Raw genomic sequence first — 288,358 nt, 5'->3', positions numbered from 1 at the left:
GATTTGGTTTGCTAGTATTCTGTTAAGGATATTTGCATGAATTTTCATCAAGGGTATTGGCCTGAAGTTTGTTTTGTTTTGTTTTGTTTTGTTTTGTTTTGTCATGTCTCTGCCAGGTTTTAGTATTCAGGATAATGCTGGCTTCATACGGTGAGTTGGGGAGGAGTCCTTCCTCCTCAATTTTTTGGAATAGTTTCAGTAGTAAAGGCACCAGCTCTTCATTATACATTTAGGTAGAATTTGGCTGTGAATTCTTCTGATCTTGGGCTTTTTTGTTATTGTTGATAGGCTTTTTATTACTGATTCAATTTTGGAACTTATTGATCTGTTCAGGGATTCAATTTTTTACTGGTCCATTCTTGGAAGATTGTATGTGTCCAGGAATTTATCCATTTCTTCTAAGTTTTCTAGTTTGTGTGTTTAGAGGTGTTCATAGTAGTGTCTGATGCTTTTTGTATTTCTGTAGGATGAATGGTAATGTCCCCTTTGTCATTTCTAATTGTGTTTATTTGGATCTTCCCTCTTGTTTTCTTTATCAGTCTACCCAGCAGTCTATTGATCTTACTAATTTTTTCAAACAGCCAATTCCTGGATTCATTGATCTTTTCTATGGTTTTTCATATATCAATTTGCTTCAGTTCAGCTCTGACTTTGGTGATTTCTTATATTCTGCTAGCTTTGGCATTGGTTTGCTTTTGCTTCTCTAGTTCTTCTAGTTGTGATGTTAGGTTGTCAATTTGAGATCTTTCTAACCATTTGATGTGGGCGTTTAGTGCTATAAACTTCTCTCTTAACGCTGACTTAGCTGTGTCCAAGAGATTCTGATATGCTTTATCTTTGTTCTCATTAGTTTCAAAGAATGTCTTGATTTATGCCTTAATTGTTCAGCCAAAACTCATTCAGGAGGAGGTTGTTTAATTTCCATAAAATTGTATGGTTTTGAGTCATTTTCTTAGTATTAATTTCTATTTTTATTGTGCTGTCGTCCAAGAGTGTGGTTGGGATGATTTCAGTTTTTTTGAATTTGCTGAGTATTATTTTACGTACAATTGTGTGGCCAATTTTAGAATATGTCCTACGTGGCAATAAGAAGAATGCATATTCTGTTGTTTTGGGGTGGAGAGTTCTATAGCTGTCTATTAGCTCCATTTCATCAAGTGTTCACTTCAGGTCCTCAATATCTTTCTTAATTTTCTGACTCAATGATCTAATACTGTCAGTGGGGTGTTGACGTCTCCCAACACTTTTGTGTGGGAATCTAAGTTTCTTTGTAGGTCTCCAAGAACTTGCTTTATGAATCTGGTCACTCCTGTGTTGGGTGCATATATATTTAGGATAGTTAGGTCTTCTTGTTGAATTGAATGCTTTACCATTATGTAATGTCTTTCTTAGTCTTCTTTGATATGTTTGGTTTAAAGTCTATTTTGTCTGAAATTACGGTTGCAACTTCTGCTTTTTTTATGATTTCCATTTGCTTGGTAGTTTTTCTCCATCCCTTTATTTTGAGCCAACGGGATATCATTGTGTGTGAGACAGGTCTCTTGCAGAGATTATACCGTTGGGTCTTCCTTTTTTGTTGTTTGTTTGTTTGTTTGTTTGTTTTTGAGAGAGGGTCTTGCTCTGTCACCCAGGCTGGAATGCAGTGGTAAGATCTCGGCTCACTGCAGCCTCGACTTCCCAGGCTCCTACCTCAGCCCCCCAAATAGCTGGGACCACAGGCACATGCCACAACACCCAGCTTAATTTTTCTATTTTTTTGTAGGGACGGTGTTTCACCCTGTTGCCCAGACCGGTCTTGAACTCCTAAGCTCAAGCAGTCTGCCCACAGGATCAAATCTGCAGGCTCAATCTGCGCATATCAATACTAACATGGAATATAAATGGGCTAAAGGCCCCAATTAAAAGGCACTTGTGTTGTTAACTGGTTATTGTATAGACTTGTTTGTGCATTATAGTGTCACTGGTCTGTGTACTTAAGTGTATTTTTGTAGTGGCTGGTAATGGTCATTCCTTTCAATATTTGGTGCTCCTTTCAGGACCTCTTTTAAGGCAGGTCTGGTGGTAACAAGTTCCCTCAGCATCTACTTGAATGAAAAGTATCTTATTTCTCCTTCACTTATGAAGCATAGTTTGGCTGGATACAAAATTATTGTTGTTGTTTTTTTTTAAGAATTTTGAATATAGGCCACTAATCTCTTCTGGCTTATGGTGTGGTGTTTCTGATGAAAAGTCCACTGTTAGCCTGATGGGGTTCCCTTTGTAAGTAACTTGCTCCTTCTCTTTAGCTGCCTTTAACATTTTTTTCTTGTATTTCAGTCTTGGAGAATCTGATGATTATGTGTCTTGGGAATGGTCTTCTTGTGTAATAACTCATGGGGGTTCTCTTCACTTCCTGGATTTGAATGCTGGCCTCTCTAGAAAGGTTGGGGGAGTTTTCACAAATGACATCCTAATATATGTTTTCCAAGCTGCAAGCAAGTTTGCTTTCTCCTCAACTCTTTCAGGGATGCCAATCAGTCATAGAGTTGGTCTCATTACATAAACATGTATTTCTTGGAGGTTTTGTTCATTCTCTTTTACTCTTTTTCCTTTATTTTTAACTGAGTGAATTATTTCAGAGAGCCAGTCTTTGAGCTCGGAGATTCTTTTTTCAGCTTGGTGTATTCTGCTGTTAGTACTTACGATTACATTATGCAATTTTTATAGTCTGTTTTTCAGCTCTATCAGATCAGTTTGGTTCTTTTTTATAATAACTTTCATCTATGAGCACTTGCATTATTTTATTGTGATTCTTAGCTTCCTTGAAATGGGTTTTGACACTTTCCTGAATCTCAAGTATCTTATTGTTTAATATAACATCTTCAAATTGATACTGTGGTAATTGATTTTTAGTTTTTCTTCTTTTCTAATGTGTGCGCTTAATGCTATCATTTTCTTCCCAATCATTGCTTTGGCTGCATCACACAAGTTTTAATACATTATATTTTTGTTATGATCCAGTTCAAAATATTTTCTAATTTCCATTGCGAATTCTTCTTTGACCCTTGGTTATTTCAAAATACATTAAAAATTTTTCAAATACATTTTGAAAATGTTATGGGCTGGGCATGGTGACTCATGCCTATAATCACTTTGGGAGGCCAAGACAGGAGGATTTCTTGGGCCCATGAGCATGTTTTTCAACTAACTGGGCATGGTGGCATGGGCCTGTGGTCCCAGCTACTTGGGAGGCTGAGGTGGGAGGATCACTTATGCCCAAGAGTTCGAGGCTATAGTGAGATCTGACTGTACCACTGCACTCCAGCCTGGGTGGCAGAGTAAGACCCTGTCTCAAAAATAAATGTTATGAAACAATTTCTAGTTATGGTGCTGGTAACTGATTCCTGGCTTAACTGCACTAGGGGAAGGGATGCAAAAATTCTATATGCATTTACTGCTTTACAATTTGCAAAACTTGCCTCATGGTCTACCATATATCCAATTTTTGTAAATGTTCCACATTTGCTCAAAAGGTATGTTTAGTCCACAGTTGTTTGGGGTATGTGTGTGAGACAGAAAGATAGACAGAAGAGAAAGAGCATGCTAAGTTTATTAGTTGGGTTGTTTAAATATTCTATATGGTTTTAATTTTTTGTCTGCTTATTTTATCAATTACCAAAAAAAAAAAACACTTTGTTAAAATCTCCTACAACAATGATTGGTACTAGGTACAAATTAGGAATTGTTAGGTATCCCAGTAAACTAAACCTTTTATCATTACAAAATGTCCTTCAGTATCTCTTGCTATGCATCTTGATCCAACGTCTACTTTGTTATACTAGCTTTCTTTGTTTAGTGTTTGCATGATGTATCTTTTTCATCATTTTACTTTCAAAGTTTCTTTACTCTTTAATGTTGTTTTGTTTTGTTTTGTTTTGTTCTGTTTGAGATGGAGTCTTGCTCTGTCACCTAGGCTTGTGGAGCTGCCCAAGGCCTTGGGAGCCCACCCCTTGTATCAGCATGCTTTGCATGTCAGACATGGAGTCAAAGGAGATTATTTCAGAGCTTTAAGATTTAATGACTGCCCTGCTGGGTTTCAGACTTCCATGGAGACTGCAGCCCCTTTATATTGGAAAATTCTCCCATTTGGAATGGGAGCATTTACCCAATGCCTGTACCCCCATTGTATCTTGGAAGTAACTAAATTGTTTTTGATTTTACAGGCTCATAAGTGGAAGGGACTTGCCTTGTCTCATATGAGACTTTGGACTTGGACTTTTGAATTCATGCTGGAATGAGTTAAGACTTTGAGGAACTGTTGGGAAGGCATGATTGTGTTCTGAAACATGAGAAGGACATGAGGTTTAAGTGGGGCTGGGGTGGAATGATATGGTTTGGCTCTGTATCCCCAACTGAATCTCATATTGATTTGTAATTCCCACTTTTGGAGGAAGGACTTGGTCAGAGGTGACTGGATCATAGGGGCGGATTTCCCCCTTGATGTTCTTGTGATAGTGAGTGAGTTCTCATGAGATCTCATGGTTTAAAAATGTGTGGCATTCCCTCCTTCTCTCTCTCTCTCTCTCTCTATCCTGTCACCATGTGAATACGTGTGTGCTTCCCCCTTTGCCTTCTGTTGTGACTGTAAATTTCCCAAGGCCTCACCCAAGAGGCAAGGTTTCCTCTTGCCTCCTCTATAGCCTGAAAAACTGTGAGTCAATTAAACCTCTTTTCATTATAAACTACCCAGTCCTAGGTAGCTCTCTATAGCAACGTGAAAATGGACTAATACACTTGGTTAGGGGTATTCTTAGGTATCTTATTCTTTTTATAGCAATTGTGAATGGGATTGCATTCCTGATTTGGCTCTCAGCTTGACAGTTGAAAGCTGGAGGCATCATGCTACCCAACTTCAACCTATACCACAGGGCTACAGTAACCAAAATAGCACAGTACTGGTACAAAAACAGACACACAGACCAATAAAACAGAATAGAGAGCCCAGAAATAAGCCGCATACGTAACATCCATCTGGTCTTCAACAGCTGACAAAAATACACAATGGGGAAAGAAATATCTGTTTAATAAACACATCTGACAAAAGTCTAATATCCAGCATCTATGAGGAACTTAAATTTACAAGAAAAAAACAACCCCATTAAAAAGTGGGCAAAGGACATGAACAGACACTTTTCAAAAGGAGTCATACACGCAGCCAACAAGCGTATAAAAAATGCTCACCCCCGGCCGGGCGCAGTGGCTCACACCTGTAATCCCAGTGCTTTGGGAGGCTGAGGTGGGTGGATCACAAGGTCAGGAGATCAAGACCATCCTGGCTAACATGGTGAATCCTCCTCTCTACTAAAAAAATACAAAAAATTAGCCAGGTGTGGTGGCGGGCACCTGTAGTCCCAGCTACTTGGGAGGCTGAGGCAGGAGAATGGCATGAACCTGGGAGGTGGAGTTTGCAGTGAGCCAAGATCACGCCACTGCACTCCAGTCTGGGCGGCAGAGGGAGACTCCATCTCAAAAATAAATAAATAAAAATAAATTAATTAATTAAATTAAATTAAATTTAAAAAAGCTCACCATCGCTGATCATTAGAGAAATGGAAACCAAAACCACAGTAAGATCCCATCTCACACCAGTGAGAATGACTGTGGTGAAAATGTCAAAAATAACAGGTGCTAGTGAGGCTGTGGAGAAAAAGGAGAGCTTATACACTGTTGGTGGGAGTAGAAATTAGTTCAACCATCGTGGAAAGTAATATGGCAATTCATCGAAGAGCTAAGAACAGAGCTACCATTAGACCCAGCAATCCCATGAATGGCTATATACCTAAAGGAATATAAATCATAAAGACATGTGCACATATATATTCATAGCAGCAGAAGTCACAGTAGAAATGACAGGGAATCAACCTAAATGCCCATCAATGACGGATAGGATAAAGATAATGTGAAACATATACACCATGAAATACTATGCAGCCATAAAAAAGAACGAGATTATGCCATTTGCAGCAACGAAGCCAAATACCACATGTTCTCACTTATAAGTGGAAGCTAAATGATGAGAACACATACACACATAGAGGGGAATGACACTGGAGCCTACCAGAGGGTAAAGGGTGGGAGGAGGGAGAAGATCCGGAAAAATAACTAATGAGTACTAGACTTAATACCTGGGTGATGAAATAACCTTACAACAAACCCCCCATGACTTGAGTTTACCTATTTAACAAAACTGCACATGTATCCCTGAACTTATAATAAAAGTTTAAAAAAACTCATTCTATTATAGAGAATATAAATATTAATATAGCATCTTTAAATCCACCATAATACTGTTGGCTATTATCTAAGTCTCTTATTGTTCCTTCATCTTTCTTCTCATGTGTTCTTTAGATTATTTTATTATTTATGATTATACATTCTTATACGATACTTTCTTTTTTTTTTTTTGAGACGGAGTCTCGATCTGTCACCCAGGCTGGAATGCAGTGGCGCAATCTCAGCTCATGCAACCTCCACCTCTCGGGGTCAAGTGATTCTCCTGCCTCAGCCTAAGTAGCTGGGATTACAATTGTGCACCACCATGCCTGACTAATTTTTTGTATTTTTAGTAGAGAAGGGGTTTCACCATGTTGGTCAGGCTGGTATTGAACTCCTGACCTTGTGATCCACCCACCTCAGCCTCCGTAAGTGCTGGGATTACAGGCGTGAGCTACTGCACCCATTTTTTTTCTTTTCTTTTCTTTTTTTTTTTTGAGACAGAGTCTCGCTGAGATGCCCAGGCTGGAGTGCAATGGTGTGATCTCAGCTCACTGCAACCTCCACCTCCTGGGTTCAAGTGATTCTCCTGTCTCAGCCTCCCAAGTAGTTGGGACTATAGGTGCACACCACTGCGCCCTGCTAATTTTTGTATTTTTAGTAAGGACAGGGTTTGACCATACTGGCCAGGCTGGTCTCGAACTCCTCACCTCAAGTGACCCGCCTGCCTCGGCCTCCCAAAGTGCTGGTATTACAATCGTGAGCCACCACACCCAGCCAACATTCTTATATGATTCTCTTAGTGGTTTTCCCAGAGATTACAACATGCCTTCTGGACCACTTGAGTTGAATATAAATTAGAAGTTTTACTACTTACTGCAATAACGAAAGGAGGTTAGAACACTTTAACTCCATTTGCCCCCTTACCAAATTTACATATTATTTTGTCACAAATGTTAATACTCTTATAAACCCATGAGTTTATTTAATGTTTATTTGAATTTGTGCATATACATTATCCTTAATGCTCTTCATTTCTTCTTGCATCTCCAAACTTCCATCTTTGATCATTTTTTTCTGTCTAAAGAAGATTCTTTTGTATTTCCTTCACTGAGTGTCTGTCGGTGACTGGTTTCTGCTTTTGAAAAATATCTTAATTTTGCCTTGTAATTTGGAACATTTTCCATTAAATACAGAATATCATGTTTGCATTTATTTCATTTTAGCAAGTTGAAGATAGAATTCCATTGTAACCGCCTGGATATCATCTGACAGTCCTATTGTGGCTCCTTTTTTGGTAATATGTCTATTTTTTTCCTTTGGATAGTGTTAAGATTTTTTCATTGTCTTTGGTTTACAGCAGATTTATTGTGGTTTTTCTAAGTGTGAATTTTATTCTGCTTGGTGGTAACAGTTTTTCCTGAATCTGTTGCTTTATTCTTTTGTCAGTTTTGAAAAAATTCTAAACCAAGTATCTTTTAATGTTGTTTCTACTCTATTTTAAAACCTCTATTCTTCTGGTACCCCAACTATACATACATTAGATTTTTCAACATATCCAATATGTTTTTTTTTTCAGTGTTATCATTTTATCTCTGGCTGCTTTGATACAGATTTTTTTTTTAACTATCATCTAGTTCTTCACTTCTCTCTTCAACTAGGTTGACCCATTTTAAAATCCATTCATTGAGCTCTGAATTTCCATTAATGTAGTTTTCACTTCTACAATTTCCAATGGACTGTTTATTGACAGTTTTAGTCCCTGCTGAAAATCTCTATCTTGTCTTTAATCCCTTGAATATAATTATCTTAATTGTTTTACAAATACATATCTGATAAATTCATTATCTGAACTTTATATTCATCTCTGTCTATTGCCTATTGTTTCTCTTGTTGTTTGGTGACAACACGTCTTTTGTGTGCATGGCTATTTTTGATGGAGCAGAACATATTGCATATGAAAAATTGCAACCATTATTTGAGACTCTGCATGGTATTATTTTCCTGTACAGAGGATTTACTTTTGCTTCTGGAAGGCAGCTAGTCATCCAGGGACACTAGCAATGCTTTATCCTAGTGCTTTAAAGTTTTTGGCCTCAAGAACACTTTGCCTCTTTAAAATTATTGAAGACCTCAAGTAGCTTTTTTTTCCCTCATGGGTTCTATCAATATTACCAAAATAGAAATTAAAAGATACTTTATTTATTTTTTTATTTTGAGACAGAGTCTCGCTCTGTCACCCAGGCTGGGTTGCAGTGGCGTGATCTCAGCTCACTGCAACCTTCAGATCCCACTTTGAAGTGATTCTCCTGCCTCAGCTTTCTGAGTAGCTGGGATTACAGGTGCCTGTCACCACACCCAGCTAATTTTTGTATTTTTAGTAGAGACAAGATATCACCACCTTGCTCAGGTGGTCTTGAACTCCTGACCTCAAGTCAGACCTCAGTCTGAATGCCTGCCTCAGCCTCCCAAAGTGCTGAGATTACAGGCATGAGCCACCATGCACAGCCTGATATCTTACTTATTAATTAATGAAAAAATAAACTCATTATATATTGGCATATTTAACATATTTCTATTAAAAAACTTATATTTTCCAAATTAAAAAAAATAGTGAAAAGAGTGACATTGCAAATCTCTTCAATGTCTAGCTTAATAGAATACAGCTGAATTCTCATATCTGCTTCTATATTCAAATGGCTAAAATGTTACTTTGGTTGAAATATGGGGAAAAAATCTAGCCTTACAAAGATATATATTAGGAAAGAGAGGAGTATTATTTAAATAGCCTTTTTAGATAACTTCAGATCAATCATTCAATGATTTCAAATCACTGGATATTCCTTGATACTAGACCAACACTCAAAAAGTGGTAGTTTCAAGTTAAAATGTATAACCTAGTTTCAGTGGGGTCAAGATAGCCAATTAGAAGCAGCTACAGGGCTTGGCAATCATGGAGAGTACCAGGGTCAGAGAAAGCAGAAAGAAAACATGAAAATGGCTCAACAGACAAAGACAGGTTTCTTTTGGAGAATAAACCTGAGAGGTGCTTCTGGCCGATTTAGGTCAGGAGCATTCTCTCTTACAGCCTAAGGGTATTTAAGGGTTTAAGAAGGAAGAGCTTATCGCAGGCTCGGAATGTTTCTGGGTGGAAGGGAGTTTATCTCAGGATTGGAATGTTTTTGGTCGGAGATGTCTTTGTGGTTTATGGTCATGCTGACATTAGCCATTAGGCTGATGTGTTTGGGGCTGGATTTAGGCAGTTTTTTAATCAAAGGGAACTTAAAATGGCACTGTTTGTCCAAGATGGCAATGCTCCTGCTCTGTCAGAGACGAATGAAAGGGATGAGTAAATACAGCACCTCCAACTGAAACATCCAGGTACTCACATTGGGACTGATCAGGGAAACAACTCGACCCACAGAGAACAGAGAAAAGCAGGGCAAGGCGACTGCCTACCCAGGAGCTACACAGAGCCAAGTGAACCCCCTGCCCCAGCCAAGGGAAGTGGTGAGTGAATGTGTGACCCCGGCAAACCACACTTCTCCCATGGATCTTTGCAACCCTTGGATGAGGAGACTCCCTTGTAAACCCACTCCACTAGGGCCTGGGGGTCCAACACACAGAGTTGTCTAGAGCCTCAGCAAAGCAACCGCTTAGGCACTCACAAAGACCCAGGAGCTTTACATATTCCAGCCCTGGGGTCTCCAGCAAAAATGACTGCAACTCAGGCAAGGTAGGAGGTCGGTACATACCTCTAGGAAGAGGGCTGAATCCAGGGGCCCTCACTTCCACAGCACTTCATATGACTGACTGGCTTGGAATTCCAGCCAGCCACTGGCAACAGGGTAGCCCCTGCCTGAGACAGAACAGAGCCGGGACTGGGTGGGGGCGGGGGTAGGGGGTTAGGGATGGACTGCCATCTTTGCTATTGGAGACTCAACTGTTCCAGCATGTCTATGGGCTTTGGAGAGTCCAAACGGTCCAGACAAGAAAGGGATCCCCCAACAGAGCACAGCTGCTTTACCAAAACATGGCCAGACTGCTTATTTAAGCAGGACCCCGATCCAATTCTTCCTCATGGGGCAGGACCTCCTAGCCAGGGCCTTCAGCCACCCCTGCCCATATTCTATAGACAGTGCTCTGATCTCTCGCTAGGATGGAGTGCCTGGGGGAAGGGGTGGGCCACCACCTTTGTTGATTGGACCACACAGCCATTCCAGCCTGCCAGCTTTGGGGCATCCAAATGGTCCAGACAGGAAGGGACCCCCCAGCACAGCACAACTGTTTTCCCAAAGTATAGCCAGGCTGCTTCCTTAAGTGAGACCGCGATCCATTCCTCCCCACTGGGCAGGATCTTATAGCTGGGGCCTCCAGCTTCCCTTGCCCGTATTCTATGGACAGAGTTTTGATTTCTCCCTGGGACGGAGTGCCTGGGAGGAGGGGCAGGCTGCCACCTTAGCTGTTTGGGCAACTTGGCTATTCCAGCCTGCAGGATTTGGAGGGTCCAAGCCAACTGAGGCATAGGTGGTTCCCCAGCACAGCATGGCTGTTTTTTCAGTGCACGGCCAGACTGGTTCTTTCAGTAAAACCCTGATCCATTCTTCCTCGCTAGGCAGGTCCTCCCAGCTGGGGCCTCCAGCTACCCCCAACCAGTGTTCTACAGTGAACAGAGTTCTAATTTCTCCCTGGGATGGACTGCCTGGAGGGCAAGGAGGGCCACTACCTTTGCTGCTTAGGTGCCTCAGCTGATCCAGCCTGCAGTCCTTAGAGAGCCCAAACTGATCAGGGGCTGAAGGGATCCCCCAACACAGCACAACTGTTCTACCAAAATGCAGCCAGACTGCTTCTTTAAACGGATCCTTGATCTCGTTCCTCCTGGCTGGGTGAGACCTCCCAACCGGGGTCTCCAGCCACCTCCTACAGGTGCATTTGGGCAGACAATAGGTCAGTACCCCCCTCTACAATGGAGCTTCCAGAGGGAAGGGGTAGGCTGCTACCTCAATGGTTTCATAGCCTTCACTGGTGATACTTCCAGGTACTGGAAAAACCGAGGTGACTAGGGTCTGGAGCAGACCCCCAGTAAATTGCAACAGCCCTACAGAAGAGGGGCTGGACTATTAAAAGAAAAATAAACAAACAACAACAACAGCACAAAAAAGTCAACAACCTTAAATATCGAAGGTCAATAACCCCACAAAGACGAGAAAGAATCAGCACAAAAAACACTTAAAACTCAAAAAGCCAGAGTGCCCTCTTTCATCCAAATGACCACAACACCTCTCCAGCAAGGGTGCTGGACTGGGCTGAGGCTGAGATGGCTGAAATGACAGAAACAGGCTTCAGAACGTGGATAAAAATGAACTTCAGTGAGCTAAAGGAGCATGTTGCAACCCAAGGCAAGGAAGCCAAGAATCATGATAAAACAATGCAAGAGCTGACGGCCAAAATAGCCAGAATAGAGAGGAACATAATTGACCTGATAGAGCTGAAAAACACACTACAAGAACTTAACAATGCAATCACAAGTATTAACAGCAGAATAGACCAAGTGGAGAAAAGAATCTCAGAGCTTGAAGACTGTCTTTCTGAAATGACAGGTAGAAAAGAATAGAGAAAAAAGAATAAAAAGCAATGAACAAAACCTCCAAGAAACATTGGCTTGTAAAGAGACCAAATCTACACTGACTGGGGTACCTGAAAAAGAGAGATGGGAAGAATGGAATCAATATGGAAAACCTATTTTATGATATCATCCAGGAGAACTTCCCCAACCTAGCTAGACAGGCCAAAATTCAAATTCAGGAAATCCAGAGAACCCCAGTAAGATATTCCATGAGAAGATCATCCCCAAGGCACACAATCTTCAGATTCTCCAAGGTCAAAATGAAATAAAAAATGTTAAGGGCAGCCAGAGAGAAAGGCTGGGTTATCTACAAAGGGAAGCCCATCAGACTAACAGTGGACTTCTCTTAGCACAAATCCTTCAAGCCAGAAGGGATTGGGGGCAAATATTCAACATTCTTAAAGAAACGAAATTCCAGGCCAGGTGAGGTGGCTTACATCTGTAATCCCAGCACTTTGGGAAGCTGAGGCGGGCAGATCACTTGAGGCCAGGAGTTCGAGACCAATCTGGCCAACATGGTGAAAGCCTGTCTCTACCAAAAATACAAAAATTAGCCGGGCATGATGGCACACTGCCCGTACTCCCAGCTACTCAGAAGGCTAAAGTGGGAGAATTGCTTGAACCTGGGAGGCAGAGGTTGCAGTGAGCTGAGATAGTGCCACTGCACTCTAGCCTGGGCAACAGAGTGAGACCCTGTCTCCAAAAAAAAAAACTCCAGCCCAGAATTTCATATCCGACCGAACTAAGCTTTATAAGCAAAGGAGAAATAAAATCCTTTTCAGACAAACAAATGCTGAGGGAATTTATTATCACCAGACCTGCCTTACAAGAGGCCCCGAAGGACTAAGTATGGAAGGGAAAAACTGTTACCAGCCACTACGAAAACATACTGAAGTACACAGAGCAGTGACACCATGAGGCAACTACATGAAGAAGTCTGCAAAATAACCAGCTAGCATCATGATGACAGGAAAAAAAAGAAAAAAAAAAGAGCAGGGGTTGCAATCCTAGTTTCTGACAAAACAGACTTTAGAGATCAAACAAGATAAAAGATGGCATTACATAATGATAAATGGTTCAATTCAACAAGAAGACCTAACTATCCTAAGTATATATATGCACCTAATACAAAAGCACCCAGATTCATAAAGCAAGTTCTCAGAGACCTTCAGAGACTTTATCTCCCACACAATAATAGTGGGACACTTTAAAACCCCGCTGACAATATTAGACAGATCAGCAAGACAGAAAATTTACAAAGATACTCAGGTCCTGATCTCAGCTCTGGATCAAATGAACCTGATAGATATCTGGAGGACTCTCTAACCCAAAACAACAGAATATACATTCTTCTCATCACCACATGGCACTTACTCTAAAATTGATCACATAATCGGAAATAAAACACTCCTCAGAAAATGTAAAAGAGCCGAAATCATAACAAACAGCCTCTTGGACCACACCAGAATCAAATTAGAACTCAAGATTAAGAAATTCACTTAAAACCTTACAACTACATGGAAATTAAACAAGCTGCTCCTGAATGACTTTTGGGTAAGTAATGATATTAAGGCAGAAATCAAGTTCTTTGAAACTAATAAGAACAAAGATACAATGTACCAGAATCTCTGGGACACAGCTAAAGCAGTGTTAAGAGGGAAATGTATAGGACTAAATGCCCACATCAAAAAGTTAAAAAGATCTCAAGCTGATAACCTAACATTGCAACTAAAAAAACTAGATAACCAAGAGCAAACAAACCCCAAAGCTAGCAGAAGATAAAAAAAAAAAAATCAAGATAAGAGCTGAACTGATGGAGATCCAGACACAAAAAAAACCTTCAAAAAATCAAGAAATCCAGGAGCTAGTTTTTTGAAAAAATTAATAAAATAGACTGCTAGCTAGAAAAAGGAATGCTTTTACACTGTTGGTGGGACATGTAAATTAATTCAACCATTGTGGAAGACAGTGTGGCAATTCCTCAAAGATCTAGAGACAGAAATACTATCCAACCCAGCAATCCTATTACTGGGTATATGCCCAAAGAAATATAAATCATTCTGTCATATAGACACAAGCACGTGTATGTTCACTGCAGCACTATTCACAATAGCAAAGGCATGGAATCAACCTAAATGCCCAACAATAATAGATTGAATAAAGAAAATGTGGTATATATACACTATGGAATACTATGCCGCCATAAAAAGGAATGAGATCATGTCCTTTACAGGGACATGGATGGATCCAGAGGCCATTATCCTTAGCAAACTAATGCAGGAACAGAAAACCAAATACCACATGTTCTCACTTATAAGTGGGAGCTAAATGATGAGAACACATGGACATATTGCGGGGAACAACATACACTGGGGCCTATTGGAAGGTTGAGGGTTGGGAGGAGGGAGAGGATCATGAGAAAATCAGAACAGCTAGTGGATGCTGGGCTTAATATGTGGGTGATGGGATGATCTGTGCAGCAAACCACCACGGCACATATTTACCTAGGTAACAAATCTGCACATCCAGCACATATATCCCTGAACTTAAAAGTTGGAAATACAAAGAAATGTGTAACGTAAAAGGATATCAATGAACTTTTAGTACTTTCTTATATTAAAATACATTGTTCTGGCTGGGTGCGATGACTCACGCGTCTGATCCCAGCACTTTGGGAGGCCGAGGCAGGCAGATTACCTGAGGTCAGGAGTTCAAGACCAGCCTGCCCAACATGGTGAAACCCCATCTCTACTAAATAATACAAAAATTCGCCAGGTGTGGTGGCATGTGCCTGTAATCTCAGCTACTCAGGAGGCTGAGGCAGGAGAATTGCTTGAATCTGGGAAGCAGAGGTTGCAGCGGGCCGAGATCACGCCACTGCATTCCAGCCTGGGCAATAGAGTGAGACTCTATCTCAAAAAAAAAAAAATTAAAATACATTGTTCTATCTATGTGAATGTTTCTTTAATTTACGATGCATTAAGTGTGTATCATGCTTTGGTTATTGGAAAATACTGGGTCACAGAGTTATACATATCTTCCAAATGTACTATATCAAAAATCACATTTATAAATATCACTATCAATCTCATCTCTAAAGTAAAGTAAGTATTCAGAAGTTGTCAAGCCTCATAGTGATGAATAAAACTCTTCAAAACTTTTACTAAAAACTTGAATTTTATCCTAGGAAACTGATAAGACCTGTTTTGTTTTTTTATAAGTGACAAGCTCACTTTGTTCATTTTCAAATGTCTGTATAAGTATCTAACTCTAGATAACCAAAATTTGTTCATTCTTTAAATTATTATTATTTTTTTTTTAGAGACAGGGTTTCACTCTCTCAGACAGGCTAGAGTGCAGTGGCACAATCATAGCTTACTGCAGCCTTGAACTCCTGGGATCAAGTAATCTTTCCAAGTAGCTGCAACTACAGATGCGTACCTAATTTTTAAAAAATTTTATGTAGAGATGAGGTCTCACTTTGTTGCCCAAGCTGGCCTTAAACTCCTGGCTTCAGGAAATCCTCCACCTTGGCCTCCCAAGATGCTGGGATTACAGGCGTGAGCCACCATGAACAGCTTGTCCATCATTCTTTAAAGTACAAATAGTGTTCCATGAGAAAGGGAGATGGTTCAGCTAGCAACGCAAAGATTTACACAACTACTTTTTCTTCAAGCTAACCATCTTACTTTGAAGGCAGCAGCAGAAGTGCTTTATGTGTACTTCTCATTTTGTCATTCTGAATATCAAAAAGATAGTTACTCGAAGTCAAAACCAAATATAATTAATAATTTACTATGTATACAATGACCTTCTAGAATTAAGTTGGCTTTTTTTCATGAAAATGAAAAAGTGGTAAAGAATATAATGTGTATTAAAGGTGGAATACCCTAATTCAGAAATACAAAATTTGAAGTGCTCCAAAATCTGAAACATTTTGAGTACTGATATGATGCCACAAGTGGAAAATTCCACACCTGGCTTCATATGACAAGTTGCAATCAAAACACAGTGCACAATACAGTTTATTCAGTGTTTCCGATGGAAAAAAGTTCCTCTCAGCCCCCTTCAGCTATATTTTTTCCACACACGCCCAGATTCCCCACCCAAGCATGATCACAAATAATAATAAAATTGCACATATGCAGGCCAGATGCACCAATACCAGGTACCCCACAGTGCTGTACGTGGGCCAAGATCTATGTGTATTACCCACTGGTTTTTGTTTTTGTTTTTTGCTTATTCTCTCCTCTGTGGTATAAAAATGTTACAGAAAATGTCAAAAAAAAAAAAAAAAGCCTACAGATACCCCTATGGGTAACAGTGATTAAAAAAAGAAAGCATTTATGTTTATCTATAGCATAAAAAGTCAAACTGTTGGAAAAACTGGACAGCTGTGTAAGTGTTAAATGAATTACAAGAGTATGGTGTTGGAATGACCACTATCTATGACCTGAAGAAACAGAAAAATAAACTGTTGAGGTTTTATGCTGAAAATGATTAACAGAAGTTAAACAAAAATAGAAAAATGCTACATAAAGCTAAAAATGAGGATCACAATTATGTACTGAAAGAGTGGATCCACTGGTGTGGCAGTAAACACATGCCTCTTAATAGTATGCTGATCAGGAAACAAGCAAAGGTCTATCATGATGAACTGAAAACTGAGGAGGACTGTGAATAGTCAACAAGCTGGTTGCAGAAATTTAAGAAACAACATGGCATTAAAATTTTAAAGCTCTGTGGTGATAAAGTATCTGATGATCACAAAGCAGTGGAAAAAATCATTCACAACTTTGCCAAAGTCATTGCTGATAAAAATCTTATCCCAGAGTTACTGCTGATGAAAATCTTATCCCAGAACAAGTCTATAATGCTGATAAAACATCATTGTTTTGGCATTATTGCACCAGAAAGAACCTGACTATAGCTGATGAAACAGCCCCTACAGGAATTAAGGATGTCAAGGACGAATAACTCTGTTGGGATGTGCTAATGTAGCAGGCATATATAAATATAAACTTGATGTGATAGGCAAAAACTTGCATTCTTGCTGTTTTCAAGGAGTGAACTCTTACCAGTCCATTATTATGCTAAGAAAAAGTCATGGATCAACAGAGACATCTCTTCAGATTGGTTTTACAAATATTTTGTACCAGCAGCTCATGCTCACTGCAGGCAAATTACACTGAATGACAAGTGAAAGTTTTTTTACTCCTTGACAACAGTTTTGCTCATCCTCCAGTTGAAATTCTCTTTAAAAAATATGTATAGCCAGGCGCAGTGGCTCACACCTGTAATCCCAGCACTTTGGGAGGCCAAGGCAGGTAGATCGCCTGAGGTCAGGAGATCAAGACCAGCCTGGCCAATATGGCAAAACCTCGTCTCTACTAAAAATACAAAAATTAGCCTGGCGTAGTGGTGCATGCCTGTAATCACAGCTATTCGAGAGGCTGAGGCAGCAGGAGAATCACTTGAACCCGCGAGGTGGAGGTTGCAGTGAGCCGAAATTGCACCACTGCACTCCAGCCTGGACAACAGAGACTCTGTCTCAAAAAACATAGTAATAATAATAGTATTTATGCTATGTACTTTCCTGCAAATGTGACTTCATTAATTCAGCCGTTTGACCAGGGTATCCTTAGACCAATGAAGTATACGTATTTTAAAAACACTTTCTTGAGCAGCATGCCAGCAGCAGTGAACAGAGTCATGGGTTAGGAAGGTTTTCAAAGGAGTTTAGCATAAAGGATGCCATACATGCTGTTGCCAATGCTAGGAACAGTAACTAAAGACATAGTTGTGCATGCCTGGCACAACCTGTGGCCTGTGACTATGTTCAGTCATGATGATGAACAAAATAGTGACTTTGAAGGATTTCATATGTCAAGTGAGGAAAAAAATGACATCTGCCCTCCTTAGATATGCAAAAATACATCTTCAGAGTCCATCACTGGTATGATTTGGATCTGTGTCCCAGCCAAATCTCACGTCAAATCGTAATTTGGAGTGGGGCCTGGTGGGAGGTGACTGAATCATGAGGGTGGCTCCTTCATGAATAGTTTAGCACCATCCCCTAGGTGCTGCTCTCATGACAGCGAGTTCTCACGAGATCTAGTCATTTAAAAGTGTGTGGCACCTCCCTCCTCACTCTCTCTTGCCCCTGTTCTTCTTATGTGAGACGCCTGCTCCTCCTTTGCCTGCCACCATGATTGGAAGCGTCCTCAGGCCTCCCCAGAAGCAGAAGCTGTTATGCTTCTGTGATGGTTAATACTGAGTGTCAACTTAATTGGATTGAAGGATACAAAGTATCGATCCTGGGTGTGTCTGTGAGAGTGTTACCAAAGGAGGTTAACATTTGAGTCAGTGGGCTGGGAAAGGCAGACCCACCCTTAATCTGGGTGGGTACAATCTAATCACCTGCCAGTGTGGCTAGAATATAAACTAAGCAGGCAGAAAAATGTGAAAAGAGAAACTGGCCTAGCCTCCCAGCCTACATCTTTCTCCCATGCTGGATGCTTCCTGCTCTTGAACATCAGACTCCAAGTTCTTCAGCTTTGGAACTCATACTGGCTCTCCTTGCTTGTCAGCCTGCAGATGGCCTATTGTGGGACCTTGTGATCAAGTGAGTTAATACTTAATAAACTCATATATACATATATATACACATATACATATATATGTAGTATATATATAATATATATATATATTAGTTCTGTCCCTCTAGAGAATCCTAATACAGCTTCCTACACAGAACCTAGGCCAATTAAACCTCTTTTCTTTATAAATTATCCAGGCTTAGGTATTTCTTTATAGCAATGCAAGAACGGCCTAATACAGTCACTTAGCTGAAAGAAGTGGATATCAAAGAAGTTTTTAACATTGATAACGAGGCTCCAGATGTTTATTCATTGGCTAATGATAAATGCTAAATGGTTCTGAATCAAGATGACTGTGATAACAGTGACGAAGAAGATGATGTCGTTAACACTAAAGAAAAAGTGCCTGTAGACGACATGGTGAAAATGTGTAATGGGCTTATTGAAGAACTAAAGCAGATGCATTCACAACAGAACAAGAAGTCATTTCCGTTTATAAAATCAAAGAGAGACTTCTAACACAAAAACAGTTATTAATGAGGCAGATGACTCTGGAGGAAACCTTTTAAAAAGCATCCAGCAGAATGCCTCCTTATTCCTAGAGGACCCACTTCCTGGTCCCTGAACTGCTTCTGACGTTTCTTCTCACCTAAAAAAATAAATTATAGTGCATTGTAACCTTTCAGTCAAATCAGAGCATAGCAGGTGGAGATTGAAAGCCTGTTGTTGTTTGTTGTTGCTGTTGTTTGACAACTAATGGGTATTCTGGTAATTATACTGTGCTGATTCATTGCCCTGAAAGCATTATTTTTTCACTGTGTTAATGGTATGTCATATTGTTTATTGTTAATTACTTATATGTGAATAAGTGTAAGAAAATGATTGCTCATCAGTAGCATATAAATTCAGTCAGGAATGCTGGGGGTGTCAAACAACCAGATTGTCCAATGGTGGCTGAAATAATGACATCTTTGCTTTCTTATGGCTCAATATACACAAGATTTGTTTTAGGCACAAAATTATTTTAAAATATTGTATGAAATTACCTTCAAGCTATGTTTATAAAGCATAATAAAAAATGAATTTTGTGTTTAAACTTGGGTCTTATTCCCAATATATTTCATTATGTATATACGATTATTCCAAAATATGGAAAAAATCCAAAATCTGAAACATTTCTCATCCCAAGCATTTTGGATAAGGAATACTGAACCCATACAGTAAGTTTAATGCTACTGCCTTGATTTATATTAAGGTTTCAGTAGCTTTACCCACCATTGCTTTTGCACTGTCAATGCAAATATCCGCACAGTGAAGAGGGCAAGTACTATCTTAATATTTTTACTATAGTTTTGTCATTGTTGATCCCTTGAAAGGTTTTTGAGTACCTCCAAAAATGTGTGGGCCACAGTTTGAAAACTACGGCTTTATTCCAATTATGGATTGAGATTATTTAAAACTGGGTATTAGTCCCTGTGAGAATAGGTCTGTTTTTTTTTTCGAAGAGGCTAAATTTTATTTAAGAAATTGTGTATACCAATAACTAAAATCATTTTTTAAAGGCACTCTGATTAAACTGCATTTTTCAGCATTACAGGACACCTTGGACAGTTTTTACTCTAGATTTCAACGTCATCCCATCCTGCTTCTTCCTTCACCAATACTGAAGGAAGTTCATTTTGCTCCCTGCCAGTCAGACAGGCAGATAGGAGAGGCAGGTATAGACTTTGTTTTCAATAGTTCTTGATTCTTTGATGTGAAGAGTAGTAGCACAGTCATTTAAACCCAATCCCACTTCTCTGCATCTTATAAAGTAAAACAGCTAAAAGGAGTAAAATAAGAAGGCAATGCTTGTGGGATGTAGTGTATATTGGCAGCACAGTCCTCATTACTATTTGCATAATTGTCTCACCTGTATAATCATTTCTTTGGAAGGCAGTGGATTTTAGTCTTGTTTTTGTTCTCTTCAATTTTTACTTACTGAATTTATCAATCTCAGCCATATTGGGTTTGTCACACGTGGTCAGAGAAGAAGCAGAGCAAGGTGTATGAGTGAGTAGGGGCTGATCTGTGCAGTGACCACAGCCAAGTGTGGAACAGGTCTATTTTTGGTTCAATCCTACTTCTGGGCTGCGGCTCTTTGGGTTCTAAACAAAAATTTAGACATTTACCAACACGCCTATACCTTAATAGGCTTTGAATTCCAAATGTCTATGAAAGGTCTGCTTTACTTCTCACTTAACCTTCTGGGTTTTCCTACTTTTATCTTGGCACCACAAACCTTCATTCCTTGTTAGCTCTTTAGAGTCAGCATACACATTTAAAAAATATATTTTAGACTAGTATTTCTAGTTGTTTTCAATGGGAGATTTGGTCCAAACTATAAAAACTGCAATCGCATGCAGCTTCTAGGCATTAAACTGTTTCTTATGGTTTTTGTTAACTATAAAAATAAACAATGCTCGCGGTAAAAAAAAATTAAAATAATACAGATATAAAGTTTAAAATGGTAACTTTTCTGTCCCTACCATGTCGTCCCATTTTCTAATTCCTGGCCTCCTGCAAAGAGAAATGCACTTTTATAAATTTGGAGTAAGTACTTTCACTCTTTATACATTTGGATACACATATCTTAACAAATACACATTTTTAAAGTATAAATGAGTTCATGCTACATTTCTACTTTTCCTAATTTCTCTCTTACAGAGTAATCTTTACTTTTTCGTGAACTTAATGATAAATAACAATAGTTAATATTTTTTTAAGTGGTTACTCTGTGTCAGGCACAGCCATGGGTGCATTAATGGACTATTTCATTTGTTCTTCACTACAATCTTGTGAAGATAAGTATTATCACCATTTTGCAGGTCAGAAAACTGAGTTTTAGTGAAGTGAAATATACCTACCCAAAGGTATACAGCTGTTATATTTTAGTGAGGATGTTAAATCTGAATGTGTTAATTAAGCTTTGTCAACATTTTAATGCTATCATATTTCTGAAGTGTATACTATCATACAGTGTGACATTTACAAAATGCCTTCTAATGGTATAAACATGCTCTATACCAAAGTCAGTTTCCTGGTTTTTTACTGTATCAGATGTAACAAATTGCAGAAACTAAGTGTAGGGTATGAGGGGCCATTCTGTAGTGTCCTGTCAAATTTCTGTGAGTCTATAATTATTTAGAAAATAAAAAATCACTAAAAACTTACATCAGGTATGATTCCATTTATGTAAAATTTTTGAAATGGCAAAATTATAGAGATGGACAACAGATTAGTGGTTGCCAGGGATGGTAGAGGGAGAGAGAGATGGGTATGTCTTGTAAGTCAACGCCACAGATCTTTGTGGTTGTGAAACAGCTCTGTATCTTGATTATGATAGTCATTATACCAATCTATACATGATAAATTGCATAGGCCTCCCCGCCACATACACACAGGTGTGTATATAAAACTGGCAAAATCTGAAAAAACTCTGTGCATTACACCAATGTCAGTTTCCTGGTTTTGTTACCATATTATATGTATGTAAAATATTACCATTGGAGGAAATGGGGTGAAGGATATAGGAGACCTCTTCTTACCATATTTGAAACTTCCTGTCAATCTATAACTATTTCAAAATAAAAAGGAAACATAATTTAAAAAGTACACCAAAACACTTCTCAAAAAACCACTTCGGACAAATGTTGGTTTATCATAATAATGTAAAGTAACCAGTTAGAGTGAATTGTTTTCATTAGGAATTACTGGTTTTTTGCAGTCAAACCAAACTTGTCAAGACTGTAATACTGAAGAAAAGCAATGGAAGAGCAATAAGTACAAACTGCTTCAAGAGTCAACTAAAGGCCAGGTGTGGTGGCTCACACCTGTAATCCCAGTACTTTGGGAGGCCGAGGCAGGAGGATTGCTTGAGACCAGGAGTTTGAGACCAGCCTGGGCAACATAGGGAAACCAAGTCCCTATGTTAAAAAAAAAAAAGTATTAATAATTAAATAAAATTTTTAAGTCAATTACAGTTCTGATTTAAGTATTTGGAATTCAGGGAATCAAATTTTTCCTCTTTTGAGGAAATTATTCTTTTTTTCTTTTTTTGGTTAAAGTTGATTTCACCAACTTTAAGATCCTCCCCAGTGGAAAACTGCATATATTAAACAACACATGGAAAGCAATAATAGCTAAACTTACCTGGCTATTACTACCCACCAGGCACCATTTTATGTAATTATGCCCATAAACACATATTAAGCTCAGAATACTATGCTGCAGATTTTTTAATATTCCCATTTTATTGATAAGGAGAAAGTGACAGAGTTGTTTCATAGTTAGTAATGTAGCAAGTTGTAAAGAGTTTCTGCTATAGCTAAATTTCCAGACATCTTTTAAGTCTCATACTTTGGGCTTTTACAAAATTTCTCCAGTTAAAAGAATATTATCTTAATTCTCATTATTAGCATTAGTTTGATGGACTATTTGCTTTATTTAATGTACCATTTGCTCATCTGCTCTATTTTGCTCACAAGGCAGAAAATATAAGAAGCAACAATATTTTGAAAAGTGTGCTTTCTTTCCTTGGGTTCAAATAACAAGAGTTAACCTGAGAGAGAGGAAGAGTAGGAAATTTAGAATTTGAAACCAAAGGGAAGGAACTGATATTTAACTTACCACAGTTTCTCCAACATGTATGCGATAACAAAAGTATCTGATCTTTGAAGACCTCATCTTTAAGCCCTAATCTTTGATATTATTTTTATAACTCGAGTGCCGTGACACCATCCCTGGGGCAACACGGTAGTGGGGAAATGGAGATATGCGTCAGACAGGAAGGGTAAGGGAAGAATGCCGTCAACTCACAGGCACTGCTTGGGTGACAGAGGCTGGCAAGCGCGAGGACATCCGCAGGCAGCCAAAGGAGCAAGGACTTCCGGGAAGCAGCCGAAGCGCGGGCGCGGGGACTTCCGGGAGGCAGCTTGAGGCGCGGCGCGTGTGCTAGCGCTTCCGGGCGGTGCGCGGCGCGTGTGCTAGCGCTTCCGGGCGGTAGCACGCTGTGTTGGCGGCGGCTCCCCGTCTCCCTCAGCTGCAGCAGCAGGAAGCTGGGTGGCAAGCCGTTGTAGTCCTGTGCGATGGCGTCTCGATACGACAGGGCGATCACTGTCTTCTCCCCAGACGGACACCTTTTTCAAGTTGAATATGCCCAGGAAGCGGTGAAGAAAGGATCCACCGCGGTGAGGAAGCAACTATTCCCAGACTATTCCCCGCTCTGACCTGTCAGGCCATCGTTACCCTACTGCCCCAGCCCACCCCTCCATCCTAGGAGCTCAAGAGAGGAGATTCCCACACTTGTGAAAATTACTTTGTTCTTTTTATTTAGGGAGACAGACTTCTGAGATTTGGGCCGGAAGTGGGCAGAGTAAAAGTTGGGAGATTTTCCTGATCTCTGCTGTTCAACTGCCCGTTTAATGGTAGCTACAGACGCAAAACTAGGGTACTAGGGTGTGTGTGTGTGTGTGTGTGTGTGTGTGTGTGTGTGTGTGTGTGTTTAGGGACGTTAATGCTGTAATTGACAATAGGGAAAGCTTTTAATCTGTAACAGCCTACCTGAATGCTCGTGGTCCAGTTCCTCGGTAGTTCAGAGACCCCTAGAAAAGATAACAGCTGCTTCCTGTTAGGAACTATTTTTTAATAACAATTACGATAAAAAATAAGTTAGCCACACCTGCCCCCCAAATACGGACTAAATCAATATAAAATTAAACTTTTGTTGATGAAGAAATGATTAAAAACACAGTTCAAACACACGCATTAAAAATATCCTAAAATTGCTGGGCGCAGTGGCTCACGCCTGTAATCCCAGCACTTTGGAAGGCCCAGGAGGGTGGATCACCTGAGGTCGGGAGTTTGAGACCAGCCTTGACCAACATGGAGAAACCCCGTCTCTACTAAAAATACAAAATTAGCCGGGCGTGGTGGCGCATGCCTCTAATCCCAGCTACCCGGGGAGGCTGAGGAGGGAGAATCGCTTGAACCCGGGGGGCAGAGGTTGCGGTGAGCCGAGATCGTGCCATTGCAACAAAAGCGAAACTCCATCTCGAAAAAAAAAAAAAATCCCCAAATTGTCCCAATATTTCGCAGCCTTGTAGAGGCTCAAAAGCCCAAGAAGTTCCACTTTTTTGGCCACTTAAAAAATAATGCTGGAAGTTCCTTGAGAGATTATACCCTACCTTAGATTTATGTATCCACATTACTGAAAAACTTCACAAATACTCAGGGTAGGAGTAATACTGCTGCCAAGTTTTAACTACATTCAATAATTTTAGTGATTTATAAAAATTAAAGAGGACAAAAGTGCCCTAGTGACACAAGATCTATTACCCCAAATCTTCTAAGGCCTAGCCTATGAATTCAAAGGATCGGATATTTTTATTCTCTCAATTTCATGAGCATGTTTGTTGTCTACTTTGGAAATTGAGACAGTAGCTATGAGAATACACGGTACGTTTCTAAGTCTAGCAGTGTCTATCTATATTTTCTGACTTTCTTTGTTAAAGAAGGAAATAATTCACTTGCATTATAAATCTAAAAGATGTAAGTGGTAAAAAAAAATAACACTAGAAGAAGAATCGTTGTAAAAGTATTTTTCTATTTAATTGGGACCACTAGTTTTGCTTCTGTTTTACAAGTAATTTTTTAGAATTATAAATTTAAGGAAAGCCTGATGTAGCTTAAACCAAAAGGGTACCATTTTGATAAAAACAAAAAGTTATATAATCCCCAGCATAGCATGTAGCATATGGTTAGAAAATAATGCCCAAGTTTTAGAGCCTAAAATAAAGGGAGTAATAGGAGAAGACTAGGGTGTAATAAGAAACCACATTGGCTCATTTAACATGTTTTAAGAGTGCTGTAGAACTGATTGATGGTTCCTTTGTAATGAGCGGTAAAAGGGTAAGGATATAAAAATACCTATAGTGGGCATTTCTAAAGATACATTGGAAGAATGAGACACTTTTGTCTCAGAATTCTGAAATTATAATTTGCATGTTTGCATGGAGTTATTCATTGTGTTTCCTTGAGGGTGCTATGACCTTTTACATAGGGTAAAGTTTTTTAATGGCACTTGATTATTAAAATATGTCACAAAATATTCTGTCTAGAAGTGAAAATTGATATTACGAGTTACAAATAAGCCAAGGTTGACCAGTTTTGACCAGTATGTAGATGTGATATTATTTAGTAATATAAAAGTTATATGGGCCACAATTAAAGGCTTTTGTGTTCTACTTCCTTGTTGATGATTATCTTATAGCATGAAAGGAAACAAGAGGCTTGTTTTCTTTTTGCTTCAGTTCCCTTTTCTGTAAATGCAAATTTGTTTGAATAACATTTTGGAGAAGTAATACCTTTCTTCTTAGGGAAAAGAAATGAATCCTTCACAATATTCCCGTGAAAATGATAAGATTTATTATCATTCCTCATTTTGTCCTTTCTGTGACCCCAAACTGTTATTAGCTCTGTATTTCCTACTTTATCAAATCTCAGCTCCACAATCTAGCCATCAAAGTCTTCCATAATCCTATCCACCCTCTTAATTTAGGAGGCAGCTTCTTGGTTTCACTAATATGTGTTTCTGCCTACAGAAAGGGGAGAGAGGAAAGGAGAAAACACCTTTCTTTCTGCTGCTCTGCATCTTATTTATCCTTTAACAATCTCTGCACACTTGTCCTCTATAATGAAGCCTTCTCTGATCCACTCCAGTCATCTTGGATCTTTGTCTTTTCTGAATTTATAATCTGTACCACAGAATATTGTACAGTATTTACTATTTGGCCTGATATTTTCTTTAATTTCAAGTATATTTAATAATCTCACACCAACTGAATAGTAAGATCTCTGAGGATCTAGATGGTATAATTCCTTTTTCTATTTCTACTACACAATATACAGTAGAGGGGCTAGGAAGGCAGTAACTAACATTTAAGAAATACTTTCACCAGGCATTTTGTGTACATTATCTAACATTAGGGACAGTGTTTAATCCCCTTTTATTATATGTGAAACTGTGATTCAGAAGCATTTATAGCTTGCTGAAAGTACCCAGCTGGAGAGTGATGGAACTCATATTTATAATTATTTTTTTCTAGTTCTAAAGCCACTGCTCCTTGCATTGTAGCATGAAATTTGTTCAATAAATATTTGTATATTAATTAGCTTCCATTATCATGAATGTAGAAATCAGATATGTATCACTTAAGGCAATTAACTTCACTAAGCTTCAGTTTCTGTAATAGTAAAAGAGGCATCAAAATAGCACTTGTGGCTGGGCATGGTGGCTGATGCCTATAATCCTAGCACTTTGGGAGGCCGAGGCGAGTGGATCACTGGAGGTCAGGAGTTCGAGACCAGCTTGGCCAACATGGTGATACCCCATCTCTACTAAAAATACAAAAAATTAGCTGAGCATGATGGTGTGTGCCTGTATTCCTAGCTACTTGGGAGACTGAGGCAGGAGAATTCCTGCTTGAACCGAGGAAGCAGAGGTTGCATTAGCCAAGATTGCACCAGTGTACTCCAGCCTGAGTGACAGAGTGAGAATCTGTCTCAAAAAAAAAAAAAAAATTGCACTTGCTTCATAGAGTTGATGTGAAATTTGAATGAGGTAATGATGCATGTGAAGCATCTTAAACAGAATCCGGTTCACAGAAAGTACTTAATAAATTGTAGTTATTATTATTTACTATTCTTTGTTTTCTCTTTTTTTTTTCAATTTTGTCTGTGGTGCTTCTCACACATTCATTTATTATTTCAAGAAATTTTTGTTGAATACTTACATATGCTAAACGTGATGCTAGGTCACATACAAGATAGATAGCATCACATACGAGATAGATTCGATCCCTGTCCTTAGAGATCCTACTATCAGGAAAGTTAGATAATTACATAAATAGTCCTAACAAAACCTGAGTGAGTATTAGGGTATGAGGCATTATAGGAACCCCAGGTGTTGGGGAGGTCCCTCTGAAGAAATAATACTTAAGTGGACATCTGAAAGGTTAGAGGTTGTCAAGTGAAGAAGTGGAAGGGGAAAGAGTGAAGAGTATTTTTGACAAAGGAAATAGATTGTGGGAAGGCAAGTAGAAAAAGACAGCTATGTTCTGTGAACTGAAAGGCATTCAGGATTGTTGAAGCAATGGAAAAATAGAAATAGATGAAGCTAGAAACTGGTGCCAGATCATGGAATGCCATTAAACCATGTGAGGATACACTGAATAAGAGACCTTGAAGTGTTTCGATGTAGCTACTGTCAGTCTCCAGATATTGCTCTTCTGTCATTCTATTAACAGACTACATTTGTCCAACAACAGAGATACTCACATGACCTAAGTAGAATCATTCATAATTTCTATCTTCCTGGCCACAGTGATGAGCATGTCAGTCAAATCTAGCCAATGATAAGTTCACCTTTAACAACTCCTCTGACTAGAGACAGTGGTAGCTTTTATTCTCTGGGAGAACTGTTGGGATGTGGGTCAAGGTTCCTGGTGGCCATGTTTTTACTGTACAGAGAAAGCCTTTCCACATTAGGAAAGCAAAAAGCCAATATGCAAAGAGTACATATTAAAGTCCCTAGATCCTTTTGTCTCATGTCTAGCTCTGTGCTGTGTTGATTTGCTTAGTGACAGATGGTCCCTATATAAGCTTTAAGTAAAAGAATGCCACATTCAGATTTTATTTTCTTCTTCTTTTTTGGTCTTCATTTTATTTTCCAAATATTTCTCAGGCTACCTATGGTCAGTGAATTGGATGAAATCAAGACTAGAAACAGGGAGACCAGTTAGGATTCTGTGGAAATAGTCTAGATGAAAGATGATAACTAGCGTTTACTAGACTTGGGGGGAAGTGAAAATAAGGCAGATTCCAGAAAAACATTAAGCAGTATACTTGTTACAATTCGATGGTTATATGGATGGTGTTGACAGAGGTATAGGAGAAGGAGGAATAAAAGTTGGTGTCCCTGTTTCTGGATGTGCCTGCTAAGTAAATGGTACTGCCATTTACTTAGAGAATGTAAAGCACTAAGTTTTGGGGGAAGATAACTGTTTTGGACTTGCTGAGGTTGAGATGCTTATGGAAACTGTAGCAGACAGACTTTAAAATGGCCTCCAGTGATCCCCACCTTCTGGTGCTCATGCCCTTGTATAACCTTCCTCCCTTGGATGTGGACTGAACTTAGTGACTTGCTTTTAAGGAATGGAATAGGTGAAAGTGACGAATGACACATCAGGGATTAGGTTGCAAAGAAACGGTGACTTCATTTTATTCATCCTTACTTGCTGTTTTGCTTGCTTACTCTGGTGAAACCCAGCTGCCATGTTGAGTTGCCCTCTGCAGGGCCCAATGAGGCAAGGAACTGAGGGAAACATTTGTTCAAAATCTAGTGGGGAACTGAGGTCCTTAGTCCAACAACCCAGGGGAACTGAATCTTGCCAACAACCATGTAAGTGAGCTTGGAAATGGATCCTTCCCCAGTTGAGCCTAGAGATGCGTGCAGTGCTGGTAGACAACTTGATTGCAGCCTTATCAGAGACCCTGAGCCAGAGGACTTAGCTAAACTGTGTCCCGATTCCTGAACAGAGACTGTCAGGCAGCTGAAAAGTACATGTTTGAAATTTAAGAGCTTGATCTTGGCTAAGATCTTATTCCAACAATTTTGAAGTGCATTCTTTCCCCTGTTAAAAAGCTATATTGAAGGTCAAGTAAATGCATACTCTTGAGCACCCTTCTGTGTTCAGCAAGACTAAATATAGACTATAGACTAAGCAGAGGATAGTCTACAACTGAACCTTGAGGGACCTTAATGACCTTTGTAATTATCTTGACTAAACTCTGGGAGAAGAGGGATAGAAACCAGGTTGTTGTGGGCTGAGGGATGATGACAATATTTGGCTTGAAGGGCTTGAAAGAAAAAAGGTGGGATTAAAGTGGAATGGTCTTAAAATTTTAAAATAAAAGAGACTAACATAGGTTTCTGTCTGTTTGTTGAACTTCTCACTTTGTTTGCATAGTGTTTTCCTAATCTCGCTTGTTTATCTCTGTACTCTTGTAGCTTACTGAGCTTTTAAAAGATTGTTACTTTTTAATTCTTTGTCAAGAAATTCACAGATCTCCATACTTTATTTTCTTCCTTTGGTAGTATCATGTTTCTCTGATTGTTCATGATTCTTGTGGCCTGGCATGGATGTCTGCACATTTGAAAAAGTAAGTACCTCTTCAGATTAGCTTCAGCAGGAAAAGGTCTTCACCAGTTAGCCCATCCAGAGATTTGGGGTGGGCCTGCCACTAAAGTCCTTTGGCAGGCTGGCCTGATGCCTAGGTCAGCAGGCAGGCTGGCTTGGCACCACAGGTGCCAGCCTTGTACCAGGGCTCACTAGGGTGGGCCTGGAACCTGAGTCCACAGGAGCAGACCTGGAGCTTGGATCCATGGGGTCCATGGTAAAGTCAGATACTCACGTTACTCTCCTTACCACACATGGATGGTATCTCTCTCTGCACTGTGTTGCTGGGCCTTGAAGGACAGGTGATGTAGATAATGTCAAATTGTCTTTCCCACTCTCTTCAAATGTCTTTTCGTATTTCTGCGCTTTGGTCTCTCACCTGAATTCTTTTCTTAGGAAGTATTTTCACACATAGTAGTACAAATTGGTATTTCTGCTGGGACATGGGCATGGGAAACTCCTATTCTGCCATCTTGCTGATGTCATATTGTTTTGAGATTTTGGCATCAGCTTTCATAAATGAGGAATTATTGGTACTTTTATTTATTTAGAAAATGTTGTATTTGTCAGATTTTAACATTGTTACATAGTTTTACTAAAGAAGAACATATCTGCTTTCATCTGCATCATAGAATAATTTAAATAGCACAGAAATTACTCATAACAAAATTAGCAAGAATTCATCCATGAACCCTCTAGGTCTGACACTTGTTTTTGAGGATTAGTTCTTTTCTGAAATTACTCCATGTTTGTTAGTGAAACAGAGTTTTTTGTCTTTTCTTGAATCAATATGGTCAGTTTTAAATTTTTCTACTCTGTAACATCTTTCAGATTTTCAAATTTATTAACCTAAGGTTATAATTTTAAAATTGTTACTTTTCCACACTTGTATGTATTTCTTTCACTCTATCCCTTTCCTGATGAGATTAACTGAGAGATACATTTTAATTATTTGTTTAAAATAACCAACTCTTGGTATTATTTATCAGTTTGATTGTTTTCTTCCTAACCATTAATTTTTGCTTTTTTCTTATTTTTCCCCTTAAGCTTAGCTGCAATATTTTTATCCCTTTTTGTACTTATTGATTTCTTAATTCATTTTTAATATTTTTTCTTACTTGATTAAAAAAATAAAATAATAAATTCTCTCCTGAACATAATTTTGACCACACTTAAAATACTTTGATATTAACATATTTATTATCAATATTTTCTAGTCTGTATTGGTCCTTTTAAAAAAATTATTTATGAGAGTTATAAATTGTTGTCTTGTGACCAATAAGTTTAACTTGATTTATTTCAATTGTGAGAATATTTTGAGATTTTTCTTTTAGTCCTAATATATGTTAAATTGTTACAATATCCCATGGCTTGTTAAGAAGGCATATTCCCTATAAAGTTTAACATTTTTTCATTTGATGAGGATAGGTTAGGGAGGGAGGATGGCTGATTTGAAATATAATGGTTAAGAAAGGGTACTTGGATAAACTGATAAGAAATGACAGAACAATAAGAACAAAAGTGTAGTTCTTTTTTTTCTTTTTTCTGTTTCTTTTTTTTTTTTTTTTTTTTTTTGAGAAAGAGGCAGTGGCATGATCACGGTTCACTGCCTTGAACTCCCAGGCTCAAGCAATTCTCCCACCTCAGCCTCCTGAGTAGCTGGAACTACAGGTGCACACCACCATGCTCGGCTAATTTTTTTATATTTTGTAGAGATGAAATCCCACTATGTTGCCCAGGCTAGTATGAAACTCCTGAAATCAAGCGATCCTCCCACCTCAGCCTTCCAAAATGCTGGGATTACAGGCATAAGCCACCATGCTCAGCCAGGCCTAGTTCTACATTTCATCTATTCTGTATTTTCACTTCAATAATGCTAATTATTATTATTATTATTTTTTTTTTTAGACGGAGTCTCTATCGCCCAGGCTAGAGTGCAGTGGCACGATCTTGGCTCACTGCAAACTCCTCCTCCCAGGTTCATGCCATTCTCCTACCTCAGCCTCCCGAGTAGCTGGGACTACAGGCACCCACCACCACGCCCGGCTAATTTTTTGTATTTTTAGTAGAGACGGGGTTTCACCATGTTAGCCAGGATGGTCTCGATCTCCTGACCTCGTGATCCACCCACCGTGGCCTCCCCAATAATGCTACATTATAACACATATTTTTATATAGTGATATTGTATAAATCAATATTAATATCACACTTGACTACAAAGCAATTATAAACACCAATACCTATGTCAAAATTTTTAGATTACCCCTCTAATACAGAACCAAAATTCTAAACTTTCCTCTAAAAAAGAGGAGAGAAAAAGGAGCAATAGTCATCCTACTTGTTTTCTTCTTGTTTGAATAGAGGCTTTCTTTATCAGTAATGTAGGGTAAGGACATTTGGTCTTTCTCTTGGCTGCTTGTGGCCCCTGTCTTAACTTAGATTATTTGAGCTGCTAAAACAAAAGACAATAGACAGGGTACTTTATAAACAACAGAAATTTATTTCTCACAGTTCTAAAGACTGGGAAATCCAAGATTAAGGCCAATTCAGTGTCTGGAAAGTACCCATTTCCTAGTTCATAGTTAGAACTTTCTTGCTGTGTCCTCACATGGTGGAAAGGGCAAACAAGCTCTCTTGGGCCTCTTTAATAAGGGCATGAATCCCAGTCCACCGTCATGACCTAATCACCTCTCAAAGGCCCTACCTCCTGATAGTATCACCTTAGGGGTCAGGATTTCAACATACGAATTTGGGGGGAATGTAAATATTCAAACCATAGCAACTCAATCCCTATCCCTCCAAATTGTGAAATGCATGGGAAAACTTTTACAGAATTTTATCTATTTAACTTTCTTTACTGCCATTAATACTACCAGCACTGGTACTGCCGCCTTTATAAAGAATCCACATGGATTCCTGGCATCTTCTTTCATTTTGCTTAATTTTGCACTACATAGCAGATTCTCAAATAACATAGTTTTGTTCAACATTCTTTTGTTATAACATTGATGAGAAAAAAAATCAATTCCCACCGAAGGCCACTCTATATGGAGTTTGTTAGTTTTCCCCATGTCTGCATGGGTTTTCTCCATGTACTCCAATTTCCTCCAACATCCCAAAGATGTGTGTGTTAGGTTAATTGATGTATCAAAATTGTCTCAGTCTGAGTGAGTGTGTGTGTGTATGAGAAAATCCTATGATGGAATGGCATCCTGTCCATGGTTGGTTCCTGCCTTGTACCCTGAACTGCTGCGATAGGCTGCAGCCACCTGTGATCCTGAACTTGGATAAGCAGATTGGAAAATGAATGAATGAATACAAATTATTATAAAATAAAAATTTATAAAGTATATAATAATCATACAGATGCACAACAGTAAACAACGAGGTATGAAAGCACTTAGTGAGCTTGTCATAGACCTTGTTGTTTGTTTTTTTAACTGAATGGTGGTAGGAGGTGCTCTTTAAAATTTTTGCTTTGCAAATGTTTATTCTTTGATTTAACCCACCACCACTATGACTGCTGTCACTCATAGATTCACCAAAAATTGGATAAATAATTATCATACTTTCTCTTTTTTTTTGAGCTTGAGTCTTGCTCTGTTGCCCAGGCTGGAGTGCAGTGGCACAATCTCTGCTCACTGCAAGCTCTGCTTCCTGGGTTCCAGCGATTCTCCTGGCTCAGCCTCCTGAGTTGCGGGGACTACAGGTGCCTGCCACCATGCCCGGCTAATTTTTGTGTTTTTAGTAGAGACAGGGTTTCACCATGTTGGCCAGGCTGGTCTCAAACTCCAGACCTCAAGTCGTCCTCCTGCCTCAGCCTCCCAAAGTGCTAGGATTATAGGTGTGAGCCACTGGGCCCAGCCTTATCATACTTGTTTTTATTAGTGTTTCTTATATATACAGCTCACATTTATTTCAGTGTTTAATATTAGAGGTGTTTTAGGTATTTGTTTAGAAGTTTGGGGGTGTTTTTGTGACCAGAAATATTTCATATGAATCTAACTCCTGTTTAAATTAATTGGGGTGTGATAAAATTGGTTTCATTATACATCATTTGCTTATAGTTGCAATTTTCAAGAACCTGTCAATGAAACTGAGAACTTACCGTATTTAGATAGCGCTTTTTTCAGGTGTATTGTATGAGATTAGGACACTCATAATTTCGGCATTGGTGGTATTTTCTTTGCAATTTCTACCTATTTGTCTTCTTTGCTTTGAGTCTGGGGAATGGATCTCCAGTAAGCCTATACCTATGAAGCTGTTTTCTAGAAAGTTACTTTTCTTGTTTTTATTGAATACTTAAGGAGAAGTCATTTCCCCTAAGTCATATGTTAGAATAACTTGGTTTTATATTTTAAACTGACATCTGAATATATATGTATTTTAATGACTTGACAGGTCGGAATTCGAGGTACCAATATAGTTGTTCTTGGGGTAGAAAAAAAATCTGTTGCCAAGCTTCAAGATGAAAGAACTGTGAGGAAAATTTGTGCCCTTGATGACCATGTCTGCATGGCTTTTGCAGGTACTTATGGACCTACAATAATGATGCATAGTGTCTTACTGTAGTAGGGCAACACAGTTTACCTCAGTGCTGCAGTTGTGCTATATTTATAAAACATGTGGAGTTGTTCTACAAACAATATATCCTATATTTTAAAGCAAATACTAACTTTGTAAACCAGGATTTTTGATAAAGTACAAATTTTAAAAGATATATATTACTTTACTTCAAACTTTAGGTAGCTATTTTCTTTTCAAAACTTTTTATTTTGAAATAATTACAGATTTAGAAGAAGCTACCAAAAACATAGAAAGTCCCCTTTACACAGTTTCCCTAAATGGTAACATCTTCAAAACCAGTAAATTGACATTTGGTGAGAGTGTATTCAGATTTTGCCAGTTTTACATGCATTCACTTGCATATTCATGTACATGTATGTAGTTTTTTGTTTTTGTTTTTATTTTTATTTTTCAGACAGAGTTTCACTCTTGTTGCCCAGGCTGGAGTGCAATGGTGTGATCTCGGCTCACTGCAACCTCTGTCTCCCGGGTTCAAGCAATTCTCCTGCCTCAGCCTCCCGAGTAGCTGGGATTACAGGCATGCATCACCACACCTGGCTAATTTTGTATTTTTAGTGGAGATGGGGTTTCTCCATGTTGGTCAGGCTGGTCTTGAACTCCTGACCTCGGGTGATCCACCAGCTACATTCTCCCAAAGTGCTGGGATTACAGGCGTGAGCCACCACGCCTGGCCTCTGTGTGCAGTTTTATTACACTAACCACATATGTAGATTCATGTAGTCATCACCACAGTCAAGATACATAACACTTCCATCACCACAAGGCTACCTCATGCTATTTCTTCTCACCATCTCTACTTTCTGGAAACTGCTATCTGTTCTGTATCTCTATAATTTTGTCATTTTGAGAATGTTATATGGATAAAGTTATATAATATACAACCCTTTCAGATTAATCTTTTTTATTCAGCATAATTCCCTTGCAGTTCTTGCAAGTTATTGCATATATCCATTCCTTTTTATTACTGAGTAGTATTCCATGGAATAAAGGCACCAGTGGGTTTGTTAACTCTCCTATTGAGGGACATTTGGGTTATTTCCAATTTTTGACTATTGTAAATAACGCCTCTATGCATATTTGTGTACAGATTTTTGAGTGAAAGTAGGATTTCATTTCTCTGGGACAAATTCCTAAGAGTATAGTTGCTGGATTATATGATAATCCATGCTTAGTTTTATGAAACACTGCCAGTCCAGAGTGGTTATACTATTTTAAATTCCAACTAGCAATATATGAGTCATTTGTTTGCTCTGTGTTATCAGCATTTGATATTGTTGCTTTTCTTCATTTTTTATATTCTTATACATGTGTAGTGATATCTAATTGTAAGTTTAATTTTTATTTCCCTCATGGCTAATAATTTTGAACTTATTTTTATGTGCTTATTTGCCTCTATACAGCAAATAAGACATGCCTCGTCTTTTTTTTTTTCTCATCTTCTGATTGGGTTTTTTTTTTTTAACTGTAATTTTATATTGAAGTTTAACAACCTCATTCAAGCCACACATGATGGTGCACATCTGTAATTGCACCTACTCAGGAGGTCGAGGCAGGAGAATTACTTGAGCTTAGAAGTTTGAGTTCAGCCTGGGCAACTGAGCAAGATACTATCTCTTAAAAAATAAAAAAAATAAAAACCTCATTCAGAAAAACAAAAATGCCTTTATTGTACTGTCTTTAAAAAGGAATTATCTTTTCACAAAACAAGTCTTAATAAATATAAAAACATTGAAGCATCCAGGCATGGTGGCTCATACCTGTAATGCCAAGAGCTTGGAAAGCTGAGGCAGGCTGATCATTTGAGCCCAAAAGTTCGAGCCAGTCTGAGCAACATGGTGAAACTTCATCTCTAAAAAAATACAAAAATTAGCTGGGGATGGTGGTGTGTGCCTATAGTCCCAGCTACTTGGGAGGCTGGGCTGGGAAGATCTATTGAACCCAGCAGGTTGAGGCTGCAGTGAGCTATGATCACACCACTGCATTCCAGTCCAGGCAACAGAGTAAGACCCTGTGTATTAGTCCATTCTTGCATTGCTATAAAGAAACACCTGAAAAACAACAACAACAAAACAGAAATATCCGAGACTGGGTAACTTATAAAGAAAAGATATTTAATTGGTTCACAGTTCCACAGGCTGTACAGGAAGCATGGCAGCTTCTGCTTTTGGGCGGCCTCAGGAAGCTTTCAATTATGGTAGAAGGCAAAGGGGGAGTGAGACATCTCACATGGCCAGAGCAGGAAGAAGAGAGAGAGAAGGGAAAGGTTCCAAATACTTTTAAACAACCTGATCTCGTTAGAACTCTATCACAAGAACAGCACTGGGGGATAGTGCTAAGCTAGTCATTAGAAACCATCCCCATGAGCCAATCACCTTATACCAGGGCCCATCTCCAACACTGGGGATTACAGTTAAACATGAGATTTGGGTGGGTACAGAGATCCAAACCATATTACCCTGTCTCAAAAAAAAAAAAGATTGAAACCATACAGAGTATTTTTTCTGATCAAAATGGAATGGAACTAGAAATTAATAGTGGGAGGAAGACTTGAAAATCCACAAACACGTGGAAGTTAAGCAATATATTCCTAAATCACCCATGGGGCAATGAAAAAAATCACAAGGGAAATGAACAGATATCTTGAGAGAAAGGCAAATAAAAGCACAACATATCAAAACTTGGGGAATGTATTGGAAGTAGTGCTAATAGGAAAATTTATAGCCATAAACATTTACATTAAAAAAGAAAGATCTCAATTCAACAGCCTGCCTTTATACCTTAAAACTAGGAAAATAAGAATAAACTAAGTTTAAAGCTAGTAGAAAGAAGTAATAAATCCCTGATGACTCTTTCCCCTAGATTGTATATCATATTGTCTGTTAGCATGTAGTGTTTTCAGCTTTCTACTGTTATAAAATATTGTAGTACTAAATTTGAGAAAAAGAAGTATAAAGATCAGAACATAGATAAATAACAGAATAGAAAAACAAAAGAGAAAAATAACAAAACCAAGAGTTGGTTTCTTGAAAAGATCAACAAAACTGACAACTCTTTAGATTGACTAAGAAAAAAAGAGAGACGACTCAAGTAAAATGAGAAATGAAGAAGGCGACATTAGTGCCAGTTTTAGTTTTAATTCTGAAAAACAATTTTAAGAGAGTACTGTGAACAATTGTACATAGACAGAATTCCTTGAAACACACCTTGCTCAATAAGATATATTAATAGAAAATCTGAACAGACACAATAAGACATTGAATGAGTTATCAAAAACCTCCCAACAAAGGAAAGTCTAGGATCTAACGACTTCACCAGTGAATTCTACCAAACATTTTAATGAAGAATTAATAGCAGTCCTTCTGAAACTCTTCCAAAAAGTTAAGGAGTAAACACTTCCAAGTTTAATCTATGAGACCAATATTAACATAATGCCAAAGCCAAATACATTACAAGAAAAGAAAACTATAGACAAATATCCCTTATGAGCAGTGAGCAAAAATCCTCAACAAACTAGTAGCAAACCAAATTCAGAACATTAAAATAATAATACATCATGACCAATTTGGATCTATTCCTGGAGTGCAAGGATGGTTCAACATATGAAGATCAATCAAAGTAATATAACACATTAACAGAAGGAAAGAAAAAAACTATATAATTATATAAATTATATAGAAAATGCATTTGACAAAATGTAACACTCTTTCTTGGTAGTGGCACCCAACAAACTAGAAATAAAAGGAAATCACTGCAACATAATTCAGGGTATCTATGTAAAAAATTCACAGCTGACATCATACTCAGTGGTGAAAGATTGGAAGCTTTCCCTCTAGAACCAGGAACAAGATAAAGATGCCCACTTTTGCCACTGCTATTTAACATAGTAATGAAAGTCTTAGCCAGAGCAGTTAGGAAAGAAAAATTTAAATAAAGGTATCCAAATTGGGAGGGAAGAAAAATCATCTCTGTTCACAGAAGACATGATCTTATATAGAATACTAAAGATTCCACCAAAAATTTTACAAATAATAAAAAAATTGAGTAAAGTTGTAGGATACAAAATCAACACCCCAGAGTAATTTCTTTCTTTTTCTTTTTAATTTGAAACAGGGTCTCACTCTATCACTCAGCCTGAAGCACAGTGGCATCATCATAACTCACTGCAGCCTTGAACTCCGGGGCTCAAGCAACCCTCTCACCTCAGTCTCCTGAATAGTTGGGACTGCAGGTGTGTGCCACTGCACCTGGCAATTTTTTTTAATTTTTATTTTTGTAGAGACAGGATCTCACTATGTTGCCCAGGCTGGTCTCAAACTCTTGGCCTCAAGTGATCCTCCCATCTCAGCCTCCCAAAGTGTTACAATAAAGGTGTGAGTCACCACACCAAGCCCCAAATCATTTCTATGTACTGACATTGAACCGTCAGGAAAGGAAATTAAGAAAAACAATTCCATTTCAATAGCATCAAAAAGAATAAAATACTTATTGGGAATGAATTTAAGGAGGTAAAAGATTTGTACTCTGAAAAATGCAAAACATTGCTGAAAGAAATTGAAAAAGACACAAATGGAAAGACATCCCCCATTCATGGATTGGAAGACTCAGGATTATTAACATGTCAATATTATCCAAAGCAGTTTAGATTCAATGTCATCCCTAACAAAATTCCAATGATTCTTTTTAAATAAAAAAGAATTATAACATTCATATGGAATGACAAAACAATTTTGAAAGAGAAGAGCCAACTTGGAGGTCTCACATGTCTTACTTTTGAAAGCTACTACAAAGATGCAGTAAGCAAAATAGTTTCATGACTGGCTTAATGAAAGACATGCAACTAATGGAATTGAATAGAGAGCGTAGTAATAAATCCTTGCATATATGATATGGTCAAATGACTTTTATCAAGGATGCCAAGACCACTCAGTGGTGGAAAAGACAATCTTTTAAACAAATGGTGCAGGGGAAACCGAATATTCACATAAAAAGAATGAAGTAGGACCCTACCTAACATCACATACAAAAATTAACTCAAAATGAGTAGAAGACCTAAACATAAGAGCTGAAAATATAAAGCATAGTGGGAAAGCTTCATGAGATTAGATTTGGAAATGATTTCATGAATATGACACTAAAAGTACAGGTGAAAAAATAAGTTGGACTACAAAAAAATTATTCCATGTACCACGTGGAATTCCACTTAGTAGCAGAAATGTTACATTATGATTGTATCCTCAATATAAAATTGTGGTACAAGTTGAACATACCCAACTGGAAAATCCAAAATGTTCCAAAATCTGAAAATTTTTGAGCACCAACATGATGCCCAAAGGAAAGCTCATTGGAGCCTTTTGGATTTTTGATTTTCAGATTAGAGATGCCCAACCAGTAAGTATAATGCAAATATTCCAAAACCTGGAAAAACATCTGAAACACTTCTGATCCCAAGCATTTTCAGATGAGGGTTGAGGGATACTCAACTTGTACATATTTAAGAGCACTAGACTGAATACTCAGTTTTTTCTGTAGATTGTTTATTTTTAAGCCAAGTGAAATTGTAATTTTAAATTTAAATTTTAATTTGATTCCTTTTTTTTTTTTTTTCAGAGACAGGTTTTCACTTTGTCACCCCCATTGGGAGTACAGTGGCACGATCGTAGCTCACTGCAGCCTTAAACTCCTGGGCTCAAGCAGTCCCCCCGCCTCAGCCTCCCAAGTAGCTAGGACTACAGGCATGTGCCAGCATGGCCTGCTAGCTTTTTGATTTTTTTGTAGAAACGGGGTCTCTCTGCGTTGCTCAGGCTAGTCTCAAACACCTGGCCTCAAGCAAGTCTCCTGACTCATTAAATGTAAATTTTAATTGTAATTTGTTGAAATAGAATTTGTTCTCTGCTAGCCAATTAATAATAATCTTGCTACTTATTAAAAGCAGACATACACATAACTATGTTACTCATATACTTTGACAAATTTATCACTATTTTTTCCTTGAATCAATTATATTACTACTTTCCTAAGTATGTTACTTTTGTTTCCTCAGGCTTGGATGATATTTACGTTGTAAAGGGGAAATACATACTCTGTTTGATCATATTTCAAATTGAGTGAAGTTTTCATCCATAGGAAAGACTAAATCAGTTTCTTGCCATTTCTTTCTCATAGATAACATTTGCAAAGGGAAAAAGAGCATCAGTTTCTCTTCATTTAACTGAGTATCTGATTACAATTTCTACCCAACTATGAGTGATGGTTAAGAGTAGCATATTCATATTAACTATCTTCAGGGACTGAAGATTCTTCCAGGTTTGTAGAAACAGGATTAGAAATGGTGTGGAAGGGAAACAATAATTTGTGACAGCAAAAGACCGGTGATTTTGTTAGAAATGACTACACTTCCAAGATTTTGTGAATGCACTTTCTTGGCAGTTTAGTTAGTATTAAGAGAGGAGGGAAAGAAACAAAGTGGACATAGAAAAGTCAAATGCCAAAGTTTAATGGAAATGTTTGCAACCATTGCATCCATTAAATTTCATGGTCAGTTTGTTAGTTTTTTGATAAAAACACATTCTGTCTCCTTACAGAAGTGTGGAGAATTAATCACATGATAGTTTGGTATTGCAAGAGCAAGGTCAAGTGTTTTCTATTTTAGCATTCTTCATTTTCAAACTCTTGGTTTTAGACAAAAAACTGAGAAGTGACATGTCACAGCTGTGTTAATGTAGCTTGAATTCAGTGAATACATATTTGATAATTGAGTAATATTCTTGTTTTCATAAGAAGAAATCAAGTTTACTATTAGTGTTTCAACTATTATTCTTTAAAACATCTATAAAAAACAAATAAGAATGGATCAACTTTTGAAATAAATCAGAATGTAGGACAAATGACACTTTATTTTACAAATCTTTTAAAATGAGCATGTATTGAGAAAAAAGGGATAAGAAAGATTTCATTGTGAATAAAACCCATTTGACAAGGAAAAATGTATTGTAAAAAATATGTTTTTGTGGTTTTTGTGAAGTTTTGACAATTTTTATAGGACTTACTGCTGATGCTAGAGTAGTAATAAACAGAGCCCGTGTGGAGTGCCAGAGCCATAAGCTTACAGTTGAGGACCCAGTCACTGTAGAATACATAACTCGCTTCATAGCAACTTTAAAGCAGGTAAGCTAATATTCTAACATACTTTGTCAAGCTTTCTCCTTTTTCATCATTGTAAGTCCTATCATTGATGTACTACAGTTACTCCAACCACGTAGTCTATTAAATCTATTAAATTTCTTATTTCTCACACTTACTTTATGTTCATATTTTTATTCCAGTAAAATGGATTGATTTAGTCACTAGAAATCTGGATCAGTATTAATTCTGGGAATTATATTCAAATTTAAAAAACAGTAAGTCTGATCTTTTAAGGAGATTTCTACACTTCTGGAGATTAATACAAAGCGTTATTTAAAGTTTTCCAGAGAGGTACCTTTTTTGTTTTGTTTTGTTTTTGTTTTTGTTTTTGTTTGAGACAGGGTCTCACTTTGTTGCCCAGGCTAGAGTGTAGTGGTATGATCTTGGCCCATTGCAGCCTCGACCTTCTGGGCTCAAGCAATCCTCCCACCTCAGCCTCCTGAGTAGCTGTGACCATAGGTATACGCCACCATGCCCAGCAAATTTTTGTATTTTTTGTACAGATGGGGTTTTGCTATATTGCCCAGGGTGGTCTTGAATTCCTGAGCTCAAGCAGTCCGCCCACCTTGACCTCCCAAAGTGCTGGGGTTATAGGCGTGAGCCACGGTGCCTGGCCTGCATTATTCTTTTACCTGCAACTTTGCTATGGTTTGAATGTGTCCCCCAAAAGTTTGGGTTAGAAACTTAATCCCTGATGTCACAGTGTTGAGAGGTGGGGGACTAATGGGAGGAGTTTAGGGTTCCACCATCGTAAATGGATTAATACCAATTGTAAAAGGGCTTAATCTTTTATAATTATACCAATTATAAAAGGGCTCAATCTCTTGCTCTCTCTCATCTCTCTTGCCCTTTCACCTTCTGTGATGGGATGACATGGCATGGCATGAAAGCCCTGGCTAGATGTAGCCTTGTCAGTCTTGGACTGCTCAACTTCCAGAACTGTAAGAAGCAAATGTCTGTTCTTTATGAATTACCTAGTCTCAGGTATTCTGGAATAGCAGCACAAAATGGACTAAAGCAAAACCTAAACATAACTGATCAGATATGATTTCTCCTCCATCCATGCATAAATACATAGCTTAACATTAAGTATAATCATGATGTCTACAACTATTTTTTTTACTAATTTTAAGTGTATTTTATATATGCAACATTGTCTTTTTAGTTATTATTCTAACAATGTAATACTGTTTCTAGTTGCTATGTCATAGTTTAGTTACATTGTTCCTGGTTTCTTTCATTGTTCTTCTCTCTCTTATTCTCTCTCTGCTACTCTAATGATAATACTCTTTCCCACAGCCTTTGTTTTTATTTTTGGAATTATATTGTTAAATTTATTTTTTAGTATTGGATTATGAGATTAAAAATTGTAATTGGTTTTAAGATTCTTTTTATATGTAGCTAAATTGCTTCTTAGAAAGATTGAAACAATTTTTATTGTACAGCTAGCAATGTATAAATGTATCCTTGAAGAATCATCAATATTAGGTTTTTCATTGTTCTTTTATTTTGCAAATAAGTATCACATAGTACTATAATAGTTGTTTTAATTTGTCTCTTATAATTAGTGATGAGGTTGAACCTTTTTTCCACCTGTTGGTTTGCTGATTTCATTTCTCCTTTTGTAAACTATCTTTTGACATGTACTCAAGTGGTTAAGAGTGTGCCTTCAGGAGCCAGAATTTTGGAGTTTAAATCCTGGCTTTGCTACTTCTTAGTTAACGCCTTGGGCGAACTATTTTCCTACTTTACCTTTAATTTTTTTTTTAATTTGTAAAATGAGCATTACAATAATATGAACTTTGTTGACTTGCATTATAGAGTAAATGATTTAAGACATTTTAGGTATTTGGAACACTTTTTGGCATGAGTTTTACCATTTGTTTTTTGTTTGTTTGTTTGTTTTTGTTTTTTTTTATTTTTATTTTTTGAGACAGACTCTTGCCCTGTTGCCCAGGCTGGAGTGCAGTGGCCTAATCTCAGCTCCCTGCAACCTCTGCCTCCCAGGTTCAAGCAATGCTTATACCCCAGCCTCCTGAGTAGCTGGGATTACCAGCACATGCCACCACGCCTGGCTAACTTTTGTATTTTTTGTACAGATGGTGTTTCACCATGTTGGCCAGGCTGGTCTCGAACTCCTGAGGTCAAGTGATCTGCCCGCCTCAGCCTCCCTGGGATTACAGGCATGAGCCACTGCGCCCAGTCAAATTTTACCATTTGTTTTTATAGAGATTTTTAATAAACTCATTATGTATCCGATATATGTAAGTTTTAACTGATTAGCTTATAACAAAATTGCCCTATTTTGATTTCTTGAAATTTGTTAATGCAGGTTGCAAGAAAGTCCAACATTACATTATTCTACTTATTTTATTTGCTTCGATTTTCCTAATCATTAAAAACACATTCACCAAATACAAGGAACAGAACATTGTATACACAAAATTCCCAATTGTAGTTTTTAGGTTTTCTTCCAGAAATATCAAGGCTATGCAGACTGTATTTATGGAAACATAGTCATAAGAATGGAATTACCACCGAGAAGGCCTGGGGCTCTCCAGCAGAAGATCGATAGTAGTTTTGGTATTTTTGTTTGTTTATTTGTTTTTTGCTTGTTTTGAGATGGAGCCTCACTCTGTCACCAGGCTGGAATGCAGTGGTGCATTCCAGCCTGAACCTCCAACTCCGTGGTTCAAGTGATTCTCCTGCCTCAGCCTCCTGAGTAGCTGGGATTACAGGCACATGCCACTACGCCCAGCTAATTTTTGTATTTTCAGTAGAGACGGAGTTTCACCATATTGGCCAGGATGCTCTCGATTTCCTGACCTCATGATCCACCTGCCTCAGCCTCCCAAAGTGCTGGGATTACAGGCATGAGCCACCGCACCCAGCCTACTTTTTTATCTTGAGAAAATGATTCATTAGGCTAGGCACGGTGGCTTATGCCTGTAATCCCAGCACTTCAGGAGGCCGAGGTGGGCAGATCACTTGAGCCCAGAGCCCAGGAGTTCAAGACCAGCCTGGGCAACATGGTGAAACCTCATCTCTACAAAAAATAAAAAACATAGCTGGATGTGGTGGTGTGCACCTGTAACCCCAACTACTTGGGAGGCTGAGGCAGGAGAATCGCTTGAACCCAGGAGATGGAGGTTGCAGTAAGCCAAGATCATACCACCATACTCCAGCCTGGGCGACAGAGTGAGACTGTCAAAACAAAGAAAAGGATTCATTAAGGAAATAAAATAAAAGAGTCTTCCCTCTAAGGTATATTTAAAACAGCAACTTTATACCTAGGTGTGAACTAGGACATTAGGAAGTAGTCAAACAGTCAAACCAATTTTGAACAAAAAGAACAAAGCTGGGGGCATCACACTACCTGAAATCAAAATATATTCAGAGATATAGTAACCAAAATAGCATGGTGCTTTTGTAAAAAGCAGACACATAGGCCAATGGAACAGAATAGAGAACCCAGAAATAAATCTACATACATTCAAATGATTTTCGGCAGAAATATCAGAAACGTACATTGGAGTATGGACAGCCACTTCAATAAATGGAGCTGGGAAAACTGGATATGCAGAAAAAATGAAATGAAACCTCTGTCTCTCTCTCACCATATACAAAAATCTACTTAAAATGGACTAAAGACTTTAATGTATGATCCAAAACTATAAATCTACTAGAAGGAAATATAGAGGAAATGCTTTAGGACCTTGGGCTAGGCAAAGATTTTTATGGATAAGACTTCAAAAGCACAGGCACCAAAAGCAAAATTAGAAAAATGAGATTATATCAAACTAAAAAGCTTCTGCACATCCAAGGAAACAGTCAACAGAGTGAAGAGTCCATCTGCAAAATGAGAGAAAATATTTGCAAAATATTCATTTGACAAGGGATTAATATCTAGAATGTACAAGGAACTCAAACAACTGAAAACCAAACAAACCCAAATAATCTTCCTAAAAAATGGGCAAATGAACTGAATAGACATTTCGCAAAAGAAGAAATACAAATGGCCAACATGTATATGAAAAAATGTTCAACATCACTAATCATCAGATAAATGCTCATCAAAACCACAGTGATGTCATCTCACCTCAGAATGGCTATTATCAAAAAGACAAAAAATAACAAATGCTGGCAAGGATACAGAGAAAGGGGAACTCCTATACACTGTTGGTGGAAATGTAAATTAATACAGACATCATGGAAAATAGTATGGAAGTTCCTCAGAAAACTATTATAGAAGTGGAACTATCCTATAATCCCACAATCCCACTACTGGGTATGCATCATCCAAAGGTAAAGAAATCAGTATATCCAAGAAATGTATGCACACGTGTGTTTATCACAGCAGTATTCACAATAGGAAAGATATACAACCAGCCTAAGCATTCATCAACAGATAAATGGATAAAGAAAATGTGGTATAGATACACAATTGAATACTACTTAGCGATAAAAAAGAATGAAATTCTGTTATTCGTTATAACGTGAATGAGCCTGGAGGACATTGTGTTATGTAAAATAAGTCATGCAGAGGAAGACAAATACTGCATGTCCTTATTCATATGTGGACACTAAAAAAAGTTGTGTTTGTAGAAATAGAGAATAGCACACTGTGTGTGTGTGTATATATATTTTATATATATAACTGTGTGTATATTTTATATATATAAATATATATACAATATATATACATTGTGTGTGTATATATATTATATATAATATATACACATACACAGTATGCTACTCTATATAGATTTTGTTTTTGTTTTTTTGAGACAGGATCTCACTCTGTCACCCAGGCTGGAGTGCAGTGGCATGATCTCATCTCACTGAAGCCCCAACCTCCCAGGCTCAAGTGATTCTCCCACCTCAGCCTCCCCAGTAGCTGGTACCACAGATGCACACCACCATGCCTGGCTAATTTTTTATTTTTGCAGAGACAGGGTTTCCCTATGTTGCCCAGGCGGGTCACGAACTGCTGGGCTCAAGCGATCTGCCTACCTTGGCCTCCCAAAGTGCTGGGATTACAGGCGTAAGCCACTGCCTCCATCCTAAAAATAAATGTATATTTTAAAATATATATAATAAAATTGGAAAATAAGAAAATAGATATGATACATAGGCAAGACCAGGAATAAGGCTGATGTAAAGCTATTTCAAGCCACAGAGTTACATACAGTTATATACAGCCACAGAATTATTTATAGTATATGAAGCTGCCTAAAAATTTAGTCCTTAGACTGGGCGTGGTGGCTCATACCTGTAATCCCAGCACTTTGGGAGGCCAGGGCAGGCAGATTCCCCTGAGGTCAGGAGTTCGAGACCAGCCTGGCCAACCAACGTGGTGAAACGCTGTCTCTTAAAAAAAAAAAAAAAAATTAGTCCTTAGCTTTCTGTCAGGAATGCTTCTTTGCATGACTTTTGGGGCACGAGTCTCAGTGTGGATTCTACTCCTCAGAGCACAAATTCCAGGAAGTTCCCTGCCACTAAAGTAGAAAGACATACAACTGGTTTCCAGTGACCCATTGTCTGTGAGGAAACAGCATGCTCTTCTTCAGGATAAACAAAGGTTTTCTTGTTTTGGGAATGAAAGAAATGTTTTACTTGGGTTTTTAATTAGAGATAACCTAGTATATAGTGAAAAGAACGTCCTTGATAAAAATAGTGTCAAGTAAGAATACTTGATAATAATAGTAACATTTATAGCGTCCCTCAAGGTAAGCCGAGGACATGTTTCCAAAGCACAGCTTATTGAAATCAACTTTACTAAGAACCAAAATGCATGGCACAGGTCTCTGCTATATTAGAAATTATAGTCTAGTGATGTTACCAAATGTATACAAAGCAACAAGAAAGTGATTTTAAGACTATATGTAAATAAACTTATGATTTTATTGTATAGACTATATAGCATAATTTTTTAAAATTTCATCATGAATTGAGGTTGCTCCAGAAAGGGTTAGGAAAAAGATCATTAATATATGTAGAATAAGAATTAGGGAAGTGGATCATTTGGGCAGCAATGCTTTATTATTAGAATTTTTATTTTGTAAGTAATAGTTTTATCCTAAAAATACATTTTATTTTTTCTAGAAATATACCCAAAGCAATGGACGAAGACCTTTTGGTATTTCTGCCTTAATTGTAGGTTTTGATGATGATGGTATCCCAAGATTGTATCAGACAGATCCTTCTGGTAATTACCATGCTTGGAAGGTGAGTCATGAATTTATTAATACTTTTTTTAGAAGTTTAGTAAATATTCAATGTAAATGCTTTATTGCTTTGAGAGACATGACAAAATTATGTTGCATTAAATATTGATGTTGGTAAAATGTAGCTGTTCAGCTCGTCAGAAACTACAATGATTTTGGTTGGATAAAGAATCACCTTAATTTTGTAAGCACAAGGTCTTTTGAAAAGATGTGACCAAAGTAAGTGTTTATAAATGGCCAAGTAAGAGAAATATCCAGTTCCTATTTATTGTTTATTATTCCAAATTAATATTATACTATATAGATGCTTGCTTCAAGCAGAAATAGTCCTTCTTCTTTTAACAAAGAATTAGATGGCCATTTGAATTCCTACTGAAATATTTAATGCATCTTCTCCATTCTAGGAGAGTCAGAGCACCCTAAACTATGAATCTATACTCATGTGCTAGTATGTAGCAATGATCTCTACATAATTCCTAGCATATAGTTTGTTTTCTGGATAAGCTGTTATTCTTGTTTTGACACCCAACTACAGTAATGACTTTGTTTAATGGTGCACTCAAATCCAATACAAAAGTATAGGGCTTAGCCAGGCATGGTAGTACACACCCATGGTTCCAGATAGTTGGGAGGCTGAGACAGGGGAATTGCTTGAGTCCAGAATTTTGAGGTTACAGTGAGCTATAATCGTGTCTCTGCACTCCAGCCCAGGCGACAGAGCAAGACCCTGTCTGAAAAACACCAACCAAACAACGCCCCCCTGCCCCCCGCAAAAAACACTGCTAGAGCTCAGAGAAACCTAGCTTCCAGGAGTGAATTTTTGTGTATTCCTGTATATAAGAATAAGACTACACTGCAGAATCCAATATAAGTGATTTTGACTTTATTAAAAGTTAAATACCAGATTTTAAATAGTTTTCTACAAAGTTGATTTTACTATTATTAAGAGCCAAATAAATTAATGGAGAAATATTGCCATGGTCTTTATCCTTGTGTTAAATAAAGAATTTAATTTGCACTGACCATACTCATAAGATACTATTTTGTAAACTGTTAACCAGGCAGTAAAGCAGTGGATTATTCTTACAACAAATATCAGAATACTTAGGTCAGTGGCACATATCCTTTTAATCTGCCTGAGTAATCTAATTAGTAATCAGAAGGTATAGATTTACATGCTGCAAATATCAGACCATTTTTTCCTGTCAACTAGAGATTTCTTACCTGACTAGATTTCTTGTCTCCTATATCTGTGCCCTAAACAAACCAAGTTACCACACTCAATCTTTAAATATTTTGAAGCCTGCCATCTTCTGTTTGCATTTATCATTACATCATTACCCTTTGTTTCTGTATCGTAACACAACATTTTCCAGGTTTACATAATTTTTCTGTTTTAATTTGATTGCTTCTTGGGGACGTACAGAGAAGTATTTTATTTTATCTCAGTCAGTTAGGAAAATTATGGAATTTTTTAGTTGTTGAGAATTTTGTTGATCATCTTGGTCTGAAACTCTGCTCTGCTCCGGTGTCTTCAGTTCTCATGGTGGGACAGGAGGATATGAGCACTGCGCACTCGCTTGCATACACATGGATACGCCACTGTCTACATTTTTTGTAGTGCACTTTCTTGTGGGATTTTGGTTGAGGGAAATATTCCCCAGCTTTTAAAAAAAATCATCTTTAACAAAAAACATTTGAAAACCTTTTTTATTTTATGTATTTGGCAGCTGAGATTTAGGGGTTAAGTGATTTTTGTTGCTGTTGTAAGTTTACCTTCCCAACCTGGTGTGGTAGCTCACTTCTGCAATCCCAGCACTTTGGGCGGCCAAGGCAAAAGGATTACTTGAATGCAGGAGTTCGAGACCACCCTGGGCAATGTAATAAGACCCCACTTCTACAAAAACAATTTAAATATTAGCCAGGCATTGGTGGTGCACACTTGTAGTCCCAGCTACTTTGGAGGCTAATGTGGAAGGATCACTTCAGCCCAAGAGTTTGAAGCTACAGTGAGCTAGGATCATACCATTGCACTTCAACCTGAGTGACAGAGTGAGACCCTGTCTCAAAACAAAAAAGTTCACATTCCTAGTTAATAGCAATGCTGAATTAGAACTCAAGATGTTCTATTTATTTTGTTGTTTGCATTACATCATGCTACTTCCTTTAGGCCAAATTATTTTCTGTGTATGTTATATAAATTCTAAAATCCATTCTTGGAAGGTAGAATAAAATCTTCTGACTTGATTTCTACTTCTGGGAACTATAACATTTTAGCTATGAGATCAAGTTTTTCTTTTTTTGTTTTGTTTGGATCTGTGTTTTATTTTTTATGTCTGTTTGTTTTTTACTCTGACATACTATACCAAGTAACCTGATAAAATGTTGCAATGGACTAGTGAGAACACAGCTATGGTACTGACCGTATTTTGCAATGCCATTTTGTAGGCTTATGAGGTATAGGTAGAGGAAAAGATAGAATGGGTAGGAGAAATAGGAAGTTATAAACATAAACTGTCGCCACATGGCCTGTTGCAGAAATGAGAATAGAAATAGCTAATACCAGCACTTTGGTTTTTTGAGGTTCTCTACCTGGCATGTAACACAAATTTTATTTATGAGGACTGGGCCTTTAATTATCCTGCCCTAACGGGTAATAGTGCCTTCCATTAACTTATTTCACTTTACAGGGGAATGCTAAGAGAAGCCTCCAGAAAATCCTTTGAATGTTAGATACCTCCTCCCTGGTCCTATTGTATAATGGTAACTTTATTCCTATTGATAATGAAAACAAATTATACTGTCATTACAGCAACCCCGTATTTGCCTGTTGGTTCAATAACATGAGGAGTCTAAAATGGCCAAGTGGCAATCTCAGCTCGTAGTTCAGTGAAATTATTATGTCCCCTGATAGAAACATCCTCCCCACTTATCTCCCCTTCTTTATCTTGGGAACTAGAACCTTTAAACTAGCAGAACCAAGTGGGGACAAGAGACAAAGATTTACAAGTGGGCCATTAAGGATATTCATGATACACATCTATTCCTTAGTTCCTAGATTTGTAGGCATGTGAAAAATGAATTACTAGTTTATAGCTCAGGGTACATACAGGATCTTATAGAACAGAACCCTAGCCCTGTAAGATGTCACACAGCTGCTGCTATTACTGAGTCTTCATAGCCTGTTCTAGAATTCTATCAGGCTGGCTAATTCAAGGTGATGAGAGAACATAGTAAAACCAATGAATCTCATGAACATAAGCCAATTCCCCTACTTCCTCACAATCAGTTCCTTGCTCAGAGGCTATGTTTTCTAGGATACTATGATGGTGAAGAAAGCTATTCAGGTCAGCTGAAGTGGTGCATGGCAGTAGTCCTAGCTACTTGAGAAGCTGAGGCAGGAGAATGGCTTGAGCCCAAGAGTTCCAGGCTGTAGTGCACTATGATCATGCCTGCAAATAGCCACTGCACTGCAGCCTGGACAACATAGACTGTTTCTAAAAAAAAAGAAAGGAAGTATTCAGTTAAGTCCACAGGTGGGAGAGCTGACAGAAGCAGTTGGCACAAGTAGGGGAAACTTATATCCCGAGTAAGTTTCTCTTCCATTGAGGGCAAGCTGCTGCCCTTTCCATGGCAGAAAAGTCCAACAAACTGAGTCAGCCATGTTGGCAGGTTGCCATGAAGCTCTGCCAGTATCCAGATTAAAAAAACAGGGGTACAGTAAGGAAACACTCATTTTTAGATTTTTTTCTTTATACATTTTTGTACTGAAGAAGAGATTTAAAAAATTTTTGACAGATGAAAAAATTGTATATATTTATGGTTGTAAATGTGATGCTTCAATGTGTATATACATTGTGGAATGATTTAAATCAAGCTAATTAATATACCCATCATCTCACATACTTATTTTTGTGATGAGAACATTTAAAATCTACTCTCTTTAAGCAATTTTCAATATACAGTACGTTATTAATAACTGTAGTCCCCATGCTGTACAGTAGATCTCCAGAATTTATTTCTTCTAACTGAAACTTTGTACCCTTGAACTAACAACTTCCCATCCCCTTTCCTTCCTCCGCCCTCCCCTGTTAACCACCATTCTATTCTCTGCTTCTATGAGTTCTTTTTTTTTTTAGGTTCCACATATAAGTGAGATCATAAAGTTTTGTCTTTCTGTACTTGGCTTAAAAGAACATTTTTTAGTGGAGTAACAGGTTCTGGTGCTTGGCCAATTACATTAAATTAAATTAACTAAAAACTCTCCTACTATAAACATCTGCAGGGCTAGAATGATTATTAACATTTTTAATGCACAGCTAAATACAAAAATAAAATCCTAGCTGGGCGCGGTGGCTCATGCCTGTAATCCCAGCACTTTGGGAGGCCGAGGTGGGCAGATCACAAGGTCAGGAGATCGAGACCATCCTGGCTAACACGGTGAAACCCCATCTCTACTAAAAATACAAAAAAATTAGCCAGGCGCAGTGGTGGGCACCTGTAGTCCCAGCTACTCGGGAGGCTGAGGCAGGAGAATGGTGTGAACCCAGGAGGCGGAGCTTGCAGTGAGCCGAGGTCACGCCACTGCAGTCCAGCCTGGGCAACAGAGTGAGACTCCATCTCAAAAATGAAATAAAATAAAATCCTAAAAGTCCAGAAATAAGGAATTGAATACCAGAGTAATAAGCATGTGAGTTGATAACTCTGTACTTAGGGATATTATAGTGCAGGATTCCCAAGGATTATTCACCATCAAAAGTATAAAATATATAAACAGCCCATCATTTAACAAGTATTCAGTCTATAAATACTGAATTTTTATTACATATTAAATACTGTTCTAGGTTATGGGAATATACAGGTGAACTCAACAGATGAAAATTCCTGCCCCTATGAAAAAGGGAGGACAGACAACATAAAAATCTAAATATGCCAATATAAAAGGTGGTGTGTGTGTGTGTATGTATATATACATATGCTGTGAGTAAAATGAGACAACAAGGTTAGGAGGATAGAGAATGACTGATATATACAAGGTGGTCAGGGAAGGTCCCTTTGAAAAGGAGACATTTGAACAGAGAACTGAAGAAAGTGAAGGAGCAAGCCAGCCAGTTATTTGCTTTGGTGTTCCAAACACAGAAACAAAAGGGCAAAATCCCAAGGCAGTAGCATGTTCCATATTTATAAAAAATAGCGACTAGGCTATTATCGCTAGATTTCTATGCTAGAGCATACAGGCTGAGCATCTATAATCCAAAAATTGGAAATCTGAAATGCTTCAAAATCTCAAACTTTTTGAGCACCAATGTGACTACCCTACAGCAAGTCAACAAGAAATACGGTGGTAAGAAATGAATTATTCAGAGATAGGGGGCTAGATCTTGTGGGGCTAGATCTTGTAGGGCTAGAAAGCCTTGGATAGGACTTAAATTATTATATTAAATAAAGTGATGTAGAAAGCCATTTGAAGTTTTTACATATTGGAATAACACAATCTGATTTATACTTTTAATGTGTCTCTCTAGCTGCTATATTGAGAATAGATGGTAGAGAACTTAGGGTAGAAGCAGGGAGATAAGTTACAGGCTATGTTCAATAATCCAGGCAAGACCTGATTTAGATTAGAGGCATTGGGCCAGGGAAAGGTTGGGAAGGACCCAGCATAGTCTACAAAGGAAGAGAACTCAGAGACGAGTGTTCTGGATCCCAAGGAAAACAGTGTTTGAAGAAAGAGTTATCAATTTACTCAGTTCCATCAAGTAAAAAGAGGACTGTGAAATGAATGGATTTAGCGATGTGCAGGTCATTGGTGACCTTGACAAGAACAACTTGGATGGAGTGATGGTGATGAAAGCATGACTGGAGTGGATTTAGAAGAAAAAGGCTCATACCTGTAATCCCAGCACTTTGGGAGGCCAAGGTGGGAGGATCACTTGAGGCCAGGAGCTCAAGACCAGCCTGGGCAACATAGTGAGGCCTTGTCTCTACAAAATTAAAAATAGATAAATAATAAAAGAAAAGGGGAGAGGGAAGATCAAGAATCATTAAGGGGTGCTAAAACCATCAAGTGAAAGATGGCTGGGAAAAGGATATTCACGTGGTGTCACATATTACTTGTTAATCACAAAGTTGTGGCAGACACCACCATCACCATCAAACTTAGCATCTCCTATAATAGGATAAACTGGCATTATATGCCTCCTGCTGTGATGCAATGGAAAAGAAATAACAGGACCTTAGTAGTATTATTGCCATTGGATTTAACCTAAATCTGATTGAGGGAACAATCAGCTAAATCTCAGTTGTAAAGCATTCTACAAGATATTTCAAAAATGTTAATGTTAATGAAAAACAAAATAAAGGCATGGAAACTTTTCTATTTTAAAGGATACTAAAGAATTAATGCAATCCAAGATTTTTGACTGTATACTAGATGTGGGAAAAACAGATGCAAAGGACATTTTGAGGACAACCAGAGACACTTAACTATGGATTGTATATTAGATAATGTTGTGTCTCTTTTAAATTTTCGGGGTGTGATGATTATAATGTAATTATACAAGAGAACAACTTTGTGTGTTTTTGTTGAGGGGGAGGGTTGTTGGGGTTTTTGTTTTGTTTTGTTTTGTTTTTTGAGACGGAATCTCTCTGTGTCACCCAGGCTGGAATGCAATGGTACCATCTCGGCTCACTGCAGTCTCCACCTCCCAGGTTCAAGCGATTCTCCTGCCTCAGCCTCCCAAGTAGCTGGGATTACAGGTGCCTGCCACCATGCCAAGTTAATTTTTAGGAGAGACGGGGTTTCACGCTGTTGACCAGGCTGCTCTGGAACTCCTGACCTCAAACAGTCCACCCATCTCAGCTTCCCAAAGTGCTGGGATTACAAGGGTTGAGCCACCACACCTGGCCGAGAACAACCTTGTTTTAATGAGATAGATGCTGAAATATTTAAGGATGAAATATAATGACATCTACAACTTCAGCATTAAAATGTGTGTGTGTGCGTGCTCACACATGCACCCATGCACCCACACCTGTATCTAAATTGAGAGAAGTAAAACAAATACCTCAAAATGTTAATAGTTCATGAATCCAAGCAAAGAGTGTGGTGTTAGTTGTTCGTTGTACTTTATACTTTTCATAAGTTTAAATTTTTCCAAAATAAAAAATTGAAGAAAAGGAAATAGGAAGTAAAGATAGTGCTTTTAAGAAGTTTGGCTATAAACAGGAGCAGACAAACGAACAGTAGCTAGAGGAGAATATAGGTTCAAGGGAAGTTTTTTTCCCCCCAAGATTGGCAACACTATAGGATTTCTTCATTCAACAACAGTATTAAGCTCTTGCTATGTCCTAGGTACTCTTCTGGACACTGGCGATAGCAGTGATTAAAAAAAATAACTCTACATTTTAGAGATTAGAGAAAGATAAGCAAAACATACGGTTTTTAGATGGAATTAGAATCTACCCAGATGATTCATTTGACCTGCCAGATTTGGTACTCATTGTTTAAATTTGAAAAACTACAGCCAGGCGTGGTGGCTCACGCTTGTAATCCCAGCACTTTGGGAGGCCGAAGCGGGTGGATCACCTGAGGTCAGGAGTTCGAGACCAGCCTGGCCAACATGGTGAAACCCCATCTCTACTAAAAAAAATACAAAAAATTAGTCAGGCCTGGTGGTGTATGCATGTAATCCCAGCTACTTGGGAGGCTGAGGTGGGAGAATTGCTTGAACCCAGGAGGCAGAGATTGCAGTGAGCCAAGGTCCTGCCATTGCATTCCAGCCTGGGCAACAGAGTGAGACTCTGTCTCAAAAAGAAAAAAAAAAGAAAAAGAAAAAAAGAAAAGAAAAGAAAAACTGCAACATTATGAACTTTCAAGTAGGTCTGTGTGGAATCCTTATTGTGTATGGGTTGCTTGGCTTTATACGCTTGAAGAATTTGGCCAAATATGATATACAGTAAAAAGTGGCAGATTTCAAAATGTGATTTGCAAATCCCTGACCCATTAGGTAAAAACTATTTTCCTAATAATACTGAGACAATATTTCCCATTTTCACTTCATGGACACATACACTGATGGCATAGACGTGATCATGGATAAAATTGCTGGCATCTTGGTACCCAACTGTGCTAGCTCTCATTTTTTTCTTTACCACCATACATTTGCAGTTAAAAACTCAATAAATTTGACTTTAACATGAGTTCTCTTTGATGAAACCATAAAGATTGTTAGTTTTATTAAATCTTGACTCAGGTATACATCTTTTTAACATTCTGTGTGATGAAATGGAAGTACTCATAAACATGTTTGCTGCAGGTACAGTGAATGTCTTGAGGAAAAGCAGTTTTGTGATTGTTTTAATTGCAAGCTAAAACAGCCCATCTTTTATGGAACTTCATTTTTACTTGACAAAACAATAAATAACCATGGTTATTAGGACTTGGAGATTTGGCAGGACATATTCTCAAGAATGAGCAAACTGAGCCTGTTACATTAAGGAAACAACTGACAGTTGTTTCCAATGATTTGTTGCCAGTGATAAAATTCAAGTTTTCAAGCAAAAATTATAATTTTGGAAAACATGTATTTGCCACAATGAGCCTGACAGTTTCTTTGTGAAAAATGAATAAGCATGATTATTTAATGTTTTAGAAATCACATGGGTCAACATTTAGAAGATCTGCATAATTCAGTAAACCAGTTTTCCAAATGAGCAAGCATGACATTACAAAATCTTGCAAGATAAAATACCTATTCAAAGCAAACATTATGTAGGTTTTGCATTCTAATATTGACTATTAGAAATTAAAACTGAGAAATTTTAAAATATTAGTTTATAAAAAGCCAAGAGACTTTAATATAACAGTAAAAAAGTTTATGTGGTTGCAGATTTTAATTTGCAATTAACTACCACCTGTTGAGTGGAATATCCACACTTTTCTGAGAAGGGCATTAAAATATTCCTCCCTTTTCTAACTACATATTTGTGTAAGGTTATATGTACTTCAGCCATAATAACATATTGCAATATGTTGAATGCAAAACAGATAAAGGAATTCAGCTTTCTCTTGTGAAGCCAGAGAGTAAATATATTTGCAAGACAAATATATTGTAGACAGGAAGTATATTTGTACCACTCTTCTCAAAAAAGTAGTTTTTCTTTTAGAAAATACAATTATTTCATAAAAACATGTTTATATTAACATGTGTTATAGATGGCATTGGGTCCCCCAAAATGTATACATTGAACCCCTAACCCCCAAAAATAGGGCCTATAGGGAGATAATTAAAGTTAAATGAGGTCGTAAGGATAGGACCCTAATCCCATAGGATCGATATCCTTATAAAAAGAGACAGAGACACCAGAGAGCTCTCTCTTTTGCATGAACATGTATGTGTGCACACAAGAAGAAAGGCCTTGTGAGGACACAATGAGAAAGCAGCCATCTGCAAGCCAGGAAGGGAGCCCTCAGTACAAACCGAAATTGCTAGCACCTTGAGCTTGGACTTCTAGCCTCTAGAACGCTGAGAAAATAAATTTCTGTGGTTTAAGCCACCTGGTCTGTGGTATTTTGTTATGACATACCAAGCAGACTAATATAACGTGTAATGGGCTTATCTTTAAATGAATTAAATTTTTAAAAACTTTTCTGAGTTTCGGCCGGGTGCAGTGGCTCATGCCTGTAATCCCAGCACTTTGGGAGGCCAAAGTGGTGGATCACTTGAAGTCAGGAGTTTGAGACCAGCCTGGCCAACACGGCGAAACCCCGTCTCTACTAAAAATACCAAAATTAGCCGGGTGTGGTGGCAAACGTCTATAATCCCAGCTACTTGGGAGGCTGAGGCGGGAGAATTGCTTGAACTGGGAAAATGGTGGTTGCAGTGAGCTGAGATCGTGCCACTGCACTCCAGCCTGGGCAACAGAGCGAGACTCCGTCTCAAAAAAAAAAAAATTTCTTAGTTTCAGTTTCTAATTATTGGGTCTGGGATTTGATTTTACACTACTTACACACTAATAAAATTAGCCTGCTGCTGCTTCATGAATACTGGCAGAAAACACAAGACCCTCTGGGTCAGAAACAAAAGACTTTATTACTCATGGCACATCAAACAGCATGAGTATCAGCATATTTGTGTAGATTCCCTTTATCCTCAAGACCCACAGAGTTGATGTAATATGGCCTGGTTGAATGCTGTGAACAAAGTTGGTTTGCTTCACAGCTAAGGAACACCAAGCATGGAGAGTCTCCTGGTTTTATAGCAAGCAATAAGGTAGCCTGCCCTTTATCTGAGGAAAGACATCTTTGTCTCAAGATTACCAGCTGCATAGACAAGCCTGAAAAACAGAGCCTTGTCTGAGAACCCAAGGCACATGATACCTCTCAACAATAATACAGTAAATACCAAAAAGTATAACACAAACAAAAGCACTTTGGAGTTCCCAATAATTTTTAAGAGTATAAATTGATGATCTGTAGCAAGGATCAGAAAATTCTTATAGGGCCAGATGGTAAATATTTTAGCCATGTAGGCATTGCAATCTCTGTTGCAACTACTAAACTTTACCATAGTAACATAAACTAGAAATAGACCGGAAATAGATTTACATAAATAAATGGGCATAGTGATGTACCAATAATGCTTTGTTTACAAAAACAGGGAACTGACTTGCAGGCTATGATTTTCTGACCCCTAGACTATATATAGCATTGGTTTATATGTATGTAGCAATGTGATACAAACCTTATAGAGGAGGTTTCCTGAGCACAGGGTTAAGCTGCGTATGGAAATAATTGGTCTTAGAGGCCAGTTGAGAAGCCATATGCCACTTGGGATATCCAATCCATTATTATTTAATAATAAATCAATTTTAAAAGTACTGTTACATTCTCTTAAAAAGCCTCTGTTGGTCACACATTGCTTCCAACTACCACCTCATTTTGCAGCAAACAGCATGCATTTCGTGATGGTGCCAGCTCCTCATGCCTGCCAAGTGCTGTTGGTGGCACAGAGGAAGCAGGTGGATACGATGGGTCTTCTTAATAATAGCTAAGTGCCGGGCGTGGTGGCTCACGCTTGTAATCCCAGCACTTTGGGAGGCCGAGGCGGGTGGATCACGAGGTCAGGAGATCGAGACCACAGTGAAACCCCGTCTCCACTAAAAATACAAAAAATTAGCCGGGCGTGGTGGCGGGCGCCTGTAGTCCCAGCTACTCGGAGAGGCTGAGGCAGAAGAATGGCGTGAACCTGGGAGGCGGAGCTTGCAGTGAGCAGAGACTGCGCCACTGCACTCCAGCCTGGGCGACAGAGTGAGACTCCATCTCAAAAAAAAAAAAATAATAATAGCTAAGAAACCCTGAACTTGGGGAATCTACCACTTTTGTAATAGGCAGTGAACAAGCCTCCTCTTTTTCTGCAGAAAGACGTGACCTTATTCCTCAGGGGTGTTGGCTACTAATACAGTCCTGAGGAATAGCCCCGTCAAGAGTGGTCAAGGCCATGCGTTCTTGGCACACCCAGAAAGAATGTGCACTCTAATTGTCAACAGTGTGATTCTGTTAAAATTTAAGTCAGATCAGGTCACCCCTCTGTTCAAAATCCCCTCTTGCCTCCCAAGTAAGTCAGAGTAAAAACCAAAGCCCTTACAGTGGTCTAACCTTATCTGGCCCCCACCTTAACTCTCCAACCCGAAGCTTATTAACTCCTCCATTGCTTTCCTACTCAGCCACACTGGCCTCTTTACTGTTCTTCAGAGGCTGGACGTGTACCTTCCTCAGGGCTTTTATCTTTTGTTCTTCCTTATTGTTTCCTCTGCCCAGAGCTTGCATGATATCTGCATGGCTACCATCCTCACCCTCTGAGTGAAGCCCCTCCTAACTGGCCTGTCTAGCACTGTAGCCCATTCTCAATGCTCTTTATTTCCTATCCTGGCTTTACTTCTCTCATAACAACTAATGTACTGTTTATTTTACATATTTCCTTATTTACCTTGTTTATTATCTATCTCTCCCCCACTAAGCTTTAAGGTCTATGAGTGCAGGGATTTTTGTCTACTTTTTTTTTTTTGAGACGGAGTTTCGCTCTTGTTGCCCAGGCTGAAGTGCAATGGCACGATCTGGGCTCACCGCAACCTCCACCCCTGCCCTGGTTCAAGTGATTCTCCTGCCTCAGCCTCCCAAGTAGCTGGGATTACAGGCATGCACCACCACGCCTGGCTAATTTTGTATTTTTAGTAGAGACGGGATTTCTTCATGTTGGTCAGGCTGGTCTCAAACTCCCGACCTCAGGTGATCCACCTGCCTCGGCCTCCCAAAGTGCTGGGATTACAAGTGTGAGCCACTGCGCCTGGCCTTTTGTCTACTTTTTATACTGTTGACACACTAGTGCTTAGAATTGAACCTTATATACAAGGTGGTCATACGTATTTAACAAATAAATGAATACTAGGTAATAACATAATGCTGTCTACTTGATTCTCAGCTAGAAATGTTCTCTCCCTTTGAACTGTTGAAGCATTAGTAATTCTTACAGCTTTTTAAAATTGTTTCATTTCTTCTATTGGCAATTTAGTAAGGGAAGTTTGTGTTTTAAGCATTCAAGTTTCATTTTACAGCAAACACTAATCCTATATTTTAGAGTGAAAACATAATATTTATAGCATTCAGATCATGAAGTGATGCTTCTAAATGCCTACTTTGACTATAATCCTGTTTCACTGATTTTTCAAAATAATATTTTATAGACATTTAGTGGCAGGAATTGAATATGTTCTTGCTTATTAGTTCTAAGATATTGGTATTTAAGTGTGTATCTAAGAAGTTGTACACATTTTAAAAAATATTCTTCCTTTCACTTGCAATATAGCTTGTAGATTTGTAGGAATGCCAATCTGGCCATTAGCACTCAAATTTTGTACTTAAAACTTTGTTTCAGTTTACTGTGTATTTCTTGAAAAGCTTGCATTGTTTTAAGTTTTTAAATAAAATTAGCTCATAAAGAACTTTGATGAAAACTGGCATCTAATGTGCTGTGCATTGAAGTGGTTACTTAATTTAAAAGCTATTCTATACCTAAGGAGACCCACCTGCATAGACTTAAGCCCCACCCTGATTAATGATGTTAATGATTAAGGGGCATGTTTTGCTCTTGTCAGTATGGACCATAATGTTTCAAAACGGTAAGAACGTTAACTACGTCATATACTTCTGAGCAATGTTTCTCAAAGTGCATTTCTTTTAATGTTAACAGGTATTAGGTAAACAAGCTCTCTAGCTAAGTAATTTTTTTAGCTATTTAAAGAAATTTAGTAAGTTTTGTTACCAAAGTACACCTGGATCTGCTAAAAAGCATTTAAATCTTCTAGAAGCAGGTAAAATAGTAGTCCCCAAGATTACTTGAAGGTAGAGCCCTTTGATCATAGATCCTTTCTCTACTCTGATGTTTTGTGGGATTCACTTTGGAAAATGCTGCTATAAAAACTTAGAACCTCAGGGCTGAAAAGACTTTAAAGGCTGTTTAATATAATCCTCCAATTTATTGTTTCTGACAACACTTGACCAGTTTTGCCTTCTGTTGTTTATACTTCAAAAATAGTGGAAATTGTGATTTATTTATTGTGAGTAGAGTTTTTTGCTCATTTCCACATCTCTTTTTCTTAGTGTGGGAGAGGACATTGAAGATTTACTCTGGAAGTTAGCAAGCCTTCAGATGAGAAAAGCTGCTTTGCACTTGTCAGCAGAGACCCTGTCCTTCCTTAGGGTCACATAGCCTCATGGGAAGATTATTATTTTATAAGATATATATTAGGAAGTGCCATTGGTATCAGCATTTGTTGAAGGGAAGGGATCAGGATGGGGCAGAGGGAGACATTGGGCTGCACTGTAGTCGCAATAAAGGCTTCAGTTGACACCATGGAGTGCTCTGGATCTGTAGTGGCTCATCAGAGCTGTTCTAACTTGGGGTGAAGGGACTGCACGTTGATACTCTTCATCACTCAGTCAGTGTAGGCTGGCCCTGGAAGAGCACATGACCTTACCTGAGGGAGCTCTTGTTAACCAGGGAACCTTCCCAAGAGAGTTAAGAGCTGAGGGCTGTCTGCCATTACCACTTCCAGTAGCCACAGGAATAAGGTTTTTGTTTCTGTAGGTGTATGGGGCAGTGTGTCACAGGATGCACTTCCGAGGTCTGTCAGTGAGATTGTTTTTATCTCCTAACGACAAAGACCTGATGATGCTTAACACATAAGATTGATTTTTCTCACACAATGCAAAGTCTGAAAGTAGGCAGATGCTGCTATTTGTCTCTTTTAGTCTTAGTCTTTTTCCATGCTCTCAAGATAGCTGCTAGACCTCTAGCCAATATGTCTGCATTCTAGGCAGCAAAGGTTCCTAGGACCTTCACCCAGTGACTTCCACCTGTGTATACCTATTTGTAAGAGAAGCTAGGAAGTGACATTTTTCAGCAGTCACATTGCCTAGAGTTCTGTCACAAAGGAAGAATGGATATTAGGGTTGTCAGCTAATAGTCTTTGCTGTAGAAAATCATCATTAATCTGAGGAGGCAGGTAGGAAAAGCATTGCAAAACTACCAATCATTATTGAAGTGGACTGGGGTGGGTGATGGAGCAAGGGAGGGTGGGGATCTGAGTGTGGCAAGAACAGGATAGATTTTAGAAAACAAGTCAGGTGGGTAGGAGTTAAAGATGTTGACATTAAGAATTGGAAGAAGTGGATAGGAAAGTCACCAGAAATGTGCAGGGTGACTTTAAAGGCCCAGTGAAGTTTTTGGATAAACCACTACCTGAAGCCACTAACTATGTACTTCCTCGCTGGGTAGCAACTAGTTACCAAAAAACAAACAAACAAACAAATCTAGTAGCAAATAGACTTCAAAGTCACACCAGGCTGAAGGCTTTACCTTTGATCTTGGTGAAATTTCAAGGCCATAAAATTTAATTTAGAAGTTTCGGGGGTGGAGCCAAGATGGCCAAATAGGAACAGCTCCGGTCTCCAGCTCCCAGCCCCAGCGACACAGAAGACGGGTGATTTCTGCATTTCTGCTTGAGGTACTGGTTTCATCTCACTAGGGAGTGCCTAACAGTGGGTGCAGGACAGTCGGTGAAGCGCACTGTGCGCGAGCCGAAGCAGGGCGAGGCATTGACTCACTCGGGAAGCGCAAGGGGTCAGGGAGTTCCCTTTCCTAGTCAAAGAAAGGGGAAGCAGACGGCACCTGGAATATCGGGTCAGTCCCACCCTAACTGCGCTTTTCCAACGGGCCTGGAAAACGGCACACTAGGAGATTGTGTCCCGCACCTGGCTCGGAGGGTCCTATGCCCACGGAGTCTCGCTAATTGCTAGCACAGCAGTCTGAGATCAAGCTGCGAGGCGGCAGCGAGGCTGGGGGAGGGGCGCCCACCATTGCCCAGGCTTGCTTAGGTAAACAAAGCAGCCAGGAAGCTCGAACTGGGTGGAGCCCACCACAGCTCAAGGAGGCCTGCCTGCCTCTGTAGGCTCCACCTCTGGGGGCAGGGCACAGACAAACAAAAACTCTGCAAGAACTTCCACAGACTTAAATGTCCCTGTCTGACTGACAGCTTTGAAGAGAGTAGTGGTTCTCCCAGCACGCAGCTGGAGATCTGAGAACAGTCAGACTGCCTCCTAAAGTGGGTCCCTCACCCCTGAGCAGCCTAACTGGGAGGCACCCCCCCAGTAGGGACAGACTGACACCTCATTCAACCCGGTACTTCTCTGAGACAAAACTTTCAGAGGAACTATCAGACAGCTGAATTTGTGGTCTCACGAAAATCCGCTGTTCTGCAGCCACCGCTGCTGACACCCAGCCAAACAGGGTCTGGAGTGCACCTCTAGTAAACTCCAACAGACCTGCAGCTGAGGGTCCTGTCTGGTAGAAGGAAAACTAACAAACAGAAAGGACATCCACACCAAAAACCCATCTGTACATCACCATCATCAAAGACAAAAAGTAGATAAAACCACAAAGATGGGGAAAAAACAGACCAAAAAAACTGGAAACTCTAAAAAACAGAGCACCTCTCCTCCTCCAAAGGAACGCAGTTCCTCACCAGCAACGGAACAAAGCTGGATGGAGGATGACTTTGATGAGTTGAGAGAAGAAGGCTTCAGACGATCAAACTACTCTGAGCTACGAGAGGAAATTCAAAACAACAGCAAAGAAGTTAAAAACTTTGAAAAAAATTAGAAGAATGGATAACTAGAATAACCAATGGACAGAAGGGCTTCAAGGAGCCGATGGAGCTGAAAGCCAAGTTTCGAGAACTACGCGAAGATTGCAGAAGCCTCAGTAGCAGATGCGATCAACTGGAAGAAAGGGTATCGCTGATGGAAGATGAAATGAATGAAATGAAGAGAGAAGGGAAGTTTAGAGAAAAAAGGATAAAAGAAATGAACAAAGCCTCCAAGAAATTTGGGACTATGTGAAAAGACCAAACCTACGTCTGATTGGTGTACCTGAAAATGATGGGGAGAATGGAACCAAGTTGGAAAACACTCTGCAAGATATTATCCAGGAGAACTTCCCCAATCTAGCAAGGCAGGCCAGCATTCAGATTCAGGAAATACAGAGAACGCCACAAAGATACTCCTCGAGAAGGGCAACTCCAAGACACATTATTGTCAGATTCACCAAAGTTGAAATGAAGAAAAAATGTTAAGGGCAGCCAGAGGGAAAGGTCGGGTTACCCACAAAGGGAAGCCCATCAGACTAACAGCTGATCTCTCAGCAGAAACTCTACAAGCCAGAAGAGAGTGGGGGCCGATATTCAACATTCTTAAAGAAAAGAATTTTCAACCCAGAATCTCCTATCCCGCCAAACTAAGCTTCATAAGTGAAGGAGAAATAAAAACTTTACAGACAAGCAAACGCTGAGTGATTTTGTCACCACCAGGCCTGCCCTAAAAGAGCTCCTGAAGGAAGCACTAAACATGGAAAGGAACAACCGGTACCAGCCACTGCAAAAACATGCCAAATTGTAAAGACCATCGAGACTAGGAAGAAACTATAGCAACTAACGAGCAAAATAACCAACTAACATCATAATGACAGGATCAGATTCACCATAACAATATTAAGTTAAATGTAAATGGGCTAAATGCTCCAATCAAAAGACACAGACTGGCAAACTGGATAAGGAGTCAGGACCCATCAGTGTGCTGTATTCAGGAAACCCATCTCACGTGCAGAGACACACATAGACTCAAAATAAAGGGATGGAGGAAGATCTATCAAGCAATGGAAAACAAAAAAAGGCAGGGGTTGCAATCCTAGTCTCTGATAAAATAGACTTTAAACCAACAAAGATCAAAAGAGACAAAGAAGGCCATTACATAATGGTAAAGGGATCAATTCATCAAGAAGAGCTAACTATCCTAAATATATATGCACCCAACACAGGAGCACCCAGATTCATAAAGCAAGTCCTGAGTGACCTACAAGGGACTTAAACTCCCACACAATAATAATGGGAGATTTTAACACCCCACTGTCAGCATTAGACAGATCAACGAGACAGAAAGTTAACAAGGATATCCAGGAATTGAACTCAGCTCTACATAAAGTGGACCTAATAGACATCTACAGAACTCTCCACCCCAAGTCAACAGAATATACATTTTTTCAGCACCACACCACACCTATTCCAAAATTGACCACATAGTTGGAAGTAAAGCTCTCCTCAGCAAATGTAAAAGAACAGAAATTATAACAAACTGTCTCTCAGACCACAGTGCAATCAAACTAGAACTCAGGATTAAGAAACTCACTCAAAACCGCTCTACTACATGGAAACTGAACAACCTGCTCCTGAATGACTATTGGGTACATAATGAAATGAAGGCAGAAATAAAGATGTTCTTTGAAACCAACGAGAACAAAGACACAACATACCAGAATCTCTGGGACACATTCAAAGCAGTGTGTAGAGGGAAATTTATAGCACTAAATGCCCACAAGAGAAAGCAGGAAAGATCCAAAATTGACTCCCTAACATCACAATTAAAAGAACTAGAAAAGCAAGAGCAAAACATTCAAAAGCTAGCAGAAGGCTAGAATAACTAAAATCAGAGCAGAACTGAAGGAAATAGAGACACAAAAAACCCTTCAAAAAATTAATGAATCCAGGAGCTGGTTTTTTGAAAAGATCAACAAAATTGATGGACCGCTAGCAAGACTAATAAAGAAGAAAAGAGAGAAGAATCAAATAGATGCAATAAAAAACGAAAAAGGGGATATCACCACCGATCCCACAGAAATACAATCTACCATCAGAGAATACTACAAACACCTCTATGCAAATAAACTAGAAAATCTAGAAGAAATGGATAAATTCCTTGACAAATACACCCTCCCAAGACTAAACCAGGAAGAAGTTGAATCTCTGAATAGACCAATAACAGGTTCTGAAATTGTGGCAATAATCAATAGCTTACCAACCAAAAAGAGTCCAGGACCTGATGGATTCACAGCCGAATTCTACCAGAGGTACAAGGAGGAACTGGTACCATTCCTTCTGAAATATTCCAATCGATAGAAAAAGAGGGAATCCTCCCTAACACATTTTATGAAGCCAGCATCGTCCTGATACCAAAACCTGGCAGAGACATAACCAAAAAAGAGAATTTCAGACCAATATCCTTGATGAACATTGATGCAAAAATCCTCAATAAAATACTGGCAAACCGAATCCAGCAGCACATCAAAAAGCTTATCCACCATGATCAAGTGGGCTTCATCCCTGGGATGCAAGGCTGGTTCAACATACGCAAATCAATAAATGTAATCCAACATATAAACAGAACCAAAGACAAAAACCACATGATTATCTCAATAGATGCAGAAAAGGCCTTTGACAAAATTCAACAACCCTTCATGCTAAAAACTCTCAATAAATTAGGTATTGATGGGACTTATCTCAAAATAATAAGAGCTATCTACGACAAACCCACAGCCAATATCATACTGAATGGGCAAAAACTGGAAGCATTCCCTCTGAAATCTGGCACAAGACAGGGTGCCCTCTCTCACCACTCCTGTTCAACATAGTGCTGGAAGTTCTGGCCAGAGCAATCAGGCAGGAGAAGGAAATAAAAGGTATTCAATTAGGAAAAGAGGAAGTCAAATTGTCCCTGTTTGCAGATGACATGATTGTATATCTAGAAAACCCCATTGTCTCAGCCCAAAATCTCCTTAAGCTGATTAGCAACTTCAGCGAAGTCTCAGGATACAAAATTAATGTACAAAAATCACAAGCATTCTTGTACACCAATAACAGACAAACAGAGAGCCAAATCATGAGTGAACTCCCATTCACAATTGCTTCAAAGAGAATAAAATACCTAGGAATCCAACTTACAAGGGATGTGAAGGACCTCTTCAAGGAGAACTACAAACCACTGCTCAATGAAATAAAAGAGGATACAAACAAATGGAAGAACATTCCATGCTCATGGGTTGGAAGAATCAATATCGTGAAAATGGCCATACTGCCCAAGGTAATTTATAGATTCAATGCCATCCCCATCAAGCTACCAATGACTTTCTTCACAGAATTGGAAAAAACTACTTTAAAGTTCATATGGAACCAAAAAAGAGCCCGCATCGCCAAGTCAATCCTAAGCCAAAAGAACAAAGCTGGAGGCATCACGCTACCTGACTTTAAACTATACTACAAGGCTACAGTAACCAAAACAGCATGGTACTGGTACCACAACAGAGACATAGATCAATGGAACAGAACAGAGCCCTCAGAAATGATGCCGCATAGCTACAACTATCTGATCTTTGACAAACCTGACAAAAACAAGAAATGGGGAAAGGATTCCCTATTTAATAAATGGTGCTGGGAAAACTGGCTAGCCATATGTAGAAAGCTGCAACTGGATCCCTTCCTTACACCTTATACAAAAATTAATTCAAGATGGATTAAAGACTTATATGTTAGACCTAAAACCATTAAAATCCTACAAGAAAACCTAGGCAATACCATTCAGGACATAGGCGTGGGCAAGGACTTCATGTCTAAAACACCAAAAGCAATGGCAACAAAAGCCAAAATCGACAAATGGGATCTCATTAAACTAAAGAGCTTCTGCACAGCAAAAGAAACTATCATCAGAATGAACAGGCAACCTACAGAATGGGAGAAAATTTTTGCAACCTACTCATCTGACAAAGGGCTAATATCCAGAATCTATAATGAACTCAAACAAATTTACAAGAAAAAAACAAACAACCCCATCAAAAAGTGGGCAGAGGACATGAACAGACACTTCTCAAAAGAAGACATTTATGCAGCCAGAAAACACATGAAGAAATGCTCATCATCACTGGCCATCAGAGAAATGCAAATCAAAACCACAGTGAGATACCATCTCACACCAGTTAGAATGGCCATCATTAAAAAATCAGGAAACAACAGGTGCTGGAGAGGATGTGGAGAAATAGGAACACTTTTACACTGTTGGAGGGACTGTAAACTAGTTCAACCATTGTGGAAGTCAGTGTCGCGATTCCTCAGGGATCTCGAACTAGAAATACCATTTGACCCAGCCATCCCATTACTGGGTATATACCCAAAGGACTATAAATCATGCTGCTATAAAGACACATGCACACGTATGTTTATTGCGGCACTATTCACAATAGCAAAGAGTTGGAACCAACCCAAATGTCCAACAACGATAGACTGGATTAAGAAAATGTGGCACATATACACCATGGAATACTATGCAGCCATAAAAAATGATGAGTTCGTGTCCTTTGTAGGGACATGGATGAAACTGGAAAACATCATTCTCAGTAAAGTATCACAAGGACAAAAAACCAAACACCGCATGTTCTCACTCATAGGTGGGAATTGAACAATGAGAACTCATGGACACAGGAAGGGGAACATCACACTCCGGGGACTGTTGTGGGGTGGGGGGAGGGGGGAGGGACAGCATTAGGAGATACACCTAATGCTAAATGACGAGTTAATGGGTGCAGGAAATCAACATGGCACATGGATACATATGTAACAAACCTGCACATTGTGCACATGTACCCTAAAACCCTAAAGTATAATAAAAAAAAAAAATAAAAAAAAATAAAAAAATAAAAAAAAAAAAGAAAAAAAAAAAAGAAGTTTCAACAGCTACTTGTATTAATCCTCTGAAATATAATGGCATAGAAAAATTTATATGAAGTAAAAAGAATCTTTTGCTAACCAGAATAGTATATTGTTATATAATGTAATATAAATGGTGTGTTTTCATGTTTATGTCCTAAAATCTCCTTTGAGATCTCTTTCCCATAATCATAATACTAAACAGTTGGCCAGGCACGCTGGCTCACACCCGTAATCTCAGCACTTTGGGAGGGCGAGGCAGGCAGATCACCTGAAGTCGGGAGTTCAAGACCAGCCTGGCCAACATGATGAAACCCCATCTCTACTAAAAATAAAAAAATTAGCTGGGCATGGTGGCAGACACCTATAATCCCAGCTACTTGGGAGGCTGAGGCAGGAGAATTGCCTGAGCCCAGGAGGCAGAGGTTGCAGTGAACCGAGATCACGCCATTGCACTCCAGCCTGGGCGACAGAGCGAGACTCTGTCTCAAAAAAGAAAATAATAATAATAATATTAAACAGTTATAGCTGAGACATTCCCCCATTTAATGCCAGTGAAAGGATAGGCCTTTCTATTTGTTCTTTTTACTCTGTAATCATCCTAGGCAGCATAGTGTATCAAGTTAAAAGCTTGGCTTGTTGATTCAGACCACGGTTTCAAAGCTTAGCTCTTCTGCTTACTCTCTGTATGATCTTGGCCAAGATTACTTGAGTCAGTAATTCACCAACAGCTGATTTTGTCCCACCTAAAAGACATTTGACAATGTCTTTGACAAGAGATATGTTTGGTTGTCACAACTGGGGTGGGAGTTGCTGCTGGCATTTAGTTTGTGGAGGCAGCTAAAAATCCCACAATACACAGGACAGCCCTCACAACAGAGAATTAGCTGGCCCAAAATGTGACCAGTGCTGATATTGAGAAACCCTATTTTAACCTTTCCAAGCCTCCATTTCTACATCCAAGAATTGGGGTTAGTAACAGTACCTATTTAATCATTTTTAATGGTGGTTAAATGAGATATTCCATGAAAATGCCTAACCTAGTGCCTGACACATAAGTGTTCTGTTAATATAAAATTTAAAATCTTATTATTATCATTATTATCATCATGAATACTAATCTGGATATTTAGGCTGAATTAAAAGAATATGCGGCCTTCTACTTATAGCCATGCAGCCAGGAAAATCCATTTGCATTTTTCCTTCATCTGATGAAAATGTGTAAAGAACAAAGAAAAGAGGAATGGAATAGAAGCCCTTCTTGCTTAAGAGTCAAAGAAGATAATGAATCAATTAGTTTACCACTATACTTATTCTAAAATCTACAAAAATTGTGCTCAGCCCAACTTAGGTAAATAGCTTTCTTCATGTTGATGTCATTTTTTCCCCTCTCTTTGCTTTCTTCTTTTTGTGCCATATTGTAAAGTTATAGCTCCTTGCCTCTCCACATCTTTTCAAGTTTCAACTTTTTAGAATCTTTTCTGAGCCGTCACAGTGGCTCATGCCTGTAATCCCAGCACTTTGGGAGGCCAAGCTGGGAGGATCACATGAGTCCAGGAGTTCAAGACCCACCTAGGCAACATAGTAAGACCTGTCTCTAAAAAAAATTCTTTTTTAAATTAGCCAAGTGTGGTGCCACATACCAATAGTCCCAGTTACTTGGGAGTCTGAAGTAGGAAGATACCTCAAGCCCAGAAGGCCAAGGCTACAGTGAGCAGTGATCATACCACTGTACTCCAGCCTGGGCCACAAAGTGAGACCCTGTTTCGAAAAAATATATAAACAAAATAATTTCTGGTTATCAAGGATTTGGGAGACATTGTATTAATAGAAAGTGTTAGCCAGGACAAAGCATTGGTATATTTAAAAGAAAAAGTTGGCCAGATGTTGTGGCTCACGCCTGTAATCCCAACACTTTGGGAGTCTGAGTCAGGAGGCTCACTTGAGGCCAGGAGTTTGAGAACAGCCTGGGCAACATAGCAAGACTACCAAAACAATAAGCAGCTGAGTGTGGTGATGCATACCTGTAGTCCCAGCTACTCAGGAGGTTCAGGTGGGAAAATCACTTAAGCCCAGAAGATCAAAGCTGCAGTGAGCTATAAATGTACCACTACTGCACTCCAGCCTGGGCAACAGAGTGAGATCCCATCACTAAAACTAACAAAAAAAGGAAAATAAAAACCATGCCACCATTACAGACTATTCTGATAGTAACCAAATGAGCTACTGAAATGTTTGCTATGTTTTCAAATCTGTAATTTTCATTTGGTAATTTTATTAAGTTATACTGGAGTAAACTCCAAACCTCTAAACTTTACTTAATAACCATAAATTCATTCCTACTGCAATGATATTAATAAGTTAACTTTTTTTCAAGGCAAATGCAATAGGCCGAAGTGCTAAAACTGTTCGAGAATTTCTAGAAAAGAATTACACAGAAGATGCCATAGCAAGTGACAGTGAAGCTATCAAGTTAGCAATAAAAGCTTTGCTAGAAGTAAGTGATCTAATAAAGCATATTTAGGAAATCATGAGTTTTTTTTCTCATCCATTTTTGTTTATTAAACACAAAATTTGCTGAAATAATGCTAATGGCATACTTGTTCTACATTAGGTTGTCCAGTCTGGTGGAAAAAACATTGAACTTGCTATAATAAGAAGAAATCAACCTTTGAAGGTAAGTCGTTAACCAAAGAGGAAAAAGTATCTGTAGTATAAAGTATTTTGACAAAAGTTAAAAGGTTGTTGGCCTCTAGACTTCCGATATAATGTTATCCTTCATTAATGTCAAATAACCTCCACTCATTTCTGACTGTCTACCGGTTTTTTGTTTTTTTTTTAAATAGAGACAGCGTTTCGCCACATTGCCCCGGCTGGTCTCTAACTCCTAGAATCAAGCGATCAGCCCGCCTTGGCCTCCAGTGCTGGGATTACAAGTGTGAGCCACCGTACTCACCCTGTCTACTGATTTTTATGTATTTCCATTACTTTACATTTGAAAATGCCTTGAGCGTCTTGTGGGACTTAAACTTTAATATCTAGCATGATAACCTTTCCATATTTCTTTGTGCCAAGTCTCATGTTATTATATGTATAACGTCTGTCAGCCATTATGGGTTAAAACTGCTGGACTATAAAATAAAATGTTCAGGATATTGTGATAGAGGACCCACTGGCTAAAGAGCATTTGAAATGTAGTTAACTATTGTTCATTAGGTAGAACCAACTGTACAATATAGTTTGCCAGCTAGCTCTCTTTAGCTGAGATTGTAAAAAAGCACTCAAAATTTGGGAAACTATATTAGAAATATACTTAAAGGATTGTTTTATACTCAAACATGGCAGTGTATGCCTGTAATCCCAGCTACTCGGGAGACTGAGGTGGGAGGATCACTTGAGGTCAGGAGTTCAAGACCAGCCTTGGCAAAGTAACAAGACCCCCATCTCTATGAAAAAAAAATTAAAAATTAAATTAAAAAAAAAAAAGGATTGTTGCCAGATGCAGTGACTCACACCTGTAATCCCAGCACTTTGGGATGCTGAGGCAGATGGATCACTTGAGGTCAGGAGTTCAAGACTAGCCTGGCCAACATAGTGAAACCCCGTGTCTACTAAAAATACAAAAAAAAAAAATAGCTGGGCGTGGTGGCAGACGCCTGCGATCCCAGCTGCTTGGGAGGCTGAGGCAGGAGAATCACTTCAACCCAGGAGGTGGAAGTTGCAGTGAGCTGAGATTATGCCAGTGATCTGGGCAACAGACCAAGGCTCCATCTCAAAAAAAATTTTTTTGAAGATTGTTTTACATGTATCTTTTCTTTGGTTTTAAGGAAAATATTTCAAGTAGTGTTAAAATTAGTGCCATCTGGAGCAGTGGGGATTTTTTGTTTGTTTGTTTGTTTCTGTTTTTGTTTTTGTCATCATGGTTGCTTTGACATCAATTTCCTACCCTTTATTATTCAACTAACAGATGGGATATGAGGATAAGACAGCAGCAAAGTTTCAATAAATAAGAGAAATGGGGACAAGACGGTGGAGCATGCCCCTGCAGAGCCCCACATAAATCATAGAGTGCTGAGCACACAGTGTGGAAATGGGTATTATCCAGGTTTTTGTCACCCCTGCTGCTAAGAGCCCAGGGACAGATGCAGCAACACCATAGGGGCACAAAAACCACTGAGGCCAGAGTTTGCCTCTTCTGCTCCATAATATACCTACGCGTATACACATAGACATACATACACACACACACAGAGTTATACACATACTTTTGCTTATGAGTGATAGAATGGTATGCTTACTGACAGCAGTGTTATACTGTCTTCCACATGATACTTTAGGATAGGCTATGTAGGGAATAGAACACATGCTTTGGAGTTGGTAGACTAGGATTAAGTTCTAGCAGATACATTTGTTTAACAATATGACCTTGAGCAAATTGCTCTCATCTTCAGCTTTCAGTTTTCTTCCATATAAAATGAGTCTAACGATAACTTCATCAAAGGGCTGTTGTGATAAGTAAATGAAATGGTGTGAGATGGTAGTATCCTTTTATAGTAAGTGCTCATTAAATGGTGTTTTACAGATTGCAGGTTTGTGGCAACCCTGTGTTGAGCAAGTCCGTCAATTCCATTTGTCCAACAGCATGTGCTTACTTTTGTGTCTCTGTCACATTTTTGATAATTCTCAGAATATTTCAGACTTTTTCATTATTATTATTATTATATATGTAATATAGTAACAATGTAATTATTATATAATGGTGATCTGTGATCAATGATCTTTGATATTACTGTGCTAATTGTTTTAGAGTGCCATGAACTGCATCCATGTAAAACAGTGAGTGAACTTAATCAATAAATGTTGCATGTGTTCTGACTGCTCCACTGACCAGCCATTTACCTGTGTCTCTCCCTCTCCTCAGGCCTCCTATTGCCTGAGGCATAACAATATCGAAAATAGGCCCATTAATAACCTGATAAGGGCCTCTAAGTGTTCAAGTGAAAGGAAGAGTCACATGTCTGTCACATGAGTTTTAAATAAAAAAACTAGAATTGTTAAGCTTAGTGAGGAAGGCATGTCGAAAGCCAAGACAGGTGGAAAGCTAGGCCTCTTGTGCAAGTTATTCAAATTGTGAATGCAAAGGAAAACTACTTAAGAAAATTAAAAGTACTTAAAGAAATTTAAAGTGCTACTACAAGTGACACATGAATGATAAGAAACTGAAACAGCCAGGCCAGGCACAGTGGCACGCACCTGGCCAACATGGCAAAACCTGTCTCTACTAAAAATACAAAATTTAGCCACGTGTGGTGGCACGCACCTGTAATCCCAGCTACTCGGCAGGCTGAGGCAGGAGAATCGCTTGAACCTGAGAGGCGGAGGTTGCAGTGAGCTGAGATGGCACCACTGCACTCCAGCCTGGGCAACAGAGTGAGACGCCATCTAAAAAAAAAAGTCTTGTTACTGATAGGGAGGTTTTAGTGGCCTGGCTGGAAGATAAAACCAGCCACAACATTCCTCTAAGCCAAAGCCTAATCCAGAGCAAAGTCCTAACTTTCTTCAATGCTGTGAAGGCTGAGAGGGGTGAGGAAGCTGCAGAAGAAAAGGTTGGAGCTAACAGAGGTTGGTTCATGAGGTTTAAGGAAAGAAGCCACCTTTATAACATAAAGGTGCAAGGTGAAGCAGCAAGTACTGATGGAGAAGCTGCAGCAAGTTATCCAGAAGATCTAGCTAAGACATTTATCTTCAGTGAAGGTGGTTATACTAAACAACAGATTTTCAATGTAGATGAAACAGCTTTCTGCTGGAAGAAGACACCATCTAAAATTTTCATAGCTAGAGATAGGAGAAATCACTTCACTGCCTGGCTTCAAGGGACAGACTGTCTTGTTAGGGGATAATGCAGCTGGTAACTTTAAGTAGAAGCCAGTGCTCATTTACAATCAATGGATGACAGCACATCTATTTATAGCATAGTATACTGAATATTTTAAGCCCACTATTGAGACCTAACACTCAAAAAAAGAAGATTTCTTTCAAAATGTTACTGCTCATTCACAGTCCACCTAGTCACCCAGTAGCTCTGATGGACATGTACAAGGAAATTAATGTTTTCATGCTTGCTAACCATCCTTTCTGCAGCACGTGCATCAAGGAGTAATTTTGACTTTCAAGTCTTATTATTCAAGAAATATGGCCAGGCATAGTGGCTCACACCTATAATCTCAACACTTTGGAAGGCCAAGGCAGAAGAACTGCTAGAGGCTAGAAGTTTGAGATCAGCCTGGGCAACATCGTTAGACTGTGTCTCTACCAACATTGGCTGGGTGCGGTAGCTCATGCCTGTAATCCCAGCACTTTGGGAGGCTGGAGGTGGGTGGATCACTTGAGATCAGGAGTTCAAGACCAGCCTGGCCAACATGGTGAAACCCCGTCTCTACCACAAATACAAAAATTAGCTGGGTGTGGTGGGGGCAATCTGTAATCCCAGCTACTCAGGAGGCTGAGGCAGGAGAATTGCTTGAACCCAGGAGGTGGAGGTTGCAGTGAGCCAAGATCATGCCACTGCACTCCAGCCGGGGCAACAGAGTGAGACTCCGTCTCAAAAAAACAAACAAAAAGCCCAGGCGTGGTGGCTCATGCTTGTAATCCCAGCACTTTGGGAGGCCAAGGTGGGTGGATTGCTTGAGGTCAGGAGTTCAAGACCAGCCTAATCAACATAGTGAAACCCTGTCTCTACTAAAAATACAAAAATTAGCTGGGCATGGTAGTGGGCACCTGTAATCCTGGCTACTCAGGAGGCTAAGGCAGGAGAATCGCTTGAACCCAGGAGGGAGAGGTTGCAGTGAGCCAAGATCGCCCCATTGCACTCCAGCCTGGGTGACAGAGCAAGACTCCGTCTAAAAAAAAAAAAAAACAACAAACAAACAAAAATATCAACATTAACAGGAGTTTAGAATAAGTTGATTACAACCCTTATGGATGACTTTCAGGAGTTCAAGACTTTAGTGGAGGAAGTCACTGCAGATGTGGTACAAATAGCAAGAGAACTAAAATTAGAAGTGGAGCCTGAATATGCAACTGAATTGCTGCAATCTCGTGATAAAACAGATGATGAGTTGCTTCTTAAAGATGAGAAAAGAATGTGGTTTCTTGGATGAAATCTACTCCTGGTTATGATGCTGTAAACATTGTTGAAATAACAACAAAAAATTTAGAGTGTTACATAAATTCAGTTGATAAAGCAGTAATAAGTTTCGAGAGGATTGACTCCAGTTTTGAAAAGTTCAGTTGTGAGTAAAATGCTATCAAACAGTATCTCATGCTACAGAGAAATCTTTTGTTAAAGGAAGAGTCTATCAGTGTGGCAAACTTCATTGTTGTCTTATTTTAAGAAATTCCCACAGCCACTTCAACCTTCAGCAACCACTACCCTGATGAGTCAGCTCCATCATCAAGACAAGACCCCACCAGCAAAAAGATTACTACTTGCTGGAGGCTTACGTGATTGTTGGCATTTTTTAGCAATAAAGTGTTTTCAAATTATTGACTTGTTGGTTTTTTTAGACATAATGCTATTGCACACTCAATAGACTACAGTATAGTGTAAACATAACTTTAATAGTCACCAAAACATTTATGTGACTGAATATTTGCCTTACTGCTGTGGTCCTGAACCAAATCCACAATTTTTCCAAGGTATGCCTATATGTGTATTCATAAACAGAGACAGAATATCAATGTGTAGTCCATTTTAGTCATTTATTCTGGCTTAAAGCAGCTGTGTCTTTTTACCTTAGATGAAAAATTTAAAAAGAATGTAAAGAATGTTATGTAAAGCTTGTCATTTTCTACAACTATAAACAAAAAGTTTACCTTTCACTGTAATCTTAGGCCACCAAAATATGAAGACAAGTGAGTTTGTCAGTAGTAATATTAAGCACTCTTTCTCCTTCCTCTATTCCTTCTCACTTGGTTTTTGAAGATCTATTAGAAGTTGTTTTTGGCCGGGCATGGTGGCTCACGCTTGTAATCTCAGCACTTTGGGAGGCCGAGGCAGGTGGATCACCTGAGGTCAGGAGTTCAAGACCAGCCTGACCAACATAGTGAAACCCCATCTCTACTAAAAATATAAAAAATTAGCAGGACATGGTGGCATTCACCTGTAATCCCAGCTACTCAGGAGGCTGAGGCAGGAGAATCACTTGAACTCAGGAAGCAAAGGTTGCAGTGTGTCATGATCGCGCCACTGCACTCCAGCCTGGGCGACAGCGAGGCTCTGTCTCAAAAAAAAAAAAAAAAAAAAAAAAAGAAGACATACAAATGGCAAACAGGCATATAAAAAGGTGCTTGGGCTGAGCTCTTGCTTGTAATCCCAGCACTTTGGGAGGCCAAGGCGGGAGGATCACTTGAGCCTAGGAGTTTCAGACCAGCCTGGACAACACAGTGAGACCTTGTCTCTACAAATATAATAATTTAAAAATTAGCCTAGTGTGGTGGCGTGATCCTGTGGTCCCAGCTGCTTGGGAAGCTGAGGTGGGAGGATCACTTGAACCTGGGAGGTCGAGGCTGCAGTGAGCCATGATTGTGCCACTGTACTCCATCCTGGGCAACAGAGCAAGACCCCCATCTCCAAAAAAAAAAGTGATCAACATCATTGATCATCAGAGAAATACAAATCAAAACTACAATAAAATATCATCTCAACCCAGTTAAAATGGCTTATATCTAATAGACAAGCTACAGCAAATGCTGGCGAGGATATGGAGAAAAGGGAACCCTCATACACTGTTGGTGGGAATGTAAATTAGTACAACCACTATGAAGAATAGTTTGGAGATTCCTCAAAAAACATAAAATAAAAGTACATATGGTCCAGCAATCCCACTACTGGGTGTATACCCAAAAGAAAGGAAATCAGTATATTGAAGAAATAGCTGCACTCCCATGTTAATTGCAGAACTGTTGACAATAGCCAAGATTTGGAAGCAACCTTAGGGTCCATCAACAGATGAATGTATGAAGACAATGTGATACTTACACACAATGAAGTACTGTTCTGCCACACACAAAAAAAATGAGATATTGTCATTTGCGATAACATGGATGGAACTGGAGATCATTATGTTAAATAAGGCAGGCACGGAAAGACAGACATTGCATGTTTTCACTCATTTGTGGAATCTAAAAATCAAAACAGTTGAACTCATGGAGATACAGAGTAGAAGGATGGTTACTAGAGGCTGGGAAGGGTAGTGGGGGGCAGGGGCAGGTGGGGATGGTTAATAGGTACAAAAAAATAGAATTTATCAGGCCTAGTATTTGATAGCACAACAGGGTAATTATAGTCAATAACAATTTAATCGTACATTTTAAGATAACTAAAAGAGTATAATTGGATTGTTTGTAACACAAAGGATAAATGCTTGAGGGGATGGATACCCCATTCTCCATGATGTGGTTATTATGCATCACATGCCTGTATCAAAATATCTCATGTACCCCATAATATATATACCTACTATGTACTCACAAAAATTAAAAATAATTTTTTGAAAAGGCTTCTTCAGGCTGGGCGCAGTGGCTCATGCCTGTAATCCCAGCACTTTGGGAGGCCGAGACAGGCAAATTGATTTAGCCCAGGAGTTTGAGACCAGCCTGGGCAACATGGCGAAACCCCGTCTCTACAAAAAATACAAAAGTTAGCTGGGCATGGTGGTTCATACCTGTAGCCCCAGCTACTCCTGTTGCTGAGGCGGTAGGATGGCTTGAGCCCAGGAGGCAGAGGTTGCAGTGAGCTGTGATCATGCCGCTCTGCTTCAGCTCTAGGCAGCAGAGCAAAACCCTGTCTCAAAAAGGAAAAATAAAATGAAAGACACTTTTTCAAAGGAGGAAATTATTTCTTCCCCAAGTAATACCACATCACTTTATTCAGGTTTGTATTATAATGATCTATTTATATGCCAGTTTTTTCCACTAAACTGTGGACTCCTTAATAGCAGGTAAGAATTATATTCTTCCACTTTCAGAGTCCATGGAACTCCCAGTAATTGCTTGATGGGTAAATTCATTTCATAAAACGTTCAAATAATATATTTTATGTAGATTATTGACAAATACAGATTTTATGACACACATCTTTATAGGTGAAATGGAAAGAGTTCTGGAGTTGAAATAAGAATCAGAGACCTAATCTTTAATCCTTCTTTAATCTTTGGCCAAATATAATTTAGCTTTGTGAATCTACGTTTTCTTATATGTAAATTCTAGTGTTGGACTAATTGCTAAAATCCTTTACATCTCTAACATCTTTGAAAATTTGCCTTTCCATAAAGTTGATCATTCATTTATCAATTTAATAGATACCTCTTTTCGGTATTAAGATCATTACATTTAGATTTTTGTATATAAATTTATTAACAGCCGGACGCGGTGGCTCACGCCTGTAATCCCAGCACTTTGGGAGGCTGAGGCGGGCGGATCACGAGGTCAGGAGATCGAGACCATCCTGGCTAACACAGTAAAACCCCGTCTCTACTAAAAATACAAAAAATTAGCTGGGCGAGATGGCAGGCGCCTGTAGTCCCAGCTACTCGGGAGGCTGGGGCAGGAGAATGGCGTGAACCCCGGGGGGCGGAGCCTGCAGTGAGCTGAGATCGCGCCACTGCACTCCAGCCTGGGCGACAGCGAGACTCTGTCTCAAAAAAAAAAAAAAAAAAAAAAAGAAAATGGCAGCCTGGTCTTGAACCCCTGACCTCAAGTGATCCACCCACCTCGGCCTCCCAAAGTGCTGGGATTACAGGCGTGAGTCACCAGGTTTGGCCAATAATTGCTGTCTTATAGCCTCAAGCATGTAACCTTGGATCTACTTGTGAACAGTACAACAGAAAATCAAACTACACTGCAAATTCTTAGAAAAATAAAACCTTTTTTGCTTTCTACTTAGACATAAAGTAGCATAAATTATCTTTTCCCATCTCATTTCGCTATTCTATAAACCTGATCAAATTATTAAACCCTATCAGGGAATCACACAGTAGGGTGCAGTTGGGAGAGTTAAATAATGAGTCTTTGTTCATGAATAAAATTAAGCCTCCCATTAAAATGTTTTTGGAGTTATATGCACATATAGGATATATAATGCAATATCACCTTTTGCCCTGCTTTCTTGTTTAGCACAGTGATAGTAGAAATGTCAGAGATCTGGTTTTGCCCATAATTGCTATTGCTCTTAGACCTCTTGAAAGGCTTCATTGTATATCTGAAGTTACAAAATATAAAGTTATTGATAGAAAGTATAAATTTATTAAATATTGGAATTCTTCATATTGTAAATATTTGGATATTATTTGTATAACTGACATTTGATCTTCAAATTTTTTTCTCTTTTCAGATGTTTGGTGCAAAAGAAGTTGAATCATATGTAACTGAAATAGAAAAGGAAAAGGAAGAAGCAGAGAAGAAAAAATCAAAGAAATCTGTCTAATTCCTAGGGTGACCACTGGGAGGTCTTAATGTTTTGTTTTATTGTACTGCCTGAGGTTGTTTAGTGAAATTTTAGAGGAAAACAGTTATTTTGCAGCATTACATGTAGTACTTGTGTGATGTTTTGAGAATGCCAGATCTGTGGCTGTCTTCATTCTATTGTATAGTCAAACATAGGTTTATGTGAAGATTTTCCTTGAAAGGGGATTTCAGTAATTGTTGAGAGCAGTCATAATTCCACATAAACCTGAGACTCTATAATTTGTCCAGTGTCTTACTTATCTTCATATATGCAAATATAATTTAAAAAAATTTTTTAATTAAAAAATTTTAATAATTTGGTGATGTTTGAGTATTGACTGTCAGTTAAGGACATAGCTATTCCAAATAAACTAAATATAATATTGAGTTGCATTTCTCAAAGAATGACAAAAGCATCCTTATACTGATGAGTTCTTAAAGTTTTGTCAGAGCCTTCTTCATTTTACAATATTTCATTATTTTTATTTTACCTTTTTCATTTTACAAGTTGCAATATATTGTTTTGTTCATGGAACAAATATAGGCTGAATTCAAACGTGCAATTAAAGCATGGGAAGAACTTCTAAGGGCATCTTAACAGGATGCTACATGAAAATAAGGAAAGAAATTAATACATATAACTTTTAGTTTAGATTTTTATTTTATCTCAAGTATGTCCAGTGTGTTCGGTTTGTTACATATCCCATGAAATATCGGAGTGTGTATTTTATGATTGGTATTATGGTAGGCTTATTGGGGGAACAAGAAAAATATAAAAAGTGATCTCTGCCCACGGAAAGGATTTAATCTAAATGGTCCACAAGAGGAATGTGCTTAATTCCCATAGCGAGTTTATATTTTTGAAAATAAAGGCTAGTAAATATTCTTTCTGTTGTTTTAATTAATCATTTATTTATTTCAGAGATGAGGTCTCACTATGTTGCCCAGGCTGGTCTCAAACTCCTGGCTTCAAGCAATCCTCCCACCTCCACCACCCAAAGTGCTAGGATTACAGGCTGAGCCACTGCACCTGGTCTTAATGTTCTTTTTTGAAAACGAGGGGAGAGGTTAAGATTTTGCAGAGGAATGAACATAGTAGGGGAAGGCCAGACGTGGTGGCTCATGCCTGTAATCCCAGCACTTTGGGAGGCTGACGTGGGCGGATCACTTGAGGCCAGGAGTTCGGAGCCAGACTGGCCAACATGGCGAAACCCCGGGTGGGGTGGGGTTGGTTTTGGGATGAAACTGTTCCACCTCAGATCATCAGGCATTCGATTCTCATAAGGAGCCCACAATCCCTCGCATGTGCAGTTCACAGCAGCGTTCACACTCCGATGAGAATCTTTTTTTTTTTTTGAGACGAGTCTCACTCTGTCACCCAGGCTGGAGTGCAGTGGCACGATCTCGGCTCCCTGCAACCTCCGCCTCTCAGGTTCAAGTGATTCTCCTGCCTCAGCCTCTCAAGCAGCTGGAACTACAGGCATGTGCTATCACGACCAGCTAATTTTTGTATTTTTAGTAAAGTCGGGGTTTCGCCATGTTGGCCAGGCTGGTCTTGAACTCCTGGCCTCAGGTGACCACCCGCCTCGGCCTCCCAAAGTGCTGGGATTACAGGCGTGAGCCACCGTGCCCGGTCTCCTATGAGAATTGTTACTGCCGCCGCTGATCTCACAGGAGACAGAGCTCGGGTGGTAATGCTCCCTCCCCCCACCCCTCTACTCACCTCCTCCTGTGCAGCCGGGTTCCTAACAGGCCACAAACCGGTACTGATCAACGGCCCTGGGGTTGGGGACCCCCGATCTAAGGGATATGGTTGTAATTCCATCCCTTATTTTTTTATTTGACAAGTACTCATACAATACCACAGTCACTGCATGCCAGACACTGTTTAGATTTCTTTGCAAATATTAACATTTAATTGTGTTAACAACTCTGAGACAAGTTTTATAATTTATGCCGATGGTGCTGATGCTTATAGTGCTTTGCCACCACAAGTGTCCATCAGAATGGAAACATTTCTCATTGCTCACCAATCCCTCCCTCACAAGGATATATCATGAGAGGCAAGAGGTTTTTTTGAATCTCACTAGCTTTATTACTGCTGTGACTCAGTTCTTAGTTATCAGAGTCTAATTGGTTTTAGCTCAACTGATTTATTCTACTTTAGAAATCATAGCATTATTTTGGTCAGGTTTCACTGATCCATACAAAACGATTTTCTATTTAATGTGAAGTTCTTTCGTTTGGTTTTTTTGTTTGTTTGTCTTTAGATGAGGCCTCTGTCACCCAGGCTCGAGTAATGATGCCACCTTGGCTCACTGCAACTTCTGCCTCCCAGGTTCAAGCAATCCTCCCACCTCAGGCTCCCGAGTAGCTGGGACTACAGGTGCTCGACACCACACCCTGTTAATTTTTTGTATTTTTTAGTAGAGACAGGATTTTACCATGTTGCACAGGCTGGACTCGAACTCCTGAAGTCAAGAGATACACCCAGCTGGGCCTCCCAAAGTGCTGGGATTACAGGCATGAGCCACTGTGACCAGCCCTAATGTGAAGTTTGAACCAAAAAACAATTCAAACGTTATTGCTATTTAAAATGTTACTTTGGCTGGGCATGGTGGCTCATGCCTATAATCCCAGCATTTTGGGAGGCCAAGGTGGGTGGATCACCTGATGTCAGGAGTTCGCAACCAGCCTGACAAACATAGTGAAACCCTGTCTCTACTAAAAATACAAAAAAAAAAAAAAAAAAAAAATTAGCCTTGGCCGGGTGCAGTGGTTCATGCCTGTAATCTCAGCACTTTGGGAGGCCGAGACGGGCAGATCACCTGAGGTCAGGAGTTCGAGACCAGCCTGACCAACATGGAGAAATCCCGTCTCTACTGTCTCAACTACAAATACAAAATTAGCTGGGCGTAGTGGCACATGCCTGTAATCCCAGCTACTAGGGAGGGTGAGGCAGGAGAATCGCTTGAACCTGGGAGGCGCAGGTTGCAGTGAGCCAAGTTCGTGCCATTGCACTCCAGCCTGGGCAAGAAGAGTGAAACTCTGTCTCAAAAAAAAAAAAAAAAGCCGGACCTGGTGGTGCATGCCTGTAATCCCAGCTACTCAGGAGGCTGAGGCAGGAGAATCACTTGAACCTAGGAGGCAGAGGTTGCAGTGAGCTGAGATTGCACCACTGCACTCCAGTCTGGGCAACAAGAGAGAAACTCCATCTCAAAAAAAAAAAAAAAAAAAAAAGTTACTTTTACTGGCCGGGCCAAGTGGCTCACGCCTATAATCCCAGCACTTTGGGAGGCCGAGGTGGGTGGATCACTTGAGGTCAGGAGTTCAAGACCAGCCGGACCAACATGGTGAAATCTCATCTCTACTAAAAATACAAAAAAATCAGCCAGGTATGGTGGTGCATGCCTGTAGTCCCAGCTACTCAGGAAGCTGAGGCAGGAGGATTGCTTGAACACAGGAGGCGGAGGTTGTAATGAACCGAGATTGGGCCACTGCACTACAGCCTGGGTGACAAAAAAAAATAAAATAAAATAAGACGGGGTGCAGTGGCTCACACCTGTAGTCCAGCACTTTGGGAGGCTGAGATGGGTGGATCATCTGAGGTCAGGAGTTCAAGACCAGCCTGGCCAACATGGCGAAACCCCATCTATACTAAAAATTTAAAAAATTAGCTGGGCATGGAGGTGGGTGCCTGTAATCCCAGCTACTCGGGAGGCTGAGGCAGGATAATCGCTTGAACCCGGGAGGCAGAGGTTGCAGTGAGCCAAGATCGCGCCACTGCACTCCAGCCTGTGCGACAGAGTGAGACTCTGTCTCAAAAACAAATTAATTAATTAAAAGAAATGTTACTTTTATTGAGAGAAAAAAAAACCCAATATTCAAGTGCTTTATGTTTTTTCTCGTGTCGCCATGGTGAGATGATCACAAATACTTGGTTTTAGGAATTACCTAAACAACTTATCTTTCCAGCATTAGATTATGGTTAAGTAGGTAGACAGAAAAATCTGTCACTATAGGTATGGAAATGCTGAATAACATCTAACAAATATGCTTTTAAATGTATAGGTAAGGGCCGGGCGCGGTGGCTCACGCTTGTAATCCCAGCACTTTGGGAGGCCGAGGCGGGCGGATCACAAGGTCAGGAGATCGAGACCACGGTGAAACCCCGTCTCTACTGAAAATACAAAAAAATTAGCCGGGCGTGGTGGCGGGCGCCTGTAGTCCCAGCTACTCGGAGAGGCTGAGGCAGGAGAGTGGCGTGAACCCGGGAGGCAGAGCTTGCAGTGAGCCGAGATTGCGCCACTGCACTCCAGCCTGGGCGACATGAGCGAGACTCCGTCTCAAAAATAAATAAATAAATAAATAAATGCATAGGTAAGGCCAGGTGCAGTGGCTCACGCCTGTAATCCCAGCACTTTGGGAGGCCAAGGCAAGAGGATCGCCTGAGGCCAGGAGTTTGAGACCAGACTGGGCAACATGGTGAGACTCCCATCTGCACAAAAAATTTAAAAATTAGCTGGGTGTGGTGGTGTGCATCTGTAGCTCCAGCTACTTGAGAGGCTGAGACAGGAGGATCACTTGAGCCCAGGAAGTGGCTGCAGTGAGACATGATCCTACCACTGTACTCTAGTTCTGGCAACAGAGCGAGCCCCTGTCTCAAAAAAATTGTAAATACATACAGATGTACATACATATATATGTACATAGGTAAACTCACAAGAAGGGATGGGGAATCAGGGACTGAAAACAGAAAGATGAAAATCAGAGAAGGCATCTGAGCAGATGCTGGTGCTGCTGTGGATACAGTTGTGTTGGCACAGGGAATAGCATAATAGAGACTAGAAACACCCAGACGCTTACTGGATACTTGGTTTATGGCAGTTAGCATTTCATCAGTGGGCAAAGGATAAGCTCTTCAATAAACAATGATAGGACGACTGGTTATTCATCTGAAAAGAAAGAAAATTGAACCTCTGGCTGGGTGCAGTGGCTCATGCCTATAATCCCAGCACTTTAGGAGGCCTAGGCGGGTGGATCACCTGAGGTCAGGAGTTCGAGACCAGCCTGGCCAACATGGCGAAACCCCATCTCTACTAAAACTACAAAAATTAGCTGGGCTTGGTGGCAGGTGCCTGTAATCCCAGCTACTCGGGAGGCTGAGGCAGGGGAATCGCTTGAACCTGGGAGGCGGAGGTTGCAGTGAGCCTAGATGGCGCCACTGCACTCCAGCCTGGGCGACAGAGTGAGACTCTGTCTCAAAAAAAAAAAAAAAGAAAAAAGAAAAGAAAAGGGCCGGGCGTGGTGGCTCATGCCTGTAATCCCAGCACTTTGGGAGGCCGAGGCAGGCGGATCACGAGGTCAGGAGATCGAGACCATCCTGGCTAACACGGTGAAACCCCATCTCTACTAAAAATGCAAAAAATTTAGCCAGGCATGGTGGCAGGCGCCTGTAGTACCAGCTACTCAGGAGGCTGAGGCAGGAGAATTGCTTGAACCCTGGAGGCGGAGCTTGCAGTGAGCCAAGATCGCGCCACTGCACACCAGCCTGGGCAACACAGCGAGACTCCGTCTCAAAAAAAAAAAATTAACCTGTACTTAATACTATTTTAAAAAATCAATTTCAGGTGGATTAAAAACCTAAATATAAAAAATAAAACTTTAAAACTTTAGAAGACAATATAGAAAAATATCTTTAAGATCCTGGAGGTAAGGACAGATTGTCTAAACAAGATGAAAAGTGTCAATACTTAAGGAAAAGATTGATAATTTAACTACCTGAAAATTAATGTAAATTTTTCTACATCAAAAGAGACCATAACGCAAGTGAAAAGACAGGCTACAAATAGGAGATGTTTGTAATACACATAAATGATAAAAGATGTGTGTCTGGAATTTATAAAGAGCTGTTGATTGAAAGGAATACACTGTACAACAGAAAAATGAATCATGCATGTAAACAGTTCACCTCTAACAGTTCAAACATTATTCCTATTTAAAATGTTACTTTTACTTGTTTTACTAAGAGAAAAATCCCCAATACTCAAGTACTTTATGTTTTTTCTCTCTCATATCCCCAAGGTGAGATGATCACAAATATTCGGTTTTAGGAATTACCTTAACAACTCATCTTTCCAGCATTAGATTATGGTTAAGTATGTAGAAAAAACTTTCACTACAGGTATAGAAATGCTGGATAAGATCTAACAAATATCCTTTTAAATGCATAGGTAAAGGCCAGGTGCAGTGGCTCACACCTGTAATCCCGGCATGTTTGGAGGCCAAGGCAGGAGAAGAAAAAACCTAAATGATTTTCTCTTATAAGGATCCTATTAAATATTAAATGATGTTCTACCAGACTAATAAAGGAAATGTATATTTATACCTATGGTGAGATACTCTTTTACAGCCATCAGACTGACAAAAATTAAAACGACTGTATAAAGTGTGAGCATGTGGAGCCAAAAGAACTATTATCTACTGCTGTTAGAATTGTAGACTAGACAACTGCTTTGGGCAGCATGTGAGTGATACCTAGCAAAGTCAAAGAGGTATGTGCCTTTTAGCTAGCAATCTGGCTCCCAGATATGTAAGCCTACAGAAATTTGCAACAGTTAATACAAAAGACTCCTTGTGATCCCCAAATATGCGGGAATTTTCTCATCACCAGCAATCAAGCAATCAATTCTGCAGCAAACATCAGTTAGGCATCCTCCAATTCCATTCCTACACTATCTACCTGGAAACAATGTCAGATCCCACAGGTTGAGGGCTCAATCCCCAAGACTGCCCCCCACCCCATTCAGATACTAGTTGCAAATCCAGGCCTCCATAACTTCTGACCAACCGGTCGTTTGTGGTTCCTGCAGCCCTCTCTTTGGGTTCCATTAATTTGCTAGAGTGGCTCACAGAACTCAGGAAAACATTTCCTTACATTTACTGATTTGTTACTAAGTATATTTTAAGTATATGTAAGTATATTTTAAAGGATAAATAACCAGATGAAGAGATACATAAGATGAGGGCTGGGTACAGTGACTCACAGCTGTAATCCCAGCACTTTGGGAGGCTGAGGCAGTCAGACCACTTGAAGTCAGGAGTTCATGACCAGTCTGGGCAACATAGAGAAACCCCTGTCTCTACTGAAAATACAAAAAATTAACTGGGTGTGGTAGCACACACTTGTAATCCCAGCTATTCAGGATGCTGAGGCACAACAATCGCCTGAACCCAGGAGGCTGAGGCTGCAGTAAGCTGAGATCACACCACTGCACTCCAATCTGGGCGACAGAGCAAAACTGTCTCAAAAAAAAAAAAAGGCCAGGTGCAGGGGCTCACTCCTGTAATTTCAACACTTTAGGAGGCTGAGGCAGGCGGATTACCTGAGGTCAGGAGTTTGAGACCAGTCTGACCAACATGGTAAAACCATGTCTCTACTAAGAATACAAAAATTAGCTGGGTGTGGTGGCGGGCACCTGTAATCTCAGCTACTCGGGAGGCTGAGGCAGAAGAATCGCTTGAACCTGGCAGTGAGCCGAGATCACGCCATTGATTGCACTCCCTCTGGGTGACAAAGTGAGACTCTATCTCAAGAAAAAAAAAAAGAGAGAGAGAGACACATAGGATGAGGTCTGGGGGAAGGGGCGTGTACCATCTAGGAACCTCCATGTGTTCAGCTACCCAGAAGCTCTCCAAACCCTGCTATTTTGGGTTTTTATGGAGGCTTCATTACATAGGCATGATTGATTAAACGACTGGCCATTCGTGATCAATTTAATCTTCAGCCTCCTCCCCTTCCTGGAGGTCATGTGGTAGGTCAGAAAGTCCCAATCCTCTAATCCTGCCTAGGTCTTTCCGGTGACCAGCTCCAATTCTGAAGCTGCCTAAGAGCTACTAGCCATCAGTTAATCATTAGCATACAAAAAGATATCACTGTGGAGATTCCAAAGATTTTAGGAGTTGTATGCCAGAAAAGGAGATGAAGACCAAATATTTGACAATAAAACAGGAGGCATTCAGACACATAGCACCTACTTTAGAGGCTGAGGTGGGAGGATCACTTGAGCCCAAGAGATGAAGGCTGCAGTAAGCCAAGATCTCACTACTACACTACAGCCCAGGTGACAGAATGAGACCTCTGTCTCAAAAATAAAAATAAAAAAATCCCAATATAGCTTTGCTTTTCATTTTTCTTACTATAGGTGATGTTCAGCATCTTTATGTTTGTGTGAAAGCCTTTGAATTCTCCTTCTGTTAGTGATTGATATCCTTTGTTTAATTTTCCTGTGAGTTTTTGGTCTTTTTTCTTATTGATTTGTAAGAGCTTCTTTTTTCTTTTCTTTTTTAAAAAATCCATTTCTTTGTAAGAGCTTTTTATTTATTTGGGAAATTACCCTTTTGCCTATGTATTAAGGTAATGCTAGGTACTCTAATAGATGAACCTACACAATGGAAGTTTATTTCTCAATATGAAATCCTACTGCTGGTAGAGAGAAATCCTCTGAGCCAAAATCTAGGAAATGATCTCCTTCTATTTTGTGGCTCTGCCATTTTCTTTCTTTTTCTTTTTTTTTTTTGAGGTGGATTCTCACTCTGTCACCCAGGCTGGAGTGCAGTGGCGTGATCTCAGCTCACTGCAACCCCTGCCTCCCGGGTTCAAGCAATTCTCCTGCCTCAGCCTCCTGAGTAGCTGGTACTACAGGCTCCCGCCACCATGCCTGGCTAATTTTTTGTATTTTTAGTAGAGACAGGGTTTCACTGTGTTAGCCAGGATGATCTCGATCTCGTGACTTCGTGATCTGCCTGTCTCGGCCTCCCAAAGTGCTGGGATTACAGGCATGAGCCATCGCGCCCGCCTGTGGCTCTGCCATTTTCAGACACTCAAGAGATTTCTGTGTCTATCTGCATTAAGCCACCAGATAGGGAAAGAGTTTGAAGGATCAATTGTGACTTAAAACAAACAAACAAACAAATAAAAACAACAACAACAATAGCCAGTTAATGAGAGAAGGGAACTTCCTCAACAGATAAAGGACATTTTTGGCAAGCCCAAAACTAACATCATACTCAATGGTGAAAAACTAAAAGCTTTTCCTATAAAATAAAGTATGCCTGCTTTTGCCACTTTTATTCGTCATAGTATATGATGAATAGTATGGTAAGTTCTAGCCAAAGTAATTAGGCAAGAAAAGAAATAAAAGACATCCCAATTGGAAAGTAGGAAGTAAAATTATTTGCAGATATTTGTTTATTAATTCTAGTACTAATAGACAAATTCAGCAAAGTGACAGGATACAAAATCAACATGCAAAAATTAGTTGCATTTCTATACATTAACGATGAGCAATCCAAAAAGGAAATTAAGAAAGCAATTGCTACTTTGGAGGCTGAGGCAGGAGAATCGCTTGAACCTGGGAGGCAGAGATTGCAGTCAGCCTAGATTGTGCCACTGCACTACAGCCTGGGTGACAGAGAAATTCTGTCAAAAAAAAAGCAATTCCATTTATAATAGCATAAAAAAATACTTAGGAATAAACTTAACCAAGGAAGCAAAAGACTTACCCACTGAAAAATACAAAACATTGCTGAAAGAAATTAAAGTAGCCACAAATAAATAGAAAGACATTCTGTGTTCATAGGTATTGAATCTGTAGATTCAATACTACCCCTATCAAAATCCCAATGATGTTTTTGCAAAAATCGAAAAATCCATTCTAATCTGAAAATTAAGAAAAAGTGCTGGCCTAGCGTGATGACTCATGCCTGTAATTCCAGCACTTTAGGAGGCCAAAGCAGGCAAATTGCTAAGCCTAGGAATTTGAGACCAGCCTGGGGAACATGGCAAAACCCTATCTCTACAAAAAATACAAAAATTAGCTGGGTGTGGTAAAGTGCACCTGTAGTCCCAGCTACTTGAGAAGCTGAGGTGGGAGGACGAGGTGGGAGGATCGCTTGAGCCCGGGGAGGTTGAGGCTGCAGTGAGTTGTGATTGCACCACTGCACTCCAGCCTGGACAACAGAGTGAGACCCTGTCTCAAATAAAAATTAAAAACAAATTTAGTGGCTGGGCATGTGACTCATGCCTGTAATCCTAGCAGTTTGGGAGGCCAAGGCAGGCGGATCACTTGAGGTCAGGAGTTCAAGACCAGCTGGCAACATGGCAAGACCCTGTCTCTACTAAAAATATAAAAATTAGCTGGGCATGGTGGCACATGCCTGTAATCCCACCTACTCAGGAGGCTGAGGCAGGAGAATCACCTGAATCCAGGAGGTGGAGGTTGCAGTGAGCCAAGATCATACCACTGCACTCTAGCCTGGGTTACAGAGTGAGACCCTATGTCAAAAAAAAAAAAAAAAAAAAGAAAGAAAGAAAAGAAAAAGTGCTAATGGTGGCTTCCTATTTCTCTGTAGAAGAAAGCTAACTTACATAATCTAAACTAGTGCTTTTTATACTTTAATGTATATACAAATGTCTGAGGATCTTGTTAAAAATGCAGATTCTGACTCTATAGACCTGGAGTGGAGCCCAATAGTCTTTTTTGTTAAACTCCTGGATGATACAAAGGATGCACTAGCATCACCTGCAAACTTACTAGATCTCATTAGCTAAGTATTTAGGATAAATCTACATGCAGCATGTACTTCGGCCTGTGTGATCTTGCCCACCCCTTTGACACACACACCTCTTTGTTTATCTCTTGCCGTTCCTCCTCTCCCTCCCTCAGCTGCAGCCACACTGGCCTCCCTGCTGTTCCCTGCTCCCTGAGGCATGCTCCTGCCCCAGGGCCTTGGCACTGTCTACTCTGCTTGGATCACTCTACCTCACCCCATACTGGCATGACTTTCTTTCACTTGTTGCACAAATACCACCTTATTAGACAGGATTTTTCTGACCACCATACTTAAGATAGACCTCGCATCCCCCAATAGCTAATAACACCTGGAATATGTGTTTGTGAAATACATGTATGTATGTATTTACTGACTATTCCTCCCATTTGAACCGTAAGTTCCATGTCATTTTATTCACTGGTATATGGCCAGTGCCTGGAAGAGCTCCTAGCACATAGTAGACACTTAATAGATACTCATCGAATAAATAGTAGAAAACCATTCATTTAGATTAAAACTTACAAAATTCAAAATCAGGCTGGGTGTAGTGGCTCCTGCCTGTAATCCTGGCACTTTGGAGGCCAAGGTGGGTGGATGAGGTCAGGAGTTTGAGAACAGCCTGGCCAATATGGTGAAACCCCATCTCTACTAAAAATACAAAAATTAGCCAAGAGTGGTGGTGGGTGCCTGTAATCCCAGCTACTTGGGAGGCTGAGGCATAAGAATTGCTTGAACCCAGGAGGCGGAGGTTGCAAGTGAACCTCTACACTCCAGCCTGGGCAACAGAGAAAGACTCCGTCTCAAAAAAAAAAAAAAATTCAAAATCAGATGCCAGCTGCTTTATGCCTCTCACTTAAAAAATACATGAAACTACTGGCTAAGAAGATTTATTTTTTAACCTATTGTAGCACTTGTATTTATTTATAATGGGGAAAACAATAGGAAAAGAGGTTTTGAAAAGTTCCCCAAATAGGTGATTCCGTCCTGAGCAGCTGCTCTCTGGAGCAGTAGTCGTTTATCTCTGTCCATCTTCTCTCCCCACTAAGTGCATGCCTCCACCCCATGGAAGAGTCAATGGACATGGACATAAGCCCCCTGAGGCCCCAGGACTATCTTTTCAGTTGTGAACTAAAGGCCGACGAAGGTGATCACTTTAAGGTGGATAATGATGAAAATGAATACTAGTTACCTTTAAGAATGTTCAGTTTAGGGGCTGGTGCAAAGGTTGAATTGCACATTTTTGAACCTGAGGCAATGAATTACGAAGGCAATCCCATTAAAGTAACACCGGCAACTTTGAAGTGTATATACAGCCAACGGCTTCCCTTGGGAGCTTTGAAATTACACCCCTCCATGGTCTTACGGTTGAAGTATGGACTTTGAAATAACCCACCCATGGTCTTTCAGTTGAAGTGTGGTTCAGGGCCAGTGTATATTAGCGGACAGCACTTACTATCTGTGGAGGAAGATGCAGAGTCAGAAGATGAAGAAGAGGAGGATGTGAAACTCTTAAGTATATCTGGAAAGCAATCTGCCCCTGGAGGTGGTAGCAAGTTTCCACAAAAAAAAAGTAAAATTTGCTGCTGCTGAAGAGGAAGAAGAAGGAGGAGGAGGAGGAGAAGGAGGAAGAAGAAGAGGAAAGAAGGAAGAAGAAAGAAGAAGAAGAAAGAAGAAGGAGGAGAAGAAGAAGAGGAGGAGGAGGAGGAGGAAGAGGAGGAGGTGGAAGAGGAAGAGGAAGAAGAAGAGGATTTTGAAGATGAGGAAACTGAAGAAAAAGTGCCAGTGAATAAATATATATGAGATACTTCTGCCGAGAACGCCCAAAATTCAAACCAGAATGGCAAAGACTTGACACCAAGATCAAAAAGACAAGAATCTTTCAAAAAACAGGAAAAAAACTCCTAAAACACCAAAAGACCTAGTTCTGTAAAAGACATTAAAGCAAAAATGCGGGTACAGAAAAAGGTGGTTCTCTTTCCAAAGTCGAAGCCAAGTTCATCAATTATGTGAAGAATTGCTTCTGGAAGACTGACCAGGAGGCTATTCAAGATCTCTGGCAACGGAGGAAGCCTCTTGAAGAAAATAGTTTAAACAGTTTTTTATAAGTTTTCCATCTTATTTCACTTCTATAACAGTTGATATTTGGCTGTCCTTTTATAATGCAGAATGAAAATTTTCCCTCCTGCGTTAATAAATGTTGTCCAGGTTCCGTGGCCAATAATGTGTTGTCCAAAATGCCTATTTAGGTTTTTGGTGTTGTTGGTTTGTTTGTTTTTTGAGACGGAGTCTCACCCTGTTGCCCAGGCTGGAGTGCAAAGGTGCCATCTCGGCTCACTGCAAACTCTGCCTCCCGGGTTCAAACGATTCTCCTGCGTCAGCCTCCTGAGTAGCTGGGATTACAGGTACCCACCACCACATCCAGCTAATTTTTGTATTTTTAGTAGAGACAAGGTTTCACCATGTTGGCAAGGCTGGTCTCGAACTCCTGACCTCGCGATCTGCCCGCCTTGGCCTCCCAAAGTGTTGGGATTACAAGCATGAGCCATCATGCCCATCCTAGTTTTTAAAGATGGAACTCCAGCCTTCACTTGGTTTTAAGTATGTATGGAATATTATGATAGGACATAGTAGTAGTGGGCGTCAGACATAGAAATGGTGGGGAGACAAAAATATACATGTGAAATAAACTCAGTATTTTAATAAAGTAGCACATTTTCTATTGAAAAAAAGTTCCCCAAATAACATTTATTTGGTGAAGTACAATCCTCTCTTTGAAATACATAAAACAGGTGAGCAATCATGCATATGAGGTTGGCCTGGCTGCACTAGGAATTCAGGGACAATTCAAGGCCATCTAATTCAGGCATGGTACTTGCATTTTGCTGCATCATGTTTTCTCTATGCCTATTTCAGCTGAGATCTTTTGGTTGAAAGAAACAAAGGTTAACTCAAGTGACCTCAAGGACACAAGGAAATAAAGGTTCTTGTGAAGGAATACAAAACTGGAAACTGTGGCATCATGTTGCCTGCTAGGAAATGGCAACCCTAGAAACCCTAGAAACGTCAGTGTCAAGAGCTTTTGGATCTTAACTGTAATATTAAAGCAATAACAGGATTAGTTCCTTTCTACATATCTGTTCTGTTTTTCTCTCCTTACCATATCTGACTTTGTCAGCCTCATTTTATTTCTTTAACTTTTTGCCTATGCCAACTCATAGCTTCTTCTTTTTATAACTTTCTAACATATACTTATGCATTATGGTCTCTTTAGCTTCTATTAAATTTTGATCATGTAGCTTCAGCATTTTTTTTTTTGAGACAGAATCTCACTGTGTTGCCCATTCTGGAGTGCAGTGGCACCATCTTGGCTCACTGCAACCTCTGCCTCCCAGGTTCAAGCGATTCTCCTGCCTCAGGCTCTTGAGTAGCCAGGATTACAGGCGCCTGCCACCACATCAGCTGGTTGTTTTGTATTTTTAGTAGAGACAGGATTTCAACTTGTTGGACAGGCTGGTCTGGAACTCTTGACCTCAGGTGATCCGCCCACCTTGGCCTCCCAAATTACTGAGATTACAGGTGTGAGCCACTAAGCCCAGCCAACCTTTCATAGTTAACTCTCCTCCTCTTTCCAAAGTCTCCAGTTCCAATTCTACAAAGAGTAAATGTGCTTAGATCGGCTGCTATTTTTTGTATCAGGGTCACTGTGGTCAGTCAAAGGATTGGCTGTCCTTGGGACTGCATCCTATTGTTTGTCCAGACAGCAGTGACAGCAGTATAGGGTCAAGTGGTCCCAGCTGGGGATGTCCTTTGTGTCATTAAAACAGTTCTCTTGCAAGGGACTGTGGATGGGGCAGGTATCACGACTTACTTGTGTAACACACACACGCTTCTCTCATTGAAAATTTTTTTTTTTTTTGAGACAAGTTCTTACTATGTCACCCATGTTGGAATGCAGTGGCACGATCACACATCACTGCAGCCTCAACCTCCTGGGCTCAAGCAATCCTCCCACTTCAGCCTCTCAAATAGCTAGGACTACAGACACGCACCACACACCCAGCTAATTTTGTTTATTTTCTGTAGAGACAAGTTTTCACTATGTTGCCCAGGCTCGTCTCAAGCTCCTGGACTCAAGTGATCCTCCTGCCTTGGCCTCCCAAACTGCTGGGATTACAGGAGTGAGCCACCATGCCTGACCCTGAAAAGACTTTTTTTCTCTTCCTTTTTATGAAGCAGACTGTGGAAATGTCTCATGACTCACCACAATAATCCTCCTCCAAGGTGCCTATTCTCAGGCTCAGTTAGAGGCCTGACCTCTTTATTGTAACCTGTATCACATTGTCTAGTAATCCTATCATATTTGTATCTCCTGTTTGATTGTGAGCATCTCACACTCAGATCTGTAATCTTATAGTCGGGGCCTCAGTGAATGATTACTAAAAAAGCAAGCTTTAACTTGATTAAGTATTAGGCAGGGAGTATTATTCACTCCCTGAAGAAAAAGAAGGGAGTGGGGACGGATTATTCTTTTTGACAGGAAAGGTGTGTGCAGCTCATTAATAAGGTTGTCCTGGCCAGGCCCAGTGGCTCATGCCTGTAATCCCAGCACTTTGGGAGGCTGAGGCGGGTGGATCACCTGAGGTCAGGAGTTCGAGACCAGCCCAGCCAACATGAAGAAACCCTGTCTCTACTAAAAATATAAAAATACAAAAATTAGCTGGGCATGGTGGGGCGTGCCTGTAATCCCAGCTACTCGGGAGGCTGAGGGAAGAGAATCGCTTGAACCTGGGGATCGGAGGTTGCAGTTAGCCGAGAATGTGCCATTGCACTCCAGCTTGGGTGACAAGAGTGAAACTACTCTGTCTCAAAAAAAAAAAAAAGGTTATCCTTATTAAGAACTGGATTTTTGGCCAGGTGCAGTGGCTCACGCTTGTAATCTCAGCACTTTGGGAGGCCAAGGCAGGCAGATCACCTGAGGTCAGGAGTTCGAGACCAGCCTGGCCAACATGGCGAAACCCCATCTCTACTAAAATACAAAGATTAGCTGGGCGAGGTGGCACACACCTGTAATCCCAGCTACCTGGGAGGCTGAGGTAGACGAATCACTTGAACCCAGGAGACGGAGGTTGCAGTGCACTGAGATCATGCCACTGCACTCCAGCCTGGGTAATAGAGTGAGACTCTGTCTCAAAAAACAAACAAAACAAGCTGGCTTTGGTGGGAAAATGTATGCTATTTGGCAAAGGAGCAGCCTCAGCAGTTTCCCAAAGCTTGTCTTCCTAAAATTCCTTGTGCAATGCCATTTGATCAAAAGTTCCTGGTTGGTGAAATTTGTGAAACATTGTCTTGAGAGCTTGTTTGGAGGTTCTAGCAGGGGAGCGCAGCTACTCGTATACCCTTGACCGAAGACCGGTCCTCCTCTATCGGGGATGGTCGTCCTCTTCGACCAAGCGCGCAGCTTCGGGAGGGACGCACATGGAGCGGTGAGGGAGGAAGGGGACACCCGCCTAGCCAGCCAGATCAGCCGAATCAACCCTGGCGATCAATGGGGTGACAGATGTCGCAGCCAGATCGCCCTCACATCCGAAACATTGTCTTAAAGAAAGTAAAGCAGGATGGGTGTGGTAGCTCACGCCTCTAGTTCCAGCTACTCTAAAGGCTAAAGTGGGAAGGTGGCTTGAGCCCAAGAGTTCCAGGCTGCACTAAGCCACCCAGCCTGGTCCATAGAGTGAGACTTTGTCTCAAAAAACAAAACAGACAAAGTAAAGCAGTTTTCTTTACTGTAGAGGTTATCAAAATGTGGTCTGTCTACCCCCAGGTATCTGAGTCCATTTCATGAAGTACATGAGGGTCTTCATTATTTTCATACAATACTAAGATGTTTGCTTTTTTCACTATGTGGAAAAAACACTATGTGGCATTTCATTTCTACCGATGGTATAAAGGCAATAGTGGTTTATATTGCTGGAGCATTAGAATGTCAAGGCAGTTGACATTGTGATGGTTAGTTTCATCATTATTAGTTTTTTTGTTTTTTTTTTTGAGACAGAGTCTTGCTCTGTCCCCAGGCTGGAGTGGAGTGCAGTGGTGCGATCTCGGCTTACTGCAAGCTCCGCCTCCTGGGTTCACGCCATTCTCTGGCCTCAGCCTCCGGAGTAGTTGGGACTACAGCGCCTGCCACCACACCCGGCTATTTTTTTTTGTATTTTTAGTAGAGATGGGGTTTCACCGTGGTCTCAATCTCCTGACCTCGTGATCCGCCTGCCTTGGCCTCCCAAAGTGCTGGAATTATAGGCGTCAGCCACTGTGCCTGGCCTATTATTATTATTTTGAGACAGAGTCTTGCTTTGTTGTCCAGGCTGCAGTGCAGCAGTGCAATCACGACTCATTGTAGCCTTGACATCCTAGGCTCAAGCCATCCTCCTGCCTCAGCACCTCCAGGCACCCACTGCCCCCACCCACATCCACCTTCAACAACAGCTGTGACTACAGGTGCGTGCCACCAAACCCAGCTAATTTTAAAAAATTTTTTGTAGAGATGGGGTTTCGTTATATTGCCCAGACTGGTCTTGAACTCCTGGGCTCAAGTGATCCTCCCAAGTAGGCCTCCCAATGTGCTGGGATTATAGGCTTGAGCCACCATGCCCAGCAATGGTTAATTTTAGATGTCAATTTGGCTGGGTGAAGGGAAGCCAAAATAGCTGATACACCATTTTTTATGGGTGTGTCTGTGAGCTGTTTCTGGAAAGAGATTAGCATTTGAATCAGTGGATTGAGTAAAGAAGATCTGCTCTCACCAATGTGGGTGGACACCAATGGGCTGCAAATCAGATAGAATAAAAAGGCAGAGGAAAGGCGAATTCACTCTCATCTGGAACTGGGACACTCTTCTGCTCCTGCCTTGGACATCTGAATTCCCAGTTATCGGGTCTTTGGACTCCGGGACTTGTACCAGCAGCATCCCCAGGTTCTCAGGCCTTCAGCCTTAGATGGAGAGTTAACCCATTCTGAGGCCAGCTTGCAGGTGGCTATCATGGGACTTCTCATAGTGAGCCAATTCCCCTAATAAATCCCTTCCTATCTATCTATGATCTATCTATGATCCATCTATCTATCTATCTATCTAGCTAGCTAGCTAGCTAGCTATTTATATGCTATTGGTTCTTTCTCTCTGCAGAACCCTAATACAGACACCAAACTTTACAGTAGTACTGCATATTGTACATATATAGTAGTAATTGTATTACTTACTGCCAACTACTCACAGTTTAAAAACAGAGGCAGTTTTACTTTAAAATGTTCTTGATGAAGCAGTAAAAAATCATGTCGTTTAAATATTCTGTGCAATATAGTGGGGAGCACACATAAAATAGTTCTCTTTACCACAATAAGATGATTGATATAAGGAAAGGCCCTTGTGTGATTGTGTGAATTGCCAGTTGAACTAACCACTTTTTCATGAACCACTGTTTCTTACTTGAAAGAACAACCAAGTAACTATTTTTACTCAGACTTGGTAATGTGGCAAACATTTACTCAAAAATGAAAATAATAAAACTGACACTGTTAAGAAAACAACTGATGGCATTTATTGCCAATGACAAGGTTCAAGATCTTAAGCAAAATTAGAATTTGGGGAGACTTCTGTATACTACTGTGAGACTGACAGCTTCCCAATACATAAAGCTGATGAGATTGATGGTGTTATTGAGAAAAATAAATTTTTGGTATTGTATAATGAAATATGTCAACCTTTGGAAGATCTGAATAACTCAGTGAATCAATATTTTCCAAAGACAGGCACAATTCAATAAAACCATGCATGAGTAAAAGATCCAGTCAGAGGTCTAATGTAATCAATGGACTCCAATGTGACAAAGTATGAAAAGTTAATAGATAGGATTTCTTTTTTTTTTTTTTTTTTTGAGACGGAGTCTCGCTGTTGCCCAGGCTGGAGTGCAGTGGTGCAATCTCGGCTCACTGCAAGCTCCGCCTCCCGGGTTCACGCCATTCTCCTGCCTCAGCCTCTCCGAGCAGCTGGGACTACAGGTGCCCGCCAACACGTCCGGCTAATTTTTTTTTGTAGTTTTAGTAGAGACGGGGTTTCACCGTGGTCTCGATCTCCTGACCTCGTGATCCGCCCGCCTCGGCCTCCCAAAGTGCTGGGATTACAAGCGTGAGCCACCGCGCCCGGCCTAATAGATAGGATTTCAATTTCTACACTGGAATTCACCTTGAAGAAACTACCACTGGTCAAGCTTTGGTGTAACATAAGGAAGAATATCATCCACAACGATCTGAAAAGGCTATTTAAATACTCTTCCTTTTTCCAACTACCTATCTGTGTGAGGCCACATTATCTTCAAATACCTGAACTAAAATAATATATTGCAACAGAGTGAATGCAGAATCAAGATACACAATCCAGCTGTCTTCTACTAAGCCAGACATTAAAGATATTTGCAACAATGTAAAACAATGTCACTCACTGTTTTTTGAAAATTATAGTTATTTTTAATTAAAAATATTTATAAGGCTGGTTGTGGTGGCTCACGCCTGTAATCTCAACACTTTGAGAGGCAGAAGCGAGAGGATTGCTTTAGTTCAGTAGTTCGAGACCAGCCTGGGCAACATGGTGAAACCCCATCTCTACAAAAAATACGAAAAAAAAGAAAAAAAATTAGTCAGGCGTGGTGGCACACACCTGTAGTCCCAGCTACTTGGGAGGCTGAGGAAGGAGAATCACTTCGGCCCAGGAGTTAGAGGCTGCAGTAAAGCTGTGATTGCACCACTGCATTCCAGCCTAGGTGAAGACCCTGTCTCAAAAAAAAACAAAAACAAAAACAGATGAAAAAAACGTAAGGCTGGGCACTGTGGCTCACGCCTGTAATCCCAGCACTTTGGGAGGAAAAGGTGGGTGGGTCACAAAGTCAGGAGTTCAAGACCAGTCTGGCCAGCATAGAGAAACCCCATCTCCAATAAAATTACAAAAAATTAGCCGGGTGTGGTGGTATGTGCCTGTAATCCCAGCTACTCGGGAGGCTGAGGCAGGAGAATCAGGTGAATCCAGGAGGTGGAGGTTGCAGTGAACCAAGATCACGCCATTGCACTCCAGCCTGGGTGACACTGCGAGACTCCGTCTGAAAAACAAACAAACAAACAAAAAACCTTAAAAATATTTTTTTACAAAATGTTATAAAATATTGGTAATGTGTGTGCTAGTTTTCAATTTCTTGTGTCTCAGCTATAAAGCCACCTTCCTTTGCTCTCCTTTGTGATAGTGGAGCCTAGACCCTGTCCTGAAAACATTTCTTTGCCCACTGGTGAAATGTGAAGCTGCGTCAGCAGAAGTCACTGAAGTGTCTCCTGACTGGATCCTAGCTATAGAACATGTAATGAGGCTTGTATTGTTATTTTAAAATGAACTAATTAAAAATTTATACTTTTCTCAGTTTTAATTTCTAACATAGTAAATAGTGATAGATATAGTCCATATAAAGAAAATATTTAACGCTTTTAAAAGTGTAAAAATAGGCCTGGTGTGGTGGTTCAAGCTTGTAATCCCAGCACTTTGGGAGGCCAAGACAGGCAGATTAGGTCAGGAGTTCCAGACCAGCTGGGCCAACATGATGAAACCCCATCTCTACTAAAAATACAAAAAAAATATAGCTGGGTATGGTGGCTCATGCCTGTAATACCAGCTACTTGGGAGGCTGAAGCAGGAGAATTGCTTGAACCTGGGAGGCGGAGGTTGCAGTGAGCCGAGATCGTGCCACTGCACCCAGCCTGGGTGACAGAGCGAGACTCCACCTCAAAATAAATAAATACGTATAAAAATAAATAAATAAAAGTGTAAAATTTTCATGAGATGAAAAGGATTGAGGGGCAGGTCCAGTAGCTCATGCCTGTAATCCCAGCACTTTGGGAGGCCAAGGTGGGAGCCTTACTTAAGCCAAGGAGTTCAAGACCAGCCTGGGCAACATGGCGAGACCTTGTCTCTATTAAAAGTAATAATAGAAAATAAAAATGTTGAGAACTGCTGCTTTACTGCAAGTCTTCTGTGAGTCTTTGATACACTAAAGCACATTGCAAATCTGAATTTAAACCTAAGTCTAATATATATAAAGCTGTAGGAGGCAGGGAAGTTGACAACTTTTAAGTCTTGAAAACTTGAAATCTTTCTTTTTCCTCATTCAGAAGTTCCTCTTTAAAAAATAGAAGAAAGAGATCACACCTTATCAACTAACAATGTAATTAAAATGTAGTGTATTTGCTGGAATTAGTTGACAGTAAAGGGAAGATATAATGGAACACTTGTTGATACTTAGAAGATGAAGTGTCTCTGCAGAGCAGTACCTGGGAAAAAATAAAAGAGAGGTGATGGTAGGTGAGAGGTTTTAGCCCAGTTACAACAAAATCTCACAGTAGTGTGTCAGAAACTGAAAGTTAAACAGTAAATTAACCCAGGCCCTTTTGTTAAGGAACTTAAAGCGTCCTGGGAAGACAGGGAAGTAATGAATATACCAGGAGGAAAAGAGAAGCACAATGAAGGACATTTGTTGGGAAGAGGGTCAAGGAAGACTTCCTTGGGAAAAGCTCTTCAGCTATCTCCTTGCCTGGCAGGAGGAGCATGGTGTCAAGAGGAGATCAGTGTGGGAAGACAGGGGTAGCTAGAGGGATGCCAAGCAGAGGTCACATCTCAGGACGGAACTTCTATTCTATATTAGGATTTTACTCTTGAGGCATTGGGAGGGTGTGGTAGGGTGTCTGAGGGGCCATAGAAAGGTTTTTTTTCTTTGTAGAGACGGGGTCTTGCTATGTTGCCCAGGCTGGTCTCCACCTCCTGGGCTCAAGTAATCCTTCTGCCTCAGCCTCCCAAAGTGCTAGAATTACAGGCATGCACCATGATGCCTGGCCAGAAAGTTTTTACCTATGGAAGAACAATTAAATGTTTCTTTTAGAGAGGCAAACAAACAATTAAACCACTTGAGAAACTAATGTATCAAGAACAAGACTAGGAAGCATGATATTGTATTATTCAACATTTTTCTGGAGCTATAACTAATCAGTGCAATAATACTACAAAAACACATAATCTACAAATTTATTCATTCAAGGTTGGGCATGGTGGCTCATGCCTGTAATCTCAGCACTTTGGGAGGCCGACGTGGGTAGATCATCTGAGGTCAGGAGTTCGAGACCAGCCTGACCAACATGGCAAAACCCCATCTCTACTGAAAATACAAAATTAGCCAGGCGTGTTGGCACATGCCTGTAATCCCAGCTACTCCAGAGGCTGAGGCAGGAGAATCACTTGATTCCAGGAGGTGGAGGCTGCAGTGAGCTGAGATGGCGCCATTGCACTCCAGCCTGGGGAACAAGGGCGAAACTTCATCTCAAAAAAAAACAAACAAAAAAATTCAGTCAGTCAGCAAATATTTATTAAGCACTTACTATGGGACAGGCACTGTAAGAATACGGCAATGAACAACAGTAAGAAGATCCCTAGCTTCAGAAAGAATCATTCTGGAAGAGAAAAAGTTGAAATCCCACTGGTCTGTCAGCATTTCATCTAGTAAAACACTTTCATCTTGGCTTCCTGACTTCACTCGTTTTGCTTGTTTTCACCCGCCTCTGCAGCCTCTCCTACTTTACTAGTTCCCTTTATTGACTTCTTTTTTTATGTTACTGCTAAATGCTGAGGTTTGATGTGGGTTCTTCTCTCTTCCCCGTACCTTCTCTTTGTTAGTGATAACATTCAGTCCCATCACTTCAAGTAACATCTATACTGTGCCAGGAAGTGCAGGCACTGGGGTAATGTAAAACCTAGACTGCATTTCACTTTCAAGTTCAGTTTGATCTTTCCCATCAGAGCTGTTTCACCTCTAGTCTTCCCCATCGCTATGAATAAAATCATGCAATCACCCTCCACCCAAGTTCTTAAGCTGGAAATGTTGGAGACATTCATAACCATTCACTCCCTCAGCTACTTTATTTAATCTACCGCTAAGATCCATAGGTTTTACCTCTACGGATTGTGCTTTTTGCACTGTGGTTTTGCATTGTTGAAATTCGCCATCTGAGTCAGGTGCGGTGGCTCACATCTGTAATCCTAGCACTTTGGGAAGCTGAGGCTGGCGTATCACTTGAGGCCAGGAGTTTGAGACCAGCCTGGACAACATGGCAAAATCCCATCTCTACTAAAAATACAAAAATTAGCCAGGCGTGGTGATGCACGCCTGTAATCTCAGCTACTCGGGAGGCTGTGGCAGGAGAATCACTTGAACCTGGGAGGTGGAGGTTGCAGTGAGCCGAGCTCTTGCCACTGCACTCCAGCCTGGATGACAGAGCAAGACTCCATCTCAAAAAAAAAAAAAAAAAATTTTTTTTTTTGAGTCAGATTCTCATCCTATTGCCCAGGCTGGAGTGCAGTGGTGCGATCTTGGCTCACTGAAGCCTCAATCTCCCTGACTCAAACAATCCTCCTGCCTCAGCTTCCTCAGTAGCTGGGACTACAGGCACATGCCACCACACCTGGCTAACTTTTTAAAATTTTTTGTAGAGATGGGGTTTTACCATGTTGCCCAGGCTGGTCTCGAACTCCTGAGCTCAAGTGATCCGCCCACCTTGGCCTCGTAAAATGCTGAGAATGCAGACATGAGCCACTGCACTCCGCTGAAAACCATTTCTTCTAGTAGAATGGTAACTGACAATGTAAAAGAAATGAGTTAGAAAAATCACTATTTTGCAGCCATCATAGTGATAATTAATTCAGCCAAGAGTCATGAATGGATGCTAAAATTAAAAGGTAAAATCTTAATGAAGAACAGGATATTTACATAATTGCAAATATGTTTCACATGTTTATTATTAATTACAGAGAGGAAAAATAATAACTTTACATAAAAATCCTGGCAGATATCATCATAAACAAATGGCCACATTTAGTGTAAACAATGGTAAGACAGACCTACATCTTATGTCTCCTAATATAATACAAAAGTCAAAACATCGTTTATGTAGTATCCTGTCAAAATGTGTAACCTCAGCTGGGCACGGTGGCTCATGCCAATAATCCCAGCACCTTAGGAGGCTGAGGCAGGAGGATCACTTGAGCCCAGGAGTTTGGGAACAGCCTGCGCAACATAGCAAAACCCCATCTCAAAAAAAAAAAAAAAAAAAATTAGCTGTACATGGTGCACAAGCATGGTCCCAGCTACTTGGGTGGCTGAGGTAGGAAGATTGCTCGAAACTGGGAGGTCAAGGCTGCAGTAAGCCATTATTGTGCCACTCTACTCCAGCCTGAAAGACAGAGCGAGTGCGATCCTGTCTCTTAAAAAAAAGGCCAGGTGGGTGGCTTATGCCTGTAAATCCCAGCTCTTTGGGAGACTGAGGTGGGCAGATAACCTGAGGTCAGGAGTTCGAGATCAGCCTGTCCAACATGGTGAAACCCCGTCTTTACCAAAAATATAAAAAATTAGCTGGGTGTTGTGGTGCACTCCTGTAATCCCACCTACTCGGAAGGCTGAGGCAGGAGAATCACTTGAACACAGGAGGCGGAGGTTGCAGTGAGCTGAGATTGTGCCGCTGCACTTCAGCCTGGGTGACAGAGTGAAACTCCATCAAAAAAAAAATATATATATATATATAAAATATATAAAATAAAAAAGATGTATATATTTAAGTATTTGGGGTAAGGGAAGGGACATGTCACAACTTATTTAAAAGTAGTTCAGGATAAAAGGTGTGTATAAAATTGGTTCTTATTATTTAATGTAGTTAGGTTCTGTAAAGGCACAACCAACACTGAATTAGCAAGCACTGAACTGCTGCTCCTAGAGGAAATACAGTTAAGCTCCTTCGAGCCTCTAGTCATGACATTTTTGACCACTGACCAATACATGACCTTATTTCATGTGTGTTTCTGTTTAAAGACACCTTATTCAATGTAGATTGTTGATTCATTAACATTGAACTAACAGTCAACAGCACTACAACTCATGCTTGAAGAAGCTTCTCTAACGTGCATTATTGCTCTGTAAGTGCAGCTTCCTTGCACTTAGGAACAGTAAACAGCTCTTCAACACTTTGCCTGGGGGCTGTTTTATACAGCAAAATCACCAACAGAAAGCACAAAAATATGAAAAACATGGCACTAACTAGACTACAAAAAAAGGACGCTTGTTTACAGTATAAGAGTGAAAATAAGAGGCAGAGTGTCACCTTTTTCAGTCTCAGCTGGAAATATGTGGATCAGGCAACTCAAATTTGTGTTGCCCTGTGCATATCTACAAAAGACAGCAAAAGTCCTTTGATTGATGATTGATTTGGGGGTTATGAATACATTTTGGCAAGTAGACAAATTCACAAATACAGAATCTGCAAATAGTGAGGACTGAAAGTGTGTGTGTTTGTGTGTGTGTATACACACACACACAAACACATATATACACATGGAACGAGAGTAAGAGCAAATGGTAAAACAAATCAAAATGTTAAACATTAGTGAACCTGGGTGAAGGATATATGAGAGTTGTAAGTAGCATTTATTTTTTGTGAGACAAAAATATGAAGAACATGGCACTAAATAGACTGCAAAAAAGGACACTTATTTGCAGGGTCTCACTTTGTCATCCAGGCTGGAGTGCAGCAGTACGATTAGGGCTCACTGCAGCCTCGACCTCCTGGGCTCAAGTGATCCTTTCAACTCAGCCTCCCAAGTAGCTGGAGCTACAGGCGCATGCCACCACATCCAGCTAGTTTTTAAAATGTTTTGCTATGTTGCCCAGGCTGGTCTCAAACTCCTGGGTTCAAGTAATCTTCTTACCTTAGCCACTCAAAGTGCTGGGATTACAGGTACGAGCCATTGCGCCCAACTGCAAGTGGGACTTCTCGCAACTCTTTAAATTTGAAATTATTTGAAATGAAAAGTTTAAAAATTCAATAAATTCATATTACTCCTCAGCTTAAAATATTTAAATTGCTTTTATGTGCACATCACACATCCTTTAAGACCCTGAAGAGTCAGGCCCCTATCTGCCTCTCCAATATAATTCAGGCCACTGTCCCTCCAGCTTCCTCTGGCCAGTCTCAGAGGCTTTCTTTTAATTCCTGGAACACTTCCTAGCTCCCTATCTAAATTAGATTCTGTTTATTATTCTCTTTCAAAGCACAGCATTTATCACAATTTATAATTATACATGCAAACAATTATGTGTGCTTGTTTAATAAATGTTATGTATAAAATAATAATTATGAAGACATTTTAGAAATGGGGAATTATTGAGGTGACCTGATTTAAATGTTTAGGCATGGAAAATTATTTAGGTAAAGTTAAGTTCTATATTACATACAAAATTATTCATACACTGCCCACAGTAGCAAACATAAAATGGACAAGAATTAGAAATAGTATGCAAATGCCTGATGTGGTGGTTCACACCTATAACCCTAGCACTTTGAGAGGCCTCAAACAGGAGGATTGCTTGAGGCCAGGAGTTCGAGACCAGCTTGGGCAACAAAGCAAGAGCCCTGCTGTCTGTACAAAAATAATAAAAATAAATGAAGTAATCAGGAATAAGGATGGAATTATAAACAGATGAAAATTATTAAGTTTTTAAGGCTGCTTTTAGTAAGAAAGAAAATAATACCACTTCAAAGACTGATTACAATTTTATATGCTAAACAAATATTTTGAATAAAAATCTCTGGCCAGCCATGGTGGTTTGGTCCTGTAATCCCAACACTCTGGGAGACAGGAGGATTGTTTGAGGCCAGAAGTTCAAGACCACCTGGGTAACATGAAATACTGTGTCTACAAAACAAACTAAAAAATTAGGTGGATGTGGTGGTGTGAACTCTGTAGTCCCAGCTACTTGGGAGGCTGAGGTCGGTGATTGCTTGAACCCAGGATTTTGAGGCTGCAGTTAGCTATCATGACACTACTGTTCTCCAGCCTATGAGACACAGAAAGACTCTGTCTCTAAAAAATAAAATAAAATAAAATAAAAAATAGAGTAGAGTATAGAATGAAGAAGGAGCAAGGCTGGAGGTGTGGAGGGAACCCAGTTAGAATAATTCAAGAGCGCATTTTTAGGTATGAATTAAGAGAGTGACAGTGGGAATGAGAGAGACTGATGGATTCTAGGGATACTACAGAATTGATTATGAGATTGACAAGATCTAATGACTGATTGAAACAAGTGAAGAGGCTGGGCGCAGTGGCTCACGCTTGTAATCCCAGCACTTTGGGAGGCCGAGGCGGGTGGATCACGAGGTCAGGAGATTGAGACCACGGTGAAACCTTGTCTCTACTAAAAATACAAAAAATTAGCCGGGCGTGGTGGCGGACGCCTGTAGTCCCAGCTACTCGGAGAGGCTGAGGCAGGAGAATGGCGTGAACCCGGGAGGCGGAGCTTGCAGTGAGCCGAGACTGCGCCACTGCACTCCAGCCTGGGCGACAGAGCGAGACTCCGTCTCAAAAAAAAAAAAAAAAAAAAAAGAAAGAAAGAAACAAGTGAAGAATGGGAAAAACTCAAGGTCAATTGTTTTGTGTGTGTGTGTGTGTGTGTGTGATAGTTTCCCTCTGTCGCCCAGGCTGGAGTGCAGTGGCTCGATCTCGGCTCACTGCAGCCTCTGCCTCCTGGGTTCAAGCAATTCTCCCTGCCTCAGCCTCCCGAGTAGCTGGGATTGCAGGTGCCTGCCACCACGTCTGGCTAAATTTTGTATATTTAGTAGAGAAGAGGTTTCGCCACGTTGGCCAGGCTGGTCTTCAACTCCTGACCTCCGGTGATCTGCCCTCCTGGGCCTCCCAAAGTGCTGGAATTACAGGAGTGAGCCACCACACCTAGCCTCGAGGTCAATTCTTAATTTTTCATTTTGTGTCACTGGAGGGAGGTTGATCTGGTTCACTGATACAGGGACCATTGGAGAAAAAGCAGGTTTGAAGATGAGATACAGCCGGCTTTCTGTATCCTTGGGTTGCGTATCTGCAGATTCAACCAAGCGCAGGTTGAAATCTGCATATATGGAGAGGCAACTGCTGACCATAATAAGTTTAGCTTTAACTTATGGGACACCCAGGTGAATACACTAGGCAGTTGTTTGTATAGGTCTTGAGGCCAGGAGAGATATCTGGGGTCAAAGATACAGGAAGTCAAAAACATACAGATAGAAATGAAGTCATGGAGGTAAATGTCATCACCCAATAAAAATATAGACAGAAAAGAAAGCTGAAATATTTAAGCCCCTATTACTATATGAAGAATTGTAGGAGGCATCACGGGTACAGAGACGGGACAAAATTTCTGTCTCTGAGGTGCTAAAGCTTGGGAGTGGGAAAGGAAAGGGTCACACAAGTGCTTTTTGTCAGGTATCTACTAAGTATTCGGTTCTCTCTTCTCGTCCTCAAATTAACATGACACAGCCCACTAAACTGTGATAGGCAAGAAAAACCTGAATAACAATATAATGAGTGCTATGATAATGTGCTATGGGAGGGGGAAGAGAGGCTTAGATTATTGACTTTTGAAGCCAGATAGGAATTGGCCAGGTAGAACATGGGGAAGGTCTTTGAAGAAAAGTAAAATAATGTATTCAAAGTCATGAAGTCAAGAGAGACCTTGGAATATTTGCAAAATTCCTGTAGTTCTGTATGCTGCCATTACAAGGTGCCCATGGCTACATGGCAGAGTAGAATTGATTGGACAATTTAATAGGTGCCAGATCATAATTAATGTGGTACATCATGCTTCTTGAGATTTTATCCTGTGGGTAACGGGTGGATGTTAAGAAGTGGTAAGTAGGAGAGCTGTATAATTAAATTTGCATTTTAGGAAGATTGTCCTAGAAACAGTGGGAAACATAGATTGGACTGGAGAAAGGGAGAATGATTAGAAAGGAATTTACACAAGTTCCCACCACCACAAATATCCATCTACCAGTGTCTATAGCCAAGAATTCTGCTTTCCCTTCTCTTGCCATAGATGAATGGTCTATTGCTCTTATCAAAGCTCAACCCCTCCACTTGTGCACTAGATTAAAAAAAATTTTTTTTAGAGATGGGGGTCTTACTATGTTGCACCAGCTACAGTGCAGTTGCTAATCACAGGCAGGATTACAGTGCACTACAACCTCAAAGTCCTCAAGTGATCCTCCTGCCTCAGCTTCCGAAGGAGCTGGGACTACAGGCGCACACTTGTGCACTATATTTTATCCCTTTTTTTGCCTTCAAGGACATGGCTCCAACAATTCAAATATTTCTCTTTATTCCTCTATCAGCAGTTTTTCCCTCCCTACTGGAACACTGCCATCAGCGTACAAACATGAAGTTATTGCAAAGAAAATCTCTTTCTTGACCTCATCCCTTCCCCCATGGCCCCATTTTTTTCTCCCTTACTTTGCATTATAACTTTACATTTCCATCCATTAGTTCATGAATGTACTCTAAATAGGCTTTCATGCCCGTATTCCACAGGACTACTCTTGTCAAAGTTACCAGTGATGCCCACATTGTGTTGCTCTACGGAACAGGCACTCCCCAGTCCTCATTTTACTTGACCTACCTGCTGCATTTGATACAGTCGATCACCCTCTTCTCTAAAGCTAATTTTTTTTTTTTTTTTTTTTTTTTTTTGAGACAGAGTCTTACTCTGTTACAGGCTGGAATGCAGTGGCATGATCTCGGCTCACTGCAACCTCTGCCTCCTGGGTTCAAGAGATTCTTGTGCCTCAGCGTCCCAGGTAGCTGGGACTACAGGCATGTGCCACCACACCAGGCCAATTTTTGTTTTTTTTGTAAACATGGAGTTTCGCCATGTTGGCCAGGCTTGTCTCAAACTCCTGGCCTCAAGTGACCCACCCACCTCAGCCTCCCAAAGTGTTGGTATTACAGGCATGAGCCACTGTGCCCAGCCTAACTGATGTATTCTTTTTTGCCAAGCTCATAGTAAGCACTCAATACATATTACATAGATGAATGACTGAAGGTAGGTAGGGAGGAGAGGCTTTTGAAAATAATATAATTCAAGAAAATTGGTGTTATAATACAAAGCATAAAATTCTGTGTTTGTAGGATCTTTTACAAAAGAAATACTATTTTTGGGATTTTTGGCTTCTTGAACAGTCTTATTACTTTTTCCACACTTAATGTGAAGTGAAAAGAAATGATTACTCTCACTGAGAAAATAGCCTGTCTTCTTAGGTTAAGACAGTATTTGTAATAAGCTTCTGCTTGGCATAGCTTCAGCAAGCTACCATATTTGTCCAGGTTCATGAGATCCATTAAAGGTACTTGGATGCTATGTTGAGGAGACTGGAGAGTATTTAGCTGTGCTTACAGATTTCAATTATCACTAAGAATATATATTTTAAGAAAAAGCTTGTTTTAATTTTGGATTATGCAAATAAGACACATTCACTGGAGGAAAATTAGAAAATGCAGAGAGACAAAAATTATCACTTAGAATGTCTCTAAATAGAAATATCTTCCATTAATAGTTTTGCGTGTAATCTAATTTTTTATGAGTATCTGTTTATTGGTTAATAATTGTTTTTTTCTTTTGAGATGGAGTTGTGCTCTGTCACCTAGGCTGGAGTGCAGTGGTACGATCTCAGCTCACTGCAACCTCCATCTTTCAGGTTCAAGCAATTCTCCTACCTCAGCCTCCCAAGTAGCTGGGATTACAGGTGTGCACTACCACGCCCAGCTAATTTTTGTATTTTTAATAGAGACGGGGTTTCGCCATGTTGGTCAGGCTGGTCTTGAACTCCTGGCCTCAAGCAATCCTCCTGCTTGAGGCCTCTCAAAGTGCTAGGATTATAGGCAGGAACCACCACATCAGGTATTTGCATATTATAAACAATTATAGGAAAAATGGGTGGCTCACTCCTGTAATCCCAGCACTTTGGGAGGCTGAGGCAGGAGGATCACTTGAGTCCAAGAGTTTGAAATCAGCCTTGGCAACATATTGCCGAAATTACTTTTGCACCAACCTAATAGTTAAACCGTTGTCTTTGCAAAACAAACAAACAAACAAAATTAGCTAGGCATGGTGGTACAGCCTGTGGTCCCCAGCTACTTGGGAGGCTAAGGTGAAAGGATTTCTTGAGCCCAGGAGGTTGAAGCTGCAAGTGAGCCATGATGGCCTCACTGAACTACTCTGGGTGACAGAGACAGGGATACCCTGTTCTCCCTTGCACAACCTCACTGCCACCCCGCCCCACCCTGCCGCAACACACACACACACACACACACACACACCAGAGAGAGAGAGAGAGAGAGAAAGAAAGAAATGCATAAGGTTAACTTTATGAAAAAATATAGTTCCCCAACCAAGTCTCTTTGTAATTTGATGGTGGAGGTTAATTACCTATCTAAACAAAGTATGTGAGTTGAGGGTGGGGGGTCTAGTGGAAATTTAGAAAGGGAGAGTTCTATAAACAAAGTTTGATCCTTCCGTACCCAAGTATCTATTGAAACATACTATATGGAGGGAAAAAAAAAAAACCAAGCATAATTTGGCCAGTTAGTGAAGAACATATCTAAGATTCAAATACACGACACCATTTTGCTTCACTGAAAATGTTGCATAGCTTCATTCAATTCATTACCTTAGCAAATATTTATTAAATGCCTTTTATGCTCAAGGCATTTTGCCAAGGGCACTGTGGGATACATGATTAATCAGACGTTTTTGGAGTAACGGAAAGAGATGTACTTTGGCATCACACTGACGAGTTTGAATTCCAGCTTCTTGGAAACATTACTCTTTTAACTGCAGTTTTTCAGTTTGTAAAATGAAGGAGTTAGAAAAAGGAAATGCATCTCTTGGTGACCAGCACACAGGAGGTGCTCAATAAATTGAGTTTTTCTCTCCCCAACTCCACTTTGAGGCATTTGCTAGAAGGTAAGTGATCAGGGAATTCACCATAGAAAGGGAGGAAGTGTGATTGATTTAGGTCATGAGATGGATTTAGACTCGTCAGGAAGTGAGAGACAGTAAAGGTAGTAAGTGTGTGGACTTTACTAGATCTTGTGAGTAGATCTTATCTAAACGTGCTGGCACACGTTTCCAGAGAGGTGGAAAAGCAGGAGCTGTAACCATCAGGTTGCCTGCTATTTTAGTCCACTTGGGCTTCTATAATGAAATATCATAAACTGGGTAGCTTATAAAAAGAGAAATTTATGTCCCATAATTGCAGAGGTCGGGAAGTTCAAGATCAAGGCAGATGTGGTATCTGATGAGAGTCTACTTCCTAGACAGCAGTCTTTTTACTATAACCTCACATGCTGGAAGGGGTGAGGGATCTTTCTGAGGTTTTTTTTTTTAATTATTTATTTAATGTATTTAACTGATAAATAATAATTGTATGTATTTATGAGGTATCATGTTATGTTTTCATGTGTCGTGAAATAATTAAATCAAGTTAACATATTCATCACTTTAACATGATTTGTCCTGAATGGAATCCCATTCATGAGGGCTCCACCCTTATGATCTAATCACCTTTCAAAGGCCCCACCTTCTAATACTATCAACTTCAGCTTTAGCATTTTAACACTTAGTTGGGGGTATAACCCTAGCACTTTGGGAGGCCCAGGCAGGAGCTCAGGAATTGGAGACCAGCCTGGACAATATAACGAGATCCCGTTTTTGCAAGGCATAGTGCCACTCTCCTGTAGTTCCAGCTACTCGGGAGTCTGAGGTAGGAGGGTAGGAGGATCACTTGAGCCCTGGAGGTGGAGGCTGCAATGAGCCAATGGTGCCACTGCACTCCAGCCTGGGTGACAGAGTTAGATCCTGTTTCCCAAACAAAACAAAACAAAACACCACAACATTCAGATCATAGCATCTGCCTGCTTGTAAAATCGTCTTTCAGTGCAGTGTTGGTTCCTAAAAACATGCAATATTATAACTTTAGCTTGAAATTTTTTTTTTTTTTTTTTTTTTTGAGACGGAGTCTTGCTCTGTCTCCCGGGCTGGAGTGCAGTGGCGCGATCTCGGCTCACTGCGAGCTCCGCCTCCCGGGTTCACGCCATTCTCCTGCCTCAGCCTCCCGAGTAGCTGGGACTACAGGCGCCCGCCAACACGCCCGGCTAATTTTTTGTATTTTTAGTAGAGACGGGGTTTCACCGTGTTAGCCAGGATGGTCTCGATCTCCTGACCTCGTGATCCGCCCGCCTTGGCCTCCCAAAGTGCTGGGATTACAGGCTTGAGCCACCGCGCCCGGCCAAGAGCCAAGTTTTTTCATATCGATTCACTCAACACCTTTTATTTATCCAGATAATATCTAGGATCGCACTTAATATCTAAGTGCTAGAATCTAATTATATAGATATCAAAAGGCATTAAGTTTTGAAGAAGACAGACATACAATTTTAATGTTTAGAGGTGATAGAGACACCTATAGCAGCACCAAAGAAGAAACGATTTTCCATTTAAGATTTTAGGCAGTTTAACTCTAAAATATGAAAATAGGCACATCTCACAGACTATAAAACTATACACCATTTTAATTTTTACAATGTCAATTCTAACTGCTAATTTTAGCAACGCTTCAGTGTGAAGACAGCAGAGAAAAACAGTGAAAATGCTTGATTGAATTCTTATTGAGTCACTCTTCTCGGAAATCAGTCCTCCCCATTTTCTCCTTAAAAAATAGAATCCTGGAGATAGTCTAGTCCTGGCTTTTCGAGGAACACACTACGGGGGACACAAGGAGAGGAACACGGATGCTGCACTTTTCCAAGTGCAGCTTGCCCCTCCCACGTGATAGGTTTCTGGCATCGCCCCTCCTTGCTGGCGATTCTGGGGAAGATTTTAACGCTCCCTGGAGCCGTCCCCAGTGACGTCACGGACGCGGCTCCGCTCCTTGGCCAATCACGCGGCCGGATCCCGGGGAAACCCGGGGCGGCGGCGGCGGCCTGGGCGCGTGCGCGAGGTCTCCGCGTGGCTATATAAACATGGCTGGCGTGGCCGCGCGGTGGGGCCGTGCCAAGCGCGCGTAGGGGGCTGTGGGCGCTACGGGTTCGTAGTTTTGAAATTTCTGGCGGGGGAGCAGCTGCACAGTTAGGCTCGAGGTGTGAGCGACGACCTTCCGGGAGCCGCACGTCCAGGCTCCCCCGCAGCGGGACCCGAGCCTGAGGCGCCGGGCTGAGGCAGCGCACGTGTGAGCGCCGCTGAGGAAGCTGCGAGAGGTCGGGCGGGTGTCGCTCCGGGGGCAGTCCAGGCTCGCGCGGACGGGAGAAAGGTCCGGGACGTGCGTGTCCTGCGGTGCAGCCGGCGCCCGTCACTGACTTAGCTGCTGCGGCCCCCGCGCCTCTCCCCAGCGATGCTGTGGAGCCCGAACCGCACCAGAGTCGGCTGCCGCGCGCCAAGCCTCCCCTCCCCTCTGCTCCCGGAACCGCAGCGCCGCAGCTGCCGCTGAGCCCCTGGGGGATGCCCGCCGGCCTCACCGAACCCGCCGGCGCCGCTCCCCCGGCTACTGTGAGCGCCTCGGGGACCGTGACCATGGCCCCAGCCGGGGCGCTGCCGGTGCGGGTGGAGAGCACTCCGGTGGCCCTGGGCGCCGTGACTAAGGCTCCTGTCAGCGTCTGCGTGGAGCCCACGGCGTCCCAGCCCTTGCGGTCCCCCGTGGGGACCCTGGTGACCAAAGTGGCTCCGGTCAGCGCCCCTCCTAAACTCAGCAGCGGCCCTAGGCTGCCTGCTCCTCAGATAGTCGCCGTGAAAGCCCCCAACACCACGACAATCCAGTTTCCTGCTAATTTGCAGCTTCCTCCAGGTATGTTGATCACCCTTTCCAGCCTCGTCTGTCGGTCCAGCTGGCGGCGACGGGAAAAGTCGCAGCCCCAGATTGCTCCTAAAAAAACCTCTGAGCCACGGGAACCTTTCATAATCTTGACTTTACAGTTAACATATTCTTTTTGCGTCATTACTGCATAGTTTTTCTTTTCATATTTAAGGTAAGAATCTTTTCACCTAAGTGACACAGTAAAAAGCTCCATCAGCGTATTCGGGGCGGGGGTGCTTTCGGGCACTGGCTCTTAAGTGGGGGAGATGATATAGCTGAAGTTAATTTCCATGTAGAGGATGGACCAGTTTCTACCGTGGATTTCCATATGCTTAGATTATGTAGAAGTGCGTTGTACTTATTTTATTAATTATGAATGAATGAACGAATGAGGTGTGGTTTCGCTCTGTCGCCCAGTCTGGAGTGCAGTGACACGATCACGGCTCACTGGAACCTCGAACTCCTGGGCCCAATCCATCCTCCCGCCTTGGCCTCCCAAAGTGCTGGGATTACAGGTGTGAACCACCGCGCACGGCTTAACAGTGAAGTTCTTGTGTTATTACAACTGAAAGAGATTTTTAAATTTAACCAAGTCAGAATAGGTTTACTGCTTTCTAGTACCAAGTACGAATAATGCTGTTCCTGCACAATCTTTAAATGTCTTATGATTCTAACTTTCAATTAGCAGAACCCCTGACTGAGAACACGTGCCACATTTGACAAACAGATCAGTCATGCAAGTGTTACAGTTGCAATTGAAGCCATGTGTCAACGCTACTGTTAATGAGTCTTTCACTACTTTCTATCCTAGGGCTTTTTACTCTATTGGGCTGTATTTCATGATTTGTATAAAGGTTTTGGTTTGTGATAATTTACATATTGTAAATATGCTGAATGATTTTGGGGTGTTCAGCCTTTGTTTACTGAAAGTCTCTTGGAATTTGCCTTCTATTAATTTTGTTTAGCAGTAATTGGAACTGTGAACTGCAAAGATGGTAAAAAAGGGGAAGCATTGATTCAAAAGATTCTATATCCCCTAAGAAAATGACAGGGGCCCCTTTTTTTTTTTTTTTTTTTTTTTTTTTGAGACGGAGTCTCGCTCTGTCGCCCAGGCTGGAGTGCAGTGGCGCAATCTCGGCTCACTGCAAGCTCCGCCTCCCGGATTCACGCCATTCTCCTGCCTCAGCCTCTCCGTGTAGCTGGGACTACAGGCGCCCGCCACCACGCCCGGCTAATTTTTTGTATTTTTTAGTAGAGACGGGGTTTCACCGTGGTCTCAATCTCCTGACCTCGTGATCCGCCCGCCTCGGCCTCCCAAAGTGCTGGGATTACAAGCGTGAGCCACCGCGCCCGGCCCAGGGGCCCTTTTTGTATCTAATGTTGTAGTTAGTCATACACGTTGTGGATAGATTTCACTTTTTATGAAGTTCTGTTTCAGTTTTATATGGTATACAAGGTATGTAAAATTGTTAAGGCAGTGTTACGGCAGTGTGCAGCACCAAATACAGTATTTAGCAGTTCTAAATTGTTATTCTGAGTTGTTACTCTGCATATATGTTTATAAAGTAGTTCTGAATGTGTTAGAATGAAATTACCCCCTAATTTGTTAAACCGTAAATCCTGTCTAGTCACTGAAGTTTGTTTATAAATAGTCAAAAAAAAAAAAAAGTATTAAGAAAGAACTGTCCGAGAGGCTAAGGCACGAGAATCTCTTGAACCCGGGAGGTGGAGGTTGCAGTAAGCCAAGATATCTTGCCACTGCACTCCAGCCTGGGCAACAGAGCGAGATTCTGTCCCTCTCCATCCCTCCCCAACCCCCTAAAGAAAGAACTGTCAAGAGTGAAAACTTGCTGGTAAGTGAGAATGAATCACGTACTGGAGGATTGGGGCCTTATCATGCTAAGCACTTTTAACAAATTATTTATATTCTTTTATTTGTTGGTCATAATAGGCAGGCAGCACATAAGGAAAGAGGTCTCTAAGAGTAAATAATTTGTCCAATGCCAGGCAACCCATAGGTGTCAGGGGAGTTTTAGCTCAGGTCTGTTTATTCTTTCCACAACGCTTTGCTTATTTTTTTACTTGTATGTGTACGGTATGCCTCATTGAGTGTCAGTACTGAAAGGTGATTCAGAGAACTTTAGATTCCAGTCTTTCATTTTATATACCAAGGAACCAAAACTGAAACTTGCCAGAGTTAAATAATAGCAAACTAGGACCATAGTCTAATTATGTTCATAGCACTGTATTAAAACATTGCATCCTATTTACCTCTGAGAAACCCCTACAAAAGAGAGAGAGAAGATAATTTGTCTTTAGGAATTGGTCGTTATAGAGGAAGTGGGGATTTGCTTTTGGGAATTTTCTGCTGACGTGTGGCAGAAGGGTGTACTAACTACATCTGTGCTTTTATTGGGCAGAATAAGATAACCAACAGTTGAAGAATGAAATGGAAACACTGATTAAAGTAACTTTTTACAAAGGTTATGAATCTTGTACTATTTCTTTTCTTTCTTTCTTTCTTTTTTTTTTTTCTCTGAGACGGAGTGTCACCCTGTTGCCCAGGCTGAAGTGCAGTGGCATGATCTCAGCTCACTGCAACCTCCGCCTCCCAGGTTCAAGCAATTCTCCCGTCTCAGCCTCCCGAGTAGCTGGGATTACAGGCACACGCCACCACGCTCAGCTAATTTTTGTATTTTTAGTAGAGATGGGGTTTCACCATGTTGGCCAGGCTGGTCTTGAACTCCTGACCTCAAGTGATCCGCCTGCTTTGGCCTCTCAGAGTGCTGGGATTACAGGCGTTAGCCACTGTGCTGGCCTGAATCTTGTACTATTTCCTTTGCATACCAAGAATTAGCGCTTGATTACACAAGGGTGCTTATATATATCAGTTCTTCATTTTTCAACATAGTAAGTATTTGATTCTCTTTACTTCAGAGTTTCATCTGTGAACAGAACTGGTTTAAAATATATATATTTTTATGCACCACAGGTTTTTCTAGGGAGCAGGAGCTGGAAATAAAAAGCATGCACAAGAGGGTATTTTAGGAAATAGTAATAAAAGGTTTTCAGTAATTTCTTCAGTCTTTTGTGAACATGTGGGGTTTTAGGCTGAACTGTGGTTCTTTCTCTTCTTGATATTCTTCATCTTGTCTATCACCTGTTTGAGAATGATAAGCAAGGACTTGATTCCTTCGTTTAGGTCATAAACTGGGATAAATTCTGCATGACAGTCATACTGTACAAAAGTGTGAAAGTTGCTTATGAAGCAGTGAGGTCCCTTTTCATCAACCTGTTTTCATGCTGAGACAGGGCATAGAATTTGCATCTCCTTTCCCATCTTCTTGATCCAGTCCTTGGATAAGTTCTTTGTTTCCACTCTGGCTTTATCAAAGGGATACAGTGTACATGATCATCACTTCCACAGTTGTCAGAGTGCTGCTGGGCTTCGTGAAATGAGGGGTATTCTTTTCAGTGTTCACCATACACCATCCACTGTTTGATTTTCAGACTGTAGAGTCAGTGTAAAGTGATAGTGGCCATGGTGTTATTCTGTCGGTAGTCAGCCCACAGGAGAAAGTGCTGGTGCTCCTCTCCTGCGGCTCTTCCTCAAGGCGAGGGGTTCTCCTGTTACGTGTTTCCATTTGGGTGCCATGCTTTCACCCTCATAGTACTCCCACACTTTGTTTTCTTTTTGATTACAAGGTCCTTTTTGATTACAAGTCCCTGCTTCTGTAAGCAGGGACTCTATGTCACTATTATCCTCAGGGCTTAGTAAGTTGCACACGAAGGCGCTTAAGTATTTGAATGTAGGCATATATGGAGAGAGTAGGGGGCAATAGGGCTGCAGCCCCTAAGGGATTCTGAGGGTCATCACACATATCAGTGTGTTGAGTTTTGATTTCTTTGCTTATTCTACTTAGAAAAGCAGTATATGTTCATGTGAAAATCACTAAAATGTAATTTCCACTTCAAAGTAATTAACAAACTTGTGGTGTGTTGTTTTCCTTTTTTTTTTTTCTTTTTTTTCTTGACGGATTTTGCTCTTGTTGCCCAGGCTGGAGTGCAGTGGTGCAATCTTGGCTCACCACAACCTCTGCCTCTGGGGTTCAAGCGATTGTCCTGTCTCAGCCTCCCGAGTACCTGGGATTACAGGCATGCGTCACCACGCTTGGCTAATTTTTGTTGTGTTTTTAGTAGAGATGAGGTTTCTCCATGTTGGTCAGGCTGGTCTTGAACTCCCGACCTCAGGTGATCCACCCGCCTTGGCCTCCCAAAATGCTGGGATTACAGAAGTGAGCCACCTGGCTGCTTGTTTTTTTTTTTTTTTTTTGGAGACAGAGTCTCACTCTGTTGCCCAGGTTGGAGTACAGTGGCATGATCTCAGCTCACTGCAACCTCTGCCTCCTGGGTTCAAACAATTCTCACGTCTCAGCCTCCAAGTAGCTGGGATTACAGGTGTGTGCCACCACACCAAGCCAATTTTTTTCTTTTTAATAGAGACAGGGTTTTGCTATGTTGGCCAGGCTAATCTTTGAACTCCTGGCCTCAAGTGATCTGCTGATCTCAGCCTCCCAAAGTGCTGAGACGACAGGCATGAGCCACTGTGCCCTGCCTATTGTGTCTTTTAAGTGTTAGTGTGTCCGGAGTTGGTTCCTTCTGGTGGGTTTGTGGTCTTGCTGACTTCAAGAATGAAGCCGTGACCTTGGCGGTGAGTGTTACAGTTCTTAAAGATGGCACAGACCCAAAGAGTGAGCAGTAGCAAGGTTTATTGTGAAGAGCAAAAGAACAAAGCTTCCACAGTGGGGAAGGGGACCCGAGCAGGTTGCTGCTGCTGGCTGGAGTGGCCAGCTTTTATCCCCTTATTGGCACCTCCCATGTTCTGTTTCTTTCCTATCAGAGTGCCCTTTTTTCAGTTCTCCCTGCGATTGGCTACTTTTAGGATCCTGCTGATTGGTGCGTTTTACAGAGTGCTGATTGGTGCATTTTACAGAGTTCTGATTGGTGTATTTTACAGAGCGCTGGTTGATGCATTTTAGAATCTTCTTGCTAGCTACAGAGCACTGATTGGTGTGTTTTTACAGAGTGCTGATTGGTGCATTTTACAATCCTCTTGTAAGACAGAGAAGTTCTCCAAGTCCGCACTCAACCCAGGAAGTCCTGCTGGCTTCATCTCTCAACGCCCCCCCCACTCCCCCCTCCCCCTCCCCCCCCCAAACAGGACACCCCAGCTGTTGTTGGGAATTGGGTGATGACTGCTCTAGTTACTTCTTGCTGGATAGTGGCGAAGAAGGGGCCCTGCAGTTGTAGTGTCCTCTGGAGGTGAACTCTCTAGTCCAGTCAAAGGGCCAGTGGGTTGGTCCAGGGGTCCTCAGTAGAAGTTGTGAGTTGAACTCATTTGGGGTGTCATTTGTAAGACCATCTGTAGCTTGATGGCCTTGATCCTGGAGGAAACAAATTTGACAAGGAGGTTAAAAACACAGGGCCCAAAGGCGAGTAATAGCAAGATGGCTGTCACAGGACCTAGAAAGGGGTGAAGCCATGTCGCCCAACTTCAGAGGTTGGGATGAGTTTGAAAGGCATTGTCTGATTTCAGAAGCCTTTTCCTATAAACGCCCGGTGGCATCTCGTACTATCCCTGACTGGTTAGTATAAAAGCAACACTCTTCCCCTAAGAAGGTGCAGAGTCCTCCTTTCTCAGCAGTGAGGAGGTCTAGGCCTCGTGGTTTTGGAGAGTCACTGCTGCCAGTCTATTTGGGATTGTAGAGTAAGGATAGGTTTTGTTATTTCTTGCAAACTGTCTGAGAAATCCTTTGAGAGTGTGTGGTAGTAGGATAATGAAGTAGATAAAGTGGCTATTCTGGTTCCTGTAGCGGTGGCCATTCCTAACCCTATAAGTAGCGGTATTAGTTGTATGGCCCTGTGCTGATGGACTTGAGCTTTGAGGGGCACTGATAGGGTCTGATTTCCTGGGGCAATGTCAATGTTAGGACTTAGGAAGACTAAGGTGCAGGTGCCTGTCTAGTTGGTGGGAAGGCAGATATAGGTTGAAGTTCCACATAAGAAGAATATGGCTTGGCTGGGTGGGCAGAAGTGGTTGTGTATGTTAAAAAGGTGTGTGAATTTGTTGTTTTCATTTTCCCATGCTCCTAAACTACTTGCCAAGGTAGCTCTGGTGAGCAGCTGGAAAGGGGTGTTGGGAGCAAACTGAGTGGCTCTCTGTGTTCTATTTTCCCATTGGAGAAAAAACCGTTTTGTATCTACTAGGAAGCATTTAAGAAAGTAATTGAAAGAGGGGATGAGAAGGCATTCACTAGCAGTGGGGGCACTGCTGCAGGGGGTCCAGAGGTGAATGGTCATGCAGGGACTATGTTTGCCGTTACAAAACCTGGACTGTTTGTCAAGCAGGGAGGAAGTGATGATTTTTGGAGGTCCTGAGAAGCAGACAAGCCGTCTGAATGGAGCTGTTTGGGTGACTCAGAAGTTACTATGATTAGTTGGGGCTTGAAGTTGTAGGGTGTAATTACGCTGATGGGATAGTAGGTGCCCCAGGGGCAGGCCTGATAACAGGTTGCTCTGGATGCATAAAGGGGCTTGGAAAGTTAAGACGGTATTCGTAGTTACAGGGGTCTGTAAGCTGTGTATGGACTGTGTATGGGCTTTTCCTTGCTCTTGAATTATTTCATGAATTAGGACTTCAACCACTTCCTCAGCCTTCTCTGTTTTGCAGGGGAAGGCTTCTATCCAATTTATAAAGATATGAACACAGACCAACAAGTATTGAAATCCCCTTGACTTAGGCATATGGGTGAAGTCTAACTGCCAGTCCTCTCTGGGATAGTGCCCTATTCTTTGTTCCCCCAGAGAGGCCTTACGATGGACCAAGGGATTATTCCTTTGGCACACTTCACAGGCTTTGACTACTTGCTGGATGGTCTGGAGGAGATTTGGCCCTGTAAATAGGGATATGGCCATTTGATGAGTGTTCTCAATACCTATATGAAAAGTTTGGTGGAGGGTCTTAAGTATTTTCCACTGGCTGACTTTGGGTATGAGTACCTTTCTCTCTTCTGTTGTTAACCACCCCAAGGGGAGAAACATATGCCCCTGTGAAAGTCCCCATTCTGTTTCAGTCAGGGAATACTGGGGGTTAATCTCTTGGAGAGAGTCGTTCCATACCAAGGGTCCTTCCATAGGTATTCCTAATGGGAGGTTCCGCCTGGCAGCAATTTGGCCTCAGTGTCTGCCCGATGGTTTTCTTCTGCCTTTTCTCCTTCATCTTTTTGATGGCTTTGGCAGTGTAAGACTGCCACCTCCTTGGGTTTTTGCACTGTGTGCAGTAACTTCATGATTTCCTTGAGGTATTTAATGGGGGTTCTCCCAGAGGTTAAGAACTCCCTTTCTTTCCATATTGCTGCATGGGCATGTAGGATTAGATAAGCATACTTGCTATCTGTATACACATTTAGTCTTTTTTCCTTTCCCAGTTCTAAGGCTCGGGTAAGTGCCACTAGTTCTGCTAACTGGGTGCTGGTCCCTGGGGGAAGAGGCTTACTTTCAAGTACTTTTACATCACTAACTATGGCATAAGCTGCCCTTTGTATCCCATTCTCCACAAATGGACTTCCGTCGATATATAGGTTAAGATCAGGATTAGCTAAGGGAACTTCTAAGAGATCCTCTTGGGCGGCATAAGTCTGGGCCACAATTTGTTGGCAGTCATGCTCGATTGGTTCTCCATCCTCTGGGAGAAAAGTAGCAGGGTTGAGGACTGCACACGTACATATTTGAAGCCCCGGTCCGTTAAGGAGTAGCGCCTGGTGTCTAAGCAGGCGGTTGTCTGATAGCCATAAACTTCCTTTGGCACCTAGTATGCCATTTACATCCTGAGTAGTCCAGACAGTGAGATCCTTTCCTTGTATTATTTTGATAGCCTCTGATACTAAGATGGCCACCGCTGCAACTACCCGTAAACAGTGAGGCCAGTCTTTTACTACTACATCAATTTCCTTACTTAGGTATGCCACTGGTTATGGGCTTGTCGCATGAGTTTGAATTTGCTCCAAGAGGTATTCCCACTCTCTGTGGCATATGAAGAGAAGTTTTGTCCTGTGGGGAGGCTTAAGGCTGGAGCTTGTACTAGGGCCTGCTTTAAGGTTTTGAAGGCTGTTTTTGCCTCTGGTTCCCATTCTACTAGATACAGTATTTGCCCTCTGGGTCTCCTTGATTAGCGTATAGAGTGGCCTGGCCATCTTGCTGTAGCCGGGGATCCATAGTTGGCAAAAGCTGGTGATCCCAAGGAACCCCCGCAACTGTTTTAATGTCATAGGGCAAGGATAAGCCAGTATAGGTTGTATTTGTTCCTTGCTGAGGGCCCTGGTTCCTCTGGCTAAGATTAGGCGTAGATATTTGACTTGCAGGCAGAGATGGGCCTTCAATTTAGACGGGTTGTACCCTTGATTAGCTAGAAAGTTCAAGAGATCTAGAGTAGCCTGCTGGCATGAGGCTTCCAAACTGGTATCCAAAAGTAAATCATCCACATACTGAAGGACCAGAGTGCCTGGACTTGAGAAGTGGCCTAGATCTTGGGCCAGTGGCTGATCAAACAGATGAGGGCTATCCCTAAACCCTTGAGGCAAGACTGTCGATGTGGGATGTGTGGTCTGTGGGATCCTCAAAGGCAAAGAGAAACAGAGTGCAGGGGGATGCAGAAGCAGGCATCCTTGGGGTCCAGAGCAGTGAACCGTTCTGCTTCTGGTATTTGAGAGAGCAGGGTATAGGAGTTGGGTACAACTGGATATAGAGGAATTACTGCCTCATTGATGAGTCTAAGATCTTGCACCAGTCTCCACTGACTGTTCAGTTTCTGTACTCCTAGAATTGGGGTGTTGCAGGGACTGCTGCATTTTCTTACTAAGCCTTGAGCTTTTAAATGTCTAACAATATCCTTTAATCTTTTAAGAGCTTCAGGCCTTAAGGGATATTGCCTTTGATAAGGAAAAGTGGTGGGGTCTTTTAGCCTGATTTGGACTGGGTGGGCATTTTTTGTCCTTCCAGTGCCCAGACTTCAGGGTTGATTCCCTCCTCAACTAGGGGACGACAAATGGGTAACTTGTTCCTCATATTCATGCAAATAATAACTCCAGCTTTGGCTAATATCTCCCTCCCTAATGAGGGTGTGGGACTTTCAGGCATAACAAGAAAGGCATGTGAAAAGAGCAAAGTCTCCCAATTACAACTGAGGAGGTGGGAGAAATACCTGGTTACAGGCTGTCCCAGGGTTCCTTGGATGGTAACGGACCTTGAGGACGGCTGTCTGGGGCAGGAGATTAACACTGAGAAGGCCGCGCTGGTGACCAGGAGGAAGTCAATTTTCTGGCCCTCAATGGTTAAACTTACCCGGGGCTCAGTGAGGATGATGACATGAGCTGGTGCTTGCCCTGAGCACCCTCAGTCCTGTTGTTGGATCATCTGGTTGGGGGCCTCTGGCTCAGAGAACCTTTGTTTTCTAGGGCAGTGTGCCTTCCAGGGATTGCCTTGGCATAGTGGACACGGGTGAGGGGGCGGCTTGTTTCTCATTGGACAGTCTTTTTTTTAAAGTGTCCTTGCAAACCGCACTGATAACAAGCCCTACCGGGTTATTGCACTCCTCCATTTTCTGTCCTCTCTGAACCATCAAGGTTTGTTTGTCTAAGGGCCATGACTAAGGCTGCGGCCTTTCTCTTATCTTGCTTTTCCTCTCCTTTTCGTCCTGTTCCTCTTGGTCCCTATTATAGAACACTGAGGTTGCCAGGTTTAATAATGCCTCCAGATTTTGTTCAGGGCCCAGGGCTCGCTTTTAGAGCTTTCTCCTGATATCTGCAGCTGATTGCATAATAAACTTATCTTTGAGGATCAATTAACCCTCGAGGGAGTCGGGTGACAGGGGAGTATATTTTCTTAAGGCCTCCCATAGTCGCTCGAGGAAGGCAGTAAGATTTTCTTCCTTTCCCTGAGTTATGGTGGACATCATTGAATAATTCATGGGCTTTTTCCTAATTCTCCTTAGTCCTTCTAGAACACAGGTCAACAGATGTTTGTGACTCCAGTCCCCATGATCTGAGTCTGGGTCCCAGTGGGGATCCATACTGGGGATGGCTTGCTGACCGGTAGTGAATTTGTCCCTTTCTTTGGCTGTTATTCTGTCATTTACTTGACTAAGAGACCAGGTATCTCCAAACTCTTGGGCTGCAGCTAAAGCCACATTCTTCTCATTAAAGGCCAGGGTTTGATCTAACAATAGCAAGACATCTCTCTAAGTGAGGTTGAAGGTTTGCCCTAGACCCTGTAGGACATCTGTATACCTATCAGGATTATCTGAAAACTTCCCCAGGTCTACCTTGATCTGCTTTAAATCAGAGAGGGAGAAGGGACACGTATCCAGGTTGGGCCAAATTTCCCTTCCCCTACAGCTTGAAGGGGACATAACTGATAGCCTGGGGGTTTTTATGGTCCCTTGGAGATTTCTTGCTTGTTTCCTTCTGGGTGGGAGAGATTAGAGGAGGCTTATCATTAATAGGAAGGGGAGCTGTAGGGAAGCTAGGATATGGAGGTAAGCTGAGAGGTCCTCCTGTGGGATGTAGATTGCAAGCTTTGCATAGTTGTGAATTATCCTTCAATGAAAAGAAAGCTTGGATGTAAGATATTTCACTCCATTTGCCTTCCCTCTTACAGAAACGGTCAAGCTGCAGAATAGTATTGTAATTTATACTTCCCTCAGTTGGCCATTTTTCCCCATCAGAGAGAGAATATTGGGGCCAGGCCGTAGTGCAGAAAAAATAAGCTGCTTCTTTTTCAGGGTTTTTGGGTCAAATTGGTCCCAATGGCTTAGGATACATTTCAAGGGTGAGCCTGTTGATGCCCGAGCGTTTCCCATCAGAAAGGGAAAACCGACTGTGGTTTTTTCCCTCTGCCAAAGAACCTGCAGCGGTCCCTGGACCCTGCTGTTCGGAATAGTTGGGCTCACCGAAGCAGCAGTGGAAACAATAGTTTTCCTCCTAGACCACAAAGAGGACCAAGGAATGTCAGATTTAGTGGCCCTTACTGACGCATTCTCGAAAACCTGTACCTTTGCCTTTCCTCTTAGCCCACAAAGAGAACCAAGAAAAATCGGATTTAGTGGGCCTGATTGACGCATTTTCAAAAACCTGTTAGAGTCCTAAGCATTTTCTCCTGTTGGTATTAGGACCTTATTCTTGTCCGATAAAGATGATGTGCCTCAAAATGGAGTGGAGGGCCATACCCTGAGGGAGGGAAGGGATCTCCAGGGTTGGAAGAGTGATGCCTTTTGTCCTCACTTCTTATCATACGAATAGGAAGGATATAATTTCTGAGGCTCCCCATATCCTAGCTTCGGGAGTAGCCTTTGTTAGGCCTGCTAGTCTGAGGAGGGATCCTAAAATTCCAGATAGTCCCCCCTCTGTGATGGGGCTTTGGGCAAAATTATGTCTGATTGGTGATCCCGGGTGCCTAAAGAAGGGAACAGAGTCCTGAAATTTATTTATTTATTTATTATAAGTAATGAACTAATATTTATACCTTATTTATTTTTTAAAATTATACTTTAAGTTCTAGGGTACATGTGCACAATGTGCAGGTTTGTTACATATGTATACATGTGCCATGTTGGTGTGCTGCACCCATTAACTAGTCATTTACATTAGGTATATCTCCTAACGCTATCCCTCCCCCCTCCTCCCACCCCACCACAGGCCCCAGTGTGTGATGTTCCCCACCCTGTGTCCAAGTGTTCTCATTGTTCAATTCCCACCTGTGAGTGAGAACATGCGGTGTTTGGTTTTTTGTCCTTACGATAGTTTGCTGAGAATGATGGTTTCCAGCTTCATCCATGTCCGTACAAAGGACATGAACTCATCCTTTTTTATGGCTGCATAGTATTCCATGGTGTATATGTGCCACATTTTCTTAATCCAGTCTATCATTGATGGACATTTGGTTGGTTCCAAGTCTTTGTTATTGTGAATAGTGCCGCAATAAACATACGCATGCATGTGTTTTTATAGCAGCATGATTTATAATCCTTTGGGTATATACCCAGTAATGGGATGGCTGGGTCAAATGGTCTTTCTAGTTCTAGATCCTTGAGGAATTGCCACACTGTCTTCCACAATGGTTCAGCTAGTTTACATTCCCACCAACAGTGTAAAAGTGTTCCTATTTCTCCATATCCTCTCCAGCACCTGTTGTTTCATGACTTTTTAATGATCACCATTCTAACTGGTGTGAGAAGGTATGTCATTGTGGTTTTGATTTGCACTTCTCTGATGGCCAGTGATGATGAGCATTTTTTCATGTGTCTGTTGGCTGCATAAGTGTCTTCTTTTGAGAAGTGTCTATTCATATCCTTTGCCCACTTTTTGATGGCGTTTATTTTTTTCTTGTAAATTTGTGTAAGTTCTCTGTAGATTCTAGATATTAGCCCTTTGTCAGATGGGTAGATCGTAAAAATTTTCTCCCATTCTGTAGGTTGCCTGTTCACTCTGATGGTAGTTTCTTTTGCTATGCAGAAGCTCTTTAGTTTAATTAGATCCCATTTGTCAATTTTGGCTTTTGTTGCCATTGCTTTTGGTGTTTTAGTCATGAAGTCCTTGCCCATGCCTATGTCCTGAATGATATTGCCTAGGTTTTCTTCTAGGGTTTTTCTGGTTTTAGGTCTAACATTTAAGTCTTTAATCCATCTTGAATTAGTTTTATATAAGGTGTAAGGAAGGGATCCAGTTTCAGCTTTCTACATATGGCTAGCCAGTTTTCCCAGCACCATTTGTTAAATAGGGACTCCTTTCCCCATTTCTTATTTTTGTCAGGTTTGTCAAAGATCAGATGGTTGTAGATGTGTGGTACTATTTCTGAGGGCTCTGTTCTGTTCCATTGGTCTATATCTGTGTTTCGGTACCAGTACCATGCTGTCTTGGTTACTATGGCCTTGTAGTATAGTTTGAAGTTAGGTAGCGTGATGCCTCCAGCCTTGTTCTTTTGGCTTAGGATTGTCTTGGCAATGCTGGCTCTTTTTTGGTTCCATATGAACTTTAAAGTTGTTTTTTCCAATTCTGTGAAGAAAGTCATTGGTAGCTTGATGGGGATGGCATTGAATCTGTAAATTACCTTGGGCGGGATGGCCATTTTCACGATTTTGATTCTCCCTATCCATGAGCATGGAATGTTCTTCCATTTGTTTGTGTCCTCTTTTATTTCATTGAGCAATGGTTTGTAGTTCTCTTTGAAGAGGTCCTTCACATCCCTTGTAAGTTGGATTCCTAGGTATTTTATTCTCTTTGAAGCAATTGTGAATGGGAGTTCACTCATGATTTGGCTCTCTGTTTGTCTGTTATTGGTGTATAAGAATGCTTGTGATTTTTGCACATTGGTTTTGTATCCTGAGACTTTGCTGAAGTTGCTTATCAGCTTAAGGAGATTTTGGGCTGAGATGATGGGGTTTTCTAAATATACAATCATGTCATCTGCAAACAGGGACATTTTGACTTCCTCTTTTCCTAATTGAATACCCTTTATTTCTTTTTCCTGCGTGATTGCCCTGGCCAGAACTTCCAACACTATGTTGAATAGGAGTGGTGGGAGAGGGCATCCCTGTCTTGTGCCAGTTTTCAAAGAGAATGCTTCCAGTTTTTGCCCATTCAGTATGATACTGGCTGTGGGTTTATCATAAATAGCTCTTATTATTTTGAGATACATCCCATCAATACCTAACTTATTGAGAGTTTTTAGCATGAAGAGCTGTGGAAGTTTGTCAAAGGCCTTTTCTGCATCTATTGAGATAATCATGTGGTTTTTGTCTTTGGTTCTGTTTATATGCTGGATTATGTTTATTGATTTGTGTATGTTGAACCAGCCTTGCATCCCAGGGATGAAGCCAACTTGATCGTGGTGGAAAAGCTTTTTGATGTGCTGCTGGATTCAGTTTGCCAGTATTTTATTGAGGATTTTTGTATCGATGGTCATCAGGGATATTGGTCTGAAATTCTCTTTTTTGGTTGGGTCTCTGCCAGGCTTTGGTATCACGATGATGTTGGCCTCATAAAATGAGTTAGGGAGGATTCCCTCTTTTTCTATTGATTGGAATAGTTTCAGAAGGAATGGTAACAGCTCCCCTCTGTACCTCTGGTAGAATTTGGCTGTGAATCCATCTGGTCCTGGACTATTTTTGATTGGTAGGCTATTAATTATTACCTCAATTTCAGAGCCTGTTATTGGTCTATTCAGGGATTCAGCTTCTTCCTGGTTTAGTCTTGGGAGGGTGTATGTGTCCACGAATTTATCCATTTCTTCTAGATTTTTTAGTTTATTTGCGTAGAGGTGTTTATAGTATTCTCTGATGGTAGTTTGTATTTCTGTGGGGTTGATGGTGATATCCCCTTTACCATTTTTTTATTGTGTCCATTTGATTCTTCTCTCTTTTGTTCTTTATTAGTCTTGCTAGCAGTCTATCAATTTTGCTGATCTTTTCAAAAAACTAGCTCCTGGATTCTTTTATTTTTTTGAAGGGGTTTTTGTGTCTCTATCTCCTTCAGTTCTGCTCTAACCTTAGTTATTTCTTGCCTTCTGCTAGCTTTTGAATGTGTTTGCTCTTGCTTCTCTAGTTCTTTTAATTGTGATGTTAGGGTGTCAATTTTAGATCTTTCCTTCTTTCTCTTATGGGCATTTAGTGCTATAAATTTCCCTCTACACACTGCTTTAAATATTCCCAGAGATTCTGGTATGTTGTGTCTTTGTTCTCATTGGTTTCAAAGAACATCTTTATTTCTGCCTTCATTTCGTTATGTACCCAGTAGTCATTCAGGAGCAGATTATTCAATTTCCATGTAATTGAGCGGTTTTGAGTGAGTTTCTTAATCCTGAGTTCTAGTTTGATTGCCCTGTGGTCGGAGAGACAGTTTGTTATAATTTCTGTTCTTTTACATTTGCTGAGGAGTGCTTTACTTCCAACTATGTGGTCAGTTTTGGAATAAGTGTGATGTGGTGCTGAGAAGAATGTATATTCTGTTGATTTGGGGTGGAGAGTTCTGTAGATGTCTATTAGGTCTGCTTGGTGCAGAGCTGAGTTCAAGTCCTGGATATGCTTGTTAACTTTCTGTGTCGTTGATCTGTCTAATGTTGACAGTGGGCTGTTAAAGTCTCCCATTATTATTGTGTGGGATTCAAAGTCTCTTTGTAGGTCTCTAAGGACCTGCTTTATGAATCTGGGTGCTCCTGTATTGTGTGCATATATATTTAGGATAGTTAGCTCTTCTTGTTGAATTGATCCCTTTACCATTGTATAATGGCCTTCTTTGTCTCTTTTGATCTTTGTTGGTTTAAAGTCTGTTTTATCAGAGACTAGGATTGCAAGCCTTCTTCTCTCAACTCGTCAAAGTCATTGTCCATCCAGCTTTGTTCCTTTGCTGGTGAGGAGCTGCGTTCCTTTGGAGGAGAAGAGGCACTCTGAATTTTAGAATTTTCAGTTTTTCTGCTCTGGTTTCTTTCCATCTTTGTGGTTTTGTCTACCTTTGGTCTTTGATGATCGTGATGTACAGATGGGGTTTTGGTGTAGGTGTCCTTTCTGTTTGTTAATTTGCCTTCTAACAGTCAGGACCCTCAGCTGCAGGTCTGTTGGAGTTTGCTGGAGGTCCATTCCAGACCCTGTTTGCCTGGGTATCACCAGTGGAAGCTGCAGTACAGCAAATATTGCAGAACAGCAAAAGTTGCTGCCTGATCCTTCCACTGGAAGCTTCGTCTCAGAGGGGCACCCGGCTGTATGAGGTGTCAGTCGGCCCCTACTGGGAGATGCCTCCCAGTTAGGCTACTCGGGTGTCAGGGACCCACTGGAGGAGGCAGTCTGTCTGATCTCAAACGCTGTGCTGGGAGAACCACTACTCTCTTCAAAGCTGTCAGACAGGGATGTTTATGTCTGCAGAAGTTTCTGTTGCCCTTTGTTCAGTTATACCCTGCCCCTAGAGGTGGAATCTATAGAGACAGGCTGGCCTCCTCGAGCTGCGGTGGGCTCCACCCAGTTTGAGCTTCCCGCCACTTTGTTTACCTACTCAAGCCTCAGCAATGGCAGACACGCCTCCCCCAGCCTCACTGCCACCTTGCAGTTCGATCTCAGACTGCTGTGTTAGCAGTGAGTGAGGTTCTGTGGGCGTGGGACCCTCTGAGCCAGGCGCGGGATATAATCTCCTTGCGTGCCATTTGCTAAGACCGTTGGAAAAGTGCAGCATTAGGATGGGAGTGTTCCAATTTTCCAGGTACCGTCTGTCACGGCTTCCCTTGGCTAGTAAAGGTAATTCCCTGACCTTGCACTTCCCGGGTGAGGCGATGCCCCTGCAGCTTCGGCTCACACTCTGTGGGCTGCACCCACTGTCCAACAAGCCCCAGTTAGATGAACCCAGTACCTCAGTTGGGGATGCAGAAATCACTGGTCTTCTGTGTCACTCATGCTGGGAGCTGTAGACTGGAGCTGTTCCTATTCGGCCATCTTGGAACCTCCCCCAGAAATTTATACTAGAAATCAGTCTTATAAGAGAAACTAGAAGAGCACCAGGGACAGGGAGTGGTTTTTAGAAATGGGACTAGCCTTGGAGAAGAGAGGCGGGAGGAAGTTTGTCTGACAGGCGTTAGGATGCAGGAGGCAATGTCAGGATAGATGGGTGAGTCTCGCTTGGGCAACGTAACTTTGAGAGTTCCGCTCACTGCTGCAGGGCCAACCAACTTTTTGTCGGGACCCCAGAGCTGAATGTCTTTCCTCTCTGTCAACCCTTGGCTCAGCCCAGAAGTATAGGAAAAGCGGAGATGGTTCCAGGCAAACCAACGCTCCCAATTCCGAAGAGTCTGGGGTTGTTAGAGAGCCCTTTCCCGGAAAGCCTGACACCCGCGTCTTTAGTCTGGCGGCCACACTAGTCACTTTTAACTGGCTGACAGGTGCTTGATGTTTAGCCCCCGAATTCTAAGGAAAAATAGGACAGAATAGCAAGCAAAAGGGGTCTGATGGTACTCACCGCATGGCAGTATCCTGAACGAGCCCCCAAGATGTGTCCAGAGTTGGTTCCTTCCAGTGGGTTTGTGGTCTCGCTGACTTCAAGAATGAAGCTGCAGACCTTCGCGGTGAGTGTTACAGCTCTTACAGATGGCATGGATCCAAAGAGTGAGTGGTAGCAAGGTTTACTGTGAAGAGCAAAAGAACAAAGCTTCCACAGTGTGGAAGGGGACCCAAGCGGGTTGCCACTGCTGACTGGGGTGGCCAGCTTTTATTCCCTTATTGGCCCCTCCCATGTTCCATTTCTGTCCTATCAGAGTGCCCTTTTTTCAATCTTCCCTGTGATTGGCCACTTTTAGGATCCTGCTGATTGGTGCATTTTACAGAGCACTGATTGTTGCATTTTACAAAACGCTGATTGGTGCATTTTACAGAGTGCTGATTGGTGCATTTTAGAATCCTCTTGCTAGCTACAGAGCACTGATTGGTGCGTTTTTACAGAGCACTGATGGTTGCATTTTACAATCCTCTTGTAAGACAGAAAAGTTCTCCAAGTCCGCACTCGACCCAGGAAGTCCAGCTGGCTTCACCTCTCATTAGTACCTATAACTGCTTCATTTTTTCAACTGCATAGTAGTCCACTGTATTGACATAACATTGTTTTTTGACCATTTGCCTATTCGCAGGAATTGATACTGTTTGCACTACTTTCTGCTGTTAAAAATGATGCTGTGATAAACATCTTTGCATGTGTATTTTTGTGAAGTTTGGAAACGTGGATTTTTATAGGATAAATTGCTAGAAGCGGAATTGTTGGTTCAAATGGTAATATTTCAATAGGCATTGCTAAATTTTACTCCCCAAAAATTGTTTAAATATATAATCAACAGTATTAATACTTAATTTTGGAAAACTACCCATGGACTCTTAAGAAGTCATTATTCAGACATTAATTAATGGTAGGAATATATGAGCATTGTAATTGAGGGGGAAGGTAGGATTTCAATATAGAGAAATGTAGGCTGGATGATAATACCAGTGTATGGGTTTGTTACTTACTGAATGACTATGGCTAAGAAGGCTCTTGTTACCTTGTAGTAAACTAGGTATATGATACATAGTTGTCTAGAAGGTTCAGTCCAAGACCACAGAATAAGGCCTAGATAGTATGCCAAGCAAGTTTGCACATAATAATGGGCTTGGAGGGTTGGCTTTTTATGGAATGTAATAGAGTATAGCAACATAGGAGAGAACATTGGTCCTGGAGTTTGAATCCCAGCTCTACCACTTGATAGCTTTGTAATCTTAGGCAAGTTATTAATCTCATTGTTTTTGTGTGGGTTTTTTTTTGTTTTTTTTTATGGAGTCTCTGTCACCCAGGCTAGAGTGCAGTGGCGTGATCTCAGCTCACTGCAACCTCCACCTCCCAGGTTCAAGCCATTCTCCTGCCTCAGCCTCCCGTGTAGCTGGGACAACAGGTGTGTGCCACCACACCTGGCTAATTTTTTATTTTTAGTAGAGATGGGGCTTCACAATGTTGGCCGGGCTGGTCTCGAACTCCCGACCTCAGGTGATCCGCCCGCCTTGGCCTCCCAAAGTGCTGGCATTACAGGCATGAGCCACCGCACCCGGCCTAATCTCATTCTTCTTTTTTTCTTTTTTGTTTTCTGAGATAGAGTTTTGCTCTTGTTGCCCAGGTTGGAGTGCAATGGCATGATTTCACCTCACCACAAACCCCCACCCCCAACTGACCCCACCCGGGTTCAAGCGATTCTCCTGCCTCAGCCTCCCAAGTAGCTGGGATTACAGGCATGTACCACCATGCCTGGTTAATTTTATATTTTTAGTAGAGATGGGGTTTCTCCATGTTGGTCAGGCTGGTCTCAAACTCCCGATCTTAGGTGATCCACCTGCCTCGGCCTCCCAAAGTGCTGGGATTACAGGCGTGAGCCACCACGCCTGGCCTAATCTCATTCTTAATGTCAGCTGTATTGTCTCTAAAATATGGTTAATACCTTCTTAAAAATATCATAAGGGTTAAATAGAATAAGTATACAGAATCTGCATATCACAGAACTCTGGGGAACACCATTTATGTGGAATACAATGTTGCACAGCAGAAGTGTCACAAATATTTAAGGTACTTATGCAGCATTTGTCAATAGGTACTCCGTGGTTGCTATTTAGCTAACATGTATGAGGACCCTCCAAATTCTCAGCTGTCTGAAAGTATGGGTCTTTAAGTTATCTGAGTGCCTACCTGTCCCTATTTTTTAAATTAAAAAGATGATGCTTATTGTAGAAAATTTAGAAAACAGAAAAATTACACAAAAATGTTACCCTCCCCCCAAAGTTTTGAGTGTATTTAAAAAATCTTTAAAAAAAAAAATTGAGACAGGGTTGGGCATGGTGACTCACATCTTGTAATCCCAGCACTTTGGGAGGCCGAGGCAGGCAGATCAGTTGTGGTCATGAGTTAGAGACCAGCCTTGCCAACATAGCAAAATCCTGTCTCTACTGAAAGTACAAAAACTAGCCAGGTGTTGTGGCGCATACCTCTAATCCCAGGTACTTGGGAGGCTGAGGCACGAGAATCACTTGAGTCCAGATGTATGCAGTGAGCCGGGATTGTGCCACTGCATTCCAGCCTGGGCAACAGAACAAGACTCTGTCTCAAAAAAATAAAAAAATTGAGACAGGGTCTTGCTGTGTCACCCAGGCTGGAGTGCATTAGTACAATCAGGGCTCACTTCAGACTGATCTCCCTAGCGTAAGCAATTCTCCTACGTCACCCTACTGAGTAACTGGGACTACAGGTGTGCCTCACTATGCCCAGCTAATTTTTTTTGGTACATTTGGGATCTCACTGTTTCCCAGGCTGGCCTTGAACTCCTGGGCTCAAGAGATCTTCCTGCCTTGGCCTCCCAAAGTGCTGGGATTACAGGCGTGAGCCACTGCACCTGGCCCCTAATCTCCTTTTTAAATGTCATCTGTATTGGCCAGGCGTGGTGGCTCATGCTTGTAATCCCAGCACTTTGGGAGGCCGAGGCAGGCGGATCACGAGGTCAGGAGATCGAGACCACGGTGAAACCCCGTCTCTACTAAAAATACAAAAAAAAATTAGCCGGGCGTGGTGGCGGGCACCTGTAGTCCCAGCTACTCAGAGAGGTTGAGGCAGGAGAATGGCATGAACCCAGGAGGCGGAGCTTGCAGTGAGCCGAGATCGTGCCACTGCACTCCAGCCTGGGTGACAGAGCGAGACTCTGTCTCAAAAAAAAAAAAATAAATAAAATAAATAAAAATAAAATGTCATCTTTATTGAGGTAAAATTTTTGTTATTAAAAAGGGGGAACCTAGGCTGGGCGCAGTGGCTCACACCTGTAATCCCAGCACTTGGGGAGGCCGAGGCGGGTGGATCATGACGTCAGGAGATCAAGACCATTGTGGCCAACATGGTGAAACACTGTCTCTACTAAAAATACAAAAATTAGCTGGGCGTGGTGGCATGTGCCTATAATCCCAGATACTCTGGAGGCTGAGGCAGGAGGATCACTTGAACCAGGGAGCTGGAGGTTACAGTGAGCTGAGATTGCGCCACTGCACTCCAACCTGGTGACAGAATGAGACTCCGTATCAAAAAAAAAAAAAAAAAAAAAAAAGACAAAAGAAGAACCTGGCTGGGCGCGGTGGCTCATGCCTGTAATCCCACCACTTTGGGAGGCCAAGGCAGGTGGATTACTTGAGGCCAGGAGTTCGAGACCAGCCAGGCCAACATGGCAAAACCCGGTCTCTACTAAAAATACACAAAAATTAGCCAGGGTATTGTGGTGCATGCCTGTAGTCTGAGCTACTTGGGAGGCTGAGGCATGAGAATCGCTTGAACCCGGGAGCAGAGGTTGCAGTGATCCAAGATTGCACCACTGCACTCCAGCCTGGGCGACGGAGCAAAACTCTCTCTCTCTCTCTCTCTCTCTCTCTCTCTCAAAAAAAGAAAAGGAGCCCATTTACGGTGAATTGAGTGCTGAAACATTTAATAAAGGTGTAGCACCAATGAAATTAAGATATAGAGCATTTCATTCCCAAAAATTTTTTGTCTCTTTGGAAAAAAAAATGTTATGCACACCTTCTCTATTTTTCACATAATTGGGATTCTGTGATACCACTTTTATATCCTGATTTTCACTTATCATTATATCATTATATGGTGACAGTTTTCTATATTATGAACTCAACACTTTAATTTTTTTTTTTTTTGGAGACAAAGTCTCATTCTTTCTTTCGCCTAGGCTGGAGTGCAGTGGCATGACCTCAGTTCATTACAACCTCCACCTTCTGGGTTCAAGCAATTCTCCTGCCCCAGCCTCCTGAGTAGCTGGGATTACAGGCGCCTGCCACCATGCCTGGCTAATTTTTGTATTTTTGATAGAGATAGGGTTTCACCATGTTGGCCAGTCTGGTCTGAAACCCCTGGCCTTATGTGATCCGCCTGCCTTGGTCTCCCAAAGTGCTGGAATTACAGGCATGAGCCACTGCAGCTGTCCAGTTTTTTTTTGTTGTTGTTTGTTTGTTTTTGAAACAGGGTCTCACCCTGTCCCCCAGGCTGGAGTGGAGTGGCTCAAACATGGCTCACTGCAGCCTCAAACTCCTGAGCTCAAGTGTTCCTTGCCTCAGCCTCCCAAGTAGCTGGGACCACAGGCAGGCACCACCAGGCTTGGCTAATTATAAAAATTTTGGGGCCGGGCGCGGTGGCTCACGCCTCTAATCCCAGCACTTTGGGAGGCCGAGGCAGGCGGATCACGAGGTCAGGAGATCAAGACTGTCCTGGCTAACACGGTGAAACCCCGTCTCTACTAAAAATACAAAAAATTAGCCGGGCATGGTAGCGGGTGCCTGTAGTCCCAGCTACTCGAGAGGCTGAGGCAGGAGAATAGTGTGAACCTGGGAGGCGGAGCTTGCAGTGAGCCGAGATTGCGCCACGGCACTCCAGCCTGGGTGACAGAGCGAGACTCCATCTCAAAAAAAAAAAAAAAAAAAAAAATTTTTTTTTTTGTAGAGATAGGGTTTCACCATTTTGCCCAGGCTGGTTTTGAACTCTTGAGCTGAAGCGATCCACCCACCTCAGCCTCCCAAAGTGCTGAGATTACTAATGTGATCAATGCTAACTGTATCCTGGATTCTACGCTAAGTGCCATAGATGCAATAGTAAATAGGGTAGATATTCTGTGGGTTTAGTTTTTGTCTAACAAACTTATTTTTGTAAAATAATACATACATATAAAAAAGCCAACAAATATGGAAAATAAAAAGAAGAAAGTAAAAATCACCTGAAATCTAACAACCTACCCTTAAAAATATGAAATTTAATAGAAATAAATAGAAGCTCAATTTTGGCAAATCAGCTGTGTAAATGGAGGATGGGGAGATATACCATAACTAATAGCACAACCTGGGATATAAACTTCTTGATTGCTTTAATTTTTTCTTTTATTTATTCAATTCAGGAAATGAGGGAAATTTAAGTGACTTTAAGCTCTTTGTAAGGAAAACTGTGACGTGAAAAGTGGAAGAAATTTGGCCTCTAGTGCCTGAGGAAGGAAACAACTTAGCATCTAAGTGTTTCCAGTCCTATGGAAGTGAGAGTGGGCTTATTTTGTGTGGTTGCAGAAGGTACCCTCGCATCTCTGGATGTTAATGGGAGGCACGTTTGGTTCCATATTAAGGAAGGACTTATATTCCTGATCTGCTTGTGAAAGAGTGACACAAACAAATCTCTGTTTTCCTAACCCTGGACTATTTGAAAAGAGGCTTAAGGTGACTAGTGAGGCATTTTGTAGATGTATTAAATTGTAATAGATAAATTCTAGCATCTTTAAGGCTCTTAGATTTGTAAGGATCTGCTATTTTTTCAGGGGCAGTATTTACAAATGCTGTGAATGTGGAGAAATCAGAGAACCTCCATTCAGATCAGCTTGCCACCAAGAAATTGGCATTTTGGGATGTTGGGATGTAGCAGTTCGCTGGGCTGAAGGGTAGAGTATGTAAATCGTGTACCAAGTAGAGAGTGTGGACACTGGACCACGATACACTTTAATATCTTAATATTTATAGAGGAAAGGTGCTATGTAACATAATATATGATTACATTCTATCAATATACTTGTAGAATAAACAGGCCATTCTTTTATGATTGGAAAAAGTGAGTCTCAGATATTTATCAGGATTGGATTCAAAGAAACTTGGTCACTGGTCTTCAGAGAAGAGACTAACATTCAGTTTCCCTTTGTTTTTAAATGCTTTCTGTTATATTATTGCTTCTCATTGGAATTGGGCCTTTGAGATAAATAATTGGTTAAGGTTGCAAAAGGAGTGTTTTGCGTCTTGAAAACACTTTGGTCTGAAGATGAGCTGGTTATTTTATTCTCAGCATTGCCTGTCTACAGCTATTCTAATATTGCCTCCTACTGATGTTTTGAGTACTTAGTTGAAGAAAAGTTTAAATTGTGGACCTCTTGGCGTTAATAGCTACCTGCTCAAAAATTCAAAAATCCCCTCACATATATTATCTCATTTGGTTCCTTTAACAATCCAATGAGGTAGGTCTGAGGTTTACCCATCCATGAACATGGTTATCTCCATTTATTTAGATCTTCTGTAATTACTTTCAACATACATTTTTCAACGTGTTTTTTACATGTTGAAAGTAATTAAAGTATGAAGACATTTCGTAGTTTTCATAGTGTTAGTTTTGTACTTTGTTAAATTTATTCTTAAAGTTTATTATTCTTTTTGGTGCTATTGTGAATAGAATCATTTTCTTAATTTCATTTATGGTTATTCATTGCAAGTGTATAAAATACAGTTGATTATTGAATATTGATCTTCTATCCTGCTACCATGCTAAATTGATTAATTCTAACAGTTTTTTAGAGGGTTCATTAGGATTTTCTATATATAGTAGTTCCTCTTCCCTTATCTAATGGTTTCATTTACCCATGGTCAACTGCCTCCAAAAATATTAAGTGGAAAATTCCAGAAATAAACAATTTGTTTTAAATTGTGTGCCATTCTGAGTATCGTGATGAAATCTCCCTCCATTCCGCTGCTTCCTGCCTGAAATGTGAATCATCCCTTTGTCCAGTGTATTGAGACTCTGTACACTTACCTGCCTATTAGTTACTTAGTAGCCCTCTTGACTGTTATAGTACACAGTATTACAGTGTTTGTGTTCAGGTAACCCTATTTTAATTAATAAGGGCCCCAAAGCTTACAAGAGTGGTGATGCTGGTGGCATATTTTTTTATTCTATTCTATTTTTATTTTTATTATTAGTTATTTTATTTATTTATATTTATTTTATTATTAGTTATTGTTGCCAATATGTTACTGTGCGTAATTTATAAATTTTATAATAGGTATGTATGTATAGAAAAAACATAATATGTGGGGTTCAGCACTGTCTGAGGTTTTAGGCATCCACTGAGATTGTGGAACCTTATGAGATCATGCCATCTGTAAATAATTTTACTCATTCCCTTCTGATTTGGATGCCTTTTATTTCATTTTCTTGCCCAGTTCCCCTTGGTGGAACTCTGAATATAATGTTGAACAAAAGTAGTGATTGTAGGCATCCTTGTCTTATCCTTCGTCTTAGATATCCTTGTCTTATTCCTGATCTGAGGGAGAAATTCAGACTTTCACCAAAAGTATGATGTTATCCGTGGGTCTTCTGTAAATCCATTTATCAGGTTGAGAAAATTTCTGTTTCTCTTTTTTTGGGTCTTTTTATCTGAAAGAAAGGCATGTTGAATTTTGTCAAATGCTTGTTCCGCATCTGTTGAGATGATCATGTGGTTTTTGTCTTTCATTCTATCGATAGGGCGTTTTATAGTAGTTAATGTTTGGATACTAAACCACCCTTGCATTCTTGAGATAACTATCACTTGGTCATGGTATATAATGCATATAAAACATTGCTGGATTCAGTTTGCTAGTACTTGGTCAAGAATTTTTGTGTCTGTATCCATAAGGGATATTGGCCTGTGGTTTTCTTCTGATGTCCTTGTCTATTTTTGGTATCGTTAATACTGACCTTATAGAATGAGTTGAGACATGTTCCCTGCTTTTTTATTTTTTGGAATACTTTGTGAAGGATTAACATTAAATTTTCTTTTAAATGTTTGGTATAATTGACCAGTAAAGTCATCTGGACCTGGGCTTTTCTTACAGATCCTCTTTGGATTCAATATCTTCATTTCTTAAAGGCCAATTCAGGTTGTCTATTTTTTCTTGAGTCAATTTCAGTAGTTTATGTGTTTCTAGGAATTTGTTTCATTTAAACTGTCTAATTTATTAGTTTATAATTGTTTATAGTCTTCCCTTATAATCCTTATTTGTATAATACTTACGCCCCCCACTCCTCCCCCCGATTTTATTTTGTTAATTAATTTATTTTTTTGAGACGGAGTTTCGCTCTGTTGCCCAGGCTGGAGTGCAGTGGCATGATCTTAGCTCACTACAGCCTCTGCCTCCCGGGTTCGAGCGATTCTTCTGCCTCAGCCTCCTGAGTAGCTGGGACTACAGGCATGTGCCACCATGCCCGGCTAATTTTTTTTTGTATTTTTAGGGAAGACGGGGTTTCACCATGTTGGCCAGACCAGTCTGGAGCTCCTGACCTCAAATGATCTGCCTACATTGGCCTCCCAAAGCGCTGGGATTACAGGCCTGAGCCACCGTGCCTGGCCTCACACCTGATTTTAATAGTTTGAGTCTTTCCTTTGTTCTTAGTCATTCTAGGTAAAGGTTTGTCAGTTTTGTTTATTTTTTTTCCAAAGAACAATCTTTTGGTTTTGTTGATTTTTCTTTTTTTTCTCTTTTAGTAAATTTTAGTTTTAATACAGAGTGAAAGAAAATAAAAACTTAATGGGCTAAAACAAGTCAAACACCCATTCTACACCGATAAAAACCTTCACAAAGGTCAACTGAAGTAATCCAGAGCTGAAACTGAATTGTGCAGATTTTCAACGAAGTCATCAAAGTCATGTAACACAAAAGTTGATTATATTTACACACTCAGAAAGCCCTCTAAGAAATGTGCCCCAAGAAGCATTAACCTTTGTTTTGTGCCATCCCGAAGACTTGCACATTTTATTTTTCAGATAGCTTAACATTTTTAATAGAGTGTGTTCTCTATCATGTGGTAATGCCTTGGTACTATTCATACAGGGTCTCGCCTGTCCTAAAGACTTGCCATTTCCCCAAGAGGAGCTTTGATTCTGCTTTAGAAGTTTTATATAAATTAAAATGTTTATCAAATATTAATATGAAGGGAGGCACAGGATGCAACATATATAGTCAAGTTACCTCTCTGTATATTTAGAAATTACTTTCTCCTCCAAGGGATTTGAACAGAAAGCTCAGTGTGTCCTGCTTAATAATCAGTAGTACAGGTTTGAATCATCAGAAGCTTGGCAAGACCTTAATATTTCAAAATTATTAACAACTACCTCTAGGGGCAAGTCCATGTTACTGAGTTATGACAAACTTATTACCATGAGGGAAAACAAGAGTAGCCAGCCATCTTAAAAAATGCCCCAACCACTGCTTCTCAATACAGAAAGACTAAAAACTACATACAGTTTATCATACAACAAATCCCATCTCTGTCCCCTGAAATTCCCCTAGTTTCATTCATTAGAAGGGGATTTAAAAAAAAAAAAGACTTAAAGAGCACTTTACAGCAGCATTCAGCTTTCCTATGAAATACTCAGCATCTTAAATATTATGTACAACTCTTTTTTTAGTAAGCTAGACACTGGCTTCAGAGTTTGTGGGACTGGGGGAAATCAACCCATTCAAAACTTCTCTAGAAATTGTCTTTTGGCAGAATAGCAGGTATCCAAGTTAAAAATAGGAGGGTCATTTGAGACCAGTCTGGCCAACGTGGTGAAACCCTGTCTCTACTAAAACTAAAAAATTAGCCGGGTCTGGTGGTGGGCACCTATAAACCCAGCTACTCGGGAGGCTGAGAAAGGAGAATCACTTGAACCCGGGAGACGAAGTTGCAGTGAGCCAAGATCACACCACTGCACTCCAGCTTGGGCAACAAGAGCAAAAACTCTGTCTCCAAAAAAAAAAAAAAAAAAAAAAAGAGGGTCAGTTTGTTGCTTTGTGGTCTTTTCAAAATTTAGATGTGTTTTTTTTGTTCCCTTTCTACATAAAAACCTCAGTCACCACTCCTGAGTGGAGATGGGCAGAGGCTGTGGCCCCTGCTCCTCTGGCTTCTTGGCAGCTGCTTTCTTGTTGCTGCAGCAAGGCTTGAAGAGATGTGTGTCAATGAGGACTTCCCCAAAACGGCCTTTATAGATGATCCCACAACATGTCTTCTGTCTTTTCCAGTATGTGAGATCTAAAAAGGAAAAAACTGGTGTTCTGTTAGAACCAGAAGCCATCTCTGTATCTGAGCCGTCATCTGACTGGTTACTGTAACAAGGAGATTGAGCTGGGGAGGCACTTGAGGTGGTACTGTGAGCATCAGAATTATGACGTTTAAATTCCTTCTGCAGTTTACTGATATGGTTGCTCTTTATCCTGTTCCCAGATAGAGTTTTCACTTTCTTAGGTTTCAATGTAGTCTTTAGACTGGGTCCAGCCCTTGCATCTACCACACGGTTCCAGTTTTTTTTTTTTTTGATCCTGCTGGCAACTTCTTCCATCTTTTCACAAGCAGGACACAGGCACTGCAGATGTCTCCTGAAGGAGTATCATGCAATCCAGAACAGCTCTGGAAGTCCTTTTCATAGCGTTTACTGTCAGTGAATCGAGAACTGGAGGACTTAGCTCTGCAAATGCAGCAGCCCTCTATACTTCGGTACATCTTTGGCTTGTGAAAACCAAACATCTTTTCGTCTGGGCAAAAGTCTTCCAAAAGCAGCCGTTCCACGCGCAATAACGTCCCCGAGGTGCGGAGTGCACGCCAGGCCAGTCCTCTTCAGAAGAGCTCCCTGCTCCGGTTTTGTTCGTTTTTCTTCAGTTGTTTTTCTATTCTCTATTTACCCCTGCTCTTAATCTTTATTATTTCTTTTCTTCTTCTTGCTTTAGTTTTTATTTTGCTCTTCTTTTTCCAGTGTCTTAAGGTGAAAGGTTGTTAGTGATTTGAGATATTTCTTCCTTTTTAAGACAGGCATTTATAGCTGTACATTTTTCTCTGAATATTGCTTTAGTTGCATCACACAGATTTTGGTATGTTGTATCTTCATTTTCATTCATCTCAAAAGTATTTTCTAGTTTCTGTCGTGATTTCTTCATTGACCCATTGGTTACTTAGAAGTGTGTTTATTATGCACGTATTTGTGAGTTACCCCACCTTTTTTTTTTCTGTCACTGTTTTCTAATTTCATTTCATTGTAGGTGGAGACCATACATTGTATTAGGTTGGTGCAAAAGTAATTGTGTTTTTTTGCCATTACTTTCAATGATGAAAACCGTGATTACTTTTGCACCAACCTAATATAATTTCAATTTTTGAAAGTTTATTGAGGTTTGTTTTGTGTCCTAGTATATGGTCTGTCTTGGAGAATGTTTCGCATACACTTAAGAATGCTATTGTTGTTAGGTGAAGTACTCCATAGATGTGAGTTAGGTTTAGTTGGTTTATAGTTTTTTCAAGTGTTTGATTTCCTTGCTGCTTTTCTGTTTAGTTCTGTTCTTCATTGAAAGTGGGGTAGTGCAGTGTCCAGGCAATTGTTGAATTATTTTTCCTTTTATCACTTTTTGCTTCATATATTTTAGGCTCTGTGTGTGATGTATATGTGCTTAAAATGTTACATCGTGTTGATCTGTTAGCCCCATCATTACAAAATGCCCTTCTTTATCTCTTGTTTAAAGTCTATTTTGATATTAGTATGGCCACTACAGCTTTCTTTTGGCTCTGTTTGTATGATGTCTTTTATTTTCAACTCTTTTATATCTTTGAGTCTAATGTATGTCTCTTGTAGGGAGCATATAGTTGAATTTTGTTTTTTATCCAACCCAGCACTTTCTGCCTTTTGATTGGATTATTTTGTACATTCACATTTGCATTTAACGTTACTATAGTTGGACTTAGGCCTGCCATTTACTTTTGTTTCCTGTATGTTTCTTTTACTTTTTCCTCTATACTTTTCCTGCTTTCTTTTGTATTAAGCAAATATTTTCTAGGGTAACACTTATCCTTTGTAATTTTTTCAACATGTTTTCGAGTGTTTTTCTTAGAGGTTGCTTTAGGGCTTACAATATGAATCTCATTGGAATCTCCTTCATGTGTATATTAACTTATTTCAGTGAGACAAAGAAGCCCTTTCTTTTATATAGTTCATTTCTGGCTTTCCTCTGTGTGTGTGTGTGTGTGTGTGTGTTTGTGTGTAATTATTGCTTTATACCTTGCATCTAGTTATATTACAAACCCAACAATTACTATGTTACATAATTTTATGTCTTTTAAAGAAGCTGAGGCTGGGTGCAGTGGCTCATGCCTGTAATCCCAGCACTTTGGGAGGCCGAGGCAGGCAGATCACGAGATCAGGAGATTGAGACCATCCTGGCCAACATGGTGAAACACTGTCTCTACTAAAAAATACAAAAATTAGCTGGGCGTGGTGGCATGTGCCTGTAATCCCAGCTACTCAGGAGGCTGAGGCAGGAGAATTGCTTGAACCAGGGAGTCAGAGGTTGCAGTGAGCCGAGATGGTATCACTACACTCAAGCCTGTTGACAGAGCGAGACTCCATCTCAAAAAAAAAAAAAAAAAAAAAGCTGAGGGAAGAAGAGAGCAAGGACATGTTTATGTCATTTTTTATATTACCTTATTTGTCTTTTCCGGATTTTCTTCATTTGTTCCTTTGCTTCTGAGCTACCATCTGAAGTACCTTTAGTACAATACAGCTTTGCCTCCACCCATTTCCTATGTGCTTCTATTTGTAAAAATTTTACATTCATATATGTTAAATTTCCAAAGATCTAATTCTATATATATTCTATACAATAGTTTTTTAAAACCGGTTAGGAAAGAAGAAGTAATAATACATTTATACTGCCAAATTACAGGATTACCAGCGCTCTTTGTTTTTTCCACGTGAATTTGAATTACTGCCTTGGTCACTTGTTTTCAGCCTGAAGAACTTCATTTAGTGTTTTTTTTATGGAGTATCTGCTACTAATGAATCTTCTCAGTTTAAATTTTAAAAAAATTTTTTTTAGAGACAAGGTCTTGCTCTGTCGCCTGTGCTGGAGTGCTGTGGTGTGATTATAGCTCACTGCAACCTTGAATTCTTGGGCTTGAGTGATCCACCTCAACCTCTCCAGTAGCTGGGATTACAGGTGTGTGCCACCACACTGGGCTACCTTTTAAATTTTTTTTTTTTTTTTAGAGATGGGTCTTGCTTTGTTGTCCAGTCTGGTCTCAAACTCCTGCACTTAAGCAGTCCTCCTGCTTCAGCCTCCCAAAGTGCTGGGATTACAAGTCACTGTGCTAGCCTGTTTTTAAATTTTAAATGTCTTTGCCTTCCTTTTTTCTTTGTTTTTGAACATTTTTACTACCATGTGTCTTGGTGTGGGGCTGTCTTTGCATTTACCTTACTTGGGGTTTCTTGAGCTACTTTGATGTCTGAATTATTTTGCTCCAAATTTGGGAAGCTTTCAGCTGTTATTTCTTTGATTTTTTTTTTTTTTTCTGTTCCTTTCTCTCTTCCCTCTCTTTCTGGTACTCACATTATGCCTATGTTGGTGTCTTTAATGGTGTTCCATGTTTTTTGAGAATCTGTTTATTTTTCTTCTTTTTTTTTTATTATACTTTAAGTTCTAGGGTACATGTGCACAACGTGCAGGTTTGTTACATATGTATACATGTGCCATGTTGGTGTGCTGTACCCATTAACTCGTCATTTACATTAGGTATATCTCCTAATGCTATCCCTCCCCCCTCCTCCCACCCCACGACAAGCCCCAGTGTGTGATGTTCCCCACCCTGTGTCCAAGTGTTCTCATTGTTCAATTCCCACCTGTGAGTGAGAACATGTGGTGTTTGGTTTTTTGTCCTTACGATAGTTTGCTGAGAATGTTGGTTTCCAGCTTCATCCATGTCCCTACAAAGGACATGAGCTCATCCTTTTTTATGGCTGCATAGTATTCCATGGTGTATATGGTGTATAAGAAAATGGTGCCACATTTTCTTAATCCAGTCTATCATTGATGGACATTTGGGTTGGTTCCAAGTCTTTGCTATTGTGAATAGTTGCCACAATAAACATACGTGTGCACGTGTCTTTGTAGCAGCATGATTTATCATCCTTTGGATATATACCCAGTAATGAGATGGCTGGGTCAAATGGTATTTCTAGTTCTAGATCCTTGAGGAATTGCTACACTGTCTTCCACGATGGTTGAACTAGTTTACATTCCCACCAGCAGTGTAAAAGTGTTCCTATTTCTTCACATCCTCTCCAGCACCTGTTGTTTCCTGACTTAATGATCACCATTCTAACTGGTGTGAGAAGGTATGTCACTGTGGTTTTGATTTGCATTTCTCTGATGGCCAGTGATGATGAGCGTTTTTTCATGTGTCTGTTGGCTGCATAAGTGTCTTCTTTTGAGAAGTGTCTATTCATATCCTTTGCCCACTTTTTGATGGGGTTGTTTTTTCTTGTAAATTTGTTTGAGTTCTCTGTAGATTCTGGATATTAGCCCTTTGTCAGATGAGTAGATTGCAAAAATTTTCTCCCATTCTGTAGGTTGCCTGTTCACTCTGATGGTAGTTTCTTTTGCTGTGCAGAAGCTCTTTAGTTTCATTAGATCCCATTTGTCAATTTTGGCTTTTGTTGCCATTGCTTTTGGTGTTTTAGACATGAAGTCCTTGCCCATGCCTATGTCCTGAATGGTACTGCCTAGGTTTTCTTCTAGGGTTTTTCTGGTTTTAGGTCTAACATTTAAGTCTGTAATCCATCTTGAATTAATTTTTGTATAAGTTGTAAGGAAGGGATCCAGTTTCAGCTTTCTACATATGGCTAGCCAGTTTTCCCAGCACCATTTGTTAAATAGGGACTCCTTTCCCCATTTCTTGTTTTTGTCAGGTTTGTCAAAGATCAGATGGTTGTAGATGTGTGGTACTATTTCTGAGGGCTCAGTTCTGTTCCATTGGTCTGTATTTTTCATCATTCTTTTTGTTCTTTGGATTGCATAATTTCTATAGATTTATCTCCAAGTTTGCTGATCTTTCTTTTGCCAGTTTAGGTTTACTTTTGAATCTCTTGTGAATTTGTTACTGTAATGACAGAGTTCCATTTTTTAAAAATAATACCTATCTCTAGTGATATTCTAGATGTATCACACCTTCCTTTACTTCTTTAAGTATGGTTCCTTTTATTCCTTTGAACATACTTATAATTGTTACTCTGACATTTATTAAATCTGACATCTAGTCTGTCTCACAGGTGGTTTCTGTTGCCTGCTTTTCTCCCTGTGTTTATGTCACACTTTTCTGTTTCTTTACATGTCATAGTTTGTTGTTAACTATAGTGTAGCAACTCTTAATACCGGTCCCCACTCCCTTGGGTGTGTTACTGCTTTTTGATTTTTTAAAAATGTCTGGCTGAACTGTTTTAGTGAGGTCTCCTTTTGCTACAATAAGCAGCTGCTGATGTTGCTTTTTAGAGGGCACATCCTTGAACATGAGCACTGTCATCTTTAGCAGGACTCTTGTCTCTTTGCCTCATCTCTCTGTTAAGCTGTCTGCTTATGCTGGTATCACACCTGGCTGTTAGGATCCACTCATTGCCAGCTGATTGCCCTATTGTTTTCAACAATGCCCTAGAGCCTAACTTGTTCCACAGTCTGATCCAATTAAATTTGGGCTCCTTTACAGAGATAATTTTTTAGGCCAGTGTTTGAGGTTTGTTCTGACCCAAGGAGGACCCTTCTTAGTTGTCTCTTTGGTTTTCTTTGGTAAACTAGTAGACTTATGGTTTAGCTTGTACCTCTCATGAAGCTACCAGCCTCCTCTTAATTGCTACTTTGTATTTGAGGGTGCCTTTAGCCTTGAACTTCTCCACTCTGTTTAATGTAAAGACATTTCATTTAGGGAGATATTGGGAGCAGAGGTCGGGACTGTGGCTTTCTTCTCTCTGAGTGATATCACTGCTGTAGGAACAGGGTACTGGGTGTGGGCAGTACTCAGGTCTTTTCTGCTCACCTCTCCCAACATGGAACACCTCTACCCTGTGAAAGAGCTGGGGTGAGACACTTGAGGTCCAAGCGTTCTCAGTGTGCTGTCCTTGAAGTACAGATTTCCTTTTATGAATGGGAATGGGTGAAAGAAGGGAGACTTGAACCTCTAAGATGCACCTGTCTCAAGTTTATCCTCTTCCAATATGTAGCTGGGATGGGGGTGAGGATTGGGGGTAGATGAGAAATGCAGGTGATTTCCTCCTCCTGGGAAGATACCATAGCCTTAGATTGGGAGGTTAGGAGAGAGGGAGCCCTGTGTTCTTGGCCACACTCCCTGGAATGGAATTTCTGTCATGTTGAGCTGAGGAGGGAAAGAGAGGGGAGTTGGTTGCAGCAAATGCCACATATTCTTGCTATTCTTACTGAGTTTTAGCAGATCTCCAATAACTGTAGTCATTTTCTGCATGCCTTAGGACAGTTTCCAAACACTTTTTTCTTGAGGCAGAATCTCTCTGTGTTACCCAGGCTGGAGTGCAGTGGCGCGATCTCAGCTCACTGTAACCACCGCCTCCCAGGTTCAAGCGATTCTTGTGCTTCAGCCTCCTGCGTAGTAGCTGGGATTACAGGTGCCTGCCACCACACTCCGCTAATATTTGTATTTTTTAGTAGAGATGGGGATTCACCCTGTTGGCCAGGCTGGTCTCAAACTCCTGGCCTCAAGTGATCCGCTTGCCTTGGCCTCCCAAGGTGCTGGGTTTACAAGTGTGAGCTACCATACCTGACCAGTTTCCAAAAACTTTGAATGGTTGTTTTAAAAAATAATTTTCACCAGTTATGCCTATTTTACTGGGGAACAGGATTGTAGAGATCCTCTTGCCACAATTCTGAAAGTGGAACTCCAGCTATGAATATTTTGGTTGTGCCTCCTTTTGACACAAAAGACTTTTTTTAAAAAAAAGATTTTATTTATTTTTAGAGACAGCGTTGTGCTTTGTCACCTAGGCGGAAGTGCAGTGGCACCATCAGCTCACTACAGCCTTGAACTTTTGGGCTCAAGTGAGCCTCCCGCCTCAGTCTCTTGAGTAGCTCGGACTACAGGCACACGCCCACTGCATTTGGCTAATTAAAAAATTATTTTTGTAGAGACAGGGTCTCACTTTGTTGCTGAGGGTAGTCTCAAACCCCAGGTCTCAAGAGATCCTCCTGCCTTAGCCTGCCAAAGTGTTGGGATTACAGGCATGAGCCACCATGCCTGGCCAAGAATTACTTTAGGTTAGAAATACTGAGTTACAGGATATGCAAATGGAAATAAATTTGATGTAAAGTTGAAGAAAGTAGTTGTACCAAATTGTATTACCACCAACAAGATGTTAGAATTCCCGTTAATACACTTTTCTCTAACCCTTGGTATTGTCATTGGTCATCTTAATCTTTGCTTGTCTGTGTAGATATGAAGTGATATTTCACTGTGGTCTTAATTTACCTTTCCCTGTCCTTGGCCTCTGTGTTTCTTTTGTGCATTTTGGATACTTATCCTTTGAATATATGTGAACCAAAATTTTGCTTCATTTTGTGGCGTGTCTTATTACCTGATGGTGTCTTTTGCTAAATAACAGTTTTTACTTTTAATGTGGTTGAGTTTATCTAATTTTAAGAAATTCTTCCCTAATCCCAAGTTCAGAAAGTCCTTTCTTTCGCTCTCTCTCTCTCTCTCTCTCTTTTGAGACAGGGTCTTGCTCTGTGTCCCAGGCTGGAGTGTAGATGCGATCATAGCCCACTGCAGCCTCGAGCTTGTGGGCTCAAGCTGTCCTCCTGCCTCAACAGTTGTCCCAAGTAGCTGGGACCACAGGCTATAGGCATGCAGAAAGATAATTTCCTACATTGTCTAAGAGTTTAAAAATTTTTACCTTTTACTTTTATATTCTTAATACACCTGGTTTTTGTGAATGTGTGTGAAATAGGCATCTGAAAGGTCAACCTAAAAGAAAGAAGCTGAGGCAGAATTAATATAGAGAGTTTATTTGGGCCAAGGTTGAGTACAGCTGCCCAGGACACACAAATTGCCTTGGGGAGTGCCTTTGTAACAAACAGGTTTTTAAAAGCAGAAAAGGGTATAAAGAGTGGGCTGATTAAAATATTATTTGTCAGCTGGGTGCGGTGGCTCACACCTGTAATCCCAGCACTTTGGGAGGCTGAGGTGGGAGGATCACCTGAGGGTCAGGGGTTTGAGACCAGCCTGGCCAACATGGCAAAACCCCATCTCTACTAAAAATACAAAACAATTAGCTGGGCATGGTGGTGCACGCCTGTAATCCCAGCTACTGGGGAGGGTGAGGCAGGAGAATCTCTTGAACCCAGGAGGCGGAGGTTGCAGTGAGCCAAGATCGCCTGGGCGACAGAGCGAGACTCTGTCTCAAAAATAAAAAAAAAAGTTATTTGTCAGGAATCCTCATTGGTTTACAGAAATAACATTGATTGGTTATACATTGTTGAACTGTAGAGTGTGGTTTATGTTATCTGGCATGTGGCATTGTCAGGTTACTTTAGAGCTACTTGTGGCTATAGCAAGCAGTTTCAAGAGAGGATTGATTACATAGCAAAGGGGGGTAAGACCTAATTGCTGTCTCATTTTAATGCCTCTCTGGGGGAGATAATTTTAAAGGGCTCACATTTATATATATTTTTCTTTCTCAAATTTTATCTTTTCCGTATAGATAGCTAATTGACCAGCCCCATTTACTGAATAGTCTCTCCTTTCCTCATAAGTCTACAGAGCCTTTTAGGAAAATGTGATATGATATATCTACATGAGTTGATTTGGGGGTTCTCTGTTCTATTTCAGTGGTCAGCTTATTCAGTCTTATGCTGTTAACCACACCATCTTAATTACTGTAGCTTTATAGATAGTTTTGATGTCATGAAGGAAAAATGTTTTGCTTTCTTCAGGAGCATCTCATTATATTCATATATCTAAAATTTTTAAATAGCTTGGAGTAAAAACATTTGTTCATCTTTGATATAAGTAGCAGGCATGAAATTCAGTATGTATTGAAGACATCATTTTAAAGTGTTGAAAAAATGGGAGAAGAAAATATCTGATGCTTATGCTGTATTTAGTGGCTCAGAGGTCACTTTTTTTTTCTTTTTTATATAGGAACCGTTTTGATTAAAAGTAACAGTGGTCAGTTGATGTTGGTATCTCCTCAGCAAACTGTAACAAGAGCCGAGACCACAAGTAACATAACCTCAAGGCCGGCAGTACCAGCGAATCCTCAAACAGTCAAAATCTGTACAGTGCCGGTAATATACCTTAAATATTTTTCATCTTTCTTTGTTTCTCAGCTATAATTTTCATATAAATGTTGTGTATATGTTTGCTAGTAAAAAATAATTTAAAACATGATTCTGCTTAGCTTTTTAGGTCAGCTTCCCTTGAATATGTCAATTTAATAAAGATTTTTGGTTTTGTCCTCTGATAATTGCCAAAATAGTAAATTCAGTCTTCATATTCAGATTTTATGTCCTCAAAGGAATGTTCATTGGGCTATCTGCATCTTTTTTGAGACAGGATTTCACTCTATCTCCCAGGCTGGAGTACAATTGCATGAACATGGCTCACTTGGTTCACTGTAGGCCTCAAGCTCCCGAGCTCAGGTAATCCTCCTGCCTCAGGCTCCCATGTAGCTGGGACCACAACTGCATACCACCGTGCCCGACTAATTTTATTTTTTGCACAGATAGCATGTCGCTTTGTTGCTCAGGCTGGTCTTGAATTCTTGGGCTCATGATAATCCGCTTGCCCTGGCCTCCCAAAGTGCTGGGATTACAGGTGTGAGCCACTGCACCTGGCCTATTTGCATCTTAAATGGAAAGAATATAATAATTCTGCCTCCCGAGTAGCTGGGATTACAGGCACCCACCACCACGCCTAGCTAATTTTTGTGTTTTTAGTAGAGACACGGTTTTGCCATGCTAGCCAGGCTGGTTTTGAACTCCTGACCTCAGGTGACCTGCCTGCCTCGGCCTCTCGAAGTGTCGGGATTACAGGCGTGAGCCACTGCCCTTGACCAGTTCTGCTTTAATTTTAATTTTTGGTAAAATAGTAATATTCTTTTTTTTTTTTGAGACAGAGTTTCGCTCTTGTTACCCAGGCTGGAGTGCAATGGTATGATCTCGGCTCACCGAAACCTCTGCCTCCCAGGTTCAAGTGATTCTCCTGCCTCAGCCTCCTGAGTAGCTGGGATTACAGGCATGTGCTACCACGCCTGGCTCATTTTGTATTTTTAGTAGAGATGGGGTTCTCTATGTTGGTCAGGCTGATCTCGAACTCTTGACCTCAGGTGATCCGCCCACCTTGGCCTCCCAAAATGCTGGGATTACCTGGCCTATAGTATTCATTTTTATTTGTATCTTACAGAAATTATCTTTAAGAAATACAGAAATCTGCTGCATTTCATTAACTTGGCATTGTTAGAATGACTTATTTTACATCCATGGTGATCTTTCTAGATAACTGAAGCTTATCTTGTTTGATAGAGTTAAAAATATTTTTATGGGCTGTGCGCGGTGGCTCACGCCTGTAATCCCAGCACTTTGGGAGGCTGAGGTGGGTGGATCACGAGGTCAGGAGATCGAGACCATCCTGGCTAACACGGTGAAACCCTGTCTCTACTAAAAATACAAAAAATTAGCCTGGTGTGGTGGCAGGCGCCTGTAGTCCCAGTTACTCGGGAGGCTGAGGCAGGAGAATGGCATGAACCCAGGAAGCGGAGCTTGCAGTGAGCTGAGATCGCGCCACCTCACTCCAGCCTGGGCGACAGAGCGAGACTCTGTCTCAAAACAAAACAAAACAAAAAACAAAAAACAAAACAAAAATTATATATGTATATTTTTTAATGGGTATTTTATTTAAATAAAAATGCTGAATGTAGTTTAGCATTTTCTTGATGACTCAGGCTCATTGTAATGACAGATTGCATTGTTTTTTGTAATAATCATTCTCTGCCAGTGTTTTTCATTTTTGTGCCCTACTAATTTGATTCTAGGTCCTGAAACAGTCATTTTCTCTGTTACCATATCTGTCGATAATAGCTACTCCTTCCCTTTCTAGTTTGGTTTAACTGCTGTGGGTTGAGAATGTAGGTTAGCACGTTTTTGTTTATAATTAAATATTACATAAGAATCTATTTTTTCTGTATGAACCAAATAGTCAAGATTTTAACGTTGAATACTGTAGTATTTATTTAGTTTGAAATTTCAGATAAATGGGTTATTTATTGAATCAGTTGCCACCTTAGAAATATGAAATGAGTGTCATCCGGGCAGCTGACCAGTTAGGTTTATAGTATAGAATGTGTGTAAAACACATTAGGTTATAATTCCAGTCATAACAAATACATTTGCTGTCATAAAGTGTTCTAATGTTCACTGTAGTACTGATTTTAAATTACTAACGCTAATGACTTTGTGTTATCTTGCTCCCCTCCACCGCCAAGAACTCTAGCGCACAGTTAATCAAGAAAGTGGCAGTGACACCTGTTAAAAAATTGGCACAAATAGGAACTACTGTGGTAACCACTGTTCCGAAGCCTTCCTCAGTACAAGTAAGTTGTGCTGGCCATTCGTGCATTGGTTGGTCTCTTAACTTTTTAAAAAATCATTTAGCTATCTCCTGTTAGATATATAAGTTACTATGTGACATTGAAGATAGCAATTCAGTGATATATGATGGCACTTATCAAACTGGGAACTGTTGGAGGTATGGGAAACAAGATAAACATGGTGTACATTCTTGGAATACCAGTTTTACTTCAGTGTATTAAATTAATACAAATCTGCCTGATAGCCATGTGTTGCAGTATCTGGAAGCAGGTGCTGAGATAAAATTTGGGATATGTAGGGATAAATACCCATGGAAGGAAAGGAGAGTAGATAAGGGTTTGAACTAGATGCAGCCCCAATAAAGCCTTAGCCACCCTAGTGGAGAACTTTGGAGCATATATGGCCTGTCAGCATTGTCCCACTATAGGTTAACATGGTTGGCTGGGCCTTAATTCCTACTCTCTGTTCAGTCATTGGATGTGGACTTCCCTGGGAAAGTTACCTTTGGGCAAGGTGATCCTCTGCAGCTGAGGGAAGCCTGATGGAACTGATAAATGGAGGCTGTCTAATATCATTCCTAGCAGCTAGCTAGGACAGTACATATCACTCCTTGTCATGGTTCATCACAGGCTACTCCTTGCATCACTTGGATCTGTTTCCTCATACGTGTTGGAGATCAGCTGTTCTGGGATTCTCATGGTTTTCTTCTTTGGGGAAACAAAGAGGAGGTTAATACGATGAACTACAGTCCCCACTGCCGCAGCTGGTTTCTGGTGGCACCTGATATTAATTATTTCCCTCTTCCACTGTCCCTTCCTAGATTCTCTTCCCCTCAACTACCAACTCTACTGGTCTTTGTTAACTTAAATGATAACATGACCCTCATCCCTGAGGGATCTGTGGTCTTAATAACCATGTTCATTTGAGGTCAGGGTTGCTACGCTTCTCTATTTATCATCACAATTGGGCAAGGAAATACAAGGAGGCGTTTATAAGTGAATCACCTGAATCACGTGGATTTGCCACACGTACTTCTTTTTGCCTCCATTGCGTAATAGCAACCCTACCTCCTCCAGATGATGGGAGTCAATTACTCTTCCTAAGATAATTATTCCTGTCTTTCCTGCTGGATTGTGGTTACAAGGAACCAGAGTGCAGCCATAGTGTCTATTTTATTTATTTTTTCTTTTGTTTTGTTTTATTTTATTTTTGAAGACGGAGTCTTACTCTATCACCTAGGCCGGAGTGCCGTGGTGCGATCTTGGCTCACTATAAACCCTACTCCCTGGGTTCCAGTGATTCTCCTGCCTCAGCCTCCCAAGTAGCTGGGATTACAGGCATGTGCCACCACGCCCAGCTGATTTTTTGTATTTTTAGTAGGGATGGGGTTTCACCATGTTGGCCAGGCTGGTCTCGAACTCTTGACCAAGTAATCCGCCTACCTCAGCCTCCCAAAGTCCTGGGATTACAGGCATGAGGCACCGCACCCGACTCTTAGTGTCTGTTCTTAGTATCTGTTTATAGGAACTCTTGCTTTGTCCTCTGGTAAAGGTGTTTGCTTCCTGTGGGCAGAAATGGGAAACACAAAGTCCTCCAGTGAGTCTTTGTTGTGAGTGATGGTAAGTGGGGCCATTCATGCTTCTTCTCCTTGATTCCTTGATCTGTGGGTTTGTCTTGTTGGGGACATAGTACCATATGGAAATTTTTGATTCAATGAGTATGCTGAGTCTTGGAGGATGGAATCCCATACTCATAGAGTATTGCCTCTATGTTTGTACTTCACCTGTACCTCTTGCTGGCTGTTCTTATATTTTACTAGACTCCTAGTTTCCGAGTCAAGACATATGTGTAAAACCAGCGGATCTGATAGTCCTGGGACTATGCATCTTCTTGGGGCATGCTATGTGGAATCCATGCTAGTGGATCAGACCCTCTTTTGGTGTTCCAAACTTGAACCATACTGCTCACATTCTTTTCATCTAACAGAAATGATGAGCAGTGAATCTGATTTTAAACACAATATTTTTCTAGTAATACCATTTGTTGGCACTTAACATGCTTGACACTTTTTTAGGTGCCTTACATTCATCATCTCGTTTCATCCTTGTGACTATACTATAAGGAAGTGTTATCTCCATTTTATATGAGAGGTTAAGAAGCTTGCCTGATTTCTGCTAGTATGTGGCAGAGTGAGGATTTGACCCTTTATCTGACTCTGGAAACTGTTCTTAATGACCTATGTACTGATTATCTCAAAACCTACTGTATTTTTTTCCTTAGGATAAATTCTAAGGAGATTATTGGGCCAAAGAATATAAATTTAGGCCTATTGATAGCTACTATCATATTGTTTTATGAAGAAGTTAACCACTTTAGACTATCAGTACTTCGAATATATCAGTTTTTCATTGGATATAGTTCTTAAAGATTGAGTACATAAATAACACCACAGGTTAAAAAAATATATTGCGGAGAGAAAACATGCTTAGCAACATGATCTTAGATACTTAAGATTGCCGTTTGTACATTATAGCTCTTCAGGACACAGAGAGCAAATTATGTTGTGCTGGGATAACTGAAGGAACTCCACTACACTACTTCTTCAGGGCCCTTTTGGGAGCCAGTTTAGTGGTAAAGTGAGTTTCTTGGATATTACTTCTTAGAGTGTATCAGGGATTCTCCACATCCATGGACTTTAATTTGTCCCCTGCCAGCTACAGCCACAGTTCTATTTCTGTGCTCTCTGAATATTCGTTGAAGTCTTAATAGTTCTAGAACATGAAAGCTTGTGTTCATTTACTTAGTAATCATAGCCAGTGAACACTAATTATATTTGTAGTTTTTAAAAAAATTATTTAAAAAATAGAAATGAGGTCTTACTCTGTTGCCCAGGCTGTTCTTGAACTCCTGGGGCTCAAGCAAATCCTCCCGCCTCTGCCTTGCAAAATGCTGGGATTATAGGCATCAGCCATTGCACCCAGCCTATATTAGTAGTTTTTATAAAAGAGACAACCTGGAGCCTGTGAATTCAAATGAGGGGGAAAATCTTTACTAAGCTTAAACTAAAACTTAGAATTTCTTTCAGCTACGAATGTAGGCTTCAAACTACAGAACCATGGAGTATTACATTGAGTTAGTACGTATCTGTGACTTTGTTACAATAGAAATAATTGAAATTTGTATGTTTCCTCATGTTTGTAGTTATCTTAAAATGCTCATGCTAATCTGTCATTGATATTTTTGTGTGGACCATTTATTTTTCTTAGCTAATTTAGGTTGATGCATATTTTAAGTTGGGCTACTCCTTAGTGGTAGTCTAGAACAGTGGAAATTAGTAAAGGATGAAGTTAATGATATCTGTCCACTTTAAGGGATAAGCATCTCAGTTTTAGGCATGGAAATAAGGAGCTAGAACTTAAAAATGAGAGAAGATACAACTCCTTGTACTTGATTGTCAGACTGTGAATGCAAATGTGTGTGTTAAAAAATTTTGAAAGTATTTTCCTATTAGGCTTTGTCTAATAAATATAACACAAGAACTAGTTAGAAATCTTGTGTTCACTTTTATATTGTATTTGATGAAGATGTAGTTTGGCCCATTGTTAGATTGGAATCTAATGTGCAAATGATTAGTATTTCTAATTAAATATGAATAAACCTAAAGCAATTGCTGTTTCAGACAGGTACAGAAAATGACCCTCCTTGAAATGCTGTTTCATCTTCTAAATTTCCATACAACTCATTTTATTGGCTCTGTGTAGAATTGGTTTTCACACATTTGTTTCACATATACTTCAGTCCATTTTCCTCCTGTCCTCAACATGCCTAGTCAGTCAGTGCAGCCTTGCAAAGCATTGAAGTTACCATTGGCTGGCCTATTGAGTCAAAGGCAGAGTTGTGATTGAGTTTAAGACACTTTGGGCCAGGCATGGTGAGTCACACCTGTAATCCCAGCACTTTGGGAGGCCTAGGCGGGTGGATCACCTGAGGTTGGGAGTTTGAGACCAGCTTGGCCAACATGGTGAAACCCTGTCTCTACTAAACATTCAAAAATGGGCTGGGTGGTGTGGTGGTGGGCGCCTGTCATCCCAGCTGCTCAGGAGGCTGAGGCAGAAGAATCACTTGAACCCAGGAGGTGGAGATTGCAGTGAGCCGAGATCGCACCACTGCACTCCAGCCTGGGTGACAGAGCGAAACTCTGTCTCAAAAAAAAAAAAAAAAAAAAAAAAAAAAAAAGACACTTTGAAGGGTGAGGGGGAATGGAATTTATTAGGCGAAAAGGAAAAAAAAAAAAAACTCAGCAAAGCCAGAGGGGTTCCCGTTAGCAGGCCCCCATCTCACAAATTGAATCTCGGGTCACCACATAGGAACAGGAGAGGCCAGGCTTCTCCCCCTTGCAAAGGACCTGATCTTCCCGAGTCTCCACCCCTCCTCCTCCCAGTGGGCAGGTGCGTGGGGGATTCTTCTGGAGCCTTTCCCCTAATCTTCCGGTTGTGTCTGTCAAGATCATCAGGCATTAAATTCTCACGAGGAGAGTGCAGCTTAAATCCCCTGCATGCGCAGTTCACGAGAAGGTTCTCGCTATGAGACTAATGGCACCGCTGATCTGACAGGAGGCAAAGCTCAGGCAGTAATGCTCACTTGCCTCCTCTGTGTGTCCCTATTCCTAACAGGCCACAGACCTATACCCGCCCGTGGCATGGGGATTGGGGACCCCTGTGGTAAGATACAAGTAGTAGCTATACTAGAAAGTGTTATGAAGGACAGATTTTTTTACTGGAGACAGGATAAAACATTGACAAGGAAAATAGAATTCCATAAATGCCCCCTCTACTTATAAACGATAGGATGTTTTTCCTAAACTCACATTTCAGTTGGACCTTAGTTTGCTTCCTGAGGGAGGGGGACAGTACGCCCCCAAGGAACCTCTCCCATCAGTCCTCAGAGGTGATCATAACCACCAGCTAAAATTCCAGATTACACTTTCTTAAATATGGCAGTACAGACAGCGAATGACTGATTATAAGATAGACTAAAGAAAGAGGCTTATTTACTGTATAGAAAACTAAAAATTTATTAGAAAATCTCCACAAGAATTCAGACGAAACTGAGTGGTAGGTTGGAGAGCAGGACTAAGGATATGAAAAGGAGGGAGATTTCCTTTTGAATGTTGCCTTTGAGGCTCTATCTATATTTAACAAAATTGTACTAACTTAGGTGTAATTTTTAATTTTATCTCTTGTTAAAAACTTTATTGTTCTAGTCCTCATCATTAATCAGTAATTTTAAAATCTTATTAAAGTTTTTGCCAGGTGAGCCTTTAGTTTACTTTTCTTCTATTATCCTTATTCAATATTGAAATATGTTACAGCCTTTCTCATAAAATGAACTGAACACCTTTCCCTGTTCTGTTTTTCTAGAACATGTTGTATAAGACAGGAGTTATGCAAAAGTGTGGAAAAATCACATGGAAAGTATCTGAGCCTGGAGACTTGAGGGAGGGAGGTCTTTTTGGGTATCATTTCAATATCTTTGTCTATTCTAGTTTCTGTGTTTTGTGCTAATTTTGTCATTTCATGTTTTTCCAAAAACCCTTTTGGTTTTGTTTCAAATGTATTAGCATATGGTATTTAATATTTTTATTATGCATTATGAAATATACATGCAAACAAAAGACTACATGTAATATGTACACATATGTAATATGTCTGCTGTTGAAAAAAATAATAGTAAAATGAAGGCCCATATACCCCAAACCCACGTTAGGGCCACCATGTGTCCCCACTCCTCTCCTTCTACCAATTCTCAGCATTTTAAATGCTCTTCCTGTTTGTAAAGAAAATTTTTTTCTGGAGACAGGATCTTGTTACGTTACCCAGACTGGTCTCGAACTCCTGTCCTCAAGCAATCCTCCTGGCTCAGCCTTCCAAAGTGCTGGTATTGTAAGTGTGAGCCACTGCACTTGTCCTTCTTCCGATTTTTTACCCTCAGAACATTCCAGTCTCTCTAATGTGGGAGATTTTGTTGTACATTCAATTCACCTATCTTGACTATTACAGAAGGAAATTTTCTTGAAGGTGATAGCAACTTGACCTTTTTGTGTTGCATGCTTGTAGAACATAGACATTTAAATTAAATGATGGTGCATTGTTCAGTTTTCTGTGTGAATTGTATTTAAATACTATTCCTTATCCCCGATCCCCAAACTTTTATTATGTTCTGTAACTTTTAGTGTTTGTCTTTAAAATAAGATTGTTGCTTTATCTCAATGTGATTTTCTAAATTACTGCCTGACTTGTGATTGCTTGTATGAGGTTTTTGTCCTGTAGGTGGTGCTAGAGTCACACCTCATTTTGATAGAAGGTAGAGAAACAACTGAAATTCAGTGTGAAAATAAGATACCACATTTTATAATATTCTTCATGCCTACTTTAATGGTCTACATAAAAGCAGTTTATCTGAATGTTAGATCATAAGTAGATTGCTCTGCTTTGTTCTTAAGACAAAGCAGAATATTCTATGTTCTCATAAATACTTTCAGATACTTCTTGGAGTATTAATAATATTTTTTGAGGACTTATTTGCTTTAGCACTGTTTTTCACAAAAAATCCTAGGACAGCAGGTACCGTTGCAATCCCTGTTTCTGCAGAGAGTAATCAGGATTAGCAAGATTAAGTAACTTGCCTACAGTCAACACTTGGTAGGTGGTAATGAAATAGTAGATAGATGGGGTGAGAATGAAACCCAGATCTGCTAGACTCAAGAGTTCCTAGAACTGTGTTATATTGCCTTAGACTAGTAGAGCATAACATAAAACCACAGATGTCAAAATTAACTTGTCTGATGAGTGTGAAATGAGGCACCCACTAATGTATCATAGTAATACATGCCTAAATATTTAATACCTTTAATTTCAGTCTGTGGCTGTGCCAACCAGTGTCGTCACAGTTACTCCTGGAAAGCCATTGAATACTGTAACTACCCTGAAGCCTTCAAGTTTGGGAGCATCATCCACTCCCTCAAATGAGCCCAATCTTAACGCAGAGAACTCAGCAGCTGTTCAGATTAATCTTTCTCCAGTAAGCTCTTACTTACACCTTATATAAATCTTGTTCCTTGCAAGTTCTTTTGAATTGTTTGCTCACTAACACTTGTGTTTGCTTATATTTACATTTTCATATTTAGACAATGCTAGAAAATGTGAAGAAATGCAAGAACTTCCTTGCAATGTTAATAAAACTAGCATGTAGTGGATCACAGTCCCCAGAAATGGGGCAAAATGTGAAGAAGCTGGTGGAACAACTTTTGGTAAGTAGTGCTATAAAATCCTGCAAATTCTGGAGGAATCCATATAATACATTTTAATTGGGAAATGCATATTTTTAAATGAGATTTATTTTATTTATTTAATTAATTAATGTATTTTTTGAGACAGAGTGAGTCTCTCTCTGTTGCCAAGTTGGAGTGCAGTGGCATGATCTAGGCTGACTGCAACCTCTGCCTCCTGGGTTCAAATGATTCTCATGCCTCAGTTTCCTGAGTAGCTCGGATTACAGGTGTGCACCACCACGCTCGGCTAATTTTTGTATTTTTAGTAGAGACGGGGTTTTGCCATGTTGATTGGGCTGGTCTCAAACTCCTGGCCTCAAGTGATGCACTTGCCCTGACCTCCCAAAGTGTTGGGATTACAGGTGTGAGCCACCAAGCCCGGCCTGAGATTTATTTTAAATGTAGTTCTTAATAAATTTTGTTTTTTGCTTCTTGAAAGCTTTGTAAAGACTATAAATCTTGGCTAGACAAACCTATTGTATATTTCTTTTGAAAATTTACCTTTTTTAAAAATTGTATATGTTTAAGGTATGCAACATGATGTTTTGATATATATATTATTTCTGTACATGAATCTTGCCTCCCTTACTCTACAAAGGGCCTTGGAGAGAAGGTTCATTATTTAGTCAATAGGAAATTGTTATTAAAATTATGAAATCTCGGCTGGGCGCAGTGGCTCATGCCTGTAATCCCAGCACTTTGGGAGGCCGAGGCAGGTGGATCACCTGAGGTCAGGAGTTTGAGACCAGCCTGGCCAATATGGTGAAATCTCTTCTCTACTAAAAATATAAAAATTAGCCAGGTGTGGTGGCGCACACCTGTAATCCCAGCTGCTTCGAAGGCTGAGGCAGGAGAATGGCTTGAACCTGGGAGGCGGAGGTTGCAGTAAGCTGACATTGCACCAGTGTACTCTAGCCCGGGCCACAGAGCAAGACTCTGTCTCAAAAAAAAAAAAAAAAGAAAGAAAGAAAGAAAAAAGAATTATGAAATCTCAGAAAGCCAGGCTATCAATAGATAATGAAATTCAGTTCTCATATGTCCAGATAGACACCAAGCTTTGGGAGCACAGAAGTTAGTTAATGCTCTTAGGCCTCACTTTCCTTATCTATAAGATTCTCATCTTACAAATGAGAATGTTAAACATGATGATCGTTGATGTTTCTATGAGTGCCAAGATGCTGTGTCTTTTAGCTACCAAATTATATGCCTTTGGTTTCTTACATCCTCTTTCAGGTAAAATATGTAGGTACACTAAAAAGAGTGAAGGTAGAAGTTAGCAAATATTTCATATTATATGCTTAAGACATGCTGAGGATATAACAGACAAATGGATTTGGATTTTTTGAACTACTATAATATACAGATTTCTCTCACCACGTAATTAGAATTATATTTTTCACATAAAAATTGTCCCTTTTTCCCAGTATAAAATGTGTATATTTCAACTATTATACAGCAAAAACAAGCATAGTTTATAAATATTAAAATACCTTCTTTACTACTGTTTTCAATGCTGCCTGTAAGATGTTAGAGCACACTTGAAATGGTTAGTTTTTCATTTGGGAAGATGTTTTTATTTCAGATGTCTAAAATACCTCATACTAACAAATTTTTAATTCAACTTTCGGGTGTCTTTTTAAAAGTAAACATTGAGCTTTTGATCTTCCCTTTTCAAGGTATGCTAGTTTTGAAAGGGGATATGATGACTTGTTTCTCTGAAATGGAATACTCTAGATGAAGAGACCTGTTGGAAAGGAACACATATCCCATAAAATATTAAAGACTTTTTAACCACAAAACATATGTGTGAATTTTATGGACAGATAGAAGCAGTTAGGAATTAATCAAATATTGCCTCCAGTTTTAAGATCTATTTACTTTAGAATGACAAAAGCAGTTCTAAAATATTTTGGTTTTAGGATACCTTTAAATTCCTAAAACTTGAGGACTCCCCAAGGCATTTTGTTTTTGTGGGGTCAACATTAAAACTGAAAAATGTTTAACATTTTTTTATTGAAAAAGATTTTTTTTGAGGTAGGGTCTTACGCTGTCACCCAGGCTGGAGTGCAGTGGCATGAATAAGGCTCCCTGCTTTCTTGACCCTCCTGGGATCAAGCAATCCTCCCGCGTCAACCTCCCAGGTAACTGGGACCACTGACATGTACTGCCACACCTGGCTAATTTTTTTATTTTTTTGTAGAGACAGGGTCTTGCTGTGTTGCTCAGGCTGATCTCAAACTCCTGAGCTCATGTAATCGTCCCACCTTGGCCTGGCGAAGTGCTAGGATTACAGGCATGAGCCACCGTGCCCAGCTTGTTTATTAAAAAATAACAGTAAACCCATTAAATGTTAACATAACTGACATTTAAGTGAAAACTGAGTTTCAAAACAACAACAAAATTGAATGAGAAGAGTGGCATTCCTGTACCAATTTTGCAAATCTCCTTAGTGGCCGACCTAATGGAAAACAGCTGGATTCTCATATCTTCTGCATTTAATCTGTTTTGTGGTATGTTATTTTTTTGGGAGTATTTGGAGAATATCTGGTCTTGTGAAGAGAGGTGGTTGGAATAGTGATTTTTTTTAAAAAATAGCTTTTCTCCAGATCATGGTGGATATTCTTTAGAGTCTACTGGTTTATCCTGCATGCTGAATGGATCTTTTACCCACATATGATTTTTGTAATGACATTCATTGTTCACTGGGAATATACTGGTTCACTGAGTTATGCAGATCTTTCAAATGTTTCCAAATTTATTATTTAAGATACCAAAATAACATGCTCATTAAATTCACCACCCTTATTAGAAAATTCTTGTACCAGGAAGCTATCAAGTTCAGAATAGTTGTTACACATTTTTCAAAATTGTAATTTTGGCTTGAGAGCTTTAATTTTTATCATTAGCAACAAACACTATCCATTGTTTTCCTTACTGTTAGAGGTTTAGTTTGTTTTTGAGAAAATAACTAACAAATACCCAAGTCTGAATAACCACAATTGCTTTGCCATTCTTTTCAGTAAAAATGGAAAAAAGTGGCTAGTTTAGCGACTCAATTACAGTGATTTTCCTAGATCCTCTGACTTTGATCTGCAACAAAAATGCTCTATGTGGCCGGGCGCGGTGGCTCACGCTTGTAATCCCAGCACTTTGGGAGGCCGAGGCGGGCGGATCACGAGGTCAGGAGATCAAGACCACGGTGAAACCCCGTCTCTACTAAAAATACAAAAAAATTAGCCGGGCGTGGTGGCGGGCGCCTGTAGTCCCAGCTACTCGGAGAGGCTGAGGCAGGAGAATGGCGTGAACCCAGGAGGCGGAGCTTGCAGTGAGCCGAGATCGCGCCACTGCACTCCAACCTGGGTGACAGAGTGAGACTCCGTCTCAAAAAAAAAAAAAAAAAAAAAAAAATAATGCTCTATGGTTCCTATTTTGTTATACACAATATTAAAGAGGTATCTACTGAAGAGTTGAGGTTTAGTAAAGTTAATTTTTACTGCTTCATCCAAGGATGTTTCAAAGTGAAATTGGGTCTTTTTTTTAATTTTTATTTTTTGGAGTAGGAGTCTTGCTCTCTTGCTCAGGCTAGAGTGCAGTGGCGTGATACTAGCTCACTGCAGCCTCAAACTTACGGGCTCAAGGGCTCCTTCCACTTCACCCTCCAAGTAGCTAGGACTAGAGGTGTGTGCCACCATGCCCAGTTAGTTTTAAAATATTTTTTTGTAGTGACAGGGTCTCACTATGTTGCCCAAGCTAGTCTCCCAACTTCTGGCCTCAAGCGATCCTGCACCCTTGACCCGCCAAAGTACTGGGATTACAGGTGTGAGCCACTGTGCTTGGCCTTCTGTTTTTTTTTTTTTTTTTTTTTCTCCAAGCACATAGCACTGTAGAATGTGATGATGGCTGTTTCACTTTGCCATTGCCTTTCTTACCAGTAGTTTTACCCATTGTTGGCTTTGCACCATGTGTGCAAACATTAGCTTAGTGAAAAAGGCTTTCTCTCCCAGATGTTAGTATTAATGGAAAATAATTTAGACTACACATACCCCTGAAATGCTTAATAGTGTAAGCAATGTGTAAAGGTTCCTCAGTTCTTTGAAACTGCTGTTATGGATTTACAATGTCATTCTGAAAATACTCTTGCAGATCCATAGCCAACATCATATTGAATGGGCAAAAGCTCGAACCATTTCCCTTGAGAATTGGAACAAGACAAGGTCTCACCATTCCTTTTTAACATAATACTGGAGGTTGTAGCCAGAGCAGTCAGGCAAGAGGAAGAAATAAAAGGCCTCCAAATAGGAAAAAAAGGAGTAAAACTCTGTCTTCACTGATATGATTCTATGCCTAGAAAATCCTAAAGACTCGGCCAAAAGGCTTCTAGAACTGATAAACGACTTTAGTAAAGTTTCACGGTACAAAATCAGTGTTCAAAAATCAGTAGCATTTCTATACACCAAAAACTTTCTAGCTAAGAGCCAAATCAAGAGCAGAGTCCCATTTACAATAGCCACACACAAAAATGAAGTACCTAGGAATACAGCTAACCAAGGAGGCGAAAGATGTCTACAAGGAGAAATACAAAACACTGTTGAAAATTCATGCTTATGGGCCGAAAGAATTGATATCATTAAAATAGCCATACTGCCCAAAGCAATTTACAGATTGAATGTTATTCCTGTCAAACTACCAATGTCATTTTTCACAGAATTAGAGAAAACTATTTTAAAATTCATATAGGACCGAAAAAGAGCCTGAATAGCCAAAACAATTCTAAGCAAACAAAACAAAACAAAACAAAAAAAACAACAAAGCCAAGTGACATCACATTACCTGACTTCAGACTATACTATAAGGCTACAGTGACCCAAATAGCATGGCACTGATACAAAAACAGACACATAGACCAATTGAATAGAATAGGGAACCCAGAAATAAAGCTGCACACCTACAACTATCTGATCTTTGACACTGTCGACAAAAATAAGTAATGGGGCCTGGCCACAGTGGCTCACGCCTTTTATAATCCTAGCACTTTGGGAGGCTGAGGCAGGTGGATCGCTTGCAGTCAGGAGATTGAGACCAGTATGGTCAACATGGCAAAACCCCATCTCTACTAAAAAAAATAAAAATTAGCCGGGTGTGGTGGTATATGCCTGTAGTCCCAGCTACTCAGGAGGCCGAGGCAGGGGAATTGCCTGAACCCGGGAGGGGGAGGTTGCAGTGGGCCGAGATCATGCCACTGCACTACAGCCTAGGTGACACAGTGAGACTCTATCTCAAAAAGTAGTGGGGAAAGGACTGATTCTACACATGGTGCTGGGATAACTCATTATCTATGTGCAGAAGAATGAAACTGGACCCCTACTTTTCACCATATATAAAAATTAACTTGAGATGGATTAAAGATTTAAATGTAAGACCTCAAACTGTAAAAGTCCTAGAAGAAAACCCAGGAAATACCCTTCTTGACATCAGCCTTGGCAAAGAATTTATGGCGAACTCTCCAAAAGCAATTGCAACAAAAACAAAAATTGACAAGTGGAACCTAACTAAGCTAAGGGCTTCTGCACAGCAGAAGATACTATTAACAGAGTAAACAGACCACCTACAGAAAGGAAGAAAATATTTGCAAACTATATATCTGACAAAGGTCTAATATACAGAATCAATAAGGAACTTAAAAATCAACAAGAAAAAACCCCATTAAAAAATAGGTAAACGACACGAACAGACACTTCTGAAAAGAAGACATACAAGCAGCCAACAAACATGAAAAGATGCTCATCATCACTAATCATCAGAGAAATGCAAATCAGAACCACAATGAGATACCATCTCATACTAGTCAAAATGTTTGTTATTAAGAAGTCAAAAAACAGATGCTGGTGGGGCTGCAAAGAGAAGGGAACACTTATATGCTGTTGGTGGGAATGTAAATTAGTTTAGCTACTGTGGTAAAGCAGTTTGAAGATTTCTTAAAGAACTAAAAATAGAACTACCATTTGACTCAGCAGTGCCATTACTGGGTATATATCCAAGGGAAAATAAATCATTCTATAAAAAAGACATATGCACCATGTTTATCGCAGCACTACTCAAAACAGCCAAGACATGGAATCAGCAGAGGTGTTAATTGATAGTGGGTTGGATAAATAAAAAGTGGTACATATATACCATGGAATACTACACAACCATCAAAAAGAACAAGATCATGTTTTTGTAGCAATGTGAATGGCCATTATCCTAAGCAAATTAATGCAGGAATAGAAAACCAGATACTACATGTTCTCATTTATAAGTGGGAGCTAAACGTTAAGTACACATGGACGTAAAGATGGGAACAATAGACACTGAGAACTACTAGAAAGTGGGAGTGAGGGGGTGTGTGGGCTGAAAAACTACCTCCCAGATAACTGTGCTCACTACCTGGGTGACGAGATCATCTGTACCCCAAACTTGTACCTCCTGAATCTAAAATAAAAGCTGAATTTTTTTTTTTTTTTTAAATCTAAGGTCATAGTTACCTTTCCTTGAGTGCTCCTTCCACAACTTCATGAAGAAAAAACCAGATGTTCTCTGTCACCACACAATTATAATCTTTATTAAGCATATAATATATTAGGCAAAATTTTAAAAACTATATACATTTGAAAAGAATAAGATAATTCAATCAGCTACATCTTACACATTATCACTGGCATCAAGTTATTTTGGAAATACTTCTACTAATTCTGGAAATGTTGTCCCTGGCTCTTGTGTGCAAAGAACACCAGCAGGCTAGCAGATGAATTTCCAAATTGTTTTGGAGAACTTAAACACCGAGGTCTCCAAATTGAGTAACTTTGTGTTCCCCACCCTAAGAAATTTAAGACACCTGTGCCTTCACTTCTTAATTGTTCTTAACAGATTGTAATAATGTAGTATTACTCAGCCCATCAGCTCTTCTCTTTGCTTCCTGGGATCTTTAAAAGAAAAAAAATCACCACTTCATTGTATTCTCTATGAATAAACATCTCTATCATTTATGCTTACACATTTCATAGCTGGCATGAAAAAAAGCCTATATTTAATTGACTATCATTTGTGAAAAGTTTGCTATATCTGCAATCATGAATTATATACTTTGTCTCTTTCAAAATATTTGTAGACTTAAAATTGTTTCTATTTCTCCCATCCCTCAGGATGCAAAAATCGAAGCAGAAGAATTTACTAGGAAACTGTATGTTGAACTCAAGTCTTCACCTCAGCCTCACCTGGTTCCTTTTCTTAAGGTAGAGTTATGTGTCACCTAGAAGAAATAATTTGGATTAGATTACTCTAAAATAATTAAAAACTGGAATATTTCAATATGACAGCAATTGAATGTGAAGATACTGACCATGTGGGAGAAACCTCTGAGTGCTTTTGTAAGCTGTAAAGCATGTTCATAATATTATTTTAATTTGGACACTTTGAAAAAAGAGAAGTAACATTTTATTCATGAACATAAGTTCATGCTTATATTGTTTAATGCTTGTATAAGAATATATAGACATACCACAGAGGTATTGCAGGTTTGGTTTCAGACCACCATAAGAAAGCTAATATCACAATAAAGTGAGTCACATGAAATTTTTGGTTTCCAAATGCATATAAAACTTTTTATGGTATACTTTATTAGCTATACAATAGCATTATATTTGAAAAAACAATTACATATGTTAATTAAAAAATATTTTATTGCTAAAAAGTGCTGACAATCATCTGAACCTTCAGCAAGTTATATTTTTGATGGTAAAGAATCTTACCTCAATGTTGATGGCTTTTTGCTGGTCAAGGTGGTGGTCACTGAAGGTGGTCACATCCAGCTGTGGCAATGTCTTAAATTAAGACAGCAGTGCAATTTGTGTCATCAGTTGATTCTTCCCTTCACAAAAGGTTTCTCTGTAGTATGCAGTGCTGTCTGATAGCATTTCACATACAGCAGAACTTCTTTCAAAATTGGAGTCAGTTCTCTCATATCCTGCCATTGCTTTGTTAACTAAGTTGTTGTCATATTCTAAATTCTTTGTTACCATCCTAACAACATTTATAGCATTTGACCAGGAGTAGACTCCATCTCAAGAAACCACTTTCTTTGCTCATCTGTAAGAAGCAACTCCTCATCTCTTCCAGTTTTATCGTGAGATTGCAGCAATTCGGTCACATCTTCAGGCTCCACTTTTAACTGTGGTTCTCTTGCTATTTCCACCATATCTGCAGTGACTTCCTACACTGAAATTCTGAACCCCTCAAAGTCATCCATGAGGATGGGGATCCACTTCTTATGAACTCCTGTTAGTGTTGATATTTTGATCTCCTGCCTGACTCACAAATATACTTAATGGCATCTAGAATGGTGACTCTTTTCCAGAAGGTTTTCAGTTGACTTTGCCCCCAGATTCATCAGAGGAATCACTGTCTATGGCAGCTGTAGTCTTACAAAATATATTTCTTAAACAATAATTGAAAGTAAGAATTACTCCTTGATATATGTGGGCTGCAGAATGGATGTTGTGTTAGCAGACAGGAAAACAATATTTATCTACTTGTACATCTCTATCAGAACTTTTGGGTGATGAAGTGTATTGTCAATGAGTGGTAATATTTTGAAAAGAATCTTTTTTTTTTTTTTCCTCTGAGCAGTAGTTCTCAACAGTGGGCTTAAAATATTCAGTAAACCATGCTATGAACAGATGTGCTGTCATCCATGTTTTGTTCATTGATAGAGCACAAGCAGAGTAGATTCAGCATAATTCTTAAGAGCCCTAGGATTTTTGGAACAGTAAATGAGCATTGGCTTCCACTTGAAGTCACCACCTGCATTAGCCCCTAACAAGAAAGTCAGCCTGTCCTTTGAAGCCTTGAAGCCATGCATTTTTTCCTCAGCCAAAAGCTATGAAAGACCTAGCTTCCTCCAATAGAAGGTTGTTTTGTCTCCATTGAAAATCTGTTGTTGGCCAGGCGTGGTGGCTCACGCCTGTAATCCCAGCACTTTGGGAGGCCGAGGCGGGCAGATCACTTGGGGTCAGGAGTTCGAGACCAGCCTGGCCAACATGGAGAAACCCTGACTCTACTAAAAAAAAATAAAAAAATTAGCTGGGCGTGGTGGCACACGCCTATAGTCCCAGCTACTTGGGAGGCTGAGGCAGGAGAATTGCTTGAACCCAGGAGGCAGAGGTTGCAGTGAGCCAAGATCGTGCATTGCACTGTAGCCTGGGTGACAAGAGCGAGACTCTGTCTCAAAAAAAAAAAAAAAAAAAAAAAAAAATTCTTAGCTAGATCTTCTGTATGATTTGCTGCAGTTTCTACATCAGTACTTGCAGCTTTACCTTGCACTTTTATGTTAGTTATCAAGAGAGCTTCTTTTCCTTAAACTTCATGTGCCAGCCTCTCCTAACTTCATACTTTTCTTCTGCAGCTTCCTCACTTTTCAGCCTTCATAGAATTGAAGAGTTAGTGCTATACTCTGGTTTAGACTTTTGCTTAAGGGAATGTTGTAGCTGGTTTGATCTTCTGTCCACACCACTCAAACTTTCTCCATGTCAGCGATAAGACTGTTTCGTTTTCTTATCATTTATGTGTCACATGGAGTAGCCCTTTGAAGTTCCTTCAAGAATTTTTCCTTTGCATTCACAACTTGGCTGTTTGGCATAAGAGCCCTAGCTTTCCATCTCTGTTGGCTGAACAAATGAAAACTCCAGGAATGAAAAGGCACAACCTACTAGTTTTTAGTTTGAACTGCCTTTACTCTTTAAGTAGGATACAAAGATAGACGCTGACAGTCAGAAAGTATGCTTGGCTGGGCGTGGTGACTCACACCTGTAATCCCAGCACTTTGGGAGGCTGAGGTTGGCAGATCACCTGAGGTGGGGAGATGGAGACCAGCCTGGCCAACATGGCTGTCTCTGCTAAAAAATACAAAAATTAGCCAGTGGTGGCATGTGCTTGTAGTCCCAGCTACTCAGGAGGCTGAGGCAGGAGAATCTCTTGAGTTCAGGAGGCAGAGGTTGCGGAGAGCCGAGATCACACCACTGCACTCCAGCCTGGACAACAGAGTAAGACTCTGTCTCAATAAAAAAAAAGAAAATACACTAGCTCAATTCTTTCAGATCATAAAATTCACTTTGTATTTAATTTTGTTTTGATGTAAATATATTTCTTTATTTTTATTTAAAAAAATTTTTTTTGAGATGAGGTTTTGCTCTATCACCCAGGCTGGGGTGTAGTGGTGTGATCACAGTTCACTGCAACCTCACCCTCCTGGGTCCAAGTGATCCTCCCACCTCAGCCCTTGCGGTAACTGGGACTACAGGCATGCACCACCACGCCCTGCTAATTTAATTTTTGTATTTTTTGTAGAGACGGGGTTTTACCATGTTGCCCAGGCTTTTAAAGACTATTTCTTCCTTTCCTTTTTTTTTTTGTTTTTTTTTGAGACGGGGTCTTGCTCTGTCACCCAGGCTGGAATGCAGTGGCGTGATCTCAGCTCACTGCAACCTCTGCCTCCCGAGTAGCTGGGACTACAGGTGTGTGCCAGCACGCCTGACTAATTTTTGTATTTTTTGTATAGATGGGGTTTTACCATGTTGCCTAGGCTGGTCTCAAACTCCTGGCCTCAAGTGATTGCTTGCTTTGGCCTCCCAGAGTGCATGAGCCACTGCACCTATTTCTATCCAAAGTTTGAAAGTTACTTAAATAAGACACCTAGATTCTGCTGTGGTTTAAATAAACTTATAGATACTAAAGTTATTAATGATCTATTATAGGGTTTAGATGATTATAGAAAAGTATAATACAGTGTTTACTAAATTGATATTGAGGGAATACAAATAAGTTTAATACTGAGATATAGTAATTTCATATTGGAAAACAAGCACTTTGGGGCTTCAAATTGATTGTATCCTGGATATTGGCAGGATATAAGTAAGTGATACCAGCTGTCTTCAACTGAAATACTTGATACACTTTTGATTGGTTTTAAATTGTAAAGGCATGAAATACCACATTTTGTTTCACAAGTAGCTGATTTGTTAGCAGTGTTTTTTTCCATTCCTCTGCGTTTCCAGAAAAGCGTGGTTGCCTTACGACAACTTCTGCCTAACTCCCAGAGCTTCATCCAGCAATGTGTTCAGCAGACTTCTAGTGACATAGTCATTGCTACCTGTACTACAACAGTAACAACTTCTCCTGTGGTGACAACAACAGTGTCCTCAAGCCAGTCTGAAAAATCAATTATTGTTTCTGGAGCAACAGCACCCAGAACTGTGTCAGTGCAAACTTTGAACCCACTTGCTGGTCCAGTGGGAGCAAAAGCTGGAGTTGTGACACTTCATTCTGTGGGCCCAGCTGCTGCAACAGGAGGAACAACAGCTGGAACTGTTTTGCTTCAGACTTCAAAACCACTTGTGACATCTGTAGCAAACACAGTGACCACGGTCTCACTGCAACCTGAAAAGCCAGTTGTCTCTGGAACAGCAGTAACACTGTCTCTTCCAGCAGTAACTTTTGGAGAAACTTCAGGTGCAGCTGTTTGTCTTCCATCTGTGAAACCTGTTGTTACTTCTGCTGGGACCACATCTGACAAGCCTGTTATTGGGACTCCAATTCAAATCAAACTTGCCCAGCCGGGCCCTGTCCTTTCACAACCAGCTGGGATTCCACAGGCAGTTCAAGTCAAGCAACTAGTGAGTAACATTTTGTTTCTTCCTTAGTTACTTATTTTGAAAATTTTGAACATTCAGAAAACTGGTAAGACTAGTAAAAAACTAGTAAGGCTATATACTGTTTATGGGTTTGACCAATTAATTTTTTTTTTTTTACCTCATTTGCTTTGTTTTCCTCTTTCTACTCACACCTACAAACACACATATAAGTCCTTTTTTTTTAAGACAGAGTCTCACTCTGTCGCCCAGGCTGGAGTGCAGTGGCACGATCTCGGCTCACCGTAACCTCCGCCTCCCAGGTTCAAACATTTCTCATGCCTTACCCTCCTGGGTAGCTGGAATTACAGGTGTGCACCACCACACCTTTCTAATTTTTGTATTTTTGTTAGAGGTGGAGTTTCTCCATGTTGGCCAGACTAGTTTTGAACTCCTGGCCTTAAATGATCCACCTTCCTCGGCCTCCCAAAGCACTGGGATTACAGACAGGCGTGAGCCACCACGCCCAGCAGCAAACACACACATAAGTCTTTACTGAACCATCTGAGAGTGGTTGCAAAAATTATGACAATGCACGGTGTATGTATCTCCTAAAAGGTTTTTTTTTTTTATAAAACATAACCACAACATACCTGTTGTCACACACAGGAAATTAATATTGGTACAGTATTTCTGTAGTTGTCCCAATAATGTCTTTTTATTTTTATTTTTTTGTAGAGAGAGGGTCTTGCAATGTTGCCCAAGCTGGTCTCAAACTCTTGGCCTCAAGTGTTCCTCTCGACTTAGACCTCCCAAAGTGTTAGGATTACAGGCATGAGCCACTGTACCTGGCTCATTTAATCTAGAATACTTCTCTAGCTTTTTATGGTTGTTTATTATATTGTAATGTTTCAAGTGCCCAGAATATTTGCAGAATAGTCCTTTGTTTTGTCTGATTGTTGTGTTTTTTTGCTAAACTTGGTAGGTTGGGAGGTTCTTGGGTGAAAGAAGGAAATTTTAGCTGTTTGTCGATTAGTGTTTAGAATGTTCTTCTTTATTTAAGAAAAGGTAAGTTTTACTAGAAAACTATGAAAGTATTGTCAACTCATGGGAGATACTACATGGTGCATTAATTAAAAATCATAACGTTTTTAGTAAAGTTCTTCCCTATCTTCTACGATAAAAGAGCTTGCTGTTCTTTTGGTGAATGTCCTTGTTCTCTTTTGTAATGCTTTGCATTAGAGGCTGTGTTTTAAATCTCTGTTTTGGTTCATTCTGCTTCTTGTGTAGCCTTTCCAGCCCTGTTTGTGTTATCAGAATAAGAGGTATCTGAGTGATTGTCGTCTGAGGCAACAGGGCAGCTTTGGACATAGAATGAAAGGGGTTGATGCATGACCAGAATTGGAGAGTAGTCGAACTCTTGAGCAGATAAATGATGGTCGTTTCCTGGGCACTAATCTTTTCTCATCCCTTCCCACTCTGCATCTCATTTTCAAATGGAGAAATGTAACTGCCTTGCAGGATTTCTCTTGGGTACCTGAATTTAATCTCAGAGATGAAACAACATTTTTGGAAGCAATGATTCTTAAACATTGTTCTGGGCAGCCAGGTTTGAGAACCACTGGAATAGAGGAATTGCCCCAAGGAAAGGCCTCTTTTTGGTAGCACTGAACAGAATTGAAATCCTCTTTATGTGTCATAGTTGTTTCTTTAATCAACGCTAATCTTTATTGAGCATCTATAGCATATAGGGCCCTGGGGTGAAATAATACTTTATAGCTACATAGTTTTAAAAGCATGTCATTATGTGCTATGGATTTTAAAATAATTTTATGATAAAAAGGTAGGGAGAAAACTAAGAATCCAGAAATTCTGAGCTGACTCATTCAGTAACAGTCAAGTGGCCACACGTGGCGGCTCATGCCTGTAATCTCAGCACTTTGGGAGGCCGAGGCAGGTGGATCACGTGAGGTCAGGAGTTTGAGACCGGCCTGCCCAATATGGCAAAGCCCCGTCTCTACTAAAAATACAAAAATTAGCCAGGTGTGGTGGTGGTCACCTGTAATCCCAGCTACTTGGGAGGCTGAGGCAGGAGAATGGCTTGAACCTGGGAGGCAGAGGTTGCAGTGAGCCAAGATCACACCACAGCACTACAGCCTGGGCGATGAGCAAAACACCATCTCAAAAAAACAAAAACAAAACAAAAAACAGTCAAGTAATGGATCTCAGACTAGAACTCAGATGACTTTTGCATTAGGGGTATGCTGCTCTTAGAAAGAACATCTAGGTTTCTGGAATGTCCTGAAGCAGGAAGCTGTCTCATGATAATATCTTGACAGCATTTTTGTTTTGTAGGTTTGACTTGTTATACATTATAAATCATTTCAATAAAGAAATAATGCAACAAAATCTGATGGTAAATTTTAGGGTTTTTTACTTCCTACCTTCATTTTTAATAATTTCATTTTCCCTGTGAATTCTGCTTTCTTGTTTGTCCTTTGTTTCAAGTTTAGCCAGTAAATTTTATATTAGTATTTACACCTACCTATTTAAAATGGCAAGAGCCAGAGTGGCCAGACCCTGAAGATAGATTGTAATTTATTTCACTACAGATTTACGTAGAGCAAAACAACATAAACCATTCTATGTGGTAATGCCATAGAGAAGATTGAACTAGGGCATTCTTTCAGATAAACTAAGTTAGAAAATTAATATTATTCAAGTTTGAAAGTAATTAAAGAACACCATCAGTGAATCCATTATAAACCATAGTGCAATTTAATCCTAGTTCTAAGTGAAGAGGAAAACACTCAAGTTGCTATAAAATAACGTATTCCATGCAGCTTTTAAGAAGTATGGCAAATAATCATTTAAAATATAAGAATTACTACACTGAATCAAATCTGGGTTCATCTAACTCCATATGGTCTGAAGAATACACGCTTATTTCCTTTAATAATCATGGATTTAAAAATTCCTTTTTAATGTTTATTTCTCATTTGCATTTTTTTTTTTTTTAAGACAATGTCTTACTTCTGTCACCCAGGTTAGAGTGCAGTGGCATGATCATGGCTCACTGCAGTCTTGACTTTCCAGGCTCAGATGATCCTCCCACCCCTGCCTCCTGACTAGTTGTGACTGCAGGTGCAGGCCTTCACACCCGACTAATTTTTTTGTGTTTTTAGTAGAGATGGGGTTTCGCTGTGTTGCCCAGGCTAGTCTCGAACGCCTGAGCTCAAGTGATCCGCTTAGTACTATGATTTTATGTGGTGCTTTCTTTGAAAGAACATTAATGAATTCTCTTACATTATCACTCATTTTGTTTTTCTCAGCAGATGTTCAGGAGTATGCCTCCCGTATTTTTGTTAGACTAGACACATATATTGTTCCAGGTGCTAGAGTCATTAAGATGAGAAGTGATGGGGATTGAAGGTTGTTAAGTCCCGACTCAAAACTTTGTGTTATATTTTTGTGTACCCATCAAAAATGGTATGAAGACTAACTGGTGTCAGCCTAAATAACAGAAAGACTTTTTAAAAGAATAAGACATTCAATTGGTAATGGAGCATTGCAATGGGAATACAGGTGCCATAGTAAACTATGTGTGTTCAGGGAGGTAAAGGAAGACAAAAGTTTTTTTATTTTTAATTTTTAAAGACTCAGGGTTTCATTTTGTTGCCTAGCCTGGAGTGCAGTGGTGCCATCATGGCTCACTGTGGCCTCGATCTCCTGGGCTCAAGCAATCCTCCTGCCTCAGCCTCCTGAGTAGCTAGGACTACAGGTGCATGCCATCATGCCTGGCTAATTAGAAAACTTTTTATTTTGGTTAGAGACAGGGTCTTGCTATATTGCCCAGTCAGGTCTCAAAATCCTGGCCTCAAGCAGTCTTCCTGAGTAAAGGAGGACGGGTTTTAAAAGGAAAAATGAGAATTACATAGTTGTTTTGAAATGATTATCCTTGACTACAAAGCTCAGTAACAAGGGCGACACCAGTCCGAGTTTAAATAGGAGTTGCTGAGCAGATGATGTCTTTGCAGAAGTATTTTTTGTGTACTGTTGCTATGGCCTTTGTGCAAGGTTGTGGTTTTGGCAGTCTATTGGGATAGTTTTTGTGATTAGGCATACAAGCATGAGAACCCTCTCTTCTTAGTCTTCCCTAGGTCTATTTGTTAGAGCTTTGTTTTTTGTTTTCTTTCAAACACAAGTGACTTCATTTTGATTCTGACAACTTTCACAGTGGTAAACAATTTTTGAATATTACTGGCTTTCGTAATTAAAATACAGGAATACCTAATAAGGAGCATCAAGGAGGACAGTGCAGATAATAAGGAAATAAGCTGGGAGTGTTTCTCTTGAGTTTCAGTCTGAATGCATAAAATGAGACCTGTATATTACTTTGTATAATTTAAGCCTGATCCCTAGAACTACAGTACATGAATATGATCTCAGCTTCATTGAAATCTATCATTTTTAAAGGAGTTCTTGTCTATTCTCAAAGAATAAGGGCAATTGAATTATTCTAACTAACATTTCTTCTCTAGGGGCATTAGTTGCTATAGGATTACTTACCAGGACATGTTGTGTTTCTTGTTACTTTTTAAAAGTAATACACATAAGTTGAATAAATTGAACTCCAAAAATTCTGTTTAGAAGTCTGTCTTTTGGCAAGACCATGGCACATTTATATTTGCCATTTATCAGTTTAAGTTCACTATCAATAGCTGGCTCAAATACATGATGACTGTTTTTCTACCTGTTTTGTTTTGTTTTGTCTTGTTTGTTTGAGACAGGGTCTCACTCTGTCACCCAGGCTGGAGTGCAGTGGTGCGATCTCGGCTCACTGCAGCCTCCGCCTCCTGCTTTCAAGCGATGGTCTAAGAAAATACTTTAGACCGGGCGTGGTGGCTCACGCCCTGTGTGATCCCCGCTGGGATTACGCCTGTGATCCCAGCACTTTGGGAGGTGAGGTGGGCGGATTGCTTGAGGTCAGGAGTTTGAGACCAGCCTGGCCAACATAGTGAAACCTAGTCTCTATTAAAAATACAAAAATTAGCCAGGCGTGTTGGTGCATGTCTGAAATCCCAGCTACTCAGGAGGCTGAGGCACGAGAATCACTTGAACCTGGGAGGCAGAGGTTGCAGTGAGCTGAGATGGCACCATTGCACTCCAGCCTGGGTGACAGAGCAAGACTCTATCTCAAAAAAAAAAAAAAAGAAAATACTTTGTTAAAATGGCACATAAAAAGTCCTTATCTTTTAAAGATATATTTTGATATATTTATAGATACAACGATATATCTGAGATTTGCCTTAAAATAATTGAGGGTGGCAGGGAAGTGGGTAGGGGTGTAGATGGAAACAAGATTGATCAAGAATTAATCACTGTTGAAGCTGGGTAATGGTATAGATGGTTTTGTTTTATCTTGTCTGTTTTTATACATGCTTTAAATTTTTCACTATAAGTTAACAATTGGAAATCGGATTTATAGGGAGATTTAAATTGAGTATGGTGAAATAAAACTTAAATTCCACTCTAAAAATAATGTATGTGAGATAGTAATGTTTTTCACTTTTGAACAAGATAATTTTGCTTCGTACAAATTTAAAGTAGGCATTCTTGTTAAGATAAAGGTATATTTATGGCTGGGTGAACACAATCTGTTGTTTAAAACTGAAATCTTATCCTTTTCTAAAGCCTTAAGTTGAACAACTATATTGATAGTTCTCATTGTTTCAGGTAGTTCAGCAGCCTTCAGGAGGCAATGAAAAACAAGTGACCACAATTTCACATTCCTCAGCATTGACCATTCAGAAATGTGGACAGAAGACGATGTCAGTGAACACCGTAATACCTACTAGTCAGTTTCCTCCAGGTAGATGCTGGTCCATCTCAGTCCCATCACACTGGGTTAGAACATGAAGGGGTTTTGTGTAACTTTTTTGTTGCTGTGTTAAGAGAGGTTTGGTCTTTAAAGTTGGCCCCCATTGAGAGAAAACAGAAAGATAATGATGAGATTTCTCTCCCCAGACGGAGTCTTGCTCTGTTGCCCAGGCTGGAGTACAGTGGCACGATCTCAGCTCACTGCAACCTCCACCTCCCAGGTTTAAGCATTTCTCATGTTATCAGCCTCCCGAGTAGCTGGGATTACAGGCATGCACCACCACAGCTGGCTAATTTTTTGTTTTTAGTAGAGATTAGGTTTTACCATGTTGGCCAGGCTGGTCTCAAACTCCTGACCTCAAGTGGTCGATCCACTCACCTTGGCTTCCCAAAGTGCTGGGATTACAGGTGTGAGCCACTGCGCCCAGCTATGATTACATTTCTTTTTACATACATAGAAACTTTTTAGGGTTATATGTTGTTTTGGAATAAAAAAAGCAACTATCATGGTATTCTGTAATTTGATAAAACAACCTACTAGTAAATAAGGACTTATTTAACTTATAAAATTTGCTATAGATTATTTCTTCTTAAAATGTAGTTCTTTCTCTATGTACACACTTGTATGCATGTACATGCATGCATATGTATGGAAATCAGTCTTACCCAAGTCAGGTAGACTGGGAAATCAGTCTTACCAATGTCAGGTAGAGCTTTATGTATTTTTAAAAAACACCAATATAAGCAATGTATTGTTAACATGTTTCAGGTGCCTTTTACTCATGATATTTTTATAATACTGCTAACATAGACTATCTAAAAAGACTATCTAAACAGAAATGGAAAGATTCTTATTTTATAAGATTATTTCTTATTCAGGGAATAAATTCATTGTCATGTTTGAATTTAAGCATAGTTCCAGGGCAGCTTGGAATTTTCTTTGATTATTCTATATATATAAAAAACTGTTGTCCTGGATTTTTCCTAATGTGGCATGATTGCTTCTTTTGTATTCTATTTTTTCTTGTTTTGTTTTTATAGCTTCCATTCTAAAGCAAATTACTCTGCCTGGAAATAAAATTCTGTCGCTTCAAGCATCTCCTACTCAGAAAAATAAAATAAAAGAGAATGGAACATCATGCTTCCGGTAAGAGAATAAATAGTTAAATTTGGTTTAAGGAAGTAATTTTTTTTAAAAAAGGAGAGATGACAGAATAATACCTTAATAAAATAGATATACTGATGCCTTTTTACAAAGCTAACAGTACTTTATTGAGTATAATTTATAAACAATAAAGTACACAACTATTAAATGTATAGCTCAGTGAATTTTGTCAAATATATATACCTGTGTAATCATCATGCTGATCAAGATACTGAACATATTCATCACCTTTATGCACCTTTGAAATCAATTACCCTTATCCCCTGCCTCTGGCAGCTACTGTTCTTACGTCCATCACGATAGATCATTTTTGGCTATTCTTGAACTTCACATAAATGGAGTTTTACATTATTATGTACCCTTTTGCATCAGACTTTTTTACTCAGCATGTTTTTTAGATCATCTGTGTCATTTGGAATATTAGACGATGGTTCTTTTGCATTGCTGAGAAGCATTTTATTTTATGAAATTAAATTTGTTGATCTTTTTTGCTATTGATGGACATTTGGGTGGTTTCCAGTTTTTCTGATGATTATATAATAAAGCTTCATGTACAGAATTTTGTGTGAACATATGCTTTTGCTATCTAGAAATATGATTGATGAATCATTAGGTAAGTGTGAATTTTGGGAAGGAAACTACCAAACTGTTTATCAAAATGACTGTATCATTTTGCATTTCTGTTATTGATGATGAGAGTTCCAGTTCCTGTCCAACTTTGTGAGCAATTGGTAATTCTCCGTTCTTTTGATTTTTTAAAATCCGTTTTAATAGGTGTGTGTTTATTATTGTGGTTTTAGTTTGCATTTTTCTAATGGCTAAAGATGTTGATCATCTATTTTTGTGCTTATTTGTTATTTATATATCTTTGGTGAAGTGTGTGTTCAAATTTTTGGCCCATTTTTGTTTCTTGCATTGGTTTCTTACAATCAAGGATTTTTAAGAGTTTATATATGTATAAACAAATGTTATATTTGTATATATTTCTTATATATACAAATATATAAATTTTTATATAATTTCTCCCTTTTGCATTTTTATGTATACAAATATATAAACAAACATATAACATTTGTATATATATTTGTATCACATATTTATTTATAAATATTTATATTAAAATTGTTTGTATATATACAGAAATATAACATTTGTATATATAGAAATTATGCAGTTAAAATGGGGGAAGCAGAGAAAATAGAACATGTACACAATAGTTTTTACATAGGTAATAGATGGGAATTAAAGGATGACGATTAAGAAAAAGGGCAAGCCTGAAACTGGAGATCTTCTGGAACAAAGCATAGGAGAAAATCTTTGTAATCTTGGGTTACACACATTTCTTAGATAACACATGAAAAGAGCGATCTACAAGAGGAAAAATTAATGAACTGGAATTCAGAAAATTAAAAAACTTTTGCTCTGTGAAAGACACTGTCCAGGAAATGAATAAACATACCACAAGGAAAATGTTTCCAAATTGTTTATCTGGCAAACATTTGGATCTTAAATATATATAATATATATTATATATATGCATATATTAAATATATATATTTTAATTGCATAATTTATATATATTTCAATATAACATTTGTATAAAATTTGTACCTTAGTTTTCCTTCCTCATCCCCCCATGTACATTTTATTCGTAGGTCTACTTTTATATGCATATGTTAAAATGTTCACCGTCGGTCTTTTTTTCTGTCGTGTTCTGTCATCTCTTGGTTGGATGAAGTTCATCTGCTGGTAAATTCCTCAGGAAAGGCTCATAGGTGTAGAATGCCCTAAGTCATTGTTCCCTAACGTTTTTGGCACCTGATTTCATGGAAGACAGTTTTTCCACAGACCAGGATTGAGGGGGAGGGGATAGTTTCCACTTCAGATAATTAGGCATTAGATTCTCATAAGGAGCACACAACCTAGATCTCTCGTATGTGCAGTTCACAGTAGGGTTTGTGCTCCTGAGACTCTAATGCTACCACTGATCTGACAGGAGGTGGATCTCAGGCAGTAATGCTCGCTTGCCCACCTCTCACCTCTTCCTGTGCAGTCCAGGTTCTAACAGGCCACGGACCGCTACCAGTCCATGGCCTGGGGGCTGGGGACCCCCGTCCTAAGTTGTTGTATGTTAAAACTATTTTTCAGTGTCTTTTGATACTTGAAGGACAGCTTGGCTGGCTGTGAAATCAACACTTTTTGTATTACCTTTTTTTAAAATGTTGCCCCATCATTGTCTTATTCTTATTTGATCTTTTTGTCTGAAGAACTTCAGGATTTTTTATTTTTGAAATCTCATAGTTTTGCCCTAGGATATGTTGTGAAGGTGGTGGTTCCTCAATTCCTGTTTGGCCCTTTCAGTATGTAGATTCTGGTCTTTTGTAATTTTTGGAAAGCGTTCTTGGATTATAGTTTTAAATATTAGTTCTTGTTCACGATTTTGTGTGTGTGTGTGTGTGTGTGTGTGTGTGTGTGTGTGTGTGTGTGTTTCAGGGACTGTAATAGTGTGGATTTTAGTCCTTTTGCCTCTCTTTCATTCCCATTACTTTGTCTCTGACCCTTTTTTTACCCTTTTATTTATGTCAATTTTTCCACCTTTCTTCAATGCCTCTTTTATTAGAGTTTTGTTTGTATCTATTTGCCCTGGGAAACCTGTTTGGTCCTTTTTTGTCTTGCAACGCTCTAAATTTTCCCCTTTTGCATTTTCTCCGCTTCCAAATGGTGCTTCTCCCTCTCCTTTTTGCCTTTTATTCCTTCCAAGAATCTACACATTTCAGTCTGTCAATTTAAATTGCATGTAGTCATGCTTTGATTTATGGGAACACCTTTTTAGCATTTTCTGACTTGGGATGTATTTAGTCTTATGCCCACCACTGGCTCTGCCCTATCTCTCTTTTCTGCAGTTTTTTTTCCATCTCTTTTTGCCTATAGCAAGCCTTGAGGCGTGGGGTGGGGTGGGGAGGGGTAGATGAGATTGAGAAGATGAAAAAGTTTGCATGGGATTTGTTTTTTTTTCCTTTGTAGTTTGGAGTTTGGGTATTCTGGAAGACAGTAATCCAGGCAGTCATCATCATCTTTCGGTTTAATGACTCTTGACAAAAAGCTAAACCCATGTACCAAGTATCACTGTCAGGATACATGGAATATTTTCAATACCCCAAAAAGAGTCCTTTGCACTCCTTACCAGCCAGTCCCCACATTACACCTCAGGTTCTGCACAACCATTGATCTGCTTTCTATCATTGTAGATTGGATTTGGATTTGTCCTGTCTAGAGTTTTGCATGAGTGGCATCTGTCAAAATCAAATTAAAAATGTAGAGGCAGGCCGGACACAGTGGCTTATGCTTGTAATCCCAGCACTTTGGCAGGCCGAGGCAGGTGGATCACTTGATGTCAGTGAGACCAGCCTGGCTAACATAGTGAAACCCTGTGTCTACTGAAAATATAAAAATTAGCAGGGCATGGTGGTGCGTGTCTGTAGTCTCAGCTACTTGGGATGCTGAGGCAGGAGAATCAGTTGAACCCTGGGAAGTTGCAGTGAGCTGAGATTGCGCCACTGCACTCCAGCCTGGGCGACAGAGCGAGACTCTGTCTCATTAAAAAAAAAATGTAGAAGTGAATCTCTAAATTTAACATTTTATTTGGGAAGAAAGAATTGCAGTTCAAAGCATGCACATAGACCAGATCATCTCTGGTATGTCCGAAGAACAAAGAGAATGCTGGAGGTTAAAAAAGAGACATGACATGAAATGCTCTTCAAGAAAATTCATTGGCACTGTTAAGGTTCTGGGAAGCTGGTCAGCTCTGATTGACATGTGAAGGTGGTAGGCAAAATAATTCTAGAGTTTTAGCAAGTTGTCTCAGCAGTTATAGATTAAACTGGTCTCAGGTTACAACAGGCAGTTTCAGCAGCTGGACTCGCAGAGAATTACATTTCTAGAACAATGTTTTGTGCCCTGCATGCTTTTCCCCTGGCTTCTCTATTCTGTTTTAGTTGGGTATGATATGAGTGACCCAATTCATATCATTAATATTCACACATCATACAGTTCATGTTGTGTCTGGCTTCTTTTGGTAGCATAATGTGTTTTATATACACCATGTTGTTGTATGTATCAGTAGTTGCATTTTTTATTGCTGAGTAATATTATACAGGTATATTGCTTTTGTTTGCACTGAATTATCACTTTATCTGTTGATGGATATTTGGGTTGTTTACGGTTTTTGGCAATGATAAAGCTTGCTGGGAACACTTGTGTCTGTATCTTTGTATGGACATAGATTTTCTTTTCTATAAATACATAGAACAGAATTGCTGAGTCATATGGTAGGTATATAAGCATATGTTTAACTCTATGGGAAGCCACCACACTAGTTTCCTAAATGGTTATACCATTTTTCCATTCCCACCAACAAAGTATGAGATTTTGTTCTAGTTGCTCCGCATCCTTGCTAACAATTGATACTGCAGTTTTACTTTGTCTCTTCCTGCCCCCCCCCCCCCCCAATTTTAGCCATCTGGTTTGGTATGTAGTTGTAGCTCACTGTGACTTTAATTTGCATTTCCCTAGTGACTAATGATGTTGAGTGCATTTGTCCTTATTGCCCATTTATGTAACTTCTTTTGTGAAATATCTGTTCAAATATTTTGACTGTTTTTGTTTTAATTAATTAATTAATTTATTTTGAGACAGAGTCTCGCTCTGTCACGCAGGCTGCCAGGCTGGAGTTCAGTGGCGCGATCTCGGCTCACTGCAAGCTCTGCCTCCCGGGTTTATGCCATTCTGCTGCCTCAGCCTCCTGGGTAGCTGGGACTATAGGCGCCCACCACCACACCCTGCTAATTTTGTTTTTATATTTGTAGTAGAGACGGGTTTTCACCGTGTTAGCCAGGATGGTCTCAATCTCCTGACCTCGTGATCCGCCCTTCTCGGCCTCCCAAAGTGCTGGGATTACAGGCGTGAGCCACTGCTCCCGGCCTGTTTTTGTTTTATTTTAAGAAACAAGGTCTTGCTCTGTTGCCTAGGCTGGGGTGCAGAGGTGCAATCCTAGCTTACTGCAGCCTCAGACTCCTGAGCTTAAGCGACCCATCTACCTCAGGCTCTCAAGTAGCTAGAACTACAGGTGTACATTACCATGCCCAAGTAATTTTTTAATTTATTTCCCATTTATTGTAGAGACAGGGATTTCACTGTGTTTCCCAGGCTGGTCTTGAACTCCTGGCCTCATGATATCCTCCCACCTCAGCCTCCCAAAGTGCTGGGATTACAGGCATGAGCCACCACGCCCAGCCGATTGCCTTTTTTTTTTTTTTTTTTTGAGATGGAGTTTTGCTTTTGTTGCCCAGGCTAGAGTGCAATGGCACGATCTCAGCTCACCGCAACCTCCGCCTCCTGGGTTCAAGTGATTCTCCTGCCTCAGCCTCCTGAGTAGCTGGGATTACAGGCGTGTGTCACCATGCATGGCTAACTTTGTATTTTTAGTAGAGACGGGGTTTCTCCATGTTAGTCAGGTTGGTCTCAAACTCCTGACCTCAGGTGATCTGCCTGCCTCGGCCTCCCAAAGTGCTGGGATTACAGGTGTGAGCCACCGTGCCCGGCCCGTGTTTTTTTTTTTTTTGAGGCACAGTGCTCTACATGTTCAGAGAAACTTCTCTAGTAAAGAGCTGTAGAAATGATCCCTGAAAGTATAGTCTTCCTATTGCCTGTTTTTAAACTGAGTGTTTTTGTCATGAACTTTTTCTGCATCTATTTAAGGTGGTCATTGATTTTTCTTACTATTCTAGGATAGTGAATTACATTGATTTTTAAATTTCTGAATGTTCTTGCATTCCTGGGGTATTAGCCTTTTTATTTATTGCTGCATTGATTAATGTTTTGTGAGAGTTTTGTGTTGATATTCATGAGGGATTTGGTCTATAGTTTTTTTACAGTGTGTTTGCCAGGATTTGGTATCTGTGATTATATTGGCTTAAAAAAAATGAGTCATAGTCTTTCTCCCTCCTTTGTTTTAAGCTTTTGTGTAGAATTGTTATGATTTCTTCCTTAAATGTATGAATGAATTTACCATTGAAACTAGATAGGTCTGTTGTTTTCTTTGGGAGAATGTTTTTTGACAAAGTCAATTTCATTGATAGGTATAAAGGTATTTAGATTTTCTATTTCATTTTAATGCCAATTTCATGAAGTTGTATTTTTTTAAGGTTTTTGTACATTTCATACTGATTTTCAGATTTATCAGCAAGAAATTGTTCCTAATATCTTTTGAATGTGTATAGATGCTTTAATGGTAGTATAGTATATGCATTTTTCAAGGATTTTATTTTTGTAGTTGACTTTTTCAGTCATGAAGTTAATTTTATTTCTTTATCCTTTTATTGTCTATAAAATATGTAGTCTCCCTCTTTTTATTAGTAGGCTTTTATCAGTTTTATTAATTTTTTTGTTGTTAAGATAAAGTCTCACTCTGTTGCCCAGATTAGAGTGCAGTGGCACAATCATGGCTACTGCCACTTCAAACTCCTGGGCTCAAGCCATCTTCCCAGCTCAGCCTCATGAGCAGCTGGGACTACAGGTGTGCATCACCATGCCTGGCTGATTTTTTTAATTTTTATTTTTTGTAACAGTGAGGTTTCACTATGTTGCCCATGCTGGTCTTGAACTCTTGGGCCCAAGCAGTCTTCCTGCCGTGGCCTTCCAAAGTGCTGGGATTACAGGCATGAGCCACCGTGCCTGGCTTGTTTTCTAATGTAGGCATTTATTATTATTATTATTATTATTAATGTAAGCATTTAAAATTATACATTTCCTCATTTGAGCTGAGGCTACAAGATTTAAAAAAAAAAAAATCCTATCAATTTCTCCCTAAATACTGATTTAGCACCCAACTGATTATAGGGTGTGTTTTTTTTTGTTTTGTTTTGTTTTTTTGCCTTTCCATTCATGTCAAGATAGTTTCCTTTCTTTTAATTTATTGATACAGATATTTGATGCTTTTCTGGAGTATTTTGTTTTCTAATACAGTTTTGTGATCAGAGAACATATTCTTGAACATATAATTTCAATTTTATTAAATTTATTGAGACTTCTCAGTGTGGCTAATTTTGATTAGTATCTCATGAGCACTTGGGAGAAAATATGTATTATTCAGTTTGGGGAAGTAGTTTATTGTTGTCTAGATCAGTTTGGTGAAGGTGGGTGACAGTATTCACATCTTCTATATCCTGGGCTTTTTTTTGGTTTTATTTTTCAGACTGTTTCCATCACTTATTTAGAGTGGGTATTAAAATCTTGCACTCTGATTGTTTTTTTCCCTTTGCTTGTTTTTTCCTTTAGTCCTGTCAATTTTTATATTATGTATTTGAAGCTCTGTTATTGGGACATCTCAAGCCACTAGTCATGTGGCTGCATAGACTAGGGAGTGCTTTCAGACCAAAAGACATAAACTCACAAATTTTACCCATTACTGTTCCCATCATCCAAGGGTTGACTTACCTCTGTTTTCTGCCTGCTTTTATTAAGTCTCCAAATGATGGCCTTTTAAAAACTGTTTGTAGATTTTGTAATTGTTATTGATCAAACTATTGTGGCATTACTAGAAACCACGACCATCATTTCTTTTTTAATGGATTATTGTCCTGTGGTATAATTGTTTGCCTCTATGTTCTTGAACAATTAATTGTAGTTATTTTATTGTGTGCATGTGTGGTTTTCTTTGGTTGTTGTGGTTTTTTTTTTTTTTTGAGCCAGTCTTGCTCTGTTGCCCAGGCTGAAGTACAGTGGCACAGTCATAGCTCACTGCAGCCTTGAACTCCTAGGCTCCAATGATGCTCCTGCCTCAGCCTCCCAAGTAGCTGGGACTACAGGCATGTGCCACCATGCCTAGCTAACTTTTTTTTAAATTTATTTTTGTAGAGGTGGGGTCTTGCCGTGTCTCCCAGGCTGGTCTTGAACTCCAGGCCTCGAGTGATCCTCCTGACTCAGCCTTCCAAAGCGCAGGGATTATAGACATGAGCCACCACACCCTGCCACTTGTGGTTAAAGTCAAATGCTTAATGTTTCCAATGTCCGGGTTGCCTGTGACTCTATTCTATTATCTGGCTTTTTAATCCTGTTTCTTTGCTGCACTTGGTAATATTTAATTAAATGTCAGATCTGTATGAAAAAAAAATTGGTAAATGCCTCACTTATTTCTAGGATCATGGTCCATTCATCTCTCAAGTTCTGGCAGCCTTGGACTTCAACTTCTTGTCTCTCTGTCCTCATGAGATTGCCTAATGCTCTGCTGGCTTTTCTGCCTCTTAGCGGCTGCTGTCTCTGTGGCTTCTTAGTGTCTTGTTCCACATCAAGAATCAGCATGTGCCCAGAGGAAAGACAACATGGAGAAAATTGGGGTTACTTCAGTGAGGTTCTCTTCTCTCAGGGCTGTTGTCCCTCAAGACCTGGCTCCCTCGGCAGCTCTCTGATGCCTTCAAATAAACTTAAAATTGTTCTGGCTTTATTAGTTTCTTGTCCTCAAAACAATTGTCTGATATGAGTAATGGTCTGTAACAGAAGCAGAAGTCCTTTTTAATTCTTTATACTTCTTTTGTGTTACAAATATCTACTAGAGTTAACGTTTTGCAATTTACTTTCTTTTATGGTATATTTTGATGAGAAATTCTTAATTTTAAAGTTGTTGAATTTGGCAGTTTCTTTTATGATTAATACTTATGCCTTATTTTAGAGATCCTTCTGGAGATCACAAAAATAGTCTCCTATATTGTCTTCTAAAAGTTTTGAAGTTTCATATTAAAATTTTTTTTTTTTTTTTGAGAAATGGTCTCTGTCACCTAGGCTGGAGTGCATTGAGTGGCACTATCATGCCTCACTGCAACCTCAAATTCCTGGACTCAAACAAGCCTCCAGAGTAGCTAAGACAACAGGTACACGCCACAACAATTGTCTAGTTTTAAAATTTTTTGTAGAGATGAGGGTCTCGCTTTGTTGTCCAGGCTGGTCTCAAACTGGTGGGCTCAAGTGATCCTCCTGCCGCATTCTCCCAAAGTGCTGGGATTACAGGTGTGAGCCATCATGCCCAGCCTATTTGAATATCTTTTTGTCTTCAGGAGTTAAAATTTGGTTTTTGTTTTTTCCTATGGTTTGGAGGTTTAGAGATCCTAATTCGTTTTTCCCCATATAGGAAACCACTTGTTCTAGCAGCAGCATTGAATAATTTGTCCTTCCTCAGTGATCTGTAATGTCTCCAATGTCATATATATATGGGTCTTCTCTTTTTTTAATCTTTCTTTTTTTTAAGTGCCTCTAATCGATAGTTAATCGTTTTAATCTCTATTTCATTGTATCGGTTAATTTTAAAATTTCCAATAGCATACAGTTTAATTTACTATAATTTCAAAAGACGTTTTATATTTGGTAATGCATATTTTCTACCTACTTCTCCTTCTTCATTTCCTTTTCTTCCTCCACTTTCATACTCCCTCCACTTTCATACTCCTTGGCTCTACTTGGGCTTTTGCTGTTCCCTATACATTTAACAATCAACTTGTTAAATTCTACCAGTAATCTGTTAGAATTTGAATTGGCATGGCCTGAGTCCATAGGCCCACTGTCTTCCAGCTGATTTATTATAATTTGGATCCTTCTATGAACATGATTTATATCTCCATTATATATACCTTTTTAAATATCTTTCAATAAAGCATAATTTTATTTATACAGATTCTGCATAATTTGTTGCATTTATCTGTTAGATTTATTCCTAGATATCTTTCTTGTTGTTATTATAAGTAATATTTTTGGTAATTGCCTTTTCTTTTACTAGCATAGAGAAATTCAGGACTTAAAAAAAATCATATACCAACAGCCTTGTTATTATTTCTAATAATTTCTAGATGATTTTAGATTATTCCCTATACATTTAACAATCAGCTTGTTAAATTCTACCAGAATCTGTTAGAATTTGAATTGGCATGGCCTGAGTCCATAGGCCCACTGTCTTCCAGCTGATTTATTATAATTTGGATCCTTCTATGAACATGATTTATATCTCCATTATATATACCTTTTTAAATATCTTTCAATAAAGTAGTATAATTTTATGAAGAAGGAGAAGTAGGTAGAAAATATGCATTTCCAAATATAAAACTTCTTTTGAAATTATAGTAAATTAAACTGTATGCTATTGGAAATTTTAAAATTAACCAATAAAATGAAATAGAGATAAAAATAATCTAGAATCTAAATAATCTAAAATTATTTATATAGACAATGTCAAGATTGAGATTAGAATTATAGGTTGACTGTTTTGTTTTTTTGCTTTGAAGATGCTATTCCATTGTTTTTGGGTGTTCATATAAAATATATGTTCATATTTAAAGATAAACATGCAAGAAAGTATCCTTGAGTCAAGCTACAGGGAAATAGTAATACATTTGGAATTCCAGTGACTTCAAACATAGGATGATCAAATAGTAAGTGTTAAAAAATAGTATAAAGTATTTAAAAATAAAATACGGAATCTCAAGAATGAGCAAGAAACAATTTATTTTTAAAAATGACTGCAAATACTTGAAAAAGAACCAAATAGGACTTTTAGAAGTAAAAAATGTCAATAAATCTAAAACTTTGTTGGACAGATAAATCAGATTAAACAAGGGTCTAAACTGAGTTTGCCTTCTTCCAGAGAGGATTTGTGACTGTTTCTAGTAGACCCAGGGATTACTATTGACTTGGAACCACTTTAGTCTTGTTCCAGGGAACTTGACTTACCCAGGTGTCTCAGATACAGTTTTCCCACTGTAATCAAGAACTAGTGCTAGCCACAGTAATTTGCCCTTGAGGCAATTCTTCCTTTAGGCTATGCTTATTGCTTATTTTTACTGACACCTTTTTTTTGACAGGTCCTGTGAACCAAACAATGGAATGAAAATGTCTTATGCTGTGTAATTGCTCCTCAGTAAATCTAGTCCACTTACTGCCTGAAGGAAAAATGTCACTATAAGTATTTTCTTTGGGAAATTTCTGACTTACTACTTTCGCCCATTTATGTGTTGACTACTTACTGCTTTCCAGACTTATGTACATATGCTGGACAGTAGTCATTCTTTGATGTATATATTGTTAAGTATTTTTCTTCTAGTTTTTTGTTTAACTTGGAAATTTGTTTTTAGTGTTTCATATATGGAAATTTTAAATTACAGTATAAAGTTTAGCAGTCTCTTCCTTTATGGCTTTTGAATTCTAATGTATCCTTTCGTATTATGAGCCCAGAATGATGTGCTTCTGTATCTTCTTCTAAGATACCTGTATGCACTTATCTCAAATATAGATATTTACCTTTATATCTTCAATAATTCGTGATTTTATTTTTGTAAATGTGTGAGGCAGAAATTAAATTTTCCTCAAATGAATTGTCTCAGCAATAGTTAGTAAAGAGTTCATCATCTTTACCTTTCTTATTTGCAATGCCATCTTTATCTTATAGTAAATTCCCATTTATAAAAGGGCAAATTTCATTTTTAGTGATATGTTTTTGTTATATTTATTTATTTTTTTGAGATACAGTTTTACTCTGTTGCCCAAGCTGGAGTGCAGTGGTGCGATCTCGGCTCACCACAACCTCCACCTGCCAGGTTCAAACGATTCTCGTGCCTCAGCCTCCCGAGTAGCTGAACTACAGGCACGTGCCACCACTCCTGGCTTATTTTTGTATTTTTAGTAGAGACGGGGTTTCACCATGTTGGCCAGGCCGGTCTCAAACTCCTAACCTCAGGTGATCCACCTGCCTTGGCCTCCCAAATATTTGTTTTATTTTGATATTACTATTTTGGTGTTTTTGATTGTTATAATATCTTTATTTATTTTTCTAACCCATAGTTAAAGTAAGTCCTTTTTCTATATTCCTTTTTATTGAAGGTATCTTAATTTTACTCGTTATTTTTCTCTTGTGCATGAATTTTAGAATCAGCATGGCAGTTCCGTGAAGTTTGTATAGAATTGTGTGATTAGGTTAATTTGGGTGGTGGGGGCAGAGAATTGGCTTAAAGAATTTTCTTTTTACAATATAGAAGATTCCCATCTGAAACCATGGTTATATTTGTTAGAATTTGATAAGGTTGTAGGTAACAGAAAAAACTGAAAAGCCATTGCATAAGCAAATTATCTCTCATATTCAGAAAAACTGAATTGCAAGGATCACAGTCCGTGGTGTTAGGGATCCGTGCTCCATGTTTGCCTCCTTTCTGTTCTTCAGACACACTAGTCATGGTCCCGCTGTACAATTTTATTTATTATTTTCTTTAACGTTTTTAATGTTTAATTTTGGGGGGTGCATAGGTGTATATTTATGGGTTACATGAGATTTTGATAAAACCCACTGTACAGTTTTCGAGGTGGTATGCACTGAAAGCTGTCCCTCAGTCTTCATATGACATGGTCTTTCATATTTCAAATCTACCTCCTTAGGTAAATTTTGCTTGGCCAACCAATATAAAGTAGCTTCCACAGTGATATCTGCTGTCTTGAGGTACTTATCTAAAATTATTTTGTTCATTTATTTGTTTACCCTTGCTTCCATGTATTTCCCACTTCTTCTTAATGGTCTATGAAAGCTTACAATGATTGTTTACCATTGTATGTATACCGAGTGTTTAGAACGATGCCTGTTTCGTAATAGGCATTCAAATATTTGTTGAAATGGTGAGTTTTGAAAAAGTATTTATAATCTCAGCTATTTCTTAGATATTTTTGTACAAAGATTCACTTTTCATTTTTGTACAGTACTTTCTAGTAATTCACAGTCACACATGGCTTTATGCATATCTTTTCATAGTGATGTCTTTTTAAATTTAATTTTGCTTCCCTGGATACTTACATCACTTCAGTTATTTATTTTTTTAAGACAGAGTCTCACTCTGTCTCGCAAGCTGGAGTGCAGTGGCACGATCTTGGCTTACTGCAAGCTCTGCCTCCTGGGTTCACGCCATTCTCCTGCCTCAGCCTCCTGAGTAGCTGGGACTACAGGCACCCGCCACCACACCTGGATAATTTTTTTTGTATTTTTTTAGTAGAGACGGAGTTTCACTGTGTTAGCCAGGATGGTCCCGATCTTCTGACCTCGTGATCCACCTGCCTCGGCCTCCCAAAGTGCTGGAATTACAGGCATGAGCCACCGTGTCCAGCCCTACTTCAGTTACTTTTTAAATGAAACTGATAATAGACCCTTGATGTTGGCTCTTTTGTTAAATAAGAAGAAATAGTAGCAAATAGTATTAGCTCTTGTCTTGACCAAACTGTATGACATTTAATAATATAGAATGGTATTTTCATAGTTTTTTAAAACTATTTTGTTAACTTATACTTTTTGGGGGGATTCATTTGTGACTTTCTGCTAAGAAGATTCTGTTTTCTATTCTGTTTGTCAGTGTAGCTGGGGTGAATATGGGAAGCTGTATTGTGCTTAAACACCAGAGGGTGCCAGAGATTCATGTTCTTTCCATCATACTTCAGAATCAGAAGTGGCAAACAGGATAGTACCTCTGCATGTTTGCATAACTGTATTTCAACTGAAGATATGATGATAATCAGGAATTAATATCAACATTTTTATGTGATAATTTAAAGTCCTTATATTTTAGAGATACATAATAAAATATTTATGGATAATATCTATATACTATATCTGGTAGTGAAGGTGTTTTAACAACCAGGGGTTTTAGTGTGATTTTTATTACTTTAAAAAGACACTCTTGGAAAATAATATAGGACCAGATTATGTGCTATTTGCATAGATGGTATTACTCTACCAATTTTAATGTCCATTTTCCATACTGCAGGAATTAGATTCTCTAGTGTATATTAACTTAACTTTCATCATATATAATGCATTGTTTCATGTATTGTCCTTGTGTATGCTCACGCCTGTAATCCCAGCACTTTGGGAGGCTGAGGTGGGAAGATCACCTGAGGTCAGGAGTTCGAGACCAGCCTGACCAACGTGGCGAAACTCCATCTCTATTAAAAATACAAAAATGAGCCGGGTGTGGTGGTGCGCCTGTAGTCCCAGCTACCTGGGAGGCTGAGGCAGGGAGAATTGCTTGAACCTGGGAGGCAGAGGTTGCAGTGAGCCGAGATGGAGCCATTGCACTCAAGCCAAAAACAAACAAAAAACCCCCCAAAATTAGTTGGGCATGGTGGCGCATGCCTGTAATCCTAGCTACTCGGGAGGCTGAGGCGGGAGAATAACCTAAGCTCTGGAAGTGAAGGCTGCAGAAAGGTGAGATTGCGCCACTGCACTCCAGCCTGGGTGTCTTAATAAAAAAGAGAGAAAAAGAAATGAGGTTGTTGAACATTCCGAGTGAATTATATGAGTATATGAGTGAAGACTTGGAGATTATATCGTGAAGTCTTTCAAAGTTTTTCGTCATATTTTGTCATAGTAAAGTTATGTTCAGGAAAATTTATCTGTGTACTTTAGTGCAGAATAAACTGAGAAGGAGGACGTTAGAGGTAGCTACACCATGAAGTGAAGGTTGAAGTTATATAGGCAGGAGATAGGGCATATCTGATTTATTTGTCACGAGCATTCTCAAGAATGATGAAAGCCAAGAGACAATTATAATGCTGTGGTGTGAAAAATCTAAAAATTTCTTGTTAAGAAATTAAATTAGGCCAGGCGCAGTGGCTCATGCCTGTAATCCGAGCACTTTGGGAGGCCGAGGTGGGCGGATCATCTGAGGTCTGGAGTTCGAGATCAGCCTGGCCAACATGGTGAAACCCTGTCTCTACTAAAAATACCAAATTAGCTGGGTGTGGTGGTGCATGCCGGTAGTCCCAGCTACTTGGGAGGCTGGGACAGGGGAATCACTGGAACCTGGGAGGCGGAGGTTGCAGTGAGCCGAGACTGCGCCATTTCACTCCAGCCTGGCAGCCTGGGCAACAGAGTGAGACTCCGTCTCAAAAAAAAAAAAAAAAAAAAGAAATAATCAAATTGAGAACATGAATATAGGAAAGAGCTAGTACATACTTTAGGAAGCAATTGATAACTAAATATTTGCTAATATACTATAGATCAGCAGTCTCAGAGTTACCCAGGGAACTTGTTAAAATTTTGGTTTCTGGAGCTGATCTAATGTGGAATAAAATCTCTGGAGATTGGGTATGGCAGGAACTTGTATTTTAAAAATCCTTATCATATTTCTGATGTTCATTATAAATTTAGGAACTATAAGTATATATAGACCAGCATTTGACAGACATTTTCATGAAAATGAATGAAGTGAGTCTGTCACTTAAGGGAAAAAAACCTGACAGTATTTTTTTTTTTTTTTGCCAATGATAAAGTTTGAGCTATCAAGCAAAAATGAAAATTTTGCAAAACTTCTATCTATTACCATGAGTTTGACAGCTTTCCAATAGTTATATTTTCTGATTTGATTGGTGGAGATACGTGTAATTTTGGATTATGTAATAGAATCTAAATTTGGAAGAACTGTATAACTCAGTGAACTAGTATTTTCCATATTACCAATGGATGATGTTGCAAAACCATGTCTGAGTAACAGATCCCATTCAAAATGCAAGAGGACCCATGGATTTTAAAAAGACTTGTAAAAATAGAAGGCAGTACCACTCTTATTCTATTTTTAAATTTTGATATGTTAATTTTCATTAAAGTATGTTATTTATGGTAATAGATATTTGTTATTTTTCAATGAATAAATAATACCAATTTTTAGTTTCTGATGCAGTTTTAGTTTCTAATACAGTTTTCACACAAAATTACATGAGAGGGTCATTTTCACTCCCATTTTACAGATAAGGGGATCAATGAATAGAGGTGGGAAGAAACTTGTCCATGGTCATCCTATTAATATTTATTTTTGAGATGAAGTCTCACTCTGTCGCCCAAGCTGGAGTGCAGCAGCGTGATCTCAGTTCACTGCAACCTCTGCCTCCCAGATTCAAGTGATTCTCCTGCCTCAGCCTCCCGAGTAGCTGGGATTAGAGGCATGCAACCATGCCCAGCTGATTTTTGTATTTTTAGTAGAGATGGGGTTTCACCATATTGGCCAGGTTGGTGCTGAACCCCTGACCTCAGGAGACATGCCCACCTCGGGCTCCGAAAGTGTTGGGATTACAGGTGTGAGCCACTGCACCCAGCCATCCTATTAATAATGGTCAGAACAGGGACTGAAACCTTGATCTCTTTAGAATCAGTACTCTTAATTTTTATAACTCAGTATTTTTCTTAGTGTGGTCCTTAGACCACTTGTATCATGATCATTTAAGTGTGCCTGTTAGGAAACTCCAAATCCCTGGTCTCCATCATAGGCCTACCAAATGAGAATCCTGGGTACTGTGTGGATGTGTGTTTGACATTGAGACCTGCATTTTAAATATACTTCCTAGGTGTTTCCTAAAAACACCGTTGCTTGAGAAGTACTGCAGTATGCTACGCTACATTTGAGTTAATAAGAAGAGAGGGAAATTCCCGTGAGAAAAACAACTTTAAAGCATAGAAGAAGGAATAAGCAGGATATTGTGTGAATTTACTGACTCACTGTGGTAGAGAGGCTCTGCTTGAGAGAGGTGAAAAAAGAATATTGAAGGCAAACTTACTTTATTACGGATTTAGTAATCTAAGGAAATAACTAGATCTTAAAAGTTTTTGTTTATATTTTTAAAACTCATTTATTTGACTAGGTAATGTGAACATTTTACACAGAATTTATAAGGTACAAAAAGGTATGCAATGGGAAAAGTAAGGGTTCCCCTGATTTCTTTATCCCGCTATTACCCAGGTTCCCAGCCTAGAGCCAACCAGTTACCACTTTTTTTCAGTTTCTTATGTATTGTTCTAAGTATAGTATTTTTTTCTTGGGTACAGTATACTTTATTGATGGTACATGACAAGATGGAGCTCCCTAGATACAGTATTCAACACAGATGGTAATATATAATACATACATAATGTTTTGCTCTTTTTTTTTTTTTACCACTTAATAGTAATCTCGGAGATTGTCTCATCAGTACATATTCACTGTGATTTTGATATTTTTAACGAAGTTCCATAATGATGGACATTTAGGTTGTTTCCATTGTTTCATACTAGGAAAAAAGCTGCAGTGTTAGGTGATGAAGATGATTAATATGATCAATAAAATTAGTTGGAATTTAAGGCAAATACATTGATTAGAAAAGAAGACAGAGTAAGAACTACCATAACAGAGACAAATATGTGCTCTCAAGAGTTCAGCATTGTAGCAGTCAGTTGGACAAATGATTTAAAAGTGTAAAACCAGCATTTCTAAAGTAGGCATTCAAAGTGGATCTGGGACATAGATAAGGCTTTGAAAGCTTTGAAAATAAGAAAAAAGCAAAGGTGCTGGGCGTGGTGGCTCACACCTGTAATCCTAGCATTTTGGGAGGCCGAGACAGGCAGATCACCTGAGGTTAGGAGTTTGAGACCAGCCTGGCCAACGTGGCAAAATCCTGTCTCTACTAAAAAAATACAAAAATTAGCCAGGTGTGTTGGTGCTACTCAGGAGGCTGAGGCATGAGAATCGCCTGAACCCAGGTGGTGGAGGTTGCAGTGAGCCGAGATCGTGCCACTGCACTCCAGCCTGGGCGACAGAACGAGGCGCAGTCTCAAAAAAAAACAACAAAGGAAGTTGAAGACTAGAACAGGAAGGGAATAGTCTGCGCAAAGTCCAGAATCAGGAGGAGCTATTCTATAGTGAGTAATGGAAGGAAGGGGGAAGAGTGCTAACTGCGGTCGTTACCTGGAAGACCTTGGATGTCAAGTTGAGTTCAGGGTAATGTGAAAGATTTTTGAATAGGAAAATAACGTGACTGACTTTACTTTAGAAGAAGTAGTCTGCTGTTGTTAGAGAAGTTAAGGGGATAGAAGAAGACATTGTAAGAAGGCAGGCCTGAGCAGGCATTCTCAAAAGCTAAAGAAGTGGATCAGTTTCAGAAGCTAGAATGCAAAGTATTTGTGACAAACTAGTGATATTTTTGTAATATTTGCCTAGTTCCTTGTAACACTCCATAGAATCTTGAGTTGGAAGGCTTTTTCTACTGAGGCACTATTAAGTTTGTTTTTCTGAATATCTTTTAAAACAAAACAGATTGTCTTTCACAGCACCTTCATCAAAAGACACCACATCAGACCAGAAGACTTGGTTTGGTGATTCTTACTTTCTTCTTGAAAATTAAAACCAAACCAGAATCACAAATATCTCTAAACATCAAAGCCTTTGCTAGTGTCCTGACCTCTTATCTAGCCTTACTGATTTGCTGCTAGAACACTGCTTTCCTTCAGTCTGCCTTCTTGACTAAAGTTTTAAATAGCTTGGGTGCTGTTTTTTGTGGCACCTTTTCCTCTTCCCTCAGTAGGGGTCCTCCTCTATGCCTGCCACCATCTGTAACCATGGTAACTAGAGGGAGCTGTGTTCAGCTTGGGGCTAGATAGAAGGAAGGATGGCAGGCAAGAACAAATCTTATTGAGTAGTTAGTTCCCTGCTTATTTGCAGGGAAAGGCTGCAAGATTCTAAAAGACATGGGACTGTCTCCTCATTGACTGAATTCTGTTCAGTGCTAATACTATGCTAGGTATTGGTAGTAAGTAGGCCTGGCACTGGTCTCTCCAGCCCGTGTGTGAGATGTCAACAAGGGCTGTACAGGGACCTTGCTAGAGAAGCAAGGTGCAGTTTCCAGGGGCCTGTGTACCTGGCGCACATCTTAGTTGACAGGCACTCAGTGTTGTATGTATATGTGTAAAAGTCATGTGGAGTTACCCCCACATTAAAACTCCAGTTTTACCTTAAAGCAGGGATGAGGTTATATCTCTACACTTCAATTTTTCTATCTTTGGTTTTCTTTATCTGAGTGTTTACTTATGTTACTTTCAGTATCACCAATTATTTTGATTGGTCAATCCATATATATAGTACAACATTCAAAAGATAGAAAAGGGTATAATTGGTATAAAGTAAGCCTTCTTCCTATCCCTGGTTTTGTATTTCCCTCTCCAGATAATTTCTTATGTATCTTTCCAAAAATATATTATGCCTATGTAAGCATATTTATTTTCAAGGTGCAGTCTCTTTGTTCCGTGTCAGTCCAAAGAGAGCTGCATCATTTTTTTAAGTGGTTGAGAGGGACCTTAGAAAGCACCTAATCTGAGTTATGTATTTTTTGGAGGAGGAAACTGAGTCCCAGAGATGTTAAATAACTGTTAGGATTCTGTTTTGCAGTGATCTGACTTTTCATTTATGTTCATGTGTTCTTTTGAAAATAAATTTTACATAGTCCCATTAAAATTTTTTTACTCAGATTTTGGTCCATCTTTAGGCTTATGATTCCTTCCATTCTTAATGCTTTTGATGTTTAAATGTTTAGATGTTTAAATCTGGACACATTGATTTATTTATATAGGTGGCAGAGTGATTCTTAAAATCGTTCTTAGCATCCCATATCTCTGAGGATACCTTTGTGACATTTCTTTGCTCTGCATATTTCATTTGGTGGTTTGAGAGATTAAGTTTTTACTGTTTTCTTTCCCCATTACAAAGACATGCCTTTTAATGTTGAGCTTTTGGTATACTGTTCGTGTAAGACCATTGTTACTTCTCTTCATTTTTTCAATTGCTGTGTTTAGCAGTTTACTTATCTTGAGTTTTTTTTTAAATACAGGGTCTCACTCCGTCACCCAGGCTACAGTGCAGTGGCCTGATCACAGCTCACTGCAGCCTCTACCTCCCAGGCTCAAGTGATCCTCCCACCTCTGCCTCTGAAGTAGCTGGGACCACAGGCATATACAACCATGCCTGGCTAATTTTTTTTGTTTTCTATAGAGGTGGTATCTCCCTATGTTGCCCAGGCTGATCTCAAACTCCTCACCTCAAGCAATCCTCCCACCTTGGCCTCCCAGAGTACTGGAATTACAGATGATAGCCACTGCTCCTGGCCTACTTTCTTTTATTTTGCTTGCATCTCTTATTTATGTTTGAGTATGAGTTCTTTTCCCTCCATCCCTAATGTGTTGTTTTTTAAAGTTGAACACCAGAGGCCTTCATTTTTTGAGCATTTTACACTAATACTTTATTTCCTTTTTCTGTGCACAAATGCATTACCACAGAGAAATTTGTAACTTAAATCCTATTGACAAAAGACCATATTATATACCATTTGGCCCATGCAATAAAGAGAAACAACATCTTTTTATTTAATCACATTATTGTAACTTATGTTATACATCGTCATATAAGTTACAACCCTGGTAAGATGCTTCTTATTACATATAGTGATAAGGATGCTATGAGGGAATTTTAGTATTTCTTTCCTCTCCCTCTTCTCTACCCTTAAATATATATACTCATCTTAGTGCTGTGGCCATGTAACAATTCCATTAGTTAAAAACAACTGTTTAATTTTGCTGATACAAAGCAAGGAGCCCAAACATCTTTTGTATTTTTTATGCACATGTATGTATGTGTATATGTATATGTACATGAGTGTGTTTTATATTTTATATATTTTCAGGTAATTGCTGAGGATGTGGTTTAACGAATTCTGTTGGTATAGATGGAGCACACCAAAAGTCTGAAACAGAAAAACAAAACTGGTTTTATACCATTTGGTTTTAGAATGGCTAGTCTAGTAAGCTTCTTCCCAAGGGTCTTTATGTGGATATGGACCTTTCAGGACCAGGGAATTTCTGCTGCCCTTAAGTGGAATGAATGGTAGAGTACACTGGGGACAGCTGATGGACTTTTAACCATCTTGGATGAAAAGAAAGATGTCTGTTTTCATTTCTTTGTCTTTCATTGCAGAGGATTTATGGATGACTTGGTGTAACTCCAAATGCCTCTTGGTGTTTCTCATTTGCCAGACTGAGAGAGGGAAAGTTGGGACCTAGAAGACAAAGTTACTTCTGATTTATCCTTCTGTTATTAAATATACATTGGTGGTTAGAGACACTAATTACTTTCAAAAGCTTACAGGGAAAGGTAGCCATTCTTCACTTCTCTTGATTAGATGAATTAAGTAAAATAATGCCATTAGTTACAAGGAGAGACCTCTAATTCTTTTGCTCTCTGAAACTCTCTCTCTCTCTCTCTGTCTCTGTCTCTCTCTGTCTCTGTCTCTCTCTCTCTCTCTCAAACACACACACACACACAACCTAAAATGTATAACTTTTTTTTTTTTCTATTAGAGATGAAGATGACATCAATGATGTGACTTCTATGGCAGGGGTCAACCTTAATGAAGAAAATGCCTGCATCTTAGCAACAAACTCTGAATTGGTTGGCACACTCATTCAGTCATGTAAAGATGAACCATTTCTTTTTATTGGAGCTCTACAGAAGAGAATTTTAGACATTGGTAAGTGTACAGTTATGATTATTGACCTGATAGAAATGTCTGTTTGCACGAAAATATTATCAAAAGAGACAACCTGGGTTGGTTGTCCTGGAACTCTGAGGCTTAAATAAGATTCTGGAAATAATCAGGATTTCATGGGCATTACAGAAAGAAGTAGTTTATTTTAAAAATTATTAATATAACATGGTTTTGGGTTTGGTTAATATTTTACTCATATTTCTTAATGGAGGAATAGTTGAATATATTTTTGCATGAATATATAATATACTATTTTTTTTTCTGTCCTGTTCCTTCCATAGTTGGACTTTCAGTATATATATATGTACAAATGCACACTTATGTTACATGTTTGTGTTTATGAAATACAGGGACATCCAAAGAAAGTAACTCCCTTTCCCTTTTCTTAACCTTGAAATTTAAACCCATTCTTACTTTAAAAAACTAGATTAGAGTCTTAGGGTCCTCTCTAGGTCCAGGAGTAGTTGTTAGATGGCTGCAGTGTGAAAGAAAATGTAAGAAAACACGGCCAGACACGGTGTCTCATGCCTGTAATTCTAGCACTTTCGAAGGCCGAGGTGGGCAGATCACCTGAGTTCAGGAGTTCGAGACTAGCCTGGCCAACATGGTGAAACCCTGTCTGTACTAAAAATACAGAAAATTAGCCAGGTGTGGTGGGGGTGCACCTGTAGTCTTAGCTACTTGGGAGGCTGAGGCATGAGAATCACTTGAACCCAGGAGGCTTCTTCACCTATGTCAAATTTTTGGGGCCAGTACTAATGAGCTTCGAATATACTTAAGTAAGACCTTTATATTTTATAATGAAGGCTTGATACAAAAACGTGAAGGTTTCTGATTTTTATAGACCTATGGTATATTTAAGGACTACAAAGTTCATTATTATTACAATTTTTAGGTCTACTTCACAGGTAGTTAGTAAATAAATGTTTTAGCTACTATATGGTATATAAATGACCAGGGTTTTCTTCTTTTTTTTTTTTTTTTTCAAAATGGAGTCTCACTCTGTCACCCAGGCTGGAGTGCAGTGGTGCCATCTTGGCTCACTGCAACCTCTGTCTCCCAGGTTCAAGTGATTCTCCTGCCTCAGCCTCCTGAGTAGCTGGGATTGCAGGCACCCACCACCAGGCCCAGCTAATTTTGGAATTTTTAGTAGAGACAGGGTTTTACCATGTTAGCCAGGCTGGTCTTGAGCTCCTCACCTCAGGTGATCCACCCGCCTCCCAAAGTGCTGGGATTACAGGCGTGAGCCACCGTGCCTGGCCTACATTTCTAATTTAAATCGAGAATACATTATTATGAAAAACTAGAGCTTTCAAGTCCAGAAGAGCTGATTGTAAAATGTGTTTGTTTTCTGTTTGCTTGTGTTTCACTCCCTCCCTGTCTTCCTTCATTCCTTCACTTCTTCCATTTTCTTCTTTGCATATGTATTTTGTATTATATAGAAACCAGTTCCTTAATTTGGGAGCAAGTCTCAGCACTAAACCTTCCTGTGATGGCTTAGGAAATCTATTGGTAGCTTCACTCCTTATTGCCATATAATTATCTAGTGCTTTGGTAAAATATAAGTAGATACTTAGTTTTATCGGTTACCCTCCCTTCCAATTTTTTTTTTTTTTTTTTTGAGACTGAGTTTTGTTCTTGTTGCCCAGGCTGCAGTGCAGTGGTGCGATCTCGGCTCACTATAACCTCTGCCTCCCGGGTTCAAGCGATTCTCCTGCCTCAACCTCCCGAGTAGCTGGGATTACAGGCGCCCACTACCATGCCCGGCTAATTTTTTGTATTTTTAGTAGAGATGGGGTTTCACCATGTTGGCCAGGCTGGTCTTGAACTCCTGACATCAGGTCGTCCACCCGCCTTGGCCTCCTGAAATGCTGGAGTTACAGTCATCAGCCACTGTGCCCAGCCTCCTTCCAAATTGTATTTCCAGTATGGTTTAAACCTTGATTATATGATAGAAAATTTTTTGGCATTAAAAGCATTTTTGATCACTTAGGACAGGGATAAGCAACTTTTTCCTTCAAAGAGCAGATAGTATTTGCCACTTTTGTAGGTTATATGGTTTCTGTCACAATTGCTCAATTCGGCTGTCATAGTACAAAGTAGCCATAGACAATAAACAAATGGGCACAGTTATTGTCTTAGTCATCTTGGATTGCTGTAACAAAATACCATAAATTGGATGGCTTAAACAACAAATGTTTATTTCTCATAGTTCTGGACGTTGGCCGTTTGAGATCAGGGTGCCAGCACGGTCAGATTCTTGGCAAAGGCCTTCTTTCTGGTATTCAGACAGCCATCTTCCTGCTGTGTTTTCACGTGGCAGAAAGATAACTAGCTAGCTCTCTGGTCTCTTCTTAGGGTGAAGGCAGTACTTTTATGACCTAATTGTCTTCCAAAGGCCCCAACTCCAAATACCATCTCACTGGCATTAGAGCTTCAACATGAATGACTTTTGGGAGATGCAAACATTTAGTCCATGCAACTGTATCCCCGTAAAACTTCACTTACAAAGAGTGATCAGATTTGGCTTGTTGGCCATAGTTTGGTAACCTCTAATTTAACACAATAAGGGAACAACTATTTGCATTTTTACTTCTTTTTTAAAAAAATATTTATTTTTGAGATGTGGTCTTGCTCTGTTGCCCAGGCTGGAGTGCAGTGGTGCCATCACAGCTCACTGCAGCCCCAACTTTCCAGGTTCAAGTGATCAGCTCCTGCCTCAGCCTTTTGAAGTAGCTGGGACTACAGGCGCGCACTACTAAATCTGGCTAATTTTTGTATTTTTCCGTAGAGACAGGGTCTCACTATGTTGCCCAGGTTGATCTTGAACTCCTGGGCTTAAATCATTTTCAGTTCTTAGTGATGAAGTACAAACCTTTCGAATAATATGGAAAACTTCAAGAATTCTTACTTCTGAATTATCTAAGCTTTTTTTTTTTTAAAGTAAAATCATAGAGTGAATGGAGTTACATATTTCTAGGAATGTTTTCCATTTATAATAAAATTCCGTCCTTGTAGAATAGGTCAGAACCAAGGCTATTTCTTAAAAATAGAAATTACAAATTTACCCAAAGATTTTCTTTTTGGAAAAAGGATTTTTCTACTTGAATAATGTTAACAGATAAAATGCCAGTGTTCTTTTTTTCCTAATTACCTAAATTAAATTGCACAGTCAGTAAAATCACATAACTAGTGTGCAAGCACCAACTAGATCTTAATCAGTTTTGTTGATTTTGTTAAAAAGGGTGTTTTGTTTTAAAATGGAAATTTTTCTACAGTATTTTACTTTGTAATTTTTAAGTTGTATTTTATTACCAATTTAGTGAAGACATTACAACATTTGGTTGTTCCCTAAACCCTGGAATTGTTTAATCTCAGCAATTATTTCTAATATTTAAAAGATATGTATATTTTTATGTTGTATGAATTACCTCTGTTTTATGAATACATATGAAATTATTTTCAGAGGTTCTTCTTCAAACACTAAGGTGCCTTGCACCTGTAATCCCAACACTTTGGGAGGCTGAGGCAGGAGGATTGCTTGAGCCCAGAAGCTAGAGACCAGCCTGGGCAACATAGTGAGACCCAATCTCTATGAAAAAATTAGCTGGGCCTGTTGGCTCATGCCTGTACTTCTGGCTACTCAGCAGGCTGAGATGGGAGGATTGCTTGAGCTTGGCAGGTCAAAGTTTTAGTGGGCTATGATTGCTCCACTGCATTCCAGCCTGGGTGACAGAGTGAGACCCTGTCTCAAAAATAATAATAGGCCAGGCACGGTGGCTTACACCTGTAATCCCAGCACTTTGGGAAGCTGAGGTGGGCAGATCACTTGAGGTTGGGAGTTTGAGACTAGCCTGGCCAACATGGTGAAACGCCATCTCTACTAAAAATACAAAAAAAAAAATCAGTCAGGTGTGGTGGCGCTTGCCTGTAAGTAATCCCAGCTACTTGGGAGGCTGAGGCAGGAATGTTGCTTGAACCTGGGAGGCAGAGGTTGCAGTGAGCGGAGATTGCACCACTGCACTCCAGCCTGGATGACAGAGCAAGACTCCATCTCAAGAAAATAAAAAAAAAAAAAAAAGAAATAAAATTGTACTTTTTCTTTTATAGAAGGCCCCACTATTTGTTTATGCTGAGGGTTTTAGTTTAATTTTTATTTTTTTTGAGATGCAGTTTTGCTCATGTTGCCCAGGCTGGAGTGCAATGGTGCGATCTTGGCGCACTGCAACTTCCGCCTCCCAGGTACAAGCGATTCTCCTGTCTCAGCCTCTCATGTAGCTCGGATTATAGGCATGCACCACCATGCCCAGCTATTTTTTTTGTATTTAGTAGAGACGGGGTTTCACCATGTTAGTCAGGCTGGTCTCGAACTCCTGACCTCAGGTGATCCACCTGCCTTGGCCTCCCACAGTGGTGGAATTATAGGCGTGTGCCACCATGCCTGGCCTATGCTGAGGGTTTTATTAAAGTAGAGTTGACTTTGTAGAATTTTTTTCCCTGCCTGAATCTGAGATTAGAGAGGATTTCAGCTTTGTTACAAGTAATGAATTACATTTTGAAGGGTTCGTTTAGGAGAAGTTGATTAATTTTGTATCTTCCTATTTGCTTTCATTATATAATATCAAAGAATGAGTTGTTGACTTTTAATTCAAGCATATTTTTTCTGTAGTTCACCCTTTGATGAGAATATGAGTATATTTCAGATAAATTAGAATATAAAATCCAACTATAATATTTTAAAAATTCACGTGTATATGTTAAAAACAATCACAGTAGTGCTTTTTAAAAAGCCTGTTTAAAATAGATTACCTAATTGCCTGTATCTTTAGATTTAAGCCTCTGTTGATATAAGTGGTTTCACTGGGGCTGAGAAATACTATTTAAATACTGACAAGGTTGATTTATAAATGAACTTCTGACTCTGAGTATGTGGTCCAAATTGTTTTCCTGAAACTTTCTTGCTAGTTAGCAGAAGGAAGAAGTTTGGTTTTTTTATGGAAAGGAAATCTAGTGAGAGAGAAGTTATTCAGATAGGTAGGTGAAACGATGAGGTTTTGAACTCATTTGAACTTGTAAATTGACTACTAAGTGAATATATCAGAACATCAGTTAGTGCAAGGTAAACATGATTGGTAATAGAAAAAAGGAATATAGGTATGTGTTCTAGACAAGGCATTAACAGAGACTCACGATCTGAATTCATTTAAATAAATGTCATAAATTGTTAACAGTGTCAAACAGGGCAAAATGTAATTTTCTATTTTTTTAATTACTAAAATTAACAGAATATGGTACTAATTTCTGCAGTTACCATTTTCCTCCCTGAACAGTAGACTTGATTTGTGTTCTTATTAACTTTGTCCTATAAATGACCTTGCAAGGAGAATGATACTAGAGGCTAAGTGAAACAATGTCTATATTTTCTGAGGCTTCAGGCTAGGTTTTATTAATGTAATGTCTAAGATCTTTGAAGTTGTGACTTTACTAGGAAAATCATAATCTCCAAACCTTTATTCATAATGGGTATGACTTCCAGGGGGAACAGAATACCTGCTGTGCTAATTATTTCAATTATCAGCCACTACTAAAACACGTAATGGATTTTCTCTGCTTCTGCAGGTAAAAAGCATGACATTACAGAACTTAACTCTGATGCTGTGAACTTGATCTCCCAAGCAACACAGGAACGGCTACGAGGCCTTCTAGAAAAACTGACTACAATTGCTCAGCATCGAATGACTACTTACAAGGTAAAGGAAATCGTTAAAGAAGTATAAACTCTCGAGTGTTATAGGTAGTCTTTTGGGCGTGGATTGATATGCTAAACACATTTTTAAAGGAATGGTTGAGGCTTGTATTTCATATTAGTAGAAAATCAAAGTCTCATTCTTATTTAGATATGTTTACATGACAAATAAAATTAAAATGGAGTTTAAAATGATATTAAAAGCTTCTGTGTCACTGTAGATTGAAATATGTATCTGTTCTGCCTGAGGCTTCTCTTTCTTAAGCTTTTGATAGGGAAGGAAAGATATGTTAGAATGGAATATTGGCTACTTGTGTTCTCTTCAGTGTTCTGCACTCTCCTCGCATTCCTGTTCCTTTTTTTTTTTTGCCTTTCAGTTTTGCAGAGATTTATTTATTTTAGAATAAATGTTATTGTATATATTAATATTTAAGGTATACAACGTGTTATAAGATACACATGTATAGTAAAATTATTACTATTTAGTTGAATAAATTAACATTTTCATTATCTCAAATCTACCCATTTTCTCCCCTGTGGCAAGAGCAGCTATAATCTACTCATTTAGCAGAAATCCTGAAAACAATATATTACTAACCATAGTCCTTATGTTCTACATTAGATCTTTCCACTTGTTCATCCTCTGTTCCTTTTAATAAGTTAAATGATTGCATTGAGTGCTCGTATTGATACTACTTAGTGTTATTGGCTACTTTTATTGAAAAAACTAAATACAGGAATAACTTGTATCCCTAGTGGTATGAACCAAATGACTTGCTATTATCAAGGTAAAAGAACTTCGTGTAGTTTTGGAGGAGGGCGAATATATTGGGTGATTAGGGATGAAAAGAGAAGGTAACCTGAGCTGAAAATAAATAAATAAGATAACTGTTTCCCTCTTTTCAAGAAATGTTTATAGCTAGATTTTGAACAAGATGGTATGTAGGTAACCTTAAGAGATTTTGAATTTGGAAGAATGGTCGTTGCCATGATATCCTAGTCGAAGGTTAAAGGAAACTAGGAAATTGTCAGCTGCTACACCACCAGTAAGTTCCCTGGAGGAATCATATTATTTTATTTTTTTCCTTTCTGTTTCATTTAGAACTTTGGAAAAACTACATATGATTGCTGAGGTCCTCACTTGCATAAATCTTTGTGAGAATTTGCTGGACTGACTTAGGAATATGTCATCAACAGGAGAAAAAGCTATGAAAAAAACAAAAAATTAGTATCAGTATTTTATAATTCCTAGAAACACAAAAATAAAGATATTAATTTTGTGTTTCTAGGAATTTTTTCATTTCTCCTAGGTTATCTAATTTGTTGGCATAGGACTGTTAATAGTACTGTCTTTTGTAACCTTTTATTTCTGTAAGGTCAATGGTAATGATCCCCCTTACATTACTGATTTTTGTTATTTGTATCTTCTCTCTTTTTCTTCTTTGCTAGTAAAGCGAATGGTGTGTTGATTTTGTTGAGCTTTTCAAAGAACCAACTTTTGGTTTTATTAATTTTCTCTTTTGTTTTTCTATTTTTGATTTCATATATCTCCACTCTAGTTTTTATATTATTTTCCTTCTAAGCTTCAGGCTTAGTTTGCTCTTTTTTTTTTAGTTTCATAAGGTATAAAGTTAGGTTTTTAATTTGAGATCTTCCTTTTATAATGTAGGCATTTACTGCTATACATTTCCCTCTGAGTACTGCTTTCACTGCATTCCGTAAGTTTTGGTATGTTGTGTTGTCGTTTTCATTTATCTTTAAATATTTTCTCATTTCTTTTGAGATTTATTTGATTCTTTGTGACTGTTTAAGAGTATGTTGTTTAATTTCCAAGTATTTGGGAATTTTCCAGTTTTCCTTCTGTTGTTGGTTTCTAGCTGCATTCCGTTGTGGTCAGAGAAGATACTTTGTATGAATCATTCATTTAAAATGTATTGAGGCTTGTTTTATGACAACATACATTGTATCCTGGAGAATGTTTCATGTGCACTTGAGAAGAATGTGTGTTCTGCTCTTGTTTCATAGATGTCTGCTAGATATAGTTGGTTTATGATGTTAAGTCCTCTGTTTCCTTATTGATCATCCATTTGGATGTTCTATTCATTATTGAAAGTGCAGTATTAAAATCTTCAACTATTGTGGAACTCTGTTTTAGAGACAGGGTCTCACTCTGTCATCCAGGGTGGAGTGCAGTGGTGCAATCATAGCTCATTGCAACCTTGAACTCCTGCACTCAAGCCACCCTCCCACCTCAAGCCACCCTCCCACCTCAGCCTCTCCAGTAGCTAAGACTAACAGGCGTGTGCCACCACACCCAACAAATTTTTTTTTTTTTTTTTTTGAGACAGGGGCTCACTATGTTGCCCATGCTGTGGAATTGTTTTTTAAACAAAATTCCGTCAGTGTTTGTTTGCTTCATATATTTGAGAACTCTGGTTTGATGTGTGTATCTTCTTGATGAATTGACCTTTTTATCAATATATAATAATGTCCTTGTTTGTCTCTCTTAACAGTTTTGTACTTAAAGTCTATACTGTCTGATATTACTTTCTTTTGTTTGTTACTTGCATGGAATATCTTTTTCCATCCTTTCACTTTCAATGTATTGGTATGGTTTCAACTAAAGTGTAGACGGCATATAGTTTGATCATTTTTAAAAATTCATTCTTCTAGTCTCTTTGAAGAGCTTAATCCATTTACATTTAAAATGTAATTACTGATAAGAAATAACTTCTATTTTGCTATTTGTTTTCTATATGCCTTATAAGTTTTGTGTTCCTCACTTCCTCTGCTTCTTATGTTTAATTGATTGTTTTTGTTTTGTTCCATTTTGATCCCCTTCTCATATTGTTTTGGATATATTTAGATATCTTCTTAGCAGTTACCATTAACATCCTAAATCTACAATCTAGTTTGGATTGTTATCAGCTTACTTTTAATTTTGTGATGTGGGAAAATTATAGACATATTTTTGGCTTTTTACTATAACTCTTTAAAGTATCTTACACTTTTTCAAACTTGGATTCTCCCTACTTCTGCCTTAATCACACTATTGTTTCAGAGATACACGAATACCGTTTTTAGTAGAGATGGGGTTTCGCCATGTTGGCCAGGCTGGTCTCAAACTCCTGGCCTCAAGCAATCCACCCGCCTTGGCCTCCCAAAGTGTTGGGATTACAAGTGTGAGTCACCGTGCCTGGCCACGTGAGTACATGTTGATTTATAGTAGGCAGTTCATGTATAAAACATAATAATTTACAATGGAATAGAATTTTTAAAGTAATATTTATTGAATGGCATTCAAAGCTCTGTTGTGTATAGCTTTCAGCTAGAATTCTTTTGTTGTATATCAATAGCATATTTCCAAACATTTAGTTGCACTAGGCAAAATGGATGGTATCTCCCCGACCTAGAAGACCTCACTAAGTTAGCTTGAAGCTAGCACTTCCTTAACCTGCTGTCTTGTATACTACCTATTCTGACTGATTTTCCCGAGCTTTCCTTTTCCTACACTCATTTTTTAGTACAGCTAATGCCACTATCTACATTTGCATATATAGAAAATAACAAAAGATTATCAGCCCTTTTAAGTCAAAATAATTATCATTTGGTTATATTTGGATTCAGTTTGAAATCACCATTATTTTGTAGACTTTGTTTGTAATAATCTTTATGTCACAGCTTTAGCCCTGTCCTTATATTTCAGTTCATCCCTGATAGGATTTATTTTTATCTGTACAGTGTAGGAAATTCTACTCCATAGATTTTATAAAAGTGAATTACTCTTTTTAAAAAAGTGAAATCCCATCTCTTTCCACTCTTGAACATCCATTTACTTTTGATAATCTTTCACCTGGTTTGATATAATTCTTTAATCATTAGTCATAAACTGAGATCTAAGTAAATAAGTAGAAAGTGACATGTAGTACAGAGCTTTTGATCTGGCTACCAGGTGTTTTCCCACTGAAGATATGTTATAGTTGCCTATATGCCTATGGCCATGGAGAAGCTTCATTCAGTGTTTTCCAGTTGAAAGGTGCTATTTGGGTTGCTTTAGATGGGATTCATTTGATGGTGTTGATATCATTTGGTCTGGGTCATTACATTTTCTTGGCTAAACCATTTAATATGCAGTGGCCTTAACATTGTAAAGCCCTACTCTGTTGGTGCATGAAGTCTTCAGTTAGGCCAGCTGGGTATATAGGAAGGAACATAAGAGTGGGGTTACTGTTGTTTAAATAAGGTTATAGACTTAATATGAATAGGGAAGACACTCATTTGTTTAGTGATATGGAAGAAAAAAGGATGCGAATGTCAGAGGTCGTTGTATATGGGTTGGGGGAGAGAGAGGAAGGAATCTTAGCATGGGAATATGATTGGGCTAAAATTTAAAAAGTCTCTGACCCTTTTTAATTTAGTATTTGCTGTCCCTTTTAAATTAAATCCCATCATTAAACTATTTCCAGAGTGTCTAAACACAAAAATGGTAAAGATTAAGTATTTAAGAAACCACTGGTTATTATATTTAACCTCTATGGTTAGCCTATAATGTATTCCATATTCTATCTTGTGTTATTTAACTTTAAAAACAGTTGAGAATTCTTTTTGTATTAAACATGAAGTAAAATCAGCAGCACTAATATATCCTTGTTCTCTAAACTATGTAATACTCTTTTGATCTAGTTAAATACCAACAATAAAAATTTAATTTAAAAAGAATCTTGGGCATATGAAATCCCTCAGTCCCAGTTAATTGAATCAGCCATAATCAGGGGGATAAACAAAGATGGGAGTGGTACAGTACTCATGATTTCCAGGCCAGGCACTGACTTGTTCAAAGACATTTGGTTTTTCTACTATACAGTTTCTCTTGAATATCTGAATTACTGAGATGAGTAGATGGCAAAATGTCTTAAACATTGATTAGAAAGCTCTCCCTGTCCCATTGCCTCCCCCAACCCCGTCCCCGACTCCTGCCTATACACACTCATAGAGGAGAAAGAGGCAGCTATATAGGTGAAGAAAATTAGAAAATATTTAGGTGGGAAAGCACTGTTTTACATCCACAGAATAGACTGAGCAATTTGCATTTTATCATTTTATGGAACAATTAAGACAGTTTATATTTCTGTTATGGCTCTCATTTATAAATTGTATACTAAATTTCTTTGACCACAGTTTCTGTCCAAATTCACACCCCTGAGTAATCCTCAAAATAGCATTTCAAGATTTTAATGTTTGCCATCTTAACTTAGGTTGTATTTTGATAGAAGTTATATTCAGTTGTCAAGGTTAAACCAATCTAACCATGGTAACCAAGGTGGTAACTTTCATCTTTGGTATATTTTTTAGTGAGGTGATTGTTTCTTGCTTTTTGTCTTTCACAAAAGTAAGATTTAGTTACTTATATTAATGTCTGCTGAGGTAGATAATAATCTAAAAATATTTAGGTTATTGGTGAATGGGGCACTCTTTAGTTTCTCCTTCCTATTGTTGGAAGGATCTGCTTGGCTTAATTCCTCTGCCTGCACCCCACAATGATGTTTACTAGCAAAGTTCTTTGAAACATAACTGGTTAATCACCTCTCAGATTTTAAGGATGATTAAAGTTTCTTTTCTGGTGGAGTGGATGTGGGGGGATGTTTGCTTAATAGAAACGAAATCATTACCTTCTGAAAGTTTAGCTTCCTATTTATGTTGGTATTCCTGCCTTTAGCTGGTTTATACAATACCTAATGTAGAATGTGCGGCCCAGAATCATTATAAGACTTTGTTTTCTTTTTTTTCCCAGGCAAGTGAAAATTACATCCTGTGTAGTGATACCCGGTCACAGCTCAAATTTCTTGAAAAGCTGGATCAATTGGAGAAGCAGAGAAAGGATTTAGAAGAAAGAGAAATGTTACTTAAGGCAGCCAAGGTAAGGGCCAGTGTGATTTATGAGTGAACGTGGCCTGGCAGTGTGGTCAGAGGTGGCTTTATCGTTAGTTGACTGTCTTGGTTTTATTAGGCCTTTAGATTTCTCCAGAGGATTTCCTGAAACGAAATTACTAATAGGGTGTCTCACAGCCAGGATGGTGTGGTGGCTTTCAGTTAATTTAGTTTAATGAGTCATAATCTTTTGTCTTCTCACATTTCCTGTGTGCTCTCCCCATCCTCAAACCCAGGTAAAATGTTTCGTAAAATTTCAGGGTCTTTTTAGGAATCCAATTTGATACATGCCAAGTTGAAGTTGATAGGGAAAATTTGGAAAGTAGACAGGAAGGTTATGGGTAAAATTAGTAATTTGGATTTTGTGGAACAAAATACAGGCTGGGTGGAAATAGAGTAAAAGAATAGTGAGGCTTCTTTATTTAATTTTATTTTGGGAGACAGAGTCTTGCACTGTCACCCAGGCTGGAATGCAGTGGCATGATCTCGGCTTACTGCAACCTCTGCCTCCTGGGTTTAAGCAGTTCTCTGCCTCAAACTCCTGAGTAGCTGGGACTACAGGTGCCTGCCACCACGCCTGGCTAATTTTTTTTTTTTTTTTGTATTTTTTAGTAGAGACAGGGTTTCACCATGTTGGCCAGGTTGGTCTTGGAATTCCTGACCATGGGTGATCCGCCTGCCTTGGCCTCCCAAAGTTTTGGGATTACAGGCGTGAGCCACCCGCCTGGCCAAGGCTATTTATTTATTTCCCTTCTCCCTTATTTAAACGTTTTCCTGGGCTGTTAGTGTCACATGAGGTAAAAGCTAATTCCACTACAGTTTCCATTTTGAAGCTCCACATTTCTTCGTAGGCTTGGGGCCATTGTGAGAAATCTTAAAGGCTGAGCACTGGAGTCTAAATTTTTGTTTTAAGCACATTTGTTTTAATTTCTAGTGTTCTCGATAGCTTCCCTTTTTAGAGTATTTGTTCCTAATAACATAGCAATTACTTTTTTAAAAACTAATTTATTTTGAGGCTGGGCACAGTGGCTCATGCCTGTAATCCCAGCACTTTGGGAGGCTGAGGTGGGTGGATCACGAGGTCAGGAGATTGAGACCATCCTGGCCAACATGGTGAAACCCCATCTCAACTAAAAATACAAATATTAGCCGGGTGTGGTGGTGTGCGCCTGTAGTGTCAGCTACTTGGGAGACTGAGGCAGGGGAACCTCTGAACCCTGGGAGGCGGAGGTTGCAGTGAGCAGAAATCGTGCCACTACACTACAGCCTGGCGACAGAGCAAGACTCCATCTCCAAAAAATAAATAAATAAATAAAAACAAAACAAAAAAAATCCAAAAAAACCTAATATATTTTGAAATTATTTAATACAGAAAAGTTGCCAAAACTATACAAAGTACTCAGCCCCCTTTCCCAGATCCCCCCAATTTTAACATTTTACTGCATTTGCTTCATCTCTACCATTTTTATTTTTTGTTTTTTGAGCAGTCTCTCTATGTAGCTCAAGCTAGAGTGCAGTGGCACGATCTCAGCTCACTGCAACCTCTGCCTCCCAGGCTCCAGCAATTCTCCTGTCTTAGCCTCCTGAGTAGCTGGGACTACAGGCGCTCAACCACCATGCCCGGCGAGTTTTTTGTATTTTAAAGTAGAGACGGGGTTTCACCATGTTGTCCAGGGTGGTCTCGAACTCCTGAGCTTGATCCGCCCACCTCAGCCTCCCAAAGTGCTGGGATTACAGGACTGAGCCACCGTGTCCGGCCTTATCTGTACCCTTTTCATTACCCTTTCTACACATACAATCATTAATCCCCTCCCTGTCTTCCTGCCTTCTTGCCTTCCCCACTTCCTCTCTTCCTCCCTTTCTTTCTTCCTCTCTCCTCCTACCTTCCTTTCCTCTTCTTTGTTTTTTCTTTTTGAGAACAGAGTTTCACTCTGTCACTAGGCTGGAGTACAGTGATGTGATCGTGGCTCACTGCAGCCTTCACCTCTCAGGCTCAAGCAATCTTCCCACCTCAGCTTCTTAAGTAGCTGGGACTACAGGCACACACCACTACGCCTGGCTAAATTTTGATTTTTTGTAGAGACAGGATCTCCCTACAGTGTTCAAGCTGGTCTCAAATTCCTAGACTCAAGCAGTCCTCCTGCCTCAGCCTCCCAAAGTGCTGGGATTACAGGCATGAGACACTGTGCCCAGCCATTTTTCTTTTCTTAACCTTTTTGAAAGTAGTCTTCAGACATGATGTTCCACCACTCCTGAACATTTTCATATGTAACACTATCATCTAATGCACAGCACCCATTCTGATTTCACTAGCTGGCTTAACCATGTCTCTCTTTCATGGTCCATTTTCCCATTCAGGAATTTGGATTTATGTAGTTGTCATCTCTTTTCAGATTCTTTTAGGGTTTCTCAGTCTTTCTCTTTTATGCTCTTGACAGTTTTCAAGAGTATAAGCCTTACCTTCTGTAGGATGACCTTCAACCAGGGCTCATCTGATCTTTCCTTATGATTTGACTTAGGTCAAGCATGCTTGGCAGGAATGCACAGAAATGATACTGCACTCTTCTCAGCTGATCATATCAAAAGGGTCATATTGGTACCTACTAGTTCTCTCCATTTTAAACTTGCCATCTCCCCCACTTTTTGATTTTTATTTTTTTGAGACAGGGTCTCGCTTTGTTGCCCAGACTAGAGTGCAGTTGTGTGATCACTGCTCACTGCAGCCTTGGCCTCTTGGGCTTAAGCAATCCTCCCACCTCAGCCCCCCAAGTAGTTGGGACTACAGGCACATGCCACCACACCTGGATAAATGTTTTCATTTTTTAGAGATAGAGTCTCACTATATTGCCCAGGCTAATTTTTCCCTTTGTAATCAATTAGTTTTTCATAGGACGGCATTCTAAGATCATACCAATATCCAATTCCTCATCAAACTTCCTTGTGTTAACCATAGCATCTGTTGTGATGTCTGCCTAAATCAGCTACCTCTGTCGTGGTTGCAAAATGTCAATTCTTTATTCCCATCAACTCTCCTCCTTTTATTAGCACCCTACCATGTGGAAGAGCTTTCCTTCTTTATTCGTATTAGTATGGGCTCATGATTTCTCTTTGTCTCAATAGGTTGCAGTTCATTACTGTCATTTATTTTGTTGCTCAAATTGCCCCTGAGTGGAAGACCTTTCCAGCTGGCCCTTCTGTCCCTTAGTCATGTGTCCATCCATCACTCACTGAGCATGTCCTCACTTTCAGGCACAAGGCACTCCAGGCCCAGCTTATACTTTTCGTGCTCTAGCCCCCAAATCAGCCATTTCTCTAAGAAGCCTGCCTTCTTTTCTGTTGAGGATGACATTCAAAAACCGAGCTTAGGTCATACAGTATACTCATTGCTAAAAGGGTGTCACTACATGTAGGCCTTCTCAATGGACAGATCTAGGAAATGTATATATGGTATGTGTATATGTACACATGTTTATATATATACACACAAATGTCCGTCTGTAACTATTTCTGTATCTGTGTATATATTATAAAACCGTGAGTTCATATGGATACCTGCAACTCCAATCCAGTGCCTCAGAGTTCCTTCTACCCTTAATCTCTCCATGTTTGTAAAAACATTCTCCAGTCTTGAGAAACTTGGCTCCCATTATCCTTGATATGTTTAACTTATGTCCTCTATCAGTTATTTAATCAATGTAACTAATCTCTCATGTAGCCATGCTGGCTGACTCCTCTGTCTGCTACTACTAATTTCCCCACCCCATTTCATTGTCTGTGTAATTGGCCACCACGCTCATAGACCCATTCCTTGATGAGACCCCCACTTCCTCACCACCTTGTATTATTCACCACTGGCCTATACCTTCACATGCCCCAGCTCCCCATAAGGATATGGAGCACCACAGCCTTGTCACAGTGCTGCTTCCCGCTGTTCCACAGTCTCAGTCCTCACATTGACACCCATTGCACTGGGAAGAGCAGGAAGGTGGGACAGAAAGATGCTCTTTCTTGAGCCCTCAAGTATTATAAGTAAGCACTTAGTCATTGTAATGAGGTGGTTTATTGGTATTTTATTTCCACTTACTGTGCTGTAAACAAGGTCATAAACTATTAAATAGTAGTTTAGTTATTATTGAATATAATAATGTATTATACTTGCTCTTTATCTCCTTTGGCTTTTCCTTCTTTACCAGACGTCTAAATGTTGGATTTAGTAGTTTTGAATCCTATGCTACCTTCTCTGTCTTCATTCCCTTTTGAGTTTGTATCTCCATTTCAGCCTGCGTTACGAAAATCTGGACTCATACCATTAACTCCCTACTTGACATGACTTCATTGGCTAATAGTTATTTCAAAATTAATATGTCCAAAACAGCTGCTGTTATTCCTCTCCCCTCTAAATACCTTTTACTCTTATAGATTTTCTTGACTCAATAAATTACACCACCATCTTCCCAGATGTTCAAGCTAAAAAACATAGGCGTCATCTTTAACTCCATTCTGTGTCTCCTCTCTCCCTGCATGCAAACCACCTCCTATCTTATTTCTAAAATGTATCCAACTTTTCTTCATCACTATTGTCATTAGTCTAATTCATCTTTCACTTGGACTTTCATATTAACTTCTAAGTAGCCTTCTTTTCCTTCTACAGTCCATTCCTCTATTTCTCCTACTATGGTCAGAATAATGTTTTTATAACAAATCATGTGTGTCTCTTTTGCTTAAAAGCCTTCAGTGGCTTCCTGTTGCATTTAAAATGTAAACTTCTTACCAAATTTTAAAAGGCCTTATGTTATTTGGCACCCACCTACCTCTCTGAGCTTGCCTTGTCACCTACTCTGCTCCAGGCACACTGATCTTTCTGTTCCTTGAATGTGCCCAACTTAGGATATTAGACTTCTAACTAGGCATCTTGAACTTACCATTGAGTTCCCTTCCCCTAAGTCTGCTTTTTCTTAGATCTCTACTCTCTTAGAAAGTTGCAATTACCATCCTCCAAGATGCTTGGGACAAAATCCCAGGAGTCATCCTTGATTCCTCTCTTTACTTCATGACCGACATCCAGCCCGTCAATAAATCTGATCAACTTTACCTGCAAAGATATGTTTTGAATGCAACCATTTGTCATCTTCTGTGCTTTGATGCTAGTCCACACTGCCCTTATCTTCTTTCCAGTCAGTCTCTTCTTCACAACAGTTGTTTTAGAGCAGTCTACGAATTGCTCTGCGTGCCTTTGCGTTCAATCTTGGATCCCTACAGTGCACCCTCTACAGAGTGGCCAGAGCCTTTTTTTTTTTTTTTTCAAGTGTTACATCAGTGGCATCTCACCCCTGAGCTCCAAACACGCCAGTGGATTTTTGTTGTTGTTGTTGTTTTTGAGACGGAGTTTTGTTGTTGCCCAGGCTGGAGTGCAATGGCGTGGTCTCGGCTCACTGCAACCTCCGCCTCCCAAGTTCAAGCATTTCTCCTGCCTCAGCCTCCTAAGTAGCTGGGATTACGGGTGCCCCCCACCATGCCTGGCTACTTTTTATATTTTTAGTAGAGACGGGGTTTCACCATGTTGGCTAGGGTAGTCTTGAACTCCTGACCTTTGGTGATCTGCCCGCCTCAGCCTCCCAAAGTGTTGGGATTACAGGCGTGAGCCACCGTGCCCAGCCCAGTGGATTGTTTTTATAGCTAGAATTAAACCCCCAATTCCTTATCATGGCCTACAAGGCAACACATGATCTCCAGCCTTTCTCTTTCACCTTTTTTCTGTGCTTCAACCACATGGGCCATCTTTCTTTCCTCGAGTATGTTCACATTTTAAGGCTTTAGCAATTACTGTCCCTTCTGCTTGGAATGTTTTCCTCCAGATCTTTGCATGACTACATCTTTTTTGTTGTTTAGATCTCTACTCAAATATCACTTCTCAGAGATGTCTTCCCTACTATCCTAGCTAGAGAAGTACATACCATACTTCTCTATCACATTATTCTATTTATTTTCTTTATTTTTGTTTTTAATTTTTAAATTATATATATTTTATTTTAAAATTATTATTATTAGTTTTTTTGGAGGCAGGGTTTCGCTGTGTTGCCCAGGCTGGAGTGCAGTGGCCCTATCTCAGCTCACTGCAACCTCTGCCTCCCGGGTTCAAAGGATTCTTGGGTCTCAGCCTCCCAAGTAGCTGGGACTACAGGTGCATGCCACCACGCCCAAATTAAATTTATTTTATTTTGAAACAGGGTCTCATTCATTTGCCCAGGCTAGAGTGCAGTGGCATGATAATAGCTCTCTACAGGCCTTGATCTCCCAGGCTCAAGCAGTCTACCCACCCACCTCAGCTTGCTGAGTAGCTGGGACTATAGGCACGTGTCACTATGCCTGGCTAATTTTTTAAATTTTTAGTAGAAATGGGGTCTTGCTGCATTAGACAGGCTGGTCTTGAACTTGAGCTCAGATAATTCTCCCACCTTGGCCTCCCAAAGTACTGGGATTACAGGTGTGAGCCACTGCCTCTGGCCTATTTAATTTCCTTTATGGCACTTAACAGTGTCAGCAATTAATTGTTTTGTATTTTTGCCCATCACTAATATTTTACATATCATAAATGTGTTTCATTTTTATAAAATTGTTTATTTTTCTCTTCTTAAAATGTAAGTTACTTGAGTTACTACAGTTACTTTGTCTCCTTATATCATCTGTCTCCAAAGGCTAGAACAGTAGCACACAGAGTAGAATCTGTACTATGGATGACCAATAAATATTGGATGACTGACAAAGACTTGATACTGAAATGTGCCCATTTTATGTTGGGGCAAAATATTATATACACACCCACATATATATGTATATATATAATGCATATTTTAATATAAATACATAATATACACAGACTCATTCTCTGGTGATACTATAGCTAGAGTAACTTTTTATCTTTCACTTGAAATGAAATTTTCTTAGTTAGATTGGGGACTAAAATGAAGAAAAATATTACCAGCTTTGGGTTGAATTTTCTGTAGATATTTAAGATGTTTGAAATTAGTAGGCACTCAAATTTAAAGACTATCTCTTGTATTTTCCTTTAACCAAAGGTTCTGGTAAATCAATAAATGTATCAGGTAAACTTATTAAATATGGAAATACGTTTAGCTTTTGTTTAGTTAGCTATCTAGATATTAGCTTAGTTAGCTAAGGTTGCATTTTATAGAACAAATATTCAGATTTATAAGCAGTTAAATAACTGTCATGCTGAGAAAAAAGGATATACATATCCCAAACATGTTTTCCAGTGGACAGATGTTCATAGTGTCAGAAATAAAGTTCCTTACCCTTTGTTCCATCATAGTTTGATACATAGAAAACAGCTCTCTTCTTATGCCAGTCCTGTACTATGGAAGGCGACATCCAATAAACAATTACTGAACATGGTGCATAGCATTCTATTAAGTGCTATAGAGGACCCAAAGATGATAAGACATTCTAATTAAAATACTGAGATGTATTTTCTACTTATAATTTTAGAAGTTATACCTTTAAAGAGAGAGATTTGGTTCAAGGTTTAGTCGGGTTCTTGATTTTAATAGTCCTTGAAATACCTATGTTTTCCCAAATGGCTTCACCTGAAGATCAGCCAGTATTGATTGTTTTTATTCATTTAAACCAATAATTATTCTTTTTTTTTCCTTTCCTTCATCTGTACCATCATTTTTTTAGTTTTCAGTGTTCCTACAAGAACAACGTCATGCCTCAACTGGATCTGACTGACATTGTTAGCATCATTTTCAGTATAAGCTTCCTCCAGGCTAGAACTGCAGCAGCCAGCCCAGATGATGAGGGGGCGGGGGAAACCAGGGTGGGAGTGCAGCTAGACTGGATTGAGGCATTTTCCCCTGGAGCTAAGATATTCAATCACAAGAGAAAATTGTCATTTATTAAATATTTAATGGCAACTGTGGTGTTTAGATGCTAGTAATTTCTACTAAAATTTTCTTTTCCTTTGATAGAGTCGTTCTAATAAAGAAGATCCAGAACAGCTGAGATTAAAGCAGAAAGCCAAAGAGGTAGGACTTTCAAGTTACCATGCTTGTCTTTGTGTTTGAGGGAAGGTTGGCAGCTCTCTCCTGGCAATTAGGTCAGGGTTTATTTTGCTGTTGCGTACCATTTGCAGAAGCCTTGGGGAAGGACAGGAACTGCTAAAGGCAAGGGCAGTACTTCAAACGAGGTCAATGAGTTTGTGCTCTCTTTTTAAAATTTATTTTCAAGACTTAGGCCTGTCTCGAAATGGGTCTTTGTAAACTACAGCAGTATACTTGGAGGAATATAATGTGAGATTTAAAAAAAAAAAAAAAAGAAACTTTTGAGATTTAGCATCTGGGACTGTACAATAGGCTACATTTTTCCAGGGTAATTGTTCGTTTTGTAAATCTGATACTGCTTATAATTCTTTGGCTGGGAGGCGGTACTGGGATTTAGTTTTAAATGGAAAATGCCTCTGGCTTTTAATTTTCTGGGCCCAGCAGTTTTCTGTTCTGGAATGGAGCCCTTGTTTCACACAGTTCATGTTTAGCTGCAGGGGTTTTAGTTTATAGCTTAGACTGGTTAAGCTTTTACTCCCAGAGGCCTCTGCATAGCAACTGTAGAAATCAACAAATAAGTTCATTTATGTCTGCAGCCTCCTCTCAGTAGCTGACTTTTTACATTTCCCAATATCCATTTCCTGACTTTTCTAGCCCCAGAGAAAAAAGCTCCACTAATTGGAGCTTATTTTAATTGAGCCTTAATATTGGATCTCACTGGAGTTGCCCCCAGAGCTGCTGAGAACAGAATGAAATGAAAGTACCTAAGGTTGAAGATGTGGTGTGTGTATGGGTGTGTGTGTGAAATTTTTCACTTGACCTACAGATTCTTTTCCCTCCTGAATAAATCATCAAGCCTGTTCACATTTCTGATTAAGGATCTGACAGCAGATGATAATAAAGACAATTGAGGTGTGAGACGTGTGATATGGAGCTGAAGAAATTGGTTTCTATAGTTACTTCACTGATTTCATGCAATTTTTAAGGATCTTTGTGCTAAATAAGAGTGATTTTCTGAGCAACCTTTTCCCTTAACTGTGCCTCTTGAACTATGAAATTTGTTGTTGCTTAACATTGCTGCAGTTGGCTTCTAGGTGCCAGCAGCAGCAGGTTATTTATGAATGTTTTAAAGGCCCTTATTGTTTGGATTAATGTAGGAATTGAGGCAAAACAAGTGGAAATCTAGTAAGATTCTTACAATCAATGTGGTGTGTTTTCATTAACATAGAGAAGGAAAATACATGAACTCTAGGTGGAGGGATTTCAGGTTTGGGACAGGGAACGCTGGAAAGGGAGAACACTTAAAAAAAAGTTGAAAGCAGAAACATTTTATTTTCAGCAACAAAATAATCCTCATACTGATGTCTTTCCAGTGGAAAATGTATCTAAAATTATTAGTATGAGAACTGTACCTATAGTTCTCTTTAAGCAAACCTGGCATGAGGATAGATTATTTAGGGATGGGCAACCTACTGTTGCTCTGAATCATGGGTATCCCACCTTGTTTTAATTAAGGACTGACTAGATGCTTATCTTCTAATTGCATTCCCTTTTTGGAAAATGTGCAACAGAAAGCTTACCCTTTTAACCTTACCCTGTCTGTTCCTCCTTCATAAACCTTCATAAGCATCTGAATCTTAGATTAATTCTTCCTTCAGCTTTGTATGTGATGGTTTTGTTTTTGTTTGCATTTTATTTTAGTGTTGTTTAATAATTCCCTAAGGGATGAATAGGTGGACAACATTTTTCAAAGAAATCTGTGAGAGGAAATGTACCAAAAAAATGCCTCTGTTAATGAGAACAGGTGGTAGCAAACCTGTGTTTTTCTCTTCCTTTGCACCTCCATGTATTTTTTTTTTCCAAACAAGGTTAAAGGAACTCAATATAACTTCTTTCCAAAATATTTTGAAAGTTTTCTAATTGCTTCCTATCATAAATCCTCTTTGATCAAAAAAAGGAATCAAATACATTGGCCTCTTTCCAAGAACAGAGCCACTCTGTTTTGCAAATGTTTGGTGAAAGTCAAATATTGTCATTTTTGTCATTCTCCTGCCCCCTAGAGTTCTTAATAACTTGAGTGTTCTAAGGGGCTCTAGTTCAGAATCAAATACACAGTGGTAGTGTATTTTGTTTGATTGCATAAATATTGACCATATCTTTTTTTCTTTCTTTTCTTCTCTTCTCTTCTCTTCTCTTCTCTTCTCTTCTCTTCTCTTCTCTTTTCTTTTTTGAGATGAAGTCTCACTCTGTCGCCCAGGCTGGAGTGCAGTGGCATGATCTCAGCTGGGGCAGCCTCCACCTCCCAGGTTCAAGCGATTCTCCAGCCTCAGCCTCCTGAGTAGCTGGGATTACAGGAATGTACCACCGCATCCAGCTAATTTTTGTATTTTTAGTAGAGATGGGGTTTCACTGTGTTGGCCAGGCTGGTCTCAAACTTCTGACCTCCGGTGATCTACCCGCCTCAGCCTCCCAAAGTGCTGGAATTACAGGCATGAGCAACCGTGCCCGGCTGACCATATCTTAATAGAGAGTTGGATTGCTTGCTTGTGTGGTAATTTGTGAGGTTAGCATTTAGGATGCACTAACCACTGTCATGCTGGTATAAACTGTGATGCTTTGGTTTGTGAATTTTTGGTATTTGGCTGTCTGAGAAGTTTTCTTTGTTCACTCATGAATTTTTTTTTTTTTTTTTTTTAGCACAGATGCCTTATGCTTGCTTGATTTAGAACTGATCTGTTTTCCCTTTCAAACCTACCTACCAGGCTTGTCATAGAAAAAAGATTACTGGCCATCTTATAAATGCAGAACTTCGAAGAACTGTTTTCAGAAGCTGTAGGCTTTATTTATGCTGAGAAATGTTTCAGCAATGATATTTCTCCTATAAATATTAAATCACAATCTGAATCCCCTTCATTTCCATATTTGCTTTCAACTGTTAAGGACTAGAATTCTTAAGCCAGGTGTAGTGGCTTACACCTGTAATCCTGGCACTTTGGGAGGCTGAGGTGGGTGGATCACCTGAGCTTAGGAGTTTGAGACCAGCCTGGGCAACATGATGAAACCCTGTCTCTACTAAAAATACAAAAAATTAGCTGAGCGTGATGGCGCACACCTGTAATCCCAGTTACTCAGGAGTCTGAGACATGAGAATCGCTTGTATCTTGGTGGCAGAGGTTGCAGTGAGCCGACATGGTGCCACGGGACTGACCCTAGCCTGGGTGACAGAGTGAGACTCTGTCTCAGAAAAAAAGAACTAGAATTGTGTGTGTGTGTGTGTGTGTGTAATGGAATTTTGCTCTTGTTGCCCAGGCTGGAGTGCAATGGCATGATCTCAGCTCACCGCAACCTCTGCCTCCTGGGTTCAAGGGATTCTCCTGCCTCAGCCTCCCGAGTAGCTGAGATTACAGGCATGTGCCACCATGCCTGGCTAATTTTGTATTTTTAGTAGAGATGGGGTTTCTCCATGTTGGTCAGGCTAGTTTTGAACTTCCGACCTCAGGTGATCCTCCTGCCTTGGCCTCCCAAAGTGCTGAGATTACAAGCATGAGCCACTGCGCCTGGATCATTTCTCCTGTAGTTTTTCTTTCCTCTAATAAAGTTTTAGAGGCTGTTCATCTTTGCATTCCAGATATAAGGACAAATTGTGTTAAACTGGACAGGTTTTTATAAAAGTGTCAAATAATTTCTTTTCATTCTTCCTGTTGACTTCTACCAATTTTGTCATTCTGTTTTGGCACTTAAAAACAGACTGCCTTTGGGTTGGCCTCCAGCCTAGTCCTATTCCATTGAAGAAGTTCCTGCTGCATAGTGTTCTTATTGACCTGACAGGTTTTCTGTCTATTTGAAAACCAGCTGATATGTCTGTGGATATTCCTGTAATTCAAACGCTTTATTTTCAACTTACAGGCTGTCTTCTTTCCCTTTCTCTGTTGCCTGAAAAAACATTATAAGCATCCTCTCTCTTTTTCTCGCTATTATAACTATATTTTCTATACTAGCCCTTTCAAATTCTGAAATGTTTATGATTTTTCTAGATACTTTTCCTAAAATATAAGTACCTGCATTCTTTCATTTTACCATCTCTTTGTGAAAGTTTTGTTTTAGTTGGGTTTTTTTTTTGTTTTTGTTTTTGAGAAGGGTCTCACTCTGTCACCCAGGCTGGAGTGCAGTGATGCGATCTGAGCTCGCGGCAGCTTTGACCTCCTGGGCTCAAGCGCTCCTCCTACCTCAGCCTATGAAATGGTTGGGACCACAGGCACATGCCACCATACCTGGCTAATTTTTTTAAATTTTTTGGAGAGTCGGGGGTCTCCCAGTGTTATCTAGGCTGATCTCTATCTTGTGGCCTGAAGTGATCCTTCTGCCTCAGCCTCTATAAGTTCTGGGATTACAGGCGTGAGACACTGTGCCCCGCTGAATTTTTTTTTTAATAAATAGATTACTAATTGCTAAACTCTAACTTCAGACAAGCAGGCATATCTTTATTTAATGCAGCTGCAAACTTCTATGATATGTGTGTTATGTGTCCTAGATTAAAATCTAGCCCTCAGTATTTTCTTTTCTTAGCACATCATCCAGAATTTTGTAGAGCTATTTGTCTGACTTTGCAGTTCAAACATTTTGATTTGATTGTTATATATTTTGTGACCCTTATTTCCTTTTGAATTTCTTCTTTCTCCGTTGGGAAATGTGAGTTCAATGCATCTGTGCAGAGTGAGACAAAGAATTCATTTACTATCTTTTTACCAATTCCTAGCTTTCCACTTTGATTTGTTATCAGATGGTGAGGGAGAAAGAGGAAATCAAGACTTGCTGGTATATTTGCTTTACAATGCAACCTGTAGCAACTGGGAAAAAGAATAAATACTAAATGATTAACATGTAGACCAGATTAGAAGCCATGTATCCTAAAGTTTTTGGGATTTTTGTTTATAGAAAATATAGGTTATAAAAACTGTTGGTACAATTCTTCATAAAACATTGTACAAGAAATAAAATACTGAATAAGGCTCATTACTGATTAGAAAATATTTAGCTATGAGAACAGCACAGTATATTTTTAAAATGGAATTTGAAAATATATGAAGTCAATGAAAGGTGATAGTTAGGTAAACTATTAAATTATATCAATTTGTATTTAAACTTCATGCAAGTTCTACATGGCCAAAATTCACAGAGTACTGGACAGGGACAAATGAAACTTGTCATAAAAAGTACATTCTAGCAATCAAATTAATATAGCAAGAGGAAGACGTTCTTAAAATGACAAGTTATAAATAACTTGTGTATGACAGCAGAGAAACAGATTGAAAGGTTTCAAAGCATTGATAGTCTAGGACAGTGGTTCTCAAACGTTGACATGCATAAAATTATCTGGAGAGCTTGTTAAAATACAGATTACTAGGTCCCACAACCAGAGTTTATAATACTGTAGTAGGTCTCGGTAGGACCTGAAAATGGGATTTCCAATAAATTACCAGATGTTGCTGCTATTGCTGCTGCTGCTGTGCAGATCACACTGAGAACCATTGATCTAGGATGAGAAAGAAGGGAGGCTTTAAAATTCGTTACTTTTATTTTCCCACTAACTAAATGGTCAAAATACTGTGATTTGGGAATCTGAGATTTGGCCTCTTGAACTGTCATAGTTCGTTTATCATCCATTTATCATTCATTAGGTTCTCTTGGAACCATGAAAGCTTCACTAGGTTTCCTTTATGGATATTTTTACAAGATAACTTTAATGGTAGTATTTCTTTACTGGTATACCTTAAATGGAAAAGAAAATATTAGAGATTCATAAGAAGATTGCATGCATACTTTATTTTGATGTGTAGGATCTATGTGTTTTGAGAGACTTATTACTCTCTTAGTAGAAAGATGCCTATTTAAAAAAAATATAGCATTGAACTGGAAGTAAAGTATCTTGGATTCTAGATTCAGCCTGCCATTATCAAGAGCTTGCTTTGGGGAAAGTTACTTTAATTCTTTGAACTTACCTCTGTTTCCTTGTATTTAAATGAACTTAACGATTCCTGCTCTGCTTATATTGCAAGATTGTCATAATTTAGGGGAAGGCGAGGCATAAAAGAAAAAACCAGTAGCTTATAAACATTAACTGTAGGAACATTTTTTTTTTTTAATGTAGACATTTTTAAAAGACTTTATTTTAACAAGGGAGTCAGATTGACATTTGCATTCCAGCAATTTCTGAGGCACAAATTAGCCTGATGACAATTAGTGGGTATCTCCTGCATTTTCTTCCAGGTAAGACCTGTAATGCATGCTTTTAGCAACAAATAAAGAGGAGAGAGAAGGAGAGATGGAGTAAGAGAGACAGAGGGATCTCAAATCAAAAGTATTTTTAAATATCACAACAATAATCAGAAAAATAAAGTATTTTACAGACCATATCAGCATTGTAATTACTGAATATAAAACTGAAGGAAACTTTGATTTACTTAAGAAAGAAATGAATCTTCTAGATCTTGCAAATCTTTTTTAAAGTAATAATTATATTTTTAGGGGAGCGGTGAGCCAAGTGAGACTCTGGACATCTGATTGAATGAAATGAATTTGCTATTTATCTGTGTGTAATTCAAATGAAAACTGTCTTTGTGTGTGTGTGTGTGTGTGTGTGTGTGTGTGTGCGCGCGCGCATGCATGCGTGTGTGTGTGTGTGTGTGTGTGTGTGTGTGTATCTGTGGGTATCTGTAAAGAAAGGGCATCTGTAAAGAAAATAGCATTAGATTTTGTAAAGAAAAATCAGTTTTATCCAAACATTACATAATAGTTGTGGATGGTACAAATGAAATTTTTTTTTTTTTTTTTTTAATTATACTTTAGGTTTTAGGGTACATGTGCACAATGTGCAGGTTTGTTACATATGTATCCATGTGCCATGTTGATTTCCTGCACCAATTAACTCGTCATTTAGCATTAGGTATATCTCCTAATGCTGTCCCTCCCCCCTCCCCCCACTCCACAACAGTCCCTGGAATGTGATGTTCCCCTTCCTGTGTCCATGAGTTCTCATTGTTCAATTCCCACCTATGAGTGAGAACATGCGGTGTTTGGTTTTTTGTCCTTGCGATAGTTTACTTAGAATGATGTTTTCCAGTTTCATCCATGTCCCTACAAAGGACACGAACTCATCATTTTTTATGGCTGCATAGTATTCCATGGTGTATATGTGCCACATTTTCTTAATCCAGTCTATTGTTGTTGGACATTTGGGTTGGTTCCAAGTCTTTGCTATTGTGAATAGTGCCGCAATAAACATACGTGTGCATGTGTCTTTATAGCAGCATGATTTATAGTCCTTTGGGTATATACCCAGTAATGGGATGGCTGGGTCAAATGGTATTTCTAGTTCTAGATCCCTGAGGAATCGCCACACTGACTTCCACAATGGTTGAACTAGTTTACAGTCCCACCAACAGTGTAAAAGCAGCCAGGAAGCTCGAACTGGGTGGAGCCCACCACAGCTCAAGGAGGCCTGTCTGCCTCTGTAGGCTCCACCTCTGGGGGCAGGGCACAGACAAACAAAAAGTCAGCAGGAATCTCCAGAGACTTAAACGTCCCTGTCTGACTGACAGCTTTGAAGAGAGTAGTGGTTCTCCCAGCATGCAGCTGGAGATCTGAGAACGGACAGACTGCCTCCTAAAGTGGGTCCCTCACCCCTGAGCAGCCTAACTGGGAGGCACCCCCCCAGTAGGGACAGACTGACACCTCACTCGGCCGGGTACTGCTCTGAGACAAAACTTCCAGAGGAACTATCAGACAGCTGAATTTGTGGTCTCACGAAAATCCGCTGTTCTGCAGTCACCGCTGCTGACACCCAGCCAAACAGGGTCTGGAGTGGACCTCTAGTAAACTCCAACAGACCTGCAGCTGAGGGTCCTGTCTGGTAGAAGGAAAACTAACAAACAGAAAGGACATCCACACCAAAAACCCATCTGTACATCACCATCATCAAAGACCAAAAGTAGATAAAACCGCAAAGATGGGGAAAAAACAGAGCAGAAAAGCCGGAAACTCTAAAAAGCAGAGCACCTCTCCTCCTCCAAAGGAACGCAGTTCCTCACCAGCAACGGAACAAAGCTGGATGGAGGATGACTTTGACGAGTTGAGAGAAGAAGGCTTCAGAGAACTGTAGGAACATTTAAGTTAGATGTCATTGAGCTCTTATATTTAGGTTTGAGATAGACCATGAATATGTTACTTCTTTCCTTCCAGAGGACTGGAAAGAAAATGAGAAGAAAAAAGAGTGTAAGGGTGACAACTGAAAAAAAAAAATTTTGTAATATAGAAAAACTTAGCACATTTATATTTTACACAATTTATAAATCAAATGTTATTGGTTTAAGTTAAAGAGAGAAGGTGTCTAATTGAGATTATCCAGGAATATACCATTTTTTTCAGGAAGGTAGGGATGGATGAGTGTAGGATTGACCAGCAAGTCACCAGAGTTTACATATCAAATTCTAGGAGTCTCAGATGTTCTGGACAGTGTCCTGGTATCATAATAACCAGTCTTAGTGGTTGGGAGAAAAAAAAATATATTCTAAACTGTTTGATTTGGTGGAATGACTGCTAATAATTGTCTTTGAGGGCTTAAAAAAGATCTTGTATTTCGGTTGTGGTATCCTTGAAGTTAAGATAAGGTGGAATGGTGATTTTTTAAAAAATTCACAACTTGCTTTTTGGTTCCCTTAAGATTCAGCTGTTAATGTTTAATAGGTTTTTTTTTTCCTGTTCGTTTGTTTTGTTTATTTTAGCATTTAACCATGCATTCCCTGGTAAACTTGGTCTTTTAAGTAATGATTCAGATGTAATTATAAGCATTGTTAAGAATTTTAGAGTTTCATCCATGAAATTTTCCAAAGTATATCTAATTCAATTTAAATTTTTACTATTTAAAACATTTCCATTGTTTGGTGTTAAGGTTTTATTGTTACCTTTATGTGTACTTAACTTTAATTGTGAAATCTAAGCAGGACATTATTCTTAGTTCTTTTATCCTGAGTTCAAAACCTGGTGTGATACACTTTGTTTCTCTTATTTCTTTAGATTTTTTCATACATTCCTATTTGGTGGTGTGATTATTTTCATTGCTATTAACACTTTCCTTAAGCATGAGAAAGAAAACCATTTTTTGATTTCCCATATTGTCTATGTCATAACTATCTAGATAAATTTGGTTCTTCCTGTTAAATGTGACCGTGTTCCTGTCCGGTCTGTTAGCTAGTATGAAACTTGGTTTATTCATTCTTCAGCTAGTGTCTCTGATTCTGCTTAATCTTTTGGTTTCTGTTTTCAGTAGTTTTTAATTTTCCTTTTATTCTTGAAAATTGTGTGCTTAGCATCAAGAAGTACCTCTGTTGAACTTTACCTCTGAGAACTTGTGTGATTTTCAAAGTAATTTCTTAATGTTTTTTAGGTCTTGATTAAAGGCTGTACTACCGTTAGTTGTACTTATAAATGAAGAGATGAGTACGTAACACCAGAAATAAAATAATCTTCAATTACTGTTGCTTAGTTGCCTTCTAGGGCACTATCATGAATTTTAGAGACTTCTACTTCCTATCATAGAGACTGTGAAAAGAGAAATGTAGGCTTCTGCCTTTTTCATTAGCCATAAAGAAAATAGCATATTCTTAAAAGAGAACCTCCCAAACCTGTTTGGTCTCTTTGGAGCAAGGTGTTTGTTGCTGGTATTGGTGAGCAAGCAATCTTACATTTTATTAAACAAAGGCTAGTCGGTATATAATATAACAGAAACCAATTGTCATAATTCTGGCTATTAAAGAGTTCCAGTTAAGATGGAGTAAAAACACTTCATATTTTCTCTCCCACTGAGTACAACTATAAAACCTGAACAGATGCATGGAGCAGCTATTTGAGGACATTGAAAGGTAAATTACTATTTACCTAATAACAGATTGGGGAAGAAGATAAGAATTCAAAATACTACTTGAACTGGTGGGGAGGTTGCCACCCTCCATCCCCTACCCCCATTCTTCCTACTGCTTGATTCTAGACCTGGATGCAATTACAGACATGGGTGGGAAAGTGGGCTAAATCCCCAGCTTTCTGGCCAAGAGGAGCTCCAGGGAACCAGAAATTACTGGGAAGATGACAGAGAGGGAGGAGCTCAGGAAAGCAACCCCATGTGATTGTGTTGAACTCTAGACCTACTCCTGAACTACACATTTGCCATATGTGGATCTTATTCTAATGATCATACCAAAGCCTTTAAGAACTGCACCAACGAACCACCAACAGATCCCAGATTGACCACTGGGGGATGCACAGGGCAGATCCAAATAACATTGCGAAAGCTTTGAAAACTGAGCTGATGTTGTAGCCACAGATGACAGAAGTCACATTGCAACCTGTGGCTTGAACCTGTGTTGATTGCATGCTAAAACAAAGGTATTAACATTCTCCAAAGGATTTCTAGAATACCCAGAGTTTCATAATACAGTTGACATAGGTTTGAAGTGTACAGATCCACTTATATGTGGATTTTTTTCAACCACTTGTGGATGGAAAATACACTATTTGCAGGATGCGAAACCCACATATGTGGAGGGCTGACTTTTCATATACACAAGTTCTGCAGGACTGACTGAGAACTGAATATACACGGATTTTGGTGTACCTCAGCATCCTGGAATCAATCCCCTGTGTGTATACCAGGGGATGACTGTATTCAAAATATTCAGGATACAATACAGAATCACTTGACATGAAGAACCAGGAATATCTCAACTCCCATAGAAAGAGACAATCAACAGATACCAGCCCCAAGATAACATAGATGTTGGAATTATCTGACAAACACTTACACTACTATAAAAATGCTCCAAGAAGCAAATTATAAACACTCTTGAAATGATTGGAATAAAGTTATAAAATGGAAATTTAGGAACTGAAAACAACAATAACCAAAATAACACACATTCAGCTGAATGAGCTGAATAGCGGGATAGAAATGACGAGAGTCATTAACCCAGTCAATAAACCCAGGTTCAACTCACATCATAATCAATCTCTGAAAACTATATAGATGTAGAAAATAAAAATTTTGAAAATAACTGAAGAAAAGGACACATGTCAATAGAAGAACAATAATTACAATGACTAGATTTCTCATTAGAAAGCAAATAGAAAAACTATTTTTTTTTAAAAAAAAAAGGGGGAAAAAAAACCTGTGGAGATCAGAAGAAAGTGGCGAAACATTTTTAAAAGGAACTGTCAACTTAAAATCCTATATATCATGAAAATATCCTGCAGAAATGAAGGTGAAATAGACATTTTCTGGTGAAGGAAAAGGAAGAAAATTCATTGCCAACAGAGTTGCTATAAGACAAGGAAATTATTCACAATGAAGTCAGATGATACCAAAGGGAAACCGAACTTCAGGAATGAAGAAAGCACAACAGAAATGGAAAACATAATAGGCTATTCTGCTTTTGAATTAAAGTATGTTTAAGTGAAGGCAGATTTGAGGACTGACATTGGCAGGATGGCTGACTAGAGATGCCTGGTGCTTGTCTCTTCCACAAAAGGACTGAGGCAATGAATAAACAGATAGGATTTGACTAGAATGTCAGAGACAGCGCTGGAGTGCAGTTGGGGAATGGAGACACACCTGTAAATGATTAGAAATCCAGGAGGGTAGCATGAGGATACCTAGCATCTGCAGTCCTGTCTTACCCACCTGGATTGAATCTGGAGTCAAGAGAGACTTCCCATTGCAGGGAAAAGGCAATCAGAATAACCCAGCCAGCCCCTGTTGCCACCACAAACACATACAGTCCTTACTACAGGAGAATCCCACAGTCTTCTAAAGCCCTGAACCCAGTTTGGAGAGCTACCATGAATTCACACAGCTGCATTGCCCGGGATTAGAAACACCAAGGTGTGTACTCCTAAGCTTCCATCCACCCACTTTGAGCTGATATGCTGCAGCACAGCACCATCTTGAGAACAGAGCCACTTCTGGAGTGTGGTCTCCTCAAGGAGTTAGTAGGCATTGCACCTCTCCAGCACTGGGGCTCCATCTTCATTCCACCAAGCCGACACTCGTGACTAAGTGCCAAAACCTCAGCAGCATGGAGCCTGGGCCCAGGATTGGCTGTGACTGGTCCTGCACAGAAGAGAAGCCAACTCATGCTACCCTCACTTCCAGCTAGAGGAATAGTCTGGCAGTCCCACCCAAGGCGAACCTGTTCTTGAGCTGGCCAAACTGCTGCATGCCCACCCCTTAGTGGGAGAGGCCTTCAAGCCTCTGATCAGCTGACAGGCTTCTGTGCTAGTGGTGTGGCTACCTACCTGTGCTCAGAGCCTGAGAAACAGCCCTCCAGTGTCCTACCCTCCACAGATAAGCTCCTGGTCTGCCCAACAGCCCTGCACCTACAATCCGGGTCTGAAAAGCCGCTCCACTGGCAGCCACACTCTAAGGCCTGCTGAACAACCGTGAGCCCACATCTCAGGCCTGAGAGACCGAGCCATCCTCACCAGACATGTCTTTAGGCCAGTCAGGCATCTGTGCACCTGTGTTTTTGGTAAGAGTAACAGCCCTGTGGACTGCTCCTTGCAAGCATGTCCGCAGGCCAGCTGAGCAACCATGTGTATGTCCTCCTTCCAAAAATAAGAGCCCTGTAGCCCAAATCCATACACCAAGTTGGTGGACCCACCATTTGTATGTATATGCCTCTGACCTGAGAAACAGCCCAGTGAGCCCACACCCAGCAAAACTGCACCACCTCCACCACAAATTCAGCCCAGGCCACTGAGACATTTGTATATGTCACTAGTATGGATTACAGCTGAAGAAACTACACTACTGTGTCCACCTAGAACTCAACAAACTGACACCCCAACACCCGTTCACATGAGTAAATTTTTCTCTGTGAAACCTACTCCATAAAATTGGAAGAGGCAACTTTTCTACCACATGAATGGAAATCAGTGTAGGGATACATCAAACATGAAAAAACCACAGATAAATATCCATGAAAAGGAACACAATAATTTTCCAATAACAGAGGCTAATCATAAGGAAGTACATAAAATGCCAGAAAAAGAATTCAGAATAATAATCTTAAGTAAACTCTGTGAGATACAGAATACTGATGGACATTCAGTGAAATCAGGAAAACAATTCACTATTTGAATAGAGAAAATTTTATTTTTATTTGTCTTTTTTAGAGACAAGGTTTTATTTACTCTGTCACCCAGGCTGGAGTGCAGTGTTTGGAGCATAGCTCACTGTAACTTTGAAGTTCTGGGCTCAAGCCATCCTCCCACCTCAGCTTCCTGAGTATCAGAGACTAGAAGCATGTGCCACCATGCCCAGCTAAGTGAAGGAGAAATTTAATAACGAGATAGATATCATAATAAAGAACCAGACAGAAATCCTACAGCTGTAGAATTCAATGAATGAAATAAAAAATACAGTTGAGACCTTCAACAATACACTACACCAAGCAGAAAAAAAGAATTTTTGAACTTGAAGAGATTGAAGTAACACAGGCAGACCCCTCCCCCCCCCCAAAAAAAAAAAAAGAATGAAGAAAGCTACAGGATTTATGGGACACCATGAAGCAAACAAATATTCACATTATGGGCATTCTGGAAGGAGAAAAGAAGTGAAAAGATGTAGAAAACATATTTAATGAAATAATAGCCGAAAATTTCTCAAGTATTTGGAGAGAGACATCCAGGTTCAGGAAGCTGGAAGAACCCCAAGTAGATTCATTCCAAACAAGTCCTCTCTTATGCACATTATAGTGAAATTGTGAAGTCAAAGTCAATTCTAAAAGCAGCAAAAGAAAAATGTCAATTCACAAATAAAGGTATTATCAGATTAACAGTAGATTTCTCAGCAGAAACTATACAGGCTAGGAGAGAATGGGATAATATATCTGAAAGGGAAAATTTAAAAAAACTGCCAGCTAAGAATTATAAAAAAATATATATATATATATATATATATATATATATATATATATATATAGTTTTTTGTTGTTGTTGTTGTTTGTTTTTTGATGGAGCCTTGCTCTGTTGCCCAGGCTGGAGTGCAGTGGCATGATATCGGCTCACTGCAACCTCCGCCTCCCGGGTTTATGCCATTCTCCTGCCTCAGCCTTCCAAGTAGCTGGGGCTACAGGTGCCCACCACCACACTCGGCTAATTTTTTGTATTTTCAGTAGAGACGGGGTTTCACCGTGTTAGCCAGGATGGTCTGGATCTCCTGACCTTGTGATCCGCCTGCCTCGGCCTCCCAAAGTGTTGGGATTACAGGTGTGAGCCACCGCGCCTGGCCCAGCCAAGAATATTATACCCAGCAAAACTATCCTTCAGAAATGAAGGAGAAATAAAATGTCTCACAATCAAAAAATAAGGGAATTCATCACCATTAGACAAGGCCTACAAGAGCTACTCAAGGTAGTTTTACCTTTGAAAGTGAAAAAATGACAACCATCATTGAAAAGATGTGAAGCTATAAAACTCACTGGTAGACCCAATGCAGAAAAGAGAAATAGAAATCAAACAAATTTTTCTTTACAGGAAAAGATCCACCTACACAAATAACCACTAAAAGATGAAGAAAGGAACAATGAATGTACAAAATAACCAGAAAACAATCAATAAAATGACAGCAATAAGTCCGCACCTATCAGTAATAATCCTGTGTTTAAACAGATTAAGTTACCCATTTAAAAGATATAGACTAGCCAAATGGTTAAATAAACAAGACTCAACTGTATGCTGCCAACAGTAAATTCACTTCAGCTGTAAAGACACACATAGACTGAAAGTGAAGAATAGAGAAAGACATTTCCACAAACAGAAACCAAAAGCTAGCAGGAGTAGCTATACTTACATGAGACAAAACAGACTTCAAGTCAAAATGGTAAAGAGACAAAGACATTATACAATAAGGGATTAATTTGGCAAGAACATATAACAATTGTGAATACATATGTGTACCCAACACTGGACCACTCAGATATAGAAAGTAAATACTATTAGATCTAAAGAGAAAGATACACCCCAATACAATAATAGTTGGAGACTTCAACACTCCATTCTTAGCATTGTACAGATCATGTAGACAGAAAATCAACAAAGAAACATTGGATTTAAACTGTACTGTAGACCAACTGGACCTAGCAGGCATTTATGGAACATTTCACCCAACAGCTGCAGAATACATATTCTTTCCAGAAGTACATGGAACATTCTTCAGTATTGACCATATGTTAGGACATAAAACAAGCCTCAAACATTTTAAAATATCGAAATCATATCCTAAGTATCTTACCTGACCACCATGGAATAAAAGTAGAAATCAATAAGAGGAATATTCAAAACTGTACAATTAAACAACAGTCTCCTGGACAACCAATGGGTGAAGGGAAAAATTGTCCAAGCCTTACTAACCATCAGGCAATCCATACTGGAGAGAAACCTTATGAATAGAATGAATGTGACAGGGTCTCTAGTTATATCTTTGAAAGCCATCTGAGAAATCACACTGGAGAGAAGCCTTACAGATGTAGTAACTGTGGCAAAGCCTTTACTGAGTGTGCAAGCCGTACTAAACATCATGTAATCCATCTGGAGAGAAACCTTACAAATGTAGTGACTGTGGGAAATTTTATCTACTGTAGTCATACCTCCATCCATACTGGAGAGACACCTTACAAATGTAATAAGTGTCAGTGCCTTTAGTGAGCATTCAAGCATTACTAAATATCAGGTAATCCATAGGGGAGAGAAACCTTACAAATATAATGAAAGTGCTAAGTCCTTGTCTTGGCAACCAAACTTCACCAGACATCAGATAATCCATACTGAAGAGAAACCTTACAACTGCAATGAATGTGGCAAGATCTTCAGTTAAAATTTACACCATGCACAACATCAGAGAACTTACACTTGAGAGAAAGCTTCCGAATGCAATGAGTTTGGTAAATCCTTAATCATTTGTTTAAGCATTAATCTAACTCAGAGCGGCCATACTAAAGAGAAACCCCATAACTGTAATATATGTGGCAGTGGCTTCTTCCAGGCCTCAACACTCTAGGCACTTATATATATGTCTTTGATTAACCAAATAAACAATGTGCATGCTAAGACCTTGACCCAAGGATCAAAACTGCTTAATAACAAATGATTTTATTAAAAATAAATTCAACTTTAATTTTAGATTCAGGGGTACACATACAGGTTTGTAACATGATTATATTGCATGATGCTGAAGTTTGGGGTGCGATTGATCCCAGCTCCAAGGTAGTGAGCATAGTACCCAGTAGTTAGTTTTTCAACACTTTTTCCTCCGTTCCTTCTTTCCCCTTCCAAAAGTCCCCAGTGTCTATTGCTGCCATCTCAAAGGATTCTTATTGACTACCAATGCAATAAATGCATACAACTCTTTGTTTAAAAAAAAAAAAAAATCAGTAGTATTCCTTACATAATGAACTAGCTGAAAAAACAAAATCAAGAAGGCAATCCCAGTTAAAATCCCTGCCAAACAAACAAACAAAACCACCTGGAAATAATTTAACCCAGGAGATGAAAGAACTCTGCAAGGAAAATTATAAAACACTAATGAAAGAAACTGAAGAAGATACAAGCAAATGTACAAACATCTCATGCTCATGGATCAGAAGAATTAATATTGTTACAATGACCATACTACCCAAAGCAATCAACAGATTCAATGCAATCTCTGTCAGAATACCAAGGACATTCTTCATAGAAATAGGAAAAATAAATTTGAAAATTCATATGGAACTGCAAAAGACCTCAAATAGCCAAAGCCATCCTGAGCAAAAAGAACAAACTGGAGGCATGACACTACCAGACTTCAAAATATGCTACAAAACTGTAGTCACCGAAATAGCATGTGACTGGCATAAAAACAAAAACATAAACATAGACCAATGGAACAGAATAGGGAATCCAGAAGTTAATCAAGGTGTCTACAGCCAACATATTTTTTGACAAAGGTGCCAGGAACATACACCAGGGAAAGCATGTTCTCCTCAAAAAATATGGTGCTGGGAAAACGGATATCCATATGCAGAAGAATAAATGTAGACCTCCACCTCTTACCCTATTAAAAAATCAAGTCAAAATGGTTCAAAGATCTAAGTGTAAAACCTGAAACTATAAAGCTACTAGAAGAAAACAGGAAATGCTTCAGGACATACTTTATGTCAGGAAAATATTTTATGAATAAGACCTCAAAAGCGCATGTAACAAAAGCCAAAATAAATGGGATTATATTAAATGAAAAACTTTTGCATAGCAAAGGAAACAATCCACAGAGTGAAAAAAATAGACTACAGAATGGGGGGAAATATTTGCAAACTATTCATCTGATAGTGGATTAATATCTAGAATATACAAATAACTCAAGCATCTCAACAGCAAAAAAAGCAGTCTGATTAACAGATTGGCAAATGAGCCAGGTGCAGTGGCTTATGCCTATACTCTCAACACTTGGGAAGAAAGACGTAGGAGGATCACTTGGGGCCAGGAGTTTGAGATCAGCCTGGGCAACATAGCAAGACCCCATCTCTACAAAAAATTTAAAACTGAAGGTTAGCCAGGTATGGTGGCATAGGCCTGTAGTCCTAGCTACTTGGGAGGCCGAAGTAGTGTGATCACTTGAGCCCAGGAGGTTGAGGCTGCTGTGAGCCATGATCATGGTACTACATACTATCCTGGGTAATAGAGTGAGACCCTGTCTCTAGAAAAAGAAAATTAAAAACAAATGGGCAAATGATCAGAATGGACATATCTCAAAAGAAGACATGCAAACAGCCAACAGGTATAGGAAGAAATGTTCTGTGTCACTAATCATCAGAGAAATGAAAATTAAAACCACAACTAGATATCATTCGACCCCAGTGAAGATGGCTGTTACCAAAAAGACAAAAAATGATTAATGTTATCGAGGATTCAGGGAAAATGGAATTCTTAAACACTGTCGGTGAAAATGTAAACTAGTATAGCCACTGTGAAGAATGGCATGGAGATTCCTCTTAAAATTAGAAGTAGAACTACCGTATGATCCAGCAATCCCAGTACTGAGAAAGGAAAAGAAATCAGTGTATCACAGAGACATCTGTACCCCCATGTTCGTTTCAGCACTATACATATTAATAATTGCCAATATGTGGAATCAACCCAGGTGTTCAACAACAGATGAATGGATAAAGAAAATGTGTCATATATACACAGTAGAATACTATTCAGCCATAAAAAAGAATGAAATCTTGTCATTTATGACAACATGGATGGAACCTGGAGGACATATGTTAAGTAAAGTATTCCAGGAAGAAAAAAGTTAAACACCATGTTTTCACTGATCTGTGAAAGCTAAAACAAAGTTGGTCTCATAGAAGTAAAAAGGAGAACAGAAAATAGTAGAGGATGGAAAGGGTCTGGGGAAATGGTCTCATAGAAGTAAAAAGGAGAACAGAGAATAGTAGAGGATGGAAGGGGTCGGGAGGGAAAAGGGGATAGGGAAAGATTTGTTAAAGGATACAAAATTATAGCTAGATAGGAGAAGTAAGTTCTATAGCACTGTAGGATGACTATAGTTACTAATGCATAGTTTCAAGTAGCTACAAGGAGGCTAGTGAATGTTCTTAACATAAAAATACAATAAATATCTGAGATGATGGGTATACTAGTTGCCCTCATCTGATCACTGTATATGTATTACAACATCACTAAGTACCCATAAATATGTACAATTATGTGTGAGACTTCATAAAAATTAAATTAATATTCAATAATCAGTTATAGTTTTAAACACCAGCAACAAACAGAAAATAAAATAAGATATTAAAGGATCATAAATCTAACATATGCAAATAAAGACTTAATGAAATATATATGACTGATGTAAAAAATGATGATTGGTGAAATTCATTAAGGATAAATTGAGATTTACCATATGCATAGATTAGAAAAATTAACACCAGAGATTTTCACTGTATGTACATGTAATATATAAGACAACTACAGCAAAATGTGGAGGATAAAGAGCCATATAGATGGCCAAGGTTTTTATATTCCACTTGAAATGGTAAAATATTGATGCTGAGCAGATTGAAAATTTAAGTATGTATATTGTAATCCCATTGTAATTAGAGCCACCACTAAAATTAATATAAAACATTTAGAGTTAATACAAAATACAGTAGATAAATTAAAATGTTAAAAAGTTCAAATAATTACAAGTAGAAAAAGGGAAACAGAAATGAAAAACAGAGGGAACACACAGAAAACAAAATGATAGACCTAAATCTAATCATAATTATTACATGAAGTGTAAGTGATTCAAATATACCAATTAAAAGAGACTCTCAGGATGGATTAAAAATGGAACTATATCTTTAAGCAACTCAAATCACAGGTAATGATATAGGTAAGCTAAAGTAACAAGCTGGGAGAAAATGCTTACATTAGAAAAGAAGAAAGGCCTCAAATCAATAATTTAAACTTCTTCCTTGAGAAACTGGAATAGGAAGAACAATATAGATCCAAAGCAAGCAGAAGGAAGCACCTATCTTTGAGTACTGATCAATGACTTTGGAAAAAAGTTCCCAAAAGCTGGTTCTTTGATCAACAATATTGAGAACTTTTCATAAGACTGAGAAAGGAAAAAACAAAGAAGAGAAATCATTAATACTGCTCTGTTGCCCAGGCTGTAATGCAGTGGTGAGATCTCAGCTCACTGCAACCTCTGCCTCTTGGACTCATGGGATCTTACCCCCAGATCCCATCCTCCAGAGTTAGGATCCCATAAGCCCAGGAGGTGAAGGTTGCAGTAAGATGAGATTGCATTACTGCACTCCAGCCTAGACAACAGAGTGAGACCCTGTCCCCCCGTCACACCCCTCTCTCCAGAAGCAAATATAACAAATAACTGTGCATAAGTTTGGCAACTTAGATAGATTAAATGACCAATACCTCGAAAAGCACAAACTATCAAAACTTAGCCAAGATGATATGGTTCTGTAATATTTTTTAATTTTTTTAGTTCTGTAATTATTAAACAAATTGAATTTGTAATTAAAACCTTCTAAGAGAGATACCGGCACAGATTTTTAGTAAATTCTACCAAACATTTACAGAAGAATTAATACCACTTCTACACAGCCTCTTCCAGAAAATAGAAGAGATAGAAACACTTCCAGTTCATTTTATGAGGCCATTGTTGCCCTAATAGTTAAACCCACAAAGATGTTACAAAACAAGAAAACTACAGGCTAATATCTCTTATGAACGTAGATATAAACATCCCAAACAAAATGTTAGCAAATCAAATCTAGTTTAGATTTGATATAAAAAGAATGTATTGATCCTTGACATATGAAAGAATAATATACCATGACTATGTATATTATACTCCAGAAATGAAAAGCTGCTTTAATATTTGAAAATCAGTCAATATAATCTATCATATTAATAGTCTAAGAAACACCATGTGATCCTATCAATTAATTTAGAAATATGTTTGATAAAATTTAAAATCCATTAATGATAAAAACTCTCAGGAATCTAAGAAGAGAAGAGACTTTCTTGGCTGGGCCTGATGGCTCATGCCTGTAATCTCGGCACTTTGGGAGGCCAAGGCCGGTGGATAGCTTGAGACCAGGAGTTCAAGACCAGCCTGGGCAACATAGCGAGATTCCTGTCTCTATTAAAGTAAGAAATTTTAAAAATGAAGAGACTTCTTCAGACTGATAAAGGATAGCTTTAAAAACCCTCCTAATATCGTTCTTAATGGTGAATGAATGCTTTCTTCCAATGATTAGGAAAAAGACAAAAAAACTTGCTTTTACCAGTATTATTCAGCATTATAGTTTAAGTCCTTATCAGTACAATGAAGCAAGAAAGACAAATAGATTGGAGACATGGAAATAAAGTAGCTTGTCCTTTAATTCTTTTAAGTGTGTCTTCCACAGAGCAAAACTTTTAAATTTTGATGCAGTCCAATTTACCAATTTTTTCTCATATAGATATGCATTAGGTGTCATGTTCAAGGACTCTTTGCTGGACCCCAAGTCATGTTCTCCTATGGTTTTTTCCTATAAATTTTTATAGTTTTACATTTATATTTTGATTTATTTTTTGTATAAGGTGTGAGGTTTGGATCCAGATTGATTTTTAAAAAATTTTTGCACATGGATGTTCAGTTGTTCCAACAACATTTGATGTTTGTTTGTTTGAGATGGAGTCTCACTCTGTTGCCCAAGCTGGAGTGCAGTGGCACGATCTCGGCCGACTGCAGCCTCCTCTTCTTGGGTTCAAGCAATTCTCCTGCCTCAGCCTCCCAAGTAGCTGGGATTACAGGCGTCCCCACCATGCCCAGCTACTTTTTGTATTTTTAGTAGAGATGGGGTTTCACCATGTTGGCCAGGCTGGTGTCGAACTCCTGACCTCAAGTGATCTGCCCACCTTGAACTCAAAATACTGGGATTACAGGTTTGAGCGCAGCGCCGAGCCCCACAACTTTTGTGTAAAAGACTATGCCAGACACTGAAGTGGTAAGAATAGACTTTAATCAGCTCCTGCCTTTCCATAGAGGCTGGAAGATGGGGCCTTATCATCAGATGTTGGATGGAACAAATAGTAAATTATTCTAGCAGTCTTGAGTTTTTTCAGTTAGGCTCTTTAAGGAAGTTAAGGCCATCCTACAGCTTGAGCTGTTAGAAACTGTGTTAATGTTTTTTAGGCCAAGGTTCAGGCCTGGTTGAAAAGAGGACTCAGAAGTTTGGTCAAGGAGAGAATTTTTGTCATTTCTCAATTGCATTCCTTTCTCACCTGGCCAAAAATCAATTGGCCATATTTATATGCATCTTATTTGTGGATTCTCTGTTTTGCTCTGTTAACCTGTGTGTCTGTCCCTTTGCCAGTATTACATTATTTTGATTACTGTAGCCTTACAAGATGTCTTAAAATTGCATGGTATGATTCTTCCAATTTTGTCCTTCTTAAAAAAAAAAAACCATGTAGCTATTCTAGTTCGTTTTTCTTTCCGTATAAACTTTAGAATCAACTTATCCATATCCACAACAAAATTTTATTAGAATTGTGTTAAGTCTGTGGATGAATTTGGAGAGAATTGAAATCTTTGTTGAGTCTTACAAGCCTGGACACAGCATGTCTTTCCATTTGTTTATTTTTATTTCTTTCAAAGGCATTTCGTGATTTATAGTGTAGAAATACCTGTATGTGTTAGATTTATATCTCAGTATTTCATTTGGGAGAGAGCAATTATAAATGACATTTAAAAATTTTAAGTTTCCAATTGTACCTTAATGGTATTTAGAACTCACTTATTGCATGTGTCAACCTTGCGTCTTGTAATATTGCTAAACTCACTTATCAGTCTTAGGAGGATTTTTTTTATATATAGACAACTTGGGATTTTCTGCATAGATAATCGTATCATTTGCAATCCTGTTTCCACAGGCAAGCCTCTAACTCAATGGCTATTTTTATTGAACTGAGGTTATTTATTGTAGTCTTTATCCTTGATAAATGCCAGATTTGCATTAATGCTCAGAACGTCCTCATTTTCTGGTTAAAAGTGCCTGGTTTTACTCTTTTGTGCTTGCCAAGATGCACTGGTTTTGAGAAAGCTTGTTATAAATACAGGGCCAATGAAAACTATGGTCAGTTTCCATTTTTGTTAGATTTTTGTGAAATTTTTAAAATTTTGTGTGAGAGACTTCAGAACACCAAAGTATAATTTGCAGAATGGGAGAAAATGTTATAGTACACATAGGGGAATTTGAAGACAGTGGTCAGTTTAAAAACCTTTTATTTGGTTTGACTATCTTGCAGATGCCATTTCTCTACAGGGAAGGACTTTAAAATATAGCTTGTTGTTTGATTTGTACTGCAGTGTAGATTAACAGAAATCATTATTTTGTCACCTAGAAGTTCTGAATTGTGGCAGCATTAGACTCTAAAACTATATTTTTTATTAAAAAGGCCAGCAGCAACAAGAGATATTTTATAACTTCTGAAAACACTTTTCTAACAATTTATTTATAAGTAAACACACAGTTTAAAAGGATTTCTGTCCTATAATTTGTGAAGCAAGTGGAAAATGGTTCTTAGTTTATTTCCTTTAATTAATTGTTGTCTTAGTTCATTGGGGCTGCTATAGTGAAATATCTTAGACTGGGTAGCTTATACACAACAGAATTTTATTTCTCACAGTTATAGAGGCTAGGAAGTCCAAGATCAAGGTGCCAGCAGATTTGGTGTCTGGTTAGAGCCTACTTGCTCACTATGTTCTCACTTGGTGGAAGGGGCAAGGGATTTCTCTTAAGTCTCTTTTATAAGGGCACTAAGTCTCCACCCTCATGACTTAATCACCTTCCAGAGGCCCCATCTCCTAATACGAGTCACCCTGGGTGTTAGGATTTCAACATTAGAAGTTCAGAACATAGCAATTATTTTCTGCTTTACTAAAGATTCAGTTACCTATTCAGTTATTCATTCTTTGCCCTAATATTAAAATAATCTGAAGTAATCTTAAAGTGGAGTTTATGTACTTGGTAACTCCTTAAGACTGACCGTTTCACCACAAACTACTTTTTGTTTTCAACCTGCTCTATTTTTAAACATGTGTTAAAAGATTTTGATTAGTACTCTTTTGAAAGAATATTTTCAGTACATATATAGGGTTTCTCAACAGGTTACTTTCACTTAACTGTCTTGATCTTGTTTGAATATGTGACTGTCAACCGGCCCCAGGTTCTTTCCTCTTTTCCCTCCATAGTATTGATATTAATAATAGGATTTTGATGGGAATTGAACATTATTCCTCTCTTCTGAAAAAGCCTAGGGATTTATCTAGTGGTGTTCTATTTTGACTTTCTCACTTGGTGTTTTTTTTTTTTTTTTAAACAGAATACCTAATTTGACACTTAGTTGCCTCAATGAAATAATGCAGTTTCTGCCTTTTAATAGGACATCTTTCATGCATACCCCTGTATAGTTTTGCCCACATACAAAAAAACATTATACCCTATAGATTTGGGCATCCTTGATTAAGTGTGACGAAAGCTGTACAACAAAACAGTACTAAATCACTTTAGAATTTTGCCATGAAGATTATAGAGTAAATCTAAGACTTTTATTTGCAAATGAGAAAGTGTGGTGTATTAAAGAGGTTTTTAATGAGAGCATTTTGCTCCACGTGCTGTTTCCACCGCTTACTACTTGTGTGGTGCCTTTTATGAAGGTACCCTAACCTCTCAGAGCCTTACTGTCTCCATTAATAAAAAGAGGGTGATGTATAATTTTTATATTATAGCAATCACCTTTCAATATGGTTGTGAGAGTTAAAGTGCTTTGTAAATTATATAGCATAGTAGAACTGTGCAATAATGTACAAAAACTGTCTTTATTTTAAAGTAAATTTAATCTGAAATGATTGACTATAGTTTGACCAATCTCTCTCTGACTTACTGTTCAACTTAATTCTTTAGGCATTTCTTATCTGTGGTTATACTGGGAGAAGTTAAGCTTTAGATGCCTTTCTTCTTTTCTGTACTTCTCCTTTACCTGAGTTCTGCCTCTTCCATACAGAGATTAAGAACTAAAGAGTTTGTTGGTGTAAAAGAATCAGAAAATGTGCCCTTGGCTGTTATGGGAATCTAATGTTTATTTTATATCGTAACTTTATTTGGCGAATGCAGAAATAGGCTTAGTAATCAGTTTCTTTTTCCCTCTGAGCATGAATGTGTGTAAACATTGATTTTTTTTTTCTTCCGTCTTCTAGTTACAGCAGTTGGAACTTGCACAGATACAGCATAGAGATGCTAATCTCACAGCTCTTGCCGCTATTGGGCCAAGGAAGAAGAGACCACTAGAATCTGGAATTGAGGTATTGAAATAATGTTCATTATTTTATTTTTAATGTCAAGAAAGCAAACCAAAAAGAAGCAAAGACTTAAAAATAGTTTACCCTGTTATGCACGCTGTTGCTGCCAGACACTTCTTAAAATTCATCTTTGCCAATTTTATAAAATCTTAATTTTTGCCAGGTTGTAAGGATGTGTATCACCTTGAACTTGTTACTTATTTCATACTTTTTCTTTCCCCCATCTCCAGTCATATTGAGTCTTCCAGTATTTAATTTTTTTATTTCTGTACATTGTTTCTAGTGTTTTCATGCAATCCTGTTCCCTCTGTCTAAATCTGGCTAATCTTGTAAGACTGAATCTGTCCTCTTATTTCTTTCATAAACCCTGACTATTCATTCCCATACCAGCTTCTTTTTTTCTGAGTATATGTGTTTGCATGGCATTGCTTCCTTGTATGAACATTTTCTCTTCTGTTAGATTATAAACTTTTTGAGCAAGGACTATAATAATAGTCTTTTGTATTCCCCATAGAATAGGCACATGTATCCTCAATAAATAACCTTAATTGTTTGGTTAACACCAAGAAAGGATCTTACTTACATCTTCAGAGTAATTATTTAAGATAATATTAGGACCGGGCGCGGTGGCTCACGCCTGTAATCCCAGCACTTTGGGAGGCCAAGGTGGGTGGATCACAAGGTCAGGAGATCAAGACCATCCTGGTTAACACGGCGAAAACCAGTCTCTACTAAAAATATAAAAAATTAGCTGGACGTGGTGGTGGGCCCGTGTAGTCCCAGCTACTCGGGAGGCTGAGGCAGGAGAATGGCGTGAACCCGGGAGGCGGAGGTCACAGTTTGCCGAGGTCGCGCCACTGCACTCCAGCCTGGGCAACGGAGCGAGACTCTGTCTCAAAATAAAAAAAAAATAAAGATAATATTAGCCTTTTGGCTTTAGAAGCAATCATCAGGGCTGAGATAGAGGTATATGCTAAGGGCTCTGAGATAAGGTCAGCAATAAAAGAGCCATAGCTCATCTTATACTTCTATAGAATTTAAATCTACTTTGAGGCAAACTTCCTACCATTGTTGATCCTGAACATTGGTAGTTTCTAAATGAACGCCACTCACCTTAATAGATGAAAGATTTAAAAATTCTAGTTCTTTTTCATTTTAAATGTAACATGAAATATTCTCCCCCTCTCCTGCCCAACCAGAAGTAACCACTGTTAAGTTTTTCACATATCCTTCCAGGATATATACAGGCACATATATGACATGCATTCACAAATCTACATGTGTGGTTTTGTTTTTAGTTAAATATGATCAAACTGTACCTATTATTGTGCCCTTAATATTTTCCCCCTTTCCACAGTCTACCTCATATAATTTACTTCCATACTTTTTAAGGGTGTATGACATTACTGTATTTAAGTAAACCATAATTTATTCAACCAACCCTCCAATGGACATTTAGGTTGTTTCCAGGTTTTTGCCTTTATTGCCTCAGATAACATTTTTGCACTTATATTGTTGTGTGCTTGTACAATGTAAGTACAGGCAAAATTCATAGAAATGGAATTCCTGACTTAAAGGGTATGAACATTAGGAAAAACTCTATGGGAAAAAATTCAAATATATACAAAGGTGGAGAGAGCAGTATAATGAACCCTCATATGATTGTGAAAGTTAAGAAAGGGCTTTGTAAATTATATAGCATGGTAGAACTGTGTCCTATATAATGTACAAAAAACTGCCTTTATTTTAAAGTAATTTTCTTTATATCTGAAATGGTTGACTGTAGCTTGACCAATCTCTCTCATACTATTCAACTTATTCTTCAGGTATTTCTTATCTGTGCTTATACTGTTACATAGCACCGCCCTGCTCCAGCGACCATCAATTTAATTTTATTTATTTACTTATTCATTTATTTATGTAGAGATAGGTCTTGCTCTGTCACCCAGGATGGAGTGGCATAGTCTTGGCTCACTGCAGCCTCAACTTCCTGGGCTCAAGCAATCCTGTCACCTCTCACCCAGCCGAGTAGCTGAGCTACAGGCACACACCACCATGCCTGGTTAATTTTTTTTTTTTTGGTAGAGATGGAGTTTTGCCATGTTGCCCAGCTTGTTCTTGAACTTCTGAGCTCAAGCAGTTCACCCGCCTTGGCCTCCGAAAGTGCTAGGATTGCAGGTGTAAGCCACCTCACCTGGACAGGACCATCAATATATGCTGAATCTTGTTTCATTTATATTTGCACCAACTTTCTTAGGTTAAAGTTTTCATCCCTCAGATTATTTTAAAGTCGTTCCCACACTCAGTATTATGTAATACATAAATATTATTTGTTGCTCATGATTTTTATTAACTATTTAAAAATTACCCTCTAAGTTGTATCAGTTTTTATATTCATTAGCGTGCCTATCTCACCACACTCCCATTAACACTCTCAACTATCTTTGCCATCTCATGACTGAAAATGCAAGTTTTAATAGATTGTTTAAGTTACGAGTAAGTTGAGCAACTTTTCATGTGTAAATAGGCATTTTCAATTTTTCTTTTTCCCATAGAGTTACAATTTTCAATCCATTAAGGAAATAGAACAACCCATTTTCCCTAGCCCCATTTTCTTTCAGTTTGTCTGGGCTTTATTCATCTAAAAGTTTTTATTTTTCCTTTAAAAAATGCCACAGTCTTTCATTTTTATTTTTGTCTTTTGGGCTTATATTCTATTTAGAAGGCCCTTTCTTAATTAGAATTATGTGTTACTACTTTTATCATTTCACTTTTTAAGCATAAATCTTTGATTCATACCTAACTCGAGTAAGAGTTGACGTGTGTATTTAGCTTTAGTCCCTCAGTCCTCTCTCATTCTCCCTTAGGCTAGCTAATTGTCCCAACACCATTTACTCAGTAATTCTTTCTCTGCTGATTTTAAATGCTCCCTTTATCACACACAATTGTATATCAAAAATACAAACTCTTGTATGTATTTGGGTCTGTTTCTGTACACTCTGAGCCAGTGTTATCTAATAGAGCTTTGTATGGTTTTGAAAATGTTTGTGTCTGCAATGTCCTGAATAGCCACATATGGCTGTCGAGATCTTGAAATGTGGCTAGTGTGACTAAAATAAATTTTTAATTTTTTTAGTTTAATATAAATTTTAACAGCCATATGCTGCTAGTGGCCACTATATTGGGCAGCACTGCAGGACTGCCCAATATAGTAGCCCAATATAGTTCTATTTATGACTATTTATATATTAGTATCAAACCTTTTTTTAACCATCTTATTTTTACGTGTATAATTAAGTAGTGTTAAACACATTCACATTGTTGAAAAAACCTCCAAAACCTTTTCATCTTGTAAAACTAAAATTCTATACCTGGTAAACAATTCTCCATTTCTCCACCAGCCCCTAGTAACCACCATTCTACTTGCTGTTTCTATGAGTTTGACTACTTAAGTACCTCAGATTAATTTTAATTTTTTTTTTTTTTTTGTAGAGACAAGAGTCTCACTATGTTGCCCAGGCTGGCCTTGAACTCCCGGCCTCAAGCAGTCCTCCCACTTCTGCCTCCCAAAGTGCTGGGATTATAGGCATGAGCCACACTTTTGGCCCCAAATCTTAATGTAATATGTTTGAAAGTATGGAAAAACTGGCCGGGCATGATGGCTTACACCTGTAATCCCAGCACATTGGGAGGCTGAGGTGGGCAGATTGCTTGAGGTCAGGAGTTCAAGACCAGCCTAGCCAACATGTGAAACCCCATCTCTACTAAAAATACAAAAATTAGCTGGGCATGGTGGCATGTGCCTGTAGTCCCAGCTATGTGGGGGGTTGAGGCAGGAGAATCACTTGAACCCGGGAGGCGGAGGTTGCTGTGAGCCAAGATCGCGCCACTCCCCTCCAGCCTGGGCGACAGAGTGAGACTGCGTCTCAAAAAAAAAAAAAAAAAAAAAAAAAAAAAGGTATGGAAAAACTAGTTCAGCATAGAATTTATCTTTCTGCTAGAAACAACTCTACTGAGTTGTTCTAGTACAGAACAACTCACTGCTCTTTGTTTTTGTTCCATTTGTATATGATATGTGTAAATATTTTATCTAAATTGGGGTGTGCTGTTTCATCCTTAAGTATGTTCTTATAAATATGCTTTGTTAGCATACATTTCATTTTGTGGCAAGAGTCGTTATTTGTAACTTTTAATTCCTTTGAGAATGTGTTATAGGCATGTCTAAGTTCCTGACTTTTCTACTATAGTAACATTATACAACAAATTCTGTTAAATGTTTGCTTTGTGAGAAATCATCAGAGCACATGGGATAAGTATATGTGCTTTGGACTCAGAAAAATCTGGGTTTGCTTCTTGACTCTGTTAAGCTTTGTAACCTTGGATGAGTTCTTTAAACCCCATACCTCAATTATCCCCACCTGTAAAATGGGCATATCGCCTGTCTTATGTTTTAAGGATTGGTTTATGTGAAGTACTTAATTAGTGTCTGGCCTCAAGTAAGTGCTTAATGAATTGTCATATTTGTAATCATAGTAATAATTCCATGATTTCAGCTTTTAATAATATTTTATCACTAGCATTAATGGCCCATAGTGAATTTGAAATGTTAATCATTAATCTCTCCTGAGCATCAATTCTTATTCTCCTTTGAATTTGTCGCAAATTATAGAGAATACTTTCTAATTTATGATAAACAGAGATTTTTAGGTGTTTTTATTTATTATATGTTTGAATCTGAGAAAATCCATTGGTTAGGGAGAAAACCGAATGTGCTGTTTGTGTTCAAAACAATGATAAAAACCATTATGTGATTTATCTACAATAAAATGCAAAATTATTTAATTTTTAGTTTCAAAACAAATGTTTACTAACTTGGATATAAATATATTGAATTGTCTGTCACTTGGTGCTTCTTTAGTTTTGAGAACTCAGGCATGCATATTTTCCCCTGTACTTCCTGGACTTTAAGCTGAGATAATAGTCATATAATCAGTCCTTTGTATCTGTGGGTTCTATCCACATCTGTGTATTCAACCAACTGCAGATCAAAATTATTCGGAGGAAAAAACATCACATAATAAAAAATAACACTACAACAATTAAAAACTATACTAAATTTAAAAACACAGTATTACACTATTTATATAGCATTTACATTGTATTATGTAGTATAAGTAATCCAGAGGTGATTTCAAGTATACGGGAAGATGTGCGTAGGTTACATGCAAATACTATGCCATTTTATATCAGGGACTTGAGCGTCTTTGGTTTTTGTTATGTATATCTTGGTGCCAGTCCCCCGAGGATACCAAGGGATGACTGTAATGTCAACTTGAATTGAAAATATCTATTTCTTTAATCAGCTGGTGACATTTTTAGTACAATTCTTATTTTGAAATTAGCCGAACACTAGTTTCCTTGTTGTTGATTTTTATTCATGGTGTTTTAACTTTAAAGGCATTTTTCTTTTCAAAATGAGAGACAGGCTGGGCAGTGGCTCCAGCCTGTAATCTCAGCATTTTGAGAGGCTGAGGAGGGTGGGTCATAAAACCCTGTCTCTCCAAAAAAAAAAAAAAAAAACCCGCATAGTGGTGTGCGCCTGTAGTTCCAGCAACTTGGAGGGCTTAGGAGGGAGGATAGCTTGGCCCAGGAGGTCAAGGCTGCAGTGAGCTGTGATCAGGCCACTGCACTCCAGCCTGGGTGACACAGCAAGACCCTGCCTAAGAAAAAAATAAAAGAAAAAAGGAGAGAGAGGAGAGAGCCCTATTGTTTGCTTTCAATGATTAGTTATACCGCTGATTTGCATTAGCTACAATTGTTAAAAACCCTTTATTCACTTGCTTTATTTCTTCACAAATAACACAAAAATGATGTATGAAACCATTTTTACTTTCAATATTCTGTACTCTGGAAACAAAGGCTTTACTTTTTGTTTGCTTCTTTCTTTATCGATGGGAACCTGAAATCTTAACATGTTTGAGTTAAATTTTTTAGAATCAGCATATAATCCCAGAGAGAAGTGGGAGTAGAATCTAGTTCTTCAGAGGGTAACTCTTTAGTTTGAATGCAGGTTTTTTCCTACTAAAAGGGAGCACTCTCAGTTGGGAAGATTCAATAGAATGATGGTAGTTTTTAAAAAAATGTAACATTCAAAAACATAGCGCTTTAACATTCAAAGATTACCTTTATTGGGAGAAATTAGTTTTAGACCTTTGTCCTTGAGTATTTTTTGTTATGATAAAGCAAAACTTTTCTCATTAAACATGATCTATTTGTATAATTTATATATTAACCTAGCCTTTGGAAATTTACACTTGATATTCCCTGAAGTCTTGGTAAAATTGAATAGCATCAGCCGCTATCTCCTCATGTTATCCTGACAAAGAGCAGCAAGTACCAATTACAATTTTGAATAAGATATTTATACCATAAGCTTATTGGCTAGTGGGTCGTAGGAAGGTGGAGAAATAGTTAAAATATACTATTTGGGAGTACTTTGAAATGTGTCCTTTCCTTTTACTGCTGTGGTTTGAAGTTATATATATGAAATTAGTTTTTAAATTAATATACGCCCTACAGATATTGATACAGTAAAATAAAACTTTAAAATTTAGAGTATTTGTATGTGTGTATTGTGTATGTGTATTACATCAGTGATGTGTTTGGGGTTCTTTGGAATTTTAAAACATTAATCACTTTACTTCCTGTGTTAATTAGAGATCCTTGGATTAGAAAGGTTCTCTTTTCCCCCATTAGCTATACTTTCAAATATTTTGCATGCCTTATTAATGATCCAACATGAATAACAATGTTTATTTTTTTAACACAAAGATAAGTTATATTTTAACCTTACATAATAACATGTCTAAAAAATTATACAAAATCAATTTTTGGAGCTATGAAAGTGTAAAGGAATTTCAGCATACTATTTTACTTTCAATGCTTTTTTACTAATATAAATAAATGAAGCTTCCCAAGATCATGTAATTATTCAGTTGATTTCATAATGCTGATGTTTCTGTAATAGGTTTACAGCACCAAATTAGCTACATGGTGCTTATAGTATCATTTTACTTAAAATAGAATTTGCTAACCAAAATAAAGAAATTACAATATGTATTAGTATATGTCCTTTCTTTCTAGAAGTGGGTTAAAGTGCTACTCTATAATTCTATTTTTTTTTTTTTTGAGATTGAGTCTCGCTTTGGCACCCAGGCAGGAGTGCAGTGTCGTAATCTTGGCTCACTGCAACCTCCACCTCCTGGATTCTAGCGATTCTCCTGCCTCAGCCTCCCGAGTAGCTGGAACTACAGGCACATGCCACCACACCCGGCTAATTTTTGTGTTTTTAGTAGAGATGGGATTTCACTATGTTGGCCAGGCTGGTCTTGAACTCCTGACCTCAAGTGATCTGCCCTCCTCAGCCTCCCAAAGTGCTGGGATTACAGACGTGAGCCACCACACCTGGCCTATAATTCTGTTCTTGAGGATAAAAGTAGAAAGGACTTTTTTGAAACTTCAGTTAGCAATACATTAGAAAATTTGATTGAAAATCAGAATTACATGAATCTGATTTTCAGCAGGCAGCAGAAGCGTCCTGCTTGTAGCCAAAAAGAAAGTCTGGGAAGCTAGATGGGAGTGTCTTGGAGAGGAGGGATGGTACTGGAGAGGGGTCTGTCCATGAACCGTAGGAACTCTGATGGTTGACATGTGTGTCTATACCAGGTAAGAGGAAAAAGCAGGTGGCAGAGTGAGACGGAGTCCATGGCTTTGTCATCTTCAGAGAACGTGGTAGTAGCGATTTGTGGACTTAATTATTTTCTACACTATTGTCTTTCCATGAATCGCTTCAGTATGTAGCAAGATAGGGCTTCCAAAGCAACAGACTTGTGGTGGTCTTCTCGAACTCAGTGCTGTACATAGTTCTTTGACTGTACCTGATAGAATGTTTTTGGTTTTGTTTTTTGTTTTGAGATGGGGTCTTGCTTTATCACCCAGGCTGGAGAGCAGTGGTGCGATCTCAGCTCACTGCAACCTCCACCTCCCAGGCTCACGCCATCCTTTCACCTCAGCCTCCTGAGTAACTGGGACCACAGGCACATGCCACCTCGCCTGACTAATTTTTTGTATTTTTAGTTGTGACCAAGTTTCACCATGTTACCCAGACTGGTCTCAAATTCCTGAACTCAGGTGATCTGCTGCCTCGGCCTCCTAAAGTACTGGGATTACAGGTGTGAGCCACTGCCCCTGGCCTATTATTTTATTTTTATTTCTTTTTCTTTTTTTTTTTTTTTTTTTTTTGAGATGGTGTCTTGCTCTGTCGCCCAGGCTGGAGTGCAGTGGCACGATCTCGGCTCACTGCAAGCTCCGCCTCCCGGGTTCATGCCATTCTCCTGCCTCAGCCTCCCGTGTAGCTGGGACTACAGGCACCCGCCATCACGCCCGGCTAATTTTTTGTATTTTTAGTAGAGACGAGGTTTCACCATGTTAGCCAGGATGGACTCGATCTCCTGACCTTGTGATCTGCCCGCCTCGGCCTCCCAAAGTGCTGGGATTACAGGCTTGAGCCACCGCGCCCGGCCTATTTTTATTTCTTGACTTCTTTATTTCCACTCATTTTGTAAAGAAAGAGTTATAGAATTTTTAAAACCAGATCTCTTTGGATTGTAATATTTAGATTAGATTTGATGAATAACTTCCTGACAGTGTTTAAACTAGCATGAATTTACCTCAGTGTACAATCTCTAACATGTTTTCCAATGCCAACATTTTATGAAATATATATAAAAATGTGGAATGCTTCATGAATTTGCTTGTTATCTTGTGTAGGGGCCATGCTAATCTTTTCTGTATCATTCCAGTTTTAGTATATGTGCTACCAAAGTGAGCACACCAGCATTCTTTAAGTTTCTCTAAAATGAAGTGGAATCTCCCTAGAAGAGTAATAAAAGAAGGTAGATTGCTTGGTCAACAAATGATTATTGATTTAGGGGGAAGGGAAGGGGGATCTCCTATGTCTGCCATGCTTTTAAGATAGTACTGCTTAAAGCAAGGGGTATAGATAGCTTTTTATTTGAGAGGAGGGAATGTTTAACTGTGTTCACATTTAAAATGTCCAAATGGTAGAGAAGAGTATTTTTCCCCTGTAAGGAAACAATAGAAGAATATTTAAAACAGCTTTTCCTTGGATATTCTTTCTGAAAATTCCATGCATATATTAGATTAAACCATACGAACTTGCCGTTTTTTTAGATGAACGGTTATTAATTAAGTATTGGCAATTTCAGATAGTTCAACCTAATACAATCATTATATATACATGTGCTTTTAAAATATATGTGTAATAATCACAGTTTAGCTTTATCAAGCAATTAGAATGTATTATCTTCATTAGTCCTCACAATTCCTCTGTAAGATCATACTATTGTTTTCCTCAAATGAAAAAATTGTGGTATAGAGAGGATTAGTTGCTTCCCCAAAGTTCTATAATTAGTAAGTAGAAGAACCCAAGTACATGTCCAAAGAAATGTGTGCTTTTAAATACTATAATAGGATCATCCTAAAAGCACTATTCTATAATTTGTGGGACAGTGTGTCGTGGACATTAATAGGATTCTCCAGAAGAGCATACCAGTAGGATATACATATATACATGTATGTACAGGAATATTAAAAACGAGAATTGGCTCACATGATTATGGAAGCTGAGAAGTCTCACGCTATGCTGTCTGCAACCTGGAGACCCAGGTAAGTTGGTGGTATAATTCAGTCTGAATGTGAAGTCCTGAGAAACAGGGGAGCCAGTGGTGTGGTGTAACTCTCAGTCCAAGGCAGAAGGCCTGAGAATGGGGGTGGGGAATTAACTGGAGGTGGGTCACTGGTGTAAATACTGGAATGAGAACCTGGAGCTCTGATGTCTGAAGGCAGAAAATGCATGTACGAGCTCTAGAAGAGAAAGTGAGTTTGCCCTTTCTTTACCTTTTTGTTCTATCCAGGCCCTCAACTGATTGGGTCATGCATCCTTACATTGGTAAGGGTGGTTCTTCTTTATTCAGTCTACTGATTCAAATGCTAATCTCTTCCCAAAACACTCTTATAGACACAGAAACAATGTTTTACCAGCTATCTGGTAACCCTTAGCCCAGTCAAGTTGGCACATAAAATTAACCATCATAGCCATTTTCCCATACTGTTACATATCCACTGATAGGCCTTTAGAATATTTTCATTTGTTTATTATGAATAATGAGCATCCTGTTTTATCTTCATGTAATCATTTGTTTTACAGGATTGATTTCTAGAAGTGGAACTTTTGGGTCCATGGATATGCACAAAATTTAATAGACACTCATAATGCTTACCAAAAGCGTTCCAAAAGTTTCCACTGCTGATCGAGTGCCTATTTCTCCATTTTCTTGCTAGCAGTAGATATGATCAATCATTTAAAAATGTTTGTCACTGCAATTTTTTGTTTATTGCATCTCTACCATTCCTTTGTGCTCTCTTCAAAGGTCAAAGTTCTGTTTTTACATGGAAACATGGTGTAGAAGTGTTGAACAACCTCTAAAATACCCTATGTGAGAAATACTTAGATTATAAAACATTTAAGATCATTTAGGGATAGTTTTTTTTATAACTTAGAAATGTGTACATTTTCAAATAGGGAACCAGGTTGAATTCTTACGGATATTTAGATGATCTTAAGTAGGTGTGATTTTCTTTACCATATTTGCTAGTTTTCATCATTTGAGGATAGGGTTAGATTATAATTGAAATACTAAGCCTGAAATTATTTTGGAAAACCTAAAGGCTTAAAACCTTTGGGAGACAAACAGTATTTCTTAAAGATAATTCTCTGTTTCTGGTTGCTGTTACAGGTGATTCTTCACTCTGAAAAGGTATATAAGTAATTTAACTAAAAGTCTATTCACATGAAAGGCCCAGCTTTAATTTGCATTTCCTTAAGGGGCACAAGTAGCAGTCACTCTTTACCTCCATTCTCTTCTACCAGCCTACAGGGGACCACAGTTTTCTGAAGGGTTCCTTATTTATTTATTATATCTGACTTATTAGATGTTTAAACAGATTTATTGTCATCTAACTCTTTTTATAAATATATAGATTAAGTAGAATTTAGAACATTCTGTTACCTTAGACAAAGCAGCTCCTTATATTTTAAGATTTTTTTTTTTTACATTCTGTTTTGTTCACACTTCATGAACAAATCTGCCTTGCTGTTCATAAATGACCTAAACATAAATCTGAATTTTTAGTTTGGTCTTTAAAATTTTCCAGAGACTTAAAAGTTGACTCTTTGTCAGCTATCTTTATGGACTTACTGTGAAATATGTTAAATTGCATATTATTGGCTTATCGTTTTTTCACAAGTCCCACATAAATGAGAGAGGCTGAAAACATACATTAACAAGAACAAGAAAGGAGAAGAATGGCAGTAAGGGTATTCAGTAGAATTTGAAAGTTGATTCAAACTAGTGATTAGAGGCATTCTTTCTGAGAAAAATAGCCTAAGAGGAAAGAGGAAGCCTGAAATACTAATAGGTGCATTACTTTTAAATAACAACATATTGGCAAGGATCACCAGATATTTGAGGAAAAACCTTTACGTGAAAGATAAAAGGGAGAACATGGAAGAAAAACGAGGCATGAAGCAGAAGGAAACTAAAAAAAAGGGGAAAGAAAGGAAATGGAATATTTTGCAACCGTTGCACTAGACTAGAAGGCTATTTGAAAGAAAAGCAGTTGGGGAAAATGAAATACCCCTTTGGAAATGTGAGGTATACTGAAAGAAATAAGCAATGATAGAAGAGTTAGAAGTTAAAACTCAGGACTGCTCCAAGAAAGTTACATGTTTTTAAGACAAAGATGGTGTGCTGGACTTGTATTGTGTCAAACTAGCTAAGCTGGAACTGTTTCCCAGATTTCTTTTTTCTTTTGCATTCTTAGCAAGGATCACGAAGCATTTTGACTTTGAAAGGTAAATGTGAAACTGCAGCCATATTCTTTTGCTTAGAAGATCAGGGTGAGGACAACAGATGCTGTTGCAGCTCAAAGGCGTTGCTGGCATGGGCTGGCATAGGCATTGCCCAGCAGCTGGGCTCCTTAACTCCTCTTTTGGCTCCTCTGAACCCTGGGCCAGACCTAGCACCAGATGCAGAGTTACAGCTGAACATGAACTGTTTAACTAGGTTAACAATTACACATGGCCAAATCTCTGGTAATGCCGTATTTTGTGTCATTTCTAGTCTTCTCTGGTCAAATGCTAACTAATACAGGGCTTTATACCATTGGTAGTTGCAAAGGAGTAGCACCTTAAAAGATGGGTTCCTGAATTAGTTCTGGGTTTTCTAGAATTGGTTCTCTGGTCTAATCAGATCTAACAGCAATAATGGTCCTGTCTCTAGTGGTAAAAGGGACACTGGTGGTCCGTGGCATGCAGTGGCAAAACTTGTAGACAGTAGATATTAAATGCCCTTAGAAGACAAGGCTTTGGGAGAACAAGTATTTATTACCACAGAACATTTTAGTGACAATAATAATGAGATAGATTGGTTCCTTCATAGTACACTGGAGAACTTAAGGAAGAAAAGGGCTGTAAATTCTGAGCTCAGAGTCCACATAAGGGAGTGAAATCATCTGTGATTGCCCTAAAAGAAATCCTTATCTCTTGTAGCCAAAGGCAGAGATTTCTGGACACCAAACCCAAAGTCTATTCCTGCAGGTGGCTGAATTACAGTGCAAATTGAACTTCCAATCCTGTAAGATCTCTTGGGTTAAAGTGTACAACATTTATTGGGAAAGAGTGGAAAATTAAAAATTGTATGAGAGATGTGAGCAGATTCCGATGAAACTGGGTATCTTGAACTCCTCAGTTCTATTTCTATTGAACTGCCCTTGCCAGTCCTTCTACCCCTGTCTGTCTGAAGGAGGTTAGTTTCCTGTAGCACCTGTATTGGCTTCCCTTAAGGAAGTTGCCTTACATGGGACTACTGATCTTCCTCAGGACCTATCCTCACCACCTCTCATTGCTTCTATACCTATATCAGCCTCAAGTTCCAGCAGCCCCCAGAGAACAAGGTACGAAGCACCTGATTTTGCCTGCAGTTACCTGAGGGGATGGTGTGGGAATGAATCCTAAGGGTGTAGGTTCAGAGTAGAAGGAATATAAAGTTGGGTCAGGCTGAAGTTATTGATATGGACTCACCAGTAGAGATACTAGACAGAAGACCTTAGATCAGACAGAAGGCTAGGAGTGGCTCTAATAGTTAATTCAGTTGGTTGACTTAAAGCTTGATCAGAAGGTGGCCTGAAAGTGAAATTGAGATAGATGATATAACTTTATTTGTATATTATAAATATTTGTATCCAAAGGCTTGGGGAAATTGGGATGCTAGAGTGGATTTATCATGTAGGTCCTGATCACACATGTGGATCCAGAGGATATTCATTTTATCAAAGCTATGAGAAATTAGGAATTCTCAAAAAAGACCCAACTAAAATTTAGATTTATGTTTAGGTCATTTATGAATAAGTGAGGCAGATTTGTTCATGAAGCGTGAACAAAACAGAATGTTAAAAAAAATCTTAAAATATAAGGAACTACTTCATCTAAAGTAACAGCATGCTCTAAATTCTACTGAATCGACATCATATTTATAAAAAAGTGTTAGATGACAATAAATCTGTTTAAACATTTAATAACTCAGGTATAATAAGTAAATAAGGAACACTTCAGAAAACTGTGGTCCCCTGTAGCCCGGTAGAAGAGAATGGAGGTAAAGACCTGTGCCCCTAATTCTTACCGTTTCCCTGTTTCTCTATTCATGAGGGGAGCCTCACCACCCTTGAGGAGCTCTGTTGGCTATTTACTTTAAATTAGTAATGACAGGGGAACTGCTGACGTCAAACTAGGCTCCTGGAATTCATTGGGAATGATAGGATCCCAGGTGGCAGAGGTAGGAGTGTCATTTAATTGCTAAAGACAAGGTGAATGTGGTTACTGTAATGGTCAGCAAAGTCAGTGCAATAATCAGAATAGTCTGAGCTGCAGAGATCTTTGATATTGGCTAGGTGATCATGGTATTCCCTAGAATGGAAATAGATGGGCAATCTATTTAGTCCTCCTTGATTTGTATAAACATATAAGCTCTAGGTCTGGTGAACAGATGGGTGACTTCGATGATCTCAATAAATAATTATACCCCACAACCAGTCCCCAGATTTAAGCCAGTTTACAGACCCCAAGACCTTTGAATGAAGGAAAAGCCAGGTCCTCTTGAGGAAAGACCCTGCCTCACAGTGAGAAATTCTGTGAATTTCTTTCTAGCCTTTCCTCAAAGGGCCGGCAGCCATTTGCCAGAGTGATTGTGCACTGGGGAAGGGGAAATAATTAGACACTTCAGGGATTGGTAGACACTGGGGCTCAATGTATAGGAAATCTAGGAGACCCAAAACACCATTGTTTTCCATTAGTTAATGGAGTTTTGGCATAGATCTGCCTCACAATGGACCCTGAACCCACAACATGGTTATTTCCACATTCCTGGAATGGAGAATTTGAATAGATAAACTCAGCAACTAACAGAGTTTCCACATTGGTTTCCTGACCCATGGAAGTGAGAGAAAGTAAAATGGAAGCCACTAGAATGGTGTCTACCTACCAAAATAGTAAACTGTTTCCTGGAGGAATTGCAGAGCCACCATAAAGGATTTGAAAAACGCAAGAGTGGTGATTCTTATTACATTCCCATTCACCTTGCCTATTTGGCTTTGCAGAGTGACAGTGGATTACTATAAACGTAATCAAGGTGATTTCAATTGCAGGTATTTTTTCCAGATGTGCTTTTGTTGCTGGAGCAAATCTATACAACCCCTGACTTTTGGTATGCAGATATTGATCTGGCATACACTTCTTTTCTGTATACCTATTAGTAAAGACCGTCAGAATCAGTTTACTTTTGACTGGCAAGGTTTGCATTACACTTACTAACCTGCGTCAGGGCTATATTAAGTCTTATGACGTATCAAGTCTTATGCAAAGGACCTGGATAGCCTCTTCCTTCCACATATTTTGCCTATCTGTTATATTAATACCATGCTGATTGACCTGGTGATCAAAAAGTAACAATACCTCTTGACAGTTTAGTAAGGTGCGTGCATACCAGAGAGTGAGCAATGAGTCCCACAGAAATGTAGGGGCCTACTATCCTGGTGAACTTTCTAGGGCTTCAGTAGTTTGGAGCTTGTTGAGAAACCCTTTCCAAGGTAAGACAACTTGTGTCAGCCCCTCTCCCTTCCCAAAGAGAGAGACACGTTTGGATTTTAAAGGCAACATGCACCTCATTTAATCTGAAATGGGGATTGACCCCCTTTCTATGAGCCTTGCTCCACCTTATTGCCCTAGTCAGGAGCTCCAAAGCTTGCCCTCTTCTCTTAGATTTAGTGTGTAGATCTATCCTCCCACTTTCTTTTTGTTTTTTGTTTGTTTGTTTGTTTGTTTTGAGACGGAGTCTTGCTCTGTCGCCCAGGCTGGAGTGCGGTGGCGCAATCTCGGCTCACTGCAAGCTCTGCCTCTTGGGTTCACGCCATTCTCCTGCCTCAGCCTCTCCGAGTAGCTGGGACTACAGGCGCCCGCCACCACGCCTGGCTAATTTTTTGTACTTTTTAGTAGAGACGGGGTTTCACCGTGGTCTTGATCTCCTGACCTCGTGATCCGCCCGCCTCGGCCTCCCAAAGTGCTGAGATTACAAGCGTGAACCACCGCGCCTGGCCCTATCCTCCCACTTTCTCTTAGTGTTTTATCTCTAGTGGGCTTTTCACTGTCAGCTCTTCCCAGGTCCCTTTCCTGTTATTGTCACTCATACCTTTTGATTCCTCAGACTGGTGATTTCTTTTAGCTCCTGCCTTCCTCTTTAATGTGAATTTTTAAATTTAAAATGTTTATATTAATCAAAATCAATATATGTATATTGTAGAAAATACGAAAAGAAATTAAACGTTGTCTCAAAAAATGTATTGCCAATTGCTTTCTTCTTAAAATGTTTACATTCCTACCAATGTTGCATGAAAGTGTTTATTAGCATCTCATCAATACTGGATATTATTATTTTAAAAAATAATCCATGATGGCATTTGTCATCTCTCAGTCTTTTGAATTGAATTGGTAATCTTCTTTCCATCCTTTAGGAGTTGTAATATACTTGTTGAGATGGCATTTGTATTCATTCATTCATTCATTCATTTATTCATTCCTCCCTCCCTCCCTCTGTTCACCCAGTGTTACTAAGTACAGTGGCTAGGTTTCAGCTTGCTTGGAATTTAGTAGTCCAAAAAGTTAGCTTTCTTTATCATAGCAGTGCTGGATTTAAGCCGCTATGGCCTTTTCTGCCTTACCACAAAGCATGATTAGGGATGTACGAGGGGAGCCCATAATGCACCTTGTTAGCATGGTGGCCATGATAGCCAGCCATAGATACTTGTTAAACTGAAAATTATCAGTTTATTATTAGCAAAATGTTGAGCTCACAGAATTTAAGATTCCCATGTCTTTTTCTCAAGTATTTTTAGTGTTGCATTCCACTGTGCCTTTAAGTATTCCAGTTACTGTTCTTCCCAGGGCAAATTGTGTGTTGATGGTGTTTTATATGTAATATTTGAGGCTTTACATGGTATTTTTTTCTTCATATCACTTTATAGTTAGCCTAATCATGAGCTTATGCTAAGAAAGTTTTTTTTTAAAAGGCTGTCCAGCTTTAAGATAATTTCTGTGAGTTTTCAGGCTCCCAGGAAACAGTTTTTGAAACACTCCTCTGCCTGCTTCTTCTATAATTTAGAGTACTATTACTCTCCTTAAGTTGTAGTATACTCACAGGACCAGTTATATTGTTATTATTCCATAATGTTGTACCTGTCTCTTTCTGCCTTTATGCAGCTATTTGGTTTACACTTCAGTGACTATGAGAAGCATGAATTGCCTGTTATATAGGATTGCCTATAGTAAGTATCAGTCAGGTCTTAGAGGGTTTTCCAAAGTGATCGATGAGTGTTGATTAACAACAAACCAATCTTTATTGGAAAAGTGGTTGGTAACTCTATTACCTTTTCATAGTTTAAATGATGGTTAATTTCTCTGTGAAATTTGTCCCAGTTAGATGTTCAGATTTTCAATCAACGTTATCCACAATACCGAGTTTACATGAAAAACAGTGAATCTGCTTAGGTTTACCTTATAATGATATTTAGTGTACCCTATTTAGCTTCTGTTTATGTATGCATTTTTCTCAAGAATTCCATGGAATATTGAAGGAAAGTAAACATAGGTTGATTTTGAAGTGTTTATTTGAACTTGTTTTGGCTTATCAGGTGTGTGCCAACTTTTTTCATCGAGATATAATTTATGTACATAAATTCACTTTTGTAAAGTGTCCAGTCCAGCTCTTTTTAGTATATTCAGAAGACTGTGTAATCATCCCCACTATTTAATCCCAGAACATTTTCATTACCCTACAAAGAAATAGCTTGTTTATTTAGCCATTAGCAGTCATCCTCTCAGTTCCTGACAACCACTAATCTACTTTTCTGTCTGTAAGGATTCAGCTATTCTAGGCATTCATATAAACGGAATCATAGAACATGGGGCCTTTTGTGTCTGGCTTCTTTCACTTAGCATAATGTTTTCATGGTCTGCCTGTATTGTAGCATGTATCAGTACTTCATTCTTGTTTTTGATTGAATAATGTTCCATTGTATGAATATGCATTTTGTTCATTCATCAGCTGAAGGACATTTGGTTGTTTATACTTTTTGCTATTATAAGTAATGCTGCTATGTACATTCATATATAACTTCTTAGGTGGTCATATATTTTCATTTCTCTTGGGTATATCCCTAAGAGTAGAATGTCTGGGTCATATGGTGACTATGTTTGATGTTTTTGGGAACTGCCAAACTGCTTTCCATAGCAACTGCATGATTTGACTTTTCCATCCACAATTCACAAGGGTTCCACTTTCTCCACATCCTTGCCAACACTTGTTATTGCCTTTTAAAAATTTTATTATTGGCATTCTAATGTGTGTAGAAGTAGTATCTCATTGTGGTTTTACTTTGCATTTTCCTGAAGACTAATGATGTTCAGCATCTTTTCATGTGCTTGTAGACCATTTGTACATCGACTTTCTAGAAATAAGTTCAATTTATCATTTTTTTCTTTGGTTACTTGTATTTAGTTGTCATATCCAAAAAAACCATTACTTAATCCAGTGTCACAATAATTTATGTCTATGTTTTCTTCTAGGAGTTTTATAGTTTTAGCTCTTACATTTACATCTTTGATCCATTTTGAGTTAATTTTTGTATATGGTGTGAGGTAGGGGCCCAAATTCATTCTTTTGCATGTGGCTATCCAGTTGTCCAGGCATCATTTTTTGAAAACATTATTCTTTCCCCATTGCATGATCTCAACAGCCTTGTCAAAACTCAGTTGATAGTAGATATATAGAATTATTTCTAGGCTCTCGATTCTATTTCATCAATCTATGTATCCTTACACCAGTACCACACTGTCTTGATTACTATAACTTTGTAGTAAGTTTTAAATTGGGAAGTGTGAGTCTATTTGTTTCCAAGATCATTTTGACTGTTATGGGTCCTTTATATTTTCATGTGTATTTTAGGACCAGCTTGTTAATTTCAACCAAAAAAAAAAAAAAAAAAAAGGTAGATGGTATTTTGATAGGAATTGCATTGAATATATATAGACAAATTTGGGTAGTATTGCCAACTCAGCAATACTAAATGGTCTTTTCATTGATATTCCTCAGTTTCTTTCAACAATATTTATAGTTTTTAGTGAACAAGTCTTGTACCACTAGTTAAATTTTTTCCTAAATATTTTATTCTTTTTGATGTTGTTGTACATAGCGTTGGTTTCTTAATTTTATTTTTGGATTGTGCATTGTCAGTGTATAGAACTGTGTAGTTTTGTACATTGATTTTTTTTTATCCTGCAGCCTTGCTGAACTCGTTTATTAGTTCTAAAAATTTTTTGTGAGTTTCTTGGGATTTTCTATATGCAAGATCATGTCATCTGCAAATAGTGGTAGTTGTATTTCTTTCACTTCTGGATGCCTTGTTATTTCATTTTCTTGCCTAATTGTCCTGGCTAGAACCTCCAGTACTAGTTGAGTAGAAATGGTGGAGCAGACATCGTTTTTTATTTCAGAATTTAGGGGAAAAGAGTTCAGTCTTTCACCAGTAAGTGTGATGTTAGCAGTGGGTTTCTCATAGATGCTTTTTTTTTTTTTTTTTTTTTTTTAAGGTTGAGGAGGTTTCCCTTCTTTTTTTTTTTTTTTTTTTTTTTTTTTTTTTTTTTTTTTGAGACAGAGTCTTGCTCTGTTGCCCAGGCTGGAGTGCCGTGGCGCAATCTTGGCTCACTGCGACCTCCACCTCCTGGATTCAAGCAATTCTCCTGCCTCAGCCTCCTGAGTAGCTGGGATTACAGGCGCATGCCACCACGCCTGGCTCATTTTTGTATTTTTGGTAGAGACGGGGTTTCACCATGTTGGTCAGGCTGGTCTCAAACTCCTGACCTCGTGATCCACCCGCCTCGGCCTCCCAAAGTGCTGGGATTACAGGCGTGAGCCACCAGACCCGGCCAGTTTCCCTTCTATATTTATGGTTTGTTTAGTCTTTTTATCATGAAAGAGTGTTAGGTTTTTTCAAATGCTTTTTCTGCCTCTTTTGAGATGATCGTCCTTTTTTTTTCCTTTATCTAAAGAAGGTGTATTACATTGATTGATTTTTATGTATTGAACCCACTTTATATTCCTGGGATAAATCCCACTTGGTTATTGGTGTATAGCACTTTTTATATACTGTTAGTTTCTGCTTGCTAGTATTTCATTGAGGAGTTTTGCATCCATGTTCATAAGGAATAATGGTCTGCAGTGGTTTTTTCATGATGTCTTTAGCTTGTTTAGGTATCAGAGTAATACCATTCTTGGAGAATGGATTAGAAAGTGTTCCCTCCTCTCCTATTTTTTAGAAGAGTTTGTGAAGTATTCGTGTTAATTCTTCTGTAAATGTTTGATAGATTTCAATAGTGAAGCCATCTGGCCCTGTGCTCTTCTTTGGGAAAACTTTATTGATTGTGATTTAGTCTCTTCCTCTAGGATCGTGTGCCAGTTTAATTCATTTTCTGCTTCTTAGCACTAGCCATGTATGTGATCTGGTATCCTTTTTTATTCTTTGTTCCTCAGTGTTCCTTCTTAACTCTGCATATATGAGTAGATGCTAGAAGCCTAGCAAACCTTGTCATTAAATGGTTATGTTGTGTTTTGATTGCAACAAGTTTAAATACTAAAACTGTAAAGTAGATTAATTAATATCTGCTTGCTTTAACTTTGAATGTGTTATTCAAAGAGATTTAGTTGTTTGCTACTACTCTTCTGGCACAAAGAACACCATGGGAATACCCAGGTGTTTTGTTGTTGTTTTGTTGTTTTAACCCAGTATTATACGTAAATGGGCCATTCATCAGGTCTGTTCATGACAGTTCATCTTCTGGATTTATTACTCCTCTCAGTAGTTTGCTAATGTTATTGTGTGTTACAGTTTGTTGCTGTTGACGTGCTTTCAGTGGTTGTATTTGGCTTCCCTCATTAGGGATTTCAACAAAATCAGTTATTCTTCATCGTCCCAAACTAGTATTACATATAGCAAATAAAAGTATGTACATTTGTCCTTGGAAGTTAAGCAAGTAAAGGTAATTGTTAGTTAAATTATTAGTTTTGGAAATAAAATGGCAAGCTAGATTAAGTCTAGTAATTAGATGTTTTTTAAAATGCTGCTTATATGTGTTTTTGACCATTAGCTTATAGACTGTTCTCAACTGTACTCCTATGGAGTGTTTGGAAATGTGTGAAGTGGTGGTGTTTTGACACAGTGATTCAGTGAAGGGTGGGGTGGGTTGTGTGCTGTTGGCATTTTGTGGCTTGGGGCCAGCGATACTAAACATTGCACAGCGTGAGGGGGCAAATTCACTTAATTTAGCTTACCCAGAATTCTAATAATATCCCCATTGACAAACACTGATACATAAATTTCTCAAGCATTTCAGTAATATTTATAATATTGAGTTACCATATTCTAGGATCTTGTAGTATCTTTCAGGTAACTTTTAAAATTTATAAACATCTTTTCACATAAGTGTTGGAGTAAACATTTCTGTAGCTATCATAATGTTTGTGGATGTAGAATTCCAGCTTGACAAACTTCTCATACTTCTGTACCAAGGTACACCAGATCATAGGAAAGAGTAACCATGTTCCTTTGGGGAAGTCTTCAGGAAGGGTTGACTTTGAAATCTCAATTTTAAGTTAAAAATTTAAATTAACTTTGCGTTTGCTTTTCAGATTGAGGTATAATTTATATACAATAGAATGTATTGGTTTTAATTGTAACCACTATCCCAGATCAAGATATAAAACATTTCTATGATCCCCAGAAAGTTCTATTATGCCTTTTACCACCTCCGACCCCCTCTGCAATTACTGATCTAATTTCTGTTACCATAGCTTAATCTTTCCTGTTTTAAAACTTTGTAGAATTGGAAACCATATGATAATGTAGTCTTGTTTCTGAATTATTTCACTCATAATGTTTTTGAGATTTATTCACATTATACATATCAGTAGTACATTCTTTTTAGTGCTGAGTTGTCTTCTGTTGTATAAATATTCCATAATTTGTTTATTCAGTGTTACTGGACTGTTTTCAATATTTGGCTAGTATGGATAAAGGTGCTTTACCCATATAAAGCTACATTCTTGTAAAAGTCTTTTTGTGGCCTATATTTTCATTCCTCTTTGATAAATAGGAGTACTACTGTTGGATCATAGGATAGGTGTATATTTAATCTTAAGAGACTCTAAACTTTTTCAGATGGTTGTACCATTTCATACTCCCTTTAGCAATGTACTTTTATTTTCATAATGGTGCCTTTTGGAGGAGCAGAAGGTTTTAATTTTGACAAAGTCCAATTTATCATTGTCTTCTTTTATAATTAGTACTTGCTGTATCCTAAAAAAATCTTTGTGTACCCCATGTTGTGAAGATTTACCCTGTGTTTTCCTAGAAGCTTTATAGTTTTACCTTTTATGTTATAGGTCTTTGATCTATCTTGATTTAATATTTGTGTCTGCTGTGAAGTGGGGGTTGAAAGTTTATTTTTTCACATACAGGTATCCTGTTACTCTACCCCATTTATTAAAAAAGGCTTTCCCCATTGCATCACCTTATAGCTTATGTTGAAAATCAATTAACTATATATGTGGACATATCTATACACATACTCTATTTGTTTATTTTTCTCTATTTATGCCATACTACAATCTCTCTTGATTACTGTAACAGTTTAGAAATCAGATAGTGTGAGTGTTCCAGCTTTGTCCTTTTTAAAAACAAGGTTATTTTGGCTATTCTGTGTTGTGTCCTTTGTATCTTCATATGAATTTTTAGAATCATCTTGTCATTCTTACAAAAATGTCTAGGTATTCTTTATTAGGATGGCATTGAATCTATAGATCAATTTGCAGAGAATTTACATCTTAGCAATATTGAGACTTCCAATATTGTTCCATTTACTTCTGTCATCTTTATCTCAATGTTTTAGTTTTCCAAGTACAAGTCTTTGACATCTTTTATCCAGTTATACATAGGTATAATTTTTTGATGCTATTGAAAGTATATTTTAAAGTTATATACTTTCCAATTGTTTGTTGCTAACATATCAAAGTAAAGCTGATTTTGACATAGATCTTGTGTCCTCCACTCTACTAAATTCGCTTAATTGTTCTAGAGGTTTTTTTGGAATAAATGTCTTAGGATTTGCTAAGCAAATCATGCTGTCCGCAAATAAAAATAAGAGTACTTCTTCCTTTCCAGTCTTTATGCTTTTTCTTTTCTTTTCTTGCCTTAGAGCACTGGCTAACATCCCCATTACTATGTTTAATAGAAGTGGTGAGAGCAGACATGCATGCCTTATTCCTGATCTTAGAGGGAAAACATCTAATATTTTACTCTCAATATGACATTAGCTATAGGTTTTACATACAGGAAATTTCTTTTCTTCCTAGCTGACTGAAAGCTTTTACTATAGTGGGTATTGAATATTGTCAAGGCTTATACAAATTTATTTGTTTATTTAATTTTCATATGAGTTTTCTTTTATTCTCTTAATTGGGTTTTAAATTAAATTTAAATTATGTTAACTTAGTTTTCTCTTTCAATTTATTCTCTTATGTTGATATTTTAATTTTAACTAACTTTTTTTTTTTTTTTTTGAGATGGAGTTTCAGTCTTGTCACCCAGGCTGGAGTGCAGTGGCGCGATCTCAGCTCACTGCAACCTCAGCCTCCCGGGTTCAAGCAATTCTCGTGCTTCAGCTTCCCGAGTAGCTGGGATTACAGGCGTGCACTACCACACCCAGCTAATTTTTGTATTTTTAGTAGAGATGGGATTTCACCATGTTGGCCAGGCCGGTCTTGAACTCCTGACCTCAGGTGATCCACCCACCTCAGCCTCCCAAAGTGCTGGGATTACAGACCTGAGCCACCGCACCCAGACAATTTTAACTAACCTTTTAATCCTGGGATAAATCCCACTTGGTCATAATATGCAATTGATTTTACATGTTACTAGATTCAATTTTGCTATTCATTTAGTCTGTTGAGGATTTTTGCATCTATGTTCATGAATAATATTGATCTGTAATTTTCTTTTGTTGTAATGTCTTTGTTAGCTTGCTTTGAATTGTGCTCATACAATGTGCTGGGAAGTATCCCTTCTTCCTGCCATTTTTGTTTGAAAAAGTTTGTGTAGAAATGGAGTTACTTTCTCTTTAAATGTGTGATAGAATTTATCAATGAAGCCATCTGGACCAGGAATTTTCTAGGCTGGGAAAACTCAATATTGGATTTTCTTTCTTTTGGTATCAGCTTTTGAAAATTGTATTTTTCAAATAATTTTTACACTCATCTAAGTTGCTGGAATTGTTTACATGAATTGATTAACCATGTCTCCTTTTAATGTCTGTAGCGATGTTATCCCTTCTTTCATTTCTGATATTGATCATTTGTGTTTTTTCCCTTTTTCCTGATCAGTCTAGATAAGGGTTTACAAATTTTATTAATCCTTTCCAAATACTAACTTACAGCTTTAATTTTTTCAAAAAATTTGTCTGTTTTCTATTGTATTGATTTCCACTCCTATTATTTCTATTATTTTCCTTTCTTCTATTTATATTGAGTTCTTTTTCCAGCCTCTTAAGGTGGAAGCCTGTAATTGACCTTACACATTTCTTTTCTACATTTAAAGCTATACAATTCCATTAGTTTTCTACTTTAGCCTCAACCCTACAAATTTAGATATGTTGTGTTTTTATTATCAACTTTGAAGATATTTCCTAACTTCCATCCTGGTATCTTTTTTGACCTACAGATTATTTAGAAGTATGTTGTTTAATTTCCAAATGTTTGGTGTTTTCATTGTGGTCAGAGAACATAGCCTGATTTTCGTCCTTTAAGTTTACTACGACTTGGGCTTGCATGGTTTATCTTGATGAATACTGAATGTCTTTCTCGTGAATTGCCTCCTTTTGTCCTCGCGAATTGATCTTCCTTTCTAGTAATATTCCTTGTCTTGAAGTCTTTGTTTTTTTAATTTTTTAAAAGTTTTATTTTAGTGCTTTGCTTGATACTATTATAGCCATGTCAGCTTTCTCACCCTTAGTATTTACATAGTTTATCTTTTCTCCTTTGGTTTACTTCCACCTTATCTGTGTCTTTATTTAAAGCGGGTCTCTTATAAATAACATATAATTGAGTTTTGATTTTTTTTTTTTACCAGAATGAAAATTCATTTGGAGTGTTTGGTTCAATAGTTAATGTAAATACTGCTATGACTGGATTTAAGTCCATTGTCTTGCTATTCGTTTTTAATTTTCCCAGGTTTTTTCTCCTTTTCTGCCATCTTTTGAGTTAATCAAACAGTATTTTAGCATTCTATGCTACGTTGTCTGTTTCCTTTTTAGTTAATAGTCTTATTTATATACTTACTTATCTTTTGAGACAGAGTCTTGCTCTGTCACCCAGGCTGGAGTGCAGTGGCACAATCATTACAGCCTCGACCTCCCAGGTTCAAGCGATCCTCCCACCTCAGCCTCTGGAATAACTGGGACCACAGGCACACACTACCACGCCTGGCTAATTTTAGCATTTTTAGTAGAGGTAGGGTTTCACCATGTTGCCCAGGCTGGTCTTGAACTCCTGGGCTCAAGTGACCTGCCTGCCTCAGCCTCCCAAAGGGCTGGGGTAACAGGCGTGAGCCACTGTGTCTGGCCCTTTTATTTTTTTTAATGGTTGCTGTGACTCTGTTCAAAGGTACAATGTGCATCCTTAACTGACTACACTTGGCTTTGAATTAATACCACTTCACACAAAATGGAAGAGTCTCTTAAAACCAAGTAATTTGGCTGAGCGCGGTGTTTCATGCCTGTAATCCCAGCACTTTGGGAGGCCAAGGCAGGTGGATCACCTGAGGTCAGGAGTTTGACACCAGCCTGACCAACATGGAGAAACCCCGTCTCTACTAAAACTACAAAAGTTAGCTGGGCTTGGTGGCAGGTGCTTGTAATCCCAGCTACTCGGGAGGCTGAGGCAGGGGAATCACTTGAACCTGGGAGGCAGAGGTTGCGGTGAGCCGAGATCACGCCATTGCATTCCAGCCTGGGCAATGAGTGAGACTCTGCCTCTAAATAAATAAATAAATAAATAAATAAATAAATAAATAAGTAAGTAAATAAATAAATAAGAGACTCTGCCTCTAAATAAATAAATAAATACATAAATAAATAAATCCAAACCAAATAGTTAATTATACACACCCTTCCATCCTTTGTGCTATTGTTGTCACCTACTTTACTGCTACGTATGTTCTAACCTCCCTGGTATGTTATTATTAATGGTCATATATCTTTTAAAGACTTTATGAAAAGAAAAATGGTTTTTTTATGTTTCCAATTTCTAATGGTTTTTCTTTTTTTTCTATAAATTCATATTTCATTCTAGACTTATTTATCAGCCTGTATGCAACTCACCAACTCTAGAGTTACTAGAGTTTTAAACAAAACTACTATTAATACATTTAAAGATATTGATAAATTCACCTTTAGTTTTGAGGCACAGCAACCCTTATTATATTGTAGCTCTTTCTTATATTCACAATTCTCCAAGGAAAAATCAAAGCTAATTCTTAAAGAAAAATGTTTAGCAGTCCTTTGAAGAAATTTTAAGAAAAAATAGGTAAAACCGATCTCTGGACATAGTTTATGTGAGTTTTCAGAGGACTTTGCAAGTGTCTTAGTAAAAGTTTAAAGAAAATAACCATAGTATAAGTGGGAAAGTCTTGACATGAGGTTGTCTGCTTGGCCATAGGAAGTAATTTACTGCCTTTCAGAATTCACTGTTTATTTGGCTTTTTGCTGTTCTTCTGTGTCGAATTCCTTGGTGGGCCGAAGCACTTTCTTAATGTTTGGAGAAAATGGCAGAAAATAGTCTTTTGAACAAATTCCATCTAGTGGCAGCTTGGTTGGGGATGAGTAGGTGAGGTAAGACGTTAGAGGGCTGAGTAATAGTTGAATGAACCATCAAAGGACTTCACATACCCCACCTTTCACCCCAGATTGGTTTGGCTTAAAGCTAAGAATGACAGCAGGATCTTGAATTAGAAGGTCCAAAGCTCATAGTGTGGTTTATTTTCACTGTTTATTCATATAAGTGATGTTATTGGGTAACTCCAAACACATGGTTCTCCTACAAATGATATCACCTACATGCCAAACACTGTAAAGTATTCACAGGTACAAAATCTTTTTATTCTAGTAAGTGATAAGTTAAAGAGATAATTACATTGCACTGAAGACGTATGATGGTAGAGGGAAATAAAAAGTACTACTAAAGTGCATAGGAGTTGCACCTGGGCTAGACCTGGGGTAAGTTTGTGTTTGTAGGCACTGGGGAGAAATGATATCCTAGCTGAATCCTAAAGAACTTAGATGATGTGACAATAAGGATAGGATCAGTGGAGTTCATTGAAGAGAGAATGCTATGTGCAATTAATTGTCTGTATCAAAGAGGAAAAATATTTTGTTCCTAATCAATAGTTCGAGACAAGAAGAAAGGAATGAGAGATGAGACTAGGGAGGGAAACTTTGGTGTGGTCATGGATGGCTATATATGTCATGCTTAGATGTTTAGACTTGGTTCTTGTAGGAAAACCTTAGCCACTGGAGCATTTCAAGCAAGAAAACAGTATTGTCAGATTATTTATTTTTGAAAGATCATTCTCACTGCAGTGTAAGCAATATTAACACTGGCAATAGGGAGGTTTCTTAGAAGGCTGTTGAAGTAATCTAGGCAGAAGATAATGGAAGTGAAAATATAGAAGTAGATGGCTTAGAAACTATTAAGGGGGTAGAATAGATAAGTGGCAGATGGACTATAGAGAAAGAGTTGAGGATGACATCCAGTTTTCTGGCTTAGGCATTCCTTGAAATAAGAGGAGGAAGGGAAGGAATGATAGTTTGAAACATGTAGAATTTGGGATACTTATAATACATTCAATTGGAAGTCATTAAGAAATTGAACAGTGGCATCCAGAAAATGAGAGAGCGTTCTGTTGGAGATAAAGATGGGGGTGATCATTAGCTATGACAGGCAGTATATTATCTTTATAGCGCTCATAATTACAGAGCTAGAATTGTAAATAGAAGCCAGTGATTCCATGTCACATCAGTGTTTTCTTCTGTAAAGTACTATTGAAACATAGACATTTAGAAGTGATAAAATGGGGCAGAAGTTAACATGCAGTGTTGTCTGTATTCTGAAATAACTAGAAAGGAATAAAATGAAGGTGATAAAGATGAGAGCTCTGTTGCTTCAGAAGTTCTGCTTGTTGACCAGCAGAGGGCAGTCAATTTTGAAGCTCAGTATTTTTCTGTCCTGTGTTCCCCTTTAAGGCCTAGAAGCTTGGGTATTATGAATATAGATTTTCAGTGTTCTTGTAACACTGGGTCAGGTATCCAGGACACATTTATTTATTTTTGCTTCTGAGACTTAGAAGATGTTCAGTTTTTTTTTTCTGGAGCCAGGTCTTCATTTTACTCCCTATTTCTCACGTTTGGACCTTGTTTCCTCCTTAAAGCTGAAAAGACTTGAGCCATCCCTTAAGAGCTGCCATGGTGGCATGAGGTTGGGACTTAGTGTAAATCAGGTAGAATCTGAGAATGTCATGAATCTTTGCCTCTTGATTCCTCTATTAAGAAATTCTCAGTTTTTGTGTTTGGTTAACTATTCAGATTCAGGGACACAAATTTTGCTTTTATTAGTCTTAGGATTCAGGGAATTGAATGAAAGAGATTGACTTTTAGTTTCTAGAGACAATATTGATAAGCTTAGTTGATTCTGTTCAGCAGCAGGCTCCTCCACTATTTAATTTGAGGGGTGTAAGAAAAACTTACTGTCCACCTGTCACATGTCTGAAATGCCCATCAGTCTACTTTGGAGCTTTAGGCATTCAAGGCTCCTTTAAAATTCAGAAATTTCGGCCGGGCGCAGTGGCTCACGCTTGTAATCCCAGCACTTTGGGAGGCCAAGGCGGGCGGATCACGAGGTCAGGAGATCAAGACCACAGTGAAACCCCGTCTCTACTAAAAATACAAAAAATTAGCCGGGCATCGTGGCGGGCGCCTGTAGTCCCAGCTACTCGGAGAGGCTGAGGCAGGAGAATGGCGTGAACCTGGGAGGCAGAGCTTGCAGTGAGCCGAGATCGCGCCACTGCACTCCAGCCTGGGCGACAGAGCGAGACTCCGTCTCAAAAAAAAAAATTCAGAAATTTCACTGAGAGGGATAAGGTAAGTATGGCAGCACAATTTGTGTGTTCAGTAACCAGTGATTTAGTGAAGACTTGAGAGAATAGGACCTGGGTAGGAAAAGTTTAACTAGTTTTAACTATGGGATGGGAAAAAAGGTCTGGAGCTAGAATTACACTGTTTCCTGTTTGTAAACCCTTCAGTGCCTTCCTACTGACTAGGGAATTCATTATGAGAATAGGGCCAACATTTATAGAGCGTATGCCATTCTCATTTAATCTTCAAACCAGCCATATGAGATAATTAGTATTACTATCTCTAGTTTGCAGATTGGGAAACTGAGGCACAGAGAAATTAAGTAATTTGAAATTGCCTATGGAGGAGACAATGAGTGTTTGCCACCATTCAGTTCTGTATATCTTATGCCGCCTAGCACAGTTCTTGCCCATAGTAGGTACCCAGTAACCCAGATAATTTTGAATGGAATCAGAACATGGACTAGCATGAAGCTACATTACCGTGGATGGTGGCTCTTGGGAGGAGAGGCCCGTATGGAGTCACTGCAAACCCCAGCAGGATTCCTGAAGTCACTGGGTTCATAAAGATGTCCTTTCTGCTTCTAACTTAGTAAAGCAGTCATCTAATTTAAGGATATGTGGAAAAAGAAGTAGAAAAATCTTTAAAGGTTTTATTTCACAAGTACACTGCTGTATTAAGTTGAAGGGATAAAAATTGGATTACTAGTTATTTTTAGTTATTTGGTATCGTTATTGAAATGGTGTTATTTATCTAAAATTGGTAACTGATGATTTTCCATTTTTTCTTGTTAGAGCAATAGAGTTCCTCAAAAGTTTCATTATAAAAACAAGAAACTTAGTTTAGTGGTATAACAAAACAAATTAGGTGAGATAAATTGTTAGTGGGCTGGGTAACATTAATGAATAACAATTATGAAGGCTAACATAATTGATCTGGCAATTTTAGAAGATGTTAACATTTAGGTTTCAGTCGGCTTCCTAGGACATCTGTTGTGCACCTGGGAAATGAATTGGTTGTTTCATCTTTCATTTTCACCCAGGCGAAGAATCCAGATTAAGGAATATCCTCATGTAGAAAGTTACATGGGAAAACCTTCTATTTCTGAAACGAAGAGTACACTAACAATGAGAAGAATAAACAGCGTTTTTTTTTTCTTCTTACAAACTCTGGGCCCTTAACCACATTAGTATTCTTTGTGATTTCTAATGTGACCAGAAATCAGTCCTAGTCAGCTCTGGGGAAAGGACTTGGTGAGGCAGAGGAAAATTAAAACTGATGGTGAAAAAGCAGGTTTGGTTTTTATGGCTGTAAGTTATCTGTGCACTCTCTGCCCCCTTGACTGTGAATAACTGAGAGTAGCTGGTTATTCTGGCCAGGTCATTGTGATTGACAAGTTACAGTTGTGGACTTTGCCAAATCATAAGCTCAGGAATAAAAATGCTATTTATTTTGTATTCAGATTCAAGAAAGATTGACTTTCTAAGTTAGCTGCTATTTGGGGGAAGAGAATGCTATCACCTTCGTAAAGTTGTGAATTATGAAAGACATTTCTGTTGGGTTACTGAATGTCCCTTGGGGTTTTTTTCATTTATAACATTGCCTCAGGCCCTCTGCTGCATCCTGTTGGAATGACCTTCTTTTCAACTCTGTGCTGGCAGCTGTAATATGGCTCTTTCCCCTGAATCCTTCAGGCTTGTCACATGACAAACATGAACTGTGACCCCTTTGTTCTTTACTCAGATGATTCGGTCTCTATTTTTTTTTTTTTTTCTGTTTGACAATTTTGCCTTATTGTCTTTCCTTTCCCCCGACTCTTTGCTTCCATGTTAATTTCCTTCTGAGGCAAGGTTTTTGGGGTAGCAATTTAATTTTTTTATTGAAATATAGCATCAATATAGAAAGTACACAAGTCATAAGCTCACCACAGTTTTCACAGCATGAACACATTCATGTAGGCAGTAGTTAGATCAAGAAGGAAACATCACCAGAACTCCAGAAAACTTCACTCTCCTTCTAATCACTTCTCATCTCCCCCATGGGAACTCACTCTCTTGACTTTTTTTTAGCTTTGCCTGTTTTGGGACTTGGTAGAAGTTGAATCATACAGTATGAATTCCTTTGTGTCTGGTTTCTTTCATTGAACATTTTTGTGATACTCTTTCATGTTACCCAGTCATTATTGCTGTGTATTATTCCATGGTATGACTATTCCACAATTTATTGTACTCTTAATGTACTCATTCGGATTGTTTCTAGCTTAGGGCTCTTGTGAATGTAGTCATCCTTATACATATCTTTTGATGAACCCATGGCATATTTCTGGGTATTCACATAGATGTGGAATTGTCAAGACATTGCGTCTGTCTAGCCAGTTGTTTTAAAATTTCATATAAAACACCAAATTACTGATTTTAGGAAAACTCTTAGAAGATTTATAAACATGTAGATACAGTTTTAGCATAATATATCTAATTTATGGCTAAAGAAATTGCCTCTAGTTAAATGTATTATAGTTGTTTTTTGTTTTTTTAAGACAGAGTCTCACTCTGTCACCCAGGCTGGAGTGCAGTGGCGTGATCTTGGCCCACTTCAACCTCTCCCTCCCGGGTTCAAGCAGTTCTTCCACCTCAGTCTCCCGAGTAAGTGAGCTTACAGACGCACACCACCATGCCCAGCTCATTTTTAATTTTTTTTTGTTAGAGATGGGGTTTTACCATGTTAGCCAGGCTGGTCTTGAACTCCTGACCTCAAGTGATTTGCTTGCCTTGGCCTAAATATATTGTAGTTTTAAACGGGTTACTCCTGTAAACAACAAAATTGCCACTCACTGCCAATTACATGTTTTAGTAACTTTCTTCCTAATATGTACTTTTTATTCAATTTTCCAAACAAAACTGAGCTTTTGGTCCCATTCTGCAAAAATCTTATGAAGATATTTTGATGGTAATAATTTACAGTAGTTAAAATTACATCTGAGTTACACCATCTCTGAGTGTTGATGCTAGCAGAGTGACATGCTAGTGCTTCACTGCCAGGCTTAGCTGAAGTTCCAGAGGCTTACACTTGTACAAATTGCATTCATTACCAAGAACCCTGCAGAAGTGGCGAGAGACTGGCTCTATACTGTAGATGGGCTCTGGGATAAGTAGCCAAACAATTGTGCAGCTGAGACCAATTTTTTTTCCTCTTAGAATGTGGACTTTCCAAATTTTTTCCATGGATACTTATGAACAAGTTTAACTTAATGAGTATAAAAATATGACTGCGATATCATGTCCCTCAAAAACTGGGTAGTATCTCTTAAAGAAGTTTTATTTGTCCATCAGATAAAGTACCCCTAAGTCACGCTGTGAACATGCATGGAATTAAGTTTGACTGATTTTGACCATGCTGTTTTGGAGACCTTAAGGGATTTCCTTCCCCTCCATCAAAACAAAACAAGAAGCCCAAAAAGGTGGAAGGAGTAATTAAAATTTAATGGTTATAAAAGGACAGTAACAGAACCAGATTTTCTTCCTATGTTAGGTAAATATCTTTCCTTATGTATGTCTTTTGGGTGGATAAAAGAGAGTTGCCAGTACTATTGAGACGTTTTTTGAAACAAAGGATTTTGTTTTGAAACAAAGGTAAAAATTAAAGGATTTCATTTTTACAAAATTATCCTTTGAGAGTTTTGTGTTTTTCTTTTCTTCCAATTAAAAGTAATAGTATATAGACATATTGGTAATTCATATTGGTAAATATATTCAGAAAACTGTCTTAATTACAGGAGTGTTGTGTTTGCGTCATCTTAAAATGACATTTAGAATTCATGTTGTTCTGTTTTAAACCAGTACATTTAGTTTAGAAAATATTGTGGATAACCTGTGTTGTTCTGTGAACTCTGCTAAGCCCTAGAGGAGACAGAAACCATAGTCCTTGTCCTCAGAAAGCTTATGGTCTAGTGGGTATGTGGTGGTGGTGGGAGCATATACAAATTACTATAATACAACGTAAGGTAATTGCCACAGTGAGATTTCCTTGGATGAAGGACAGGTAGACCCATTTGAAATGGGTCTTAAAAGATGAGTAGATTGGCCTAGAATGGCCTCTTTGCTAATCTCTGCCTATTGGCAGAGAAGCCATGTGGCTGCAGTTAAGATGTCTTGTAAAGGAGCAATGGGAAGTGAGGCTAGAGGGAAGGAAGCCAGAGTGATGGGTTTATACCTGATATGGTGGATAATATAGCACAGTGGTTAAGAGCACTTACTTTATTTTTATTTTTATTATTTTCTTTTTTTTTGAGACAGAGTCTTACTCTGTTGCCCAGGTAGGAATGCAGTGGTGTGGTCTCAGCTCACTGCAACCTCCGCCTCACGGATTCAATTCTCCTGCCTCAGCCTCCCTAGTAGCTGGGATTACAGGCATGCGCAACCACACCCAGCTAATTTTTTTATTTTTAGTAGAGATGGGGTTTCACCGTGTTGGCCAGGCTGGTCTCAAACTCCTGACCTCAGGTGATCCACCCACCTCGGCCTCCCAAAGTGCTGGGATTACAGACGTGAGCTACTGTGCCCAACCAGAGCACTTACTTTAGGTCTGATTAGAAACTGAGTCACAGCTCAACTGTGCTATGTGACCTTGAACAGATTGCTTAACCTATCTAAGCCCTGTTTCCTCATTTGATAAATGGGGGCAGCGCTCATATAACTGGCTGCAATTTTGTATGATAGAAAAGAGATAATATATGAAAAGTGCTCAGCGTGGTTCTCAAGAAGCTGCTCTGAGCAATGGGGAACCATTGAAGATTTTGGAACCATGGCCTGGTGGGATCTGAACCATGAAAGGCCTTCATTGTTATTTTTTATTATTGACATACAAAAGACTGCATACATTTAAAGTATACATTTGATAGATTTTTATGTATGCATACAGCTATGAAATCATCACCACAATCGAAGTGATAAACACATCTTTCACTCTCAAAAGATTTGCGTTAAGACCTTTAAAGAGGGAAAGTCTGGCCTGCAATCACTGGAAAGAATGGAGCAAAGTAGAGCCTGGAAATGGAGAAACCAGTTCAGAGGCTATTGCCATGCTGCAGGTGAGCAGGAAAGAATGAATGAGGTCAGGTGATAGGTTTAATGGCCATTTGAGACTGGCTGCTGGAGGACAGGGTTAGGTCTTCATCATTACATTATCTCCAGTAGCTAATCCAGTGACCAGAGGGTAGTGGGCTCTTACATGCTAGAATTGACAGGGTTATGAAAGATTTTTATTTCAAATTGCTTTTCCTTTTATTATTTTTAGGGCTTAAAAGACAACCTTCTTGCTTCTGGGACATCCAGCCTGACAGCCACCAAACAGTTGCATCGTCCAAGAATCACGAGAATCTGCCTCAGGGACTTGATATTTTGTATGGAACAGGAACGGGAGATGAAGTATTCTCGAGCTCTATACCTGGCCCTTCTTAAGTGACCACTCCACTTTTCCATCCAGATCCTTGCTATTTACTGCCAAAGAAGACACAAAGAGCATTGTCGCACTGTCCTGAAATTTCAATTTCTGGAAAATAATCACCAACATGAAAGAGCATTGTTTACAGTTAGAAACTTTATTAACTCTTACCTATCCATCTGATGGGGCTCTTACAGACTCAAATTCATCTTTGTCTTCTGAAAATCAGTTATGAAATACACTTTGCACAGAATTAGGCATCTGCCCGTCTGTGCATTAAATTAAAGCAAGTTAAGGCCCTGTTTGTTACTGCCTGCCTCATTTGCCAGATTGTAGCAGGTGAGGTGTCTTTCCCTAATACAGCATGCATTGAGATGCAGGAGAAAGGAAGAGGCATAAGAAAATACAAGAATGACTATTTCATTCTATATTGAACCCATCCCAAAATGGTAGGTTTTCTGGGCTGGAATCAGAAGTTGCTTAGCTAACTATGACAGTCACCTTCTGTACATGACAGGCCACAGAGTAGGGCCTGTGGTGACTTTGGTCGGCTGAGTTCCAATGTTGTCAAAACAAGACAAATGGGGATAGATTGTGCCTGGGGTTGCTAATTCTCTGCTTCACATCACCATATGCCATTTCTGGTACCAAGTGAGGGGACATCCTTGTCAGGCAAACCTTAAAATTGAATCTACTGATATATTTTGTTGAAAAAATGGAAAAGGTGCAAAGTATTAGAAGGAACATTAGGGCGTTGCTTTCAAACTGATGAGGGGAATGTGAAAATGGTATCATAAAACAGGAAATGTGCTGCATACGCCCAAGAAGGGAAGAGGTAGAATCGGAACTCCAAAACAACTGGTACATGTTTTGTTGATGGGCAAAAAAAATCACAGCACAACCAGAAAGGAGAATGTAACAGATGTTTTCAAATTAGAGTATTTCAAAAAGAAAATATTATTTTTTGTTTTGTATTGTTTTAAATCCCAAGAAGGATAGTTTTTGTAGTTCCTTCTGCCATAATATCTTTTAGTTATCCTAAGTTTTAAGCGTGTTGGCACATTTAAAAAATCCTAATTGATGATGAGAAATTTTTAACAATAAGACTTATGTTGGATTCTGTCCTTAAAAGGTACTGTCAATATTTCATTCTTGGGGATATGAGCTCTAAATATGAGAAGCAAGTTATATGTGTTCACCTGAGGAAGAAGCTGACGGACAAAGCAAACCCTCTTTAAAAAAAAAAAAAAAAAAGAAAATTCCACGTGTGTGGAATACAGCTGATGAAAAATAATCACTGTAGTTAGAATCACATACAGAAAAAAATGATTGAATCCTCCAAGAAGGTATTTCAAAAATGGGAAATGCTATACTTATAAGAATTTGGAGGAAAAAAAACCACCTCACGTATGTTCTTCTTCATCCTGTTCTTCACATTGGGAATGTTATGGCCATATTCTACACTATAGTAAATTTTAAATTGGCTACATTTTTTTTGTTTCAGCAAGTTATGTAAAATGCTGTAAATTATGTGTATGTTAAAGGAGTACTTTAAGAAGAGATCTTTATCCAAAGTTGTTTTTGTATATTTAAATGCTTACCTTTATTTTTTGTAAAGTGCAGCATACTCATTTGTGTATAATCTTACTGATCAGATGTTTAAAATTATTTCAAATACTTCATTAAAATACTTATTTTATTATAAGAATAACTTTGCTCAGTCCCTGACTTTGAAAACCATTGTCCTTAGTAGTTAGCCCCTGATGTGCTCAAATTGCCGGGCTGTGAATTTTTCCTAGCTCGGATTGTGAGTTACTTTGGAGTATGGGCATTTTGGTTCCAGAAAGTCACTTCAGATCCAAGTTGTTGTATCACTTTCTTTGAAATAGTTGTAAATTTGCATGCTATTTGATTCACAAAGAAAGCTAAGCATACTCATTACAAAAGCTTTTCTTGCCTATCAGGGTTTTTTAACTAAGGTATTTTTCAAAATTTATTTTTAATATTCATTTTTAAACTTTGTCTTGTGAAATATATCTTACACAAGAAAGAACAAATAAGTGTATCCAAGGTATTCTTCTGTGCAGTTTGCAAAATGGTGGGCTTGGAGTAGATTTGATCTACAAATGCATTCTCCTTGACTCACATGGATTGCCAATGTTTTAATTCCCAAGAATCTATATTTCCATTTCTTTTGAGAAATTAGAAGATCTGGAATCCCTAGCTGTATCCTTTTGTATGGCAACAATCCACCAGAGCTAACCAGCAGCTGTCTATTTTAGATACACAGGCATAAGTTTACCTTCCTTTGCCTGATTCATTTAGGCATTGGAGTTCATGACCCTCTGCCTTCAATATTTATTTTGCAGCTGGGCCTCACACCTGTAATCCCCAGCACTTAGGGAGGCCGAAGTGGGAGGATTGCTTGAGGCTAAGGGTTTGAGACAGCCTGGGCAACATAGCAAGGCCCACCTCTACAAAAAAAGAATTAGCTGGGTGTGGTGATGTGCACCTATAGTCCCAGCAACTCAGGAGGGTGAGGGAGGAGAATTGCTTGAGCCCAGGAGATTGAAGCTGCAGTGAGCTATGATCACACCACTGCACTCCAGGCTGGACGACAGAGCAAGACCCCATTTCAAAACAAAATGTGGCTGGCACGGTGGCTCACGCCTGTAATCCCAGCACTTTGGTAGGCTGAGGTGGGTGGATCATGAGGTCAGCAGTTCAAAACTAACCTGGTCAACATGGCGAAACCCCGTCTCTACTAAAAATATAAAAGTTAGCCAGGTGGAGTGTCAGGCGCCTGTAATCCCATCTACTTGGGAGGCTGAGGCAGGAGAATCATTTGAACTCAGGAGGCGGAGGTTGCAGTGAGCTGAGATCATGCCATTGCACTCCAGCCTGGGTGACAGAATGAGACTCCATCTCAAAAAAAAAGTGTGTGTGTGTGTGTGTGTATATATATATATACACACATACACATATATTTATCTTGGGTGATGAACAGTTAAAAAGTACCAGAAATTCTCCATCTGTTTACTTTTTTAAAGCAACTCTACTGAGGTGTATTTTACATTTAAAAAGTCTACCCATTTCATCTATTTACTTTGATTTGTTTCTATATTTTAGATACAGGGTCTTACTCTTTAGATCCAAGGTCTCACTCTGTCACCCAAAGCTGGAGTGCAGTTGTGTGGTGATGGCTCACCATAACCTTGAACTCTTGGGCTCAGGCGGTCCTCCCACCTCAGCCTCCCAAGTAGCTGCAACTACTGATGAGTACCACCTTGCCCAGCTAATTTTGTAATTTTTTGTAGAGATGGGTCGTTGCTGTGTTGCACAGGCTGGTATTGAACTCCTGGGCTCAAATGATTCTCCTGCCTCAGCCTCCCAAAGTGCTAAGATTACAGGTGTAACCACCATGCCCAAACCCATTTACTTTTTTTGTTTGTTTGTTTTTGAGATGGAGTCTTGCTCTGTCGCCCAGGCTGGAGTGCAGTGGTGCGATTTTGGCTCACTACAACCTCTGCCTCCTGGGTTCAAGTGATTCTCCTGCCTCAGCCTCCCAAGTAGCTGGGATTACAGGGTTGTGCCACCACAGCTGCCTAATTATATATTTTTAGTAGAGGTGGGGTTTCACCACATTGGTCAGGCTGGTCTTGAACTCCTGACCCCAAGTGATCCACCTGCTTTTGCCTCCCAAAGTGCTGGGATTACAGGTGTGAGCCACCATGCCCAGCCCCCATTTACTTTAAATATGACTGAACGATCTTTTAAATGGTCTCCTGCTGAACATCTTTGATTCTTCTCTTTAAAATAAAAAAGTAAAGTTTAATATTTCTTAAGACCTGCATTTGAGGTAAATTTTGTAAGAATTTTGGAAAAACTTTATTTAGAATTAAGAATATTTATACTAGTTAGTCATGGTTACAGCAGAGAACACAAGCAGTGTTAAGGCATATTCTTTAGAAAAATATGGAACCAAGTTCTCAAGCTGATTAGGTTGGACTTTATCTCTTTGCCTAGTTGTACTGTCAACCAACTGTTTATAAAACTTTTTCCTCAGCAAGACTCAGTGATTGTGCAGAGATAAAACTATAATGTGTCACGTGTTTACACATGACCGAGTAGTCAGTTTTTATTTTGTTTTTAACATATCTTTTTAAACACTTTCATATGCCTCTCTGAACTATTTTTTTTACATGTGGACATGATTTATAGCTGATATCAGCATCTTTTTCTGACTTTTTAATACTGCTTAGTATTTTCATATGCATTTCAGCTGTATCACATTGGTGCATTTGCTTTTTTGCCGAAATTGTTTCACCAGTTGGAAGTTGGTCTTCAGTAGATATTTTTGTTATTTTTCTTCTGCTAAACAATTGAGAGACTGCTGTACCAAACAAGAAACCGAAAGTGTTGATCATCATGTAGCTGAACACTGGCTGGTTAGGTGAGATATAGAAATATAAAGTAATAGAGTATATTACTATACACTGTATATAGATATAGAAAGTAATACAGATAAAGTAGAAGCATCACAGCCTATGTAGACCCTGCCACGTTGAATATTTGTAGGAAGAAAATATTCCCAAGGAACTCATTTAAAGACTTCTGGCTTTGTTGGTAAACCACAATGAGGCCAATTTTAATGGCAACTCTTAAAATAATGTTAGGTTGCCATCTCTCCAAGTTCTTTTACCATGGGTGGTACTGAAGCAGTATTGCTATGGGTGAGACACACCCTGGCTTCCCATCTTAGTCCTGCCTCTTTCCAGCATGTGACCTTGGCAAATTATTCAACTTTTCTGTGCCTTTGTTTTCTTGTGTGTATATAATAGGAACCGCCTGTGAGGTGGTTGGGGGACTTTAATGCCTTGTCATATGTAAAGCACTGTTCTAAGTGCTTTATATGTGAACAGTGCTAGAACATGTAGTGAACAATATACAGTCCTGCATCACTTAATGACAGAGACCATGGGGATATGTTCTAAGAAATGCATCAGGCAGTTTTGTCATGCAAATATCATAGAGTATACTTAAACCTAGATGGTGTAGCCTACTACACACCTAGGCTGTATGGTGTAGCCTATTTTTCCTAGGTTACAAACCTGTACAGCCTGTTACTGTACTGAATACAGCAATTGTAATACAATGCTATTTGTGTTTCTAAACATACCTAAACATAGACAAGGTACTACGAAAATACAGTATTACGTGGCACATGGCTATGTATGTTGGTTATTACTGTTTTACAGATTTTGAATGGCATAGTTCTACTTCCTGTCTGCCTCTAGTACCGTTTCTTTTTTATTTATTTATTTATTTATTTTGAGACAGAGTCTCACTCTGTTGCCCGGGCTGGAGTGCAGTGGCACCATCTTGGCTCACTGCAACCTCCGCCTCCCAAGTTCAAGTGATTCTCCTGCCTCAGCCTCCCAAGTAGCTGGGTTTACAGGTATGTGCCACCGTACCCAGCTAATTTTTTGTATTTTTAGTAGAGATGGGGTTTCTCCATGTTGGCCAGGCTGGTCTCAAACTCCTGACCTCAGGTGACCCTCCCCGCCTTGGCCTCCCAAAGTGCTGGGATTACAGGCATGAGCCACTGTGCCTGGCCTCCAGTACCATATTATATTGATGAAAGTCACTGGCTGAATGCATGCACCTTAGTGTCTTATTTATAGATAGTCTAAGATTATGTGAGATTGTTATATATTGCATTGGGGATTGGGTAATGGGGAGGCTAGAGGGAGAAAGGTACAATAATACAGTGGAGCCATTTGACAGAATAATTCTTATGTCTGTGGCTTTGCCTAAAAAGTTTCATGTGGAATTGGAAGCAGTGAAGAAGCCATGTCATTACTTGAAAACACTATAGATACACGGTGAATATTCAAACAGTATAGAAATGCATAGCAAAATAACTATCTTACTCAGACCTTCCCAGGTCCCCTGCTCCCCTCCCTAGATTCACCCACTTTTGCCAATTTCATAAATCTTTCCAGCATAGTCAATATATATATAAGCCCATAGTTGTATATTCCCCCTTATTTGCATATGACAGCATACTGATCTGTCCTTTGCCATTTTCAAACCCCTGTTATTCTTAATTCAATTTATACTGTGTTCCAGGTCAGGAGTCTTGGTAGAATCTTGCTGTAATCTTTGGGAAAACAACACATGAATGTTTCCTCAAGAGGTTTAGTCACAAGTTTTCTTACTATTTTGTAAATCACAGTGTTTCTTTACCAAAGAGGCATGCATCATAAGGGGAGTAGAGATTTCCTAAGATGAGGAGGTGGGTAGAGGGAAAGAAGAAAAGTCATTTAAGGGAAGGATTGAGTATTCCAGTTGTAATTATAAAGTTTCTCTGACAGCATCCTCCCACCATGAACCACTAGTATCCTGGAAACCAACCTGAATTTAGGATCGCTCAAACCTCTTTTCTGTAAGACTTATATTCCTAATTAAAAATTAATGAATAGATCAGAATACAGATGATCTAAATCTGAGATTCCTGGGAGTCATCCCTGATGGGATGCCTGATACCCAAAACACTCTTAAGTCTTATATTCTAGGGCCTTCTAAGGCAAAAGATTGAGAGGCCCAAAAAGAGAAAATATGTTTAGTAAAGAAAATATTTACTTTGACTAGTTTTGATGGTCATATAGGGGAAAAAAGGCAAATTTTGGAAATGTAAGATGGGGACAATTAATATATATACACTGTCCAAATTCAAAAGGTACAAAAGAAGATACAGTAGAGTCCCCCACCTTTGTTGTCTAGGTAAATTGTTCACAGTTTCAAAGAAATTTTAGAAAAGGAGTAGAGGATTATGAGTGATATATTCTCATTGCAGAAAATTTGGAAAATAAAAATATAAGGAAAATGAAAACACACGTGGCACTGTTAATATTTTTATGCATTTCTTTCTAGCCTTTTTTCCTGTGCTAACTCTGTAGATGTTTTAGATCACACTGTTGAGTCAGTGTTGTGTCTTACTGATGTACTTTTGGAAATGCTGGGGGAAATGAGAAGAAAAACAACTAGGAGAATGAAGCATCGCTTTTGAATTCTGTCCCTCAAAGTGATGTTGAGGCCATGTTTCTCATTTCCTCAAATAGCATATGGATTTGTTTAAGGTGTTTCAATTTGCTGTCGTTACGGGTGAAATGAAAGTACCCATTTAGTCTCGTCATTGCTTGCAGGATTCTCTACATGTTAAGGTATTGTGGAAGAAAAATTGCCATAACGCTATGCAAATTATTTAGATTCAAAGCTAGTATAGAAATGTAACTTTTGAGGTTTAGGCTATAGGACTGATAACTTTTCCTATTTGTGATATTAATGGAGGCTTTGCCTGAGAATGAAGGAAAGGTCAGGACTTGATGGTTGGCTTCTTGACGACATCTCATGGCTAGGCCTCCAATTCCCTAAATACAAGTGGGAAGTTGTGCTGGGGGTCTCCATGGGTCCTTTAAACTTTCAACTCTCAATAGTTTAATCTCACTGGGTACTTCTTCACAATATTAATTCTTATAAAAGTGATACTGGTTGCCTTTAATGCTAAGAGAAGGAAGAAAATTGACCAAATAGTGCTTTGTGTCTTCTGTACTTTCTGCCATTATCGAAAAATGTGTGTGTGCTGCTGGGCCAGACCCAATTAAGAATACAAGCATTGCCATTGACCTATATTGGCTGCATCCGTTTTCTAGGGCTGCTGTAACAAACGACACAAACTGGGTGACTTAAGGCAACAGAAATTTATTCTCACAGTTCTGGATGCTAGAAGCCCAAATCCAAGGTCGGCAGGGCCGCCCTCACTCTGAAGGTTCTAGGGGAAAATCCTTCCTTGCCTCTTCCAGCCTCTGGAAGCTGCTGGTTGTGGGAACAAAATGCCAATGTCTGCATCTGTCTTCACATAGTCTTCTCTGTGTCTTTCTGTGTTCTCTCCTCCTCTTATAAAAACACCAGTTGGAGGGCCCTCCTCCCTGAGGGCCGTCACTTGGACAACACACAATTGTATAATCTCATCTTCACATTTAACTAGTTACATCTGCAAAGACCCTGTTTCCAAATAAGGTCCCCTTTTGAAGTTCCAGGTCAATGTGAATTTTGGGAGGATACTGTTCAACCCACCACAGGAGCATATGCCCTTGTGACTTTATATTCAATAGCTCTTCTACTTTCT

At 39.3% G+C, this 288,358-nt stretch overlaps 2 protein-coding genes, 1 non-coding gene and 2 pseudogenes across 6 annotated transcripts; 3 read left to right on the top strand and 2 right to left on the bottom strand.

The window, feature by feature from the left end:
• The first annotated feature begins 23,491 nt into the window (after window positions 1–23,491).
• PSMA8 (proteasome 20S subunit alpha 8) lies at window positions 23,492–80,792 on the top strand. Of its 4 annotated transcripts, none has more exons than XM_003261984.2 (7): window positions 23,492–23,705; window positions 34,156–34,282; window positions 41,381–41,505; window positions 47,629–47,751; window positions 71,272–71,391; window positions 71,509–71,571; window positions 80,287–80,792. In XM_003261984.2, the coding sequence occupies exons 1-7, from the start codon at window positions 23,604–23,606 to the stop codon at window positions 80,377–80,379; spliced, it is 753 nt and encodes a 250-aa protein (XP_003262032.1). In that variant the 5' UTR covers window positions 23,492–23,603; the 3' UTR covers window positions 80,380–80,792. The 4 variants fall into 4 exon arrangements, with proteins under 4 accessions (XP_003262032.1, XP_003262033.1, XP_004087783.1 ...); XM_003261985.4 differs by having other exon boundaries at window positions 23,604–23,705; window positions 34,156–34,168; window positions 80,287–80,379; XM_004087735.3 differs by having other exon boundaries at window positions 23,604–23,705; window positions 41,363–41,505; window positions 80,287–80,379.
• An 11,283-nt stretch (window positions 80,793–92,075) lies between these two features.
• On the top strand, window positions 92,076–93,118 carry LOC100581246 (annotated as a pseudogene).
• A 20,844-nt stretch (window positions 93,119–113,962) lies between these two features.
• On the top strand, window positions 113,963–281,875 carry TAF4B (TATA-box binding protein associated factor 4b). Its single transcript, XM_003261982.4, has 15 exons — window positions 113,963–114,794; window positions 151,178–151,323; window positions 153,519–153,626; window positions 160,543–160,704; window positions 160,811–160,933; window positions 168,136–168,225; window positions 172,042–172,659; window positions 178,351–178,486; window positions 179,536–179,641; window positions 200,880–201,049; window positions 206,687–206,817; window positions 212,605–212,730; window positions 220,730–220,786; window positions 245,646–245,750; window positions 280,021–281,875. The coding sequence occupies exons 1-15, from the start codon at window positions 114,452–114,454 to the stop codon at window positions 280,186–280,188; spliced, it is 2,589 nt and encodes an 862-aa protein (XP_003262030.1). The 5' UTR covers window positions 113,963–114,451; the 3' UTR covers window positions 280,189–281,875.
• Window positions 142,056–142,869, bottom strand: LOC105739631 (annotated as a pseudogene).
• Window positions 254,533–254,638, bottom strand: LOC115834875. Its single transcript, XR_004029875.1, has one exon. It is a non-coding gene; the product is annotated as a U6 spliceosomal RNA (small nuclear RNA).
• Window positions 281,876–288,358: the final 6,483 nt, after the last annotated feature.

The sequence above is a fragment of the Nomascus leucogenys genome, chromosome 4 (genome assembly GCF_006542625.1).
Source record: "Nomascus leucogenys isolate Asia chromosome 4, Asia_NLE_v1, whole genome shotgun sequence".
Lineage (NCBI taxonomy): Eukaryota > Metazoa > Chordata > Mammalia > Primates > Hylobatidae > Nomascus > Nomascus leucogenys.
This window is presented reverse-complemented; position numbering and strand designations above follow the sequence as displayed.

Coding starts and splice junctions, on each gene's coding strand:
- PSMA8 (XM_004087735.3), top strand. CDS start 23,604: ATGGCGTCTCGATACGACAGGGCGATCACTGTCTTCTCCCCAGACGGA. Junction 47,752..71,271: donor GTAATTACCATGCTTGGAAG/GTGAGTCATGAA, acceptor CTTTTTTTCAAG/GCAAATGCAATAGGCCGAAG. Junction 71,572..80,286: donor GAAGAAATCAACCTTTGAAG/GTAAGTCGTTAA, acceptor TTCTCTTTTCAG/ATGTTTGGTGCAAAAGAAGT.
- TAF4B (XM_003261982.4), top strand. CDS start 114,452: ATGCCCGCCGGCCTCACCGAACCCGCCGGCGCCGCTCCCCCGGCTACT. Junction 178,487..179,535: donor TACTAGTCAGTTTCCTCCAG/GTAGATGCTGGT, acceptor TTGTTTTTATAG/CTTCCATTCTAAAGCAAATT. Junction 245,751..280,020: donor CACTAGAATCTGGAATTGAG/GTATTGAAATAA, acceptor TATTATTTTTAG/GGCTTAAAAGACAACCTTCT.